The following is a 275,160-nucleotide window of genomic DNA, read 5'->3' as shown; positions in this document are numbered from 1 at the left end:
TATTTATTTAATTCACCTTTATTTAACCAGGTAGGCAAGTTGAGAACAAGTTCTCATTTACAATTGCGACCTGGCCAAGATAAAGCAAAGTAGTTCGACACACACAACGACGCAGAGTTACACAAGAGTAAAACAAACATACAGTCAATAATACAGTATAAACAAGTCTACATACGATGTGAGCAAATGAGGTGAGATAAGGGAGGTAAAGGCAAAAAAAGGCCATGGTGGTAAAGTAAATACAATATAGCAAGTAAAACACTGGAATGGTAGATTTGCAGTGGAAGAATGTGCAAAGTAGAAATAAAAATAATGGGGTACAAAATAAATAAATAAATAAAATAAATACAGTAGGGGGCGAGGTAGTTGTTTGAGCTAAATTATAGATGGGCTATGTACAGGTGCAGTAATCTGTGAGCTGCTCTGACAGTTGGTGCTTAAAGCTAGTGAGGGAGATAAGTGTTTCCAGTTTCAGAGATTTTTGTAGTTCGTTCCAGTCATTGGCAGCAGAGAACTGGAAGGAGAGGCGGCCAAAGAAAGAATTGGTTTTGGGGGTGACCAGAGAGATATACCTGCTGGAGCGCGTGCTACAGGTGGGTGATGCTATGGTGACCAGCGAGCTGAGATAAGGGGGGATTTTACCTAGCAGGGTCTTGTAGATGACATGGAGCCAGTGGGTTTGGCGACGGGTATGAAGCAAGGGCCAGCCAACGAGAGCGTACAGGTCGCAATGGTGGGTAGTATATGGGGCTTTGGTGACAAAACGGATTGCACTGTGATAGACTGCATCCAATTTGTTGAGTAGGGTATTGGAGGCTATTTTGTAAATGACATCGCCGAAGTCGAGGATTGGTAGGATGGTCAGTTTTACAAGGGTATGTTTGGCAGCATGAGTGAAGGATGCTTTGTTGTGAAATAGGAAGCCAATTCTAGATTTAACTTTGGATTGGAGATGTTTGATGTGGGTCTGGAAGGAGAGTTTACAGTCTAACCAGACACCTAGGCATTTGTAGTTGTCCACGTATTCTAAGTCAGAGCCGTCCAGAGTAGTGATGTTGGACAGGCGGGCAGGTGCAGGCAGCGATCGGTTGAAGAGCATGCATTTAGTTTTACTTGTATTTAAGAGCAATTGGAGGCCACGGAAGGAGAGTTGTATGGCATTGAAGCTTGCCTGGAGGGTTGTTAACACAGTGTCCAAAGAAGGGCCAGAAGTATACAGAATGGTGTCGTCTGTGTAGAGGTGGATCAGATACTCACCAGCAGCAAGAGCGACATCATTGATGTATACAGAGAAGAGAGTCGGTCCAAGAATTTAACTCTGTGGCACCCCCATAGAGACTGCCAGAGGTCCGGACAGCAGACCCTCCGATTTGACACACTGAACTCTATCAGATAAGTAGTTGGTGAACCAGGCGAGGCAATCATTTGAGAAACCAAGGCTGTCGAGTCTGCCCGATGAGGGTGTGGTGATTGACAGAGTCGAAAGCAGCTGCTTTCCAATCTTTGGGAATCTCAGACGACACGAAAGAGAGGTTGAACAGGCTAGTTGCAGAGGGAGGTGTTTAGTTGCAGGGTCCTTAGTTTTGTGATGAGCTTTGAGGGCGCTATGGTGTTGAACACTGGGCTGTAGTCAATGAATAGCATAGGTGTTCCTTTTGTCCATGTGGGAAAGGGCAGTCTGGAGTGCAATAGAGATTGCATCATCTGTGGATCTGGTCGGGCGGTATGCAAATTGGAGTGGGTCTAGGGTGTCAGGTAATGTAGAGATGATATGATCCTTAACTAGCCTCTTAAAGCACTTCATGATGACAGAAGTGAGTGTTACGGGGCTATAGTAATTTAGTTCAGTTACCTTTGCTTTCTTGGGTACAGGAACAATGGTGGACATCTTGAAGCAAGTGGAGACAGCAGACTGGGATGAGGAGAGATTGAATGTGTCCGTAAGCACTCCAGCCATCTGGTCTGCGCATGCTCTGAGGACGTGGCTAGGGATGCCGTCTGGGCTGGCAGCCTTGCGAGGGTTAACACGTTTAAATATCTTACTCACGTCGGCCACAGAGCAGTTCTTGGGAGCGGGCCGCTTCGGTGGAACTGTGTTATTCTCAAAGCGTGCGAAGGTGTTTAGCTTGTCTGGGAGCAAGACGTCGGTGTCCGGGCGACGAGGCTGGTTTTCCCTTTGTAATCCGTGATTGTCTGTTGACCCTGCCACATATGTATTGTTTCTGAGCCGTTGAATTGTGACCTTACTTTGTCGCTGTACTGCCGTTTTGCCTGTCTGATTGCCTTATGGAGGGAATAACTAAATCAAATCAAATTGGTCACATACACATGGTTAGCAGATGTTATTGCGAGTGTAGCAAAATGCTTGTGCTTCTAGTTCTGACAGTTCAGCAATATCTAAGAAGTAATTGATGCACCTGTACTGACCTCGCCTTCTGGATGATAGCGGGGTGAACAGGCAGTAGCTCAGGTGGTTGTTGTCCTTTATGATCTTTTTGGCCTTCCTGTGTCATTGTGTGCTGAAGGTGTCCTGGAGGGCAGGTAGTTTGCCCTCGGTGACATGTTGTGCAGACCGCACAACCCTCTGGAGAGCCCTGCGGTTGTGGGAGGTGCAGTTGCCATACCAGGCGGTGATACAGCCCGAAAGGATGCTCTCAATTGTAAGTCTGTAAAGGTTTGTGAGAGTTTTAGTTGACAAGCCAAATTTCTTCAGCCTCCTGAGGTTGAAGAGGCACTGCTGCGTCTTCTTCTCCACACTGTATGTGTGGGTGGACCATTTCAGTTTGTCAGTGGTATGTACGTACATAACTTAAAACTTTCCACCCTCTCCACTGCTGTCCCGTCGATGTGGATAGGGGGGTGCTACCTTTGCTGTTTCACAATCATCTCCTTTGTTTTGTTCATGTTGAGTGAGAGGTTATTTTCCTGACACCACACTCCAAGAGCCCTCACCTCCTCCCTGTAGGCTGTTGTGTTATCTGCAAACTTAATGATTGAGTTGGAGGCGTACATGGCCACTCAGTCATGTGTAAACAGGGAGTACAGGAGGGGGCTGAGCACGCACCTTTGTGGGGCCCCAGTGTTGAGGATCAGCGAAGTGGAGATATTGTTTCCTACCTTCACCACCTGGGGGAGGTCCATCAGGAAGTCCAGGAACCAATTGCACAGAGCGGGGTTGAGACCCAGGGCCTCAAGCTTAATGATGAGCTTTGAGGGTACTATGGTGTTGAATGCTGAGCTGTAGTCAATGAACAGCATTTTCACATCCTCTTGTCCAGATGGAATAGGACAGTGTGCAGTATGATGGAGATGTATGCAGTATGCAAACTGAAGTGGGTCTAGGGTGGCAGGTAAGGTGGAGGTGATATGATCCTTGACTTGTCTCTCAAAGCACTTCATGATGACAGAAGTGAGTGCTACGGGGCGATAGTCATTTAGTTCAGTGACCTTTGCATTCTTGGGTACAGGAACAATAGTGGTCATCTTGAAGCATGTGGGGACAACAGACTGAGCCGTTGAACTGCAACTCCACTTTGTCTCTATACTCACATTTTGCTTGTTTGAATGCCTTGCGGAGGGAATAACTACACTGTTTGTATTTGGCTATATTCCGAGTCTCCTTTACATGGTTAAATGCGGTGGTTCGCACTTTCAATTTTGCGGGAATTCCGCCATCTATCCATGGTTTCTGGTTAGGGTAGGTTTTTCACAATTGGCCCAGGGTTGTCAGAGTTTGGCCGGTGTAGGCCGTCATTGTAAATAAGAATTTGTTATTTAAAAAAGTAACCTTCATTCAACTAACTTACCTAGTTAAATAAAATAAAAAAATAAAGGGGATGAGCAAAATGGAGTCATGATCTGATTTGCCAAAGGGAGGGCCTTGTAGGCATGCCGGGAGTTGGAGTGCAGTGGTCGAGTGTTTTAGCAGTGCGAGTACTACAGCAGTCAATGTGTTGATAGAACTTCGCTAGGGTTTTCCTCAAATTTGCTTTGTTAAAATCCCCAGCTACAATAAATGCGGCCTCGGGATATGTGGTTTCCAGTTTGCACAAAGTCCAGTGTAGATCCTTGAGGGCCGTTGTGGTATGGCTTGAGGGAGAATATACATTCACACTTGTATCGGGCTGCGTCACAGCCTGTTACAGCAAGGCACTGAAGAGGGTGGTACTACCATTGGGTACACACTGCCTATCCCCAACCCCACCCCAATGGACATTAATCATTGTTGACCTCCACACGGAACATGGCCACGTGGTCTGCTTATCTCGCGTGGACAGATTTGGGGTGGAGTAATGTCGCATTCCAATGCTAGACGGAGCTAGGAAACTCGGAAATGTCCGAATTGCTAAATGGTTGTAGTTATACCGTGCCGCGTTTACCAGTTGGTAAGTCAGACATTTCCGAGTTTCCTAGTTCTGACTAGTACATGAACGTGGCACAAATCCTTTCGCTTCGCCTCTTCCTCGACGCAGTACCCAGTCATGCGACTCCAGAAGCGGGGGGATGCTGGGAATCATAGTTTAACTTTCCCAACTCTCCAGTTTTTTTGCAACACTACTGAAGAATGTTGAAACTCAGCATCCCATAGAACACTGCTATCATATCCTCCTCCCACGTGACTTAATGTGTTTATAGATGCAGCAATTTAGCTTTCACTAATTTGTCAGCTAGCTATCGCTCATACGAAAAAAGCTATTTGTAAGACATTTAAGGGAGCACAAAAAAGTGTTAAGTGGAAATGTTGCTGGAATAGTTACTGTCGTGCCTCTAGTTCATCCGTTGAGAAGTGACAACGTAAGCTAGTTCCCCAGCTAAAAACAGGCGAGCTAGCTTGTTGTTTTTGAATGGATCCGCCTGTGAAACCTCTAACGTTATCTAGCTAGCCAAAAGAAGCATATTGAAGCCTAATGATTGGAATTTCGGGGGATTTTTGCTAAAGGAATTGCAAGGCACTTAATCTTCTTACAGTGATGGAGGAAGTTGATAAGATTTTAATTCACTCCCTTAGACAGACCGGCACGTAAGTAGTTAGCCAACATTATTAACATTTTGTTTCTAGTTAGCGAACGTTTGCCATCTGGCTTGCTACTGTTTCTTGTTTGTGTCTATTGAGTTTTGGATAGCTCGCTACCCCTAGATACGTAGCTCTCTTCTTTGATTTAGTGACTGACACCCAGGCCTATCTTCATTCAATTACTCATCAGCCATTATCTCAACTGATGTTTTCCTTGGGAAGTGAAGTGCAGAGAGCTAGCTAAGTTAGCTAAATTACATTAATTCACTCTTGTACGAGTGTGTTCTAACAGCTGGTTCTTTTGATTTGAACTCTGCAAATCTTTGAGCTACTGTAATGACCAGAATTCTTCCATGTCGGTCAAGTTAGCTACGCTAACTGTACACATTTTCAATGTCGTTTAAGAGTAACTTGCTGATTACATGACTAGCGAGGTGTGAGACACACATGAGAAGTTAACCCCGTGCACTTGCATCTCATGCTCTGTGTGTTTGCAAAGGGACGTGGGGGAGGATGTTCAGAGTGTGAAGCGCTTCTCCAGTGAGCTCATAGTGGAGGCGGTAGTGAAATGTCTGCGAGTGATCGACCCGGCCCTGGGGAGCAGCCTGTCCCACTCCTTACCCCCCGGCATGTCTGCCCGCTTTCGAGTGGGCATGAGCCTGGCACAGGCCTGTCAGGTGAGAGGTCAAAAAGAAAAGGGATAGTGCTCCCCCTCCTGTTGCGAAGTGAGGCTCGTGACTCTCTCCCCACAAGACTATGTTGATCAAATGAAGAAGATTAAGATATTGTTGGATCTAAAATAATATCCATGCATGACTTCTTGATGTACAGTAGCCATATGATCTATACCCCCTTTGCATGACACTCAGTCCAGGGTCTTTTTATACTCTAAAATCAATTGAATTTCATTACGTCAAGCTCAGTTATTAATTGTCCCAAATGTCTGAATAGATGTAATTCAGCAACCAATTTGACCTCCTGCGACAATTTGAAGTCATGTCATATCCTAATGCCATTCCATCTCGTTGAGCACTGCTTTGAATTATTTTTATTTCCTCACTCGATTGGCTTTATTGAATAGTCCATTTGCTTGCATAACTTCATTGAAGTGATCTTCTGAAATGTAGTTTTATTACAAGATTTAGAATCTCCCAAGTGTGAATACATTTGGTTTGCTCATTTTGTGAAGAAGGCTCCATCATTCCACATGTTCGTAATGGTCTTCATACACAATGTCGTGGACTGATTCCATTTTCATGCTCTAGACTGGGTGAGGTATGTGACACAAAGGTCAATGTCATGTGTATGAGCAGACTCCATAACCAGGTTGACATGTGTTTCTATGCAGGACCTTGGCTACAAGGGAGAGATTGGCTACCAGACTTTTCTTTACAGCAATGAGCCAGAGATCCGCTCCCTGCTCATGTTCCTGGTGGAGAAGCTGCCCAGAGAAAGTGCTGAGGCCTTGGACCAACCAGCAGGTACAGACACATTGTCCCACCATTGTACTTCTTGTCATTTATTGAATACCATTAACTTTAGCAATCCCGTTATACATTGGTCATTTGTTTTGCTTTATAATCTGATCAATAAAAATACATTGAATGTTTGTGAATCTCTCAAAATGACAATTACTTAATCTATAAGTATTTATTTGTCTCGCATTCATTGTACCCCATAACAGGTAAATCGGTCCTCCTCCAGAAATTGATAGCTGCCCAGATCAAAGCTCAGCTGGCCTTGCCTTGGCTCCCTCCATCTTGCAGACTACCCCTCCTATGTAAAACACAGGTAGCTATGTCCTGCTGGCAATATCACAAAGCATTAATGACATGGCAGCTAAAGTTAAGAAACACTGACAAATAACTGTTGGTTTCCTAGATCATAAAGGAAGTTAGATTTCAGGGCTGGTCAGTGAAAGTAGTGAGGCAATAATGCAATGTCTCAAGTTTATCCTGTTTTTTATGACCTGGATATTTATTGAAGTCAATAAACCAAAATGATGCACTATACAAACTTCCTATTTTAATGTCTTTGTCAAGTATTCCCACTTAATGTATGTGTTCTCGCTTAACATTTCATTATTTTTAGAACCCAGGACCTTCCCACAGTTTCCACTCTCAGCCCCTTAGTTTACTGCACTGCCTCAAAGTGCCTGGGAAAAAGCAATTGAAAGGTAAACCCCAGAATACACAGGGCCCTCTGTACTTACTCTCATTGCATATCATTCTGTAATCCAATTCTTCCAATTGTGTAGGGTTCTGAATTAGTAGCCTATATATATTAGCATGTGGTACAATATATTTTTTGCCAATGAAATAAGAACCTGTGGTGAAAGTTAAATCCCAGTGTACCACGTCATTCTTTTCACCCCGTCTCCAGAGGAAAAGGACTACCACAGGGAATTTCTTCCACCTGTGACTGCACAGCCGTCGCAGCATGCCTCAGTGCCGGCCTCCCTGCTGGAGCTGCATGCAGGGGAGCTTAGTGCCGCCCAGGAGTGGGACAATGAGTGGAACAGCCAAGGCCTCCTTTCCCGCCTCACCCCTGAGGTACACTCTTAAAGGGATAGTTTTTCAAGATTCTGGACAATTTCAATTTGAGCACAGAAGAATAATTTTGTGTTTATTGCATGGTTTTAATCTCTGATCTCCACTTTTCCTCTCGTGGCCACCCAGGAATATCGCTCCAGGAAGCGTGCCCGTCTGCAGAAGCGGATCGAAGAGCAGCTGCGCACTGCGGCCCAGTCTCACTCGGATACCCTCGGTGCCCACACGGCGTCTGCTCTCACAGAGCTACTTCAGTCCTTCGGGGGCTCCTCCCTTGGTGGTGACATCCTCGCCAAGGGCACCCGCTTCACTCACACCGAGAAATTCACTTTCACACAGGTGATTGAAGAGTTAACAAAGCCTGCCCCGAAGACATTGAGCAACATCTACAAATGTTCCCCCTTTCATTGCCAATCTGAATCTAGTGTGTGTGTGCCAGGAGCCTGCGAAAGCCTCCCAGCAGATGGCGGCCAGCTCCCTTCCCAGCTCGCATCAGTCGGAGGAGGAACTGCAGGCCCGACAGCAGGAGGAGCTGGCCTCCCTGCAGCGGCAGCTACAGCAGCTCTCCCTCAGCCTAGAGGAGGTGGGCGGAGACATGAGGCAGCTCACCGTATCCATACTTCAGGTAACTGGAACCTCTGATTTAAAACAGATAAACTCTGTATTTGTGTAGACCTCAGACTAGGGATGTGCGTGGTTATTCGAATATCCAATCTGATATTTGTATTTTGCAGGGGGGGGAATTATAGCCCTATTTTAAGTATTTTTCAAAGTTTCATTAAAATATCCATATGGGATTGTTAGATGAAAGGATATACCATGACATTTAAACATGAAAAGTGTTTGTATTTTTTTATGTATTTTTTAGGTTCTGCACCCCATAAAAAGACGGGTAGTTGACCGGTAGCCTTCACATGTGTAGCTTGTTGTTTATGTTGGCCAATCAAAGCGACAATGTGGAGAAAGAGAGTGAGTTCACTAATGCAATGCAAGATCGAATAAAATGAAGTAATGTATAGTTAGCAAAATGAGATCTAGGCAACAATGAGCAACCAACATGTAGGCAGTTGTTTTCTCTAGCTAACTTGCTTCTCTAGGCTTTTACAGTGAAGACGGGCACTGTTATATGCGACGATAAATAACATTGTGGCTGCAACAAGTTAGCTAGTCTTGGCTGTAGCTGAGTTGCCTCTCTCTCCGTCTGTTCCTTCACATACTCAGCTGCAGCAATGGAGGGCCAGCTTCTCTCCATCGCGCAACAGTGCTCAGGTTAACTTAAGTAAAAAAAAGATGTGCATTTCCTATATCCGGATATCCGACAAATTCATGATGCTATTCGAATAGTGAAATGATTACATACCCCCATCCCTACCTCCAACCAGAGTTACCACAGTCAAATGAACTGTGACATGTAAGATGTAGTCACCCTGCGAGACTAACTTGTCTCCTGTCTGTGTGCAGGTGTCAGATGAGCTGAAGCAGAAAGAGCTGAGCAAGGCAGAGAAGGAGGACTCTGTGTGGGTGAAGAAGCAGACCATTGACCTGATGCCGGACGCAGAGAACAACCTGGCCAAGCTGCAGGCCCTGGTGGAGGGAAGTGCCAAGCGAGTGGTCAACCTTGCTGCGCAGTGGGAGAAACGCAGAGCTCCGCTCATCGATGAGCACCGCAGGCTCAAGGAGCTCTGCAGCAACCAAGAGGTAGCGTTCATCTCCTTAGATATCACCACATGTGTGTTTGACTGTGTGAGAGAAATTCTTATTTCAACTTCCATTCTTTTTTGTAGATGGAGTCCTCCAGAAAGCTATCTGAAATCAAAGAGCTTCACAACAAAATCCATCAGTCTGCGGAGGAGTCCAAGAAGAAGGAGGCACTGTATAAACAACTGGTATTAGAACACATTTTAAATGTATTTGGGATGAGTTACTTCTACACTGTGTTTATTTGGGTTCCAGTCCATGCATTGTATGTCAGACACAATTTTGGGGAATCTGACATCTCTTTCAGATAACAGAGTTTGAGAATCTCCCCAAAGATGTCTCCCGCTCAGCATACACTGCGAGGATCCTGGAGATCGTTGGCAACATCAGGAAACAGAAGGAAGAAATTACAAAGGTACACTGTTTGAGACACCTCAACAATGCAGTCCTGAGTATATCCTCAAAAACAAAGGAATTAAAAACTCAATTTGAAACTGAGTAGTGTGATTTCAAGTATGGTATTTGTGTGTCCGCCTCTCGGTCTGTAGATTCTGTCTGACACTAAGGAGCTGCAGAAAGAGATTAACAATCTGACTGGAAAACTGGACCGAACGTTCGCTGTGACTGATGAGCTGGTCTTCAAGGTAGAGCACCTAGCAAGATAACTCATGCATCTACTTTTTTTGCAATTATAGGTCAAAGAAATCCCTTCTAGATCACCTGATAATGCTCAACTTGCTACCAAGGAACCATGCTGTCAGTTTGCTCATGCCTTTCATTTCAATTGTTCTATAACACAGTTTGACAATTTCAGGAAAGCACACCAATGATGTTCCTTCTTGCCTAATCAATACTTTTCCTAATACTGTGTAGGATGCGAAGAAAGATGAATCTGTCCGCAAATCCTACAAGTACCTGGCAGCCTTGCATGAGGTAAGAGCTTGTTTGCAGAATATAACATTTTCTTAGAAATTGAAGAGCAAGACATACTGCATATCCTTTGGTCTGGTGCTCTGTGGTAATTTTAGGTGCCTATAGCTACATTGCTTAGTTGTGACTTCATTATCTTCCTTGGTATAGAACTGCACTCAGTTGATCCAAACTATTGAGGACACAGGCACAATCATGAGAGAGATCAGAGACCTGGAGGAGCAGGTATATATGGCCCTCTTTCTTTTATTCCAAACCACTAACTTGTACTGCTACTGTACCACATGAGTCAGTTTGTCATTTTATTGACATAGTGATATAGGGCTGACTTGGTAGAGCAAACTTTTAAGTTTCCTTCTCTCCATAGATTGAAACTGAAAATGGTAAGAAGACTGTAAGCAACCTGGAGAAGATCCTCGAGGACTACAAAGCCATTCGCCAGGAGAACTCTGCTCTGGCTGCCAAGATCAGAGAGGCCTGACGTGACCCTCCCCATGCTGCACCGTAGTGGCCACCTGATGTGTCTGCTGGTCAAACTGACTGGTAGCATGCCCTTGAGACTGACTGCCTGTCCTCTGTCTGTGTGTGTGTGTGTGTGTGTGTGTGTGTGTGTGTGTGTGGAACCAAGAAAGTACACTCCATCTGGTCTCAAGACTTTCAACGCTGTCCTTTGTCCACTGTCTTGTTGCATTGCCTTCTGGGAGCACTGACGGCATATGGGGAAGGGGAGATAGATTTTTGTACCATTTTTAATGCACAAACTTTGGCTTACCCAAAAACCATGCTGGATAAAGAAGTGTGATGTGTAACAACACAGTGCTGAATTATACTGGCCTTGCCTCCCTGGTATCCATACACTGGTTCCATATTGATTCCACCCAATCAAAAAATAAGTTAGGAAAATTATGCTGACCTTTTCTATTATACATTTGTAGTAGTTCTTCAAAATTGCAGTAGTTCTGATAAATCAATCAAGTGAATGTCTTAATGATCTACTTTGAAATTCACTGCAATTCAGGTGAATTTCTTAATGTTGGCTCTCAATTCCCCAGAACAATGCAGTGGTTAGGTACGGCCTAAGACCCCATTCATGCCATATTTTGTCTTAACTGGGGTCGATTTGGAGATTACTAGGTTTGTCCATTCTAGTTCATTCTCATGCCTTGAAATCAAATGCTGCTTTTGTCTGTCTCATTGGCTCAGTGTTATTTGGATTAGGGAGCCTTGGTGCAAAGTAAATGGCCTCACCTTTTGAGCACTGATCTCCTGAAATGGTCTAGACTAGGTAACAAACCACATTGATTGATGTAATGAATCATGTGAAACTTGTATAAAAACAATACAAAATGTTTGTCATAGCAGAAAATGAACATGTTAATGAAGGGCTGTTGCTTTCTTTCATGTTTATTTTATTTGAAATGCTGAAAGGTCCTTAGTGTCATTCGTATGCTGCCCTTTTTTTTTGTTTTGCTTGATCCTGGAGGGGATGCCTGTTGAACTGGCTCTCGAGCCCTGTTTATACCTGGTGCCAACATGCCCCCTTTGTCCTAATCTTGTCAACATTCTTGACTGCCCACATTTTTAGACTGGTATAGACTATTAAAGACACATGATCTCATTGTTATCAGATCTTCCTGACCAACTCCGGAGGTAGTCAGGAATGTGTGGTGTCTGGATATTAATCAAGTGTAAACAGATCTGGATGGTCAAACTATTTGAATTATCATTATACGGGCCTCTAAAGTCACTGGCCTTGTTCTTGTGCAACAAAACCGTTATGTCATGGGTAAATTGTGACGGTCTGATCTACAAATAATGAGTTATTTGTGACGTAAGGTGATTAGTACACAATTAACATTTTAATGCAATATGCAACAATTTCAAAACGTAAAATATAAGAATCAGTCAATTACAATGTAGTAATTAGGCCCTGATCTATGAATTTCACATGACTGGGAATACAAGTATGCCTCTGTTGATCACAGATACCTCTTGAAAAAGGTAGGGGCATGGATCAGAAAACTAGTCCGTATCTGGTGTGACCACCATTTGCCTCATGCAGTGTGACACATCTCCTTCGCATGGAGTTGATCAGGCTGTTGATTGTGGCCTGTGGAATGTTGTCCAACTCTTCAATGGCTGTGTGAAGTTGCTGAATATTGGCGGGAACTGGAACATGCTATTGTACGTGTCAAGCCAGAACATCCCAAACATGCTCTATGTGTGACATGTCTGTTGAGTATGTAGGCCATGGAATAACTGGGACATTTACAGCTTCCAGGAATTGTGTACAGGTCCTTGTGACATGGGGCTCTGAATTATGCTGAAACATGAGGTGATGGCGGCAGATAAATGGCACAACGGGCCTCAGGATCTCATCACAGTATCTCTGCATTCAAATTGCCATCGATAAGATGTGATTGTGTTCATTGTCCGTAGCTTATGCCTGCCCATACCATAACCCCACCACCACCATGGGGCACCATTTACTTATGACCTCAGCAATTGTCTTTAAAAAATGCATTCAAATTATTTTGAATGAATGGGTGTGTTTGAGTGGATAAATGTGATACATTTTACCATTTCACTTTCAAAGTGTGTTGCATTATGGGGATAAAAATGGTCCGACATGTCAACTGCATGAACTTTACAAAAACTATGAAATCGCCTTCAAGTACCTGCTGCTGCTTCTGACCCAAGCGAACGGGACAAAAGACATGCGTGAAACTTTGCTGCGATTCATGTCTACAGTGGCTCTGTACAAATGAATGTGATATTTCGAGGCTCTCTCTCACCAATTGATAGTACAATGTACACATATTTACATGTTTATTTTGACATTCCATAGAAAAAGTTTTTATAAACAATGGCAACACTGCCATGTTGGACAGAGCCTTGCTGTAGGTAAACCATAACATTGTCTGACTTTCGGCTGTTGCAGATCCCCCGACTTCACTCATCAATGTTCAGCCATAGCGGGGTGCGTTCGAGTGGGTCTCTTTTTTTCAACGCCTTCAAAGTGTTTCGCATTCTGGGGATCAAAGTTGTCCGACTTTTGCGCCTGCATGTCAACTGCATGAACTTTACAAAAATCATGTGATCAAAGGTCATTCAGTTTTGACTGCAGGTTTCTGCAGTTGCTCTTCAACAACTTCATCCTGCGGCCATCGCTTGCCCTGTGGGAGACTATTGTCAACCAATCATTAAGGTGTTTTTGTTTGAACCACACGAACGTGACCAAAGACATGACTGGAAAAGGAAACAATTTGTCCTGACTTATTTGTACAGTGGAAATATACATAGAAATGTGATATTTGAGGCTCTCGCTAATTGATTGTACGATGTGTACACACATATGATTTCAGTTTGTTTCGACATAAAGGTTTATTTCGACATAAAGAAACTCCTTTACAAACAATTGGCTTGCCTCCATCTTGGAACTTATAAAAATGCATATATTAATGTCTACATTTCCCACACTTATTCTATTACAGACACCTTAATGCACACTTTTAAAATATTATTATGTGAGCTAAAGATAAAACAAATAATATATATATATATAAAAACATTTTCCTTAAAGTGTGCTTTTTAGAGATTGCTAATGTTACTGTCCTTAATAAAACAACAAAAATACCTAAATACATGTAATTATGTCCTTGGAACAACTCATTGAAATACTGTAGAATTCCATTTATTCCTATGGAGGCCTGCTTCTGCTGGGGAGTGCCAATATGGCCGACCAGTGGCCTCAAAGCCTCTCAATGGCCAATACATAGCATTAGCAATCCATGGTTTATATACATCATTGGTTGCAGATGCACCTACCCCGACTTCACTCCTTGACTTTCGTCTATAGTCGGTTGCTTTAGCCTTATCACTCAAACACACCCGATATCTGTCAAAACAATTTGCACACAGGGAGGCACCAGTTAATCTGGTCACAATGCAGACACAAGTAGGCTGTTTACACAGGCAGCCTAACTCTTTCTTCACCAATAATTGTGCAAAGGATCAGAATTAGGCTTCCTGTGTAAACACAGACACATTTTAATACCATGTGTGGACGTGACAGACAAATACTGATTGGGTCATATTGATCAGATCACAAAACTTGCATGTTACCGCAAAGTGTAAACAAGGCTTCTAAAACAGTTATTATTTTTGAGACATTTGCATCAGGTACAAATATCCATTAGCAACCAGTTATCAATCAGTAAATCCACACATGGCCAGTGAAAATAACTGTGATCATGTACGTCTCTTGGACCCATCGTGCTATGATATTTTCAATAATATACTGTATCTTCTATATTGAATTGCATCTATGAATATATTTTCAATATTTGTATATAAATTGATAATGCGTTACAAACTGTAGTTTAAAAAATATATATATATATATTTCACCTTTATTTAACCAGGTAGGCTAGTTGAGAACAAGTTCTCATTTACAACTCCGACCTGGCCAAGATAAAGCCTAGCAGTGTGAACAGACAACAACACAGAGTTACACATAGTCATGCAGTTACAATATTACACATGGCATTGCTGGACATGACTGATCTCTGGCTGTAATTTTCACCAGTCAGTAAATTCAACTGCAGTACAAAGGGGACTTTAGCTAGCTAAACTCATGCGCAGAAACACATCATCGGGTCCAATGGTCATGTCACGCCGAACTGTGCATGGGCTCTCAAATCAAAGGCATTTCTTCAAGTTGTTTTTGATGAAAATGAAAACACTTCAGGTTTGTCACTTTCACAAGGTTGTAGTAGGCATATTACAGTTTCAGCTGCTTAAGACATTGGCTCAAATGTAGGTTTTGCCTTTAGATTTTGAAAAATGTAACAACTTGATGGCACATTTTTCACTTCTCCCATTGACTTGTGAAACCCCAAACCTCGGTCTTGTGGATTCTGCTTCATGAAGCGTTCCAGGAAGTATCTGGACATTAGGCCCCTGGGTTTAGAAACGATGTGTTTGCAGCCATGTTTCAATATGCAGTTTAACTTGGAGGAATCCACTCAATGCGCACTGGACAAACCGCATTGTCCTGGAACCAATGCGCTTCCCCTCAAAAGTGAGCCCTGGTTTGCACACCTTTTAAGTTCAGATGGGAACAGTAATAGTTGGACTAATAACTGAAGTCTGAACACTGACTGTTGGCCTCACATGTTTGCCAATTTTTTACATTAATTCCTGCAGAATTAAGTGTTTCTTGCAGTGTCCACCCCTTACATACTCCAATTCGCATACCACCCCAACAGATCGACAGATCGAACTCAATTGCATCTCACGCTGCTCTCTCCCACCTAGACAAGAGGAATACCTATGTGAAAATGCTGTTCATTGACTACAGCTCAGCTCAACACTATAGTCCCCTCCAAGCTCGTCACCAAGTTCTGGACCCTGGGACTGAACATCTCCCTCTGCAACTGGATCCTGGACTTCCCGACGGGCACCCCCAGGTGGTGAGGGTAGGCAACAACACATCCGCCACGCTTATTCTCAACATGGGGGCCCCCCAGGGGTGTGTGCTTAGTCCCCTCTTTTACTCCCTGTTCACCCACGACTGTGTGGCCATGCACGACTCTGTAGGGTCCTCCCCCCGCCATCCTCAACTCTGAGTAGTAGAGGTTCAGTTGCCTTTAAATCCTGTTTTTCTGATATCTGTTTGAGAGTTAACTCAACAGTAACGCTATACAACTCAGATTTTATAAAAGGGATTCATTGCTCTCTCTCTCTTTGTTCCTGATCTGTGCTAGTAAGATACACTCTCTCTCTTTCTCTCTCCACCCCATGGACTCTTGTGGCATGGCCTTTCAGGCTTCTCTCTCTCTTTCTCTGATCATGCCTAGAACAATGCTTGTAATACTTGTTAATGCTTTGTAACTTAAGCTTTATGTATTGTATGTGAATTCATTCATTTTACAAAGTTATTAAATAATACACTTGATTAAGAATTCCATTCTCAGACCTATCTTGATTGCTATTACTGTAACTCAGCTACAGTCTATTATAGCATATTGCTATATCATCTTTATGTAGTCAGATTAAGATTTGAATAGGCTAATTGCATAGTCTTATCATGGATCACATGTGTGGTATACACTGAGCATACAAAACATTAAGAACACCTGCTCTTTCCATGCATAGACTGACCAGGTGAAAGCTATGATCCCTTATTGATGTTACTTGTTAAATCCACTTCAATCAGCGTAAATGAAGGGCATTTTTTATCCTTGAGACAATTGAGACGGATTGTGTATGTGTGCCATTCAGAGGGTGAATGGGCAAGACAATGTTTTTTTACTGTAAGTGCCATTGAACAGGGTACCAGACGCACTGGTTTGTGTCAAGGACTGCAACGAAGCTGGGTTTGTCACGCTCAGCAGTTTCCCGGGTGTGTCAAGAATGGTCCACCACACAAAGGACATCCAGCCAACTTGACAAAACTGTGGGAAGCATTGGAGTCAACATGGGCCAGCATCCCTGTGGAACGCTTTCGACACCTTGGAGAGTCCATGCAGTACAACTACAGTATGCTGCAAGTACTGCCTCCAAAACAACACTTTGTCGACAAATTGAGGCTGTTCTGAGGGCAAAAGGCAACTCAATATTAGAAAGGAAGGTTTCCCTAATGTTTGGTATACTCAGTGTACATGTTACACACCTGGGACTGAGTCGTGGTCAGCAGTTAATTAATACACCTGAATTAACAGGGTGGAATGAGGAGACAGAGAAAAGTTAGTCGTGTTCAGTATTAGGCATTCTCCAAAATGTAGGAAAATGTTTTATTATTTATCTTTTCTTTCTGTTGTCAAAATCAATGATACATTACAACTGCATTGTAGTACTAAGTCTTTCACATTCCATGTTGAGTATCAAAAATTAAGGTCTCAAGTTTAAAAAGCTATCTCCATACATCTACACATTCAACACATTCCCCTTTCACTAATAATCAAATTAATAGTGCATATAACTATTTTATCATTAGTATTTAGGCTATTTTATCAGTAGTATTTAGCATCTAACAGCAAAAGCTATTTAGCATGTAAAACCATCAAATTGTATCAAAAGAGACTACACTACATTATATAGATCTGACTGTACTAGCCGTGTCAATTTTCATAAAGCTAGCAGAGGCCTGTGCTACACAATGCTACAACCATTACATTCTAAACCATCAACACGTGAGCTAACAATAGCTGAAACCCAATAGCCTAGAGTTAGCTACGTTTGGTTAGCATAAAGCTAATGGACTGTTAAATGCTATTTTCTTACAAATATAAACACTTTCAACATATTCTATCATCGCATATTTACATATATTACCTAAAGTAAACTGAGCCTTTGTTCATAGAAAATAAACCAAATAGGAGCTAAAACATTATTGAAAAAAGTAGAAGTTTGGACAGCATCTTATTCCCTTTTCTAATATAAAGTATATACAGTGCCTTGCGAAAGTATTCGGGACCCTTGAACTTTGCGACCTTTTGCCACATTTCAGGCTTCAAACATAAAGATATAAAACTGTATTTTTTTGTGAAGAATCAACAACAAGTGGGACACAATCATGAAGTGGAACGACATTTATTGGATATTTCAAACTTTTTTAACAAATCAAAAACGGAAAAATTGGGCGTGCAAAATTATTCAGCCCCCTTAAGTTAATACTTTGTAGCGCCACCTTTTGCTGCGATTACAGCTGTAAGTCGCTTGGGGTATGTCTCTATCAGTTTTGCACATTCGAGAGACTGAAATTTTTTCCCATTCCTCCTTGCAAACATCTCGAGCTCAGTGAGGTTGGATGGAGAGCATTTGTGAACAGCAGTTTTCAGTTCTTTCCACAGATTCTCGATTGGATTCAGGTCTGGACTTTGACTTGGCCATTCTAACACCTGGATATGTTTATTTTTGAACCATTCCATTGTAGATTTTGCTTTATGTTTTGGATCATTGTCTTGTTGGAAGACAAATCTCCGTCCCAGTCTCAGGTCTTTTGCAGACTCCATCAGGTTTTCTTCCAGAATGGTCCTGTATTTGGCTCCATCCATCTTCCCATCAATTTTAACCATCTTCCCTGTCCCTGCTGAAGAAAAGCAGGCCCAAACCATGATGCTGCCACCACCATGTTTGACAGTGGGGATGGTGTGTTCAGCTGTGTTGCTTTTACGCCAAACATAACGTTTTGCATTGTTGCCAAAAAGTTCAATTTTGGTTTCATCTGACCAGAGCACCTTCTTCCACATGTTTGGTGTGTCTCCCAGGTGGCTTGTGGCAAACTTTAAACAACACTTTTTATGGATATCTTTAAGAAATGGCTTTCTTCTTGCCAATCTTCCATAAAGGCCAGATTTGTGCAAAATACGACTGATTGTTGTCCTATGGACAGAGTCTCCTACCTCAGCTGTAGATCTCTGCAGTTCATCCAGAGTGACCATGGGCCTCTTGGCTGCATATCTGATCAGTCTTCTCCTTGTATGAGCTGAAAGTTTAGAGGGACGGCCAGGTCTTGGTAGATTTGCAGTGGTCTGATACTCCTTCCATTTCAATATTATCGCTTGCACAGTGCTCCTTGGGATGTTTAAAGCTTGGGAAATCTTTTTGTATCCAAATCCGGCTTTAAACTTCTTCACAACAGTATCTCGGACCTGCCTGGTGTGTTCCTTGTTCTTCATGATGCTCTCTGCGCTTTTAACGGACCTCTGAGACTATCACAGTGCAGGTGCATTTATACGGAGACTTGATTACACACAGGTGGATTGTATTTATCCTCATTAGTCATTTAGGTCAACATTGGATCATTCAGAGATCCTCACTGAACTTCTGGAGAGAGTTTGCTGCACTGAAAGTAAAGGGGCTGAATAATTTTGCACGCCCAATTTTTCAGTTTTTGATTTGTTAAAAAAGTTTGAAATATCCAATAAATGTCGTTCCACTTCATGATTGTGTCCCACTTGTTGTTGATTCTTCACAAAAAAATACAGTTTTATATCTTTATGTTTGAAGCCTGAAATGTGGCAAAAGGTTGCAAAGTTCAAGGGGGCCGAATACTTTCGCAAGGCACTGTATATATATATCTTTTTACCTTTTTAGTAGGTATTATTCCCTTTTCATACATGTAAACCGTTAGCAACATAGCGAACCTCCATTACTTATAATGGGGAAAATACTAACCAGTGTTTCACTTGGTTAAAACTGCCTTCAATTTCCTTCAAACATCATCAAACTCATGGACTATGTAGTTAACCATGTTATCTCAATATTGCACTTTTGCGCATTACATACCTGAATTAACAGGGTGGAATAATGAGAAGAAGAAACATCCAAGACCTCACGATCCCACTAACACTCCCCATTGATATCACAACTCCCACTAGCGGCTGTAATAATATCCTACATTACTTTCAATGCAGATACCTGGGAAATTATTGGGATGGCTCCAAAGATAACAAACTAAATAAAACATAAAAAATATGATCATAAGTACACTACGTGACCCAAACTATGTGGATACCTGCTCGTCGAACATCTCATTCCAAAATCATGGGCATTAATATGGAGTTGGTTCCCCCTTTGCTGCTATAACAGACTCTTATGGGAAGGCTTTCCACTAGATGTTAGAACATTGCTGCGGGGACTTGCTTCCATTCAGCCACAAGAGCCTTAGTGAGGTCGGACACTGATGTTGGGCGATTAGGCCTGGCTCGCAGTCGGCATTCCAATTCATCCCAAAGGTGTTCGGTTGAGGTCAGGGCTCTGTGCAAACCAGTCAAGTTCTCCCACATCAATCTTGACAAACCACTTCTGTTTGGACCTCGCTTTGGGCACAGGGGCATTGTCATGCTGAAACAGGAAAGGGCCTTCCCCAAACTGTTGCCACAAAATTGGAGGCACAAAATTGTCTAGAATGTCATTGTATGCTGTAGCGTTAAGATATTCCTTCACTGGAACTTATGGGCCTAGCCCAAACCATTAAAAACAGCCCCAGACCATTATTCCTCCTCCACCAAACTTTACAGTCGGCACTATGCATTAGAGCAGGTAGTGTTCTTTTGGTATCTGCCAAACCCAGATTTGTCCAACGGACTGCCAGATGGTGAAGTGTGATTTACACCACTCCAGCCAATGCTTGGAATTGCGCATGGTGATCTCAGGCTTGTGTCCGGCTGCTCGACCATTGTGACGCATTTCATGAAGTTCCCGATGAACAGTTCTTGTGCTGACGTTGCTTCCAGAGGCAGTAACTGGATAGTGAGTGTTGCAACCAAGGACAGACGATTTTTATGCGCTACGCGCTTCAGCCCTCAGCGGTCCCGTTCTGTGAGCTTGTGTGGCCTTCCACTTTGTGGCTGAGCCGTTGTTGCTCCTAGACGTTTCCACTTCACAAGAACAACACTTACAGTTGACCGGGGCAGCTCTAGCAGAGCAGAAATTTGATGAACTGACTTTTTGGAAAGGTGGGATTCTAAGGTGGTGCCACATTGAAAGTCACTGAGCTCTTCAGTAAGGCCATTCTACTGCCAATGTTTGTCTATGTTGATTGCATGGCTGTGTGCTCGATTTTATACACCTGTCAGCAACCGGTGTGGCTGAAATCGCCAAATCCACTAATTTGAAGGGGTGTCCACATACTTTTCTATAGTGTATTTGTGCGCGTCACATATATAATATATACTTATCAAATATTACAACACTACAATGCCAACACCATCATCAAGTTTGCTGATGACACAATGGTGGTGGGCCTGATCACTGACAGCGATGATACAGCCTACAGTGAGGTGGTCAGAGACCTGGCCAGGACAACAATTTCAACGCCAGTATGACCAAGGAGCTGATCGTGGACTACAGGAAACCGGGGCGAGCACGCTCCCCTCCACATTGGCGGGGCTGTCGTGAAGCTAGGGCTGGGCAATATGGACCGCATATCATATCACAGTATTCTTTTGTATTTTTAATAATAACAATTCTACATTTGCTTTGAGTAGTGCGTGTCACGTTCTGACCTCAGTTATTTTATTATGTCTTTGTTTTAGTATGGTCAGGGTGTGAGTTGGGTGGGTTGTCTATGTTCCTTTTTCTATGTTTTGGGATTTCTGTGTTTGGCCTGGTATGGTTCTCAATCAGAGGCAGCTGTTTATCATTGTCCCTGAGAACCATATTTAGGTAGCCTGGTTTCACTTTTGAGTTGTGGGTGATTATTTTCCGTGTTAGTGTTTGTTACCACACGGGACCGTTTAGTTTGTTTCACTTTGTTATTTTGTATTTTTGTGGTGTTCAGTTTGTCTGAATACTTTTCTGCATTTTCTCAAATTTCTGCATTTCCTGCACTCATTTGATATCATTTCCATACTGTTGGGCTGCACGATATTGACAAAAACCTAGGCCTTATTTTTAACCAACTGTTGTAATTGCAATTTTACTTGCGATTTAGCTCAAAACACTTGGGAGAACTGTTGGAAATAGAATGATTATTGTTATTCTATAGTTATAATATAATAGTGGACACAGTGTTGTTTGACAAGACAACGAATGAAAATGCCAGAGAGGAGTTATTGTGACATGGTCGGAATCAAAGTGCTGGTCAGTGTTTCCTAGGGGACCCTGTCATCAATGGCTACGTTAAATGTTTTCTTCTAGACACTTTATGTAGCCAACATATTCATGCTTCACCTAATCCTCTCTGGTTTAGAAGATAGCATGCTGTTTTAAGCAGACACCATCACTGGTATCAGGCTGTATAGCTAGCTACGTTTGTTTTAACTCAGTACATTTATTTGCTAGCTTGATTAGATTTTTAAAAATTTTATTTGTATCTCTTTTAGTCCTAATTTGGACTAATCTTCCAAGAGACCTGAAAGATGAAAATACAATTTATAATCTGAACACATTTTCACATATAAACACACTGTTACAAACAGACATAATACACTAACATATTGGCCCGATGAATACTAAGATAAATACTAAAATAAGTACTGTTTAAATTTGTATATTTAGAGATTTCTGATTTCCCCAGTTAAAGTATTCAATTTCTTTATTGCTCTAAATCAAAATGTTATTTTGGCTATTTCTCTTTTCTGTCTGGATAACACAGATGGTGGACAATCTATTCCTACTATTGACTGAATGTCTGTCTCTTACCAACTGAATACCGTTATGAATAGAGTTTGGCCGTTTTAAATGGTGTATAGCTAGCTAGTGATTAGCATTAGCAGCTAACACAATTTAGGGGGGCAGTCTTCTTTTGGCTGTGCTGTGTGGAGATTATAAGAGTACAACGCCATTAAGGCCTAATCATTCTTCAAGACATTCAAACATTCATAAATTACCAGCAGTGTCAAATAACAAATACAGTGGTTTTAGAGGGTGCAGCAGTTCAACATCTAAGGAGTAAATGTCAATTGGTTTTTCATAGCCAAGCATTAAGTGGTCAAGGCAGCCGGTCAGTGAGAGTGAGAGAGGGGTGGTGTAAAAGAGAATGAAAGAGAGAGAGGGAGATATCAACTTCCGTGAGTGTAATGTTTCCTGTAAATTTGTATTGTTTATTTCACTTTTGTTTATTATCTACTTCACTTGCTTTGGCAATGTCAACATGTGTCTCCCATGCCAATAAAGCCCTTGAATTGAATTGAGAGAGAGAGAGAGAGAGAGAGAGAGAGAGAGAGAGCGAGAGAGAGAGAGAGAGAGAGAGAAATAGAGAGAAATAGAGCGAAATAGAGACATAGAGAGACAGAAATAGAGACATAGAGACATAGAGAAACAGAGACAGCTGGTCCGTGTGAGAGAGAGGCAGACAGAGACAGCTGGTCCGTGACAGGTATCACGTCCGGGGAAAAAGGTTGGGGTTCTGTAGCCGCAGGCAGAACTATATCAGCAGCATGACCGGGTGGACAGGGGACAGGGACAGCCAGGAGTCATCAGGCCAGGTAGTCCAAAGGCATGGTCCTAGGGCTCAGGTCCTATCTGGAGTTATGGACATAGAGAGAAAGAGAAAAAGAGAGAGTGAGAGAGAAAGAAAGAAAGAGATAGGATAGAAAGAAAGAGAGAGATAAAGGAGAATTAGAAGGAACATGCCTAAGATCATACAGCACACCAGATTGGACAGATTGGACAGACCCCAGCCCCCCCGGCTATTGCAACATAGATACTGGGGACTGAGACTGAGACTGGGGGGGGGACTGGGGGGGGGGGGGGACTGAGACTGGGAGGGGGGGACTGTGGCCCATCCTAAGCTACCAACCAGGCAGGATATAATTCCAGACACTATGCCAAAGCACAGCCCCCAGACCACCAAAGGGATATCAAAAGACCACTCAGTTACTATCCTGAGACAAGGCCAAGTATAGCCCATGGAGATATCCCCCAACACACAAGCACGAGGGGGGTGCAAAACCGGACAAGAAGATCACTTCAGCAACTCAACCCAAGTAGAGTATAGCAACAAAAAAAAGTCTGGCATGACTGCGCCCTCTTAGAGACGTCATGGGAGAGCGCAAGCAAGCCAGTGACTCAGCCCCTGAAATAGGGCCAGAGGCAGAGAATCCCAGTGCAGAGTGGGTAGCTGGCCAGGAAGAGACAGCAAGGTTGGTTCATCACTGCAGTGCCTTCCTGTTCACCTTCGCACCCCTTGGTCAGACTACACTCAATCATAGGACCTACTGAAGAGATGAGTCTTCAGAAAAAGACAATAAACTGCCCAAATACAGGTGTGCCAAGATTGTAGCGTCATACCGAAAAAGACTCAAGCCAGTAATCGCTGCCAAAGGTGCTTCAACAAAGAACTGATTAAAGGGTCTGAATACTTATGTAAATATGATATTACCCCCCAAAAATGTAATCTGTTTTTGCTTTGTCGTTATGGGGTATTGTGTGTATTTTTATCCATTTTAGAATAAGGCTGTAACATAATGCAATGTAGAAAAAGTCAAGGGGTCTGAATACTTTCTGAATGTGCTGTATATAGAAGAAAGCCTTGCCTCCAGCTGTTTACAATATGGAGGCCTGCGTCTTGTGACCGTAGAGGGCATGACCAAACCAGAGAGATCAGTAGGAGTAAGTCCATGCAATGCTTTGTAGGTTAACAGTAAAACAAGTTTAACCTCTGTGGCGTCAGTATTGCTCACACATACTGTCACCAAACACACACAAAGTTATCATGTACCGCTGCCACTTTGTTTTTTTATCCTTATTGCTATCAAGTCGTTTTCTATGCGACACAGCCACAGCCACAGCCACGTGTAGAAGTAGATGACAGCGCATCCCACAGTGTGACCAAAACAAAGATCTACACACATTCTCAGAGTTTTGGAGAACCACCTGAGTGAATTATCTTCATTTATCCACCATTTTTGTTTCCTACTTCACAGTATGGCTGTGAAAGAAAAGTGTTTATATTATTTTCTCCAGAAGTTCCTTCTTGAACATATGAACTTTCAATTGCCTTAATAACAAACTGGCATTTGATCTGTAAATATGTTAAATTACGAGCCTAGTTTAGCCAAGGAGAATGTTCTGAAAAAATAAGGAGAACGACAGGATCCTTCCTGGTTTAATTATTATTATTGTTATCATATATTTTTTTAGGGGGTAGATCAGATTCAATATTCTAGATAGACTGTGGCCTCCATCAATGCAATTGTCTACATCATTTTCAATCCCCCATATATTTTTTTTTATATACAGTACCAGTCAAAAGTTTGGACATGCCTACTCATTCCAGTTTTTCTTTTTTTTTATTACTATTTTCATTCTATAATAATAGTGAAGACATCAAAACTATGAAATAACACATATGAAATAATGTAGTAACCAAAGAAGTGTTATATTATCTATTATGTATTATGTATTATGTTATATAATATATTTTGGATTTTAGATTCTTCAAAGTAGCCACCCTTTGCCTTGATGACAGCTTTGCACACTCTTGGCATTCTCTCAACCAGGAATGCTTTTCCAACTGTCTTGAAGGAGTTCCCACATATGCTGAGCACTTGTTGGCTGCTTTTCCTTCACTCTGCGGTCCAGCTCAACCCAAACCATCTCAATTGGGTTGAGGTCAGGTGATTGTGGAGGCCAGGTCATCTGATGGAGCACTCCATCACTCTCCTTCTTGGTCAAATAGCCCTTACACTTTACTCAGTACTTTGCTTAAGCACCTTTGGCAGCGATTACAGCATAGAGTCTTCTTGGGAATGACGATACAAGCTTGGTACACCTGTATTTGAGGAGTTTATCCCATTCTTCTGTGCAGATCCTCTCAATCTCTACCAGGTTGGTGGTGAAGCGTTGCAGCACAGCTATTTTACGGTCTCTCCAGAGATGTTCAATCGGGTTCAAGTCCGGGCTCTTGCTGGGCCACTCAAGAACGAGTCTTGTCCCGAAGCCACTCCTGTATTGTCTTGGTTGTGTGCTTAGGGTCATTGTAATTTAAAAAATGTATAAGAATGTATAATAATTTGTTCTTAACTGACTTGCCTAGTTAAAGGTTCAATAAAAAAAAGGTTCAATAAAAAAAGGTTCAATAAAAAATCTATAAAAAAACTACCACCCCTCCCCAAATTGGAGTAAACTAATAAACAACAACTATTGGATCCTTCCAGGTTGCCATGATTGACTGAGATAATAGTTAATAATAGTGTTAATAGTTAATAATAGCGAACATGAACTAGTTAAGCTAGCTAAACAAAGGAGACAAAAGAGACCCATTCTCAAAGAGGCGAGTTCACATGTGAAATCTTAAGGAGATGGGTGTGGCTAGGTTTAAGTTCCTTGGTGCTGACTATGGCATCTCAAAAGGGACAAACAGTACTATTGGCACTTTTTTTTCTCGTTCGGTTCGCCTAGCCGACTTCGGCTAGGAGCCAGCAGGACTGAAGCATGCTGATGCCTTAAGGCTTAAGAGGGTGTGGATGATGCTGAATGGGCATAAACAAAGAAGAGCTCTCCAGCAAGTGTGAAAACCTCTACAAATTCTCTTAAGGGATTTTTATCTAAAGACTTTAAACAAGTATGTCAACTTTCATGCTTTCCCATTTCCTTATCAAATTGTATGACATACCATTTCGAAGCTCTGATTCTGTACTTTTACCAACAAAAATAACAGTTTTTGTAAAAAAAAATGTATAAGCCTAGGATCTTGTAACCAATATGTGAGAATGCTGTTGATTGACTATAGCTCAGCGTTCAACACCATAGTACCTGCCCTCAAAGCTCATCACTAAGCTAAGGAACCTGGGACTAAACACCTCCCTCTGCAACTGGATCCTGGACTTCCTGACGGGCCGCCCCCAGGTGGTGAGGGTAGGTAGCAACACATCTGCCACGCTGATCCTCAACACTGGAGCTCCCCAGGGGTGCTTGCTCAGTCCCCTCCTGTACTCCCTGTTCACCCACGACTGCATGGCCAGGCACGACTCCAGCACCATCATTAAGTTTGCTGATGACACAACAGTGGTAGGCCTGATCACCGACAACAACAAGACAGCCTATAGGGAGGAGGTCAGAGACCTGGCCGGGTGGTGCCAGAATAACAACCTATCCCTCAATGTAACCAAGACCAAGGAGATGATTGTGGACTACAGGAAAAGAAGCACCGAGCACGTCCCCATTCTCATCGATGGGGCTGTAGTGGAGCAGGTTCCTTGGTGTCCACATCAACAACAAACTAGAATGGTCCAAGCACACCAAGACAGTCGTCAAGAGGGCACGACAAAGCCTATTCCCCCTCAGGAAACTAAAAAGATTTGGCATGGGTCCTGAGATCCTCAAAAGGTTCTACAGCTGCAACATCGAGAGCATCCTGACCGGTTGCATCACTGCCTGGTACGGCAATTGCTCGGCCAGAGCGTAGTGCATACGGCCCAGTGCATGCTATGCACTGGGCCTATGCTGCCTGCCATCCAGGATCTCTACACCAGGCGGTGTCAGAGGAAGGCCCTGAAAATTGTCAAAGACCCCAGCCACCCCAGTCATAGACTGTTCTCTCTACTAGTCTAGGACAAAAAGGCTTCTCAACAGTTTTTACCCCCAAGCCATAAGACTCCTGAACAGGTAACCAAATGGTTACCCGGACTATTTGCATTGTGTGCCCCCCCAACCCCTCTTTCACGCTGCTGCTACTCTCTGTTTATCTTATATGCATAATCACTTTAACTATACATTCATGTACATACTACCTCAATTGGCCCGACCAACCAGTGCTCCCGCACATTGGCTAGCCGGGCTATCTGCATTGTGTCCCACCACCCGCCAACCCCTCTTTTTACGCTACTGCTACTCTCTGTTCATCATATATGCATAGTCACTTTAACCATACCCACATGTACATACTACCTCAATAAGCCTGACTAACCGGTGTCTGAATATAGCCTTGCTACTCTTATTTTCAGATGTCTTTTTACTGTTGTTTTATTTCTTTACTTACCTACACTGATTAGAGCCTGTAAGTAAGCATTTCACTGTAAGGTTCGGTGCACGTGACAAATAAACTTTGATTTGATTTGATTTTAAATGCAATGAGGCGCAGAGGAAGACCCTGTTAATTGCTCCAAATGCCGAACGTGTGACATGGCCACTTAACAAAACAATATCAATAGCTTACAGTGCCTTTGGAGAGTATTCAGACCCCTTGACTTTTCCACATTTTGTTACGTTACAGCCTTATTTCTAAAATTGATTAAATAGTTTTTTCCCTCATCAATCTACACACAATACCCCATAATGACAAAGCAAAAACAGGTTTTTATAAAATATTTTGAAATATCACATTTACGTAAGTATTCAGACCCTTTACTCAGTACTTTGTTGATGCACCTTTGGCAGCGATGCTAACAGGTTTCCTCCAGTTGTGACGCTTGGCTTAATGTTGCTTTTCATCAGACCAGAGAATATGGTTTCTCCTGGTCTGAGATTCTTAAGGTACCTTTTGGCAAACTCAAAGCGGGCCTTTTACTGTTGAGTATCTTCCGTCTGGCCATTCTACGTTAAAGGCCTTATTGGTGAAGTGCTGCAGAGATTGTTGTCCTTCTGGAAGTTTCTCCCATCTCCACAGAGGTACTCTAGCGCTCTGTCAGAGTGACCATCGGGCTCTTGGTCACCTCCCTGACCAAGGCCCTTCTCCCCCAATTGCTGAGTTTGCCCGGGACGGCCAGCTTTAGGAAGAGTCTTGGTGGTTCCAAACTTAATCCATTTAAGAATGATGGAGGCCACTGTGTTTTGGGGGACCTTCAATGCTGCAGAAATGTTTTGGTACCCTTCCCCAGATCTGTGCCCAGATCACAATCCTGTCTCAGGGGCTCTACGGACAATTCCTTCCACCTCATGGCTTGGTTATTGCTCTGACATGCACTGTCAACTGTGGAACCTCTCTATCTCTCCCTCTGTGACTTCTGTGGGTATTTCCAGGAATGACAGTGAGAATGGGTCAGTTGAGCGTGCTGATAGAAAGGGGCTAGAGCAGTCGTATTCAAAGTCAGCGGGAACTGCAGTGGGGTAGACAAAATAAATTAAACCTTTAAAAAAAAATTGTAACAAAACATTTAAAGTACATATTATTGTATGGGACAATATACAAATATTTTTGAGAAAGATAAATGCAATTTTATTGAGTAAATGTTTTTATTGGTTTATTTTAATTTTAATAAGAGATGAAAATGTTAATAATTTAAGGTTATTTGTTGATGTAAAACTGTACAACTGTACAAACTGAACAAAAATATAACATGCTACAATTTCAAAGATTTTACTGAGTTACAGTTATTATAAGGAAATCAGTCAATTGAAATAAATAAATTAGGCCCTAATCTATGGATTTCACATGACTTGGAAGGGGCGGAGCCATGGGTGGGCCTGGAAGGGCATAGGCCCACCTGCTTGGGAGCCAGGCCCAGCCAATCAGTTTTTCCCCACAAAAGGGCTTTATTACAGACATTAATACTCCTCAGTTTCATCAGCTTTCCGGTGGTGAAGAAGCTGGAAGTGGAGGTCCTGGGCTGGCTGGCATAGTCACACATGGTCCGCAGTTGGGAGGCCGGTTGGACGTACTGCCAAATTCTCTAATACGACGTTGGAGGCGGCTTATGGTAGAGAAATTAACATTAAATTACCTGGACACAGCTCTGGTGGACATACATGCAGTCAGCATGCCATTTGTATGCACCTTTAAAACTTGTTGCATTCATATTTTTGTTCAGTTTATGTACAGAATACGAAATTCTCTTAGACCATGTTGGTGGTTGAGCTTTAGACATCACTGCTTTGTTGCTAGCATTTACCTCACAAGCTTAGGAGTCATGCGGTGCATATGACCAAGAACACTCTAGCCTATTCATAGTAACACAAATATGTGTATGTGTGTGCGTGTGTGTGCAACCATAGCATAGATAATCGTTAGCTGTAGTAAAGCTAGAGACTGCCGCAGACAAAACATCTGCATTCTTGAACATGTGATCTTTCATGTGCCTTAATAACTAAATGGTACAGTTGAAGTCAGAGGTTAACATACACCTTAGCCAAATACATTAAAACTCAGTTTTTCACAATTCCTGATATTTAATCCTAGTAAAGATTTCCTGTCTTGGGTCCGTTAGCATCAACACTTTATTTTAAGAATGTGAAATGTCAGAATAATAGTAGAGAGAATGATTTATTTCAGCTTTAATTTCTTTCATCACATTCCCAGTGGGTCAGAAGTCTACATGCACTCAAATAGTATTTGGTAGCATTGCCTTTAAATTGTTTAACTTGGGTCAAATGTTTCGGCTAGCCTTCCACAAGCTTCCCACAATAAGTTGGGGGAATTTTGGGCCATTCCTCCTGACAGAGCTGGTGTAACTGAGTCAGGATTGTAGGCCTACTTGCTCGCACACGCTTTTTCAGTTCTGCCCACAATTCTTCTATAGGGTTGAGGTCAGGGCTTTATGATGGCCACTCAAATACCTAGACTTTGTTGTCCTTAAGCCATTTTGCCACAACTTTGGAAGTATGCTTGGGGTCATTGTCCAGTGGGAAGATCCATTTGCGACCAAGCTCTAACTTCCTGACTGATGTCTTGAGATGTTGCTTCAATATATCCACATAATGTTCCTGACTCAGGATGCCATCTATTTTGTGAAGTGCATCAGTCCCTCCTGCAGCAAAGCACCCCCACAACATGATGCTGCCACCCCCGTGCTTCACGGTTGGGATGGTGTTCTTCGGCTTGCAAGCCTCCCCCTTTTTCATCCAAACATAACGATGGTCATTATGGCCAAACAGTTCTATTTTTTTTCCATCAGACCAGAGGACATTCCTCCAAAAAGTACCATCTTTGTTGCCGTGTGTAGTTGCAAACCGTAGTCTGGCTTTTTTATGGCGGTTTTGGAGCAGTGGCTTCTTCCTTGCTGAGCGGCCTCTCAGGTTATATAGGACTCGTTTTACTGTAGATATAGATATAGACTCCAGTATCTTCACACGGAACTTTGCTGTTGTTATGGGATTGATTCGCACTTTTCGCACCAAAGTACATTCATCTCTAGGAGACAGAATGTGTATCCCTCCTGGCTACGTGGTCCCATGGTGTTTAGACTTGCGTACTATTGTTTGTACAGATGAACGTGGTACCTTCAGGCGTTTGGAAATTGCTCCCAAGGATGAACCAGACTTGTGGAAGTCTACAATTTTTCTTCTGACGTCTTGGCTGATTTCTTTAGATTTTTCCATGATATCAAGCAAAGAGGCACTGAGTTTGAAGGTAGGCATTGAATACATCCCCAGGTACACCTCCAATTGACTCAAATTATGTAAATAAGCCTATCAGAAGCTTCTAAAGCCATTACATAATTTTCTGGAATTTTCCAAGCTGTTGAAAGGCACAGTCATCTTAATGTATGTAAACTTCTGACCCACTGAAATTGTGATACAGTGAATTATAAGTGAAATAATCTGTCTGTAAACAATTGTTGGAAAAATTACTTGGGTCATGCACAAAGTAGATGTCCTAACCGACTTGCCAAAACTATAGTTTGTTAACAAAACATTTGTGGAGTGGTTGAAAAACGAGTTTTAATGTGTTGGGGTAGGTTCCTTGTTCCTTGTCAATCATTCTGCTTATTGGTGACATCAGCAATCAGACAATTACTTCTTTAAGTAAATCAATCAAACCTTTATTAATGCAATTGCAGACAGAAGTTGACAACGGAAACGCAGTATGCATGTTTCAGAGTAAGTTTTGCAAAAAAAAAAAAAGTAAAGTTTTTTAATATGCTTGCAGTCAACCCCTAGTGATGTAACTGCCTATGTCAACACTTTCTACTCATGAGACCAAGCCCATGCATATACAGTTGTACAAACTTGCAGGAGTGAACAATAGTCCAGTGTTTTCTAAGGGCTCAGCAGTAATTTCCATTCCTGTGTGGCTTACAGTGGTGTGTCTGACTTGTCTCTTATCTCGTTACTCCCCTGCAGGGGTCTGTGTCTATGTATCTCTTTTAGCCTTGAGGCGCTTTCTCACAGACACCCTGTTTTGACTGCAATGGCTCACACATCTCTCAGACCGTTTCTTATAAGAGGCAAAGACTAGAAAAGAACTGTGGAACAGTATTAAACCTTACAATGCAATTATTGCTAATCTGTGGTCCAGGACCCTATAAATGTAGTGGGGGAGGGTCTTATAGCCCTTCCCCTTCTATTAATACAACATTAGCATAATCAATTATTATAATACATCAATCATTTGGTGCAGCCAAACTTCCGACTTCAACTGTATAGTTCAACTAGTAATTCAACTACATTTTGCAGTAGCTTGGTGGTAGTTGAACTAAATTCAAATCTTGGTAATATTTTCAGTAGTTAATTACTTTTTTGCCATGTAGTGGTGTAGCTAATTACTGGAACTACACACTACTTTTTTTGCAGAAATAAAATATGGGTGAAGTAGGCAAGAAATTCCTTTCTTTTTCGACAACAGACCTTCCTAATACTAACTTGAAACATAGCTTTTGTGTGTAATAGGCTAAATTACATATCCTGTTAACATCTGACTGCAGAGTGATGTGATCTGTTCTCGCAATTTGTAGTCTATGACACTTCAGATTTAGTTATGATAATTTGGTTTGGGTGTAGTGAACTACTTTTTCAAAGTAACTTTAGTTAGGTAAACCATATTTTTAGGGTAGCTTTCGTGTAGCTAAACAGAAATTCTTCCAGTGTGAAGTACAGCCCATGGGCCTTGTGCTTTGATCGGGAGCCAGGGCCATGTGGGATAGGAGCCATAAAGATCACCGGTGTTCCCCAAAAGCAACCCAGGGTCGAACACACACGTGCACACGCACACACACCCACTTGCATACACGCACATGCACACCAAGTAGTGCAGACACACATGCACAAATGCAAAAACACACAGTCACATTTCATGCTCCTTTCCATTGAGACCATTCTCCTTCACCCCCTCGAATCTCCAACTTCCCCTTCCCCCTCCCCCTGCAAACCTCGCTGAGCCTCCAACCTAAAAAAAACTCTGTTTCTCTGCCACAAACTGAGAGGTTTCTGAGAGGGATCAGAGTTGAAGCAGCTGGTAAAGCTCAAGGTTCTTTTTCATACTACAAAGCATTCCTTTCTACCTCATTTAGGCCTAAAGAACGGTGCTAGGGAAGGAAATATGTTTGGATTTGGGAATAATCCTTTTTTGGGGTTGTTAAATAAAATATTAATATTATGCAGACATTTTCCCACCAATATTCACAGTTTGATGTGCGGTAGAGCTTTGTTTGTTTATGTTCTGCATGCATGCATATTGCCTGTAAACAAGTTATTTGGCGTTGCTCTCTGGCTTTGCCACTTTGCCCATGCTGCAATAGCCAGTCTTTCTGCTGGGAAAGGAATATTGTTGCTGTGCCATGGTGAAAGCTGTAGCACAGAGAGGGAAAGAACATTTGAGAAATGAGCGAGAGAGAGAGAGAGAGAGAGAGAGAGAAAGAGAGAGAGAGAGAGAAAGAAATAAAGAACAAGTAAAGAGAACGACTGAGACGTCTAAAATCCCTTAATCTAAACACACATACATATTAACTAAAGCATTGCAAAGAATACACACAGAGAGACAGAAAGAACGAGGAACAGAGGAAAAAGGAGAGAGAGAGCTCCTCCCTAAGGCAGTCACAGACAAGCACACGCACACACACACACAAACATGTGTAAGTACGTACGGCAGGGCCAAATCAGAGAGAAAAGTAGCAGTAAAACCAGTAAAACCTGTGTGGCGCCATACACACACACACACACACACACACACACACACACACACACACACACACACACACACACAAAGAAATTAGGTGGGTCTCTGGAAGCATCCAGCTGAGAGGGACAGGACACCGTTTTTATTGTAAGAAAGTCTCGCAACCTCAACCCACCCAAAATCGAATGACACAACCTTAAAATTGGTACATTTTTACTGAATTTTAAAAAATTAAATCCAACATGTAAAGTGTTTGTCTCAGGTTTCTTGAGCTGAAATAAAATATCCCAGAAAATGTCCATATGCACAAAAATGTATTTCTCTCAAATTTCGAGCACAAATGTGTTTACATCCCTGTTAGTGAGCATTTCTCCTTTGCCAAGATAATCCATCCACCTAACAGGTGTGGCATATCAAGAAGCTGCTTAAACAGCATAATCATTACACAGGTACACCTTGTGCTGGGGACAATAAAAGGCCACTCTAAAATGTGAGGAATGATGTGCAGGAATGTCCACCAGAGCTGTTGCCAGACAATTGAATGTTTGTTTCTCTACCATAAGCCGCCTCCAATGTTGTTTCAGAGAATTTGGCAGTACGTCCAGTCGGCCTCACAACCGCAGACGACGTGTAAACACCCCAGCTCAGCACCTCAACATTCGGCTTCTTCACCTGTGGGATCATCTGATGGGGTGCTGAGGTGTATTTCTGTTTGTAATAAAGCCCTTTTGTGGGGAAAAACAAATTTGATTGGCAGGGCCTGGCTCCCCAGTGGATGGGCCTATGCCCTCCCATGTCCACCCATGGCTGCGCCCTTGCCCAGTCATAGATTAGGGCCTAATTCATTTATTTCAATTGACTGATTTCCTTATAATAACTGTAACTCAGTAAAATCTTTGGAATTGTAGAATGTTATATTTTTGTTCAGTTCACAGTTTTACCACAACAAATAACCTTAAATGATTAACATTTTAATCTCTTATTAAAATTAAAATAAACCAATAAAAACATTTACTCAATAAAATTGCATTGATCTTTCTCAAAAATATTTGTATATTGTCCCATACAATAATATGTACTTTAAATGTTTTGTTAAAACATTTTTTTAAAGGTTTAATTTATTTTGTCTACCCCACTGCAGTTCCCGCTGACTTTGAATACGACTGCTCTAGCCCCTTTCTATCAGCACGCTCAATTGACCCATTCTCACTCTCATTCCTGGAAATACCCACAGAAGTCACAGAGGGAGAGAGAGAGAGAGAGATGTGGGGAGTAGATAGAGAAGGAGGGAGGGATAGAGAAAGAGAGCGAGATAGAGAGGGACATAGAGAATTATTAAAGATCCCACTGTATTCCCCCATTATATTGAATGAACTACAGGACAAAATACAAACCCTCCAACCCAAAAAGTCCTGTGGTGTTGATGCTATCCTAAATCAAATGACAAATAATACAGACCACAAATTACAATTGGCTACACTTAAACTTTTTAACATCATCCTCAGCTCTGGCATCTTCCCCAATATTTGGAAGGACTGGTCACCCCAATCCATAAAAGTAGAGACAAATTTGACCCTAATAACTACCGTTGGATATGCGTGAACAGCAACCTTGGGAAAATCCTCTGCATTATCATTAACAGCAGACTTGTACATTTCCTCAGTGAAAACAATGTACTGATCAAATATCAAATTGTCTTTTTACCAAATTACCGGATGATAGGCCACGTATTCACCCTGCACACACTAATTGACAAACAAATAAAACCAAAACAAAGGCAAAGTCTTCTCGTGCTTTGTTGATTTCAAAAAAGCTTTTGACTCGATTTGACATGAGGGTTTGCTATACAAATTGATGGAAAGCGGTGTTGGGGGAAAAACATACAACATTATAAAATTCACATATCCATGCAGTTAAAATTGCCAAAAAATTTAAACATTATTTAAACATTCACAGTGTAGGTTGGGAAAAGTATGTGAACCCCTAGAAGCAAATGACTTCTCCAACAGCTAATTGGAGTCAGCTAACCTGGAGTTCAATCAATGAGACGAGATTGGAGATGTTTGTTAGGGCTGCCTTGGCCTATGAAAAACACTCATAAAATTTGAGTTTGCTAGTCACAAGAAGCATTGCCCGATGTGAACCATGCCTCAAACAAAAGAGATCTCAGAAGACCCAAGATTAATAATTGTTGACTTACATTAAGCTGGAAAGGGTTACAAAAGTATCTCTAAAAGCCTTCATGTTCATCAGTCCACGATAAGCCAACTTGTCCATAAATGGAGAAAGTTCAGCACTGTTGCTACTCTCCCTAGGAGTGGCCGTCCTGCAAACATGACTGCAAGAGCACAGCGCAGAATTCTCAATGATGTTAAGAAGAACCATAGTGTCAGCTAAAGACTTACAGAAATCTCTAGAAGATGCTAACATCTCTGACAAGTCTACGATAGGTAAAACACTAAACAAGAATGGTGTTCATGGGAGGACGCCACGGAAGAAGCCACTGCTGTCCAAAAAAGACATTGCTGCACATCTGAAGTTTGCAAAAGTGCACCTGGATGTTCCATAGCGCTGCTGGCAAAATATTCTGTGGACAGATGACACTACAGTTGAGTTGTTTGGAAGGAACACACAACACTGTGAGGAGAAAAAAAGGCACAGCAGACCAACATCAAAACCTCATCTCAACTGTAAAGTATGGTGGAGGGATTTGAACCTCATGATTTGGGGCTGCCTCAAATATATTAAGACATTCATAGGCTATCTGTCCACCAATTGAAGCTCAACATAAGTTTGATAATGCAACAGGACAATGACCCAAAACACAGAAGTAAATCAACAACAGAATGATCAATCAACAAAAGAAAATACGCCTTCTGGAGTGGCCCAGTCAGAGTCCTGACCTCAACCCGATTGAGATGCTGGGGCATGACCTCAAGAGAGCAGTTCACACCAGACATCCCAAGAATATTGCTGAACTGAAACAGTGTTGTAAAGAAGAATGGTCCAAATTTCCTCCTGACCGTTGTGCAGGTCTGATGCGCAACTACAGAAAACATTTGGTTTATTGCTGCCAAAGGAGGGTCAACCAGTTATTAAAACCAAGGTTTCACATACTTTTCCCACCCTGCCCTGTGAATTTTTTACCGTGTGTTCATAAAAACATGAACAAATAATTGTGTGTTATTAGTTTAAGCAGACTGTGTTTGTATATTGTCTATTATTGACCTAGATGAAGATCAAATCAAATTTGATGACCAATTTATGCAGAAATCCAGGTATTTCCAAAGGGTTCACATACTTTTTCTTGCCACTGTATTTCAATGAATTGGTGAGGGCACTACAACATTCTGCAGCACCCGGCATCACCCTACTAGAATCTGAAGTCAAATATTTTATTGTTTGCTGAAACCCCATATCTGAGGCTAATATATAAACAGCGTTATGGTAATGTGGTCGTATAGTCTCCCATGAGTTTCACCAAATTGTACCAAACGGACCAGTTTGTAGCTGGATTCTTCACCGATCTTTTATACCTTCTCCATAACATAAATGTTGTTCGGACCTCAGGTTCTGTGAGGTGGAAGAAATTCCTTTGTTCTCAAAGAAATTCACTCTGTCTCTATACTGTGGCCATGAGGAGATAATCTCTTCCAAGAATTTACGACCTCTCTCTGACCACAGCAGCCTGTGTGTAGGAGACAGTGAGAGGGGGATGGGGCTTGTTGTACCAAAAGAGGGCAACGTCATGACAGGGGCAGAGTTCTAATCTACGGCAGAGATAGCCTGCAGAGTTCTGTCATACTATCCAGGTCTGTGCCCTAACAATTCGAGCTTCTACTTTTAAAAATCCACTTTTCCAGAAACAAGTCTCTCACCGTTACCGCTTGTTATAGACCCCCCTCAACCCCCAGCTGTGCCCTGGACACCATGTGTGAATTGATTGCCCCCCATCTTCACAGTTTGTACTGTTAGGTGACCTAAACTGGGATATGATTAACACCTCAGCTGTCCTACGATCTAAGCCAGATGCCCTCAATCTCACGCAAATTATCTACCAGGTGCAACCCTAAATCCGTAACCATAGGCATCCTCTTAGATATCATCCTGACCAACTTGCCCTCTAAATACACCTCTGCTGTCATCAACCAGGATCTCAGCGATCACTGCCTCATTGCCTGCATCCGTAATGGGTCCGCGGTCAAACGATCACCCGTCAGCATTGTCAAACTCTCCCTAGAATACTTCAGCGAGCAGGCCTTTCTAATCAACCTGGACTGGGTATCCTGGAAGGATATTGACCTCATCCCGTCAGTAGAGGATGCCAGGTTGCTCTTTAAAAGTGCTTTCCTCACCATCTTAAATAAGCATGCCAAATTCAACAAATGTAGAACTAAGAACAGATATAGCCCCTGGTTCACCCCAGACTTGACTGCCCTTGAACAGCACAAAAACATCCTGTGGCGTTCTGCATTAGCATCGAATAGCCCCCGCGATATGCAACTTTTCAGGGAAGTCAGAAACCAATATGCACAGTCAGTTAGGAAAGGCTAGGCTTTTTCAAACAGAAATTTGCATCTTGTAGCACTAATTTCAAAAGGTTTTGGGGCACTGTAAAGTCCATGGAGAGTAAGCGCACCTCCTCCCAGCTGCCCACTGCACTGAGGCTAGGAAACATCCCCCCTCCCGCTTCTCCTTCACCCAAATCCAGACCTCTGATGTTCTGAAAGAGCTGCAAAATCTGGATCCCTACAAATCAGCTGGGCTAGACAATCTGGACCCTCTCTTTCCAAAATGACCCATTGTTGCAACCCCTATTACTAGCCTGTTCAACCTCTCTTTTGTATCGTCTGAGATCCCCAAAGATTGGAAAGCTGCAGCGATCATCCCCCTCTTCAAAGGGGGATACATTCTAGACCCAAACTGTTATAGACCTACTGTATATCCATCCTGCCCTGCAATTCTAAAATCTTCGAAAGCCAAGTTAACAAACAGATCACCGACCATTTCGAATACCATCGTACCTTCTCCACTATACAATCTGGTTTCCGAGCTGGTCATGAGTGCACCTCAGCCACGCTCAAGGCCCTAAACGATATCATAACCGCCATCGATGAAAGACAGTACTGTGCAGACGTCTTCATCGACCTGGCCAAGGCTTTCGACTCATTCAATCACCGCATTCTTATCGGCAGACTCAATAGGCTTGGTCTCTCTAATGACTGCCTCGCCTGGTTCACCAACTAGTTCTCAGATAGAGTTCAGTGTGTCAAATCGGAGGGCTTGTTGTCCGGACCTCTTGCAGTGTCTATGGGGGTGCCACAGGGTTCAATTCTCAATTATCTTTTCTCTGTATATGTCAATGATGTCGCTCTTGCTGCTGGTGATTCTCTGATCCACCTCCACGCAGACGACACCATTCTGTATACATCTGGCTCTTCTTTGGACACTGTGTTAACAAACCTCCAAACGAGTTTCAATGCCATACAACAGTCCTTCCGTGTCCACCAACTGCTTTTAAATGCAAGCAAAACTAAATGCATTCTCTTCAACCGATTGCTGCCCGCACCCGCCCGCCCGACTAGCGTCACTACTCTGGACGGTTCTGACTTAGAATATGTGGACATCTACAAATACCTAGGTGTCTGGTCAGACTGTAAACTCTCCTTCCAGACTCACATTAAGCATCTCCAATCCAAAATTAAATCTAGAATCAGTGTCAGAATTTGGCCAGGATTGTTCCGGTTTTGGCCACTAGATGCCCCCATTGTGCTTTTTGACCCTTTTGTTTTCCCTTGTTTCCAGTTAGTATTTGCACCTGTGCCTTGTTTCCCTTGAATGTATTTAAACCCTTAGTTTTCCTCAGTTCTTTGCTCTGTGTTTGAATGTTAGCACCCAGCCCCAGCGATGCTGTGAACATTTGTTGCTCCAGTTGGACTCTCTTGTGGTACTCTGTGTTTGTTCTCGTTTATTTATTTTTGATTATCTTTTGAGGCTTTTTTCGGCTGTACCTAGCACCTTGTGGATTTACCTTTTGACTTGGAGGATTACCTTTTTCTCTTGGAATTACTTTTGACGTTGTGGATTTATATTTTTGCCTGAACAACTTTCCTTTTTACTTTATTAAAACACTGTCTCAAGTACTACTGTGTCTGCCTCATCTTCTGGGTTCTGTCGACTATTAGTGGCTCAGTTTGCTATGTGACTGTTTCTCACACCGGAGACCCGAGTTCGTAACTGGGTCTTGACAATCGGCTTCCTATTTTGCAACAAAGCATCCTTTACTCATGCTGCCAAGCATACCCTCGTAAAACTGACTATCCTACCGATCCTTGACTTCGGTGATGTCATTTACAAAATAGCCTCCAACACTCTACTCAGCAAACTGGATGTAGTCTATCACAGTGCCATCCGTTTTGTCACCATAGCCCCATATTCTACCCACCACTGCGACCTGTTTGCTCTCGTTGGCTGGCCCTCGCTAAATATTCATCGCCAAACCCACTGGCTCCAGGTCATCTGTAAGTCTTTGCTAGGTAAAGCCCCGCCTTATCTCAGCTCACTGGTCACCAAAGCAACACCCACCCGTAGCATGCGCTCCAGCAGGTATATTTCACTGGTCATCCCCAAAGCCAACACTTCCTTTGACCGCCTTTCCTTCCTGTTCTCTGCTGCCAATGACTGGAACAAATTGCAAAAATCACTGAAGCTGGAGACTTATATCTCCTACTCTAACTTTAAGCATCAGCTGTCAGAGCAGCTTACCAATCACTGTACCTGTACACAGCCAATCTGTAAATAGCACACCCAACTATCTCATCCCCATATTGTTATTTATCTTCTTGCTCTTTTGCACCCCAGGATCTCTACTGCACATCATCATCTGCACATCTATCACTCCAGTGTTAATGCTAAATTCTAATTATTTTCCCTCTGTGGCCTATTTCATGCCTTACCTCCCTACTCTTCTACATTTGCACATACTGTACATATATTTGTTTCTATTGTGTTATTGACTGTACGTTTGTTTATGTGTAACTGTGTTGTTGTTTTTGTCGCACTGCTTGCTTTTGTCAGCGTGTGTAAAAAGGCAAAGTCAGGTGCAGGAGATTAGTGTGATATAAACAGACGCACTTTATTAACGTTCCAAAACGGGAGCACAACACAAATAAAATGCGCTCAAAAAACACGGAACATAACAAAAGTAAAGCGTGTCAAAAGACACCACAGCAACAAGAAACAATTACACACAAAACATGATGGGAAACAGAGGGTTAAATACAAGTAGCTTAATTGGGGAAATGAAAACCAGGTGTGTATGGAAACAAGACAAGACAAATTGATATATGAAAAATGGAGCGGCGATGGCTAGAAGGTCGGTCAACCACTGAACGAAGCCCGAACAAGGAGAGGAGCCGACATCGGCGCAAGTCGTGACAGCTTTATCTTGGCCGGGTCGCAGTTGTAAATGAGAACTTGTTCTCAACTGGCCTACCGGTTAAATAAAGGTGAAATAAATATATACATATTTTAAAGAGTCCCAGGACAAAACATGATAAAACAAAAAGATAATTACTTGACTATTTGGCCCTAAACAGAGAGTACACAGTGTTCCTGACCACTGTGACTGACCCAAAATTAATGAAAGCTTTGACTATGTACGGACTCAGTGAGCATAGCCTTGTTATTGAGAGAAGCAGCCGTTGGCAGACCTGGCTCTCAAGAGAAGTAAGGCGATGTGCACATTGCCCACAAAATTAAGTGGAAACTGAGCTGCACTTCCTAACTACCTGCCAAATGTATGGACATATTAGAGACATATATTTCCTTCAGATTACACAGACTCACAAAGAATTTGAAAACAAATCCAAAGTTACTCTCTCACGGGAAAAATTGGATTTGAAAAATAAGCCACAGGAGTTTTTTTTACCGAGAATTAAGATGACCTTTGAGTAGTAAGACATGTATAAAAGCATCAGATACCATTAATAAGAAGGGGCTAGAAGCGTCTTATGTGATGAGCTACCGAGTGGCTAGGACAGGCAAGCCCCATACTATTGTGGAGGACTTAATTCTTCCTGCAGCCGCAGTTGTGGCTGGGACAATGCTGGGGGAAAAGGCCCAAAAAACTATACAGACAATGCCTTCATCAAACAGCACTGTTTCACAAGTATTAGTGATATGGCAGGAGATGTTTAGAAACAATTACTACTTCGCACACAAGCCAGTGAATTCTATAAGTTACAGCTGGATGAGTCAACAGACATCGCGGGCCTGGCACAGCTCCTGGTATATGTTCGGTACGTTTATGGGGGTCAATTAAGGAAGACCTCTTCTGCAAACCACTGGAAACCAGGACAACGGGAGAGGATATTTTTTTAAGTGCTGGACAGCTTTGTGACATCAAATGGACTTCGGTGTTCAAGATGTGTTGGTATCTGTACTGATGGCGCAAAAGCCATGACAGGGAAACATAGTTGAGTGGTAATGCGCATGAAAGCAGTTGCTCCAGATGCTACTTGGGTACACTGCAGCATCCACCGAGAGGCTCTTGTTGCCAAGGGAATGCCCGACAGTTTGAAAGACATTTTGGATACTACAGTGAAAATAGTTAACTTTGTTAAATGCAAGTCCCCTGAACTATTGTGTATTTTCTGCATTATGCAATGATATGGGCAGCGACCATGTAACACTTTTACAACATACAAAAGTGCGCTTGTCATCAAAGGGCAAAGTATGACACCTTTTTTTTTTAAATTGAGAGACAAGCTTAAAGTTTTCTTTATTGACCATAATTTTCACTTGCCTGAACGCTCGCATGATGACGAGTTTCTCACATGACTGGCCTATCTGGGTGATGTTTTTTCTCGCCTGAATGACCTGAGTCTAGGATTACAGGGACTCTCCGCAACTATATTCAATGTGCGGAACAAAATTGAGGCTATGATTAAGAAGTTGGAGCTCTTCTGTGTCTGCATTAACAAGAACAACACACAGGTCTTTCCATCATTGTATGATTTTTTTGTGTGCAAATGAACTCAAACTTACAGACAATGTCAAATGTTATATAGCGAAGCACCTAAGTGAGCTGGGTGTGCAATTCCGCAGGTACTTTCCCGAAATGGACGACACAAACAACTGGATTCGTTATCCCTTTCATGCCCTTCCTCCAGTCCATTTACCGATATCTGAACAAGAGAGCCTCCTCGAAATTGCAACAAGGGGTTCTGTGAAAATTTGATTTAATCAGAAGCCACTGACAGATTTCCGGATTGGGCTGCGCTCAGAGTGGAAAATGATTTATGTGCATCCTTTCAAGCACACCCTTCTCATTAACCTTATGGTGAGTAATTCATTTGATGAACAAATAAGGTTTTATATGTAAGATGGCTAAATAAAGAGCAAAATTATTGATTATTATTATATTATTATTTGTGCCCTGGTCCTATAAGAGCTCTTTGTCACTTCCCACGAGCCGGGTTGTGACAAAAACTCACACTCATTCTTATGTTTAATAAATGTATTGTATAGTGTGTAGTGTATTGTGTGTATTGTATAGTGTGTATTGTATAGTGTGATCCCGGTGCTAGAGAGGGTATGCAGCTGGAGGTTGAATGTTTGAAGGGGTACGGCACTATAAAAGGTTTGGGAACCACTGCTCTTAGAACAACGTTGGAGGAGGCTTATGGTAGAGAATTGAACAACAGCTCTGGTAGACATTCCTGTAGTCAGAATGCCAATTGCATGCTTGCTCAAAACTTGAGACATCTATGACATTGTGTTGTGACAAAACTGCACATTTTAGAGTGGCCTTTTATTGTCCCCAACACAAGGTTATCACAGCTGGTTGTGATACAGCCTGGATGTTGATACAGCCTGTGCAATGATCATGCTGTTTAATCAGCTTCTTGATATGCCTCACATGTCAGGTGGATGGATTATCCCGAGTGGCGAAGCAGTCAAAGGCACTGTGTGTCAGTGCTAGAGGTGTCACTACAGACACCATGTTTCAAATCCAGGCTGTATCACAACCAGCTGTGATTGGGAGTCCCATAGGGCGGTGCACAATTGGCCCAGCGTCGTCTGGGTTTGGCCGGTGTAGGCTGTCTTTGTAAATAAGAATTTGTTCATAACTGACTTGCCTAGTTAAATAAAGGTCAAATAAATAAATAATATATTGACAAAGGAGAAATGCTCACTATCAGGGATGTAATGTCACGTTCTGACCCTAGTTCTTGTGTTATTTCTTTGTTTTAGTTGGTCAGGACGTGAGTTGGGTGGGTATTCTATGTTTTGTGTTTCTAGGTTGGGTTTCTTGTTTGGCCTGATATAGTTCTCAATCAGAGGCAGGTGTTAGTCATTGTCACTGATTGGGAACCATATTTAGGTAGCCTGTCTTCTGTTGGGGATTGTGGCTGGTTATTTTTAGTCTTTGTATGGCTGTACCAGATAGAACTGTTTCGGTTGTTGGTTTGTGTTTTTGAAGTGTTCAGTTTTCCATTAAAAAGATGAACACTATCCACACTGCGCTTTGGTCCTCTCTATCTCCAGATGACAACCGTTACATGTAAAAACATTTGTCCACAACATTTTTGAGAAATAAGGATTTTGTGAGTATGGAACATTTCTGGGATCTTTTATTTCAGCTCATGAAACATGGGACCAACACTTTACATGTCGAGCCCTCATGCTCCAGGGTTAAGCCATGTGAGAGACCAAGATGGTTCTCTGCAATAAAATATTTGACATCATGCTAATTGTTTTTACAATTAGAATATCTTTCTCAAATACAATGATCAAGAATAAGGAGTTGGCTTACCTTGTGAAAGTGAGGACAGTGAGAAGAGATTTCTGGCGTTTCAGGGCACATTTTGGTGGGGGCTTGGTTAGACCTTAACATCCAGCCTATTTCGACACACATTTGTCATTTAAGGGCTTGTAAGTAAGCATTTCACTGTAAGGTCTGCACTTGTTGTATTCGGCACATGTGACAAATACAATTTGATTTGTTGACGTTTTACTGAAGTGGAAGAAGACTTAAGTCAACCTAAACACATTGCCAAAGTAGTTGACGTGGGATTTGTTCTGTCAAACGGTATTTCACGCCTCGTGATTTACAAGAAGGACATAGCAGGAGGTAATACAATTATATAATGTTATTACCTAACTCTGGGGTCACCATGATCTGGCTACTTTGATCTGTATGGAGGGCGGGGGGGTCTTTGAGTTTCGGCAATCAAGGCTGAGAGGATGTATCCATTTGAAAGGGCTGTTCTGCTCTTTGACCAGACCAAATGGTCGGACTTAATGTTTGTAACATCAGCAACACAATAGGTTGGTTGTCAGGTCATGGTGCCCAAATGTCTGTGATGGAACTGAGGTTGGGTGTGTTGGTAAGATTAACTTTCTCCTGTTCCAAAATATTTTATTAATAGTAGAGATGTGGATTTAAAATGATTCCAATCATGGTTAATGTATTTATAACTAGAGAATTGGGGTGATTTAAACACCACCAAACATGATTATTTTTTAAAGGGCCTGACATGAATGGAGCATTTCACAAGAGACAATAAATCAAATCAAAGTTTATTTGTCACTTGCGCCGAATACAACCTTACAGTGAAATGCTTACTTACAGGCTCTAACCAATAGTGCAAAAAATGAATTAGATTAACAATAGGTAGGTAAAGAAATAAAACAACCGTAAAAACACAGGCTATATACAGTAGCGAGGCTCTAAAAGTAGCGAGGCAACATACAGACACCGGTTAGTCAAGCTGATTGAGGTAGTATGTACATATGGTTAAAGTGACTTTGCATATATAATGAACAGAGTAGCAGTAGTGTAAAAGAGGGGTTGGCACTGGTTGGTCGGCCCAATTTAGGTAGTATGTACATGAATGTATAGTTAAAGTGACTATGCATATTTGATAAACAGAGAGTAGCAGCAGCATAAAAAGGGGGATTGGGGGGTGGCACACAATACAAATAGTCCGGGTAGCCATTTGATTCCCTGTTCAGGAGTCTTATGGCTTGGTGGTTAAAAACTGTTGAGAAGCCTTTTTGTCCTAGACTTGGCACTCCGGTACCGCTAGCCATGTGGCAGTAGAGAGAACAGTCTATGACTGGGGTGGCTGGGGTCTTTGACAATTTTCAGGGCCTTCCTCTGACACCGCCTGGTGTAGAGGTCCTCTCGATGGTGCAGCTGTAGAACCGTTTGAGGATCTCAGGACCCATACCAAATCTTTTTAGTTTCCTGAGGGGGAATACGTTTTGTTGTGCCCTCTTCACGACTGTCTTGTGTGCTTGGATCATTCTAGTTTGTTGTTGATGTGGACAACAATTCAGATAACACTTCAATACATCTGGGTCCAGTGTGGCTCAGTTAGTAGAGCATGGCACTTGCAATGCTAGTGTTGTGGGATTGATTCCCATGGTGGACCAGTTCGGGAAAGTATAAAAAAAATGAATGGATAAGATGTCTACAACTCACAAGTGCTTTTTAACCATCAGATTAAATTGGGAGACAAATATATGAACATATTCTCAATATTCACCAGAGACTTGTATAAAAAAAACATGTAAACTCTTTATATATACTTATAATATTATAGTGTCAGTATATGCAGCCTTAGATACTATGGGGAAGGGGGATACCTAGTCAGTTGTACAACTGAATGCCTTCAACTAAAATGTGTCTTTCACATTTAACACAAACCTTCTGAATCAGAGAGGTGCAGGGGTTGCCTTAATCTACATCCTTAATCGACACCCGGGGAACAGTGGGTTAACTGTCTTGCTCAGAACAACAGAGTTTTAGGTAGCTCAGGGATTCGATCCAGCAACCTTTCGGTAACTGGCCCAACGCACTAACCATTAGGCTACCTGCCGCCCGATATGGTGATGTATTGTATTGCATACATTTTATACATGCGAATAGTCCTTAACCCTTTACACTCGTGGGAATTTGCCTATATGGATAGGGCTAAATTGAAATGCTTCTTATTGAATAAATATGAAAAACATGTGCATGGTAGCAATTGAAAGGGAACAGTTGGGAGATTATGGGAATATTATTAGGCCAAAGTTGAGGACACAACAGTTCACCGGACATGACTGAATCCAAATACTACACAGATTTTTACATGCATTTTACATGTACTGTACTTTTTGCCGCATTTGTTGATAACAAAATCTGAAAATACCATCAGTAACATGATAGCAATATTCCTGGAAAACTTGGGTCAGTGCAACATAAAACAAAAAATGACACGGTTTTGAGTGAGTGGACTTACTGGTGTGTCCAAGTGGCTACACACCTATCAGTTCCTAAGTCATTTCAATGCACTTTGACTCAAAAGGTTATAAAATATGATCATAAAGTGGAAATTCAGAGAAACAGATTGTAATTTTGGTGTGGATTGAACGAACTGCATTCAGGTGTGTGTTCTGCGGTAAATTGTCTTCACAATAGACAAACACAGGCTCAGATCAACTCAAGGTATGGTGCCATGTCATCTTGTACATCAAACAATGATAGAAAATATTGACATTGTATATGACATGAGTTTTTGATATGGAAATGTGAAGTGCACATTTGGACTCACGGGTCTTTGGCTTGCTTGTATGACATCAAAGCGATATTTATTATAGTCCTCAACGTCTCCTCTTTCAAAATACAGTCCTCTTAATTTACACTATTCCCCTCACTCATGTTGCAAAAGTTGTCCAATTAGCCAGAGGAATGGTGGCAACTTCTTGTCATGTGCGATGCTCAAGTTCAGAACTGCTGTCAGTCAAAGCCCTTACGGTGCTGTGAGGCGCAGAGCCTGAGCTCTAACTTAATTTATATACTGTTACAGTACCGCCACTGCCTTCCAGTTTGGGTGCTTATCAGTGCCCCAGTCTGCCATTTTCAACCCTTATACGGGTACGAGTTTAAAGGGTTACCATCTTGGATAGTAGTACAGTAGTAGTAGTATGTTACAAAGTAGTATTAGTGTAGAAGTACAGTACTGACATCTTGACAATGTAAATATATATTGTAACATCCTTTAAAAGCATAAAGCTACTTGTTTATTGTCAGAATGAGACTTTTGGATATGTGTAGTAATTAAAACATCAGTGTCTCCCTGTTTCACCATAGGTTATATTTCTCAACAGTTTAACATATAAACATTTCATTCCCCTGTACAAATTTATGTTTGGAGTATAAATATCTGAAATGGGGCTGCTAAGATAGCCAAAGTGTTGTCATGTCATATCCATCAAAAACCAAGGGTGGGTCAAAATTATTCCGAAGATGTGGTATGGAAAACCTTTAGTACTAAGACACTGGGGATATATTAGAATGTTTAATTAAAACAACTTGACTATGAAGACGTTTCAGTCAATTAGGAATGGATTCCTATAAAGCTATCTAGTGTATAATGTAGCTGCACATTGTAAAGTCAAACCACTCAATAATACAACTTTTTATTGACATTCAACCTGTGAATGAAAATATGCACAAAAATTCTAAATGAAAGCATTCCCAAAACAAATCTTTAAAAAATTGAACTGTAAACAAAATCCATATCTCCACAATACCTTGAGGCTAATCGATTATAAAAAAAACACAAATAAATCACATCAGCAAAATCTTTAGGAAAAGTGTATATGCCTGTTCTCAGTATGGAACAACTTGAATTCAAATTGTATGAAACCTTTTGTGTTTTGTCTGAAGGATTGTTCAGTAGTGAATAATGAATTCAGCAGTGCGGTGAAGGGCCTGCAAAAACCTCCAACTAGATAGTTTTATTGTGTTATTGTGTGAATATTTATATTTGCTAGTGATGGATTTTCCATATCCGTCCCCATCAAATACTGTGAATCAGATAATGACAGGCTCACCATTTAGTCTTCTTAACTACCATTTAATCCAACAGCAAACTAATGCAGACACGCATTTCAAAACAGTTATTTTTGAAGTGCTGAATAGGAAGAAGAGTAGATGGTAAATATACTTTCCCATACAGTATTTCACTCTATGACATGCACACATTTTTATAACATGGCAGTTTTACAGTTTTATTATCAAGTATATACAGTGCCTTCAGAAAGTATTCATACCCCTTGACTTATTCCACATAAGTCTGAATTCAAAATTGGTTCAAACAAATTGTGCCCATCTACCCACAATACCCCATAATGACAAAGTGAAAACATTGCTACAATGATTACAGATAATCCTGAATGAATCGTGAGTAATAATGAAAGAAAAAGTGACAGACGCACAAATATCATACCACCCAAAATGCTAATGCTTATTGTAATGGTGAGAGGTTAGCATTTTTGGGGGTGGGGGGGGGTCATATTTGTTCTTCTGTAACTTTCTCACTCATCATTATTCACGGCTCATGCAGGATTGTCCGTAATCATGGTAGCATCCTTAATGTAGAAGTGTTTAGAACCATATTCTATTCTTATTTACAATAAAAGTGATTCCAAAATGACACAATATATTATTTACCATTAATTTCCATTGGGCACAAAATAATCTGAAACACAACCAAAACAAACAGCAAATGCATCCAACAAATGTGTAGAGTCACAAGCTTGATGTAGTCATTGTGTGCTAGGAATATGGGACCAAGTACTAAACTTTTGACTACTTTCAAACGCATATAATAATTTGCTACTTTAATGCGCGTAAGTGAATTGTCCTAATACTTTTGGTCCCCTAAAATGGGGAGACTATGTACCAAAAAGTGCTGTAATTTCTAAATGGTTCACCCGATATGGATGAAAATAACCAAAAATGAAAGCTGACAGTCTGCACTTTAACCGCATAGTCATTGTATCATTTCAAATCCAAAGTGATAGAGTACAGAGCTCCAAAAAATGATGAATATGTCTCTGTTCCATTACTTTAGGAGCTCACTGTACGTTAGGGCAGTTTGATTAAGTAATACTTCATTAAAAAGTCAAGAGAATATTGAATTTTGAAAAACGGATACTTAGGCTGAATATGTATCCAAATTGAAAGAGTGATTAGGTGCAGTGAACATGTGACTTTGGGAATTTGTTTTGTTGTACTCAGTCAATTGAAAATGTGCTTAAAGTTTGATGAGCTGATTTGATTTTTGTGCTTAGAGTTGTGAAAATGTTCCACAGAAATTTGCACCAATCCTGCAACTCCCAAGGCTATGTGAAGTCCAGACAATTGCTTGTTGATTCCCCACTGGACAAGGTGTGAATGACCTGGAAGGACTAAAGGAGTCCACGTGCTTCCCAGCCGAAACATTTCGGAACAGTTTGTGTATATATTATGATGACATTGTGACTTGGCAAGGGATTTTTAATCAGCCAAAGTCGGCAGCCGAAGTCTACGCGCCCTCATCAGCGATTGGTCAACAGTAGGGATTCTTCTATGAAGTGCCTGTCCTCATGCACATTCTTTCACTTGAGAAATATGGCACCAAACACCCTAGTCTGATGCCCTAAGATCTCCATAGCAAAAACTTCTAAATTAATGACAGATTTCTTGAGTTATTTTAGATTAATTCAGACTGATTTGAGGCTACGGCAATCACACTTGTAGGCGATGTCATGGCGACGTTGGCTAGCTAAGCTCGTGCGCAGAAACACATCGTTGTGTCTAATGGTCATCTCATTCCAAACTGCTCATGTACAGTCCGTCAAATCAAAGGCCCTCCTTCGGTATAAAGTTGTTGGTAGGCCTGATCACCGACTGATGAGGCAGCCTACAGGGAGGAGGTCAGAGACCTGGCAGTGTGGTGCCAGGACAACAACCTCTCCCTCAATGTGAGCAAGACAAACAAGCTAATCGGGAACTTGAGGAAAAGGAGGGCCGAACATGCCCCATTCACATCGATGGGGCTGTAGTGGAGCGGGTCGAGAGCTTCAAGTTCCTTGGTGTCCACATCACCAACAAACTATCATGGTCCAAACACACCAAGACAGTCGTGAAGAGGGCAGACAATGCCTATTCCCCTCAGGAGACTGAAAAGATTTGGCATGGGTTGCCAGATCCTCAAAAACCTCTACAGCTGCACCGTCGAGAACCTCCTGACCGGTTGCATCACTGCCTGGTATGGCAACTGCTCTTCAACCAACCATAAGACGCTACAGAGGGTAGTACGTACGGCCAAGTACATCACTGGAACGAGCTTCCTGCCATCTAGGACCTCTATACTAGGCGGTGTCAGAGGAAGGCCCAAAATAACTCCAGCCACCCTAGTCAAAGACTGTTCTCTCTGCTACCGCATGGCTAGCGCTACCGGAGCGCCAAGTCTAGGTCCAAAAGGCTCCTTAACAGCTTCTACCCCCAAGACTGCTGAACAATTAATCAAATTGCTACCCGGACTATTTGCATTGACCAACCCCCGCTACTCACTGTTTATTATTTATGCAGAGTCACTTTACCCCTACCTACATGTACATATTACCTCAATTACCTTGACTAACCTGTACCGCCCATTGACTCTGTACTGGTACCCCCTGTATATAGCCTCGTTATTGATATTTTGTTGTGTTATTTTTTTAAACTTTAGTAAATAATTTCTTAACTCTTATTTTCTTAAAACTGCATTGTTGTTTAAGGGCTTGTAAGTAAGCATTTCAAGGTAAGGTCTAAAACCATCTGTAGTATTCGGTGCATCTGACAAATACAATTTGATTTACTTGTTCACTTCTCTCATTGACTTCTCAAATCCCTGCCTGGTCTGCTTGGTCTGTTTCGCAAGTGATTATTGATGTCTCACAATGCTGTGCCTCTGGGTTTAGAAACTCTGTGGCAACACTCTATCTTAACTCCTCCTTCACATTTACTGGATTGGTTGAACAGTGCAGAAGAGAACATCCCCCTACCAGAATGTGGGGAATCTAGTTTCAGGGTTTATTTTATGCCTGGGGCATGTTCAGCAGGAAGCAGCATTTTGGAAAGTTCAGATAGGCATGTTTGTTCAATATAGAATATTTCTACCTGACATACGGAATAACGTAGGCTATCTTGATGTAATTTCTATCTGAAAAATCAAGAACGTTTTTCAAATGAATGTGTTCCTGGCTACGTTGGTGAACTTGTTTACATGCGAATCTGCCCTCTCATTGGCTAGAATATTCCCGCCTGTTCCCGCCTCCTTTGCGGATATTTGTTCTCTTTGTTAGAACGTTGAGACCGTCTCAGTATATAGATAGCCTCTGTTGATGATATACTGTCATCCTTGTGCATCTGACTCAGTTGCTACACTGTATCAACTGTAGCCTACATTTAGGTTTGAATTAGATAACGCTCTGGAGATACTCTGATAAATGCTAGGTAGTAATGTCCTGTCAAAAAATAAGAAAGTTTAGCCATGCGTTATTGCAGAAAAGTAAGACAGCTTCGCTTTGCAGGGGTTTAAAAACATCTGTTGCGTCTTATGGTAACGTGGCATCTAGAGGTCTGACCAACCAAATAGGAAAATGCTGCGAAAATGGTCAAAGTTGTGGATCAAATTCGGGTATCCAGGCTACAGGGTCCACAGCCATCCCAACTTCTCCATCACCCGCAAATCACAGACAAGTCGCAGGCAAGAAATTTAAGGAGGTGTCGCCGACGTTTTCTGAAAGGGCATTCACTACAGCACCCAAGATTGACTCCAAGGTGTACCTTTGGTCAAGGTATAATGAGATGAAACGACTTGTGCACGGTAAGATGTTTTATGTAATGTTAAAGCTTGCCTAATATATCGAATATTAGCCAGCAGATCTGACCTGCTTGCTTACAGCTGCACTAGGGTTAGACAGCATTACTGTTAATAACCTATTAAAACACCACTGAGCTTGTGTAAGATAAGGCTCAGAAAATGAGCTTCATTCCAGAGATAAGAAATGTGTTCTACTCCGAATTGTCCCGTTATCCCATTATCCCAACTGTTACACTTCGAATATTGAACAACTTCTGTTTTGTCCTGAAACCTGTCCTTTTTGTCATAATGATTGGTTGCAGAAGGCACAGCAGCCATTTTGAAATGGCAGTGTTAGCCCGAACAGCCTGTCAGGGTTGCCAGGTATAGCAAAATGTGTAGCCCAATGACTACTCAAAACTCAACCACAAGGCTTGAAAACTAGCCCAAATGTTTTTTACTGCAGCAAGAGGGGAGTTGACATATTTAGCCAATAAACACTTTCTCCATAACGTTATTGAGCGAATTGAGAAGGAATCTCGACTTAACTTCTAAAGACCATAAGAAGCTAAATTAGGGTTTTCCATTAAAATAATTAATATTGGGAGCTAACGTGACTAATAAAATAATTTAAATATACTGCAAGAGAAAAGATAATTCACCCTTTTTAAACTTAAAAAACGAATGTTAAGCTATTTTCTGGCCGTTGTGCCGTTATTATGTGCCAGACGTTATTAAGACTACAAACCGTTATAAATGGCCTATTTGGGAGATTGACTTGTCTTTTCAATAGGCATAGACTAGGCCTACTGACTAAAACCTGGATTTATTATTGTAATTCAACTTTTCCATGGTTTGGTTAGCTAGATGCAGGTAGCCTATAGCCCCTGATAGGCCTACTTCTAATTTCAAATAGCCTACACAGTAGCCAAGATATAAGATTTATAATTTAACAGCTTGCTTAGTTCAAATTAGGAGATTTAGTGGTAAGTGTTTCCATTGCCCAATAGCCTGCTGGAATAGGCTACTGAAGTAATTTCAATCACTTAATAAAATATTCATAATATGGATATTAACTGATCTGACTGGCTGTTACCTTCAATCTAATGCATTCTAAAAACAGCTGAACGGCAATTGCGATAGAACCATGATCACAATCGATAACTTCCAATTTCATTAACTAAACTGCCCATTAACAATTGCATAATAACACAAGGCTACAACAGCAATAAACTGGCAATTTATTAAATGCAATTTATTATAGGCAATTTATTAAATGCGTTTGCCAACTCCAGGTAGGCAACACAAGTGGCACAAATTGATTTGCAATGGCTCCAGTGATATCGTAATTTCAGTATATTTATTTTATAAAATGGTAGACTACAGTAGCCTAGCATAGAAATTAATAGCCAATGGATGCAAATGTATCATTATCCACATTTAATGTCAGTTTGGTTGTGGACTTTTCCCCATAACAGAAGCATAACTGCCATTTCAAATTTCCACTCGCGCAGCGCTCGAAACCCAAGAACTGAGCATGCATGAAACCCTTTGCTTAATATGGTTTTCCATGAGCAAAGTCAACATTAGAATGCAGTTTAAACCACCTCCAAGCAAATTTATCTAATGCGTTCTAGAGCGTCTACAGGCATTTCCTGTGCTTTGTCACTGTTATTTATTGATGCGCAATCAGTTATAGCACGTTAATATGTTTTATGGAAAAAGGGTTGGAAATAGCTGTCTCCGTAATGACAATCAAAATAGCCTACCTACAACTGGTAAAAGGTTTTCAGGATGTGCGCATGTGCTCTATCTCCTCTCACTCACTTGACTCAGCTGCCTGCTGCAGCGCTCAGTCTCAATACATACACACTGCTCAGGCCCTCCCCTCTCTCTCACTCTCTCACTCTCTCACTCACTCACTCACTCACTCACTCAGAAACAGGCTGCCTCACTGCCTGATAGTCTTCAGCAGCAGGTCACAGTGAAATATATACATTTTAAAAAATTGCCATGCAATTTAGAAGTAGCCCAAAACCCGCGGCCAATACATTTTCACCCGCGACATCGTTTTGTTAAGTAGCCCAATTTTTCAGGAAAACCGCCGACATGGCAACCCTGGCTCTTGTTGTTCAACGAGATGTGCCATTCCATAATGGTTGCTGTTGCTACTGCTAGTTAGCATGAGGACAAAAACAGTAGTTTACTTAAACGAGCAGTTGTTCATTATTTTTGGTCTAACAGTTGGTATAATGGGACAATTCGGAGCGCAACACATTTCTCATCCCTGGATTGAGGTACATTTTCAGAGTCATACCTCGTGCCGGCTTTGTGGTGTCTTAATATACACAGGAATGCTGTCTGACCCTATTGCAGCTGTAAGCAAGAGGGTCGGATCTGGTGGCTAATAAATAGGTAAAATCAGGGTTGATTGGAACATAATTTGTTCAAAAGACATCACTGTATCTTTGTACTTCCTGAAGAAGGCCATGCTGCCAAACGTGTCATAAAAAAAAAATTGCTCCATTGAAAATGTCATACAAATATGAAGTGTCTTGATCCTTCTTGCTTTTTAAAATCCAATTATCCCCTTTTACCAAACATCACCTTCTATTTACAAAGACCTATTGTGCAACCTAGCAGCACTTTCCTTCCTTCTCTTTTCTAGACTACTTGCCTAAAACATGTATGTTTTTTTGCCAACTGAATGTGTATTGGTGGGTGGGTTGTTTAGCAACAAAACTGATGCGTGTGCAACCTTGGAGCAGAACAGGCAGGGTTTGTGTAGAATCAAAGGATTGTTGCCAACATGTAAACTATACTGAACAAAAATATAAACACAACATGTAAAGTGTTGATTCCATGTTTCATGAGCTAAAATAAAAGATCCCATAAATGTTCCATACGCACATTTGTGCACAAATTTGTTTACATCCTTGTTGGTGAGCATTTTTCCTTTGCCAAGATAATTCATCTGCTTGTCAGGTGTGGCATATCAAGAAGCTAATTGAACAGCACGATCATTACACAGGTGCACCTTGTGCTGAGGACAATAAACGGCCACTCTTAAAATGTGAAGTTTTGTCACAACACAATGCCACAGATGTCTCAAGTTTGAGGGAGCGTGAAATTGGCATGCTGACTGCAGGAATGTCCATCAGAGCTGTTGCTAGAGAATTGAATGTTCATTTCTCTACCAAAACGTTGTTTTAGAGAATTTGGTACTATGTCCAAACGGCCTCACAACTGCAGGCCACATGTAACCATGCCAGCCAGGGACCTCCGAATCTGGCTTCTTCACCCGTGGGATGGTCTGGAACAAGCCACCACGACATAAGACACGATACTGAGGGTTTGCACAACCAAAGGATTTATATACAATCTGTCAGAAACAGTCTGAGGGGAATCTCATCTGCGTGCTAGTCGTCCTCACCCCGATCCTACCCTGACTGCAGTTTGGCATCATAACCGACTTCAGTGGGCAAATGCTCATCTTCGATGGCGACTAGCAAACTGGAGAATTGTGCTCTTCTCGGATGAATCCCGGTTTCAACTGTACCAGGCAGATCGCATCGTGTGGGCAAGCGGTTTGCTGATGTCAACATTGTAAACAGAGTGCCCCATGGTGGCGGTGGGGTTATGGTATGGGCAGGTATAAGCTACAGACAACAAACACCATTGCACTTTATCAATGGCAATTTGAATGGAGAGATACCGTGACAAGACCCTGAGGCCCATTGTTGTGCCATTCATCCTCAGCTGCCATCAACTCACCACGCCCCCATGTCGCAAGGATCTGTACGCAATCTCTGGAAACAGTTATTCCATGGTCTGCATGCTCATCAGACATACAGTTGAAGTCGGAAGTTTACATACACCTTAGCCAAATACATTTAAACTCAGTTTTTCCAAATTCCTGACATTTAATCCAAGTAAAAATTCCCTGCTTTAGGTCAGTTAGGATCACCACTTTATTTTAAGAATGTGAAATGTCAGAATAATAGTAGAGTTATTTAAACTTTTATTTATTTCATCACATTTCCAGTGGGTCAGAAGTTCACTCAGTTAGTATTTGGTAGCATTGACTTTAAATTGTTTAACTTGGGTCAAAAGTTCCGGGTAGCCTTCCACAAGCTCCCCATAATAAATTGGGTGAATCTCGGCCCATTCCTCCTGACAGAGCTGGTGTAACTGAGTCCGGTTTGTAGGCCTCCTTGCTCGCACACGCCTTTTCAGTTCTGCCCACAAATTTTCAATAGGATTGAGGTCGAGGCTTTGTGATGGCCACTCCAATACCTGGACTTTGTTGTCCTTAAGCCATTTTGCCACAACTTTGGAAGTATGCTTGGGGTCATTGTCCATTTGGAAGACCCATTTGCGGACAAGCTTTAACTTCCTGACTGATGTCTTGAGATGTTGCTTCAATATATCCACCTAATTTACATTTCTCATGATGCCATCTATTTTGTGAAGTTCACCAGTCCCTCCTGCAGCAAAGCACCCCCACAACATGATGCTGCCACCCCCGTGCTTCACGGTTGGGATGGTGTTCTTCGGCTTGCAAGCCTCCCCCTTTTTTCTCCAAACATAACGATGGTCCACGTGGCCAAACAGTTCTATTTTTGATTCATCAGACCAGAGGACATTTCTCCAAAGAGTGCAATATTTGTCCCCACGTGCAGTTGCAAACCGTAGTCCTGGCTTTTTTATGGCGGTTTTGGAGCAGTGGCTTCTTCCTTGCTGAGCGTCCTTTCAGGTTATGTCGATATAGGACTCGTTTTACTGTGGACATATACTTTTGTTCCTGTTTCCTCCAGCATCTTCACAAGGTCCTTTGCTGTCGTTCTGATTTGCACTTTTCGCAGCGAGTTACGTTAATCTCTAGGAGACAGAATGCGTCTCATACTTGCGTACTATTGTTTGTACAGATGAACGTGGTACCTTCGGGTGTTTTGGAAATTGCTCCCAAGGATGAAGCACACTTGTGGAGGTCTACAATTTATTTTCTGAGGTCTTGGCTGATTTCTTTTGATTTTCCCATGATGTCAAGCAAAGAGGCACTGAGTTTGAAGGTTGGCCTTGAAATACATCCATAGGTCCACCTCCAATTGACTCAAATTATGTAAATTAACCTATCAGACGCTTCTAAAGCCATGACATAATTTTCTGGAATTTTCCAAGCTGTTTAAAGGCATAGTCAAGTAAGTGTATGTAAACGTCTGACCCACTGGAATTGTGATACAGTGAATTATAAGTGAAATAATCTGTCTGTAAACAATTGTTGGACTTGTGTCATGCACAAAATAGATGTCCAAACAGACTTGCCTTAAACTATAGTTTGTTAACAATAAATTTGTGGAGTGGTTGAAAAACTAGTTTTAGTGACTCCAACCTAAGTGTATGTAAACTTCCGACTTCAACTGTATCACCCAATGAGCATGTTTGGGAGGCTCTGGATCAACTTGTATGACAGCATGTTCCAGTTCCCGCCAATATCTAGCAACTTCGCACAGCCATTGAAGAGGAGTGGGACAACATTCCACAGGCCTAAATCAACAACCTGATCAACTCTATGTGAAGGAGATGTGTTGCGCTGCATGAGGCAAATGGTGGTCACACCAGATACTTACTCGTGTTCTGTTCCACTTCCCTACCTTTTTTAAGGTATCTGTGACCAACAGATGCATATCTATATTCCCAGTCATGTGAAATCCACAGATTAGGGCCAATTCATTTCTTTAAATTTTTGTTCAGTGTATATTTCCTCTCCAAATCTTTATTGGAAAACATGAAGAAATGTGCACAATGAGCACTTTTTGTTTCTCAAATACATTGTTACAGTTGTTGGTTTGTTAACTAATTAATTTTAGACAGAGGTAAAATTACTTTTATATTGGATATTCGGTGGATTTTCAGTTCTCTCATATCAATAGCTCTTAATTAAACAAAGTGTGCCATGACAATGAAAATTATATATCCCAATTCAAGGGAGGATGGAGAATAGTCCATTGCTTTTTTGTTGTTGAAATTTAGATAGTTTCTTCCAGTTTTCAATCTTCAATTTTTTTCAATTTTTTTCCCTCCTCAATCTACACACAATGCCCCATACTGACAAAGCAGAAACTGTTTTTTAGAAATGTTTGCAGCTGCAAGAAAGAGGGTCGGATCTGGTGGCTTATATATAAAAAAATAAAATTGGGTTGATTTGAACATTGTTTGTTCAAAATATATCACTGTATCTCTGTACTTCCTGAAGAAAGCCATGCTGCCAAATGTGTCATTAAAAAAACATTTGTTCCATTGAAAATGTCATACAAATATGAAGTGTCTTGGCCTCCTTGCTTTTTAAAATACAATTATCCCCTTTTACCAAAGAGGAGCTTCTATTTACAAAGACCTATTGTGTAACATAGCAGCACTTTCCTTCCTTATTTTTTCTAGGCTGCTTGCCTAAAATATGTATGTTTTTTATCAACTGAATGTGTATAGGTGGGTTGATTGTTTAGCAACAAAACCGATGCGTGTGCAACCTTGGAGCAGAACAGGCGGGTTTGTGTAGAATCAAAGGATTGTTGCCAACATGTAAACTATACTGAACAAAAATATAAACACAACATGTAAAGTGTTGGTCCCATGTTTCATGAGCTAAAATAAAAGATTGCATAAATGTTCCATATGCACAAAAACCTTATTTTTCAAACTTTGTGCACAAATTAGTTTACATCCCTGTTAGTGAGCATTTTTCCTTTGCCAAGATAATTAATCTGCTTGACAGATGTGGCATATCAAGAAGCTGATTAAACAGCATGATCATTACACAGGTGCACCTTGTGCTGGGGACAATAAACAACCACTCTAAAATGCAAAGTTTTGTCACAACACAATGCCACAGATGTCTCAAGTTTTGAGGGAGTGTGAAATTGGCATGCTGGCTGCAGGAATGTCCACGAGCGGTTGCCAGAGAATTTAATGTTAATTTCTCTACCATAACCACCTCCAATCGTTTTAGATAATTTGGCATTACTCATTTGTCATTTTGACTAGAAATTAGGGCTGCGCGATAAACATAAAGAAATATATAGCCTAGGCTATGCATTGACGGACCAGTTCAAATTTTTACTTTACCTTCTATAACATTATTTTAATTTTTGATTTGTTACATTAAAGCTGCAATATGTAACTTTTTGGGCAACCCGACCGAATGTACATAGAAATTTGAGTTATAGATCTGTCATCCTCACATAACCTTTTTCGGCAAGATAGATCTTCCAAAGTTGGGGGAGTGGCAATCTTTACCAAGGAACACCTTCAGTACTCGGTTGTCTCCACCAAGTCTGTCCCCAAACAATTTTATTTGCTGGTTTTACGCATTAAACTTTCAAATAACTCTTTGTTGACTGTTGCTGGATGTTATCGGCCACCATCAACACCGGCCTGTACCTGGCCCCTTACACTAAGTCTGAAAGGAGGCCTTTTGCCTTCTGGTAGGCCGTCATTGTAAATAATAATTTGTTCTTAACTGATTTACCTAGTTAAATAAAGGTTAAATTAAAAGAAACAATTAAAAGTAAGTCTAAAAAGCTGTAGATCTGTTCTATGTTTGCTGTTTCTATGCTTCCCATTATTAAGTTTCGTTTTTGCGTCTTTTACTTTTGGTTTTGAACACCACCTTCAAACAGCTGAAAATACAATATTTTTGGTTGTTGCAAATATATTTCACAGCGGTTTACATGCTACAATGATTTTCTACACTCTTAAGTGCTTGTTTTCGCAAACTGAAATTAGGCTAACTATTAGAATTTCAGCAACCAAGAAATGGCGGAGCAATTTTTCCATATTGCACCTCTTAAATAATTAATAATTCAGGAATTACCAAATCTAGATTTAACCTAACATGTCTACCACACCACTTGCGTCGCGTGCTTTGCAAAATAATTGTAAACATACGTTATTCAATTATTGCACCCACACTGATCGCGTGTGCCAACGAGCGTCTGCGTTGCCAAGCGCTAAAATAGAAGTCAGTACTATTTGTGACGCTGAACGCAGTGCAAGTCCTGCCTCTCCCATTGGTTTATAGAAGCAGATTATTATTTTCAATGACAGCCTAGGAACAGTGGGTAAACTGCCTTGTTCAGGGGCAGAACTACAGAATTTTTACCTGGCCAGTTCAGGGATTTGATCTGGCAACCTTTCGGTTACTAGACCCACGCTCTAACCACCTGCCGCCAATTGTAAGATGAACTGAGTTTGGTCGGCCGTTGTGTAACTATGAAAGTTAGATGCCAATCGCCATATAAAGTCCAAAGAAGAAAAGGCCTGGAAGGAGGAGAGATGACTAGAAACGATTCAGTTGACCGTTTTATGTGTGGATTAATTGTCGGAGTAGAGGACCTTGTGCGTTTCAGGTAAAATAACAAATAACTGTTTATATCCCAGGACAAATTAGCTAGCAACGGCAAGCTAGCTAGCTAAATTGCCATAAATGTTTAATGCTTTTTGACCTGTCCCCAAATTAATATAATTGGTTCAGAGCTTGTTTTGATATTTCAACCTGCGTGTCGTGATTGTGTTTGGTGTGGGGGGACAAAATCAATTTGCGCGTGTCCGGTTTGGGTACGGTGTTGGCCTGCAGCTTTGATATGTGCTGAGAGAAGGACAGTGTACCGTCTAACCATGCTCCCAAGTACTTGTATGAGATCTAACCCTCAGAGGTAGTAATCACACCGGCGGGGAGAGGAGCATTCTTCTTAACCAAACCATACTACCTTTGTTTTGGAGATGTTTAGAACAAGGTTAAGGGCAGAGAACTTGCTGGACACTAAGAAAGCTTTGTTGTAGAGCTTTTAACAAAATCCGGGGAGGGGCCAGCTGAGTATACGACTGTATCATCTGCATATAAATCGATGAGAGAGCTTCCTACTGCTTGAGCTATGTTGTTGATGTAACTTGATAAGAGCGTGGGGCCTAGGGTCGAGCCTTGGGGTACTCCCTTGGTGACAGGCAGTGGCTAAGACAGCAGATGTTCTGACTTTATACACTGCACTCTTTGAGAGAGGCAGTTAGCAGACCAGGCCAAAGACCCCTCAGTGACACCAATACTCCTTAGCCAGCACACTAGAATGGAATGGTCTACTGTATCAAAAACTTTGGCCAAGTCAATACAAATAGCAGCACAACATTGCTTAGAATCAAGTGCAATGGTGACATTATTTTAGACATTTGAGGTTGCTGTCACACAACCATAACCTGAGCCGAAACCCGATTGCACACTTGAGAGAATACTATAGACATCAAGAAAGCCAGTCAGTTGATTGTTGACAAGTTTTTCCAACACTTTTGATAAACAGGGCAAAATAGAAATATAACAGTTAGGATCAGCTTTCTCTCCCCCTTTTAAATAGAGCTGCTACCTATGGTAATCCAGAGAGGACATTTGAATAAAACAAATATTCCCTCATTATGTCAATCACAAGGAATTTTTGTTCATGATCACGACATAAAATAGTTGTTTTGTCGAAGATCACGAGATAAACTGTATAAATAGGAGTGGATGTTTTGATGATAGATTGGCCGTATGTATGGCTGAGGCGGCAGAGCCTACATTTTTATTGATTGCTACACTAAGGGATGGTACATTTCATGCCAACAATATGCCTTCATTTGTGTTTGGAGCTCATTATGAGTTTATAAGTTGGAATGTTAGCAAGCTAAATGTCCCTGACTTTGAGCTAAGAGCTTACGCGCATTTAAGTTCTGAACGATGCCTCTGAACGATGCCTCTGAACGATGCCTGACAGACAGAACTGTCTCCCAGGCAGCACTGTCTCCCAGGTTGTGTGCCACCCCCAAGACCAAAGCCAATCACATGCAAGCAACAACACAGCTAATTTGGCTAGTCCTGTGAGCGAGCTAGCTAGGTAGTCTTGGTAGTTAGATAGATAGCTTGTTATCTATGCTGGTTGTTCGCGTGCATAACTGATGTTTATAATTGTAAGGGACACTTCATGTTTTATGGATGCTATTGAATCTGATCAGTCAGGAACCCCCTGTAAATGTAAATATTTTCCATAAAACATGAACTGTCCCTTTATAATTATACACATATCACTTATGCAAGCTAACAACCAGAAAATATTTTATCTTTATTTAACTAGGCAAGTCCTCTTAGAGCTACCCCCCTACTTTTTTAAATTTCCGCCTGAAGACATACCCAAATCTAACTGCCTGTAGCTCAGGCACAGAACCAAGGATATGCATATTCTTGGTACCATTTGAAAGAAAACACTCTGAAGTTTGTGTAAATGTGAATTGAATGTAGGAGAATATAACACAATACATCTGGTTTAGATAATACAATGAAAAAAACATGTTTTTTTATTTTTATTGTTGTATCATCATCTTTAAAATGAACAAGATAAAACAAACATTCAGATAGGATGATGGGGACAATTTTGGTGAAAAACATAAGAGGGCAACAGTACTTGTGCAAAGTTTCAGAATGATAACCTCCAAAATGAGTGTGCTACATGACATTTATCATGAAGTCACCCAGGTGTCCCACACAAGTAGCCCATATGTACCCAAGTGGCCAAATTGGTGAAGTTATACATTTTGAATGGAATAACTATATACAAAATACCAAAATGGTATTCTAACACCCCCCCCCCAACCCCCCCCCCCCAAAAAACGTATATAAAAAAAATAAAATATATATATATATATATATATATATACATATATACATTTACAAAATAACTCTTTCAATATTTGGAAGACCCTCAGTCCTCTACACAATATTGTGCTGCTGATGCCAGGTGCCATATCACATCCATGCCTGCAGAAATACATTTGAGCAGATGAACACCACTTGTGGCAGGAGCTGGATGAACCAGCTTCAGTGGGGGATGGACACCTTGGCACTGGGGGCTCCCATTCGGAGTCAGTGTCACTGTGAAAGAAAATGTTCAGTTAGAATAGTTTCACATATGAGCCCTGTATCAACAGGTATAATAAACATATATATATATAGAGTACATGGAACATAAAGTTGAGTATATTATTATAGACCTGATAGATCTACTGTCTCATTTATATTATGACATTTCAGCTACATCTACTGTCTCTTATATTATGACAGACCAGCTAGATCTACTGTCTTTATTATATTACAACAGACTAGCTGTATCTACTGTCTCCATTTCACTTTGGCCATTGTTGTGGACCTGCTCTCCCCTCAACAGCCTCAAATAGGCTATTTCATTTCACAAATAATATTTAATATTATTAATTTCAAACAACGGCATTAACATGAGAAGATCTTACCAGTCCAAAACGATGTCCTCTCCGTTCAAAAAATATTCCTCCATTTGGGAATCGCTAAATTAATCGTCCTCGATCAATTTCTGTACATCTGTATATCTAGACTTAGATTTAGCTTTCCCTGATTTAGTCGCCATACTGATTGATATATAAACAGCTGAATATGCGCTTTACCAAAACAATACTGTGCGCAACATGCGTGGCTCCTTCCAGTATGAATCGTCAATGGCGAATGAACCTCTTTACGCCGGAGTTTACTACATGGGTTGGTCTTCCAACACATAAACATTACATATTGCCGTTTACCTCAGCTCATTGGCTATCTACCCAGCTAGATTTCAAGACGATCAGTGGTCATTGGGTTCAAATACAGTCAATCAACGAAACAGTGTGCAAATCATTGGTGCACAATGATGTCATTACTTGTTGTCTTCAAATCGGTTTCTTTCAGTCAATACGTCCCGCGAAATGACCCATCAGGTTGGGTTGTGTTACAAACAAACCAGTTGATTGCAATGAAACCAAGCATGACGGGAAAAGTCACGTTTTGTGTGTGTATTTACCTCGAATGTGTCGTCGAAAATGGAATGAGACGGAATTCACGACACAAGCGGTTCACAAAATGTTTCGTGTTAGGCTATAAAAATGGATTTTATCAAACAAAAGACCATTCATTGTGTAATAATGAGCATTGGGATTGCAAACAGAGGAAGATCGTCAAAGGTAAACAATTTATTTTATTGCAGTTTGTGATTTTGTTACGCCTGTGCTGGTTGAAATAGTTGTTTTTTATGGGGCTCTATACTCAGATAATCGCATCGTATTCTTTCGCAGTAAATCCTTTTTAAAACATCTGACAACGCAGTTGGATTAGCAAGATTCTAGGCTTTCGATACATGTGAGACACTTGTATTTTCATGAATGTTTAATTTGACTATTTATGTAGCGATCACCATATGTTGTCAAATTTCATCCCGCTACCGGGTTTGGTGCGCAGAGAGGTTAAGAACAAATTCTTATTTTCAATGACAGCCTAGGAACAGTGGGTTAATTGCCTTGTTCAGGGGCAGAATGACAGCTTTTTACCTGGCCAGTTCAGGGATTTGATCTGGCAACCTTTCGGTTACTAGACCAACTCTCTAACCACTAGACTACCTGCCGTAACAAGCTAGCTTGATACCTACCAAGACTACCGAGCTAACTAGCTAGCTCGCAAGACTAGCCAAATGGGCTGTTTTGTTCCTTGCATGCGATCGGCTGTCAAGACCGGCATGCAGCCTGGGAGATAGACCTCAGAAAAATAATTGTAGACCTCCACAAGTCTGGTTCATCCTTGGGAGCAATTTTCAAACGCCTGAAGGTACCACGTTCATCTGTACAAGCAATAGTATGCAAGTATAAACACCATGTGACAACGCAGCCGTCATACCGCTCAGGAAGGAGAGGTGTTTTGTCTCCTAGAGATGAACGTACTTTGAATGCGAAAAGTGCAAATCAATCCCAGAACAACAGCAACGGACCTTGTGAAGATGCTGGAGGAAACGGGGACAAAAGTATCTATATCCACAGTAAAAATGAGTCCTATATCGACATAACCTGAAAGGACACTCAGCAAGGAAGAAGCCACTGCTCCAAAACCGACATAAAAAAAGCCGTCTGGCTTTTTAGTTCGTAGTTTTTGTAGAAATGTCCTCTGGTCTGATGAAACAAAAATAGAACTGTTTGGCCATAATGACACCATCGTTATGTTTGTAGGAAAAAGGGGGAGGCGTGCAAGCCGAAGAACACCATCCCAACCTTGAAGTACGGGGGTGGCAGCATCATGTTGTGGGGGTGCTTTTCTGCAGGAGGGACTGGTGCACTTCACAAAATAGATGGCAGCATGAGGAATGAAAATATGTGGGTATATTGAAGCAACATCTCAAGACATCAGTTAGAGCTTGGTCGCAAATGGATCTTCCCACTGGACAATGACCCCAAGCATACTTCCAAAGTTGTGGGAAAATGGCTTAAGGACAACAAAGTCAAGGTATTGGAGTGGCCATCACAAAACCCTGTCCTCAATCCTATATAAAATTTGTGGGCAGATCTGAAAAAACGTGTGCGAGCAAGGAGGCCTACAAACCTGACTCAGTTACACCAGCTCTGTCAGGAGGAATGGGCCAACATTTACCCAACTTATTGTTGGAAGCTTGTGGAAGGCTACCAAAAATGTTTGACCCAAATTAAACAATTTAAAGGCAATGCTACCAAATACTAATTGAGTGTATGTACACTTCTGACCCACTTGGAATGTGATGAAAGAAATAAAAGCTGAAATAAGTCATTCTCTCTACTATTATTCTGACATTTAACATTCTTAAAATAAAGTGGTGATCCTAACTGATCTTTACTAATAATCTTTACTAAGATTAAATGTCAGGAATTGTAAAAAACTGAGTTTAAATGTATTTGGCTAAGGCTTCTGTAAACTTCCGACTTCAACGGTATATCTTTGGCCATTTTGAACAATAGACCACTTACTGCCCAAAATTGTAAGCACGTGCTCTTTAGATTATCCACACAATGCATTTAAGACAAATCATGAAGCTGGATCATGTTAGATTTTTTTTTGTGTGTGTAATGTCTCCCCCTCCTTTTCTGCAGATTTGATTCCTCCAGGTGTATGTAGCTTACTGAACCCCTCCACCATCTATGCCAACAATGAGGTTGACTTGGACGAAGTGGAAATCTATGGCTTTGATTATGACTACACGCTCGCTTTGTACTCCAACACTCTTGATACAATGATCTACAACACAGCTCGAGACTTCCTTGTCAAACACTACAAGGTTAGTTTGACGGAAATGTGATGCTGTTTGCCTCATATCCTCATACAAATGGTCATTGTGCACGTTGTTTATTGTTTGTTTGAATTTAAATTGTTACTTTTAATTCCCCTAACAGTATCCAGAGGGCATTAGCAAGTATGACTATATTCCCAACTTCGCTACTCGTGGTCTCCACTATGACATTCAGAAGGTAAGTGTTTTTATGGGTGTATAAAAGCTTTTAAACATTCAAAGTTTGAGAGTGAAATTAGAGTGAAATGGTAGTTCAGTCAATAAAATTATATTTTTTCATGCAGGGACTGTTGATGAAAATTGATGCCTTCCATTACATTCAGCTGGGGACTGTATACAGGTGAGACACTTACTGGGGGAATATAATGAAAACTAAAGGCCTAAACTCACCAAATCAAATTTTATTAGTCACATGTGCCAACTATAACAGGTGTAGTAGACCTTATGTGAAATGCTTACTTATGAGTCCTTAAACAACAATGCAGAGTTTTAAAAAAGTAAGTAAGAAAAAATTGCTGAATAAATTTAAGGGAAAATAGTAACACAATGAAATAAGAATAACTTTAGGCGTGCGTGCAATTAATTTTAGAATGCTTTGTTTTGAATGATAATGACCCAACTGATGCCGGGCGGGCAGTGAACGCGCTGTTCTCTTTGACACTCTGCTCAATTACACGTGTCTATTTTTGCTTTTTATGGCTGGCGCTGCAGTCACACAAAACATTTTGTCCTTATTAAAACATTTTCGAGCTCATTTGAATATGAAGAGTTAGCTAAGGGTTGAGGCTTTACCATACATGCTAAATTAGACCAATTTATCCACTTCTGGAAACATCGCTATCAGCAAAGATGATTAGAGGTATAGACTATCCTGATAGCATACAGTCAATGCAAAAGCCAGAACTGTCATTGGAGGTGTATTTGCCGATTTTGAAAGAGAGGGAGATGAGAATTTACATTTTATTTCAAGGTAAGCTGTTGAAAAGTATAACTTTTTGGAGGGTGCTCAAAAGTGTATATTTATTATTCTCGAAGTTGCTCGCAACAGTAGCTTGCTACTGATGGTATTAACTATGCAGATACTAAACATAACTGACAGAGACTCATTCATTTGAAGTGCCAGAGACCTATCAAATCTGGCTAGCTACCGAGTGCACCACCAGCCAAACTAGAATCAGGACGATGTCCTCACTGTCTATTGATTTTACCCCTCTGCTCGTCCTGTCCTCTCCGCCCTCCCGCTTCTGTTGAGTTTTGTGCACAACGTTTTTTCTAATAACAATACTCTTTGCTATTGGTATGTATGTCATGAATTCAATTCTGTAATAGAGAGACCATAATGAATGATTCCCACAGGGGTCTGAATCCTGTCCCAGATGAGGAGGTTTTGGAGCTCTACGGTGGAACTAACCATGTCCCTCTTGAGGAAGTCAGTGGCTTCTATGGAAAGGTCATTACTTACATTCTTCTACCTTAACCTTTTCACACTTACCAACAAACGAGTGTGATCATTCTACAGTGGTCCCTGAATGCTTATTTTTAACGTCCAGTTTCGAATGAATCAGCATTTGAGCTGGCCACATTGTTTTTCACAGAAACATTTTGCACAAACACAGTCCTTACAAATTTATGTCCAGAATGTGACCAGTTTATTTTTGGATGCAATGTTCAGACATTCACAGAAGTAGCTACAGCATAACACAATCATCCAAACCGGAAAATGTAGGCTGCATTTTTCTAGCGCTGACTGAGGAAAGATTGACGTAACAGGTCATAGTTTTATAACTCTCGGCTGACAGAAACTACATTATGAATTATCTAATAGCAATTATTATTTAACCAAAGATAATACAAGGAGACAAGATGAGTTTGGTCTGTTTATAGTATGCATGTTGAAGGGGGTGTGTTGTCTACGTTCGTTCACTTCCCTTCATTCACTTCCGGAAGTTTACCTGAAAGATGAGTGAACCATTCCTTCACCTCATTATAACATCTTTGGTCTGACAGACGTTTAGGTGACACCCATAATGCATTGTATAATGTCAACAAACATGGCGCCACACATAGCTGGCAAATAGCATTAGCTCATTATAAACAGTACAACCTTCAAAAAAGTATTTTACACACATCATAGGTGTCCATTACAATCAATGCAATAATTGGAATGCATTATTTGTCACCGGTACTGTGAATAAAACTGTAAGTACATTATGCCCCATACATAGATACATACATACATATTGTATGTGCCTACAGTAGAAACGACAACACGATATACAGAAAATAAGGAACTTACTTTGATAGGAACGCATGTCCAAAGTTATTATTTGTAAGGAAAACCAACATGTTCCAATTTGTGCAAGACTGCGCAAATGTCTGCATACTTGATCTGCGCAAACATTGGTGAAGTGCGTGGGCTCTCGAAGAGAGAAGTTTGTCTGGCTCAGTAAAGCCTCATACATAAATTGTCTGCAACGCTGAAATGAGCTACTTCTATGTGAATTAATGAGGAGGCGGAACACAGCTCAATTCAAACTGTTGTTAGGAAATACAACTTGTTAGAAAATAATTTGAAATTGACAAGTTGAAACATAGCCTATAGACAATTAGCAGGAAGCACGTGTTAACTGTCCTGTTGCGTAATAATCATATTTTAGAACAATGAGTGAATTCTGACATCACATGCATAAAACAACTCACACTGGGGTGACCGTTAGAGATATTTGGAACTCGTATGAAAAGGTCCGGAGACACTAAAATAGAATATACAGTGTATTCAGAAAGTATTCAGACCCCTTCACATTTTCCACATTTTGTTACATTACAGCCTTATTATAAAATGGATTAAATATTTTTTTCCCCCTCATCAATTTAACTACAATATCACATAATGACGAAGAATGTTTGCAAATGTATTAAAAATAAAAAATGGAAATATCAAATGTACATAAGTATTCAGACCATTTACTCAGTACTTTGTTGAAGCACCCGTGGCAGCGATTACAGCCTTGAGTTTTCTTGGGTTTGACGCTACAAGCTTGGCACACCTGTATTTGGGGAGTTTCTCCCATTCTTCTTTGCAGATCCTCTCAAGCTTTATCAGGTTGGATGGGGAGCGGCGCTGCACAGCTATTTTCAGGTCTCCCCAGAGATGTTTAATTGGGTTCAAGTCTGGGCTCTGGCTGAGCCACTCAAGGACATTCAGAGACTTGTCCCGAAGCCACTCCAGCATTGTCTTGGCTGTGTGCTTAGGGTCGGTGCCCTGTTGGAAGGTGAATCTTTGCCCCAGTCTGAGGTCTTGAGCACTCTGGAGTAGGTTTTCATCAAGGATCTCTCTGTACTTTGCTCTGTTCATCTTTCCCTCGATCCTGACTAGTCTCCCAGTCCCTGCCGCTGAAAAACATCCCCACAGCGTGATGCAGCCACCATCATGCTTCACCGTAGGGATGGTGCCAGGTTTTCTCCAGACGTGAGGCTGGGCATTCAGGCCAAAGAGTTCAATCTTGGTTTCATCAGACCAGAGAATCTTGTTTCTCATGGTCTTGAGAGTCTTATGGTGGTGAACTAGAGAGTCTTAAGGTGGTAAACTTTTGGTAAACTAGAAGCGGGCTGTCATGTGCCTTTTACTGAGGAGTGGCTTCCGTCTTGCCACTCTACCATAAAGGCCTGATTGTTGGAGTGCTGCAGAGATGGTTGTCCTTCTGGAAGGTTCTCCCATCTCCACAGAGGAACTCTTGAGCTCTGTCAGAGTGACCATCTGATTCTTTGCTGTGTCTGTCGGCGTAGTGTCCAGAGCATGGAGGCGCTACCAGGACACTGGCCAGTACATCAGGAGACGTGGAGGAGGCCGTAGGAGGGCAACAACCCAGCAGCAGGACCGCTACCTCCGCCTTTGTGCAAGGAGGAGCAGGAAGAGCACTGCCAGAGCCCTGCAAAATGACCTCCAGCAGGCCACAAATGTGCATATGTCTGCTCAAACGGTCAGAAACAGACTCAATGAGGATGGTATGAGGGCCCGACGTCCACAGGTGGGGGTTGTGCTTACAGCCAAACACCGTGCAGGACGTTTGGCATTTGCCAGAGAACACCAAGATTGGCAAATTCGCCACTGGTGCCCTGTGCTCTTCACAGATGAAAGCAGGTTCACACTGAGCACATGTGACAGACGTGACAGTCTGTAGACGCCGTGGAGAACGTTCTGCTGCCTGCAACATCCTCCAGCATGACCGGTTTGACGGTGGGTCAGTCATGGTGTGGGGTGGCATTTCTTTGGGGGGCCGCACAGCCCTCCATGTGCTCGCCAGAGGTAGCCTGACTGCCATTAGGTACCGAGATGAGATCCTCAGACCCCTTGTGAGACCATATGCTGTTGCGGTTGGCCCTGGGTTCCTCCTAATGCTAGACCTCATGTGGCTGGAGTGTGTCAGCAGTTCCTGCAAGCGGAAGGCATTGATGCTATGGACTGGCCCACCCGTTCCCCAGACCTGAATCCAATTGAGCACATCTGGGACATCATGTCTCGCTGCACCACAGACTGTCCAGGACTTGGCGGATGCTTTAGTCCAGGTCTGGGAGCAGATCCCTCAGGAGACCATCCGCCACCTCATCAGGAGCATGCCCAGGCGTTGTAGGGAGGTCATACAGGCACGTGGAGGCCACACACACTACTGAGCCTCATTTTGACTTGTTTTTAGGACATTACATCAAAGTTGGATCAGCCTGTAGTGTGGTTTTCCACTTTAATTTTGAGTGTGACTCCAAATCCAGACCTCCATGGGTTGATAAATTTGATTTCCATTGATCATTTTTGGAGAAAAAAGAAAGAAAAAGAAATTAATTAAAAAATATATATATATTTCATTCATTCAGATCTAGGATGTGTTATTTTAGTGTTCCCTTTATTTTTTTGAGCAGTGTATAAAGCAGTTTTGCTTTGTCATTATGGGGTATTGTGTGTAGATTGAAGAGGGAAAACGTCAATTTAATAAATTTTAGAATACGGTTGTGATGTAACTAAATGTGAAAAAAGTCAAAGGTTCTGAATACTTTCTGAACGCACGGTATGTTTGAAAATCCGTGGAATTTGCTGCAATTGTTGCTAAATTTCCATTCTTTAAAGATAAAATAATGGTTAAAAGCCTGCGTAAAAGACTTGCATTAATGATCAGTTCCCGATGGAAATTGCTCTCTAAAATGTATATCCAATATCTGCAAAACATTTATTTATTTTTGCTGAGGCCCAGCTTTGTCTTCTATCCCGTTGAGCTAACGTTATCTTACAGGGTCCTGTGATGAAGCAGTTCATGGATGTTTTCTCCATCCCAGAGATGACTCTCCTGGCTGCTGCCAATGACTACTTCAACTCCAATGACATTGAATATGACCCTGGTCATCTCTACAAAGACGTTTCAGTGAGTGCATTCGGCAACAAAACATACCCACATTCTGACAAACTTGAATCCACAGATAATACTGTATTTTAATTGAGACAGTCAAACTGAAACCAGCTCTGAAAATGTGGGCAAATAACTGGTTCTGGAAATAGAGGCTTTTAACAAAAAATGCTTTTTGACTTAAATAATGTAACTAACTTGGTTGATTGCTGCATCCTAGCTCATAAGTAGTTGCACCAAAGTCAATATCTGTGAATGGTCCTTTTGTCTACCAGTGTGCAAGGCAGTTGGGAATGTGATTTTAACGTTGTTTGTTATGCTGTGCCGGTCGGTCAGTGAGCCAAAAGCTCTTTCATTCCCCCTTAATGAAAAAGATGCATACTATTTGATCTTCTCATTCCGTTTAACGGGCAGCTGAACTCAAAAACAAACTTCTCTGGTTGAAAATGGCCAATATTGCATCAATATTAGTCTAGTGTATATAGCACAATTTTGGTCATTAAGTCACTATCTTCTAAAACTGACATTTGCGAAATTTAGGGAAGCTGTTACGGCACCGAAGCACTTTGCCACTCGCCAGTGACTTGATAAGATGATTTGGGCCGGACGGTAGCCTACTGGTTAAGAGTGTTGGGCCAGTAACCAAAATGTCGCTGGGTCAAATCCCAGAGCCAATTAGGTCAATCTGTCTGTGCCCTTGAGCAAGGGCCCCACGTGGGTGCGTGCTCAGCCCCCTCCTATACACCCTGTTCAGCCATAACTGTGTGATCATGCATGCCTCCAACTCAATCATCAAGTTTGCAGACGACACAACAGTAGTGGGCTTGATTACCAACAACGACGAGACAGCCTACAGGGAGGAGGAGAGGGCACTCGGGAGTGTGGTGTCAGGAAAACAACCTCTCACGCAACGTCAACAAAACAAGGGAGATGATCATGGACTTCAGGAAACAGTAGAGGGAGCATCCCCCCTATCCACATCGACAGAACAGCAGTGGAGAAGGTGGAAAGTTTTAAGTTACTCATTGTACAAATAACGAACAAACTGAAATGGTCCACCCACACAGACAGTGTGGTGAAGAAGGCGCAACAGCGTCTCAGGAGGCTGAAGAAATGTGGCTTGACACCTAAAACCCACACAAACTTTTACAGATGCACAATTGAGAGCATCCTGTCGGCATCACCGAGGGCAAACTACCTGCCCTCCAGGACACCTATAGAACCTAATGCCACAGGAAGGCAAAAAATATCATCAAGGACAACAACCAACCAAGCCATTGCTTGTTCACCCCGCTACCATCCAGAAGGTGAGGTCAGTACAGGTGGATCAAAGCAAGGACCAAGAGATTGAAAAACAGCTTCTATTTCAAGGCCAACAGCAATCACTAACTCAGAGAGGCTGCTGCCTACATTGAGACCCAATCACTGGCCACTTTAATAAATGGATCACTACTCACTTTAAACAATGCCACCTTAATAATGTTTACATACCTTACATTACTCATATCACATGTACAGTGCCTTGCGAAAGTATTCGCCCCCCTTGAACTTTACGACCTTTTGCCACATTTCAGGCTTCAAACATAAAGATATAAAACTGTATTTTTTTGTGAAGAATCAACAACAAGTGGGACACAATCATGAAGTGGAACGACATTTATTGGATATTTCAAACTTTTTTAACAAATCAAAAACTGAAGAATTGGGCGTGCAAAATTATTCAGCCCCCTTAAGTTAATACTTTGTAGCGCCACCTTTTGCTGCGATTACAGCTGTAAGTCGCTTGGGGTATGTCTCTATCAGTTTTGCACATCGAGAGACTGAAATTTTTTCCCATTCCTCCTTGCAAAACGGCTCGAGCTCAGTGAGGTTGGATGGAGAGCATTTGTGAACAGCAGTTTTCAGTTCTTTCCACAGATTCTCGATTGGATTCAGGTCTGGACTTTGACTTGGCCATTCTAACACCTGGATATGTTTATTTTTGAACCATTCCATTGTAGATTTTGCTTTATGTTTTGGATCATTGTCTTGTTGGAAGACAAATCTCCATCCCAGTCTCAGGTCTTTTGCAGATTCCATCAGGTTTTCTTCCAGAATGGTCCTGTATTTGGCTCCATCCATCTTCCCATCAATTTTAACCACCTTCCCTGTCCCTGCTGAAGAAAAGCAGGCCCAAACCATGATGCTGCCACCACCATGTTTGACAGTGGGGATGGTGTGTTCAGGGTGATGAGCTGTGTTGCTTTTACGCCAAACATAACGTTTTGCATTGTTGCCAAAAAGTTCAATTTTGGTTTCATCTGACCAGAGCACCTTCTTCCACATGTTTGGTGTGTCTCCCAGGTGGCTTGTGGCAAACTTTAAACAACACTTTTTATGGATATCTTTAAGAAATGGCTTTCTTCTTGCCAATCTTCCATAAAGGCCAGATTTGTGCAATATACGACTGATTGTTGTCCTATGGACAGAGTCTCCTACCTCAGCTGTAGATCTCTGCAGTTCATCCAGAGTGATCATGGGCCTCTTGGCTGCATCTCTGATCAGTCTTCTCCTTGTATGAGCTGAACGTTTAGAGGGACGGCCAGGTCTTGGTAGATTTGCAGTGGTCTGATACTCCTTTCATTTCAATATTATCGCTTGCACAGTGCTCCTTGGGATGTTTAAAGCTTGGGAAATCTTTTTGTATCCAAATCCGGCTTTAAACTTCTTCACAACAGTATCTCGGACCTGCCTGGTGTGTTCCTTGTTCTTCATGATGCTCTCTGCGCTTTTAACGGACCTCTGAGACTATCACAGTGCAGGTGCATTTATACGGAGACTTGATTACACACAGGTGGATTGTATTTATCATCATTAGTCATTTAGGTTAACATTGGATCATTCAGAGATCCTCACTGAACTTCTGGAGAGAGTTTGCTGCACTGAAAGTAAAGGGGCTGAATAATTTTGCACGCCCAATTTTTCAGTTTTTGATTTGTTAAAAAAGTTTGAAATATCCAATAAATGTCGTTCCACTTCATGATTGTGTCCCACTTGTTGTTGATTCTTCACAAAAAAATACAGTTTTATATCTTTATGTTTGAAGCCTGAAATGTGGCAAAAGGTCGCAAAGTTCAAGGGGGCCGAATACTTTCGCAAGGCACTGTATATCCTGTATTTTATACCATCTCTTGCATCTTGACCTATGCCGCTCGATCATTGCTAATCCATTTATTTCTATGTATATATTCTTATTGAATCTCTTTACTTAGATTTGTGTGTGTTAGGTAGTTGTTGTGGAATTATTAGATTACTTGTTAGATATTACTGCACTGTCGGAGCTAGAAGCACAAGCATTTCGCTATACTCGCAATAACATCTGCTGACTATGTGTATGTGACCAATATAATTTGATTTGAGGCACTTAACCCTATTTGCTCCTGTAAGTTGCTCTGGATAAGAGTGTCTGCTAAATGACAAAACTGTACATTTACATTTGGCACCATAGCACTCACTTCTGTCATCATGAAGAGCTTTGAGAGGCTAGTAAAGGATCATATCACCTCCACTTTACCTGACACCCTTGACCCACTTCAATTTGCATACCGCCCCAATAGATCCACAGACGATGCAATCGCCATCGCACTGCACACTGCCCTATCCCATCTGGACAAGTGGAATACCTATATAAGAATGCTGTTCATTGAGTACAGCTCAGCCTTCAACACCATATTACCTCCAAGCTCAGCATTAAGCTCAGGGCCCTGGGTCTGAACATTGCCCTGTACAACTGGGTCCTGGACTTCCTGACGGGCCGCCCCCAGGTGGTGAAGGTAGGAAACAACACCTCCACTCCGCTGATCCTCAACACGGGCCCCACGTGGGTGCGTGCTCAGCCCCTTCCTGTACTCCCTGTTCACCCATGACTGCGTGACCATGCACGCCTCCAATTCATTCATCAAGTTTGCAGATGACAGGCCTGATTACCAGCAATGATGAGACAGCCTACAGAGAGAAGGTGAGGGCCCTGGCGGAGGGGTGACAGGAAAATAACCTCTCCCTAAATGTCAACAAAACGAAGGAGCTGATCGTGGACTTCAGTAAACAGCAGAGGGAGCACACCCCTATCCACATCGTCAGGACCGCTTTGGAGAAGGTGAAAAGCTTCAAGTTCCTTGGCCTCCACATCACTGACAAACTGAAATGGTCCACCCTCAGAGACAGTGGCTCAAGAAAATCAGCTTGGCTTTTACAGATGCACGATTGAGAGCATCCTGTTGGGCTGTATCACTGCCTGGTACAGCAACTGCATTGCACGCAACAGCAGGGCTCTCCAGAGAGTGGTGCGGTCGGCCCAACGCATCACCGGGGGCACAGAACCTGCTCTCTAGGACACCGACAGCACCCAATGTCACAGGAAGGTCAACACGATCATCAAGGACGACAATCATCCGAGCTATAGGCTGTTTACCCCACTGAAGGCGAGGTCAGTACAGTTGCATCAAAGATGAGACCAATAATCTGTTTTTCAGTCTCTATCTCACAGCCTTCAGACTATTAAATAGCCACGCTTCTGCCCTATGTACATAGACATGGGATTACTGGTCACTTTAATAATGGAACACTGGACACTTGAATAATGTTTACATACTGTATTTTACTGTATTCTAATCAATGCAACTCTGACATTGCTCGTCCTAATATTTAGATATTTCTTAATTCCATTCCCTTACTTTGAGATTTGTATGTATTGTTAGATAATACTGCACGGTTGGAGCTAGGAACACATCTATTTCGTTACACCAGCAATAACATCTGCTAAATATATGTATGTGACCAATAAAATGTGATTTGATTTAGCTAATGTAGCATGCCTGCTCAATGTGCCTGCTAGCTACTAGCTAGCTTTATTGACAAACACAGAGATTAAATTTTGCTACCTACTGAGTTCTCAAATCAGTCCAGAGGGCAACGGCAGCTGACTCGATGCAGTCTGCAGTGCACTAATAGTTTTCATGCAAATGATTTTACTTAAAATACTGCACCAAACATCATAGCTAGATGTAAAATTGTGCGATTAAGACCACACAAAAAACGTACAAATGAATGACTGTCACGTGTGCTCCCTCTCCGGCCTCTAGGTCACCAGGCTGCTCATTATGGCGCACACCTGTCACCATCGTTACGCGCATTATGACACTCACCTGGACTCCATCACCTCTTTGATTACCTGCCCTATATATGTCACTCCCTTTGGTTCCTTCCCCAGGGGTCATTGTTTCTGTCATGCTTGCGTTGGTCTTAGTTTGTATTATGGTTGGTTTATTTATTAAAACACTCACTCCCTGAACTTGCTTCCCGACTCTCAGCCCACATCGTTACAGAATCACATCTCACCTACGGGAAGCATTGGGGAGTGTTTTTCTTTTTTGTGTCAGGTGGAATGACGTTGGATCCGGGAGCCGCTACAGGCTTTCATGCCTCAGCCAGATCGCCAGGCTTCCTTGCCTCCGCCGTCTCGTCAGGCTCTCACGCCTCAACCGGATCGCCAGTCTCTCACCCCTTAACCGGATTGCCAGCCTCTCACCCCTCAACCGGATCGCCAGCCTCTCGCCCCTCAACCGGATCGCGAGGCTCTCACGCCTCAACCGGATCGCCAGGCTCTCACGCCTCAACCGGATCGCCAGCCTCTCACCCCTCAACCGGATCGCCAGGCTCTCACGCCTCAACCGGATCGCCAGGCTCTCACGCCTCAGCCGGTTTGTCAGGTTTCTGCGCCTTGGCGGAGGCGACCAGTCCGCTCCTGATCCCCGGGATCGTCCCTGTGGTTGGCGTCCTGCGGCTGGAGCCAAACGCAACAGGAAGGGGGTACTGTCAAGTATGCTCGCTCTCCGGCGTCTAGGTCACCAGGCTGCTCGTTATGGCGCACACCTGTCACCATCGTTACGCGCATTATGGCATTCACCTGGATTCCATCACCTCCTTGATTACCTGCCCTATATATATGTCACCCCCTTTGTTTCCTTTTTTGTGGTTTGGTCGAGAAGGCAAGCCTTGTTATGTAAAATGTCTGATTGGTTCTGAACAAACTGTACTTCCCAGTTACAGAAGTACAGTAAGTGAGTGGCAAGATTCCAGGGATGCTAGCTGTTTATAGCAAACTATGCAACATTCAATGAATGTTCTCTCCCAAGAGAGAGAGAACCATGTTGAAAAAACATGTCTGGTTAAATTTCCTTTTAGATAGGCGTAGAAAGCCATCAAAAGTGTAAGTCGAGTCAAGAATGTATTTAAACCTTGAGCAAGACGACTGTATATAAGCATACTCAGGGAAAACAGTCAGCTCAACTGCTTATCCACTGTGTTTATTTTCCTAAGGATGCCATTGGAATGGTGCATATCAAAGGCTACATGTACAAGTGGATAATGCAAGACTTGGGTGAGATATACTATTATGTTTTAAAAATATTTGCTTCTAGATATAAATCTCAAATATGTTTCTATCGGATGCTTCCTATGTCACCCACACCCAGTTTGCAGGTTCTCTCAAACTGAATAGTGTGAAAAAACAGTGTAGCAATTTAACAGCCCTGCAGATAATATTTTTCGGGTTATGATTAGGTAAAAAGCATATTTTTCAAGCCAGAAAACCATGGCCAAGTGGAAGTCAAGATAATTGATAAAACGTTACTAACATACTTTAAAGTGCAAAAATATGACCATACTTTTAAGTGAATATAAAAATGATAGTACACTTAACAATTTATAACCTTAAACCCTAGTTTTTGTTTAAATATGTGTTTACGGAGTTCAGGTTTGGCAGGAATTGAGAGAAGAACATTTTAGGACATATCTATCTCTTTATACTCTGCTCTCTCACAGTTTCAAGAAAAGTACTTTAAATGCCTTCATCTTTTGCTTAAATGCTCCAGGACTGTTTCCAAATGGGAAAATCTGCCATTTTCTTCCAAGGAACAATACATTATGATGGAAGTGGAATATTTACATACTTTCGAAATGCTCTAGGGAAGCTCAGTCTGCTTGAAGTCAGGATATTCCAGTTGGAATTGACCCCCCCCCTTCTCATCTCCCTCCCACAGAGAAATATATCCTCAGAGGTGATGAGACATATGCAGTTCTACACCGTCTGGCAAGCCATGGCAAGAAGCTCTTCCTTATAACCAACAGCCCATTTAGCTTTGTGTGAGTGCCACCATCAACCAAACTGAGTTAATCAGAGATATACATGCAGTTTGTTGATTTGTTCTCTGGGCACGTTCAGCTCTGCACATTATCTGTACCTTTCGTAGTTGTTGACTAACCAGCTTTTTTTCTTCATTTAGAGACAAAGGGATGAAATACATGGTAGGAAAGGACTGGAGGGACTTATTTGACATTGTCATTGTTCAAGCTGACAAACCACACTTCTTCAACAGCTGTGGCAAGTAAGTCTGGTACACTGCATACCTTTATATTCCCAATCAAGAAGTGTCCAAATTCCGAAACTTTGGTCTTCACAGAAATTCACAGAAAATGCATACTGTTAAGGTCATTCTGTGACCATATTTGCCACTTGCAGACCTTTCAGACGTTTGGATAGCAACGGGGACCTTCAGTGGGACAAGATCACGAGCTTGGATAAGGGCCAGGTCTACAAACAGGTAGGAGTGTAGACATTACCCAGCAGTATTACTGTATACAGCTCAAAGTGACTAACCCAGTTGCAGGATTTACCAGCATTGACTACTTGCGTAACAGATTGTGAATCTCACAAATTACCACAATGTCAAAACTGTATTTGTTCCTTTTTATTGTGGAAAGTGAATGACACATGATTAGACTGGCATGTTAACTCTTTAATCAACCTGAATGAAATGTCCAAAGTCTGAGTTAGTCTGGTGTTACAAAGTTGGCCTTTGACGCCTGTGCAAAGATGTTAGTCTTGTCCTTGAATTTAGGTCAGAATAGAATAGACTAAACTTTATTGTCCATCCAGGATGGACATCACCTTCCATTAAAAGGATCACATACATTCTCACATCATACACACTTAAACCAGTCAGTCGATCATACTAAAAACATAGGCCATACATTCACTCACAACTGACCGCTGTCCCAACTGCACTGGATAGATAAGTACATATACGGATCAAATTTACGTTGCATTTAGTAGTCCAACAGCACAATGAATGAATGTTTGAACACGTTCTTCTTGGCCATGGGCATTCTGAAGTGCCGGACAGAGAGAAGCCTCTCAAACTGAGGGAGTAGAGGGTGGGAGGGGTCACCAATGACAGCCAGTGCCTTCTTTATGGTTGACTTGTGGAACAGAATGCTCAAATGTGCCTGTGGTCGACCAATTACTTTGCTGGCTGTGTTTACTATTCTGGTCAGTTTGCTTTTGCTCCTCGCGCTCAGATTACCATACCAGACTGTCATATTGAACGTGTGGATGCTCTCCACCAAGCTGCTATACACCCTCTCCAGAGCATCTTGGCTGACCCCAAACGTCTTCAAATTCCTGATTAAAAACAGGCGATGGCTTGCTTTAAAACGAATAGTCTGCATTCTCTGTAAAACTCAGCTTGTTATCAATTTGTGTCCCTAGATGTTTGAAACACTCAGCCACATCCACTGGTTGGTCATTCAGAGAGAGTGGTTGGGACATTGGCAAGTTGATGATCAGCTCATTTGTCTTTTCCACATTGATGTGGAGGGTACTTAACCAGCATCATTCTTGAAGGTTTTTGATCTGTTTAAAATAGTTGTACCCATCTGATGTAACATCTTTAAAAAAAGAGTCCTACTAGAGCCATGTCATCCGCATACTTGAAAAGTCTCACATTGTTTCGTTGGATCTTCATTTCATTAGTGTAGGTAGAGAACAACAATAGTGAAAGGACACACCCCTGGGGTGCCCCTGTGTTCAGGATCAGTTCATCAGAGAGGGCCCCATTCATGAGGACCCTCTGTGGGCGGTCAGTTTAAGTCCTTGATCCAACCTGCGAGGCCGCCGTTGACATTCAGGTCCAGTAGTCGTTTCAGCAGTATGTGCATTTGCATTGTATTGAAAGCTGAACTAAAATCAATAAATAACGTGTGCATATGATTTATCATGTTGAAGGTGACTGACTAGCCACCATGTTCACCAAGGTCAGGATAGCATCCTCAGTCCCCCTCTGACTAATAGGCAAACTGTATCAGGTCCAGATGATCTGCTATGGACAGGGTAAGGTGCTTACTAACAACCCTTTCCATGCATTGGGCCAGAAGGGGTGTGAGGGCCACAGGCAAAAGTCATTTGTAATTTGGCCTCTGACTTCTTAGGCACCGGTACAATGGTCGACACCTTCCAGGAGTTTTGCACAGTACAGGTGCTCAGAAGGAGTTGAAACAGTTGTGTGAAGACTCCCTTGAGCTGGTCGACGCAGACCTTCAGTACTTTGCCCCGTAGTCCATCTGGGCCCGGTGCTTTCTGTGGCTTAATATGTGACAAGCATGAGGCCACCTGGTTCTCTGTTATCTAGACAGGATTTGGGGACAATCAATCAGGCTTGGTGATAAATGGATACTACTTTGATGAAATTACATGTATTGTTGCCTCACAGTTGGACATGTTAACCATGCAGTACTTTTCCTCTAAGAACCCTGCCAACATCATTGCCAGACTGACCCTCAAGGCCAATAATTGTCTGTTGCTAAAAGCCTCAGCAGAATTTGATGGAAGACCACATCCATGACCACATAATTACTGTCATGTTATAGTTTTGCCAATCCACGTTGTTTGTCATATTTCCTCCTCTGTTACCTTCAACCATTGCCTGATTTAACTTAATAATAATTCCTTGTGACATTCATTACGCTGTCTCCTTGTTGTAGGGCAACCTGTTTGACTTTCTCAGGCTCACAGGATGGAGAGGATCCAAGGTGCTGTACTTTGGAGATCATCTGTACAGTGACTTGGCAGTGAGTCATACTATATTTACAGTACCAGTCACAAGTTTGTACACATCTACTCATTCCAGGGTTTTTCTTTATTTTTGCTATTTTCTACATTGTAGAATAATATTGAAGATATCAAAACTATGAAATAACACATATAGAATCATGTATTAACCACAAAAAGTGTTAAACAAATGTGTGTTAATATGTTAATATATTAATAATAATAATTAGCCACCCTTTGTCTTGATGACAGCTTTGCACACTCTTGGCATTCTCTCAACCAGCTTCATGAGGTAGTCAGTCACCTGGTGTGCCTTGTTAAAAGTTAGTTTGTGGAATTTATTTCCTTAATGCCTTTGAGCCAATCAGTTGTGTTTTTACAAGGTAGGGGTGGTATACAGGAGATGGCCCTATTTGGTAAAAGACCAAGCCCATATTATGGGAAGGACAGCTCAAATAAGCAAAGAGAAATTACAGTCCATCATTACTTTAAGACATGAAGGTCAGTCAATCTGGAACATTTCAAGAACTTGTAAGGTTTCTTCCAAGTGCAGTCGCAAAAACCATCAAGCGCTATGATGAAACTGGCTCTCATGAGGACTGCCACAGGAAAGGAAGACCCAGAGTTACCTCTGCTGCAGAGGATAAGTTCATTAGAGTTACCAGCCTCAGAAATTGCAACCCAAATAAATGCTTCAGAGTTCAAGTAACAGACACATCTCAACATCAACTGTTCAGAGGAGACTACGTGAATCAGGCCTTCATGGTCGAATTGCTGCAAAGAAACAACTACTAAAGGACACCAATAATAAGAAGAGATTTGCTTGGGCCAAGAAACATGAGCAATGGCCATTAGACCGGTGGAAATCTGTCCTTTGACAGAAATTTGAGATTTTTGGTTCCAACCTCCCTGTCTTTGTGAGATACAGAGTAGATTAACGGGTGATCGCTGCATGTGTGGTTCCCACCGTCAAGCATGGAGGTGTGGTGCTATGCTGGTGACACTGTCTGTGATTTATTTAGATTTCAAGGCACACAAATAGCATGGCTATCACAGTATTCTGCAGCGATACTTCATCCCATCTGGTTTGGGCCTATCATTTGTTTTTTAAACAGGACAATGTCCCAACTCACCTCCAGGCTGTGTAAGGGCTATTTGACCAAGAAGGAGAGTGATGGAGTGCTGCATCAGATGACCTGGCCTCCACAATCCTCTGACCTCAACCCAATTGAGATGGTTTGGGATGAGTTGGACTGCAGAGTGGAAAACAAGCCAACAAGTGCTCAGCATATGTGGGAACTCCTTCAAGACTGTTGGAAAAGCATTCCAGGTGATTGAAAGAATGCCAAGAGATTTCAAAGCTGTCATCAAGGCAAAGGGTGGCTGCTTTGAAGAATCTGAAATAGCAAAATATAACACTTTTTTGGTTACTACATGATTCCATATGTGTTATTTCATAGTTTTGATGTCTTCACTATTCTACAATTTAGAAAATTATAAAAAAAAATAAGAAAAAGCCCTTGAATGAGTAGGTGTGTCCAAACTTTTGACTGGTACTATGTCTGAATATTTTGGTGACTGATGCAGGCAGTGTGGATGTGATTTCTCCACACAGGAAATGGCAAACAGAAATTGACTTTGTTTTAAGGTCTGTGTCCCACATTGTGCTTACTGTAATAACCTGTGTCATGTTGTGGCTAGTCATTGTACTGGGCTGACTACTCATGCTCTTCTGCAGGACCTGATGCTGCGTCACGGCTGGCGGACAGGAGCCATAGTACCGGAGCTGGAGGTGGAGACCAGGGTTGTGAACACGGAGCAGTATGCCCAGGGCCTCACCTGGCTGCAGGCACTCACCGGTCTGCTGGAGCGCATGCAGGTACACTTATAGAGCTATAGTGTGTTCTACAACATATAAATTGGCAAACTGTGAGGTCAAAGCAATGTTGCGTTTACCGGTTGGAAATCCCACTTATCGCTCATGGAGCAGCACCGCTCCACACTCACAGTGTGGGAAAAAATGCTGCTCAAAATTCGCTCCATTCATTAAAATCACAATTTAGCCAAAACCCATCTATTTTTGTGACTGCCTTGACCTACCATATGGTTTTGAAGTATTAAAACCAAACCATATGATTTGAATGAAAATGATTTGAGTAAACATGAAAAGGTGAATGTAAGAAGCGCTCATTTCAAATAGGCCACATGAAATATTATACAACATATAAACACTCTAAATAGGTCAGGAGCCAGACAGGGAGCCTAAGAAGGAACTAAAATGACTTATTTAGGCTGTATTATTTCAATGCTATAGCCTACAAAGGAATACATTGTGAAGCATTTGCGAGTGTGACAGCATAGGCTGGTAGGGACATAAAGCGCTCAGCATTTAAACAACATTTTGTTTAATCATTATAGTCTATAAATTGGGCATATAGGCTGTGACTTAGAATTAAATGTAAAATGCCTTATTAGGCTTAGTCTACTGTGCCTTTTGAATTCATTTTTAGAAAGTCTGGCCAGAGTCTGTGGCTTCAGACTCATGCGACGATGCCTGGAGAGCAGGCCAGCAGTGGAGAATATCCTCTCTGAGCTTGCAGAGCCTCTGGGGATGCTAAACACCCTTTTGGCCACTCTGGTCAGGCTGGGCAGAGATGCAGAGGTGTTTTATTTTTTAGTTTTCTATAGGTAGGATAGGTAGGCCTAAAGGTTTTTTTCTACCCACCTTGTTCCTTTCTTTTAGCATGTACACGAAGTACACCATCATGCTTTCTGGATACGCGTCTTTTCAGATTCCATAATGATTCTTTAGTTGTGGACACTACATCACCGCACTCCCCCTCTTGTTCTTGGTCCTCATCCTTGTAAGTCATTTTGATTTTGCAACTGTTTTATCAGTTTCTTTATTAAAATATTTTGAACTCCATGACAGTAGCTAAAGCAAGGGGCTATAGTAGCACACAAGTAGACTACAAATGCATGCTGGGCCAGGCATGCCCTGAGCTTGTGAAGTGAGCGCTACTGGAGAGAAATTGGAGCAGGCTCCAGCCTTTGGTAATCTCGCTCAGCGCTCCAGTCAAATTGGTCATGCTCCGCTGCACATACTCTGGTCCCAATCAATTGTACCCCCACAATAATCACTACTACTACAAGCTAATATTATGATATATTTTTTTTACCCATCAGCCATGCCATGTTTTTTTATGTTAAGATGAAAGTGTTCAAGTAAAAACATTTTTATTGAACTTGTTGCAGATGCATCGAGATCCAGAGTCAAAGAAAGTTCTGCAGGATTGGTTGAAGGAGAGAGAAGAGCTTCGGTGAGTCTAGTGTTAGTAGATATTATACACAAAATATACAAAAGTATGTGGACACCCCTTGAAATTAGTGCTTTCGGCTATTTCAGTCACACCTGTTGCTGACAGGTGTTAAACTCGAGCACACAGCCATGCAAACTCCATAGAACAGTGGCAGTAGAATGGCCTTACTGAAGATCTCAGTAACTTTCAATGTGGCACCATCACAGAATGCCACCTTTCAAAAAGTCACTTCATCAAATTTCTACCCTGCTAGAGCTGCCCTGGTCAACTGTAAGTGCTGTTATTGTGAAGTGGAAATTATCTAGGAGCAACAATGGCTCAGCTGTGAAGTGGTAGGCCAGACAAGCTCACAGAACGGGAACGCCGAGTGCTGTAGCGCGCAAGAAAATTGTCTGTCCTCGGTTGCAACACTCAATACCGAGTTCCAAACTGCCTCTGGGAGCAACATCAGCACAAGAACTGTTCACGGGAGCTTCATGAATTGGGCTCCATGGCCGAGCAGCCGCACACACGCTTAAGATCACCATGCGCAATGCCAAGCATCAGCTGGAGTGGTGTAAAACTCGCCACCATTGTTATAGCAACAAAGCGGGGACCAACTCCATATTAATGCCCATGATTTTGGAATGAGATATTCGACGAGCAGGTGTCCACATACTTTTGGTCATGTAGTGTATGTCATAATATTCCAAATTTAATTTATCAAGACCGTCGGACAGCAAGTCAGACCTAAAGGATTCAGTGTAATTTTGATTTAACAAGCTTCGTACTGACCTATGAACTTCCTTTGACCCTTTCTTTCATTTTCCCCCCTCACAGAGCTGTGACCAAGAACCTGTTCAACCCTCACTTTGGTAGCATTTTCCGCACCTGCCACAACCCCACCTACTTCTCCCGTCGCCTGTGCCGCTTCTCTGATGTCTACATGGCATCCATCAGCTGTCTGCTGAACTACGACCTCTCCTACACCTTCTACCCTCGTCGCACCCCCCTGCAGCATGAGGCTCCCCTGTGGATGGACCAGCTTTGCACTGGCTGCATGAAGACTCCCTTTCTGGAGGAGATGGCTCACATCCGCTGAGAGGGGCAATCCAAGATCTCACAAACCGCAAACTGAATATGAAGACGCAGGAACTGAGGCTAAGCTGAGAGTAAGGAGGCATGGTGGACAACCCAGAACAGGTTAAAGGTTTGCACGGATCATGAGTGCCACCTGCTGGGTTATTGTATGCCAGTAGGCCTACAGTAGTAGCATATCATAATATCTGCCTATTCAAGTCACCCAATAAAACTTGGTTGGCCAGGACATTTGATGGGTTTAGCCATTAGTTTTACTTTTTAGGTTAGTTAAGGTTGTAACTTGTTATCCACACCATGTACAAATGTATGTTTTTGATATCTGTCACATGATTGACTTTTTAAATCTCATTTTAACCATGTAGCCTGTAACGGACTGATGTCATATAATGACATACAGTATCTTATGACCGCATCAGTTTGTTTTGAGTAATGGGTCTTGATTATTATAATTTTTTACAAGTATATTTTAAGTCATTGGTGTTACCGCCTTGAAAATCACTCATTACAAAGGACCTTGAGCATAGGGGCCTATATTAAAGGAAAGGATTAGTTAATCAAACCCTTTTAGTGTGTCGTAAATGTGAGGATTGAGAATTGTGTTTAAATAAAGTGTCATTGGTGTTGCATTGTGAGAAATTATTAATCATATCACTTTTGTAAATTATTTTAAAAGGGTTATTGACCATAGATGTTCATTTCTGTGGCCTCCATTTTATGAAAATCCTCAATTACCTAAAAGTTGGCATTGGTGTTACTGCTCCTACTGGTGGCACAATGTTATCATAATGGTCCAAATGTATTAAGCTGCCATATTAGTTTGTTTTTATAATGGGAAAATGTATCCAAATACATAGAAATTAAATAGAAATCTACAAAAAAAATAAGAATTTTTTACAAAATGCAATACTTAAATGCCAACCCAAATCACAGAATGACCTTTTTAACTAAATGTGTTTTTGTAGTAACTGAGCTTTCATGTCAGTTTCTGAACAGTACACTCCACCAAGGGAGGGAAATATGGTAGGATGGTGAATTCAAGAAAATCCTCTTGAAAAAGAAATGGCACTTTATAATTCTTGAATGAGATTTTTATTTTGCTTACTAATTGATTATTTGAGGATTCCAGTCCGCATGTTTTGGTTGCGGGCCGTGTCAGTGGCACTGTATTTATAGTTCTCCACATATTCTATGTCATAACCGTCCAGAGTAGTGATGCTAGTCAGGCGGGTGCGGGCAGCGATAGGTTGAAGAGCATGCATTTCGTTTTGCTAGCATTTAAGAACAGTTGGAGGCCACGGAAGGAGTGTTTTATGGCGTTGAAGCTTGTTTGGAGGTTTGTTAACTCCGTGTCAAAAGAAGGGCCAGATGTATACAGAATGGTATTGTCTGCGTAGAGGTGGATCAAAGAATCACCCGCAGCAAGAGACATCATTGATATATAAAGAGAAAAGAGTCGCCCTGAGAATTGAACCCTGTGGCACCCCCATATAGATTGCCAGAGGTCCTGACAACAGGCCCTCTGATTTGACACACTGTACTCTATCTGAGAAGTAGTTAGTGAACCAGGCGAGGCAGTCATTAGAGAAACCAAGTCTATTGAGTCTGCCGATAAGAATACGGTGATTGACAGAGTCGAAAGCCTTGGCCAGGTTGATGAAGACATCTGCACAGTACTGTCTTTTATCGATAGTTGTTATGATATAGTTTAGGACCTTGAGCGTGGTTGAGGTGCACCCGTGACCAGCTCGGAAACCAGATTGCATAAAGGAGAATGGGTGGGATTCGAAATGGTCGGTGATCTGTTGGTTCACTTGGCTTTCGAAGACTTTAGAATGGCAGGGCAGGCTGGATATAGGTCTGTAACAGTTTGGGTTGAGTGTGTCTCCTGCTTTGAAGAGGGGGATGACCGCTGGCAGCTTTCCAATCTTTTGGAATTTTAGACGATATGAATGAGAGGTTTAACAGATTAGTAATAGGGGTTGCAACAATGGCGGCAGATCATTTTAGGAAGAGAGGGTCCAGATTGTCTAGCCCAGCTGATTTGTAGGGATCCAGATTTTGCAGCTCTTTCAGAACATCAGCTGTCTGGATTTGGGTGAAGGAGAAGCGGCGGGTGGGGGGGGCCCTTGAGCCAGTTGCTGCGGCAGGGTGAAGAGCTGTTGGCCGGGATTGGGGTAGCCAGGTGGAAAGCATGGCCAGCCGTAGAGAAATGCTTATTGAAATTCTCGATTATCATGGATTTATCAGTGGTGACAGCGTTTCCTAGTCTCAGTTCAGTGGGCTGCTGGGTGGAAGGTACTCTTATTCTCCATGGACTTTACAGTGTCCCAAAACTTATTGGAATTAGTGCTGCAGGATGTAAATTTTGTTTGAAAATGCTAGCCTTTGCTTTCCACTTGACTGTGTGTATTGGTTCCTTATATCAGTACATTCATAACAAGCTAAACATTACCAAACTTCTATTTCGATCAAATAAGCCTCAAGTAGCACATTTTGCAATTCAATTTGTTGACCAAATTTAACACTCTCTCATTGACCTCCATACAAAAAAATCCACACTTTCCAGGTGGAAAACTAGGGCATCATCTTTCGACGAAGAGTTTCCATGTTGGAAATTACCGTGTTCCGAGTTTCCATAAACGCACCATCAGCAGCACTAAATGATGTAATGTATACGTGCGTCATATCCCGAGTTCCAGTCGTGAAAGCTGAAACTTCAATATTTTTTGGAGATATTAAAAGTCCTCATTTGTTAGAAAGAAAGGCATTTGGAGTTTTTTTTTACATTTTTAGCTAGAATGTTAACATCGGATTATTCTCAAATTCTGTAGTAAATTATATTTTCTGTTTCTTGTTATTCAGAACATAATCACGGAAATAATATTTGACAAATTAGCTTCAGTGAAGTACTGCAAATGTGTGGATGAGCTTTTATTTTAAAACAAATTCCCGTCAAACAGGAAACAGATTTCTCTTAATGTCGTAGATGTACAGGTCTGGACAAAGCCGCGACTGAAAAACATGAGTCGCCGCGACCGTTCTCTTCCAATTTGACAAATGCCTATGTAAGAAAAATCGAATTGAATACAACAATCGCGGGTCCAGTGGACTCCTCATCAACATGGCAACTGATGAGGAGAGGGGCGTAGTGCGTGTCAAAGTCAAGGTGAGGAATATGTGAACGATGGAATAGCTGCAGCTAGCTTGGGGTACCCTTTGACATGTATCACATTTCCAGGTAGCTAGCTTTATTGTTATCACCGTGGCTGACGTATTTTGGCCATTTCTCGTTACATTTTGGTGACTTTTGCGTTAGCTTGTAGCAGTTTGAACTGCTAGCATTTTCTTCTACCCAGAACAGTGCTTTGTTGTTTTTTTAGCATTGATCCTGCTAACATCTAATGAGGATGGACCGTTATTCTGAACGTAACCCTCTTGGATCTTCTGACTACAAAAAGTAAATAATGTATCTATGAAAAATAACGGATTAGTAAGATTCGATTATTGACAATAGGTCTAACTAGCTACCTGCTGCTGGTGTTGATATGTGATCGTGCACCGGGGAAACAATTTTAAAGCAATATTGAGAGTCAACTAAACCCGCGAATCTTGACAGCTAGTTAGAATGGTTTATTGTGTTATACCAAATAATGAACTGTTATTCACAGGCAGAACCCCACAGTGACGTGGCTGGTTATTATACCGTTGTCTTGATGCTTTAGTAATAGTAGTGAGTCATTTAGTTAACATCGCCGTCATCACCAGATCAGCTCTGAGCTCTTGACTGAGAACTGGTGACACGTCATTTAGTGATATAAAAGGAAGCATTTCTGCTCTCTTGTGACAAATATAGCCTACACCATTTTTGATCTACGACCCAATCGTTACAAAAAAAGGTTAGTCTGCCATTGTAGAAGGTCAGTCTGCTATTTATGACATTCACCTTTGTTGTTGGCTTTTGGTAGCCTGGGTTAACTGAATTTCAAAACTTCATTCTGGAACCCAGGCTAGCCTTTTTATTGGAACTGAAGAATGACATTGATTCAGTCACACATGATTTACAGTGATGATATGAAATAGGCCTACAATGTACCTCAATTAATGTTTACATGATTGTTTCTCGCCTTCCTCAGAAGTGTGAGGGGATGCTGCCAGTGGAGTTTCGCTCATTTGCTGTGGATCCTCAGATAACATCACTTGAGGTGCTACAGCACATCCTCATCCGAGCCTTTGAGTTAAATGGGTGAGGAGGAGCATCAACATAATAATGTCTACAGTGCTGTTGATTGACATGGCAAGCAGAATTGTGGAGGTGCATAAAAATGGCAGCCTCCATGCACTTTACTAAGTTTGCCCTTTTGTACATTGCTCTTCGTTTCTCTTTTTTTGTATTGGCATTAGCACAGTTTACATGATCCCAATTTTAGCTCCAAGATGGCTGCAGTTTGAAAAAGTAGATTGTGCTGATTTGTTGGCGCATTGAACCATGTCGTGCGCCATAGTTTAAAAACTCCATTGATAGTGCTAAACATTGACTGAATATCTGAATTCCACCATTATTTTGCACTTTCACCATTCTGCAGACAATATTAGAAAGTTTTGTTTCGTGAGAAAGCTTTGCCTACAGTAAAGTTTGAAAAGGTTATGGATATGGAAGGACTTGGATTGCCATGTTTTCTAGAATTGATATCAGCCTTTTAGATATTGCTATCAGCTATTTTCTTGTTTCCTAATTAGCAAACGCAACTTTGGAATAAGTTACCTATCCCGGGACCGTGGAGGTTTGGAAGTGTATCTTTCGCTCCTGTCTGACTGGGATTTAGATGCTGCATTTGTCAGTGCAGCTAAACCTTATCTACAACTCAAGATGGACATTAAGCCTGCCGAAGACAGTAAGCAGACCCGTCAAACGTTCTGTTGATGTGTTCCTTTGGGTCACCACCTGAAGAACTTGTGTGTGTGCGCACGCTTTCATTCAGTATATGTTTTGGGAAATGGGGTAAATTAGCTTGTGTTAAGTAGCTGCTATTGAAGCTTTTTTTGTTGTTGCAATGTATTTGTTGGCCTCTCCTTCATACAGTCCCATTTTACGACCATCTCGTTTACCCTGCTTCTTCCTTTTAGGTCCCGTTATGGAAGACTGGGACATAATAAGCCCCAAAGAAGTGATTTGTTCTGACCAGCTTCCCGGGGATAGGAGGTCCTTGGCGGCTGCTGCCCTCCCCTTCACCCAGTCCCTACTGTCCCAGGTTACTGACAACGCTCTCGCTCTTCACCCTGTCAGCCATCTTTTTTACCAGCCAGTCACTGCTGCCTTGAGTCAGGTCCTTCTGCTAATGCTAAATAACTCCAGTTCTTAGGTTAGTGTTGCTCCCAAAGACCCACCTGCGGTTTAATCTCTTGCTGTCTGTCTCTGTTCAGATGATGGGTCGAACACTGTCCAGAGTACAACAGGCCTTGAGCTGGTCTTATGGGGAGGAGGTGAAGCCTTTCAAGCCCCCATTGAGCGATGCAGAGTTCCACAGTTACCTCAACGGCCAGGGCCAGCTTTCCCGACCAGAGGAACTGAGGCTACGCATCTATCATGGTGGGGTAGAGCCTTCACTACGCAAGGTAACAGTGCATTCGCTGACAGATTCCAACAACTAACAGACAGCTAGTTTAACCCTCGATACCAAAGCATTTCACAAATATAATTGAAAGTACTAGAAAATCAAATAAAATCCCATAGTACCGAATCTTAACTTGAATGTGTTTAACTTAGACTTTCTTGTAACCATGCATTGGTGTCAATGGGAGATTTACGCAGACATTTGAGTTTGAGAAGGGCCCATGGTCTCCAAAACATTGACGGGAATTGGGTACTTATGGTCTTTGGATATGAATAATTTCCCGAAGTGTGAATTAGATGTGGGACTAAAGCATGTTTCACTTCAGAGTGTAAACAGAGTATCTATGTAGGTCATTCAATGTGGAACATGAATGTATGAGAAAATGAGCACAAAGAAATGCCATTTGAATGTAGAAGAGCGATATTGTTAAATTACTCTACACTCACTGTATTGTATGAACATAGATATTTTAGATAGTGAAGCTAAAACATTTAATTTGGCTCTGAGGTGGCAGTACAGAATGACACCTTTTATTTGAGGGTATTTTCATACATATCTGTTTTACCATTTAGAAATGAAAGCACTTTATGTATCTTGTCCCCCCATTTGGAAGGTATCATAAGTATTTGGACAAATTCCCTTATGTGTATTAAAGTAGTCAAAAGTTTATTATTTGGTCCCATATTTCTAGCATGCCAAGACTACAACAACCTTGCAACATTTGTTTTGGTTGTTTTTCAGATGATGTTGTGCCCAATAGAAGGGAATGGTAAATAATGTATTGTCATTTTGGAGTCATTGTAAATAAGAATAGAATATGTTTTTGAACACTTTACATTAATGTGGATTCTACCATGGTTACGGATAATCATGAAAGAATTGTGGATAATGATGAAAAAAATGCTACCCTCCCCTGTTATTGGCAATGTTGATAGGTTAGCATCTCTTGGGGGTATGTCTTTGTGCCTTTTAACTTTCAATTCATTCATGATTATCTATAATCATGGTAGCATCCACATTAATGTAGAAGTGTTCTTTACTGTCGCCTAGAGCCTACAAATTGCTGGTGTATATCCTATAAACCCCTAAACCCCTTCTCTAATGGACAGTTTGTGGTAAAAAATAATTTCAGATCTGTCATTTCCTCTGTCCAGGTTGTGTGGCGTTACCTCCTGAACGTGTACCCCGATGGGCTGACCGGTCAGGAGAGGATGGACTACATGAAGAGAAAGACTAGGGAGTACGACCAGCTGAAGGGGGAGTGGTCAGCTAGGGTCAGTCCAGAGGACCTGGAGTTCATCAGGGGCAACGTACTGAAGGACGTCCTGAGGACCGACCGGGCCCATCCCTATTACGCCGGCTCCGAGGACAGCCCCCACCTCACCGCTCTCACCGACCTGCTTACCACCTTTGCCATTACACATCCACAGGTGTTGGGATCTATTTTTTTCCCCGTCCTCTTTGGTAGCCTGATGGTGGCGTTATACGGACATGTTTGCATTCCTTTTACATGCAGACATGCTAAGGGGTGTGGTGTTATTAGCTCAGTGAGAACAAATATATGCTCAACGCTGGTGTTTGGCGTCTTCAATTCTGTCTATTTGCATTTGAGTTATGATTAGTAAACCCTGTCTACTTGCAGTGATACAGTATATAGACAAACGTATGTGGACTCCCCTTCAAATTAGTGGATTTGTCTATTTCAGCCACACCCATTGCTGACAGGTGTGTAAAATGGAGCTCACATGTAATCTCCATAGACAAACATTGGCAGAAGAATGGCCTTACTGAAGAACTTAGGGACTTTCAATGTGGCACCGTCATAGGATGCCACCTTTCCAACAAGTCAGTTTCTCAAATTTCTGCCCTGCTAGAGCTGCCCTGGTCAACTAAGTGCTGTTATTGTGAAGTGGAAACATCTAGGAGCAACAATGGCTCAGCCACGAAGTGGTAGGTCACTCGGATAGCTGAGTGCTGAAGCACGCAGCTCATAAAATAATTGTCCGTCTTCGGTTGTAACACTCACTACCGAGTTCCAAACTGCCTGGAAGCAACATCAGCACAATAACAGTTTGTTGTGAGCTTTATGAAATAGGTTCCCATGGCCGAGCAGCCGCACACAAGCCTAAGATTGCAATGCCAAGCGTTGGCTGGAGTGGTGTAAAGCTCGCCGCCATTGGACTCTGGAGTAGTGGAAAAGCGTTCTCTGGAGGGATGAATCACGCTTTACCATCTGGCAGTCCGACGGATGATTTTGGGTTTGGCAGATGCCAGGAGAACGCTACCTTCCCGAATGCATAGTGCCAGCTGTAAAGTTTGGTGGATGAGGAATAATGGTCTGGGGCTGTTTTTCATGTTTCGGGCTAGGGAAATCTCAACGTTACAGTTAACAATGACATTCCAGATGATTAAGTGCTTCCAACTTTGTGGCAACAGTTTGAGGAAAGACCCTTTCCTGTTTCAGTATGACAATGCCCCTGTGCACACAGCGGGGTCCATACAGAAATGGTTTGTCGAGATCGGTGTGGACAGAGACCTAAACCCCATCGAACAACTTTGAGATGAATTGAAACACCGACTGCGAGCCAGGCCTAAACGCCCAACATCAGTGCCCGACCTCACTAATGCTCTTGTGGCTGAATGGAACCAATTCCATATTAATGGCCAATATTTTGGAATGAAATGTTTGACGAGCAGGTGTCCACATACTTTTGGTCATGTAGTGTATGTAATCCTAGTTTTTGCTGTGTTTTAATTCATTTCAACTCTGTTTCGTAGGTGTCGTACTGCCAAGGCATGAGTGACATCGCTTCTCCGATACTTGCCGTTATGGACAATGAGGCACACGCATTCATCTGTTTCTGTGGCATCATGAAACGCCTAGAGGGCAATTTCCGCCCGGATGGCCAACTCATGTCTGTCAAGTTCCAGCATCTGAAGCTGCTACTGCAGTACTCAGACCCCGAGTTCTACTGTTACTTGGTGTCCCGCGGAGCTGATGACCTGTTCTTCTGTTACCGCTGGCTGCTCTTGGAACTCAAACGGGAGTTTGCCTTCGACGATGCCCTGAGGATGCTGGAGGTCACCTGGAGCTCCCTGCCTCCTGATCCACCTGAAACGGAAGTGGAGCTTTTTGGGCCTCCCCTAGAGACAGACCAGACCAGAATGACATCTGAGAGTGGTGTTGAAAAGAGGCCTGCTTTCGCAGGTGAAGAAGGGGAGCAGAAAGAGAAGCAGCGGAGACGACACATGTTGAGGCCTTCAAGAGAAGAGGCAGACGGTGGGAGAAAGATCGACATGGAGGAAGGAGAGCGGGAGGACAGAGGAGCCAGAAGAGAGGGTGAGGGGAACTTTGACATGCCTTACGTAGGAAAGGAGAAGGCGCACAATAATGCGCCTGTTCCTCCCTTTGAGAAGCAGACCAGTTTTGGTGAGTTCAAATACTACAATGCACGGAACAAGGACAGCTTTGATTTCGTGGAGAGAGACGCACCAGAGGGTCCTGTTGAGATGGAAGCCTCCTTGCACCCTGTATCAAGTCCACTGGCCCGGCAGGTCACCGAGGACAGCGAGGAGGATCCAGGGGAGAGGGCACCTCTTATAACGGATGATGACAAGTCCTCCAGCCCAGAGACGGAGGAGAGGAGCTCCCCTAATGGACAAACAGCCTCTCCGGTCTCCCCATTTCCTCATGGTCTGCCAAGCTGGAAGAATGGTTCCTCTCTGTCTCCAGGCTCCACTCCCTCCCCCTCAAGTTGGAGAGGTGCCCTCACAGACACCCCGTCACCAAAGTACACCTCCCCCATTTTACCCAACGGAAGGGTTGAGTCGCCAGAGAAAGCCACAAGAGGATTTGCTTCCTTTGCGTCAGTGCCGAATGGAACCGGAGCTAACTCTCCCGCTACCCCCACAGGGAGGTCCTTGGTTTCCTCTCCCCTACTGACTAGATCATTGCTCTCCTCCCCTATTTTGTCCTTCGGGAGAGCTCTTCCTTCGCTGCCGGTCAGCACAGTGAACAAGTCCTTTCCCAGTAACCTCCCTTCTCCTTGCAGCAGAGCCTCCAGCACTGCGCCCAACACTCCAAATTCAACCAAACCAGAGAATACCACCATCAAACCTTGTTCCCTGCCACCGCCTCAAGAGTTTGGTAAAGGGAATCCTTTCATGTTGTTCCTGTGCCTGTCAATCCTGTTGGAGCATCGAGACCACATTATAAAGAACAGCTTTGATTACAACGAGCTGGCTATGCACTTTGACCGCCTTGTTCGGCGACACAATCTGGGCAGGGTGCTGCAGCGCGCCAAAGCCTTGTTTGCGGACTACCTGCAGAGTGAGGTGTGGGATTCGGAGGAAGGGGATGAGGTCAGCTCGGACTCGCCCACCACAGTCACTGCTGCTTTCCACTCCCCGCCCCCCTCTGCCACCAGGCCTCTTTTTACCCCTTTGTCATCCTCTCCAAACTCCACCTATAACCTGGCTGACACCATACCTTCCCCTTCTTCACCTGTCTCCCTCTCTCCCTCCTCTTGACTTCTGTCACTATATCTCCAACACATTTACAGTACAATGAGTAATGGTTGCCTAGTCCAGCTGTTTGTCCCTTTATTGTTGCTCATCTTATTTAGCTCTCCACCCATACCAGACTTGACTAGAAGGTTACTACTGTTAGTTCTTCATGTCTATGCTGTCAGTATTGCTCTTCTCTCCATTTCCTCTAATCAACAAGTTCTCATGCTTACTCTTGCCTTGCTATGCACTCATCCATTGAGTTTTTACTGTTTCAAACTTTTAGTTACAGGGATAATAATGTTTCAAATACCTTTTACCTTTATATCAGGGCCCAGGGCTGGACACATTGTGTTGCCCACGGTTAACATGGATAAGAACCTCATTGGATAAGCCACAACTGTGTCTTCTTGACCAAAGAGCTCTAGTTGTGTGATCACACTGCTAAGAACCAAAACTGGCACATTGCTAGTCTGGACTTTTTAGCATAACTGCAGTGTGTATGGTTACTGGTTCAAGCTCTGCCCCCTCTGTTCCCTGACTTGGCTACAGTTGGAGTGGGCGCTGGCCATTGGAAGTATGGAGAAATATGAACAGTATGAATGAGTCATGCGACTCCCCTTAAAAATGCCCTGTTGAGAATATATCAAATATGCCTGTATTTGACTACACACATGCCAGCATAGTGATTATGAGGACACTAACAACAGCAACAGAGCTTTGTAAAGGTTATATTCATGAGTCAGTAATTGCATTGTGTATCATTACATTTTCTATCAAAATAATTGAAATACTGTATCATTTTGGTGTTGCAAGGTCACATTTTAAATATCAAGGTGAGATTAAGTTATTTTCTTTAGAAATACTATGAAGCATGTTGTGCCCCATAGGAATCTGAATGGCAAAGAAAAGTTACAGTATATTGGGAGAAGCCTTAAGAAATCAATGGGTTTCAGTACTGCAGTTTCATGGCCAGTTTCTGCATTTGCGCTCACAATTGACTGTTTGCTTTTGAGTCACACGCAACCACTATGATCTGAACAATATACTGTATTAAATGGGAATGTTTTGCTATTCAGGGGTTCAATGGATCATTTAATCGATAACAAACAATGGATGCACAAATTATGCGTTTGCCCTAGATCATGTATGACTGGTACATTGCACAATGTGCACATAGCTACTATATGGTGCTAAAAGATTTCATAAGGTATAGGATTCATCATGGCTTTATGAGAATGGTTTTAAATGTGTAAATTAATGTTATACAGTGGGGCAAAAAAGTATTTAGTCAGCCACCTATTGTGCAAGTTCTCCCACTTAAAAAGATGAGAGGCCTGTAATTTTCATCATAGGTACACTTCAACTATGACAGACAAAATGAGAAAAGAAATCCAGAAAATCACATTGTAGGATTTTTTATGAATTTATTTGCAAATTATGGTGGAAAATAAGTATTTGGTCAGTAACAAAAGTTTATCTCAATACTTTGTTATGGTTATGGTCTTTGTTGGCAATGACAGAGGTCAAACGTTTTCTGTAAGTCTTCACAAGGTTTTCACACACTGTTGCTGGTATTTTGGCCCACTCCTCCATGCAGATCTCCTCTAGAGCAGTGATGTTTTGGAGCTGTTGCTGGGCAACACAGACTTTCAACTCCCTCCAAAGATGTTCTATGGGGTTGAGATCTGGAGACTGGCTAGGCCACTCCAGGACCTTGAAAATGCTTCTTACGAAGCCACTCCTTTGTTGCCCGGGCGGTGTGTTTGGGATCATTGTCATGCTGAAAGACCCAGCCACGTTTCATCTTCAATGCCCTTGCTGATGGTAGACTTTGTTACTTTGGTCCCAGTGTAACAGTACAAATTTAGACCGTCCCCTCGCCCATACCCGGGCGCGAACCAGGGACCTTCTGCACACATCAACAGTCACCCTCGAAGCATCGTTACCCATCGCACCACAAAAGCCGCGGCCCTTGCGGAGCAAGGGGAACTACTACTTCAAGGTCTCAGAGCAAGTGACGTCACTGATTGAAACGCTATTTAGCGCCCACGCTAACTAAGCTAGCCGTTTCACATCCGTTACACTCACCCCCCTTTTGACCTTCCTCCTTTTTCCGCAGCAACCAGTAATCCGGGTCAACAGCATCAATGTAACAGTATAATTTTAGACCGTCCCCTCGCCCATACCCGGGCGCGAACCAGGGACCTTCTGCACACCTTCTGCACACATCAACAGTCACCCTCGAAGCATCGTTACCCATCGCTCCACAAAAGCCGTGGCCCTTGCAGAGCAAGGGGAACTACTACTTCAAGGTCTCAGAGCAAGTGACGTCACTGATTGAAACGCTATTTAGCGCCCACGCTAACTAAGCTAGCCGTTTCACATCCGTTACACCAGCTCTCTGCAGGTCATTCACTAGGTCCCCCCCGTGTGGTTCTGGGATTTTTGCTCACCGTTCTTGTGATCATTTTGACCCCACGGAGTGAGATCTTGCATGGAGCCCTAGATCGAGGGAGATTATCAGTGGTCTTGTATGTCTTCCATTTCCTAATAATTGCTGCCACAGTTGATTTCTTCAAACCAAGCTGCTTACCTATTGCAGATTCAGTCTTCCCAGCCTGATGCAGGTCTACAATTTTGTTTCTGGTGTCCTTGCTTTTTGGTCTTGGCCATAGTGGAGTTTGGAGTGTGACTGTTTGAGGTTGTGGACAGGTGTATTTTATACTGATAACAAGTTCAAACAGGTGCCATTAATACAGGTAACGAGTGGAGGACAGAGAAGAAGTTACAGGTCTGTGAGAGCCAGAAATCTTGCTTGTTCTTAGGTGACCAAATACTTATTTTCCACCATAATTTGCAAATAAATTCATTAAAAACCCTACAATGTGATTTTCTGGATTTTTTTTCTCATTTTGTCTGTCATAGTTGACGTGTACCTATGATGAAAATTACAGGCCTCATCTTTTTAAGTGGGAGAACTTGTACAATTGGTGGCTGACTAAATACTTTTTTGCCCCGCTGTATTGCACAGTTCTGGCCATATGGTCACCCCTGAACTTTTCTTAAATAATTCCCTATTTATTCTCGAATAAGTTTAATAAAAAATTATTGGATTTTAAACCAAAGGACAAATTTAAGCATTCAAAGAAAATAACACCCTCTCCACAATAAAACATGTGGAGGTGTGCTACCCCTGGTACTGGACTTGAATGTGTTCAATACATAATGAACTCAGTAGATTATCACGGTGGTTTGGAGTGCAATGTTCAACCCAGTGTACAAAAACTGTCTATGTTAAATGTTGTGGATCTTCCAGCAGGTCAACAACCCGAGCATACATCAGAAGCACGCTGTAATGATTCAAGAAGAAACTCTGGACTGGCCAGCAAAGAGTCCAGATCTGAATCACATCTATAACCAATGGCGAGAGCTGAAAACAGCAGTTGGTGGAGGGCACCCCTCAAATATTGAAGAATTCGAGCAGTTTGCTGCTGAAGAGTGGGACAAATTGACAGTAGAAAGGAGCAGCAAGCTCATTGATGGCTACAAGAAGCATTTGTTGGCAGTTACATTGCATTTTGAAAACATTCAGACCCCTTCACTTTTTCCACATTTTATGTTATGTTACAGCCTTATTCTAAAACGGATTAACTTATTCTACACACAGAGCGAAAACTTTAAAATGTAAAACGTAAATAACATAAATACCTTATTTACATAACTGTTCAGACCCTTGCTTTGAGATTGTCCTTGAGATGTTTCTAAAACTTGATTGGAGTCCACCCGTGGTAAATTCAATTGATTGGACATGATTTGGAAAGGCACACACCTGTCTACACAAGGTCCAGGAGTTGACAGTGCATGTCATAGCAAAACCAAGCCATGAGGTCGAAGTAATTGTCCGTAGAGCTCCAAGACAGGATTGTGTCGTCACAGATCTGGGGAAGGGTACCAAATTATTTCTGCTTTCATTGAAGGTCCCCAAAAACACAGTGGCCTCGTCATTCTTAAAGGGAACAACTTTGGAACCACCAAGACTCTTCCTAGAGCTGTACACCAGGCCAAACTGAGCAATCGGGGAAGAAGGGCCTTGGTCAGAGAGGTGACCAAGAACCCGATGGTCACTCTGACAGAGCTCCAGTGTTCTTCTGTGGAGATGGTTGTCCTTCTGTAAGGTTCTCCCATCTCTGCAGCACTCCACCAATCAGGTGGAAGCCACTCCTCAGTAAAAGGCACATGACAGCCTGCTTGGAGTTTGCCAGAAGGAACCTAAAGGGCTCTCTGACCATGAGAAAAAACATTCTCTGATCTGATGAAACCAAGATTGAACTCTTTGGCCTGAATGCCCAGCCTCACGTCTGGAGGAAACCTGGCACCCTCCCTACGATGAAGCATGGTGGTGGCAGCATCATGCTGTGGGGATGTTTTTCAGCGGCAGGGACTGAGAGACTAGTCAGGATCGAGGGAAAGATGAACGGCGCAAACTACAGAGAGATCCTTGATGAAAACCTGCTCCAGAACGCTCAGGACCTCAGACTGGGGTGAAGGATCACCTTCCAACAGGACAATGACCCTAAGCACACAGCAAAAACAACGCAGGAGTGGCTTTGGGACAAGTCTGTGAATGTCCTTGAGTGGCCCAGCCAGAGCCCGGACTTGAACCCGATCGAATATCTCTGGAGAGAACTGAAAATAGCTGTGCAGCGACGCTCCCCATCCAGAGGATCTGCAGAGAGGAATGGGAGAAACTCCCCAAATACAGGTGTGCCAAGCTTATATCGTCATACCCAAAAAGACTTGAGGCTGTAATCGCTGCCATAGGTGCTTCAACAAAGTACTGAGTAAAGAGTCTGAATACTTATGTAAATGTAATATATATATTTTTTTTTTTATATACATTTGTGAAAATGTCTGAACCTGTTTTTGTTTAGTCATTATGGGCTATTGTGTGTAGATTTGAGGGGGTAAAAAACAATTTAATCAATTTTAGAAAAACAAAATGTGGAAACGTCAAGAGGTCTGAATACTTTCCAAAGGCATTGTGTCTTGCAAAATCTGTGCCACCAAGTACTATAGCTCTGGGGTGCCAATGATGTTGTCCATGACATTTGTCTTAAGTTTACATTTTTAGTTTAGAAAATAAAGTTTACAAAAATCAATTGGTTCTGCAATGTTGGCAATCCAAATACCAGGTGTGGAGACCTAAAGCTTTTTTTCAATTTCAACTTATTTTAGAAGAAATAGGGAATTAAAGAAAAGTGCAAGAGTGCCAATATATTTGTCTGGAACTGTATGGCTGGAGAATTCTCTTTTCCTGTAAGATATTTGATTGATTGGTCAAGGTTTTCCTCTGAAGCGAAACATTCCATTGTGAATTTTATGGGCCACTTTCAACAGGACAGAACGTTGTGTAACATCCAGGTAGAAACATACTCAACAAAATATAAACGCAACATGTAAAGTGTTGGTCACATAGTTCATGAGCTGAAATAAAAGATTCCAGAAATTGTATGTATGCACAAAAAGCTTATTTCTCTCAAATGTTGTGCACAAATTTGTTTACATCCCTGTTAATGAGCACTTCAACTTTGCAAAGATAATCCATCCACCTGACAGGTGTGGCATATCAAGAAGCTGATTAAACAGCATGATCATTACAAAGGTACACCTTGTGCTGGGAACAATAAAAGGCCACTCAAAAATGTGCACTTTTGTTACAACACAATGCCACAGATGTCTCAGGTTTTGAAGGGAGCCTTCAATTGGCATGGTGACTGCAGGAATGTCCACCAGAGCTATTGCCAGATAATTTAATTTTAATTTCTCTACCATTAGCCACCTCCAACATTGTTTTAGAGAATTTGTCTGTATGTTCAACTGGCCTAACAACCTCAGCCAAATAGCGTTGTGTGGGTCATCGTTGTGAACAGAGTGCCCCATGGTGGTAGTAGGGTTATGGTATGGACAGGCATAAGCAATTTGAATGCACAGAGATACCGTGGTGAGATCTTGAGACCCATTGTCGTGTCATTAATCTGTCGCCATCCCCTCATGTTTCAGCATGATAATGCATGTCGCAAGGATCTTTACACAATTTCTGGAAGCTGAAAATGTCCCAGTTCTCCCATGGCCTGCATACTCACCAGACATGTCACCCGTTGAGCATGTTTGGGATGCTCTGGATCAATGTGTATGACATTGTGTTCCAGGTCCCGCCACTTCGCACAGCCATTGAACAGGAGTGGGACAACATTCCACAGGCCACAATCAACAGCTTGATCAACTCTATGCAAAGAAGATATACTGCATGAGGAAAATAGTGGTCACACACTGGTTTACTGATCCATGCCCCTACCTTTTTTTTAAAAGGTATTTGTGACCAGCAGATGCATACCTGTATTCCCAGTCATGTGAAATCCATATATTAGGGCCTAATGAATTCATTTCAAATGACTGATTTCCTTATATGAACTGTAACTCAGTAAAATCTTTGAAATTGTTGCATGTTGCATTTATATTTTTGTTCAGTGTATATTATGTAGAACAAACCTGCCTCTGACATGTAAAATAACATAGGCATCATGGAAAATCCTTGTCTCCAAAAAGTACACTTCAGGAATTTATTTTTATTTTTGGAGATCTCTTTCCAATTCTTGGGAGTCATGTCAACTCTTTTCATGACATTTCTATCTGCAATGTTCCGCAACGTTTGCCTACTGAATGTTGGTATCATGGTTTCATGTGCAGTAGCATTGGAAATGTGGTCCTGATACACCATGTAACAAGAAGGGGACATTACTTCATTTTGTTGTATAGAGTAAGCCTAAATGGAACCTCTGCAGTGAAGTGCCTTATCACCAGAAGTAATTGTGTACATGTAGCCTTGATTTATGTTAGTTTTTTTGTGAGCTTGATACTCATCTTTATTTACTCCGCCAACAAGGCTTAATTATCTTCATATTGAACAGCTTGTGTGTAGCCATTAATGTTGATTGATTCTTTGTGGGACCTACCAAAACCAGTCCTTGTGAAACATTTTTTAAGGGTACTGTAAGTGCTATGTATTGGACAAGGACAATGAGAATGTGGGTTAAAATATTTTGAAATGCCAATACCCAGCACAAAATGTCTTCATCAAGTGAAATAGTACATTTAGCTTTAGGTGTAGGGAAGACAGGCTAGAGAATGGGTTGAATTTGTGTATACAAGTATTGTCTATTAGTCATTTCAGTGAGTGTGAAATCCTGCAGGCATGCTGGACACATTTTGGAATAGAGCATAATCTCATACTATACTAGAAACATTTTCATAGATTCTAAGTAATCATGTTGACTGTATTTTCGATTTGAAATCTTATTAATACCAAGTGTAGATGGTGTCATGGACAATAATAAATACTGCATATTTTAACGAACCAGACAACAAAATCATGATACAGTGCCTTCAGAAAGTATTCATACCCTTTGACTTATTCCAGATTTTGTTGTGTTACATCCTGAATTCAATTATTTGTTTCTCACCTATCTTCTCACACTACTATTGCACACAGTGAGTCCATGCTATTTATTATGTGATTTGTTAAGCACATTTTTACTATAACAAAGGGGTTGAATACTGATTGACTCAAGACATTTCAGCTTTTCATTTTTTATTAATTTGTAAACATTTCAAAAAAGATAATTCCACTTTGATATTATAGGGTATTGTGTGGGCCAGTGGCAAAATAAAATCTACATTTAGTTCATTTTAAATTCAAGCTGTAACAAAAAAAATGTTGAAGAAGTCAAGGGGTGTGAATACTTTCGGAGGCACTGTATCTATCTAGATTAGTCCCATGGAAGAAAGCATCTTATTTTATGATGAAAATGTACACTGAACAAAAATATAAACACAACATGTAAAGTGTTGGTCCCATGTTTCATGAGCTGAAATAAAAGATCCCGGAAATGTTCCATACGCACAAAAGCTTATTTCTCAACTTTTGTAAACTAATTTGTTTACATCCCTGTTAGTGAGCATTTCTCCTTTGCTAAGACAATCCATCCTCCTGACAGGTGTGGCATATCAAGCACCTTGTGCTGGGGATAATATAAGGCCACTAAAATATGCCATTTTGTCACACAACACAATGCCACAGATGTCTCAAGTTTTGATGGAGCGTGCAATTGGCATGCTGACTTCAGGAATGTCCACCAGAGCGGTTGCGAGAGAGAGGTAATGTTAATTTCTCTATCATAAAACCTCTCCAACGTCATTTTAGAGAATTTGTCAGTATGTCCAACCGGCCTCACAACCACAGACCACGTGTATGGCATTGTGTGGGTGAACGGTTTGATGTCAAATTTGTACTCACCAGATATGTCACCCATAGAGCATGTTTGGGATGCTCTGGATTGATGTGTTCCAGTTCCAGCTAATATCCAGCAACTTCGCACAGCCATTGAAGAGGAGTGGGACAACATTCCACAGGCCACAATCAACAGCCTGATCAACTCTATGCGAAAAATATGTGTCGCGCTGCATGAAGCAAATGGTGGTCACACTAGATACTGACTGGTTTTCTGATCCACGCCACTACCTTTTTTTTTTAAGTACAGTGAGGGAAAAAAGTATTTTATCCCCTGCTGATTTTGTACATTGCCCACTGACAAAGAAATGATCCGTCTATATTTTTAATGGTAGGTTTATTTGAACAGTGAGAGACAGAATGACAACAAAAGAAATCCAGAAAAACGCATGTCAAAAATGTTATAAATTGATTTGCATTTTAATGAGGGAAATAAGTATTTGATCCCCTCTCAATCAGAAAGACTTCTGGCCCCCAGGTGTCTTTTATACTTTGTTACCTGTATAAAAGACTCTCCACCATGGCCAAGATCATTGAGCTCTCCAAGGATGTCAGGGACAAGATTGTAGACCTACACATGGCTGAAATGGGCTATAAGACCGTCGCTAAGCAGTTTGGTGAGAAGGTGACAACAGTTGGTGCGCAGTGGTTAATGGTGCTGTACTGCAGCGCCAGCTGTGCCACCAGAGACTCTGGGTTCGCGCCCAAGCTCTGTCGTGACCGGGAGGTCCGTGGGGCGACTCACAACTGGCCTAGCGTTGTTCGGGTTATAGGGAGGGCTTGGCCGGTAGGGATATCCTTGTCTCATCGCGCACCAGCGACTCCTGTGGCGGGTCGGGCACAGTGTGCGCTAACCAAGGTTGCCAGGTGCACAGTATTTCCTCCGACACATTGGTGCGGCTGGCTTCTGGGTTGGATGCGCGCTGTGTTAAGAAGCAGTGCGGCTTGGTTTGGTTGTGTATCGGAGGATGCATGACTTTCAACCTTCGTCTCTCCCGAGCCCGTACGGGAGTTGTAGCGACGAGACAATATAGTAGCTATTAAAAAATTGGATACCATGAAAAAGGGGTAAAAAACTTTTTAAAAATACTTATTTGTTTTTTAAATATTGGTTCTGAAATAATATCCTATTGGTGAGCCAACTTGCAAATGCAGAGTTTTTAAAAACTTATTTATAAGGAATTCTTATCACTTTACAAAGATGCCATTCCCTCAGGTATTGATTGCTTTATTATTCAGGAACGTGTCAATACCTGACCCTCAGAGCCTACCTCCCATTAACCCTGTTGACTCATCAGTAGGAAAGATTTGTTTATCTTTTGGTCCATTCAACAACAGAGCAATACGAACCTTGTTTCAGCAGGATGTTGTATCTATACCTAATGTCATGCCTTATTGGAATGGTTTGATTGATGATATCTGTTGGAAAAAAGTTTGTATGTTGCTTATTTATTAACAAAATTAAGGAAGTTTCCTTTAAAATTGTTCATAAATATTATCCTGCCAACCACTAAATGAAGATGTTTAAGGAAAACATAAACTCAAATTGTACCTTTTGTAATGAAAACCCAGAAACAGTGTTGCATCTTTTTTGGCATTGTGTTCATGTAAGGAAACTGTGGCAAGACATCAGTAGATGTATAATTGAACACATTTATTAAGATTTTACACTATTGTGGAGAGATGTACTACTTGGATTCTTTACCTACAATAGAAAAAGCTGAAACAATTTAATGTAATTCATTTCATTATTCTTTTGGCCAAATCTCATATTCACAAATTTAAATTTACAAACGAAACACCACATTTTATTACCTTATAACATGTACTTCCTGTATCTATTTGCTGTTAATAAAAAAATATAATAATATAAAATAATAAAAATACAACAAATTTAAATAACTAAATATCCCCGGATTGGTCTATTCAGTTTGCTTCCAAGTGTTCCCGTAAATCTCGCGAAGTTGCGTCTCTGGGTTTAGAAACTCTGTGTTTATAACGTCATTGTTCCATCCATATACGGGCCGGGTGTTGTGAATATAAAGTGAGAACAGAACGAGAGAGGCAGCCTTTCTATGTAGCTGGTATCAACGCAGGTAGTGCAAAATAAAGTCAAAACACCCATCAGGTAACGTACCGGTGTTTTGCAAAGCATTAAAATGACAGTTCCGCGAGACTGCTACATAGGTAAAATTAACTGCCGAAACCCGGGATCGAACCAGGGACCTTTAGATCTTCAGTCTAACGCTCTCCCAACTGAGCTATTTCGGCCACGATACGAGAACAGAAAACTGGCATGACTAAATCAACGTTTTGGTATTATACATTACCGTTACATACCCACTGATTCTGGAAGAGTATACGTTATAAGTGCCCCATGAGCTTAGTTCAACTGTCGTACACCATCAGAACCCAGAATAGAAGCTTGTTTTACTTAATTGTTCGTATACAATGTCATTGTAAACAAGCAATGTAAAGCCTCAAAACATGATTTATGTTGATGTCATGGCTTTGAATTTTAAAGTGAATACATTTCTCCAGTCCCATGCATCAGCTTTTTACCAAAACAATTGAAGGGTTTTACCAAAACATTAATCGCTCTGATATTTTTTGAATGGCAGAGTTCCCATTAAACATCGAAAATATGTTTGGTAATGTACCCAGGGGCACAATTTTGGTTTTTAGAAGTGTGGGGTCATAATAAAATAATACAAAATTATAACATATTTTTTAGGGGGTAGATCAGCTTTAATATTGCAGATAGATTGAGTATACCACATCAGTCACCAGCTGCATCAATAAGTGCATTGATGATGTCTTCCCAAAAGTGACCGTAGGTACATACCCCAACCAGAAGCCATGTATTACAGACAACATCTGCACTGGGCTTTAGGGTAGACCAATTGAGACTCACCCACAAAATTTGCATTTCAGAATTTTTGGTGGCATTCCTAATCCAGGATTCAGACACGGCTAGGACATCAGGGTTGGCGGAGTGTGCTAAAGCAGTGAATAAAGCAAACTTAGGAAGAAGGCTTCTGATGTTAACATGCATGAACCCAAAGCTTTTTTGGTTGCAGAAGTCAACAAATGAGAGTGCCTGGGGACACACAGGGCCTAGGTTAACCTCTACATCACCAGAGGAACAGAGGAGGAGTAGAATGAGGGTACGGCTAAAGGCTATAAGAACTGGTCGTCTAGTGCTTTGGGAGCAGAGAATAAAAGGAGCTTATTTTCAGTCTCCTGAGGGGGAAAAGGTTTTCTCATGACCTCTTCACGACTGTCTTGGTGTGTTTGGACCATGATAGTTTGTTGGTGATGTGGACACCAAGGAACTTGAAACTCTCAACCCGCTCCATGACAGCCCCATCAATGTTAATGGGGGCCTGTTCGGCACAACTTTTCCTGTGGTCCATGATCTGCTCCTTTGTCTTGCTCACATTGAGGGAGATGTTGTTGTCCTGGCACCACACAATTTGTTATGAATGAATGGAGTTTTCAATAATCACTACAGTTAATGCAATGCTGCATTTGAAATTAAAAGACTTCATAGACTGTTCACTTCCTTTCAAGGAATTGCTTTGATGTCTTTTATTTCTTTAGGAAATTACATTATTATGAAAAGTGTAGTCATAATAAACTACTTTGTGTTACTACTGGTTCATGAAGGCTACATAGACATATGTGACCAAAAGCAGTGAAATCACATGGCTAGACAATTCAATGTGTCATTTTCTAAGTTGACAATCCTTATCCCCCTCCAGGCTTGTGTTTTGATCAAAAGACTCTGAAAAAAGTCAGACATTTAGAGATTGCATTAGAGCTGACCAAAGTCCATTTAAAATTGCTATTGCAACTGTGAAATCAATGTTAATGATAAGGTATTACCTATGTGTCACATAGAGGAACCTTTATACAAGCCAGAGTCTCTTTTGTGTCCTTCAACAGTGTGCAGTTCACTTTTGGCTCCCCTTCAAAATATGCTTTAGCCTTAATAGGATACCCTATTGCCTCCCTGGAATGGAAACAAATAGCAAATAAAGAGTTAGATTCACCCAATTTACACCTGACACACCAAACAATAGCAGAGTGCACAGATTTCACACCGCACCAGATAATATTGAATGTGCCACTGAACCCAAGCAATGCCTAAATCATGTTTAGCCTACTTATTGAGAGGCATAAGAGTAGATACACACAAATTACTTGGTTAATCAGTGTGTAATAACAGTATACTATACAGTCTCCTTACGGGTATCCTGAGAGATTAGGTATGCACTTGCGTTCTCTGGTCCTTTTGACTCCTTCTCCACAGGGGGGCTCACAATGACTCCACTCACTCCATTCACTCAACTTACTATCAACTAAACACAAGCGAAGCATTATGTGAGGAACATAACTTCTTAGCCTACTGGTCATGAAATCTGATTTGTATTCAACTATCACTGAAAAACAATGCAACACTTGGATTGAATTAAAGTTGAAAGAGGCATCAAAACAAACACAGCTCAATCAATGGAAAAAAAAATGAACTCACAGTAGCAAGATTTAATGTCAAAGCAGGGCCTGTAGTCTGTGATCTTTCCTTCACATGTCAACCCACCAAAACCTGTGTGTTCACACCATCTTTGGCGTCTTTGCTGTCCACCAATTTTTCGACACTTAATGTTTCCTCTATTAGATTTACATTCTTCCCATGTCCCCCACTGCGACCACTGACCATCCACTGTGGAACAAAAAAATAACTATTATCCCCATGGGAAGTCTTTCAGTTGTTAGGAGGGCTTGAAGGATACAATGGTTTCACTACTGAATACCATATACAGTGTTACGAAACCAACTAGCTAGCCTACAGATGTTGATACACTCGCTACGTCTAGGGGACCTAGGACTAGCTAAATGGTCTGTAACCTGATTTAATCTGTGCATTTATGTGAAAAGTAAAAGTATGCGGATAGCATGTGCCCCCAGGGGACAGCAACCTTAACTCGGTCCAGGGCCAGCACCGTCTTGAACCCCAGGTTGGCCAGCCAAGGGGATTATCATTTGTTCAGTTTATGGTGACGAAAATAATGATATACAAAAATAAAAGAACAAAAAAACTAAACTAAAAAGGTAACGCAAAACAAACACTGGCAGGCCGTACCTGTGTGCTTATCAAGGCCTCGCACAATACTTGGACTCCGTTACCGCTGCCACCTAGAGATGTGGTGTGGAAGGGTTCTGTCTATCTTTTGCTAACACTAAACTACACCCCATATCATAACAACAGTAATAGTATTACTGTTAAAGTATATAATATTATAATTACAGTTACTAAAATAAACATCTGACCTCAGTTGTGTGAAAGCTATAATCCTCTCAAGAGAGGCTAAGTTTGATCAAATGACTCATTCACTAAAAACAACATTTGCTCAGAGGTTAATAACTGATGAAATGGGCAGAGGGAATGGGTTATTCTCTGGCTGTCAGTATTTTACCTGGGCAATGGTTTTTGGTATTGCAGATTTGTGTGCCTTTATTAGATCCAGAGCAGGGCAGACCTCCATGTTTAGTGGCTGGGTTGTCACACTGTCTGAGCATTTCATTAACCCCCACCCCACAGGTAACGGAGCAGGAGCTGGGGGGGCCCCACGGTCCCCAGTTACCATTCACTGTTGAGGATAAAGGGGGAGGTTTGTTTTACATACACTATGAGTACATGTTATTGCTACATTCTGTGTATGAATACAAGCAATATCTTTAGGATATCAGTCAGAACCTCAGAGGAAAATTTGATTGCTTTGCCATGTCATTTACCAGGACATGAAGGAAGCTCATCACAGGTCCTAGTTTCGCTCCCTAACCCAGGGCATTCATCACCAGGGGGCACTGAAGATGGTGGTGGATTGGAGCATGATCTGCAGCGCCGCTGTGTAGGTCTGGGTAAATCCTCCCTTGCACAAGTGCCTGAGCATGGCTGCCAACTCTCCCAGTTTGACCAACCACCATGGGCTACAGTCGAAATAGGAGGTGAGTGGTGAAAACATGTCAAACTTGTATCATTTATGGAGATGGTTATTGCATTATGTGAAGGAATAGATTGTGTCTAAATCATGATGGTCTTTACTTGGACAGACGCGATCAACCACGCAGTGTTCCTCCTCTTCACTTGGACCTTCGCAGCTGCTTCCACATCTAGGTGGTGGTTCGGTGCATGTCCTCATTCTCTTTATCATGCCCTTCTCACAAGTTGCTGAACAGGGCTGCCACTCACCCCACTTGCTCCATTGTCCATGTTCTGAACAATTTTCAGCAAGATCATCAAAAGAGGCACAAAATACCTTGACTTCAGATATTATTGAATTTATGTTCCCTGACTGTTAGAAAGGGTCTGTACCTGGACAACAGTCTGGCTCAATGCAGACTTTGGTCTCTAACGTTAGTTTCTGAAGCTCTTCAAGGCTACTCGTCAGAGGACATTTTCCCTGTCCCTGGCATTCTCGTCGTCTCTGCGAAACTCCCTCCTTACAGGGGACAGAGCAGCGGCCCCAAGTAGTCCATTCAGACCACGAAGCTGGGCTACAGGTGACATAAAACCCACCATATCACATCCTGCACTGGGACATTGTAGTCCAAATCTGAAACCAATTGAGACTCACCCACAAAACTTGCATTTTCCATCTGCTCCAATGTAGCCATAGTGAGGGTTAAGACAACAGTCTTCAATTGTCACCTCTCCCAGGAGATCGCCACAATCCCCATTATCAAACCTGCTGTAACAGTTCACCTCCTGTGATACTGGAAACATATAGATTGAAGCAGTGACTAGAACAATCATTTTTCTAGCATTTTACCATATTATTAAAAAGTAACGTGATGTGTCTAGCATAATAGTGAAGTGTTGTATTCACAACTCAATATACTAAATATCACATTTAGTTTACTGATGTTATGAGGTTGAAAATAAATATTTATTTTTAAACAACAATAATAAAGTCACTGACCTGATTCCCTGAAGGTGATCAGCAAAACCAATGAAGTCCACAACACCTGGACCATTTCTCTGTCGGTCTATGCCTAGTATTTCTTACTCTAGCTCTCTGTCCACTCTCACCTAGCAGGCTTCTCCAGAGATACTGTATATAATGACGAGATGGTATTGTCTCTGCCCTAACAATGGGAGTCGTCCCAAAGGCGAGGAAGGCAGGTGATCTGCTCTGCATATCCGTCTCTCTATGATTGGTCTACTTATTGCTGTATTCTCACAGGAGTGTGCCCTCTCACTTCACCTCTTCCCTCTGGTTTATGTTTCACTTTATTGGAATTTGGAAACAAATAGGAAAGGCATGCATCCCATTCCCGTAAGGTTAATAAACTCATACCTCCCCCTGACCATCATGACCTTTTTGCAGCATTGTTACGCAATTGTTGCACAAAATGCCAGATGCACTAGCTAGCTATGTTTAAGGATCCACCCAAATCTAACTGCCTGTAGCTCAGAACATGCATATTCTTGATACCATTTGAAAGGAAACCCTTTGAAGTTTGTGGAAATGTGAAATGAATGTAGGAGAATATAAGACATTAGATCTGGTAAAAGATAATACAAAGAAATAAACATGCATTTTTTTTGTGTACAATCATCTTTGAAATGCAAGAGAAAGGCCATAATGTATTATTCCAGACCAGGCACAATTTAAATTTTGGCCACTAGATGACAGCAGTGCATGTGCAACGTTTTAGACTGATCCAATGAACCATTGCATTTCTGTTCAAAATGTATCAAGACTGCCCAAATGTGCCTAATTGGTTTATTAATAACTTTTCAAGTTTAAAACTATGCACTCTCAAACAATAGCATGGTATTCTTTCACTTTCATAGCTACTGTAAATTGGACAGTGCAGTTAGATTAACAATAATTTAAGCTTTCTGTCAATATCAGATATGTATATGTCCCGGGAAATTTTCTTATTACTTACAACCTCATGCTAATCGCATTAGCCTACGTTAGCTCAACCGTCCCACGGGGACCCACCGATCCTGTAGAGGTTTTAAACATAGAAGACTTACAGACTTTAGGCAATATAAAAGACGAAAGTGAAATAAAAAATATGTAATCAAATAGTATAAAAGCGACAGGCAGTGTATTAGAGATACAGTTTAAGATCTTGGATGCCTGATTACCATACATTTTGAAGACAGTCATTCTAATCACTGTATGAATGAAGCAATTTGGAAATATATGAAGCAATTTTGGCAATTTGCCCAATAATAGTGCATAACGTTTGACTTTAAAAAAAATAATTGTAATTTAGCAGACGCTCTTATCCAGAGCGATTTACAGATCATCTAAAAGGTTGCTAGTAGAGAAAACCACAAATCATAGTCATATTAAGTTAAACTTCTCAAAGTATCTATCAGCAAAGTCAGTGCTAGTAAGAAAAGAAAAGTGCGGGTGTTAGTGCTAGAAAGGCAAGGGTGCTCGTTTTTTCCCGTATTTTTTTAATTCGTTGAAATCTTGAATTCAATATTTGCTCAACAAACATTGCACCTCATAAGAAATATATTTTCGCAACTATTTCCAGTAGGCTGTGCTCGTGGTAGGTGACATCCACTGACAAGCAGACACATCCCGCCCAGTAGGCGGCGATCAGTAACCTCTTTTGAAATGATCTGCTTCTGTTCCACAAGCTGAAGAAAAGGGCAAAAAATTCCGGTGCCGGGTCGACACGACAGTGTTGCCCTGTCAAAATGCTCGCCCGGTTGTCACGGTTTAGGCCTGCCTTGGCCCGTTTTCGCACAAATCCGGCGTTTGGGGCTCGGTTCGTATCGCAATCTCCACCCTCGGGTGCTGCTGGTTCGGCCACTGTATCGGATTTGCAGCCCTCACGTGCCACGGAAAGTCATGGACACGCAGAGGTCAGCGCGTTCGAGAAGGTGAGTTGGTTCTGAATCTAAACGGAAATACCCTACTCTTGCTAGCCAGCTCATATCTGGTATTATTGACAATATTACACATTCAATGTAGTTCGACTTAACGATACACATTCCTTCAGTCAAACATAGTGCCTAAATACTTTACTAACTGCACTCAGGTGTAGTAAATACTAGCTAGCAAACAATCCAGTGTAGCATGAAAGCATAATAACAATATCTCAAATCTCTACAGAATCGAGATTATCATGGGTTCTCTCAGGATCCTGTCGTTGACGAGTGGAACATGAGGATGGCCTTCTTCTTTGGTATCTCCATGGCTATTGTGGTTGGGGGTACCTTCATCCACTATTTACCAGACCATGGGTATGTTTAAGCACACTGCACATCCCTCTTTGTTACTTTGTGGCTTGATCTTCATCACTTACACAATGATGCAAGTAGGTGCACAATGAGTAAGTGACAACTGAAAAGCCGAGCTACAGTAAAAATATAACACTGCTAGGAGGACCCCACAAAAAACGAGCTAGATGAATGCAACCAAACTACACTGATGAATGTTTTATAACAGATATTTTCGGTTAAAGGGACATTCCAAAATTGCTCTACTTCATATTCATCATCAAAACCACCACCACATAAACATGTGAATATTGCACGTTTCTATGTTTTGTAGTAAAAAAAAAAAAAAAAAAAACATAGGGGAAGATAAGTCTAGGGACTTTTAAGTGTCCGCTTCATATTCATAATCTCCAGCACAACCTCAACATATGTGAAAACTGCACATTTCTATGTTTTGTAGTAACATCATCAACCAATTAGTATGCAATGCACACGGGGCGGCAGGGTAGCCTAGTGGTTAGAGCGTTGGACTAGTAACCGGAAGGTTGCAAGTTCGAATCCCCGAGCTGACAAGTTACATATCTGTCGTTCTGCCCCTGAACAGGCAGTTCACTTCTGGTTACTGTTCCTAGGCCGTCATTGAAAATAATATTTTTTTCTTAACTGACTTGCCTAGTAAAATAAAGGTAAAATAAAATAAAACACTGATGTTACTACAAAACATAGAATTTTGCAGTTTTCACATATAGTTGAAGTCGGAAGTTTACATACACTAATGTTGGAGTCATTAAAACTTGTTTTTTCAACCACTCCACAAATGTCTTGGTAACAAACTATAGTTTTGGCAAGTCGGTTAGAACATCTACTTTGTGCATGGCCAAAGTAATTTTTCCAACAATTGTTTACAGATTATTTCACTATCACAATTCCAGTGGGTCAGAAGTTTACATACACTATGTTGACTGTGCCTTTTAAACAGCTTGGAAAATTCTAGAAAGTGATGTCAGGGCTTTAGAAGCTTCTGATAGGCTAATTGACATCATGAGTCAATTGGCAGTTTACCTGTGGATGTATTTCAAGGCCTACCTTCAAACTCAGTGCCTTGACATCATGGGAAAATGAAAAGAAATCAGCCAAGACCTTAAAAAAAATTGTAGACCTCCACATGTCTTGTTCATCCTTGGGAGCAATTTCCAAACGCCTGAAGGTACCACGCTCATCTGTACAAACAATATTACGCAAGTATAAACACCATGGGACCACGCAGCCGTCATACCACTAAGGTTACACGTTCTGTCTCCTTGAGATGAACGTACTTTGGTGCGAAAAGTGCAAATCAATCCCAGAACAACAGCAAAGGACCTTGTGACGAGGCTGGAGGAAACGGGTACAAAAGTATCTATATCCACAGTAAAATTAGTCTTATATCGACATAACCTGAAAGGACGCTCAGCATGGAAGAAGACACTGCTCCAAAACCGCCATTAAAAAAGCCAGACTACGGAATACTTACAAGATAGCTTTGACACATGCTGTTTGGGCGAAATGGGCCGATCTAGGCAATGCCTGAACAAAAATACAATTTTATTGGGCAAATTGTACAACAATTTCATAGGTTTTACTGAGTTACAGTTCATGTAAGGAAATCAGTTAATTGAAATTAATTAGGCCCTAATCTATGCGCTTCACATAACTGGGAATAAAGATATGCATTTGTTGGTCACAGATACATAAATAAAACATTTTTAAAAAGGAACCAGTTGGAGAGAACCATGCAGCACGACATCTCCTTCGCATAGAGTTGATCAGGTTGTTGATTGTGGCCTGTGGAATGTTGTCCCACTCCTCTTTAATGTCTGTGTGAAGTTGCTAGATATTGGTGGGAACTGGAACACACCGTACACCGATCCAGAGCTTCCCGAACATGCTCAATGGGTGACATGTCTGGTGAGTATGCAGGCCATGGAAGAACTGGAACATTTTGCACATCCAGGAATTGTGTGCAGATCTTAGACATGGGTCCGTGCATTATCATGCTGAAACATGAGGTGATTGTGGCGGATGAATAGCATGACAATGGGCCAGGATCTCGTCACGGTATCTCTGTGGATTCAAATTGCCATCGATAAAATGCAATTGTGTTCGTTGTCTGTAGCTTATGCCTAAACATACCATAACCCCACTGCCACCATGGGGCACTCTTTACAATGTTGACATCAGCAAACCACTCACCCACACAATGCCATATATACGGTCAGCCATCTACCCGGTACAGTTGAAACTGGGATTCATCCATGAAGAGCACACTTCTCCATTGTGCCAGTGGCCATTGAAGGTGAGCATTTGCCCACTCTGTTACGACTCTGAACTGCCGTCAGGTCAAGACCCTGGTGAGGACGACGAGCACACAGATGGGCTTCCCTGAGAGGGTTTCTAACAGTTTGTGCAGAAATTTGGTTGTGCAAACAGATTCATCAGCTGTCCAGGTGGCTGGTCTCAGACAATCTCACAGGTGAAGAAGCCACATGTGAAGGTCCTGGGCTCGAGTGGTTACGTGTTCTGCGTTTGTGAGGCCGGTTGGACATACTGCCAAATTCCTTAAATCAATGGAGATGGCTTATGGGGAAAAAAATGAATATATAATTATCTGCAGGAATATATAATTATCTGCAGGAACGTCCACCAGAGCGGTGGACTTTCCTGCAGTCAGCATGCAAATTGCACGCTCCCTAAGAACTTGAGACATCTGTGGCATTGTGTTGTGTGACAGCTGCACATTTGTCCTTTTTTTGTCCCCAGCACAAGGTGCACATGTGTAATGATCATGCTGTTTATTCAGCTTCTTGATACGTGAACCTGTCAGGTGGATGTATTATCTTGCCAAAGGAAAAATGCTCACTAAAAGGGAAGTAAACAAATGTGCACAATTTGATTGAAATATGCACAAAAAGCTTATGTACAACTTTTGGGTTCTTTTTATTTCAGTATCCAGTTGATGTGGGGTAAAGGAGCATACTTATCATAGCACAAATTCACATTTTCTTTTGGAAAAGTATTTTTGGATAATAGGGTTTCAAATTGACATTTTAGTCATTTAGCAGATGCTCTTACAGTAGTGACTGCATATATTTTTTCCGTACTGGTCCCCCGTGGGAATCAAACGCAAAACTCTGGCGTCGCAAGCACCATGCACTACCAATGGAGCTACATAGGACAATAAGCTGTATTACAATGGACTGATGGAACTTTGGATAGTAGACCAGTCAATTCCACAAGTCAATGCTGCGTTCCTGGACTCCAAAAATGACACCGGTGCATATAGATGTCGGAATTCAGATAGGACGTCTTCGTGCTAAAACAATCTAGTTTTTAAAACAATGGCTCGTGACAGGTTGTGCAAACAGATTCATCAGCTGTCCAGGTGGCTGGTCTCAGACAATCTCACAGGTGAAGAAGCCAAATGTGGAGGTCCTGGGCTCAGCACCGTCTACTTTTTCCTTTTTTCAAATTGATGGCATCTTGGAGCTAAAATGAGGATCATGTATACTGTGCTAATGGGATTCATTTTTTTGTTTGTTAAATGGAGAGCCATGTGCACTACGGCAAACAACTATGTGCTATATTGAATTGATCATCAAACACTATTTGATAAATCTTTTAAACCTGTCTTTTTCTCACCAGTATGAGGCAGTGGGCCAGGAGGGAAGCAGAAAGGTTGATCACACAGAGGGAGGCTGCAGGTCTTCTTCTTATGGAGGAGAACTACTATGACCCAAGCAAGATTGTGCTACCAGGAGCCGGAGAGGAGTAGGATGTACTATAAGAAGCTGTTCACTGAATGTTTATTTCTAACTTTTTTCTTGTCAGTAAAATGTAATAAATGTCTTCCACACCATTGATCATTATTTTGTAGTCAAACTGAATAGCCCATGTAGCAACTGACTATTGATGACAATGAAATAGTATGATAGTCAAACTACTGCAGTAATTGCTCTGCGAGCCCCTTGTACCTGCCCTGGGCTATATCGCCAATGGATGACACCACAGCAGTGAAAGTGTAACATCATCATGCACCACCTGCAAAGAATATTACAGTAGGAGACACCATCTCCAGGAAGTCTGGAATACATTGACAACACAATGATGGCATGGGTGCACAGTAGTCATCAGCAATGTGCTGGTTATGTGCTGGTTATTGACAAACTTTAATTTGGTCTAATGACCATTTTGAAAGAAAAACTAAGCAAGATAATGCACGTAACTGTGATGAATCAAAGCCTCACTGACAGCTGTTGTGCAGTATGTCCACGCTGAAGCATTCTGTATTAAACCTGATTGTCAGTCTTCAAGGATGCTCAAATTTGTCCACAGCACCTTATCACAACACATTCAAGAATAGGCTTCAGTTAAGCTCTATTATGAAACTACCTAAAACGTCAAAGTTCCACCCCTGATTCTCAAATAGGGGACAGGGACCAAATCTAGTCCACAACATATTTTCATGTTGCTGGTTTAACATTTAGTAGATTAAGAGATAGCCATTACAATTTGTAAAGATTGTGTTACAAAAACGATTTAAATATGTGCACGCATGACTAAGTCGCTTTGGATAAAAGCGTCTCATGAAAGATATTCGTTATATGACTCAGCGCAAGAGTTCTCTACCCCTGTTAGGGAGATGTTATGATGTTCAGGTGTTGCATTGTATCAACCAATGTTTGTGTTCCATGTCATCGACTGTGCAGTCGTACGCATCAGATCGCTATGGTCATGTTCCCCTGTTCGAACATTGCTGATGCATGCCAGATCTTACAATGATGCCTGGTTAGGTGTTTTAACTTATCAACTAACCACATATGTTATAGCAATCTGGTGCACGACGATACAGTCGATGACGTAACACGCAACCATTGGTTAATGCATGCAACGTCTGAGCAGGGGAACACGACCATGATGTGGTTAGCTGATTTATTCAATACCTATCCAGGCGTTGTAAGATCTGGCATGCGTGTGCAATGTTGAAGGCTTTTCAATTAGCATGATAAACATCTCTATCCCTTTTTCAACCATAATATTCCCATTGACCTTCATGATGCTGTCTCTACAGAGCATAAGCAAGCAATAACGTTTATACTACAATCACTTAACGTCACAACGCCTATTATTGATTTACTGCTGTATACAATTTTGCTTTGACCCCAAAATATCCTTACTTATTGTTGAAACCATATGGTTGGGGTAAAAATATCCACTCTTCACTTCCGTTTTTTCCATTCCCCGGTATACGTTTATCGAGTTGTTGGCTTAAATATCTGTCACTCATTAATTTGAGGTTTCCTATTGGCTGAAGATCACGGGCTTAGGCGGATGTTATCGGCGTGGCACACTGTTGGGGCCGGATTGAAGGGTCGGACAGGAAAAGAGAGGGAAGGCGAGGACATCTGTAACGAAAACGGTACTAAAACGAGGAAATGTAACCTATTTATAACTTTGTTTGCTCACCTTGAAAATATTTCATTTATTTAGTAAATATTTGAATGAGGCTTTAAATTTGTTTTCTGTAGGCAAGATGACATGAGGCTATAATACGAGAGACCGCTATTAGCTAACAGATAGCTACCCTAGCTAGCATTAATGACGGAAACGAACGAACAATTGAAGTGAAAAGACTCCTTGTTTCAGACACCATCAGCCAGAGCTGGTCAGGAAAAGCTATCAGGTCATCATAGGCAGGTATACAGTGCTATCATCACCGTTGTGAAGTTAGCAACACACTGGTCTGGAAGCTAGCAACTCTTCGCACTTGCCAGTGCCTGGGCAAGATCTCTTGCTTTCCTGGGCAAGATCTCTAGCTTTCTAGCCAACTTGCTAGCCACCACTGACAAGTGACTTAATTTTCATAACCGTCGTCCACCGACCCAGCACATGTTACACTTGGGTGTTTTCAATGGGAAAATCGTTGTAACTAGCTATTTGTTTGTCCAATTAGCTAGTTAGTAGTTTGGGTGCGGCGTTTTGTTGTTGAGGCCATCCAGGTGGTGGCAAGCAGTGTCTTCTGCTGGTAGACTTCTCTTGGCTAGTTGTGATAGTGTCACTAGGTATTATGGCTAATTTCATGTGAACATGGAACAAAAAAGTCCATACATGTATTTTACTGAAATTCAGTAGTTAGGCCTAGAAAGATGGTCAGTATTGGCGTTTTTATCTGAATTTGAGTATTGGTTATTTGCGAAATAATTAACCAAGCGTTGGTTATCATAAACGTTTGGGTTTACAGGCCTCCAACAGTAATTGACTGAAAATCACTGTACACAGTCTGGGATTAATGCCATGCATTTGTTTGGAAAATGTCTACATGCCAGAATGTTGAATACAATTTCATTTGAATTTACTCTACCGGTTGTCTGTGTGGTTTGTACATTTGCGGATAGGAATTTGAGAAAAGTATCTACAGGGAGGTATAATTAAACCGACAACCATGTAAACACCTGCAAGACTTAGGGTAGGTAGTATGCATGCATTGCGGGCATGTCCTTCCGTCTTGTGCCCATGCTTCAGGTGAAGAGAAAACAATCCAGATCCACGTTTTGATGTCGGTTTAATAATACTTTCCTGTGAATAGTTTGTCAATTTTAAAGGTAGAAGGACAATCAGCGCACAAAGGGTAGAGTAAGTTCAAATGAAGATTATTCAACATTCTGACTTGTAAAGGGACTGTTTGGTATTGAGTGGAAGCTTCTACACTCTGATTCGTAGAGGCAATGTAGCCTCTTCGCTCCAGGAGACTTGTACACATTGGGCTCCCATCGCTGAAGGCTACATCCCTTATCCCCAAAAACATATTCATCAGCCCTTTACCTATTTCCAAGAAATTTCCCGTCACCGAAGGCAAATCTATAGCCTAATTCGGAATGCCTTACAATGGTTATACAACGTTTTCCAGAGCTTACCAAATTCATTCCATATTTCCCTAAAGGTGCAATGGGATCACGCTGGGATCTTGCATAGCAACTATTACGGACTGAAGGGACTAGGGAGTGAGCTTTGGGAAATGTGGTTTTAAACTTATTTTACCGAAGTAGTAAACACATTGTATAACCCATACCGACTGGTAAGGTATTCCGGTTTATAGATCTTACTTCAGTGACATTTTTGTTTTTAGGAAATGGGTCAACCCAGAGGACTGGTAAATATGTTTTGGGGGATATGGGATGTAGCCTTCAGTGACGGTAGCCCACTGTGTACAGGTCTCCTGGAGCAAAGGGGCTACAGTGGGGCAAAAAATTATTTAGTCAGCCACCAATTGTGCAAGTTCTCCCACTTAAAAAGATGAGAGGCCTGTCATTTTCATCATAGGTACACTTCAACTAATGACAGACCAAATTAGGGAAAAAAATCCAGAAAATCACATTGTAGGATTTTAATGAATTTATTTGCAAATTATGGTGGAAAATAAGTATTTGGTCACCTACAAACCAGCAAGATTTCTGGCTCTCACAGACCTGTAACTTCTTCTTTAAGAGGCTCCTCTGTCCTCCACTTGTTACCTGTATTAATGGCACCTGTTTGAACTTGTTATCAGTATAAAAGACACCTGTCCACAACCTCAAACAGTCACACTCCAAACTCCACTATGGCCAAGACCAAAGAGCTGTCAAAGGACACCAGAAACAAAATTGTAGACCTGCACCAGGCTGGGAAGACTGAATCTGCAATAGGTAAGCAGCTTGGTTTGAAGAAATCAACTGTGGGAGCAATTATTAGGAAATGGAAGACATACAAGACCACTGATAATCTCCCTCGATCTGGGGCTCCACGCAAGATCTCACCCCGTGGGGTCAAAATGATCACAAGAACGGTGAGCAAAAATCCCAGAACCACACGGTCAAAGGTTAATGAAATACAAATGGTATAGAGAGAAATAGTCCTATAATTCCTATAATAACTACAACCTAAAACGTCTTACCTGGGAATATTGAAGAGTCATGAACCACCAGCTTTCTCATGTTCTGAGCAAGGAATTTAAACGTTAGCTTTCTTACATGGCACATATTGCACTTTTACTTTCTTTTCCAACACTTTGTTTTTGCATAATTTAAACCAAGTTGAACATGTTTCATTATTTATTTGAGGCTAAATTGATTTTATTGATGTATTATATTAAGTTAAAATAAATGTTCATTCAGTATTCTTGTAATTGTCATTATTACAAATACATTTTTTTTAAATCATCCGATTAATCGGTATCGTCTTTTTTTGGTCCTCCAATTATCGGTATCGGCGTTGAAAAATCATAATCGGTCGACCTCTAGACTAAACTGCTTGGAGTTACCCTGGATTGTAAACGGTCATGGTTAAAACATATTGATACAACAGTAGCTGATGTGTCCATGATAAGGTGCTGCTCTACCTTCTTGACAGCACTGTCAACAAGGCAGGTCCTACAGGCCCTAGTTTTGTCTACTGTTCAGTCGTGTGGTCAGGTGCCACAAAACAAAATTGCAATTGGTTCAGAACAGGGCAGCACAGCTGGCCCTTGGATGTACACAGAGAGCTATGATTAATAATATGCATGTCAATCTCTCCTGGCTCAAAGTGGAGGAGACATTGACTTCATCACTGCTTGTATTTATGAGAGGTATTGATTGACATGTTGAATGCACCGAGCTGTCTGTCTAAACTACTGGCACACAGCTCGGACACCCATGCATACCTCACAAGACATGCCACGAGGCCTCTTCACAGTCCCCAAGTCTAGAACAGACTAGGGAAGGTGCACAGTACTAAATAGAGCCGTGACTACAAGGAACTCTATTCCACATCAAGTAGCTCGTGCAAGCAGTAATGTTAGATTTAAAAAAAAAACACCTTATGGAACCTTGAAGCAACACAAACATACACACACACACACACACGATAGCATATGCACTATACATACACGTACATATGGATTCTGTACTGTATATATGTGGTGGAGTAGGGGCCTGAGGGCACATGGTCTGTGAATGTATTATAATGTTTTTAAAATGATATAAACTGCCTTAATTTTGCCTGATCCCAGGAAGAGCTAATGGGGATTCATAATAAATACAAATGTTTTACCATGAAGGCCTGATTCACGCATTCTCCTCTGAACAGTTAATGTTGATGTCTGCTACTTGAACTCTGAAGCATTTATTTTGGTTGTAATCTGAGGTTGGTAACTCTAATGAATTTATCCTCTGCAGCAGAGGTAACTCTGGGGCTTCCTTTTCTGTGACGGTCCTCATGAGAACCAATTTCATCATAGCACTTGATCGTTTTTGCGACTGCACTTGAAGAAACTTTCAAAGTTCTTAATGTTCCATATTGATTGACCTTCATGTCTTAAAGTAATGATGGACTGTCTTTTCTCTTTGCTTATTTGAGCTGTTATTGCTATAATATGGACATTGGCTCAAACGCATTAAGAAGGAAAGAAATTCCACAAATTAACTAAGGCACACCTGTTAATTGAAATGCATTCCAGGTGACTACCTCATGAAGCTGGTTGAGAGAATGCCAAGAGTGTGCAAAGCTGTCATCAAGGCAAAGGGTGGCTACTTTGAAGAATCTCAAAAATATTTTGATTTGCATAACTTTTTTGGTTACATGATTCCATATGTGTTATTTTATAGTTTTGATGTCTTCACTATTATTCTACAATGTAGAAAATAGTACAAAAAAAACCCTGGAATGAGTGTGTCCAAATTTCAAATCAAATTGTATTGGTCACATACACATGTTTAGCAGATGTTAATGCGACTGTAGCGAAATGCTTGCGCTTCTAGTTCCGACAGTGCAGCAATATCTAACAAGTAATATGTAACAATTCCACAACAAATACCTAATACACACATCTAAGTAAAGGAATGGAATAAGAATATATAAATGTATGGATGAGCAATGTCAGAGCGGCATAGGCTAAGATGCAATAGATAGTATAGAATACAGTATATACATATGAGATGAGTAATGTAAGATATGTAAACATTATTAAAGTGACTAGTGTTCCATTTATTAAAGTGGCCAATGATTTCAAGTCTATGTAGGCAGCAGCCTCTGCTAGTGATGGCTGTTTAACAGTCTGATGGCCTTGAAGCTGTTTTTCAGTCTCTCAGTCCCAGCTTTGATGCACCTGTACTGACCTTGCCTTCTGGGCGGTAGCGGGGTGAACAGGCAGTGGCTCAGGTGGTTGTTGTACTTGATTATCTTTTTTGCCCCCGGTGATGCTTTACACGTGGTCTGCGGTTGTGAGGCCGGTTGGACGTACTGCCAAATTCTTTGAAATTACGTTTGAGGTGGCTTATGGTAGAGAAATTAACATCAAATTCTATGGCAACAGCTCTGTCCTGCAGTCAGCATGCCAATTGCATGCTTCATCAAAACGTGGGGCATCTGTGGCGTTGTGTGACAAAACTGCACATTTTAGTGGCCTTTTGTTATTCCCAGCACAAGGTGCACCTGTGTAATGATCATGCTGTTTGATCGGCTTCTTGATATGCTACACCTGTCAGGTGGATAAATGCTAACTAACAGGCGTGGCAGGTAGCCTAATGATTAGAGCGTTGGGCCAGTAACCGAAAGGTTGCTGGATTGAATCCCCGAGCTGGCAAGGTAAAAATCTGTCGTTCTGCCCCTAAACAAGGCAGTTAACCCACTGTTCCCCGGTAGGCCGTCATTGTAAATAAGAATTTCTTAACTGACTAACCTGTATTTATTTATGTAACCTTTATTTAAACTAGGCATGTAAACCAATTTGTGCACCGCATTTGAGAGAAATAAGCTTGTTGTGCTTCTGGAAAATGTCTGGGATATTGTATTACTACATATTAATGTCATTTTCTCCCCCTACACATTTTGATTTGCTTGGTTGTGTTGCTATATTATCACTGTGAAATACAATAGTTTTTCAATAACATATTTGCCACTTTTTTTGCTGGATTTTTACATTGTCTTGCAGATGGCTGCGATCCGTAAGAAGCTGGTGATCGTGGGAGATGGTGCTTGTGGGAAGACCTGTCTGTTGATAGTCTTCAGTAAAGACCAGTTCCCTGAGGTCTACGTACCTACAGTGTTTGAGAACTATGTGGCAGATATTGAGGTGGACAGTAAGCAGGTGAGATTGTGCGTTTAGTTACAGTTTGCCATCAAGACACACTTTGAAGCACCCTTTTTATGTGGATGTCCTGTGGTTTACACATTTTGATAGGTAATAATTTATTCAGAGACAATTGCAGTTTGGCCAAACAGCAGTGTAACTGTGCATATCTGCTCTCCCTGTGAGTTCTAGGTGGAACTGGCCCTCTGGGACACAGCCGGACAGGAGGACTACGACAGACTAAGGCCTCTCTCCTACCCTGATACTGACGTCATCCTCATGTGCTTTTCCATAGATAGTCCTGACAGCTTGGGTAAGACATTAGTGACTGTAATATTCATATTTGTCATACATGGTAAATGCAACAAATTATTGTATCACTTGCAGCAGTTTCCTAAAATGATCCTGTGTCTGACACAGAGAATATCCCAGAGAAGTGGACCCCTGAAGTAAAGCACTTCTGTCCAAATGTGCCCATCATTCTTGTGGGTAATAAGAAGGACTTGCGGAATGATGAGCACACACGCCGGGAGTTAGCAAAAATGAAGCAGGTACAGGACGCATTATGAATTCTTATTATGGAATTTCATCAAGTAGACTCATTGCCCTGATCCATTGAGGATATTGTTTTATTTAACATTGAAATTGAACAAACCATGTGCATTTGTTTTAAAGTGGTTGTGCTGCCTTATAAGCTACCTTCACTTAGTGTACTGTTGTCTAATTATACACCGGTTGAGGTTTTTGTTTTGTTCAGTTGGTTTATCCAACATGCTAGTTACGTTTTTGTTTGGCTTGTTGTAATGATTGGTGGCTTAGTATGTCACAAAGGATGCCAACCATAGAATGCCTCTGAACACGTTTCCAACTCTGACACAGGAACCAGTGAAGCCAGAGGAGGGCCGGGACATGGCTAACCGCATCAACGCGTTTGGCTACTTGGAGTGCTCAGCCAAGACGAAAGACGGTGTGAGGGAGGTGTTTGAGATGGCCACCAGGGCGGCGCTGCAGGCCAAGAAACGTGGCAAGAAGAATGCCTGCCTCCTGCTATAGAGAGCTGGGGAAAGACGGGAGGGGTAAATAAATCAGGCCAAGGAAAATGCTGCACCCCTCTGTCTCCATCTGTGGAAGGGTGGGGGAGGTTTGAGGTGTGTAAGGGAGAAAAAGATAATTAACAAGGCCTAAGGAAATGGAGAAGGTCAAATGTAATGAAAAGGGGAGTTTACATTTTTAAGGCCAAGGTGGCCGTCAACGGCTTTCAGTATAAGATTATCGTATGGTTAAGATTTTTTATTGGGTCTTGGATGACTAGAAGGGTAAAGCAAAAACACTATCTCTGGTAAACCTATGTCTGAGCGTGGTAGTGATCTCTGAGGGACAGGATAAGATTGTTCTTGATCGGGTCAGAAACCCCAGCGCTATTGGCCTGGTTCATAGAGCGGAGCATCATCAGAGAAAAGGGGGGATTCATTACATCGGAATGAATGTATGTTCTGACTCTCGGTGACCTCCTTGGCTTGCAGTGTGTCAGTGCTTGTCTTTAATTTCTGTCCAGCCATACCATAGGTGTTTATTTTCTTTGTTCTCCCTATGGATAGACTAACCCTATCCTTGTGTGGACCAGCACCTCCTATCATATTATTGGTCCAATCACATTGTTCACTTGATACAAGCAATTTTGATTTATTTAAATAGCTAAATGTTTTTATTTGCCTTTGACTATAGAATTCATATTAAAATGCATACAATAATGATACCAACTGATTTTTGTTAGTTTTATAAGCCTGTTCATAAATTGTAATGAAATTATTTTAGAATTTGGTTTTGTCGTAAGTTGGGCTCAAGTCAGATAAAGATGTACATTTGATGTGGACTGTCAGACACGGGTTTGAAAGGGGAGTATGACTTTTGTATTAAGTGATACTAAGTTTAGCAAATTTGGGGTTTTGCAAATTTTGTATTTTCTGCTTGCAGATTGTTTTTGCCTGCATGCCAGGCTGTTATTGGGAGTGAGTTTTTTTTAAAGTGTTGACCTATCTCACTCCCTCCAGTCCACCCCACACTCCATGTCTTTCTAACAACTGTTGATGATGGCTTATGGCTTTTCCTATATCAGTTATGCATATTTAGCAAATCTAGTAACTTTAGAATGAAAGTTTAAAAATAAAATGCAAAATGCTTAAAGTAATTCATGAATAAGATGTCAAACTATTAAATAGAAGTAACTTTAAAAAGATCTCAGTCATTTGAGGGGGGAGGGGTGTTGTACACATGCATCCTCACATTTCCTCAGTCCTTTTAAATGTACTCTAAGAAAATACATTGTTATAGGGAATGATTGGTTGTATCGTTCTTTCATGTTTCATGCCTCGACACAATCACAAGAAAATGTAAGACTTACAAAACATTTCACAGAATAGATCAAGGCATCTAGGAAAAGAGTGGGTTTCCTGACCATGTCACCATTGCATAGTTTTCACTTCAGTATTTACAAAGTGTGGTGTAGTCCGGTAACAAACTCCTCTTAATAGGGCTCTGGAAAAAATGACATTTGTCTTGAATCCTCTGCTGTTCTTGTTGGTGATTAAAGAATTGACAATTGTACTACTGTTAATCTTTAGAACTATACTGAACAAAAATATAAATGCAACAACTTAAGATTTTACTGAGTAACAGTTCATATAAGGCAATCAGTCAATTTAAATAAATTCATTAGGCCCTAATCTATGGATTTCAAATGACTGGGAACACAGATATGCATCTGCTGGTCACAGATACCTTAAAGTAGGGCCGTGGATCAGAAAAACAGTCAGTATCTGGTGTGACCATTTGCCTCAAGCAGCGTGACACATCTCCTTCGCATAGAGTTGATCAGGCTTTTGTTTGTGGTGTCATGAGGTTGGCCTGTGGGTAAGGTTTATGACCCACCCCCATAAATACCTTTCTCCCGTCTCTTGACTCTACTGAAGAACTCTTGAATAGCCTTTGTTAAACAGGGAGTCTGGGAACATCAAACGGTGAGGGGAAAGGAATCGTATTTCGGTAATAGAACCAGTTGAAAATATGCGTTGGTACTTAATGAATAGGATGTCAGTTCGGTTGTCATCTGAGATGACTGATGACAGGACGACATAAACTGTATCTGGGAAAGTCTACACATTCTAGTTATCAGATTCACATGGAATTGTGCAATTTAAATGTTTGAATATGAAAATATTTGTGAAAAGATTAAATGTAATTTTAGCTTCCAAATTAGAGAATTGGGTTTTCATAAGGTTAGAGCTCTGCTCAGTCAGTGGCCCGCCCCTGTGAAGAGACATGGGTTATAAAGTATGAAACACACCCTTCTCTCCCTCCACTATATAAGCCCTTGACGAAAATGTAACCTTCTGTTCCGAGAACAATGGGACGACGGTCCATACGTTAAAAAGGACTAACATGTCAACTACAGAACTAAGCCAACCTCAGTGTGAGCTTTGGTTGTGAATGGTATGAACTTTGAACTCTTATTCACTAAAGAAGTGAGACATCCTAGCCGTTGAGTTAGCAACAGCAGCTGTAAACGTGGGCTAGGAAAGGACGGACGACGTATCCAGTCTAACACACAACGAAGATACTACAACGTATCCAATTTACCACCAGAGACATTCTTCCGAGGACAGGAAGATCTCTGTTGGCCAGCATCTACCACCAACCTACCGAAGCGCAGCTCAGAGTAAATATTTATTGCATTTTCCTTTTCCAAATAGGTGGTAATTTAGAATGCAGAAGATACTGTATTTACAAAAGCATGGCGTCTCCCTTTGTTCCTCAGTCTTCCCGCTCGTTCACTCAAACCCAACCCCCTTTCCTTTGTGTAACCAGCCGTCATGTCGTCTCCATCCACCAGGGACGTTTTCTGTATGACATAATTTGCATTCTGTGTATATGTAATTCTGTGTGATTAGTTAGGTATTTAGTAAATAGATAATTAAACCCAATTTTGTATTGCTGAGTCAACTTGTTAGCCAGGGTTCGTGAAGATAACCAAGAATTTACAACTTTCAGATGAGACTGAAATAAGGTGCCGATTAATATTGACTGCTATTGATGTAAAATAATACTAGGTCTTTCAGAGTTTATTCAGAAGATAACAGCTCTATAAACACTCTTTCGTGGTGCCCCGTCTTTCTAGTTAATTACATTTACATGATTAGCTCAATCAGGTAATATTAATTACAGAGAAGGATTTTATAGAATAGCATGTCATATCACTTATTCCGGCATAGCCAAAGACATGACAGTGTCCTGTGGAATGTTGTCACACTCATCTTTAATGGCTGTGCGAAGTTGCTGGATATTGGCAAAACTGACACACGCTGTCATACACTTAGATCCAGAGCATCCCAAACATGTTCAATGGGTGACATGTCTGGTGAGTATGCAGGCCATGGAAAAACTGGGACATTTTCACCTTCCACGAATTGTGTACAGATCCATGCAACATGGGGCTGGCTGTCCATTATCATGCTGAAACATGAGGTGAGGGCTGCGGATGAATGGACCTCAGGATCTCGTCATGGTATCTCTGCACATCCAAATTGCCATTGATTGTGTTTGTTCGTAGCTTATGCCTGCCCAACCCATAACCCCACTGCCACCATGGGGCAGTCTGTTCACAATGAGATCAGCAAACCACTCGCCCACACGACGCCATACACGTGGCCTGCGTTTGTGAGGCTGGTTGGATATACTGCCAAATTCTCTAAAACAACTTTGAAGGTGTCTTATGGTAGAGAAATTAACATGAAATTATCTGGCAACCGCTCTGGTGGACATTCCTGCAGTCAGCATGCCAACTGCACGTTCCCTAAACACTTACGACATCTGTGGCATTGTGTTGTGTGGCCTTTTATTCTCCCCAACAAAGGAGAAACCCTTACTAACAGGGATGTAAACAAGTTTGTGCACAGAATTAGAAAGAAATCAGCTTTGAGCATATGGAACATTTCTGGGATCTTTTATTTCAGCTCATGAAACATGGGACCAACACTTTACATGTTGTGTTTATATTTTTGTTCAGTGTATATTATCCTGTGTCATTTATGTACTGATACAAACCTGTGTCGGGTTGTATGAAGGAGTGTCCAATGAAGTCTAGGACCACCATGGCACAGTTGGGCTTGAAGTCATCACTGACCAGCACTTCTTTCACCTGAAAACAACACATTGTAGGCCTACTTGAATTTCTTCTTTATGGGCCAGACATAAGAACCGTCATGCAGGACTGGAGGTGCTCAAAAGTAGTGGTTGACCTTGTCCATGGAGTAGAGGTAGAACTCTTGTACCTCCCCTATCCTAAGCTTGAACTCAGGAGGTAGTGGCATAGTCAAACACAAAAGGGCTTTCTGGAAACACCCCATCATCCTCATAAGTATAGCTATGAGAGAAGACACAGGGGAGATTAAAATACTGTGGATTAGAATGTAGGCCTATGTAAAAGCATGCAAAGAGACAGCATTCTCAATGAGACACTGCAGAGTGATTGCCACTCCTGTTGAGGCATCAATCACCTCACTGCTGACATGGCACGCAGTTTCTGGTATGTCTGCTGGGATGCAGGCCTCCTGCTCACACTCCTTGATAAGGGTGTTTTCACACTGATACCTGCCACTAGACCCACAGCTGCATGAAAATATGGTGGACGAGCATTATAAGCCACAGTTTGCCATTCACTGAAAATATGTAAAATATCAAATCAACAAGTGCTGACCAGGATGTCCAGTTTTACAGGGTAGGTATGCTTGGTCATAGATCATCATCCCACCCACCTCCTGAGTTCCCCATTTTCATCCTGACAGTACCCATTAATATGGACTCCATACCGTTTCACTCCAAAAAGGCATACAAAGGCAATGTTAATGGGGCATGCAATGGCAGGGAAAACACTAGGATTGTTTTCTATTGTTATTGTCTAGGCATGGCCTTACTTGTGGCCGATATCTACATACACATTAATGAAGTGTCGCAGTGACTGTCCCCACAGTAACTGTACGTACAGCCAAATACATTTAAACTCAGTCTTTCACAATTCCTGATATTTAATCAGAGTAAAAACTCCCTGCTTTAGGTCAGTTAGGATCACCACTTTATTTTAAGAATGTGAAATGTCAGAATAATAGTAGAGAGACTGATTTATTTCAGCTTTTATTTCTTTCATCACGTTCCTAGTGGGTCAGAAGTTTACATACACTCAATTAGTATTTGGTAGCATTGCCTTTAAATTGTTTAACTTGGGTCAAACGTTTCAGGCAGCCTTCCACAAGCTTCCCACAATAAGTTGGGTGAATTTTGGCCCATTCCTCCTGACAGAACTGGTGTAACTGAGTCAGGTTTGTAGGCCTACTTGCTCGCACACGCTTTTTCAGTTCTGCCTACAGATTTTCTTTAGGGCTTTGAGGTCAGGGCTTTGTGATGGCCACTCTAATACCTTTGTTGTCCTTAAGCCATTTTGCCATAACTTTGGAAGTACGCTTGTGGTCATTGTCCATTTGGTAGACCCATTTGCGACCAAGCTCTAACTTTTTGACTGATGTATTGAGATGTTGCTTCAATATAGCCACATAATTTTCCTCCCTCATGATGCCATCTATTTTCTGAAATGCACCAGTCCCTCCTGCAGCAAAGCACCCCCACAACATGATGCTACCACCCCCGTGCTTCACGGTTGGGATGATGTTCTTCGGCTTGCAAGCCTCCCCCTTTTTCCTCCAAACATAACAACGGTCATTATGGCCAAACAGTTCTATTTCATCAGGCTAGAGGAAATTTCTCCAAAAAGTATGATTTTTGTCCCCATGTGCAGTTGCAAACTGTAGTCTGGCTTTTTTATGGAGCAGTGGCTTCTTCTATGCTGAGCGGCCTTTCAGGTTATGTAGATATAGGACTCATTTTACTGTGGATATAGATACTTTTGTACCTGTTTCCTCCAGCATCTTCACAAGATCCTTTGCTGTTGTTCTGGGATTGATTTGCACTTTTCGCACCAAAGTACGTTTATCTCCAAGAGACAGAACGTGTCTCCTTCCTGAGTGGTATGGCGGCTGTGTGGTCCCATGGTGTTTATACTTGCGTACTCTTATTTGTACAGATGAACGTGGTACCTTCAGGCGTTTGGAAATTGCTCCCAAGGATGAACCAGACTTGTGGAGGTCTACAATTTTTATTCTGAGGACTTGGCTGATTTCTTTTGATTTTCCCATGATGTCAAGCAAAGAGGCACTGAGTTTGAAGGTTGGCCTTGAAATACATCCACAGGTACAGTGCCTTGCGAAAGTATTCGGCCCCCTTGAACTTTGCGACCTTTTGCCACATTTCAGGCTTCAAACATAAAGATATAAAACTGTATTTTTTTGTGAAGAATCGACAACAAGTGGGACACAATCATGAAGTGGAACGACATTTATTGGATATTTCAAACTTTTTTAACAAATCAAAAACTGAAAAATTGGGCGTGCAAAATTATTCAGCCCCCTTAAGTTAATACAGTGCCTTGCGAAAGTATTCGGCCCCCTTGAACTTTGCGACCTTTTGCCACATTTCAGGCTTCAAACATAAAGATATAAAACTGTATTTTTTTGTGAAGAATCGACAACAAGTGGGACACAATCATGAAGTGGAACGACATTTATTGGATATTTCAAACTTTTTTAACAAATCAAAAACTGAAAAATTGGGCGTGCAAAATTATTCAGCCCCCTTAAGTTAATACTTTGTAGCGCCACCTTTTGCTGCGATTATAGCTGTAAGTCGCCTGGGGTATGTCTCTATCAGTTTTGCACATCGAGAGACTGACATTTTTTCCCATTCCTCCTTGCAAAACAGCTTGAGCTCAGTGAGGTTGGATGGAGAGCATTTGTGAACTGCAGTTTTCAGTTCTTTCCACAGATTCTCGATTGGATTCAGGTCTGGACTTTGACTTGGCCATTCTAACACCTGGATATATTTATTTTTGAACCATTCCATTGTAGATTTTGCTTTATGTTTTGGATCATTGTCTTGTTGGAAGACAAATCTTTGTCCCAGTCTCAGGTCTTTTGCAGACTCCATCAGGTTTTCTTCCAGAATGGTCCTGTATTTGGCTCCATCCATCTTCCCATCAATTTTAACCATCTTCCCTGTCCCTGCTGAAGAAAAGCAGGCCCAAACCATGATGCTGCCACCACCATGTTTGACAGTGGGGATGGTGTGTTCAGGGTGATGAGCTGTGTTGCTTTTACGCCAAACATAACGTTTTGCATTGTTGCCAAAAAGTTCAATTTTGGTTTCATCTGACCAGAGCACTTTCTTCCACATGTTTGGTGTGTCTCCCAGGTGGCTTGTGGCAAACTTTAAACGCCACTTTTTATGGATATCTTTAAGAAATGGCTTTCTTCTTGCCACTCTTCCATAAAGGCCAGATTTGTGCAATATACGACTGATTGTTGTCCTATGGACAGAGTCTCCCACCTCAGCTGTAGATCTCTGCAGTTCATCCAGAGTGATCATGGGCCTCTTGGCTGCATCTCTGATCAGTCTTCTCCTTGTATGAGCTGAAAGTTTAGAGGGACGGCCAGGTCTTGGTAGATTTGCAGTGGTCTGATACTCCTTCCATTTCAATATTATCGCTTGCACAGTGCTCCTTGGGATGTTTAAAGCTTGGGAAATCTTTTTGTATCCAAATCCGGATTTAAACTTCTTCACAACAGTATCTCGGACCTGCCTGGTGTGTTCCTTGTTCTTCATGATGCTCTCTGCGCCTTTAACGGACCTCTGAGACTATCACAGTGCAGGTGCATTTATACGGAGACTTGATTACACACAGGTGGATTGTATTTATCATCATTAGTCATTTAGGTCAACATTGGATCATTCAGAGATCCTCACTGAACTTCTGGAGAGAGTTTACTGCACTGAAAGTAAAGGGGCTGAATAATTTTGCACGCCCAATTTTTCAGTTTTTGATTGGTTAAAAAAGTTTGAAATATCCAATAAATGTCGTTCCACTTCATGATTGTGTCCCACTTGTTGTTGATTCTTCACAAAAAAATACAGTTTTATATCTTTATGTTTGAAACCTGAAATGTGGCAAAAGGTCGCAAAGTTCAAGGGGGACGAATACTTTCGCAAGGCACTGTACACCTCTAATTGACTCAAATGGTGTCAATTAGCCTATCTGAAGCGTCTAAAGCCATGACATAATTTTCTGGAATTTTCCATGCTGTTTAAAGGCACAGTCAACTTAGTGTATGTAAACTTGTGACCCCACTGGAATTGGGATACAGTGAATTATAAGTGAAATAATCTGTCTGTAAACAATTGTTGAAAAAATGACTTGTGTCATGCACAAAGTAGATGTCCAAACCGACTTGCCAAAACTATAGTTTGTTAACAAGAAATTTGTGGAATGGTTGAAAAATGAGTTTTAATGACTCCAACCTAAGTGTATGTAAACTTCCCACCTCAACTGTACATATCCCAACCAGAAGCCATTGGTTACAGGCAACATACGCATCGAGCTAAAGGCTAGAGCTGCCGCTTTCAATTAGCGGGAGACTAATCCGGAGGCTTATAAGAAATCCCGCTATGCCCTCAGACGAACCATCAAACAAGCAAAGCGTCAATACAGGATTAAGATTGAATCCTACTACACCAGCTCTGACGCTCGTCGGATGTGGCAGGGCTTGAAAACTATTATGGGCTACAAAGGGAAACCCAGACGTGAGCTGCCCAGTGACGCGAGCCTACCAGACGAGCTAAATGCCTTTTATGCTTGCTTCGAGGCAAGCAACACTGAAGCATGCATGAGAGCCCCAGCTGTTCTGGATGACTGTGTGATAACGCTCTCGGTAGTCGATGTGAACAAAACCTTTAAACAGGTCAACATTCAAAAAGCAGCTGGGCCAGACGGATTAACAGGACGTGTACTCAAAGCATGCGCGGACCAACTGTCATTTTCAACCTCTCCCTGACTGAGTCTGTACCTACATGTTTCAAGCAGACCACCATAGTCCCTGTGCCCAAGGAAGCAAATGTAACCTGACTAAATGATTAAAGCCCCGTGGCACTCACATCAGTAGCCATGAAGTGCTTTGAAAGGCTGGTCATGGCTCACATCAACAACATCCTCCTGGACACCCTAGACCCACTCCAATTCACATACAACAGATCCACAGATGACAAAATCTAATTCGCACTCCACACCTCCCTTTCTCACCTGGACAAAAGGAACACTTATGTGAGAATGCTGTTCATCGACTACAGCTCAGCGTTCAACACCATAGTGCCCACGAAGCTCATCACTAAGCTAAGGACTCTGGGACTAAACACCTCCCTCTGCAACTGGATCCTGGACTTCCTGACGGGCCGCCCTCAGGTGGTAAGAGTATGTAACAATACGTCTGCCACGCTGATCCTTAACACTGGGGCCCCTCAGGGGTGTGTATTTAGTCCCTTCCTGTATTCCCTGTTCACCCACAACTGCGTGGCCAAACACAACTCCAACACCATCATTAAGTTTGCTGATGACACAACAGTGGTAGGCCTGATCCCCGACAACAATGAGACGGCCTATAGGGAGGAGGTCAGAGAACTGGCAGTATGGTGCCAGGACAACAACTTCTCCCTCAATGTGAGCAAGACAAAGGAGCTGATCGTGGACTACAGGAAAAGGCGGGCCGAACAGGCCCCCATTAACATCGACAGGGCTGTAGTGGAGCGGATCGAGAGTTTCAAGTTCCTTGGTGTCCACATCACCAACGAACTATCATGGTCCAAACATACCAACACAGTCATGAAGACAAAACCTTTTCCCCCTCAGCAGACTGAAAAGATTTGGCATGGGCCTCCAGATCCTCAAAAGGTTCTACAGCTGCATAATCGAGAGCATCCTGACCGTTTGCATCCCCGCCTGGTATGGCAACTGCTCGGCATCTGACCGTAAGGCGCTACAGAGGCCAGTACAAATGGCCCAGTACATCACTGGGGCCAAGCTTCCTGCCATCCAGGACCTATATAATAGGCAGTGTCAGAGGAAAGCCCAGAAAATTGTCAGAGACTCCAGTCACCCAAGTTATAGACTGTTTTCTTTGCTACTGCACAGCAAGCGGTACTGTAGCGCCAAGTCTAGGACCAAAAGGCTCCTCAACAGCTTCTACCCCAAGCCATTAGACTGCTGAACAATTCATAAAAATCGTCTCCGGACAATTTACATTGACCCCCCCCCCCCCCCCACCACCACTTGTACACTGCTGCTACTCGCTGTTTGTTTGTTACCCTATGCATAGTCACTTCGCCCCCACCTACATGTACAGATTACCTCAACTAGCCTGTACCCCTGCACACTGACTCGGTACTGGTGCCCCCTGTAAATAGCCTCATTATTGTTATTCTTATTATTACTTTTTATCTTAGCCTACTTGGTAAATATTTTCTTCTTCTTGAACTGCACTGTTGGTTAAGGGCTTGTAATTAAGCATTTCACGGTAAAGTCTACACTTGCTGTATTCCGCGCATGTGGCAAATAAAGTTTGATTTGAGATCTCTCCATACACATTAGTGGAGTGTCGCATACTCTGGGCATTACTTCATAATTCTATAGAAGAGGCACAAATATATAATTTTAAGTGTATAAATGTCAAATTTCTGAGTTTGGTTTCATTCTCAGAGTATATTATAGTACACATTCCCTCTCATCTCATCACTCCATCCTATCACATTTCTGAGTTTGGTTTAATTCTCAGAGTATATTATAGTACACTTTCCCTCTCATCTCATCTCTCCATCCTTCCAAGACGGTCAGTGAGCCTTCCCTCCGAAGTGACAGAATCTACAGCCTCTGACCTCCTAAAGGAGTCAAAATTTTGGCACAGACTAATAGCGCCGCCGTGTGGTGGATTGAAGAGGTTGGAAATGTACTCAAAATGGACGCCACTTTTGCAAGGCACCCGACCAACTTGCTCTCCTCCCACCCCAAACCGAAGGAAAGTGGTGCGACTGGAGCCTGGGTAACACAAACAAATGTTGCCTTCTAGAGAGATGTGTTGTAGTATAGGCTAGAATGATAACTAGTAGTAAATTCGCTATTAAACACACATAGCTAGCCACAGCTTGTCATTCCCTCCCATATACCACAATAGTTTCACTCTAAACTGGCGAATAAAAGTTATTCATTCCGCGCACCTGGAGCATTTGATCATTCCAGGTAGTCATTATTTATTTTTACCTTGGTTGCTTCCACGAGTCCAATGCTATTACGAATGGTACAATTTAGACAACAATATGTTATGATTTCATTAGCTAGTAATATTTTCAATGTGGTGAATCTGATGTTGCCTACGTCATATATTAATTATCTCATCAGCGCATTGATTTGGCACAAAACCAGTGACGAATATAAACATTGTGCAAAAGACGCGCATGATTCGATACATCTCCATTGGTTGAAACCAGCTTCTGTAGCAGATGCGTTCTCGGATGCCCTCTGTTATTTTGACTTTTTCACATGGGCTCTGTCCTGTAAACCCACCCAAGAAATGAAGATACTTAACATTTTCCTAAACATATTTAAGCAATAAGGCACGAGGGGTGTGGTATAGGGCCAATATAGCACGGCTAAGGGCTGTTCTTATGCATGAAGCATCGCGGAGTGTATATTGGCCATATACCAGAAACCCCCGAGGTGCCTTATTGCTATTATAAACTGGTTACCAACGTAATTAGAACAGTAAAAATAAATGTTTTCTCATACCCGTGGTATGAGGTCTGATATACCACCGCTGTGAGCCAATCAGCATTCAGGGCTCGTACTAATGTGAGATATTTAATCTGTGTGTGTTTCACACAATGATAAAGTGATACCTGGTGTATGATACCCTGCAAATCTTGTAATTTGTCACTTATCTCAAGAGCCTTACCAGGCCTATATTGTGCCCTTTATACAGCAATGACCCATTGTGCTATGGGATCTTGGTGGTAGTAGCAAATATTCAAACGATAACTTTGAAGACCGAAGTGGAGAAGGGTTCCATGTGAACAGCAGTTGAACATGGGTCAGTCGGTCCTAAGAGATGGGCGAACGCCGTTCGGAAGGGAGGGGCGATGGCCTCCGTCGCTATTCCTTTGTTCTACAATACAATGCAATTCAATACAATAACATACAATACAATGGTGATAAGCAATCCTGTTGATATCAATTTGTTTGAATTGAAGACTCATCTGGATTACTGAAAATCTTTCTTTATTGAAAATATACAGTATTGTGGAGAAGAGTGTTTCCTCCCCTAGGTTAAAATTTCAAATAAAATATTATAGGATTATGGGGGGTTAAATCAATTTGTAGTTCAGAAATTCACTTTAAGGACATAACAAGACCTATTATCTTTAAGGTCCCTTAATAATGCTATGGATAAAAACTAGACCACATACAAGATGTCAACCAAGGCCGATACACATTGAGGATATAACACATGTTTAGTGGTAGATGGAGCCAAGCAGAAAGAGGTTTTTATTTCAATGTTGTCCAACGTATTCAGGCAATAATGTGATGTTCAGAGCTAAGAGGAGGTATGAGTATTTTCCCGGGCTGAGAGTCCATGAATCTTTGGAGTCCTTTACTCAACCCCCTTCATGAATTCCAGGAACTCTGTGGAAGAGAATGACACCCACAGCTCATGATGGACAATTTCTTATTGACTGCCTGGATTTGAACTGTGAAATGTTTTGAATGGATTACCTAGACGAGTGTCATTGGTGCATGTAGCTGACAAAAACAAACTAACAATTACACATTCTGGAAGTCCCAGCCTGATCTTTTGTCTAAAATTATTACTGTTGGACCTCTTGTCTTACCATCATAATCAATCTTTCCGTCATTATTTTTGTCTCCATCCTTCATGAGCTCTTCGATGTCATCCTCAGTGATGGCCTCTCCAGTTGACTCCAGCATGGTTTTCAGCTCCTCCAAATCAATGTAGCCATCTCCGTTTCTGTAAGCAGCGTCAATGAGTACACATATCCCTGACAACATTGACATTATTTTTTAGTTTTCTATATTTTTGTCTTTATAGGTTCTTGGCAGAGTAAGCACAAATGTTTTTTGGCAGCCACTTTGCTTGATATTAGCCTTACTTGTCGAACATGCGGAAAAGTTCAGCCAACTCTTCCTCTGATTTTCCTTTGCTCTCCTCCTTCATGCAGCGCACCATCATCACCAGGAACTCATCAAAGTCTACTGTCCCGCTGCCTGTAACCCCCCCAATGCACGCACACACACACACACACAGACAGACAGACACACAGACAGACAGACAGACAGACAGACAGACAGACAGACAGACAGACAGACAGACAGACAGACAGACAGACAGACAGACAGACAGACAGACAGACAGACAGACAGACAGACAGACAGACAGACAGACAGACAGACAGACAGACAGACAGACAGACAGACAGACAGACAGACAGACAGACAGACAGACAGACAGACAGACAGACAGACAGACAGACAGACAGACAGACAGACAGACAGACAGACAGACAGACAGACAGACAGACAGACAGACAGACAGACAGACAGACAGACAGACAGACAGACAGACAGACAGACAGACAGACAGACAGACAGACAGACAGACAGACAGACAGACAGACAGACAGACAGACAGACAGACAGACAGACAGACAGACACACACACACACACACACACACACAGTGTCTTAATGCTGAAACATAGTAATGTGATGACTTCGAAATTAACATTTTATACCAGTCTGAAAACTATGTATGAACCACTCCTCAGGCTACCTGACCTAATGACTTTGCCTAAGGTTAATTCATATTGAAGTGAGGGGATGTAGTATTGTGTGTTGATATGTTTGTATCCATGGTGACGCACCATCCTCATCCACCTCATCTATCATCTCCTGCAGCTCCTCTGGGGTGGGGTTCTGCCCCAGCATTCTCATCACTTTCCCCAACTCCTTGGTGCTGATGCAGCCGTCCTCTGCACCCTGACATGCAATGTCAAAGGCTGCCTTAAACTCTGTGGGGACATAGTGGTGAGAAGCAGATTAAATGGATCTTATGGGTATTACTAGTGCTTCTCCACAGACATGAATGATGCAAAATTAAAGAAGACATGGTTTGTAAGAGCAATTATTGTGTCCAAAAACCAAGACTCACCATTTTTCTGCTCTTCTGTTAAGTTCTCAACCTGAAGGGAACAGTAGGGAAAGTTACATATTGTATGCAATTTACTCACGTTGATAGACATGGTATAGTACTTTTGAACTCATCTTAGTCTACTTTATGTGCCTACATTATGCAGATTGGTTTGCCTCTTTGACATTTATGTTTGACAAATTGACGACTCATAGTTGGACCACATTGGTGGCCATTTCCTCATTGTCTTGTCTCTCTTGACCTTGGTATGCAGTCAGCCCTGAGCCCTCACAGTGTGTAATATATTCCATCAGTACCCCAGCCCCATCTCCCTCTTGTTGAACTCAACCCAAAACCTGTGGAGCACAGCCCCCTACCCATGGTGCAGTCTGACTGAAATGTCACGCTGCTTTCTTCACCTCCTATTCTTGTATTGTGGCGAGGGGGGCTCTGGCACAGATTCTGCTGACAGACATTTGTTTGAGCCGACAGCTGTCTACTCTCTTCCTTTTCCTAACTGTCCTTTGTTCTATGTTGTCAGGCAGAGAAATGCCAGAAATCCCATCTAACCTCACATTACGTCATCTGGGTACGCAGAAAAGATAATGCTGAGCTCAAATGTTCATAATGTCATGGCAATGAGCTTTTTGTTGTGCAGTTCACATTTAATCGACCTTTTCAGAATAGCTGTCCTCATAGAACATGGCCAACTTTGTGTTTAACCTTGATGAATCTTGGCACTTGTTAGTTGTTCATTCAAAAGATACAATGTTGAATTTCCATTGACTTTACAACTCTCTTGGTGAGATCATTTATTCATACACTGTGAACTCTAATTTTAGAAGGACAATGACCTTTTCTCAGAGGGACAATAATTGTCAACACATTCAGAAAAGTTCTGCTGGCCATTCTTGATTCCTCTCCTCTATAAAAAGATGGTGTTGAATGACACTTTCACATGAGTTGCTTTCCCATCGTATGACCATGTTTAGTTGGGTCTTGACACTCAATATTACTGCACTTACTTTGACCAATCAACGTCAAGGTGGGAACATGTCTATGTGACTACCAATCCCTTTCACGAGTACTTGGTTTGTCAAAGGTACCTTGGGTATACTGAAATATTTTTTTTTAACCAGGCAAGTCAGTTAAGAACAAATTCTTATTTTCATTGACGGCCTAGGAACTGCCTGCTCAGGGGCAGAACGACAGATTTGTACCTTGTCAGCTTGGGGATTCGAACTTGCAACCTTCCAGTTACTAGTCCAACGCTCTAACCACTAGGCTACCCTGCCACCTCATAATTAACAACTCGGTAGCTCTCGTGAAATATATCTTGAATTGAGGTTGACTGGTAAAACCATTTCTCGCTTCTCATTTCTCGCTTCTCACAGCTCTTGAACGCAGATTAGGGCTTTTTGACATCATCAACGTCTAATTCAGTTGAACAACTAGAGATGACTTTCCTCAGGGCCCATTAACCTCTATTCACCTCTGGCTTGTGTCCAGAGAGTGTGTACTGTAAATATAATGTGAGCTGGAGCATATAACCATTGTGTGAAATGTGTTAAACATAACACCACAGTCATGACGGGCTGTTATTTTCACATATTCATGTTGACCTTGTGCCTCAACAGATATACCCCCGTCCACAACCTGAGCCAACAAACCGGCAAGAAAAGGCACGTGATTTCATAACAGTGCCTTGATTTTTACTCAGCCGCAGTACACCCAGGTACGCCAATGAATGAAGATTGAGATCATTAGTCCCTCCTTCCTCCCTAGTATATCAGATGAAGACTCATAGCTGACCTCAGCCAATCGATTCTAACTGTAATGTGAATGTGCGGTGAAAAAGACTGTCTATTATCCCAGACAAAAACCATCTTGCATCCTCCTGTGTCAACTGACCCCCAACCTGCAGGTTTTGTCCCTGTGTCTGTACTCACCGCTGCTTTGTATACATCATCCATGGCTGCTGGCCTGCCTTTCTCTCTGTCTCAGTCACTGGAACACACTGACGCTCCCACAAACGCCTCAGACACAGGACAAAGGATAGAAGCAACACCTGCCCCAGCATTTATTGTTAGGGGCGTGTGGTGTTTAAAAAAACTTCTGACCCTCTCTCTGCGTCATCCCACTGTTCTCATCAGAAGAGAGAGAGAGTGAGAACTATAAATAGAGGACGAACCGAGATGGTCCAACAATAGGAGAGCCTAGGCCACAGCACCTAAATTGGTGATATTTATTGTCTCCAAGCTAGATCTGGAGCAAACGGAGCAAAAGTTTTTTTAAGGATATCAAATCAATACACTTCTTTGTATTTCCCCCTGCGGTTGTTCTGGACATAAAAGCATTTTTTTGTGAAAAATAATGATATTTCACAGACAAGATTTTGTGTTTGTTGGGAATTTGGTGGCCTTTCTACACTGTGGTCTGTGGGGAAAGAATCAGTGTCTTCCAGCAGGGATCCTGTACTTTTTATGTGTTGTACCTGCACCTTTATCTCTCATTCGGCTATGGAGATAATAGTGTATGAATTTTTGTGCCAACAAAAAAGGGGTTAAATATGTGTCATAAAAATATCGAAAGTCGAAAGTTTACATACACTTAGGAAGGAGTCATTAAAAATCAACCACTCTTAAGGGCGCTGTACTGCAAAGCCAGCTTTGCCACCAGAGACTCTGGCTTCGCGCCCAGGCTCTGTCGTAACCGGCCGCGACCGGGAGGTCCGTGGGGCGACGCACAATTGGCCTAGCGTCGTCCGGGTTATAGGGAGGGCTTGGCCGGTAGGGATATCCTTGTCTCATAGCGCACCAGCAACTCCTGTGGCAGGCCGGGCGCAGTGCGCGCTAACCAAGGTTGCCATGTGCACGGTGTTTCTTCCGACACATTGGTGCGGCTGGCTTCCGGGTTGGATGCGCGGGTTGGATGCGCGCTTAAGAAGCAGTGCGGCTTGGTTGGGTTGTGTATCGGAGGACGCATGACTTTCAACCTTCGTCTCTCCCGAGCCTGTACGGGAGTTGTAGCAACGAGACAAGATAGTAGCTACTAAACAATTGGATACCACGAACTTGGGGAGAAAAATTCAAATTAAAAAAAGAAATAATAATCAACCACTCAACAAATGTCTTGTTAACAAGCTATAGTTTTGGCAAGTCTGGTAGGACATCTACTTTGTGCATTATAATTCACTGTATCACAATTCCAGTGGGTTAGAAGTTTACATACACTAAGTTGACTGTGCCTTTGAACAGCTTGGAAAATTCTTTAGAAGCTTCTCATAGGTTGATTGACATCATTTGAGTCAATTGGCGGTGTAGCTGTGGCTGTATTTCAAGGCCTACCTTCAAACTCAGTGCCTCTTTGCTTGACATCATGGGAAAATCAAAAGAAATCAGCCAAGACCTAAGGAAAAAAATTGTAGACCTCCACAAGTCTGGTTCATCTTTGGGAGCAATTTCCAGATGCCTGAAGGTACCACGTTCATCTGTACAAATAAGAGTATGCAAGTATAAACACCATGGGACCACACAGCCGTCATACCACTCAGGAAGGAGACACGTTCTGTCTCCTGGAGATGAACGTACTTTGGTGCGAAAAGTGCAAATCAATCCCAGCACAACAGCAAAGGATCTTGTGAAGATGCTGGAGGAAACAGGTACAAAAGTATCTATATCCACAGTAAAATGAGTCCTATATCTACATAACCTGAAAGGCTGCTCAGCATGGAAGAAGCCACTGCTCCAAAACCGCCATAAAAAAGACAGACTACGGTTTGCAACTGCACATGGGGACAAAGATCATACTTTTTGGAGAAATGTCCTCTGGTCTGATGAAATAGAACTGTTTGGCCATAATGACCTTTGTTATGTTTAGAGGAAAAGGGGGGAGGCCTACAAGCCGAAGAACACCATCCCAACCGTGAAGCACGGGGGTGGTAGCATCATGTTGTGGGGGTGCTTTGCTGCAGGAGGGACTGGTGCACTTCACAAAATTCATCCAAGTTATTGTGGGAAGCTTGTGGAAGGCTATCCAAAATGTTTGACCCAAGTTAAACAATTTAAAGGCAATGCTACCAAATACTACTCGAGTGTATGTAAGCTTCTGACCCACTGGGAATGTGATGAAAGAAATTAAAGCTGAAATAAAAGCTGAAATAAATAAATCATTATTCTGACATTTCACATTTCTAAAATAAAGTGGTGATCCTAATTGACCTAAGACAGGGAATTTTTACTCAGATTAAATGTCAGGAATTATGAAAAACTGAATTTAAATGTATTTGGCTAAGGTGTATGTAAACTTCCGACTTCAACTGTATATATTTCCTGAGCTTTGTTATATTTTCTTCAAACCTTATTCGTAATGATTTATTTTTCTAATGTTTGTTTAGCCATATATGAATGTGTTATTCAATGGGTTCCCATAGTGCCTTTACAAAGAATTCATACCCCTTGACTTATTCCACATTTTGTTGTGTTATAGCCTGAATTCAAAATGGAATAAATTATATATATTTTTCTCAGCCATCTACACACAATACCCCATAAGAGCAAAGTAAAACATGTTTTTTTGGAAATGTAGCACGTTTTTAGAAAATGAAATACAGGAATATCTCATTTAGATAAGTATTCACACCCCTAAGTCAATACTTTGTAGAAGCACCTTTGGCAGCAATTACATCTGTGAGTCTTTCTGGGCAAGTCTCTAAGAGCTGTCCATACCTGGATTGTTCAACATTTGCCCATTCTTTTTTCACATTTCTTAAAGCTCTGTCAAAATTGTTGTTTATCATTGCTAGACAACCATATTCAGGTCTTGCCATATATTGCCAAGTAGATTTAAGTCAAAACTGTAACTTGGCCACTCAGGAACATTCACTGTCTTCTGGTAAGAAGATTTGGCCTTGTGTTTTAGGTTTTAGGTTATTATCCTTATTTCATCTCCCAGTGTCTGTTGGAAAGCAGACTGAGCCAGGTTTTCCTCTAGGATTTTGCCTGTGCTTAGCTCCATTCCATTTGTTTTTTATCCTGAAAAACTCCCCAGTACTTAACGATTACCAGCATATTTATAACATAACAAGCCACCACTATGCTTGAAAATATGGAGAGTGGTACTCAATAATGTGTTGTATTGGATTGGCCAATTTTTTTGCAGTGTTACTTTAGGTCCTTGTTGCAAAGAGGAGGCATGTTTTGGAATATTTTTATTCTGTACAGGCTTTCTTCTTTTCACTCTGTCAATTAGGTTAGTATTGTGGAGTAACTACAATGTTGTAGTCTTCAGTTTTCTCCTGTTACAGTCATTTCCCTCTAAAACTGTTTTAAAGTCACTATTGGCCTGATGGGGAAATCCCTGAGCCGTTTCCTTCCTCTCCGGCAACTGAGTTAGGAAGGACACCTGTATCTTTGTCGTGACTGGATTAATTACACCATCCAACTTGTAATTAATAACTTCACCATGCTCAAAGGGATATTTAATGTCTGCTTTTGTTATTTTTACCCATCAACCAATAGTTGTCCTTCTTTGCGAGGCATTGGAAAACCTCCCTGGTCTTTGTGGTTGAATCTGTGTTTGAAATTCACTGCTCGACTGAGGGACTGTCACACCTGCTCCCGCTCTCCCTCCCTGGCGCTTGAAGGCGCCTGGCTGCCCTGCACTACGCACTCCTGCCACCATCATTATGCAAACCTGTTTCCCTCGTCACACGAATCAGCGATTTATTTGACTCACCTGGACTCAATCACCTACTTTCATTACCTCCCCTTTATCTGTCTGTTCCAGAGGTTGTTCCATGCTTCGGCATTATTGACTTTTTGTTTCCCCTGTTCTGACGCTGTTCCTGTTCTGTCACTTGTCCGTTCTGTCACACCTCAGCCAGTTCGCCAGGCTCCCACGCCTCTGCCGGTTCTTCTGGCTTCTACGCCCCCAGCCGGCTTGTCCAGCGCCCGTGCCTCGGCAGGCCCGCCAGGCTCGCTCAGGTGGGACGCCGGGTGGCGCCCCTAGAGGGGGGGTACTGTCACGCCTATTCCCGCTCTCCCGCCCTGGCTCTCGAGGGTGCCAGGCTGCCCTGCACTACCCACTCCTTCCACCATCATTACGCACACCTGTTTCCCTCTTCACGTGCATCAGCGATTCATTGGACTCAACTGGACTCAATCACCTGCTTTCATTACCTCCCCTTTATCTGTTTCTTCCCGAGGTTGTTCCCTGCTTCAGTATTATTGTCGCTTGGTTCCCCCTGTACTGACGCTGTTCCTGTTCTGTCACTTGTCCGTTCATTAAATGTTCAACTCCCTGTACCTGCTTCTCATCTCCAGCGTCGGTTCTTACAGGGACCTTACAGATAATTGTATATGTGGGGTACAGAAATGAGGTAGTCATTCAAAAATCATGTTAAACATTATTATGGCACACAGAGTGAGTCCATGCAACTTATTATGTGACTTGTTAAGCAAATGTTTACTCCTGAACTTATGTGAACTTGCCAAAACAAAGGGGTTGAATACTTGTTGACTCAAAACATTTCCACTTTTCATTTTAAATGAATTAGTAAAAATAAATCCACTTTGACATTATGGGGTATAGTGTGTAGGCCAGTGACAAAAAAAAAATGAAATTGAATCCATTTTAAATTCAGGCTGTAGCACAACAAAATGTGGAAAAAGTAAAGGGCTGTGAATACTTTCTGAAGGCCAGTTTTGATCTATGAAATTATGTTTCTTGGTACGAAAGGACCGGAAAGAAAGACACGCAGGGTTTTAACCCGCAATTCTGCCTTGACAAGGCAGTGTAGTAGACTAGTTTTACTAGTGTCTTATGGTAGACCATTCCATTCTTGTGGGCCAGCTAAGTCGTATTGGTGTCTCTTAGGGGTCTTTGGTCTGGTTGGCTAACTACCTCTCTCAAAGTGTGCAGTGTGTAAAGTCAGAAAATCTGCTGTCTCAGCCACTGCCTGTCAAGTGGCAGAGTGGTTGTGCGGTTGACTTGTTCTGTTTGATTCCCTCATCGGGTAATAATGATTAACTATAAGTTGAGTGCTGCAACAGTGAAGCCCTGCCTATCGTAACCTGTATTAATGTCCTCAAAATACACCATGTCAACACAGAGGCATCAAATATACATTTCCTTTTAATTGTTTAAACTCTTCATATTCTGTAATCGTCAAATAATTTTTTTAAAGCAATCATTAACATTGGAGTGTATTGGTCTGTACGTTCCCTAGTTTCTTGATAATCCTATATAGATGTATAATATGTTTAGGACATATATACAGCGAACTGGTAAAATCAGCAAAGAAAGAGGCAGGTGGAGTCATTATGACAACAGATACTGTACATAGATAAATCTATTTTGGATGCTTTGTGTCCTTGACTGGAAATAGTGCGCCTGCACCAACATTTCAGCTGTCAGAGAGAGAGAGAGCGAGAGAGAGGGCGAGAGAGAGAGAGCATATGGTATGGTGATAAATCTGCTATTGTCTGCCAGCTGGATTACAGGTCAAAGGTCAAATTTCTTATTCTGACCTAAAATATATAGACTGTAAATGATGGTTATATTTCTGGAGATAAGTGACCACAAACTGCACTGAGGCAAACTGGTTATGTCAGTTTCTTCACATAACATGTGTGTGAATATATGTTTGATGTGATCATAATTTCTTTGAATGTAGTGAGGTTTCAGGTTTCTTTGTGTCTTGAGCCAAGATAAGCTTCATATGGCTGTATTTATTGTAACTCTGTCATAAATGGTAAAACATTTCTGAAAGTGCTGTGCCAGGCCTTGAGTAAAAATATTATTTTGAAAGGTGTGTGGCAAATGTGACTAATTATAATGAGGATGGATGGATTCAGTTACTGGCTGCAGTTACAAGCCTATCTCTGACCTTTTTAACCTGTCTCTCCTTTATGGGGAGGTTCCCATTGCTTGGAAGGCAGCCACTGTTGGTCCTTTATTTAAAGGGGGAGATCAAGCTGATCCTAACTGTTATAGACCTATTTATATTTTCCCCTGTTTATCAAAAGTGTTGGAAAAACTTGTCAATAATCAACTGACTGGCTTTCTTCATGTCTATAGTATTCTCTCTCGTATCCAATCTGGTTTCCGCTTAGGTTACGGATGTGTCACTACAACTTTAAAGGTCCTCAATGATGTCACCATTGCCCTTGATTCTATGCAATGTTGTGCTGCTATTTTTATTGACTTGGCCAAAGCTTTTGATACGGTAGACCATTCCATTCTTGTGGGCCAGCTAAGGCGTATTGGTGTCTCTTAGGAGTCTTTGGTCTGGTTGGCTAACTACCTCAAAGTATGCAGTGTGTAAAGTCAGAAAATCTGCTGTCTCAGCCACTGCCTGTCACCAAGGGAGTACCCCAAGGCTCAATCCTAGGCCCCACGTTCTTCTCAATTTACATCAACAACATAGCTCAGGCAGTAGGAAGCTTTCTCATCCATTTATATGCAGATGATACAGTCTTATACTCAGCTGGCCCCTCCCCGGATTTTGTGTTAAATGCTCTACAACAAAGCTTTCTTAGTTTCCAACAAGCTTTCTCTACCCTTAACCCTTGTTCTGAACACCTCCAAAACAAAGGTAATGTGGTTTGGTAAGAAGAATTCCCCTCTTCCTACAGGTGTGATTACTACCTCTGAGGGTTTAGAGCTTGAGGTAGTCACCTCATACAAGTACTTGGGAGTATGGCTAGATGGTACACTGCCCTTCTCTCAGCACATATCAAAGCTGCAGGCTAAAGTTAAATTTAGACTTGGTTTCCTCTATCGTAATCTCTCCTCTTTCACCCCAGCTGCCAAACTAACCCTGATTCAGATTACCATCCTACGCATGCTAGACATAATTCATAGATCGGCAGGTAAGGATGCTCTCGAGTGGCTAGATGTTCTTTACCATTCGGCCATTAGATTTGCCACCAATGCTCCTTATAGGACACATCACTGCACTCTATACTCCTCTGTAAACTGGTCATCTCTGTATACCCGTCGAAAGACCCACTGGTTGATGCTTATTTCTAAAACACTCTTAGGCCTCACTCCTCCCTATCTGAGATATCTACTGCAGCCCTCATCCTCCACATGCAACACCCATTCTGCAAGTCACATTCTGTTAAAGGTCCCCAAAGCACACACATTCCTGGGTCGCTTGTCTTTTCAGTTTGCTGCAGCTAGCGACTGGAATGAGCTGCAACAAACACTCAAACTGGACAGTTTTATCTCAATCTCTTCATTCAAAGACTCAATCATGGACACTCTTACTGACAGTTGTGGCTGCTTTGTGTGATGTATTGTTGTCTCTACCTTCTTGCCCTTTGTGCTGTTGTCTGTGCCCAATAATGTTTGTACCATGTTTTGTACTGCTACCATGTTGTTGTCATGTTGTGTTGCTACCATGCTGTGTTGTCATGTGTTGCTGCCTTGCTATGTTGTTGTCTTAGGTCTCTCTTTATGTAGTGTTGTCTCTCTTATCGTGATGTGTGTTTTGTCCTATATTTATATTTATTTTTTATTTTTAATAAAATGGATTATTGACCTCTGCATACCCTGAGCCTGCCTGCCATCAGGTACCGTTGCCCCACCTCTGGTTACTGACCCCTGCCTTCCTTGACCTGTCTATTGCCTGCCCCTGTTGGATTGTTAAACTATTGTTTATTCGACGTGGTCTGGTTCTGGGTCTTATCTTCATCCTTGATAATGAATACGGGTCCAGGTGCAAACGTTGAACTAGTGCAATCATTGAGTAAATCTGATCCTATAAGTGTCTAGGGCGTATGCTGAGATGACAGTCTGTTTTGCTCTTGGTTGGCCATGCAGCAGGTCTGCAGGTGTCTGTTTCTATAAGCAGGAGGATGTAGGAGTGTTTGGTATTTACTCACTCTGAGCGGTTGGTGTCTGGCACACCTTTTTAAATCTCACAAACAGGATTTGGACATCACAATGAAGTAGGAGTAGGATAATTTTATGTGGTTTTGAGAAATTAGACATGAAATGCAACCAGGGGTCATACTGGGAGAAATAGTACAGACGGACAGTGATAGAGGTGGTCCAGAATGCAGTAAATGTTGCTGCAATCATGTCACACTCCACTCAAAGATAAGGTTAAGTTTTTATGTATACTCTTAGTTACAAGAAAAGTGTGTGTAAAGAGAGATGCAAGGCCCTGGTGTAACTACAGGGGGAAAACCATGCTGTCAAGCAGGGTCGAATAGCAGAGGGAGAAAAGTCCAAGAATTTCTCAGGAGTGTGGTCTCTGTGTCTCGCTGTCCTGCTGGCTGGTAGTGGTTGGTGGTGGGGTGGGCTAGGGAGGTGTTGGACACAAAGCAACCTTTCATTCCAGCTGGACTCCGATTGGAGAGCTTGGAGAGTTTAATTTTTTTTTATTTCTGGCCACACAGCACAGTGGGCTATACCTCTTCTGGCCCGTAGCCAATGGGAATGGGCCTTAGATAAACTGTCTGTTTGGGCTGTCAGAAAGCACTCCGCTGGTTGACATCACAGTAATTATTTGACACCTCCAATATGCAGTCTCTGACTGGACCTCCTCTATTGGTTTGTTAGGTATACCATGGGCTGTGGGTGGAGAGGAGAGGTAGGTGGTTTCTTAAAGATGAATGAAAGGGGGTCTTTGTCCTGAATTTTTTTTACTTTTATTTTTTTTACCCACTCCCCTGCTTCCTCTCACCACTCCTCTATCCTCTCACCTTTTGGGGTTTTTCTGGGGTGTGTGGCCAAAAATCATGTCCTGGGGGTGAGAGTCTATAAAAGCCATTCAGGAGTTGAGATTCCTCACACTCACTTTGAAAAGGTTTCTGTCCAAAAGGAGACTGACCAGGAGAGTCCATGGCAGAGCTGACCATGAACAGATTAGCGCTCCTATTTTTCTGCTTATATGCAACAGCCTCACTAATTGATGGGAAGCCCAGCCATAGAACAGAGAAGCCCAGGAGCTCCAAACCCGTGGTAGTAGCTGACTTACCTGATCCGGATAACACTGATGATACTCTCCTCCCTGGTAAGTTTTCTTGGAAAAGGATGGTGGGGGCAACATGAATGCATACTTCACAGTGCTTCTAGTTTTTGTGATTACAGTGTGTTCTCCCAAGTCAAGGGTGGTCCACCATCCTTCAGAAAGAACTGCACTGAGTTTTCAAAGACAGAGTGTGGTGCATATAGTTTTATTTAGCATCAGTTTCATGTAGACTTTATCTGTGGATCATGTGTAGTTTGGGTGAGTAATGGTGTGTTTGTGTGTGTCTGTTGTTGTGTGTGTCTGTTGTTCTGTCTGCCTTGCAGGTGGCAGCGGGCAGTGCTCTGTGAATGGGATGTTCCTGTTTGACAGGGCCATGTGGTCGCCTCAGCCCTGCTCCGTGTGCCAGTGTCAGAGGGGAACTGTCAGCTGTCACCCTGTCCCCTGCGGCGGTAGGCATTCAAGTTGTAGATTGTTATGGAAGGATTGTAATCTTATTTGTGGTTATTATATTTAATGGCAGATTTTTAGTTGAAATGTCCATGCTGACTAAGTGTACAGACTGATCAGGGCATGGAATTGTGTACATACAGTACCAGTCAAAAGTTCATTCAACGGTTTCTTTATTTTGACTATTTTCTACATTGTAGAATAATAGTGAAGACATCAAAACTATGAAATAGCACATATGGAATCATGTAGTAACCAAAAAAGTGTTAAACAAATCAAAATATATTTTAGATTCTTCAAAGTAGCCAGCCTTTGCCTTGATGACAGCTTTGCATACTCTTGGCATTCTTTCAACCAGCTTCACCTGGAATGCTTTTCCAACAGTCTTGAAGGAGTTCCCACATATACTGAGCACTTGTTGGCTGCTTTTCCTTCACATCCCAAATCATCTCAATTTGGTTGAGGTCAGGTGATTCTGGAGGCCAGGTCATCTGATGCAGCACTCCATTACTCTTCTTCTTGGTCAAATAGCCCTTACACAGCCTGGAGGTGTGTTGGGTCATTGTCCTGTTGAAAAACAAATGATAGTCCCACTAAGCGTAAACCAGATGTGATGAAGTTTCGCTGCAGAATGCTGTGATAGCCATGCTGGTTAAGTGTGCCTTGAATTCTAAATAAATCACAGCCAGTGTCACCAGCAAAAGCACCCCCACACCATCACACATCCATGCTTCACGGTGGGAACTGCCCATGTGGAGATCATCCGTTCACCTACTCTGCATCTCACAAAGACACGGCGGTTGGAATCAAAAATCTCAAATTTGGACACATCAGACCAAAGGACAGATTTCCACCGGTCTAATGTCCATTGCCCGTGTTTCTTGGCCCAAGCAAGTCTCTTCTTGTTATTGGTGTCCTTTAGTAGTGGTTTCTTTGCAGCAATTCGACCATGAAGGCCTAATTCATGCAGTCTCCTCTGAACAGTTGAGAAACGTATAAAGTTCTTGCAATGTTCCGGATTGACTGACCTTCATGTCTTAAAGTAATGATGGACTGTCATTTTTCTTTGCTTATTTGAGTTGTTCTTGCCATAATATGGGCTTGGTCTGATGTTAGTACGAACTCGAACCCAGGCGCAGAGAAACACAGCAAGCATAGGTAAGGGTAAATCCAAAACATTTGCTTAGAGTCTTAACAGAAACAAGGCAGCTGTACAAGTGCATACAAATTAAACATTAAACCTAAGCAAAGATACAGACTACCTGAGGAACCTAAATAACAAGGCAACCAAGTGAACAGAGAAGGTCATTAAACACAGGTGAATCCAATGAGTAACAATCAGGGTAACCTGGAAACTAGAAAACAGGGTAAGGGTGCCCTCCAGCGGTAACCTAAGGAAACAACAATCAAATAACACAGAAACTGTGACAAAATTAACTTTTAACAAGGCACACCTGTTAATTGAAATGCGTTCCAGTTAACTACCTCATGAAGCTGGTTGAGAGAATGCCAAGAGTGTGCAAAGCTGTCATCAAGGCAAATATAAATATATTTTGATTTGTTTAACATTTTTTTGGTTTCTACATGATTTCATGTGTTATTTCATCGTTTTGCTGTCTTTACTATTCTACAATGTAGAAAATAGTAACAAATAAAGAGAAACCCTGTGATGAGTAGGTATGTCCAAACTTTTGACTGTTACTGTTATATACTGTATAAATATGAATGTAACATATTCCCTCTTCCTCAGGTTCAAATAACCAGCAGACAGTGGCTCCCAAAGCCAAGAAACCCTCCTCTAATGCAGAGAAGAAAGAGGGGATTCCAAAGCAGAAGAAGAGTCTCCAAAGGACATCAGAAGAAGGAGGAGCAGGACGTCAGAAGAAGGAGGAGCGGCATGTTACTCCAGTGAAAGTGGTGGGTGCCCATGGGAAAATGAAGAGGGCAATTCTATAGGAACTGCACAGCAGATGAACTAACAATGCTTTGACTATTGTATTAATGTTTTGCCTATGACTGAGTATTGACTGACAGGGATTTTTGGAGAAATGTAATATATATCATTTAATATATTTTGTGTGTGATGTCTATGTTGTATAGGTTGCTGTTGTGAAATCCATGGCCACCCAGAACAAAAAACAAGAAGTAGCAGTGAAGAAACAGGAAGTGGCTGTGAAGAAACAAAAAGTGTCTGTGAAGAAACAGGAAATGGTTGTGAAAACAAAAGTCAGGAAGACCGAGGTCCCTGTGGCCAAGAGGCGTGACCCGAAGATAAACAAAGACAGCCTTCCGTACCTTCCCTACGATGATGACGATCACGATGACCATGACCACAGCGAGCATGACGACATTGACGACGATGATGATTATATCATCAGGGCCACCGGAAAACCCACCATGAGGTTGGCACCAATGGGGAGACCAGTCACCATGGCGACTGGCCGACTGGCTACTACCACCACTAGGAGACCCATGGTGAGGGGGCCGGGACGTGCTGTGGTCACATTCCCCAGGAGACACAGCATCATGGAGTCTCTCCCTGCTGGCTGCCTGCTCTCAGAGTCTCTGATTGCCTGTGGCAGCACTGGCATGGTCCACATCCCCATCCTCTCAGACCAGGGGGTCAAGACCCTCTATCTGGCAGGTGAGGATATACAGGGACAATTAGCAGAGTCAAGAGGGGGGACAAGAATCTGAGTTCAGGCTTACTAAAATAGGTAACTATGTTTAAGAAGTTGGAATTTTGGGAAGGCAAAGGTTTTACCGTTGTGTGCGTCAATGCAATCAAATGTCCTTTGCGGTGTTTACACAGTTGCATATATAAACATATTTTGTACACAAAGATACTGCATAAACATTAAGGCAGGTGCAATGGCATGTGAACCCAGGCCTTTCTCTGTTTGAGGAGACTGGGTCAGCTTGTGTTCTATTCTTTTATCAGACAATAAGATCAATAAGATCCCTCCCCGGGCGCTGGCTGGGCTGCCCAACCTGGAGTGGCTGGACCTAAGCAAGAACAAGCTGGACGACTCCTCCATCAGCCCTGACCTGTTCCAGGTGAGTCTGAGAGCATCATTCAACTCAACATATTTGGCTTTAGTTCCAGTTGGACCTCTACTGTGCTCCCAGACCCACCTACACATCTCAGCCTCAAGTTACTTCAGGGCTCTATTGACCATTATCATGCTGCATTACCTGGATTCTTCTCAGCCTGTTATGATAGAATTTAAACATGTACAGTGGGGCAAAAAAGTATTTAGTCAGCCACCAATTGTGCAAGTTCTCCCACTTAAAACGATGAGAGGCCTATAATTTTCATCAAAGGTACACTTGAACTATGACAGACCAAATGAGAAAAAAAAAATCCAGAAAATCACATTGTAGGATTTTTAATGAATTTATTTGCAAATTATGGTGGAAAATAAGTATTTGGTCACCTACAAAAGTTTATCTCAATACTTTGTTATATACCCTTTGTTGGCAATGACAGTGGTCAAATGTTTTCTGTAAGTCCTCACAAGGTTTTCACACACTGTTGCTGGTATTTTGGCCCATTCCTCCATGCAGATCTCCTATAGAGCAGTGATGTTTTGGGGCTGTTGCTGGGCAACACGGACTTTCGACTCCCTCCAAAGATTTTCTTTGAAATGCTTCTTACGAAGCCACTCCTTCGTTGCCCGGGCGGTGTGTTTGGGATCATTGTCATGCTGAAAGACCCAGACACGTTTCATCTTCAATGCCCTTGCTGATGGAAGGAGGTTTTCACTCAAAATCTCACGATACATGGCCCCATTCATTCTTTCCTTTACACGGATCAGTTGTCCTGGTCCCTTTGCAGAAAAACAGCCCCAAAGCATGATGTTTCCACCCCCATGCCTCACAGTAGGTATGGTGTTCTTTGGATGCAACTCAGCATTCTTTGTCCTCCAAACACGACGAATTGACTTTTTACCAAAAAGTTATATTTTGGTTTCATCTGACCATATGACATTCTCCCAATCTTCTTCTGGATCATCCAAATGCTCTTTAGCAAACTTCAGACGGGCCTGGGCATGTACTGGCTTGAGCAGGGGGACACGTCTGGCACTGCAGGATTTGAGTCCCTGGCGGCGTAGTGTATTACTGATGGTAGGCTTTCTTACTTTGGTCCCGGCTCTCTGCAGGTCATTCACTAGGTCCCCCCGTGTGGTTCTGCAATTTTTGCTCACCGTTCTTGTGATCATTTTGACCCCACAGGGTGAGATCTTGCGTGGAGCCCCAGATCGAGGGAGATTATCAGTGGTCTTGTATGTCTTCCATTTCCTAATAATTGCTCCCACAGTTGATTTCTTCAAACCAAGCTCCTTACCTATTGCAGATTCAGTCTTCCCAGCCTGGTGCAGGTCTACAATTTTGTTTCTGGTGTCCTTTGACAACTCTTTGGTCTTGCCCATAGTGGAGTTTGGAGTGTGACTGTTTGAGGTTGTGGACAGGTGTCTTTTATACTGATAACAAGTTCAAACAGGTGCCATTAATACAGGTAACGAGTGGAGGACAGAGGAGCCTCTTAAAGAAGAAGTTACAGGTCTGTGAGAGCCAGAAATCCTGCTTGTTTGTAGGTGACCAAATACTTATTTTCCAGCATAATTTGCAAATAAATTAATTAAAAATCCTACAATGTGATTTTCTGGATTTTTTTTTCTAATTTTGTCTGTCATAGTTGAAGTGTACCTATGATGAAAATTACAGGCCTCTCTCATCTTTTGAAGTGGGAGAACTTGCACAATTGGTGGCTGACTAAATACTTTTTTGCCCCACTGTAATATTATGTCACAGTGTGGTGTTACAGAATAGTACAGGTATGTGCATGTCACAGTCATTTAAGTTATAGGTAGTGCCTAATGTTTAAACAAAATGATCCATCTTGTAGTTGGACTGCTAGAACTTTTGCTGTCTCCCGGATAGCGCATAAGAACAGAAGTTTAAACTGGCCCCATCGAGGCGAATGTCAATTAGTTGTTGCAATGACCCTGGGAATTTTGTCGGTCAACAGACAAGCCACAACTAAAAACAGATCAGTCATTTTTGGCAAGGCATCCTAAGTGGTGCAGCGGTCTCCCGAGTGGCGGAGTGGTCTAAGGCACTGCATCTCAGTGCTAGAGGCATTACTACAGACGCTGGTTCAATTCCAGGCTGTATCACAACCGGCCGTAAGGTGGCGCACAACCAGCCCATAGGGTGGCGCACAATTGGCCCAGCGTCATTAGGGTCGGGGTATACCATCATTGTAAATAAGAATTTGTAATTAACTTACTTGCCTAGGTAAATAAAGGTTAAATAAAATATATATTTTTTAAATGTACTTGTTCCCACTAAGGTGTCAGAGTTCCTGATGCCAGGAGCTCAACGTACTAAAAATTCCCTTGAGAGAGCATTAGTGTTTATTAACTACTTCGCTTGCAGTACATCTCAGAGTTGGACAGACTTGATAACAAAACACGAAAAGCACTTCATGAATAAGACAAAGAGTGGAATTCAATCAAATCACCACTGGGAGAACTGCCATTGCTGGGAAAAATCATATTATTGCACCATTGAAAAATAATATTGTGTACTAAGCCTACTGGCCTGTTACAGGGTATAATACTTGCGTTGATTATTCAACTGGTAGTTACGCAGGCTATACTGGTATAAGGCCCATGTCATAGGCGTAAGGTAACATTGCAGTTCTTGAGCTTGGACGTGAGAGAGAGAGGGACACTGGTTAAATCACGCTTAGCACTCTAATGTTCTAATGTGTGGAGATTCTTGGCTTGTTTCAGAACCTGACCCAGCTGAGGAGGTTGAATTTAGATGGCAACAATCTGACCAAAGTCCCCTCGATTCTACCGCCGTCCCTGGTGGAGCTTAAGATCAATGACAACAAGATCCTGGGCCTCACACCAAGCAGCTTTAAAGGTATAGGAAGGTGGAGTTTACAGAGACAGAAAGCTTTGTTTGTTCAAGCTTAGCTTGCACCTACAGTACTATTTCAAGTGACCTCAGATAGGATGTTCAGATTAGCACATTAGCATTGTTGGCGTAGCTCATTTAGCAACGAAAATCAGCAAAACAAGTCAAATTACATTGGATTATTGTATGTTGATATTATATGTTGATATTGTCATGTTGGGATTTGAAAATGTGTCTCTCCTCAGGTTTGTCCAAATTGCTGACACTGGAGCTTGAGGACAACCACTTCCACGATGGGAATGTGTCACCTTTGACCTTCCGGCCCCTCAAGAAACTCATCTATCTGCGACTGGAGGACAACAAGTTCCGGGCCATCCCCTCTGGGCTTCCTGTGACCCTGCAGGTCAGTGATTGGACGAGGTGCCTGTGATGTCACTGTAGTGAGCATGCAGGAGCCACTGATATGCAGTAGCCTCAGTCATACAAAGGAGCATAGCTCTCAGACATTTGAAACATCACCTTATTTTAAATAAGTTTTGGAATAGTCCACAGACTATGAGAGGTTTCAGATGTTTGACTAAACATATTTTTGGTAATTGCGAGCTAGGTGCACATACAGTGCATTCTGACTTTTTCACATTTTGTTATGCTACAGCCTTACTCTAAAAATGATGAAATGAATTTTCCCTCATCAATCTACACACAATACCCCATAATGACAAAATGAAAACAGGTTTTTAGATTTTTTTTGCATATTTATACACATTTAAAAATCTGAAATACCTTATTTACATAAGTATTCAGACCCTTTTCTATGAGACTCGAAATTGAGCTTAGGTGCATCTTGTTTCCATTTATCATCCTTTAGATGTTTCTACAACTTGATTGGAGTCCACCTGTGGTAAATTCAATTGATTAGACATGATTTGGAAAAGCACATACCTGTCTATATAAGGTCCCACAGTTGACAATGCATGTCAGAGCAAAAACTAAGCAAAAACTAAGCCTAAAAACTAAAACTAAGGTCGAAGGAATTGTCCGTAGAGCTCCGAGAAAGGATTGCGTCGAGGCACAGATCTGGGAAAGGGTACCAAAAAATGTCTGCAGCATTGAAAGTCCCCAAGAGCACAGTGGACGCCATCATTCTTAAATGGAAGAAGTTTGGAACCACCAAGACTCTTCCTAGAGCTGGCCGCCGTTCAAACTGAACAATCGGGGGAGAAGGGCCTTGGTCAGCGAAGTGACCGATGGTCACTCTGACAGAGCTCCAGAGTTCTTCGGTGGAATGGGAGAACCTTCCAGAAGGACAACTATCTCTGCAGCACTCCACCAACCAGGCCTTTATGGTAGAGTGGCCAGGCGGAAGCCACTCCTCAGTAAAAGGCACGACAGCCCTCTTGGAGTTTGCCAAAAGGCACCTAAAGGACTCTTAGACCATGAGATACAAGATTCTCTGGTCTGATGAAACCAAGACTGAACTCTTTGTCCTGAATGCCAAGCATCACGTCTGGTGGAAACCTTACACCATCCCTATGGTGAAGCATGGTGGTGGCAGCATCATGCTGTGGGGATGTTTTTCAGCAGGAGGGACTGGAAGATTAGTCAGGATCAAGTGAAAGATGAACGGAGCAAAGTACAGAGATCCTTGATGAAAACCTGCTCCAGAGTGCTCAGGACCTCAGACTGGAGGAAAGGTTCACCTTCCAACAGGACAACAAACCTAAGCACACAGCCAAGACAATGCAGGAGTGGCTTCGGGACAAGTCTCTGAATGTCCTTGAGTGGCCCAGCCAGAGCCCGGACTTATACCCGATTGAACATCTCTGGAGAGACCTGAAAATAGCTGTGCAGCGACCCTCCCCATTGAACCTGACAGAGCTTGAGAGGATCTGCAGAGAAACTCCTCAAATACAGGTGTGCCAAACTTTTAGCATCATACCCAAGATGTCGTTGTTTTAGTATTTTTTAAAATAAATATTCAATCATTTCTAAAAAACTGTTTTTACTTTATCATTATGGCGTATTGTGTCGATTGATGTGGGGGAAAAACAATTTAATACATTTTAGAATAAGGCTATAACGTAACAAAATGTGGAAAAAGTGAAGGGGTATGAATACTTTCCGAATGTACTTTATATTATTAACTCCCAATCTGTAGTGTGTAGACTAGGTAGGTCCCCCTCACCCCCCTAACAACACGAATACTCAAAGGTTTGCGGTTTGTATTCTCAGGCACTTCACCTGTCGCATAACAGAATAGAAGAGGTGCATGAGGGGATCCTCAACAAGACTGTCAACCTCAGGTTTCTGGATCTCAGTCATAATAGGATCCGGGAGGACCGCATAGCCCCAAGGGCCTGGATACACTTGTTGTAAGTCCCAACAACCTCTCTCCATTCTTGCTTTTGCAGCATTTAGGAGGTTATTGTCCAGTGTAAAGATTACTGTTACTCTGGTTTTGAGCTCCACCTTGAAGGGAATGTTGGAACACATTTTATTCCTATTTCTGATCTTGCAGAAAAGTGACCTCAGTATTTACTTTTTGAATGCATTGAATATAATTTTTGTTTAACAAAAGTTTTTGTAAAATGCATGAACATCAACATTATTGCATACAGGATTCTTAAGCAAAAGTTTAAATGGTGTAATTCATCTGACACTCTGTACATGTGTTAGTCTCCTGGCAATAACGAGAGGAAAATATAATTTTAATTGCATCTTAGAAGAAAAAGGAGAAAAGGAAAAACAAGAGAATAGAGGGCAAAGCCACGGAGGACATTGTTTTGGGGCCTGCTGATGTGGCTGGCTAGACAGCGGCGCAGCAGACACAGTCCAGCTTTATGATAGGTTGTAGAGAGTCAAGCCCAAAGGGAGGGACTGCTGGCCAGCTGCCTTTGTGTTAAGGCTCTTAGTGGTTTGAAACTCCTACAATGTTGTGAGACAAATGTGATGGATATGATGGAACCCTCTGGTCAAAGATGGAGAAAAGGGAAACGTTGAACCAGCCTTCTAAAGAAAAGGTGGACTCAAAATATAGTCCTGAGATTGGAAAAGTCCCCTTTTAACTGGAGACATAATACAGTACATTACCTTCTATCTCTTCATGTCTTCGAAACTTTTCACATATTGAGCAAAAGATCTCCCTGTATTTTCCCCACCATTTCAGAAAGTTGGAGTCGTTGGACCTGTCGCACAATAAGCTGGTGCATGTTCCCTCCTTCCTCCCTGTGGGTCTACAGCAGCTCCACCTGCACCACAACCAGATCGAGCGGATCCCTGGCTACGTGTTTGGCCACATTAAACCGGGACTGGACCTCCTTCACCTGTCCCACAACAGGCTGGCCAACGACGGCATTGATGATGTGTCCTTCCTGGGCCTGTACAACTCCCTGACTGAACTCCTGCTGGACCACAACCAGCTTCGCTCCATCCCCAGGGGGCTACTGAAGCTCAAGAGCCTGCAGCTCCTCCGCCTCAACCACAACGTTATCAGGTAACTCAACCAAAACGTTATCAGGTAACTCAACCAAAACGTTATCAGGTAGGTCAACCGCAATGTTGTCAGGTAGGTCAACCGCAATGTTGTCAGGTAGATCAACCGCAATGTTATCAGGTAACTCAGCCGCAACGTTGTCAGGTAACTCGGGGGCAACATTATCTAACGTAACTAACTTCACTCTATAAAGCAGTTCTAGGTTTTACTTGTGACTTTAATCTTGCTTGATACAGTCCTCTTCCTCCCATTTGGAGATGAAACAACTTTGAGAAGAGCACAGTTGCCACTAACCATAATGGCACATTCAGATCTGAAATTGCTATTGTGAATCTCAACGTGTAATTTATGTTTCTCTCTCAGTCGTTATTTCCTTTAGCCGGATCAAAGGTTGTTCTGTCTTGTCTGAGTATCTGTCTTTCTGTCGGTGGTAACTGAATGTCCGTCTTTTTCTTTCCTCCCTGCAGATACGTTCCTCTGAACTCTCTGTGTGACATGCGCCAGAGTGACGACTCGCCCCTAGTCTCCGTTCACCTGGAGTACAACCTGATTGACAGGCGTCTCATCCCGCCCACCGCCCTCTCCTGTATCAAGACCTACCACAGCATCATACTACGGCCCCAGAGTTACGAGGAAGATTACCACCATGAAGATTACTAGTACCCCCCCTTCCTCACCTCCCTCCTTCCTTTTCACCCATTTCTCTCCCCCCCCCCCCAACACCTTGTCTGCGTTTCTCATTACATAATTTCCTCTGAGTCCGTCTCTTATTGTGATTAGCTTAGTCAGACTTATGACACCCAAGCGTTATGCAACAGCTGAAATTAGACTTCTATCCTAAGTCTGACCATAATTCTAGGGCAATGTTTATGCAACCAGCCCTTTGTCAGTGGGCTTCATTATCACAATGAATGAGAACGATTGTGTGTGTTTTTCCTGTTTTAAAGTCTCACTCTGTAAAGCAGTTCTAGGTTTTACTTGTGACTTTGAGCTTGCTTGATACAGTAGCATGTATTGAAAGAAAAATCATGTGTGGTTACCAGTAGTGAGAGCCAAAGATGTCCAGGTGCCCTCTATACTAAACTCACTGTTTTGTTGTTTGTACAACTGTTTCAACTTTGTGACAAACTTGTGTAATGAAAAATTGTGAAAATAAAAAAATCTTAGATAATTGCTGGTCATTGTCTATGGTAACTGTAAATAGTCTTAGTACCTCAAATAATCTGCCTATGTAGCACTGGGTAGTGTTGCGGGGTATTTTATTCTTAGTTGATTCTGTATTTGCCCTATTAGTGCTGTGATAGTACTTTTTATTTTATTTTGGCCTTATACAATAGCTTAAATAAAAATGTATGTAAATAGATCTCAAACGTTGAATCAAAATAAGTTTAAAATAACTAATCTCTTTCTCTCTCTCTCTCTCTCTCTCTTTCTGTCAGACACACGCATAAACACACAATGAAGCAGCAATGAAAAGGGGACTGGACCAATTTTGGGTTATGGCTTAAAATACTTGTTTTTTTCCTTTTGGTAACTACTTCTGTGGTTTTTAACAGGTACTGTGCAGAGCTCTGACTCTGCTGGCAGACGGACTCACAGATAAAGGATCATCACATGGAATAAAACACGTATCCTGTATATCACTTTGAGGTTGAATTCATCCTTATTTCATTTATTTGTATCTTTCATTTATTTTGTAAATAATTTTTAGTTTTTCCAAGAACTGAAACGGTAAGTGTCTTAGTAAATATATTTGAGCTTCTATTTGAGTTTCTTGACCTACAGATAATAATATATTCAGTATGGTTTACAATAAGAGGACTATAATCTACAGCTTTATTATACAGTTCCACAGTTGGTTTAACATTCTGCATTTGAAAAAAAGATTGATTGTTAAAGTAATATTTGACATTTGAAATGGACTATTTAGCTTTGAATGATTTGTTTAAGCCTTCTGGGGGCTACACAACCCTACCTTGTCTACACATTCTATATTCATTTTATTGGCCATATTTAATAAATGGATCTTGTGACAGAACAAAGATGAGGATAATATCACAAACATTAAAAACTCATAGCCACCCCTTACTGTAGTTAAAGGCCTCGCTGCAGGGAAACAAGTCTATTACAAAATTATCGACTAAGCAAATAAGTAATTATTGTGTACATCATACATCTCATTCAATGTATTTAGAGATTCTCATGTATATGTATTTAGAGATTTGACACTGCTGATATAGATAATGTTTGGGGGAAAGAGTGCTATGACAGAGTGGGTCTATAAAAAACCTTGCCTGAGACCAGCCAGTTATGTGGCTTCTGGGGCCTTACTGTGGTAAAGGATGTGGGAGTGCTAAGGGAGGGAGTAGGCCTTTCACAACACGTGGCAAAGGCAAGGAAATGCCAGTTCCACAGCAAAGGCTCTTTGCTCACATGGAAAACTCTCTTTGAAGAAAAAAACATTTCAATGTTCTTATTTTCATCAAGAATCCTCTAGCTAAAGGTTTATCTGAGATTATCCCAAATTACCTTAGGGCATCTATTGTTAGTTTGCATTACAATCCTGCTAAGAAATATTGACAGATCACACACACTGTACTATATTGTACTATATTACACAGACTTATATGTAATGCCGGAATTGTCTTTTGCTATATGTTACTGGATCTGAGATTTTACCATTTTAGTGCATAAATCAAAGAAGCCACAGCCTCAGCTAAAAGCAAATAATTAATGAGAGCAGATTTCATAGTTACAGACTCAAAGACCACATAGTATCCATGGTCCATGATTTTACTGCCTCTTATACCGACCACAAAATTGATGGGAAGAATAAAGATTGGCTTTTAAGAGAGAACGCCTATGACAGATATGATAGATCACATCTTGAGATTGAAGCCTAACAAATAGATGTATGAAACCCAGAGTGTATTTCATGCTTTGTCACTGGCTACAATTGCTTTTGCTTTGGAGTGGCAATGTTGACAATGAGATTACTCTGTCCTGGAGGAGTGAACTGTAACACAATGCTAGTTATACTGCCCTACAAAGGCAAAACACAGTAACTACGAATTTGGTCAAAAGAATTTGATCTGTTGTAATGGCCAGGTACATTATCTGAATAATGTGGTATTTAGTTTCCTGACACAAGAACAAGCCAGTTGATCAGAATATATCATGGAGTATCAGAAACATTGAAGTTACGTGGTTACTGTGTTTTGCATTTGTAGGGCAGCATAGCGTGTGTGTGTGGGCAACTCTCCAATTGTAGGCTACAGGAATTATAGCTAGATAGTTGCTGAATTCATAACTGTGGCACTTAATTGACTGCTGCTCATTTCTGTGTGCTTTTTTGTCTTCCCCTTGTAATTTCTCTTCAACTAAAGGCCTAGCCATGCTTCCCTTCTCTGTTGTCCTTCTCCTGCTGTGTGCCACCCCTCTTCCTCCCGCCTCTGTGGCCCTGCCCTTTGAACAGAAGGGCTTATTGGACTTTGGGAAGAGCATCGATGTAGAGGGGCTGATGATGATGATGATGAACGATGAAGAGGAAGGCTCAGCGGTTGAGGAATACTATAAACCAGAACAGCCTACGTGTCCATTCGGCTGTCAGTGTAACCAGAATGTTGTGCAGTGCTCTGACTTGGGTGGGTGAAGAGATACAATGTCACAATATTATAATATCATATTGTCTCCAAATGATTCTTTACACTGAACATACAATTGTTAATGTGTAGCCAGCAGTCGCACATCTGCACGTTGCTTTTTAGTGCTACGTGGAGTCATGGCCATCTGGTTTCTTCTTAATTATATGGTGACAGCTGAGCTCACACATAAACAACAATATACTGTATGGGTACAAACCACAGCCCAGAGCATTACTCAGCATTGACCAAATTACAGCATGACGATAAATTCTAACTTGTGGATTTATCCTCATATAACCTTAAGAGTGAGAACACACTGTGTGTGTCTGATATTGTCATGATTCATAGATTTTTATAAAAATGTAAAGAAGCAATAACACAATATATTATATTGCAACTGATTTCTTATCATTGTGAACTGACAAAATGTGGTAAGGTGTATAAAATAAAGCAGGTAAGTTAATCTCGTAGTTTCTATCTGCAGGTTTACACTATGTGCCATATGACATCCCCCCGGAGACCAGGCTCCTGGACCTTCAAAGCAACCAGATCACTGAAATAAGAGAGGGTGACTTCAAGGGACTCAGTAACCTCTATGTGAGCACCAACAGTCAAAACACAAATGGTGGAAGAGAGTTCTGGCATTTCAATAGAAGGAAACGTCACTTATCTGTCTTTGCTTTCTTCATCGTATCCTAACTAAAAAAGAGGCATACTTTTAATGACGTGTCTTCAAATTATACATTGTATAATATATGGGTTGTTCTTGAATTGCGGTGGTATTTGTGTCCCTTGCATTTGCAACCATGAAAAGCACTTTCAAATGACAAAGAGTTACACATCATACATGTTTTTGTTTATATTGAACTAATATATTTATATTAACCATAATGCAAGTCCTTTATACTGCAAAGCCTTATGTTCATGCATTGTTTAAAGTCCTTAGGGTAAGCAAATTGGTTTGTCCCAGTAGTGATGTGCAGAGTTGTGGTGACATGTTTTGGGAATTTAGAGATATCCATCTGTTATTTTCAAAAATAGAAAGTGAACAAAATTATTTAATACTATTGAATAGATCAATGCAAACAAAGAAGGCTATTCAAATACTTTTTTACTAGTATAATGTCTCTCCCTCAGTTGTATGTCATTGGTGTTACCGCCTTGAAAATCACTCATTACAAAGATTTACAAGGACCTTCAGCATTCCCTCCAGTGGCAAACTGCTATCGGGGAAGGGGTACATATATTAAAGAAAATTATTAGCTAATCACACCCTTTCACTATGTCACAAATTTAAGGATTCCATTGATAATTTGGGGTGTCTAAATCAAAAGTGTCACTTGTGTTACTCGATTCAAATGAAGGGAAATAACACTGTGAGCAAAATTATTAATCATATAATTTTAGTAAATTGTTTTTTAAAGGGTTAATGACCTTACATTTGAGGATCTGTGGCCTCCATTTAAGAAAATCCTCAATAAACAAAAATGTCTCATTGGTGTTAGCCTCATTGGTGTTACTACTCCTATTGGTGGCACAATGGTATCCTAATGGTAAAACATATTTAAAGTAATTAAGCTGCCATATTAGCTGATTTAGAATGGAAAGATGTACACAAATACGTTTAAATAAAAAGTTAATATTTTCCAAAATTCCATGCCTAAATGCCACCGCAATTCAAGAATTAACTGTAACACATTTATTTTGGGTAGGGGTGGCTGGTCTCCTCATGACCTATGCCTCCTTTCTCAGGCTTTGGTGTTGGTGAATAACAAGATCTCCAGGGTGCACCCTCGGGCCTTCATGCCCCTCAAAAGGATGCACAAGCTCTACTTCTCCCACAACCAGCTGACGGCCGTGCCCAAGAACCTGCCCTCTTCCCTGGTGGAGCTGCGCATCCACGACAACCATATCAAGAGGGTGGCATCTGGGGCTTTCTCTGGCCTGGGCAGCATGAACTGCATTGGTGAGATGGCAAGCTATAGTTATAAAAGACCTTATGCCAGATTTACTATGTGTTAGCACCAGATTTATTCTGTTTGGAAACACCATAACACATCTAACATCTTAATGTCTTTGAAGTGTAAATCTAGCCGCTTGAGTACTGGAGCAGGTTGTGGCATTGACTTAAAACACATATTTTTCTTCCTAAGAGATGGGGAGGAATCCTATTCAGAACAGTGGTTTTGAGCCCGGAGCCTTTGATGGACTTAAACTTACCTTCCTTCGCATTTCTGAGGCAAAACTCACAGGCATCCCTAAAGGTAGAAAACATGACAACCTTTATAATGATTTTCTTTGGAGTGTTCTGCGAAGCTGCAGGGCAATATTTGTTTCATTGCTACTTGCCACATATTTCCACTGAAAGTCCTTTGAATCAAGCGGTCACCTGTTTTCCCTCTCCATCTAGATCTCCCTGAGGGTCTACATGAGTTGCATTTGGATCACAATCAAATTCAAGCCATTGAACTAGAAGACCTAAGACAATATGAGAGTTTGCACAGGTACGTAGCTTTACAAGAGGGTGTTCAATGTCGGAGAGTTTCTAAAACTTATTAAATTATGAATTTATGAATGCTGTAGATGTTCACTACTTATCTTCAAATGTAAAAAAAAAAATATGTAGAAAATAAACAGCAGCCTACCAGGTGGCGCAGATGTCTAAGGCACTGCATCGCAGTGCTAGAGGTGTCACTACAGACCTGGGTTCGATCCCGGGCTGTATCACTACCGGCCATGATCGGGAGTCCCATAGGGCGGCGCACAATTGGCCCAGTGTCGTTTGGGCTAGGGGACGGTTTGGCCGGGGGGCTTTTCTTGGCTCATCGCACTCAAGCACCCCCTTTTGGCAGGCCAGGCACCTGCAGGCTGACTTTTGTCATCAGGTGAACTGTTTCCTCTGATATATTGGTGCGGCTGGCTTCCGGGTTAAGTGGGCGGGTGTTGAGAAGCGCAGTTTGGCAGGTCATGTTTCGGAGGACGCATGACTCGACCTTTGTCTCCCGAGCCAGTTGGGGAGTTGCAGCTGTAAGACAAGATTGAAATTGGGGAGAAAAAGGGAATAAAATACAAAAATAAATAAAAAGCATTTAAGTAACAACAGCATAAAGGAAGAGTCATTGTCCGAGTTGCACAAAATAAATAACGTCTGGTGTCATTGTGATAGTAGCACCCTCTAGTGGGTTTACCCTTCATTGTCTCATCAATCACTCGATTTCGATGTGTGTGTGTGTGTTAGGTTGGGTCTAGGCTACAATCACATTCGCAACATTGAGCATGGCAGCCTGTACTACCTGCAAAACCTGAGAGAGCTGCATCTAGATAACAACCGGATCCCCAATGTCCCTGGAGGCCTTGCTGGAATGAAGTACCTGCAGGTAAAGTGTGGAGGGGGTTTGTGAAGCAGCATCAATCACATCGACATTGGTGATTTCACTTGTTATCTTGTGTTTTTATGATGATAACAGTTGATATATGTAATGTTTTTAAATAGGTGGTCTACCTTCACTCCAACAACATCAGCCAGGTTGACGTGAATGATTTCTGCCCTAACGGCTTTGGTGTCAAGAAGACTTACTACAACGGGATCAGTCTCTTTGATAACCCAATCAACTACTGGGAGGTGGTGCCGGCCACCTTCCGCTGTGTCAGCAACAGGATGGCTGTACAGTTTGGCAACCACAAAAAGTAGTACATGAGAGGCACCAGCTGTAGGGTAATACATGCAACTCAGATACAACATAAATAACTTTGTTACACAGTTAAAAAACAATTTATTGATAGAAAGAGCCTGATGTATGGTAAAAGATAAATAACTAAAACATAACTGAAGTTTGTTTTGCATGCATGGAGTGGGTGATATTGTATATTGGAAAGAAATTCGTCATCCACATAATTTCAATCAACCAATCAAATGTATTTTAATACAATTTTTTTTTAAAATATTTGTTACTTTCAATTCAGCTGGATCATAGCAATTTGGGATTCTCTGTGATTTTGTTTTTTTGTTTGTGTTTTATCTCAAATTACCTCTGACCTGACAACTGATCTCAAATATTTGATATAGAAGAACAATGCAAACTGACAGTTGAAAGCACCTTCAGAAGAATCTGTCTTATAAATGTTGTTTAAAAAATGTTATTGTCATGATGTGTTTGCAGAATATTGAAGATTATTTAGAATATATTTTGCATACCCTTTATTGAAATTGAACAAAATGAATGTCATTTCGTGGAGATTCTACACAGGGACACTCAAAGTCAATCTTAAATGAATCCTTGTTTTATTAACAGCATGCTGGAGAGGTCACAGTACGACTTAGATGCATAAAATATCGGCCTGAAGTGAGCTCCGCTGGGGCAGTCCCATTAGATCACTTATATACATACAGACAAGTTATATTTGCATGATTTAGCTTATTCATCATTCATAATTAATTCATAATTAATGTTTGGTTCATTCATGTGACCGACCAATACCTCACGAGGCTTCTTCTCTCCAAGCTGAGATCTTGAAACTGAGATATCCCTTTCTCAAAACAAGGTTCTGGGCCTGCTGCCAAATTGCAGATACTGATAATGAGGATTCGTTCAATCAGTCACATGCATGAACACAGAAATTGGTTATTAGAAAAGCACAACCAATAAAATGTCCCATCACAGTCATGAGGGGTCTTATTTCTCACTCTCCCTATTTTATTAGGCCTACATTATGATCAGAGCCGGCTACAGAATGATCAGCTAGGCTAAGGAGACATCAGATTTTCAACATTTTGATGGCATATTTACAATTATATAAAATATATACAACACATTTTTCACACAACCAATAAACAAAGCATACCGACTTTGGCCGCTTCAATATCATGGTTTGCGTTTTCAACACCACAATAAATAGGCTATGTAAATCTCGACTAATGGAAAATACATCCCTCCCTACCTTGTAGGCCTACCCAGTATCGAAGGCTTGGCTTGACAATCTCCGAATGTCATTCAACTTTTTGGTGTTTTGTAATAGATGCCTCTTTCCATTCATCAAATGGCCGCTGCAGTTTGGATTGATTGATTTGATTTGTCAGTTTAAAAACATTCCTATATCCACATGGTAACCGGGAGTGCACCAAAAAAAATTGGGGACTTATTTCTATTGTGGTCCTTATTTTTTTACATAAATACAATTACATACTGTAGATACAGACAAAAAAAGGTTATATTGTTCACACATTAGCCAGCTTTTGACATTCTTTTAAAAAGTGGTTATGGTTGGTATGGCTTTGAGATGCTGTGGTAGATTGTTCCACTCAACAGCGCCGGTATATTAAAATGTGTTCTTACCAGATAAAACAGTGAATATTAGAGTCTCAGGTATTATGCTGGTGGACATCTCTAACAAATGAAAAAGACACTGAACAAAAATATAAACGTAACATGTAAAGTATTGGTCCCATGTTTCATGAGCTGAAATAAAAGATCCCAGAAGTGTTGCATATGCACAAAACCTTATTTCTCTCAAATTATGTGAACAAATGTGTTTACATCCCTGTTAGTGAGCATTTCTCCTTTGCCAAGATAATCCATGCACCTGACAGGTGTGGCATATCAAGAAGCTGATTAAACAGCATGACCATTACACAGGTGCACTAAAATGCAGGAATCCGGTGATGTGGTGATGTGGTGGAGAAAAGCAGTCCGATATCACGCTGTGCAGACTGGCAGGTGTCGACTGAGCTAAAGCTGGCTGGTGACCAAGCTAAAAGTAAAGTATGCTAGCCGTGGCTAACAGTGACTACTAGCTAGTAGCTAGTTAGTTGGCAAGCTGCTGATGGAAGTTCCACTTATAACGAATAAAAATAGCAGATCCGTACCACAGTGGGTGGGGAGTTTTGCAGGAAAGTATATTTAGATCATTGAACATGTTTGGGATGCTCTGGTTCGACGTGTACGGCAGCGGGTTTCAGTTCCTGCCAATATCCAGCAACGTCACACAGCCAAAATCAACAGCCTGATCGACTCTATGCGAAGCGAATGTGTCGCGCTGCATGAGGGAAATGGTAGTCACACAAGATACTGACTGGTTTTCTGATCCATGTCACTACCTTTTTTTTAAGGTATCTGTGACCAACAGACCTAATTCATTTATTTAAATTGACTGATTTCCTTATATGAACTATAACTCAGTAAAATATTTGTTGCATGTTGTGTTTATATTTTTGCTCAGTAAAGTTGGATCGGTACTTGGGGGCTGAGTCCATGATAATTGTGTGGAGCAGACCTAACTGAATCAATAATACAATTTTTTCCACAGATAGCCAGCTTAGCTGCTTAAAATGTTCAACCATCAGATGAGCGTGAGGGGTAATTTAAGTACAATTCTTACAAGCTTGTTTTGGCTGGTCTGTAGCTTATACTTGAGATGTTTGAGGTTGCTGGTGAACCATGATATGCAGGCATAATCACAGTGGCACTGGACTAGCGCACATGCCAGAGTCCTTAGGGTGTATATAGCTAGGTTTCCATCCAATGGTGACAGATTTGCATGTGAATATTCAAACATCTGCATAAAGATAATACCCACTCTGGTATTGGCACGTGCGCTCGAGCCAACAGCTCGCAGATACATTGTGGGTATAACCTACATGATGAGATTATCATGGACACTTTTGTTCATAATAATCTCATCATGTAGGTTATACCCACACTGTATCAGCGAGATCATTTTTATTTGCAAAACGGCAGCCATCGATCATCATGTTACCAGAATAAGACCCTCAATATTTATTGAAAAGCGCATCACCATGCACTTTCAACACCCTGTGAAGTTCATCATAATTTATTTAATCAAGCCTAATAAACTGCATGCTTTAACATAATGTTGTGACATTTTTTATCCAACATGTACAGTTGAAGTCGGAAGTTTACATACACCTTAGCCAAATACATTTAAACTCAGTTTTTCACAATTCCTGACATTTAATCCTAGTAAAAAATCTCTGCTTTAGGTCAGTTAGGATCACCACTTTAGTTTAAGAATGTGAAATGTCAGAATAATAGTAGAGAGAATGATTTATTTCAGCTTTCATTTCTTTCATCACATTCCCAGTGGGTCAGAAGTTTACATACACTCAATTAGTACTTGGTAGCATTGCCTTTAAATTGTTTAACTTGGGTCAAACGTTTCGGGTAGCTTTCCATAAGCTTCCCACAATAAATTGGGTGAATTTTGGCCCATTCCTCTTGACAAAGCTGGTGTTGGCCTGTGGGTAGGTTTATGACAGTCATAAATACCTCTTCCCCCCTTTTTCCTCTCTCTAACCTACTGATGTGAAATTTGAAAACCCCTTGGTTAACATAGGAACATCAGAAGGTGGGGGGAAATGAACTATATTCTGGTAATCTGACCAATTGAACATATGCGGTGGTACTTAATGAATATGATGTCAGTTCGGTTGTCATCTGAGACATTCTCATCAATGATAAGATGACATAAACTCTACAGTGGAAAGTCTGCAAATTGTAGTTATCGAATTCACATGGAATTGTTGTTCAATTTAAATGTTTGAATATAAAATTATTGGTGAAGAGATTAAATGTAATTTTAGCTTCCAAATGAGAGATTTGGGTTTTCATAAGGTTAGGGCTCTGCTCAATCAGTGGCAAGGGACAAGGGTTATAAAACAGAAGCTTCTAAAGCCATGACATAATTTTCTGGAATTTTCCAAGCTGTTTAAAGGCACAGTCAATTTAGTGTATGTAAACTTCTGACCCACTGGAATTGTGATACAGTGAATTATAAGTTAAATAATCTGTCTGTAAACAATTGTTGAAAAATGACTTGTGTCATGCACAAAGTAGATGTCGTAACTGACTTGCCAAAACTATAGTTTGTTAAGAAGAAATTTGTGGACTGGATAAAAAATGTTTTAATGACTCTAACCTAAATGTACAGTGCCTTGCGAAAGTATTCGGCCCCCTTGAACTTTGCGACCTTTTGCCACATTTCAGGCTTCAAACAAAGATATAAAACTGTATTTTTTTGTGAAGAATCAACAACAAGTGGGACACAATCATGAAGTGGAACGACATTTATTGGATATTTCAAACTTTTTTAACAAATCAAAAACTGAAAAATTGGGCGTGCAAAATTATTCAGCCCCTTTACTTTCAGTGCAGCAAACTCTCTCCAGAAGTTCAGTGAGGATCACTGAATGATCCAATGTTGACCTAAATGACCAATGATGATAAATACAATCCACCTGTGTGTAATCAAGTCTCCGTATAAATGCACCTGCATTGTGATAGTCTCAGAGGTCCATTAAAAGCGCAGAGAGCATCATGAAGAACAAGGAACACACCAGGCAGGTCCGAGATACTGTTGTGAAGAAGTTTAAAGCCGGATTTGGATACAAAAAGATTTCCCAAGCTTTAAACATCCCAAGGAGCACTGTGCAAGCGATAATATTGAAATGGAAGGAGTATCAGACCACTGCAAATCTACCAAGACCTGGCCGTCCCTCTACACTTTCAGCTCATACAAGGAGAAGACTGATCAGAGATGCAGCCAAGAGGCCCATGATCACTCTGGATGAACTGCAGAGATCTACAGCTGAGGTGGGAGACTCTGTCCATAGGACAACAATCAGTCGTATATTGCACAAATCTGGCCTTTATGGAAGAGTGGCAAGAAGAAAGCCATTTCTTAAAGATATCCATAAAAAGTGTTGTTTAAAGTTTGCCACAAGCCACCTGGGAGACACACCAAACATGTGGAAGAAGGTGCTCTGGTCAGATGAAACCAAAATTGAACTTTTTGGCAACAATGCAAAACGTTATGTTTGGCGTAAAAGCAACACAGCTGAACACACCATCCCCACTGTCAAACATGGTGGTGGCAGCATCATGGTTTGGGCCTGCTTTTCTTCAGCAGGGACAGGGAAGATGGTTAAAATTGATGGGAAGATGGATGGAGCCAAATACAGGACCATTCTGGAAGAAAACCTGATGGAGTCTGCAAAAGACCTGAGACTGGGACGGAGATTTGTCTTCCAACAAGACAATGATCCAAAACATAAAGCAAAATCTACAATGGAATGGTTCAAAAATAAACATATCCAGGTGTTAGAATGGCCAAGTCAAAGTCCAGACCTGAATCCAATCGAGAATCTGTGGAAAGAACTGAAAACTGCTGTTCACAAATGCTCTCCATCCAACCTCACTGAGCTCGAGCTGTTTTGCAAGGAGGAATGGGAAAAAAATTCCGTCTCTCGATGTGCAAAACTGATAGAGACATACCCCAAGCGACTTACATCTGTAATCGCAGCAAAAGGTGGCGCTACAAAGTATTAACTTAAGGGGGCTGAATAATTTTGCACGCCCAATTTTTCAGTTTTTGATTTGTTAAAAAAGTTTGAAATATCCAATAAATGTCGTTCCACTTCATGATTGTGTCCCACTTGTTGTTGATTCTTCACAAAAAAATACAGTTTTATATCTTTATGTTTGAAGCCTGAAATGTGGCAAAAGGTCGCAAAGTTCAAGGGGGCCGAATACTTTCGCAAGGCACTGTATGTAAACTTCTGACTTCAACTGTACTTTCCTCACATAGAAAGGTTGGATGGAACCCTGGTTAATGCCAAGCCATTTTGAGGATGCTGGAATTATATTTTGGACAAATGTACACATGCCTATAGGAGACTTATGGTACATTTTAAAAGTTAAATGACGCTTGGATTGGAGAGGAAGCAGAGCGCATCTCAGTATCAAAAGTAAAAACACTGCCAGACTGACCTGTTACTGTGCCTTTCTAGACCTTATAAACTGTCGAGAGTAGACCACAACTGATCCAAATGGAATTAAACATTCAAATCACAGGGATTACTCGTTGTTATTCATGACATTTTCACTGCAGCCTAGAGTAGAATGTTGTACTCCCTTCAAAATAATAAGGCAATTGTTCATTGCATTGTGGTGTTGTAGGCTAGTCTAGGTAGGGTTATTGTATTGTCCCTAAACAAGATATTCTAGGGGAGCTTTTTGAGCTGCGTGTCTCATGTCTTCAATGTTCTTTCATGTGCAATGTTGCACCTAGGCTTTCACACTGCCTATCAGCTATTCCTATTTGTTCTTGTGGATTCATATTGAAAATGTATGCAGCTATTAATTTATTTAACCAGGTAGGTTGACTGAGAACACATTCTCATTTACAGCAATAACCTGGGGAATAGTTACAGGGGAGAGGAAGGGGGATGAATGAACCAATTGTAAACTGGGGATGATTAGGTAACCAGGATGGCATGAGGACCAGATTGGGAATTTAGCCAGGACACCGGGGTTAACACCCCTACTCTTACGGTAAGTGCCATGGGATCTTTAGTGACCACAGAGAGTCAGGACACCCGTTTAACATCCCATCCGAAAGACGGCACCCCTACACAGGGAAATGTCCCCAATCACTGCCCTGGGGCATTTTATTTTAGACCAAAGGAAAGAGTGCCTCCTACTGGCTCTCCAACACTACTTCCAGCAGCATCTGGTCTCCCATCCAGGGACTGACCAGGACCACCCTGCTGAGCTTCAGAAGCAATCCAGCAGTGGGATGTAGCAACTGCAGATTGGCCAATGTGGTTTGATTTCTAGTTAGCCTATTGCAGATCTGAACAAATGATCCATCTACCACTTCTGTGGATAGAGGGCAGGCTAGACAGAATAGACACTATATTGACCTATAGTATTGTGAAAGTTAGCAGTCGGAAAAGTGTGGGGCATAAGGGAAGTACCAAAACACCTTGATATAGGGGAGGCGCATGCAAGCCGATGAGTAAATTCAGCTAGGATGCAATAAATTATATAGTAAAACCTGCAAAAGAGTGAATGTAAACCAGGGGAAAAAATGTAATACCCTCCTGTGCACAATTTTTTTTTTTAAACACACAACCTTGGCGAAAGCAACAATAAAAAGTTTGGATGGCAAACCCCCCCAGTAAATGTCGAACTGTCCCTAATTTGTAAATAAACTTCATATCACCCATCATAACCCAAACACATTAATCCTGTTTTTGTTGTCATAAACAAACAATCCATCTCATGTAGAGAAACGTGTGTTTTTACCTAGCCAACTGTGTTTAGATCAAAGATTACTTCAAGAGAGAGAACTTCGAAGAAGGAAAGAGTGTCTGGTTTACAAGAATTCTAACGCGAACCGAATTTGAGACTCACTAGTCTAAACCATTGTAACCCGGATGTTAATACTGCGTAGTGTACCGGATGTTCTTTCATTTTAGCTGAGATACGAAAATGGGCATGCTAATTGTTAGCCTCGTGAAAGAGTGTGAAATTATACACTTTAATTGTGTTTTCTGATCTTGAATGAGCTAGTTAAGGGTTCAACCAAAAACGTTAAGTAAGTATCTACGGTATTTCAAGTTAAATGACTTTGAATCAAGGTATTAACTCAAGGAAACCTAGCTAAGGTAAGCATCAATAGCCAGGTAACGTTATCTACTTTGCCAAAGTTAGCCAACTAGCATAAGCGACCAAGTCCTTGTTAGCTAACTAGCTTTTTTTGAAAAACTAGTTAGTTACTGGTGGTGTCGTTTATTTTATGATGACTAAACATTTTTGTTGCATTTTGTGTGTAACTGAAATATTTAGCTAACTAGTTCATCTAAATTTAAACTAGTTGACGTAACTAACGTTAGCTGGCTACGTTTTCACAATAACAAGCTGCTTATTTGTAGCACGGTGGCTATCCAGTTAGCTGCATGGTTTAGCCAGCTAGCCATTTAGGGTTAGGGACAGTCAACAATGTCATAATGTAGGTAGCTAGTTAGTACTCTAGCGTTAGCTAGCCGGTCATTACTGTTTACAACAAGCTACGCTAGCTTCCCGACTGTTGTGATTAGTTAGCGGTAGCTTAGTTGAGGAACGCCTCAATGTAGCCAGTTTTCCGAGGCGGAGGTGAGTATTGATAACTGGTAGCGCAATTATCTAACAACATTGGGTCACCATCAGTCGATACTTGTGAACATGTCAATTCTGAAAACGCTTACATATACCTATGTTTGTCCTGTACAACTGCAGGCCATCCGCGGGGTAAGAGTTACTGACATTCATACTTAAGAAAAACTTTGATTCCCAACCTTTTTCGTTTACTGTAACATCAAGTACATTTAGCTCTGCCCAGGGTACCTTTGAAGTACCCCCTCATGTGCATTTTACCAATAAGCCTATGGTCTCATTAGTCTTCTCAAGTACCCCTGGTTGGGAAACACTGGAATACAACAACCGACGTTTTCCTAATTTTGTGTTGCTCAACTGGAGACGTTGCGGTGGTGACTGACGTACTACATACACAGATATTCCATTGGCACAAGCGCATTCGCGCTAAATTGAACTCCCAGGAAAATTCGGTGTTTGCGTTCAATAATAAAAAAAATGAAAGTATGAATTTCAACACACAGTTACAGGTAAGCGTTTTTCAGTTAGACATTCCAGCGTGTCTTTTGCAGTCACTTTGCGTTTATGAAAATATACATTTCATAAGGATGTGGTAGCCTAAAACCTACCGGTGACGTTAAAACGAAAATGTATAAGGTAATTTCGTCAAATTTGTGAGGCTCATCGGTTGCTTATTCAACATATTTGCAGCTACTTCACTCAATCCCGTTTTAAATCTCCATTCCCAGCTGTTTTACATTCCATAAGACTAACCAGAAATATTCCCAGGTTTTCATAAAACAGCCACCATCTGCTCTAATGTATTCACGAAACAGCAATTCAGGAACATCTAATCTATATTCCCAATTAAGTTGATTGAGATCAAATTATTAGAATGCAGACACATTTTTTACATTTCACTGGTAAAACACGATTGACATTGATCATGCCATAGTCTATTTTGAAATGTATTATGCCTAATTTGGTGTTTGAGGGTAGCCTATTAAAAATATAAATGTTGGGCATATGCAAACGTTGCAATTGAAGGATGCATTTTTATGCATATTCCATAAATATATTCAATAAGCTACATTTGTAGGTACAACCTTTAAGAAATTATGATGAAACCATTAACATTAACGTGTGTGCTACCAAATGTTTGTATTTATGTAAGCTCACTGTCCTGCAAAATCATTCTGTTGTCCTGCATTTGTGTATTTTAAATGTGGTCACTTTAGGTGTGAATAGGGTTTTGTCCCTCCTTTTCTTGTAGGAAAGCAGTTGAAGTATTCAGACACAATACAGAAGTTGTTGGGATCGTCCACCGCTAACACAGTGATGACCTCACAGCAGCATTCCCTCCCCAATGCAAATGTCAACCCTCCCCTCCTCATCCCCCAGAACTCATTAGCTCACCCGAGTAGGCCTCACATTCATCCAAACCAGCTGGACTCTACTCAGAGTAGTGCTGCCGGGCACCCTGCCTCCCACACAGGTCTGATGGGCGGTGTGGGGTCCTCGTTGGTGGGGACCTCCAGCGGAGTTGCAGTGAATAGGGGCACGTTGGCCTCCTGCACTAACTCTGCCTCCTCAAGGACGCCCTCGTCGGGACGCTTTGAACCCTGGCCCGAGGAGGCCGTAGACAATGCTTACGGCTTGTACTCACTGCACCGCATGTTCGACATAGTGGGAGCCCAGCTCACGCACCGCGATGTGCGAGTGCTCTCGTTCCTGTTCGTGGATGTCATTGACGAGTATGAGCGCGGTGGCATCAGGAGTGGCCGGGACTTCCTGCTGGCTCTGGAGCGCCAGGGGCGATGTGATGAGACCAACTTCAGACACGTCCTGCAGCTGCTTCGCATCATCACACGGCACGACCTGCTGCCCTACGTCACACTCAGGAAGAGACAGACCGGTAAGTGTTGGTTTCTTCTCAATCTTTGCCTTTTTCAGGCCCACTGTCATTTTATATATAAAAAAAAATGAAAGACCAAACTACATGTAATGGTGTTGAGACCGAGAAACGTAGATTCCCCATCTGCAAAATGTTATGTTGTCAATCTCCTGAATGTTATTCCGAATATTTCTCTCCACTTCTCGCCATCTTGAAAACACACTTTCTTGTCCCTTAGTTAACAATTGACAGTTTACGTTAAATGGAAATATTTTAAGTCACTAACCAAAAGCCTTCATGTGCTTTACATTTCAGTGTGCCCAGACCCAGTGGATAAGTACCTGGAAGAGACGTCGGTGCGTTATGTGTCCCCCAGAAGAGGAGGAGAGAGCAGGGAGGCTGCACCCCACAGAAGGACAGGTGGGTTTGACTCTGCATGTATACAGCTACATACACTACATACAGTATACTGAAGAATGTGGATACTGCTTCAAATTAGTGGATTCGGCTATTTCAGCTACACCAGTTGCTGACAGGTGTATAAAATTGAGCACATAGCATGCAAACGCCATAGAAAAACATTGGCAGTAGAATGGTCTTACTGACGAGCTCAATGACTTTCAACGTGGCACCATCATAGGATGTCACTTTTCCAACAAGTGAGTTAGTCAAATTTCTGCCCTGGTAGAGCTACCCTGGTCAACTGTAAGTGCTGTTATTGTGAAGTGGAAACGTCTAGGAGAAACAATGGCTCAGCCGTGAAGTGTTAGACCACAAAAGCTCACCGACCGCGAAGTGCTGAAGCGTGTAAAAATTCTGTCCTCAGTTGCAACACTCCCAACCGAGTTAAACTGCCTCTGGAAGCAACGTCAGCACAAGAACTGTTCGTCGGGAGCTTCATGAAATGGGTTTTCATGGCTGAGCAGCCGCACACACGCGTAAGATCACTATGCGCAACGCCAAGCGTTGTCTGGAGTGGTGGCTCGCCGCCATTGGACTTTGGAACAGTAGAAACGCGTTCTCTGAAGTAATTAATCGCTTCACCATCTGGCAGTCTGACGGACTAATCTGGGTTTGGTAGATGCCAGGATAATGCTACCTGCATTACAGTGCCAACTGTACATTTTGGTGGAGGAAGAATAATGGTCTGAGGCAGTTCATGTTTCTGGCTAGGCCCCTTAGTTCTAGTGAATGGAAATCTTAATACTACAATGACATTCTTTGTGGCAAAAGTCTGGGAAGCCCTTTCCTGTTTCATCATGACAATGCCCCTGTGCACAACGCAAGGTCCATATAGAAATGGTTTGTCGAGATAGGTGTGGAAGAACTTGATTGGCCTGCACAGAGCCCTGACCCCAACCCCATTGAACACCTTTGGGATGAATTGGAACGCCAACTGCGAGCAAACTAATCGCCCAACATCAGTGCCTGACCTCACTAATACTCTTGTGACTTAATGAAAGCAAGTCCTCGCAGCAATGTTCCAACATCTAGTTGAAAGTATTCCCAGAAGAGTGGAGGCTTTTACAACAGCAAATTGGGGGTGGGGTTTTGGAATGACATGTTTGACGAGCAGGTGTCCACATACTTTTGGTGATGTAGTGTATGTGTGTTGGGGGAATTAATAGAATTGGTGGAAATAGTGACATAAATACATCTGTAAATGTCTTTGCCCCCCACTCTACTAACAGGTCCCCAGCCAGTGATCTGCTGTTCTCCATCGGGGACCCAGGTGGGCCCTTCCCGCACCAAGCCAGGCCCCCCATTACCCAGCCGCAAAAGAAAGAGGGCCTACGCCATAGGTGACTGCAGGGAAAAGCAAACCTGTGGTAAGGGCATTTTGAGTGTGTATCATGAAAGCACGGAAGAAAAAAACTTCTTAAGTAACTTTATGCTTTCAAAGGTTGTATCTACTTTTTGTCAGTTATTTCATGACAATGAATGACAAAGGACTTGGCTAAAGCACATGCATACAGATCTGCGCCAAATTATACAGGCGCTGATTAAAAATTAATGATTGCGGCATGATTCATTGACAGTATAATTTCCAATAGACGGCACACCTCTTCCTCTGTGTCACCCCTCCCCTTGTTCTTCCCTATTCACCCCACACCCCTGCAGACATCCGCCTACGAGTGCGTGCTGAGTACTGCCAGCATGAATCAGCGCTTCTGGGAAACGTTTTCTCCAATAAGCAGGAGGCTCTGGAGAGGCAGTTTGAGAGGTTCAACCAGGCAAACACTATCCTCAAGTCCCGGGACCTGGGCTCCATCATCTGCGACATCAAGTTCTCGGAGCTCACCTACCTAGATGCTTTTTGGCGGGACTACATCAACGGCTCCCTGCTGGAGGCCCTGAAGGGTGTCTTCATCACAGACTCACTCAAACAGGCAGTGGGCCATGAAGCCATCAAACTCCTGGTCAATGTGGATGAGGAGGACTATCAGGCTGGCCGCCGCAAGCTGCTCCGGAATCTGGTCACAGGAGTGGGGGCAGGGTCTGCAGCTGAAACCGCAGCCGCACTTGGAGGGAGCAGAGGGACTCCATCCTAGAAACGCATGCGTCTGCTGCTTTTAGCAGAGGGGGAACCCTTGTCCCGAATAAGAGAACTTGACTTCATGGTGAGGACAGGAGCAAGAAAAGTGAAAAGGCTGTTCTGTTTCAGGAAGAAGTGTGAGGGAGAATGCTGGGTGCCCTGCCCTTTCATCTATGAAGGGAATGTGAAATAAAAGTGATCCAAAGCAAGTGAGTCAGGAGATGTGGAACACAGACCGAAGAGAAGTGCTTTGAAAGGTGAAGGGCTTTGTTCTTTCTGCTGGAGGGACAATGCTAATATTTTCTATTGTAACTTGTGAGTTGACTATAAAATCAGATTTTACATTTTCTTTTGGTTTCACACATCTCTTTCCCAAAAAGTGTTCATGAAATGTCCCCTTGTAGACTATTTCTTCACATGGCTATAAGCAGGCAAGTCACTGTTGGGACATTTTGCATTTTGTTTATTGCCAGGCTAGGACCGAATCCTTGTAAGCCAGAGACATTACCATCATACAATTATTTGGTAGTAAATAAGTCTGAAATTTTCTCAAACTGCTGGTATCTTGCTGTCAAATGAACAAATATTGTGAACCAAATCAACAAGAATGATTAACAATATTTGTTCATTTGACAACAAGGTACCAGCATTTTGAGAAGGGGAAAAAAATATTAACCTTACCGAGAGGTGTCAGAAGTGCTTGAAAATTGTTGCATCACAAACATACATTCAACAAAATATAGAATGCAGTTATATATAAATATTTTTTTTTAAACGGTAAGTCATGTTGAAGTCATCTTGCTCCCTAAATACTGTATCTGGGCAATTCCACGGTAGCAGTAACACTGAGACGCCGATGTTTCACTTTAAAATGTATGCCAAACAAAAAACCTATGATTGCAAAGTTAAACAAAGCATACAACTCTATGCACAAGAACTTGTTTAAAAATTTCCGCAGAACATTGCATATGCAAAGTTTGGTAACCGAATTACAGCACAAATTGTCATTCTGTTACCAAACTTTGCATCGGCACTGTTCTGTGTTTTTGTAACATTTTCAGTTGGAATTGTAAAAACTTTAAAAAAAACCTGAAAGTGTTGAATAAAAATGAAATGGTTGAAGTGTTTCCATTATCCATTTAGGCAAATTGCACTTGACTAAATTGGCGACAGCCTGTATGCCCTCCCACCTATCTGTTCCATGTCTCAGGTAGACCAAGTTATCTGGATAGAATGCAATAGTTGACCAATATTTGCCGTAGTCTTTTTTAAATATTTATATATTTTGGGGGGGTACATTTTACCCCTTTTTCATAATATCCAATTGGTAGTTAGTCTTGTACCGTCGTTGCAACTCCCGTACGGACTTGGGAGAGGCGACGGTCCAGAGCCCTGCGTCCCCTGAAACAAAACCCTGCCAAGCCACACTGCTCGCTTAACCAGCCGCACCAGTGTGTTGGCGGAAACACAGTCCAGCTGGCGACCGCAGTCACCGTGCAAGCGCCTGGCCCGCCACAAGGAGTCGCTAGAGCGCGATGGGACAAGGATATCCCGCCGGCCTAACCTGGACGACGCTGGGCCAATTGTGTGCCGCCTCATGGGTCTCCCGGTCGCCTGCGACACAGCCAGCGATGCAGTGCTTTAGACCGCTGTGCCAATCGGGATGTCTTATTTGCCATATTCTAATCATAATCGTGCCAATGTATCGCCACGGTCCGTGCCATGGTGACTCCTGTAGATCTGTAATAATTGGATGGTGAAACTTGCATCCAGCCAACCAGAAAAGCAGGGCGAAGCAATTCAGGGAATTTTGAAAGTCAAAACAGTCCTTGTTCTGCAAATAAACATTTTTTAAATTGAAAAATAGATTTAGCAAGCAGTAGGCATTTACAATGAAATGTGGAGTGGAGCTTTTATAGTTACGTGTATTACATGCCCGCATACATTAAAAATTATTTGCCCATCCATAATTCATTTGAAAAAGTTTCCCTAATTTGTTGCAATAAATCAAGTTAGACGACAGAAAAATCCACCCATGTCAAACGGATAATAATTCTCATATCTGCTGTTTCCATTACACATGGCACATTCTTTTGATGTGACATTGCTTGGTCAATGGAAACCTGCCTCGTGTCACTTACCGTACTGTGGAATTGCCCGTCTACTCTCACGTATATAAAAAAAAAAAAGTTAAATTGTGGCTCAGATTTCTTACTGATTTTGTATGTCAAAATTTGCATTTAATTTGAAAAAATGCTACATTTATTCTTTAAGCAATTGTTTTGTTATCGTTATATTTGTGAGAGATACAACCTCTCTGTCTCTTCTAAATCCACATGAAATCAATCATCTGTTTACTATACCTTTTTTGATGTCAATGTAAATTATCATAGAGAAGCAGGTTGGCATTTATTGTCATGAGTCTTTCACCAGGAGGCAGCGATTCTGCAGAGGTCACTATAGCTGGCACAGCCACAAAGTCATAAGATCTGATTTTAAACCTAACCTTAACCACACTGGTAACCCTAATGCCTAACCTTAAATTAAGCCCAAAAAGCAAATATTTGTTTTCATGAATTTTTCAATATAGCCAATTTTGACTTTGCAGTTGGCCCATCTAGTGGAATTTACTCTGACATTATTTGCTCTGACGTTATTTTGGAATTTGAAATGGAAAAAATGCTAATTTAGATAATGAAATGCATAAATCAAACTTTCAGAAAAAGAAAGACAAACGTTTTGAGTTTATCAATATTGATTCAGTACTATCTTTGATCTGCTTTCCAAGTCATCTCAAATTTTACTACAATTGCTCATTTTGTTTCGTGCAAATGTTCAAGACCAAAATAATTGGTGATTTATTTTGGACCAAATTTTCAGGGCATGTCTGCGTTAAGGATTATATTATGTTTGGCTGGCATAGATTAATCTTTGTCCACAGTTCAATAGCCTACAATCAGACACAATTTAGCATGGTTAAGTGCTACCCCAGTTAAGAGCCTCCGATACTTACTTTAGGAAGTTAACATTGAGCAAAGACTGCCATTTGAATATTTAATGCAGTTCCCCTCATTTTGTAATTTATTGGTAAATGAATGTTATAGCCTACAAGATGAGCATTTTTCACACTTTTGCAGAGCAGCCATTACATTTTTTATGGAAGATGAAACCGCTTTCAAAAATCACTCTTGATAATAAACTCTAGTTAATAAAATGATCAGTGACATTCCCCTTTACATGGTCATTTAATAAAATAGCTAGTCCTAATTGGTGCTAAAATCTTATCTTGGTACATAAAAGGTTCTGTCTGGTAGTTTGAAGTAAGAATGCCAGAAATTAGGATTGTTTAGCAATTTGACACATGCCATCTTTTATTTTAGTATCAGTTTTACTGCTACCTTTTCTTGCTAACCCAATTATCTTTAGATAGATAGTTGTATAAAAAAAGTCCCCTCGGCCAACTGAAGTTATTGAGGAGTTTCCCATACCAACCCTTGGGCACATGTCAGAAAAGGACACACCACACTTTAAAGCCACTGTTACGATGGGATATGTTTTTCTAATGGAATATAGCAAAGTTGCAAACTGGTATCTATTGTACACAGTGTACAAAACATTAGGAACACCTTTCTTATATTGAGTTGCACCCCCTTTTGCCCTCAGAAGAGTCACAATTCGTCGGGCATGGACTCTACAAGGTGTCAAGTATTCCACAGGAATACTGGCCCATGTTGACCCCAATGCTTCCCACAGTTGTGTCAAATTGGCTGGATGTCCTTTGGGTGGTGGACCATTGTTGATACACACGGAAAACTGTTGTGTGAAAAACCAGCAGCATTGCAGTTCTTGGCACCTACTGCCATACCTCATTCAAAGGCACTTAAATATTTTGTCTTGCCCATTCACACTCTGAATGACACATACACATTCTATGTCTCAATTATTTCAAGGCTTAAAAATCCTTCTTTACTCCGTCTCCTCCCCTTCATCTACACTGATTGAAGTGGATTTAACAGGTGGGATCATAGTTTTCACTGGTATTCACCTGGTCAGTATGTCATGGATGGAGCAGGTGTTCCTAATTTTTTTGTGCACTCAGTATATAGGTTCTATATTCGTTTTTAAATATCTGACTTAAGATAGATTGCATGTCTGATCATGATCCCAGAAACTTGAGACAACTTTTGTAACCTGTAGATAATTCATTAGGTTATATTTAATTTGCTTTGCAATTTTTTTACTGCATTTTTCTTGCGTAGTGCAAGCAAATGGGACTGTTCATGAATTGGAGAGATGTGTATTGTCAACACCATACAGCTGATTGGCACTTTATTTTTTAACTGTTTAAAATATTTAGCTGTACCACACAAACATTAGTCAAATCCACCACTCAGAAATCTAGGACATAAAAGCAAAAAATGCATCACATTGCTGTCGACCATTTTATTTTGTAATTATTTTGTGTTGACCAAGAAAGAGATGGTGGTATTATGTGAATATGAACATGGTTATAGGTGATGGGTACATTTTAATGTCTGTAAAAAAAAATAAAGTTCTTTAAAAATCTATACAAATGTGGTATTAGCAATATTGTGACATTGACAAGATTGCATTGATTTAACATTTGCTAAATTGCTGTTTTTATTTTATTACAAGAAAGAGTGATTGATTAATCATCTATAGTCTGATTTTGACAAAGTTTCATGCCCATTTGTCTTGTAGTGGATTTTAATTGTACCAGATAATTTGAATGTACTGTAGAATGTAAAACAAATTCTTCAGAAATTACTGCACTTTTTCCTTTTTCTTTCGGCAAAGAGCCCTGCCTAAAACCTTGCAAGTCATTAGCGTTAGTAACAGGACAGAGACTACAACAGTCAGGAGAAGTACCAGCACATCCACATTGTGGTAAGCATACCAGGGCATCTTGTAGGACTCAGTGCGCAAGTGTGCTGCACCCTTGTGTCTCACAGCAAATTCTAGCCAGAAGATGGCGTTGTCCAATGGTTTGAGAGGTGTATCATGGTGGAGCTTTGACATCCTGCGCATATTGTTTCTATAGTGCTTCCTGTTGTCCAGGATGTCTGTCAGTGCCTGTGTCATAGGTTCCACCTTTAGGGTTGTCACCTCGAGAACCTTAGCCACACCCCTGGCCTGTAGACGCAGCATGTTGTCAAACTGGTCAAAAATTAGAGGAAGGCCTAACATGGGAACACCATGGTAGATGGCCTCATAGATCCCATTGGTGCCCCCATGTGTAACAAAGGCTCTAGTTTTGGGATGGCCCAGTAGGTCATTCTGAGGCAGCCAGTTCACCAACAGTGTGTTGTTGCCTAGAGTAGAGGGCTTCTCTCCCGTGTGTCTCCACACCACCTTCTGAGGCAGGAGGGCGAAGGCAGTGGCAATGACCTCTGAGATCTCCGGTAGGAGGCTACCCAGCAGACTCCCCAAAGACATGACCACAACCCCATGTTCCCCCGAGCTTTGCATAAATGCCTCTAACTCTGCTGGCAAAGGCTTAGAAGGCTTACACTGGAAGCCCCCCATGTAGACCACGTTGGGCATGGTGGGGCGTGGGAACTCAAACACAAAGTCCACTCTCATCAGCCATAGGTCAGCCCCTTGAATGAGAGAATAGATGTTGGTGTTTGGATCGATGAATTTGTTGATCACACCCTGGTATAAGGGTCTTGTTATGCCATAATCAATATAAAGAGCGATTCCATAATGCAAGAAGTTTTTCAGTTTGTTGGCAAAGCTCATTTTATCTGTGACCAGTGACCCGATAGTTGGTATGTAAGAAAGGGGCGAAGGTGCAATTGCAAAGTGTCCCTCTGCATTAGTGATCCAACGAACGTTAAGCACAATAGGAAGACCCAAGTAAGTCCCTAATACAACTCCTCCTGCAAATCCAGGATCAGTCAACATTAAATCAAAGTTGGCTGCCTTCAGCTTCTCCATTAATTGTTTGTCCTCCATGGCTAAGAGGGCCATTTCAGCACTGCTGCGATGGGCCTCCTCCAGCAAATTAATAGTCTCCTTCTGTAGCTCAATGAAGGACAAAACGGAGCGCTCTCGTGTCCATATCTCCAGGCTCCTCTTCAGGAAGTATGCCATGTACTGTGGGTCCTCCAGTCTGCTGGCCCTGGGCACCGGCACTGTGACGGAGGAGTAGTGGGGGGCGTGTTCAGGGACGTACCAGCTGGTGGACGAGCGGACCACCATTAAAGAGTGCCCCCGCTGGTGCAGCTCTCGCAGGAGGATGTCCATGTTGAGCCAATGGCTGCCGTCCACAGGGTACACCAGGATGTTGCCAGCATGGCTCTGAGCTGGGAACACCCACAGGAGACAGGTCAGGAGGAAGAGAGCAGGATGTGGAGGGAAGCAAAGTGGAGCTGCCACGGTGACTAGCATGGTTTGTCTGGAGAGGACAAAGAATGTAACAAATATTGTTGCTTTCTGTGTTTGAACAGTCTAAAACTGTTTTCATCCACCACACACACACACATTAAGTAATGTGACTAGTTGTTTACTATCTCAAACATGAATTCAATGCATTGGTTGCATATGTTCTTTTATCTTTTAGCTACATTGGCGGTAACAGACTGCCATTGATAAAAAGATAAATCAGTGAGATGCTGCAACTTTAAGATTGCCCAGCAGAAGAGGATGTGAAGCAAGCTAGGCAGATATGTTGGTGAGGCCATTATTGAGAATAAATAGTGGTTAGGCCAAACAAAATTGATTCACTGTTTAATGGATTTAACCCCCCAGAAAAGTGAGGCAAGTGAGAAAAAAAACATTAAGTGGATAAGGAATAACTTTACCACATTGTCCTAGGCACTTGTGCAGGTTCTAGGCCTAATGTGAGCTTCAAAAGTTATATTATTCCATGGGAAAACCTACACTATTTTTCTTAAAAAGAATGCAGATGTTACAATGTTGTTATAACCATGAGCAATTAAACACAATGGGAAGTATAACTTGTGACAGTTTCTTTATTCCTGATTATAAAAAAGTGCAATCCAATCTCCTAATTGAATGTGATGCATAGGGCAATAGAGTAAACTATTTAAAAAAATTCTAATTACAGAATGATTGACAATACATGTGTAATAAAATAAAAGTTAATGTATAATAATAAGTTAATTACCTGAATGCATCTCTATAGCCTATAGGCGTTAACAAAATAGTCATACAAATGTGATTAGGCCTGTCATAGACTAGGTCTTGAAGAAAGAGGGTCAATCAAGTTAGGTCTGCCAAATTAATGTAAAAAAGTTAATTAGTTAAATAAAGGTTAAAAATATAATAAATGTTGTTTATAACATGCACAATTAGAGGCATCAATCTATAGAGCTAAAGCTTGACTAAATTCGAGCCCAGTAACTTTGCTCAACACATCCTCCTTCGATTGTCTCGTCTGGCTGCCACGAAAAGGCCCCACCTTGGAGACCTTAGATCATATCATTGTGGATCTACGGGAAGCGTGTGCGCACTTCAAATGCTTTCTGTCTTGTTGTTATCGGTTGACCTACTACTACTAGTACCGGTAAAATGTAAGTTATGAATCGCAAATCACCATACAGCTAACACACTTCGATTTCATCAATCATTTTGACTTCAATTTGGTTGTCCAAAATACTATCAGTCCAAAATACTATCAGCTTGCACTGCGTCTTTGCTGATGAATACCCTGATCTCTGGTTCAATGACGTTGTTGTTTCGTCTATTAATCACTTCTAATATATCTGAAATTGACGCATTAACCATGCATTTAACTGACTGTTTGTTTATAATGAGGGACGTCCCACGTTTAACCTGGACACATAAATAGTAGGCATTTGGCGCTGGCTTCAGCCATGACAGCATGAGAGAAAAATTAAACATCGGCAAGTGATCTGCAGATGCGAGCCTGTGTGTTTCACTGTCTCGAAGCTCGAACATGATCTGAGCACGTGATCTGAGGCTGTTTGGTCTCTTGAGCTTCAATTTGGGAAGGCCTCAAAGGAGAGGGGACAGTGCATTACAAGCAAATCATACATTGCCCATATATTTGTGGGGTGTGGAGAAAAGTAAGGCGGGGCATCCGTTAAACAGTAATTCAACTTTGGCCGGCCTTAGATTATAAAAAACGAGACTAGCATTCAAATAGCAGTAGTTGTTGTCCCGTGGAGGCTCTTCAGAGGAGGAAGGTGAGTACCATCCTCCAGTGAATTTCATTTAAAAAATGGTTAAACATTTAAAAGGTTATCCTTTTTAGATAAAACTATACTAAATGTATTTACGTCACCAAATAATTTATTAAACACAGTTTTTTTGCATTGAAGGTCTACAATAGCCTCAACGGCACTCTTTGGGGTAGCACCATGGTGTAGCCGGAGGACATCTAACTTCCGTCCTCCTCTGGGTGCATTTACTTCATTACAAAACCTAGGAAGCTCATGGTTCTCCCCCTTCCATAGACTTACACAGTAATCATGACATCTTACGGAGGGAGGACTTCCTCCAACCTATCAGAGCTCTTGCAGCATGAACTGACATGTTGTCCACCCAGTCAAAGGACCAGAAAACAAATCAAGTACTGAAAGCATAAGCTACAGTAGTTGACTCAAAGAGAGAGAAAGACAATAGTTGAACAGTTTTTAACAAATTAATTTCTTCCAAAATGAAAGACAAGAAGGAGAGAGAGATTATTATTTTATTTTTTTACTTTAAGTTTCACTTACTTAGCTAGCAAATGCAGCTAGTGAGTTTAGCCTACTCAAGCACCCTGCTCAAACAGAGGGATGCTATGTTAGCTAGCTGGCAATGACTATCCAACACAACACTGGAACTCCTCCAAGTAGAGGTAAGCTTTTGGTTTGACTAATTTATTGCAACCGGGCCCTCCGGTTTAAGTGCTAAACTACTTACTGACTACACTAACGTTACTGCATGATCGTAGCGGGTTTACTAACGCATTAGTTGTATTAGCTATGTTGACTATGACGTTACTTCAGCTAATATGGTGACAACGATGTAGGATGTGTGTAGAGGTTAAGATATGGTTTGGCTTGGAAAGGTTTTTTGTCTGGTCACGTACAACTGATGTGTTGTGGATTGAAATCCACAAGCAAAGGGAAAAGGTGAGAGGAGGAGAGTGCATAGATGCGAGAAGGAATACAACATGGCTGCTATGAAAGTGAACTGTCTTTACACGTGATCAGGGGTGTATTCATTCCGTCGATTCTGTTGAAAAACTTTTCTTAAACAGAAGCAAACGGAACAAAACGGGAATATACATACCTACATTTGTCCTACACAAACTCTGGTTTGCAACTCTTTGACTAATGATTACACCCTACATCAGCTAGATGCAGGCAAGAGTGTGCAAGGCAGTATTGAATGTATCACTGTTTGTCCATGTGTCACTGTCTGTTGCCTCAACATTTTTCTCTCAACCTTCTGTCGCCTCAACATTTTCTCTCAACCTTCTGTCACCTCAACATTTTCTCTCAACCTGTGTGCACCTACGTTGTAAACTTTCATTCATAGGCTAGGTTGTAGCAACTTCATGATAGGTATAGAGAAAATTTTTGTATCATATAGTAAGTAGCCTTAATCTATCGTAGTTAAATTGAACTGGGTGAATGGAGTATGAATGACAGTCATCCAATATGGTGTACACCTTGAACTGAAGTTGGATCCCTTCCTTCACCTGACACCAACCTTTGTGTGAGCCACAATGGACATGGCCAAACAAGTTTTTACCAGATAATGGACTTTTATGTGATGATATACACTGCACATAGATATCTCATTCAGTGTAATCAGAATTTAGTTGTTTGAAGGAGGGGAGAACAATGTGCTCATAAATGTGAAGCTCTTTAGGCTTGAGGATGTTATGTATAGGTACCAGTATACCTTTGTTACTCATTTGCAGAAAGTCATAACATTTTGCATCCACTTGTGTAACGTAACTTTCCCTGAACCCAAAGTTGGGGCGGCTCTGCACATTGGACCACATTTATTTGAAGTTATTTGGTACAGTATTATGGATATTTTTTTTTCAAAGAACAGAATGTAACACACACACATACTATACCAAAATAAAAGGCCACATCTTACCTTGGGTAGGAAGATATGAGCACCTTGTTGAAAGTGGCCCCAAAAAGTCCCTTTAAGTATGAGAGTACTTTGAAATAGGGATGAATATCTCCAAGGCAAAGAAAAATGCAATCCTGTCAGTGGCTGTTTCTTCACTACTGCTCAACACAGTTTTTCGGAGACTACTAAAACAAACACATATGTCGCACTTTGACACACCACAGGAAGAGTACAAATGAACTTTGACCCAGATATGTGACATTGTCTGGGCCATAGCCAAAGGAGAGAAGGTGTGCCTGATCTGAAGCATGTGTTCTGGAATATAATGCCTGCCCCAAAAACAGATTATGCAGAGGGGATTATGTACAATTCATTCACAATGACTCAGCCTCTCATAATCCAAAAACAATGTGATCATGAAAAGTGCAAGATATGAGATTTATTCCCATGCAAGTATATTCATTCATAATTAAATATTGTTTCAAAACCAATAGTAAAAGCATTAGCAGTTATATGATCTCTAAAGGGGAATTATATATCTAACATTGTCGTTTAAAGCATACTCGGAGCAACGTGCAGCGTGATCTGGGTTCCACATCTTTATTTAGTGAAATGCACAAAACAATAAAGCAAGAACGAAACGTGACGACAATGGAGTGCTGACATATAACTACCCATAAACAATATCCCACAAAACACAGGTGGAAAAAATGCTACTTAAATATGATCCCCAATTAGAGACAACGATTACCAGCTGCCTCTAATTGGGAATCATACAAAATCACAACATAATCAAAACATAGACAAACAAAACTAGAACCCCACATAGAAATAATAAACTAGACTAAACCCCGAGTCACGCCCTGACCTACTCCACCATAGAAAATAAGGGCTCTCTATGGTCAGGACGTGACAGTACCCCCAAAGGTGTGGACTCCGGCCGCAAAACCTGAAACCAGCATCGGGTGCGGCTTTGGTGCGGGACGAAGAACCCGCTCATCCCGCGGATCCAGCTATGGACCCAGGCTGAACACTGTGCCTGGACTGGACCTAGATACCGAGGAAGGCTCCTGCCATGGAGCGGGACTGGACGCCATGTCTGGACTGGGCATCGGCGCAGAGGAAGACTCCTGCCTTGGAGCTGGACTGGACACCGTGCTCGGACTGAGCATCGGCACAGAGGAAAGCTCCTGCCCTGGAGCTGGAGGTTCCGGACTGTGGACCATCGCAGGAGGTTCCGGACCGTGGACTGTCGCAGGAGGTTCCGGACCGTGGACCGTCGCAGGAGGTTCCGGGCCGGGGACCGTCGCCGGAAGTTCTGGACTGGGGACCGTTGCCGGAAGCTCTGGACTGGGGACTGTCACCGGAAGCTCTGGACTGGGAATCGTCGCCTGAAGCTCTGGACTGGGGAGGCGCACTGGAGGCCTGACGTGTGGGGCCGGCACAGGTGGTGCCAGACTGGTGACACGCACCTCAGGGCGAGTGCGAGGAGCAGGCACAGGACACATCGGACTGGGAAGGCGCACTGGAGGCCTAGTGCGTGGAGCCGGCACAGGTGGTGCCAGACTGGTGACACGCACTTCAAGGCGAGTGTGGAAAGCTGGCACAGGACTTACTGGGCTGTGAATGCGTACTGGAGACCTGGTGTGTGGATCCCGCACAGATTTCACCAGACTAATAGCACTCTCCTCAGGACGAGTACGGGGAGCTGACTCAGGTGGCATTAAACTGATGGCACGCTCCTTAGGGCAACTGTCGTGCATCTCCCACCAACTCAACAACTCTCTCCGCTCTTTCTCCTCCAATACCTCCATCCACTCCTCTCTGACGTTCTCTGAATCTCCTTTCACTCACCTCCAGTTTCTCCCTCTTCTCCCAGACTCTGGCTCTGGTTCACTCAGCTCCGCCAATCACCCCATGTGCCCCCCCCAAAAAATTTGGGCTGTCTTTTGGTCTTTCTCTGTGGCCGCAAATCCCGGCGTCGTCGCTGTCCTCCCTTCTCTCCTTGCGTCCCCCGCCAAGGAAGGCGATCCTGTCCTGCCAGGATTTCCTCCCAAGTCCAGGATCCCTTCCCGTCCAGAATCTCCTCCCAAGTCCTCTCCTCCTGGGCACGCTGCTTGGTCCTGTTGTGGTTGGATATTCTGTCACGTTCGCTGGAATAATTATCGGACCAAGCTGCAGAGCGATATGGTTTCCACATATAATTTATTAGAAACGCACAAAACAATAAAGCAAGAACGAAAGGAAGGTGACGACAATGGAGTGCTGACATATAACTACCCATAAACAATATCCCACAAAACACAGGTGGAAAAAAATGCTACTTAAATATGATCCCCAATTAGAGAATGATTACCAGCTGCCTCTAATTGGGAATCATACAAAATGACCAACATAGACAAACAAAACTAGAAGCCCAACATAGAAATTAAACCCCCAGTCACGCCCTGACCTACTCCACCATAGAAAATAAGGGCTCTCTATGGTCAGGACGTGACAAACACGCAATTTGCGCATCACCAGTTAGAAAACAACTTTGCATAAAGCGTTTTATGACTGGCTTGAACTGAGTTATTGTGGGTGGCATTATTTTCTGTTATATATCTAACATGCAATTTGCGAATTACCAGTTAGAAAACAACTTTGCATAGAGCTTTTTATGACGGGCTTGAACTGAGTAATTGCGGATGGCATAATTTTAATTTAAAAAAAAATCGTTTTTCCCCTGCTTTATTCTCTCATTTACATAATGCATGTACATGAATCCTAATTTAGAATTGGGTCCTTAGTGAAAAGGGAGTTTCCTTTTAAGGTGTAACCCGTTGAGATATTGACCCCACCCCACTATCTATCATGAAACAGGCCTACCCCTCAAGGAATTGAAAGTGGGAAGAGGAAAGCGCCTTGAACATACTCATTTGGCTCTGAAACAACCATTTCCCAATTAAATTAATTATTTTTTCCAAAGCTTGTATTCCGTTTTGATAAACAGTGTGTTAGTCTTATTCCCAGAGAAGATGCCTTCATGTGGTTTCTTCAAATAGTAATCTTCACAGGTGTTATATAATGTGTATTCAGTGATAAATAAATGCCACGTTTTGTTAGATATCAGTTTTTTTCTTTGTAGGAATCAGGTGACACACAACAAAAGGTAACAAAATCTGTCTATAAAAAGGTTCATACATGACAATACACTCATTCTCAACGTTGATCATGACTCTTACACCCAAGCGCAAGTGGTACCTAGCATTTGTGATTGCAGGTGAGCGAACTGTATTTTAACAATACCATTTATTAATATTTATGTTAACTATTTATGAATGTGTTTGCCCCATATGAGCAAATAGTGTGTTTCACAAAATACTTAATGCACAATTCATATTGTGTGTACTACATGTATACACAGGGCTCTAAGATTTCATGTAGTAGTTTTGTGCATAGGTTCTCAGCAAATAATAATGTATTTAATATTATTGGGTTAATCGACAATAGTGACTCTACTCACTAACATTTCCATTGTATAAACACCCTATTGCTTTGCAAAAGTTCAGAAACAGCACTGTGAGGTATATGACTACTAATATCCTGGTCTACTTTGCTTTCCAATTAATCTGTTAACTAAAAGCAAATGAGAACTGAAACACGTCTCTTATCAACTCACACAGACACAGGACTTTTGACATGGCAATACAATATAACATCTTTACCTAATTGTTTGTTTATCATTATTTTTCCACTTATGTAGTTGTTTGCACCAATGAAGGAGCATCTCGAGTTCTAGATAGAAGTAAGTATAGTGAAGCAGACTTGTAACTAATTCTGTTATTAAGTTTAATCTTAATAAAAATACAAAATCAAATGTACAGTGCCTTGCAAAAGTATTCACCCACCTTGGCATTTTTCCTATTTTGTTGCATTACAACCTGTAATTTAAATAGATTTTTGTTTGGATTTCAGGCAATGGACATACACAAAACAGTCCAAATTGGTGAAGTGAAATGAAAAAAATAACTTGTTTCAAAAAATTCAAAAAAATGGAAAAGTGGTGCGTGCATATGTATTCAACCCCTTTGCTATGAAGCCCCTAATAAGATATGGTGCAACCAATTACCTTCAGAAGTCACAATTAGTTAAATAAAGTCCACCTGTGTGCAATCTAAGTGTCACATGATCTGTCACATGATCTCAGTATATATACACCAGTTCTGAAAGGCCCCAGAGTCTGCAACACCACTAGGCAAAGGGCACCACCAAGCAAGCGGCACCATGAAGACCAAGGAGCTCTCCAAACAGGTTAGGGTCAAAGTTGTGGAGAAGTACAGATCAGGGTTGCGTTATAACAAAAATATCCGAAACTTTGAACGGAGCACCATTAAATCCATTATTTAAAAAATGGAAAGAATATGGCACCACAACAAACCTGCCAAGAGAGGGCCGCCCACCAAAACTCACAGCCCAGGCAAGGCGGGCATCAATCAGAGAGGCAACAAAGAGACCAAAGATACTCCATAGCGGAGATTGGAGTATCTGTCCATAGGACCACTTTAAGCCGTACACTTTGGGGGGCTGGGCTTTACGGAAGAGTGGCCAGAAAAAAGCCATTGCTTAAAGAAACAAAATAAGCAAACTCATTTGATGTTTGCAAAAAGGCACGTGGGAGACTCCCCAAACATATGGAAGAAGGTACTCTGGTTAAATGAGACTAAATTTGAGCTTTTTAGCCATAAAGGAAAACGCATTGTCTGGTGCAAAATCAACACCTCTCATCACCCCGAGAATACCATCCAGTGAAGCATGGTGGTGGCAGCATCATGCTGTGGGGATATTTTTTCATCGACAGGAACTGAGAAACTGGTCAGAATTGAAGGAATGATGGATTATGCTAAATACAGGGAAATTCTTGAGGGAAACCTGTTTCAGTCTTCAAGAGATTTGAGACTGGGACGGAGGTTCACCTTCCAGCAGGACAATAACCATAAGCATACTGCTAAAGCAACACTAGAGGGGTTTAAGGGGAAGCATTTAAATGTCTTGGAATGGCCTAGTCAAAGCCCAGACCTCAATCCAATTGAGAATCTGTGGTGTGACTTAAAGATTGCTGTACACCAGCGGAACCCATCCAACTTGAAGGAGCTGAAGCAGTTTTGCCTTGAAGAATGGGCAAAAATCCCAGTGGCTAGATGTGCCAAGTTTATAGAGACATACCCAAAAAGACTTGCAACTGTAATTGATGCAATAGGTGGTTCTACAAAGTATTGACTTTGGGGGGTGAATAGTTGTGCACACTCAAGTTTTCTGTTTTTTGTCTTATTTCTTGTTCGTTTCACAAGAAAAAAATATTTTGCATCTTCGAAGTGATAGGCATGTTGTGTAAATCAAATAATACAAACCCCCCAAAAATCTATTTTAATTCCAGGGCAACAAAATAGGAAAAATGCCAAGGGGGTGAATACTTTCGCCCAGCCACTGTAGTTCCATGATGACAATCATACACTGTAGTCCCTATATATGTGACTATCATATAAATACCCAGTCACTTAATGTGGGACTTAACAAAACAATTATTTTCCAGCCTCCACGGTCAGTGCTGGAGGAGTACGTTTAGTGGATGGCCCAAACAACTGCTCTGGCAGGGTGGAGGTTTATTATGCAGGCCAGTGGGGTACAGTGTGTGATGATGACTGGGACCTGCTGGATGCCAAGGTAGTGTGTAGAGCACTGGGCTGTGGGGTGGCGCTGGAGGCCCCGGACCAGGCTCACTTTGGCCAAGGCAGGGGGGAGATCTGGCTAAAGGATGTGCAATGTTCTGGGAATGAAGGGTCACTGCTTGGCTGCAGCTCAGATGGACTGGGGTCACACAACTGTGGACATTCTGAGGATGCAGCAGCGATATGTGAGGGGCAGTCAGGTAAGTGAATGGTTGAAATTTCTCAGACAACTTATTTAAACTACCAACACCAGCCAGGGGCTTGTGTAATGCTACCATTTTTCCTCTCTCTCTCTCTCTCTCTCTCTCTCTCTCTCTCTTTCTCTCTTTCTCTCTTTCTCTGTCTCTCGCTCTCCCTCCCTCTCTCTCGCTCTCTCTCCTCCTCTCTCCCTTTCTTTCTCTCTTCCTCTCTCTCGCTCTCTCAGGTCCATCCCCTTCAGATTTCCATTGTGAGTAATTTCAAAATTATTCCCCAGACATCAATTCAACGTCTATTCCACATTGGTTTAACATAGTTTCATTGTAATGATGTGGAAACAATGTTGATTTAAACAGTGCGTTCCCAGTAGGTCTTTATGTTTCAATTCCAGAAAACCTCACTATATGCAAAGAAATTATAGTCACATCAGATATCTTGTATATTCACACGTCCTGAGAAGAAACCCTTTACTGCAAGGGCATATCGACAGACTTTTCACCTAGTCAACTCAGGAATGCGAACCACAAACGCTATTACCCGCTTGGCTAGCTACCGCCTTTAACCTTTGACAATGGTAGATGCTGTCTGTCTCTCCAGCAGTAGTTGAAGAGGAAATATTAAAATCAAATTTATTGGTCACATACACGTGTTTAGCAGGCTGCTCAGCAAGGAAGAAGCCACTGCTCCAAAACCGCCATAAATCCAGACTACGGTTTGCAACTGCACATGGGGATAAAGATCGTACTTTTTGGAGAAATGTCCTCTGTTCTGATGAAACAAAAATAGAACTGTTTGGCCATAATGACCATCATTATGTTTGGAGGAAAAAGGGGGAGGCTTGCAAGCCGAAGAACACCATCCCAACCGTGAAGTACGGGGGTGGCAGCATCATGTTGTGCGGGTGCTTTGCTGCAGGAGGGACTGGTGCACTTCACAAAATAGATGTTATAATGAGGCAGGAAAATTATGTGGATATATTGACGCAACATCTCAAGACATCAGTCAGGAAGTTAAAGCTTGGTTGCAAATGGATCTTCCAAATGGACAATGACCCCAAACATACTTCCAAAGTTGTGGCAAAATGGCTTAAGGACAACAAAGTCAAGGTATTGGGGTGGCTATCACAAAGCCCTGAGCTCAATCCCATAGAAAATTTGTGAGCAGAACTGAAAAAGTGTGTGCGACCAAGGAGGCCTACAAACCTGACTCAGTTACACCAGCTTTGCCAGGAGAAATGTGCCAAAATTCACCCAACTTATTGTGGGAAGCTTGTGGAAGGCTACCTGAAATGTTTGACCCAAGTTAAACAATTTAAAGGCAGTGCTAACCAATACGAATTGAGTGTGTGTAAACTTATGACCCATTGGGAATGTGGTGAAAGAAATAAAAGCTGAAATAAACCGTTCTCTCTACTATTTTTCTGCCATTTCGCACTCTTAAAATAAAGTGGTGATCCTAACTGACCTAAGACATGGAATCTTTACTAGGATTAAATGTCAGGAATTGTGAAAAACTGGGTTTAAATGTACAGTGGGGCAAAAAAGTATTTATTCAGCCACCAATTGTGCAAGTTCTCCCACTTAAAATGATGAGAGAGGCCTGTAATTTTCATCATAGGTACACTTCAACTATGACAGACAAAATGAGGGAAAAAAAATCCAGAAAATCACATTGTAGGATTTTTAATTTATTTATTTGCAAATTATGGTGGAAAATAAGTATTTGGTCAACAACAAAAGTTTATCTCAATACTTTGTTATATACCCTTTGTTGGCAATGATAGAGGTCAAATGTTTTCTGTAAGTCTTCACAAGGTTTTCACACACTGTTGCTGGCCCATTCCTCCATGCAGATCTCCTCTAGAGCAGTGATGTTTTGGGGCTGTTGCTGGGCAACACGGACTTTCAACTCCCTCCAAAGATTTTCTATGGGGTTGAGATCTGGAGACTGGCTAGGCCACTCCAGGACCTTGAAATGCTTCTTACGAAGCCACTCCTTCGTTGCCCGGGCGGTGTGTTTGGGATCACTGTCATGCTGAAAGACCCAGCCACGTTTCATCTTCAATGCCCTTGCTGATGGAAGAAGGTTTTCACTCAAAATCTCATGATACATGGCCCCATTCATTATTTCCTTTACACGGATCAGTCGTCCTGGTCCCTTTGCAGAAAAACAGCCCCAAAGCATGATGTTTATACCCCCATGCGTCACAGTAGGTATGGTGTTCTTTGGATGCAACTCAGCATTCTTTGTCCTCCAAACACGACGAGTTGAGTTTTTACCAAAAATGTCTATTTTGGTTTCATCTGACCATATGACATTCTCCCAATCTTCTTCTGGATCATCCAAATGCTCTCTAACAAACTTCAGACGGGCCTGGACATGTACTGGCTTAAGCAGGGAGACACGTCTGGCACTGCAGGATTTGAGTCCCTGGTAGCGTAGTGTGTTACTGATGGTAGGCTTTGTTACTTTGGTCCCAGCTCTCTGCAGGTCATTCACTAGGTCCCCCCGTGTTGTTCTGGGATTTTTGCTCACCGTTCTTGTGATCATTTTGACCCCATGGGGTGAGATCTTGCGTGGAGCCCCAGATCGAGGGAGATTATCAGTGGTCTTGTATGTCTTCCATTTCCTAATATTTGCTCCCACAGTTGATTTTTTCAAACCAAGCTGCTTACTTGCAGATTCAGTCTTCCCAGCCTGGTGCAGGTCTACAATTTTGTTTCTGGTGTCCTTTGATAGCTCTTTGGTCTTGGCCATAGTGGAGTTTGGAGTGTGGAAGTTGCACTCATATGCACTCATGAAGCGTGGATTCCGATTGGTCAGACCAGCGTTGAATAGTCCTCACGACGGGTGCTTCCTGTTTGAGTTTCTGCCTGTAGGAGAATGATGTAATCGTGGTCCGATTTGCCTAATGGAGGGCCGGGGAGGGCCTTATATGCACTCTGGAAGGTAGTTTAGTAATGAGAGAGTTTTAGCAGCGCGAGTACAACAATCAATATGTTGATAGAATTTCAGGAGCCTTTTCCTCAAATTTGCTTTGTTAAAATACCCAGCTACAGTAAATGCAGCCTCGGGATATGTGGTTTCCAGTTTACATAAAGTCCAGTGAAGTTCTTTGAGGGCCGTCGTGGTATCAGCTTGAGGGGGGGAAGTAGACCGCTGTGGCTACTATTGAGGAAAATTCTCTCGGGAGATAGTATCGTCAGCATTTGATTGTGAGATATTCTAGGTCAGATGAACAGAAGGACTTGAGTTCATGTATGTTATCACAGTTACACCATAAGTTGTTAATCATAAAACATATACCAACACCCTTCTGCTTCCAGGCGAGATGTTTGATCCTGTTGGTGCAATGTACTGAGAACACAACTGGCTTTACAGAGTCAGACAGTGTATCTCGAGAGAGCCATGTTTCTGTGAAGCAGAGTATGTTACTATCCCTGGTGTCTCTCTGAAAAGCAACTCTCGCCTTGAGCTCATCAACTTTATTATCCAGAGATTGGACATTAGCAAGTAAAATACTCAGGAGTGGTGGGAGGTGTGCAGAAGACCGCCTCGAGTACCTTAATTACTCTGGGGAGAGCAAACAAAAGATCTGCTCCAGGGAAGTCGTAATCCTGTTCGTAATGCTGGAAGTTCTGGTGAGTTACCGTCGCTCTAATATCCAATAGTTCTTCCTGGCTGTATGTAATGACACAAAATAATTCCTGAGCTAATAACGTAAAAAATAGTACATAAACAAACAAAATGCTGCAAAGTTTCCTAAGAGCTAGTCGCGATGCTGCCATCTCGTCGGCACCATCATAACACCATACCATACTCGTTCTCTGTCTCTCTCTCTCTCCCTCTCCCTCTCCCTCTCTCTCTCTCTCTCTCTCTCTCTCTCTCTCTCTCTCTCTCTCAGGTACGTACCCTTCAGATCCAGATTCCCATTGTGAGTAATTATTATTCCTTACTTTGTTTCAGTTGCAAAACAAGTCATAATATGTATTTGTAAAACAAAAAGTCGGTGCCCGGTACAAGTTTCTTCCTTTCCCTTCCTCTTAACTCAAACAGCTGACTTGACAGTGCGCCTAGTTGATGGTCCCAACCGCTGCTCTGGCAGGGTGGAGGTCTACCAGGATGGGAGTTGGGGGACTGTCTGTGATGATAACTGGGCTTTGCTAGATGCCCAAGTTGTATGTAGGGAGCTGAGCTGTGGACCAGCCACAGAGGCTCCTCACCAGGCTCACTTTGGTGAGGGGAGTGGCTCAATCCTATTGGATGATGTGGCGTGCATGGGAAGTGAGGGATCTTTACTGGAATGCAGCTCAGGAGGGATAGGAAACCATGACTGTGGCCATGATGAAGATGCCAGTGTAACTTGCATGATGGGTAAGTCTCAGTCTACAATTACAGTAGACAAAAATAGTTTATGTTCAGATGAATTAAGGATAATTTAATACCTGTTTTTCACAATATCTCACTTTCATTGTCAATGTCCCTTCTCCATATTTTCCTATTTTCATAACCTCCAATTCAAGAACAAGAAGATGCATTTAGAAACAGTAAGATCAATTCCATACAACTATATTATACGTGTGTCATTGGGGGCAGTGTGTGATGATGACTGGGACGTGAGCACTGCTGACAGCTCCACTGTATGTGGGCAATCTTTTTATTTATTTTTTACTAGGCAAGTCAATTAAGAACAAATTATTGTTTACAATGACGGCCTACCTCGGCGACGCTGGGCCAATTGATACAGCCTGAGTTTGAACCAGGCACTGCATCTCAGTGCAAGAGATGCAGTGCCTGGTTCAAACCCAGACCGCTGCGCCACTCGGGAGCCCTTGGGATGGCACCGGATTGACCGAGTTTGGTATGGGAGGTGGTATTCCCATTCTGCTAGAAAACATGGCCTGTGTTGGAACAGAGGACTCTCTCTTTTACTGCCTCTCTGATGTGATAGGTCAGTCTTGGTTATATGCTGTGGGATCTGAATTTATTGACAACCTTGATAAAGATGAGCAAAAATGACTGTATGAAATAAATAATTAAAATACTGAACTAAATTGTATGCTCAGAAAAATGGGGAAATTATATTATTTATACTAATAACATTTCTAAGAGAAAGAGATTTTGTTAACAAGTAATATTTTTTTCTCTCAAAAAGGTAGGGGTCAAAATTATTGACACCCCTGTTTTCAATACCTTTCAATGCTTCACCTTGCGGGTATAACAACACTGAACCTTTTTCTAAAATGGTTAATGAGTTGGAGAACACATTGGGAGGGATCTTAGACCATTCCCCATACAGAATCCTTCCAGATCCTCAATATCCTTTGTCTGAGCTTATGGCCTGCCCTCTTCCATTCAAACCACAGGTTTCCAATGGCTTTCAAATCCGGAGACTGAAATGTTGATTTTGTGGCCAATTAACAATTTCTTTGTGGATTTTGATGTGTGTTTGAGATTATTGTCTTGCTGGAAGATCCACTTGCTGCCAAGTTTCAGCATCCTGGTAGAGGCAACCAGGTTTTTGTCTTAAATGTACTGGTTCTGGGTAAAATTCATGATGTCATTGACCTTGTTAAGGTCAATGGCAAATAATCCTGGAGCAATAGGAAATGTGAATTATTATGTGCATTATACTTAATTTTCATTTTTGTAGAAATTGTTAAATATTTCATAACGGCAAATCAAGTCTGAGATTTCAAAGTGAAAATTGCAAACTTCAGAAGCCTTCTTAAACCTCAAATAAACTACAAGTTCTACATTTCCTGCTCTGCAGGAAAATTATCCTACAGCAGGGTGATCAAATTAAGATCCTTTTCCATCTACAAAGTTTTCAACTCAACGACAGTCCCACACCCTGTCATCTTCACAGTTCTACCTGTCTATTACAGATGGCATTTCCAGAGTGCGTCTGGTCAACGGTCCCAACAACTGCTCTGGTAGAGTGGAGGTGTTTGACTCTGGCCAGTGGGGTACAGTGTGTGATGATGACTGGGATCAGAGGGATGCTCAGGTGATGTGCAGAGAGTTGGGCTGTGGAGAAGCACTAGAGGCCTTTGGATCTGCCAGGTTTGGAAAGGGCAGTGGCTCCATCTCTCTGGATGACTTGGCCTGTTCTGGCTCTGAAGTCTCTTTGCTGCAGTGTCCCCACAGTGGCCTGGGTAACCATGACTGTGGCCACCATGAAGATGCAGGAGTCACCTGCGCTGGTGAGATAAATGTTTGTGGCAGGACGTTTATACATCATTATGTTGTATATGTTGGTAATAGGGCTAGTGTTACACTGTAAAAACCAAATTCTACAACAGGTATTTCTGTAGACATCCAGCCATTGAACTCCCTGTGGACTTTCCTATTCTCTTTTTGCAGTATTGGCTCGATCTAATATGGGATCTTACTTTATTAAAGATGGATCAAAACCATGTATAAAAAACCTAGCGCCATATTCACTAATGATGTCCTTTAAAAATAATTCCTTCAGTTGTAGAGGAACTAGTCAAGTTTGCAGTATTTTGCCTTTGCTTTTTGCAGTGTTTATAAAGCTATGGTATATGCAAAGAAAAACAATGCAAAATGTATGAAACATGCACTCACCTCAGTATTGTTCGTTAACCCAATTGTACCTTAATAAAGCGAACAGGGATTCATCTAATTTCTAATCAAACCACTTAGTAAATGGAGTTAACAGTTATCTTTGTTTACAGGTCCTACAGAGAACAGCAGCATTTCCAGAGTGCGTCTGGTCAACGGTCCCAACAACTGCTCTGGTAGAGTCGAGGTGTTCCACTCTGGCCAGTGGGGTACAGTGTGTGATGATGACTGGGACCTGCTGGATGCCAAGGTAGTGTGTAGAGCACTGGGCTGTGGGGTGGCGCTGGAGGCCCCGGACCAGGCTCACTTTGGCCAAGGCAGGGGGGAGATCTGGCTAAAGGATGTGCAATGTTCTGGGAATGAAGGGTCACTGCTTGGCTGCAGCTCAGATGGACTGGGGTCACACAACTGTGGACATTCTGAGGATGCAGCAGCGATATGTGAGGGGCAGTCAGGTAAGTGAATGGTTGAAATTTCTCAGACAACTTATTTAAACTACCAACACCAACCAGGGGCTTGTGTAATGTTACCATTTTTTTCCTCCCTCTCTCTTTCTCTCTCTCTCTCAGGTCCATCCCCTTCAGATTTCCATTGTGAGTCATCTAAAAATGAATTACCACTGGGCACAGACAATGTCTATTTCACATTGGTTCAACGTAGTTTCATTGTAATGACGTGGAAACAATGTTGATTTAAACAGTGTGTTCCCAGTGGGTCTTTACTTTATGTTTCAATTGCAGAGAACCTCACTATATGCAAAGAAATTATGATTCACACGGCATGAGAAGAAACCCCTAACTGACATAACCAGTTTGCCTCAGTGCAGTTTGTTTTCACTTATCACCATTCTTCTGAGCATTGTTTATGGTCGGTATATTTTAGGTTTGAATAAGAGATTTACATTTACATTTGAGTCATTTAGCAGACACTCTTATCCAGAAAGACTTACAGGCGCAATTAGGGTTAAATGCCTAGCTCACGGGCACATGAACAGATTTTTCACTTAGTCGGCTCGGAGATTCAAACCAGAGACCTTTCGGTTACTGGCCCAAAGCTCTTAACTGCTAGGCTACCTGTCTCCCTTGACCTGGGTCCTGTAATTCAGCTGGCAGACAATGGCAGGTGCTGTCTGTCTCTCCAGCAATAATTGAAGGGGAAAGATTTAACACCATACGATATTCTCTCTCTCTCTCTCTCTCTCTCTCTCTCTCTCTCTCTCTCTCTCTCTTCGTCTCTCAGGTCCGTCCCCTTCAGATTCCCATTGTGAGTAATCAAAAAATGATTTTTTACTCTATGTTTCAGTTGCAAAATGAGTCATAATACGTATTTGTAAAACAAAAAGTTAGTGCCCATTACACATTTCTCCCTTTCCCTTCCTCTTAACTCAAACAGCTGACTTGACAGTGCGCCTAGTTGATGGTCCCAACCGCTGCTCTGGCAGGGTGGAGGTCTACCAGGATGGGAGTTGGGGGACAGTCTGTGATGATAACTGGGCTGTGCTAGATGCCCAAGTTGTGTGTAGGGAACTGAGCTGTGGACCAGCCACAGAGGCTCCTCACCAGGCTCACTTTGGTGAGGGGAGTGGCTCAATCCTATTGGATGATGTGGCGTGCATGGGAAGTGAGGGATCTTTACTGGAATGCAGCTCAGGAGGGATAGGAAATCATGACTGTGGCCATGATGAAGATGCCAGTGTAACTTGCATGATGGGTAAGTCTCAGTCTACAATTACAGTAGACAAAAATAGTTTATGTTCAGAGGAATTAAGGATAATTTAATACCTGTTTTTCACAATATCTCACTCTCATTGTCAATATCCCTTCTCCATATTTTCCTATTTTCATAACCTTCAATTCAAGAACAAGAAGACCCATTTAAAAACAGTAAGATCAATTCCATACAACTATATTTTAAGTGTATCATGTGTGGCAGTGGGGTACGGTGTGTGATGATAACTGGGACGTGAGCCCTGCTGACATGGTCTGCAGACTGCTCCGCTGTATGTGGGCTACAGATGCCCCCGGTTTGGTATGGGAGATGGTATTCCCATTCTTCTGGACAACATGGCCTGTGTTGGAACAGAGGAATCTCTCTTTGACTGCCCCTCTGATGTGATATGTCAGTACAACTACATGCATCCTGAGGATGCGAGTGTTTTCTGCTCAGGTGAGATTTAAGGGGAAGTTCCATATTCAACTGTTAGATGGTTCCTGATCCTGAAAGTAGTTTATTGGGCAGGAGAACTGTAATCTATGTTTCAGTTTTCTTTAAACAGCCACTGCAACCTTTAGCTAATTTAAAATGCAGGTAGCTTTATTTATTATATAGCACTTTTTAAGGTTACATACAATGGGTTCCAAAATGTTGACAACCTTGATAAAGATGAGCAAAAATTACTGTATAAAATAAATCATTAAAATACTAGGCTATATTGTTTCTTTGAAATTATGTTATTTTATACTAATAAAACTGCTCAGGGAAAGAGATTTTGTTCAACAAGTAATACTTTTTTCTCTCAAAAGGTCAATACCTTTCAATACCTCACACTGTGAGGATAACTGCACTGACCCTTTTTCTAAAATGGTTTATGAGTTGGAGAACACATTGGGAGGGATCTTATACCATTACTCTATACATAATCCTTCCAGATCCTTGACTTATGGACTGCCCTCTTCAATTGTTTTAGTATTTTACCCCCTTTTTCAATCTTGTCGCATCGCATCAACTCCCCAAAGGGCTCGGGGAGAAACGGTCACGTCATGCGTCCTCCAAAACAATGTCCCACCAAATCGCGCTTCTTAACCCAGAAGCCAGCAGCACCAATGTGTCGGAGGAAACACTGTTAAACTGACGACCGGGGTCAGCCTGCAGGCAGCTGGCCCGCCACAAGAGCGCGATGAGCCAAGTAAAGCCCCCCCAGCCAAACCCTCCCCTTACCCGGACGAGGCTGGTCCAATTGTGCGCCGCCCTATGACAGCCCGTTGTGATACAGCCCGGGTCTGTTGTGACACCTCTAGCACTGAGATGTAGTGCCTTAGACCGCTGTGCCACTCAGGAGGCCCTGCGCTCTTCAATTTAAACCACATGTTTTCATGGAAAATGTTGATTTTGTGGCCAATTAATAATTTCTTTGTGGATTTTGCTGTGTGCTTGGGGTTATTGTCTTGCTGGAAGACCCACTTGCAGACAAGTTTCAGCCTCCTTCACAGGCAACCATGTTTGACTAAAATGTCCTGGTACTGGGTAAAGTTTCTGATATCATTGACCTTAATTAACAAGGGTCCCAGGACCAATGGACACAAAATAGCCCCATAATATCAAAGATCCTGCACCATATTTTACAGTACATACAGTGCCTTGCGAAAGTATTCGGCCCCCTTGAACTTTGCGACCTTTTGCCACATTTCAGGCTTCAAACATAAAGATATAAAACTGTATTTTTTTGAAGAATCAACAACAAGTGGGACACAATCATGAAGTGGAACAACATTTATTGGATATTTCAAACTTTTTTAACAAATCAAAAACTGAAAAATTGGGCGTGCAAAATTATTCAGCCCCTTTACTTTCAGTGCAGCAAACTCTCTCCAGAAGTTCAGTGAGGATCTCTGAATGATCCAATGTTGACCTAAATGACTAATGATGATAAATACAATCCACCTGTGTGTAATCAAGTCTCCGTATAAATGCACCTGCACTGTGATAGTCTCAGAGGTCCGTTAAAAGCGCAGAGAGCATCATGAAGAACAAGGAACACACCAGGCAGGTCCGAGATACTGTTGTGAAGAAGTTTAAAGCCGGATTTGGATACAAAAAGATTTCCCAAGCTTTAAACATCCCAAGGAGCACTGTGCAAGCGATAATATTGAAATGGAAGGAGTATCAGACCACTGCAAATCTACCAAGACCTGGCCGTCCCTCTAAACTTTCAGCTCATACAAGGAGAAGACTGATCAGAGATGCAGCCAAGAGGCCCATGATCACTCTGGATGAACTGCAGAGATCTACAGCTGAGGTCAGTCAGTCTCTCGATGTGCAAAACTGATAGAGACATACCCCAAGCGACTTACAGCTGTAATCACAGCAAAAGGTGGCGCTACAAAGTATTAACTTAAGGGGGCTGAATAATTTTGCACGCCCAATTTTTCAGTTTTTGATTTGTTAAAAAAGTTTGAAATATCCAATAAATGTCGTTCCACTTCATGATTGTGTCCCACTTGTTGTTGATTCTTCACAAAAAAATACAGTTTTATATCTTTGTTGGAAGCCTGAAATGTGGAAAAAGGTCGCAAAGTTCAAGGGGGCCGAATACTTTCGCAAGGCACTGTACTGTATGGGTTATTTTCTGCTCATGCATTCTCATTTCGACACCAAACCTACCACTGGTAGATTATTACATATGGGAAGAACTATTGGATATCAGAGTGGCGGTAACTCACCAGCACTACCAGTATTACAACCAGGAATACGACTTTCCCGAAGTGGATCATTTGTTCACACCACTCAGAGCAATTGAACTGATTCCAAAGATCGACCCAAAACAATGCCTGTGAAAAAGAGGGACTAGAAGCGGTCTTCTAGTCCCACCGCTTCCGAGTATATTACTCGCTAATGTTCAGTCCCTGGATAACAAAGTTGACGAGTTCAGGGCAAGGGTTACTTTCTGAAGAGACATCAATGATTATAACATACTCTGTTTCATGGAAAAATGGCTCTCTCGGGATATACTGTCAGAGTCGGTCCAGCCATCTGGATTCTCAGTTCATCGTGCCGACAGAAATAAACATCTCTCCAGGAAGAAGAAGGGCAGGGGTGTATGCTTCCTGATTAACGACTCATGGTGTAATTGTAATAACATACAGGAACTCAAATCCTTTTTTTCACCCGACCTAGAATACCTCACAATCAAATGCCGACCGTTTTATCTCCCAAATGAATTATCTTTGGTTATTGTCCCAGCTGCATATATCCACCCTCAAGCCGATACCACAACTGCCCTCAAGGAACTTCACTGGACTTTATGCAAACTGGAAACCATATATCCTGAGGCTGCATTTATTATAGCTGGGGAATTTAACAAAGCAAATTTTAGGAAAAGGCTACCTAAATTCTATCAGCATATCAACTGTAGTACTTGCGCTGGAAAAACACTCAACCATTGTTATTCCAACTTCCGGGATGCATACAAGGCCCACCCCCGACCTCCTTTCAGCCAATCTGACCACAACTCCATTTTGCTCCTCCCTTCCTATAGGTCAACTCAAACAGGAAGTATCTGTGCTAAGGACTATTCAACGCTGGTCTGACCAATTGGAATTCACGCTTCAAGATTGTTTTGATCACGTGGACTGAGATATGTTCTGGGTAGCTTCCGAGAACAATATTGATGTGTACACTGAGACGGTTACTGATTTCATCAAGAAGTGTATAGGAGATGCTGTACCCACTGTGAATATTAAAACCTACCGTAACCAGAAACTGGATAGATGGCAGCATTCGCGCAAAACTGTACATGCGAACCACAACAAAGTAGTCATTCCCTCTGCAAAGCAATCAAACAGGCAAAATGTCAGTATAGAGAAAGTGGAGTCGCAATTCAATGGCTCAGACATGAGACGTATGTGACAGGGTCTACAGACAATCAGACTACAAAAGGAAAACCAGCCATGTCTTGGGACCGGACAAGGTAATCACGTTCTTTGCCCGTTTTGAGGATAACACAGTGCCTCCTACATGGCCAGCTACCAATAAGTGTGGGCTCTCCTTCTCCATGGACAACGTAAGTATGACATTTAAACTAGCTAACCCTCGCAAGGTTGCCGACCCAGACGGCATCCCTAGCCACGTCCTCAGAGCATGCGCAGCTGGCTGGTGTGTTTACGGACATATTCAATCTCTCCCTATCCCAGTCTACTGTCCCCACATGCTTCAAGATGGCTACCATTGTTCCTGTACCCAAGTATGCAATGGTAACTGAACTAAATGATTATCGCCCCGTAGCACTCACTTCTGGCATCATGAAGTGCTTTGAGAGAATAGTTAAGCATCATATCACCTCCACCTTATTTATTTTATTTTATTTTACCTTTATTTAACCAGGTAGGCAAGTTGAGAACAAGTTCTCATTTACAATTGCGACCTGGCCAAGATAAAGCAAAGCAGTTCGACAGATACAACGACACAGAGTTACACATGGAGTAAAACAAACATACAGTCAATAATACAGTATAAACAAGTCTATATACAATGTGAGCAAATGAGGTGAGAAGGGAGGTAAAGGCAAAAAGGCCATGGTGGCAAGGTAAATACAATATAGCAAGTAAAACACTGGAATGGTAGTTTTGCAATGGAAGAATGTGCAAAGTAGAAATAAAAATAATGGGGTGCAAAGGAGCAAAATAAATAAATTAAATACAGTTGGGAAAGAGGTAGTTGTTTGGGCTAAATTATAGGTGGGCTATGTACAGGTGCAGTAATCTGTGAGCTGCTCTGACAGTTGGTGCTTAAAGCTAGTGAGGGAGATAAGTGTTTCCAGTTTCAGAGATTTTTGTAGTTCGTTCCAGTCATTGGCAGCAGAGAACTGGAAAGAGAGGCGGCCAAAGAAAGAATTGGTTTTGGGGGTGACTAGAGAGATATACCTGCTGGAGCGTGTGCTACAGTTGGGAGATGCTATGGTGACCAGCGAGCTGAGATAAGGGGGGACTTTACCTAGCAGGGTCTTGTAGATGACATGGAGCCGGTGGGTTTGGCGACGCGTATGAAGCGAGGGCCAGCCAACGAGAGCGTACAGGTCGCAATGGTGGGTAATATATGGGGCTTTGGTGACAAAACGGATTGCACTGTGATAGACTGCATCCAATTTGTTGAGTAGGGTATTGGAGGCTATTTTGTAAATGGCATCGCCAAAGTCGAGGATTGGTAGGATGGTCAGTTTTACAAGGATATGTTTGGCAGCATGAGTGAAGGATGCTTTGTTGCGAAATAGGAAGCCAATTCTAGATTTAACTTTGGATTGGAGATGTTTGATATGGGTCTGGAAGGAGAGTTTACAGTCTAACCAGACACCTAAGTATTTGTAGTTGTCCACGTATTCTAAGTCAGAGCCGTCCAGAGTAGTGATGTTGGACAGGCGGGTAGGTGCAGGTAGCGATCGGTTGAAGAGCATGCATTTAATTTTACTTGTATTTAAGAGCAATTGGAGGCCACGGCAGGAGAGTTGTATGGCATTGAAGCTTGCCTGGAGGGTTGTTAACACAGTGTCCAAAGAAGGGCCGGAAGTATACAGAATGGTGTCGTCTGCGTAGAGGTGGATCAGAGACTCACCAGCAGCAAGAGCGACCTCATTGATGTATACAGAGAAGAGAGTCGGTCCAAGAATTGAACCCTGTGGCACCCCCATAGAGACTGCCAGAGGTCCGGACAACAGACCCTCCGATTTGACACACTGAACTCTTTCAGAGAAGTAGTTGGTGAACCAGGCGAGGCAATCATTTGAGAAACCAAGGCTGTTGAGTCTGCCGATGAGGATGTGGTGATTGACAGAGTCGAAAGCCTTGGCCAGATCAATGAATACGGCTGCACAGTAATGTTTCTTATCGATGGCGGTTAAGATATCGTTTAGGACCTTGAGCGTGGCTGAGGTGCACCCATGACCAGCTCTGAAACCAGATTGCATAGCAGAGAAGGTATGGTGAGATTCGAAATGGTCGGTAATCTGTTTGTTGACTTGGCTTTCAAAGACCTTAGAAAGGCATGGTAGGATAGATATAGGTCTGTAGCAGTTTGAGTCAAGAGTGTCCCCCCCTTTGAAGAGGGGGATGACCGCAGCTGCTTTCCAATCTTTGGGAATCTCAGACGACACGAAAGAGAGGTTGAACAGGCTAGTAATAGGGGTGGCAACAATTTTGGCAGATAATTTTAGAAAGAAAGGGTCCAGATTGTCTAGCCAGGCTGATTTGTAGGGGTCCAGATTTTGCAGCTCTTTCAGAACATCAGCTGAATGGATTTGGGAGAAGGAGAAATGGGGAAGGCTTGGGCGAGTTGCTGTTGGGGGTGCAGTGCTGTTGACAGGGGTAGGAGTAGCCAGGTGGAAAGCATGGCCAGCCGTAGAAAAATGCTTATTGAAATTCTCAATTATGGTGGATTTATCAGTGGTGACAGGAAACACTATCTTCAGTGCAGTGGGCAGCTGGGAGGAGGTGTTCTTATTCTCCATGGACTTTACAGTGTCCCAGAACTTTTTTGAGTTAGTGTTGCAAGAAGCAAATTTCTGCTTGAAAAAGCTAGCCTTGGCTTTTCTAACTGCCTGTGTATAATGGTTTCTAGCTTCCCTGAACAGCTGCATATCACGGGGGCTGTTCGATGCTAATGCAGAACGCCATAGGATGTTTTTGTGTTGGTTAAGGGCAGTCAGGTCTGGGGAGAACCAAGGGCTATATCTGTTCCTGGTTCTAAATTTCTTGAATGTGGCATGTTTATTTAAGATGGTTAGGAAGGCATTTTTAAAAAATATCCAGACATCCTCTACTGACGGGATGAGGTCAATATCCTTCCAGGATACCCCGGCCAGGTCGATTAGAAAGGCGGGGCTTATCTGTCACCCTAGACCCACTTCAATTTACTTACCACCCCAATAGATCCACAGACAATGCAATCGAATGCTGTTCATTGACTGTAGTTCAGCATTCAACACCATAGTACCCTCCAAGCTCATCATTAAGCTTGAGGACCTGGGTCTGAACCCCGTCTTGTACAATTGGGTCCTGGACTTCCTGACAGGCTGTCCCCAGGTGGTGAAGGTAGGAAACAAAATCTCCACTTCGCTGATCCTCAACACTGAGGCCCCACACGGGTGCTTGCTCAACCCCCGCCTGTACTCTCTGTTTACCCATGACTGCATGGCCATGCACTCTTCCAACTCAATCATCAAGTTTGCAGACGACACAACAGTAGTATGGTTGATTACCAGCAACGGCTCTGGGAGTATGGTGTCAGGAAAATAACCTCTCACTCAACGTCAACAAAACAAAGACTATGATCATGGACTTCAGGAAACAGCAGAGGGAGCACCCCCCTATCCACATCGACAGGACAGCAAAGGAGAAGGTGGAAAGTTTTAAGTTCCTGTGTACACATCACTGAAAAACTAAAATGGTCCACCCACACAGACAGTGTGGTGAAGAAGGTGCAACAGCGCCTCAACACCTTAAGAGGCTGAAAAAAATTGGGTTGTCACTTAAAACCCTCACAAACTTACAAAATTGAGAGCATCCTGTCGGGCTGTATCACCGCCTGGTACGGCAACTGCACTGCCCACAATCGCAAGGCTCTCCAGAGGGTAGTGCGGTCTGCACAACGCATCACTGGGGGCAAAGTACCTGCCCTCCTGGACACCTACAGCACCCGATGTCACAGGAAGGCCAAAAAGATCATCAAGGACAACAACCACCTGAGCCACTGCCTGTTCACCCCGCTATCATCCAAAAGGCGAGGTCAGTACAGGTGCATCAAAGCTGGGACGGAAAGACTGAAAAACAGCTTCTATCTCAAGGCCATCAGACTGTTAAATAGCCATCACTAGCACAGAGAGGCTGCTGCCTACATACAGACTTGAAATCATTGGTCGCTTTAATAAATGGAACACTAGTTACTTTAATAATGTCACTTTAATAATGTTTACATATCTTGCATTACTCATCTCATATGTACAGTGGGGCAAAAAAAGTATTTAGTCAGCCACCAAGTTCTCCCACTTAAAAAGATGAGAGAGGCCTGTAATTTTCATCATAGGTACACTTCAACTATGACAGACAAAATGAGAAAGAAAAATCTAGAAATTCACATTGTACGATTTTTTATGAATTTATTTGCAAATTATGGTGGAAAATAAGTATTTGGTCACCTACAAACAAGTAAGATTTCTGGCTCTCACAGACCTGTAACTTCTTCTTTAAGAGGCTCCTCTGTCCTCCACTCGTTACCTGTATTAATGGCACCTGTTTGAACTTGTTATCAGTATAAAAGACACCTGTCCACAACCTCAAACAGTCACACTCCAAACTCCACTATGGCCAAGACCAAAGAGCTGTCAAAGGACACCAGAAACAAAATTGTAGACCTGCACCAGGCTTGGAAGACTGAATCTGCAATAGGTAAGCAGCTTGGTTTGAAGAAATCAACTGTGGGAGCAATTATTCGGAAATGGAAGACATACAAGACCACTGATAATCTCCCTCGATCTGGGGCTCCACGCAAGATCTCACCCCGTGGGGTCAAAATGATCACAAGAACGATTAGCAAAAATCCCAGAACCACACGGGGGGACCTAGTGAATGACCTGCAGAGAGCTGGGACCAAAGTAACAAAGCCTACCATCAGTAACACACTACGCCGCCAGGGACTCAAATCCTGCAGTGCCAGACGTGTCCCCCTGCTTAAGCCAGTACATGTCCAGGCCCGTCTGAAGTTTGCTAGAGAGCATTTGGATGATCCAGAAGAAGATTGGGAGAATGTCATATGGTCAGATGAAACCAAAATAGAACTTTTTGGTAAAAACTCAACTCGTCGTGTTTGGAGGACAAAGAATGCTGAGTTGCATCCAAAGAACACCATACCTACTGTGAAGCATGGGGGTGGAAACATCATGCTTTGGGGCTGTTTTTCTGCAAAGGGACCAGGACGACTGATCTGTGTAAAGGAAAGAATGAATGGGGCCATGTATCGTGAGATTTTGAGTGAAAACCTCCTTCCGTCAGCAAGGGCATTGAAGATGAAACGTGGCTGGGTCTTTCAGCATGACAATGATCCCAAACACACCGCCCGGGCAACAAAGGAGTGGCTTCGTAAGAAGCATTTCAAGGTCCTGGAGTGGCCTAGCCAGTCTCCAGATCTCAACCCCATAGAAAATCTTTGGAGGGAGTTGAAAGTTCGTGTTGCCCAGCAACAGCCCCATAACATCACTGCTCTAGAGGAGATCTGCATGGAGGAATGGGCCAAAATACCAGCAACAGTGTGTGAAAACCTTGTGAAGACTTACAGAAAACATTTGACCTCTGTCATTGCCTACAAAGGGTATATTCCACCATCATTTGCAAATAAATACATTTAAAATCCTATATCATTTTCTGGATTTTTTTTCTTCTCATTTTGTCTGTCATAGTTGAAGTGTACCTATGATGAAAATTACAGGCCACTCTCATCTTTTTAAGTGGGAGAACTTGCACAATTGGTGGCTGACTAAATCCTTTTTTGCCCCACAGTATATACTATATTCTATACTCTCTACTGTATCTTAGTCTATGCTGCTCTGACATTTCTCGTCCATATATTTATATATTCTTAATTCCAATCCTTTACTTAGATTTGTGTGTATTAGGTATTTGTTGTGAAATTGTTACATATTACTTGTTAGATATTTCTGCACTGTCGGAACTAGAAGCACAAGCATTTCATTACACCCGCAGTAACATCTGCTAAGCACGTTTATGTGACCAATAAAATTTGATTTGATTTAATTTGGTGTGCGTGGCCAAAGAGCTCAACTTTCATGTCATCCAACAAATGTAAACACCTCGAGTTTGCTTAATGGCATTGGCACTTGAATTGGAACCGGTTCTATGGTCAGATGACATGAAAATAGAGCTCTTTGGCCACGCTCACTAGTGGTGGGGTTTGGCCTCGAAATGAGAATACATGGGCAGAAAAGAACCCCATACTTATTGTAACATATGGTGGTGTATTTTTTATGTTATGGGGTTATTTTGCTTCCACTGGTCTTGTGGGCCTTGTTAAGGTCAATGGCAAATATTCCTGCATCAACATGAAATGTTAATTGTTATGTGGATTAGAATGAATGGACATTTTTGTCCGGGTTGATACATTTCTCATAAGGGAAAATCAAGTCTGAGATTTCAAAGTGGAAATTACAAACTTCAGAAGCCGTCTTAAACCTCAAATACACTACAAGTTCTACATTTCCTGCATTGCATGTTATGCTACAACAGGGTATTCTAATTAAGATGCTACATCTGTATATTTTCTACAAAGTTTTTAACTCAACATCAATCCCACACCCTGTCATCTTCAGTTCTACCTGTCTATTACAGATGGCATTTCCAGAGTGCGTCTGGTCAATGGTCCCAACAACTGCTCTGGTAGAGTGGAGGTGTTTGACTCTGGCCAGTGGGGTACAGTGTGTGATGATGACTGGGATCAGAGGGATGCTCAGGTGATGTGCAGAGAGTTGGGCTGTGGAGAAGCACTAGAGGCCTTTGGATCTGCCAGGTTTGGAAAGGGCAGTGGCTCCATCTCTCTGGATGACTTGGCCTGTTCTGGCTCTGAAGTCTCTTTGCTGCAGTGTCCCCACAGTGGCCTGGGTAACCATGACTGTGGCCACCATGAAGATGCAGGAGTCACCTGCGCTGGTGAGATAAATGTTTGTGGCAGGAAGTTTACATATCATGATATTGTCTATGTTGGTAACTGTACTTACATTTGTGACACAAATCCTATTCAAGTCATGGTACTGATATTAACATTTTTCCCACATCATGTTCAAATCATCTATAGGTGACTTTGTTGATTTTCACAATACATATTAGATTCTTTCGGATGATTTGGACATGATTTACAAAAAATGTCGGTGCCAGGATTTGGATTGATTCGTGCCACAAATTCTAAAACGTTAGCATTTGTAAAACAATCCCAGGGAAATGAACCAAAGCATGGATTTCTGTCAAACCTTGTCCGTAGACTCTTTTACAGGATAAAGAAACCAATTTAATTTTGTACTATGGGTGAACTATCCCGTTAAGCAGAAATCAGTCAAGAAGTTGTTGCTAGCTCATACGTAGATGCTGTGTAAAAGTCTGTGTGAAAAGTAATAATTTTGATAATTTTAATATGTGGTGACCCTATGTGTCAATGTTTCACTGTTTTTCTAATTTTAGGTTCTGCTTCCGGGGCCTTCTGAAAGCATGTACTGTAGAGCTCTCATCCATCCAGTCTAGTAGTAACAATGGTCAACCATAGATACTGTATGTACATTCAAATTCAATTTCTATGATACCACCTCTCTCCTCCTGGGACATGCTGGTGTGCAAATCAAACACACTAATAAAAATACAGTACGGAAAACCATTATCTGTAACAATTGAATTCTGACCAGAGGGGATTTTCTTGCTTTCAGCAGGGAATGTGGCATCCAACTATTTAAAATCCTGCCTCATGTATCATTCATAAAAGCCCTCTTTAATGACACAATGCCAAGAAGGTTGCTGTGTCAGAGTTTCCAGACTGAGAAGGTGAAGACAACCCAGGCCAGCCAAGCCCCAAAGGCCTTCTAAATTTCAACTCCAATATACTTCAAATGCAATCACATGAGGTATAAGATTAGTATGCATAATGTGTTGAAAATGATTTGTGTAGTGTTGACAATTCTGTAACTTCAATTAGGAAGGGAACTGAAATACAATTCCAAAAAATCATCAGAGAAAATAATGGGCAATTTTTTATTCATGGTTTTAATTTAAATTCATTACATGATATTTAGTTTGTGTTGACATTTTTCTAGTTCTACTAAACATTGTGTTTGTTATGTCCCATAGTTTGCTTTCTACAAGTAACAGGACCTTGAGTCATATTACCAGGCTAGTGTACTGTGAATTATCATAATTGACTCTATCTTGGATTAAATTAAAGTAATGAATACCTTATTGTTCTTCCAAGGTATTTACCATTTCTTTATTTTCTTTGGGATTTTACCCATATATTCACAAAGTTGCAAGAGTAAGTTCACCTGCTAAATTCCTCTCCATCCACTCCATCAATAGAGAGCAACAATTGGTAATTATTAGATGACCAAGGTATTTCATTTAGATTTACAATATATGCTAACTTGAACATTAGACTTTTCCCAAAATATCAATAGGAATATATTTTTCATTTTACATTCTTATTGTCCTCCTATTTCTCACCCACAATCACCATAATGATTTCACATTGTCACGTTAGGCTGTTCAATGAATTAACATTAGTCAGACAATCACATTTATGACATGAAAGAGGCCCAGCAACTCAGCTCATTTCACAGGGTGAGCCTTAATAATCTCTATTTAGATTCTGAATATGCAATCAGGCAATTCCATTTTATGCCAGAAGAGGGATACAGTCCAGTTGTGGTGTGCTACAGCCGGCAGATCTCAATTCACATCTGCTACAATTCTGATAGGACATTTAAAGGATTTCAAATTAATTAATTGATTGTGTAAATTGTTGATTGGGCTTTACTTAAGAAAAATATGGTCTCTTTTTATAGAGGGATGAAGAGACCAAGTGTATGCCAGACTTATGCAGGTGAAGGTCATGGACTCAATAACTTCCTTCCTCCTTCCTCTTCCTTCTTCCTCACCCCACTCCTGTGTTGGCACTGGGCTATGTTTTATTAATGGGGAAGTCGCTGGCTACATGGCTACCTGTATAATTAATGTAGTTTAGCATTAGAAGGCAATGTGTTCTGGGTAGAAGGACAGGAGAAATCTGATTATGATGAATGGACAGTGCATATCAATGAGACCAGAGAAACAACCTGTCATTTTGTCTACGTGTAATAAACTACGTAACACTATATGCTCTGATTGTTGATTACATGTTCTGTAGACAAAATGCTTAGCTAATTATTATGATGATAATAAAACATATTTAATTGTGATGAGGCAACATGAACATGTTACAGAGCCGTTTTCAATGTAGGGCTATCAAGTAGCTTATATAGGCCTATCTACCTCCATGAATTGATGAAAGTCATTCTGATTATTATTTCTTGTATGATGATTTGATTATTATTTTTTATTATATTGACATTTTGTTTTACCAATGGCTGTCTAAAGCTCAGACAGTCTATACAGGGATATTAGTACCAATATTCTGGACTAACGTGGTTGTAAAGTCTGGGTGAGCAAGGGGAGGGGTTGCAGGGAGGGATAGCTAGGAGCGTCAGCTCGGCAGTCGCAGCATCCATCCACCCCTCCCACTCCTACCCGTCGCATAGAACAGCCCATTTTAATGTTGCCATCATCATAGGACGAGTGCGGTAAGCGAGGAATCGTTTCAGCATGTAGACCCAAATTCTTGCTCACCAATTGGAGCTTATGCTGTATTATCAATTAGACGAAAAAATTACAGCAACGAGAATAATTGGGACCAACGACCAGAATAACAGTAATAATATCAAATAGCTACCTGCGGTCCTTAACCGTTAATTTATGCAAACACGCTAATATCTGCCTTCCATCATATAATTTTATTCCGCATTAGAGGAATTCCACATAGACGTCTGCACAATTCCGTGCTATACATTTATCTCCTGACCAGAAACAACAGATGGAACATCACGTCGGTACAGTCTACATCCTTCAAACGTTTTTGTCTGTCGGATATGAAGCGAATTTAAAAGTAAAGAACATTGGATTTCCTGTTTTTCGAAACTCTCCTTTGACGTCCTTGGACATGGCCGGGTGAGTATTTTTTATCTCAGTTCAATGGTGGTCTATCATTATGGTGGACTAAGGATAATATGGCATCAAAATGCCTCATGATATTGGAGTGACCTGTGAAAATGGCGAATATTTGCACCATTTATTAGACCTAGGCCTATTGTTATAGCCTATACCTTTCTCGGTAGAACACTAGTATTGATAGCAGTCATCCAAAATATTATGGTACAGGTAAACTATGAGATAAAATGTATTCATGAATCCAATATAGTGAATTGGCTACGTAACCTTTATCAATACGACATGCTATAAAACATTTATTTGTCAGTTATTACAGGCAATTATAATTTATTACCGAGTAGACTAGGTAGGCTACATTAATGTTGTGTGCAACAAGAATATATTATTATTCATAGTAGGGCAGCATTGCCGTCTGGAATATATAAAATCCCGATTTTGCGTATTCTGGGAATAGGGTATAGGCCTACGGGTCACTTCTATGATTTTTATGAGTATGCCGTTATTTTATATCTGAATGAGTCAAATCCGTGCACAGAGATAAATTAGTCCGCAAATGAGCCAGTCAACACGGTTATAACCTTGTAGTAGGCCAGCTCACAGATTAAATGTAGCACATTCACTCGGGCAAAATTGTATAATTTTCCCACCATAAAGAAACACACTATGTTCCAATCGTATTTTTCCATGAGCTGCAATTCCTCTGAAATCTGTTGCCTCGAAAATATGTTCTCATTCATATTAGGCCCATTATATCCCCATTCACCTCTGGAAAAACAATTATAAAAATTGTGAATATAAGGAAAGGTGTTATTTCCCTACTTTAGTGTGCATTTCTATCGTAAGGGATGGATATCGCTGACATAAAATAGAATTTGTGCAGACCAAGGTTAACACTGATATCTGAAGGTTACACGTAAAGGGCATGGTGGATTTTGACAATGTACTAAAACATGCTCCGTCTTGCAAGGGAAATTGAGGATTTTTTAAAGTTCTGATATATAAACACATATGTTTCCATTCACTTTTTGATACTGTGGAAATATAAAAACATCTTAATAAAGCCTACTCCTTCGTGCCACGATGGAGTAAATTTTCGCCTCGCATCACTCGGAGGAGAGTATCCTCTGTATCCCAGATCGCTGAGCATCATGGCTGTGCGCGTCGCCTTGGTAAAAGCCCATTCTAGACATGGATTGGCTATTTCCATACGAGCGTCACGACGCTCGTTTAGGAGACTGTACTGTGATAACAAATATTTTCTGGAAATGTGTTTAACCTTAAAAATGTTGTTGGGATTTTGATGATTCCTTGGCCCATATAGCAAGTATGGGTGGAATAGCATAAAGGGAATGCAATTCACTGTTTGAAGATGAGGAGGAGAGGGGTTATTATGCGAAGGTCATTATACAATACTCAGAATAGTGTAGGTCTGATGCATTACCTAAAGGCTTGTAAAATTCATGAGGAGACAAAATAATCAGATAATTCCTTTAGATTATTTGTGAATGCCTCTAAAACATTGAATAGGTCCTAAAACGTATAAAATCATGATCATGATCGTGATTACAATTTGATGCCAAGATTCAAGGATGTAACTTAGAGTCATAGATAAATAACATTATGAATATATTGTATATTTGCGTGGGTTTTCATCCCAGTGCCTTTCTCCTCCAATTTTTAGTTTGAACATTCATTGTGGTTAAATATGTCCCCCTGATCAGAGAGCCAACCCGCTACTAAGCAGTTAGAGAGGCCATAACATCCTAAATCAATAAACTAAAAATCAATAGACTTTTTATAAATAAATTATATCTGTTTTTTTGTTTCGTTTGATTTGTGTCCCAGTGAGGGAGGGGGTGGGATTGCAGCAACTCCTATTGGCTCATTAATAATTCTCTTTGGTGCAAATTATAGACCACATTTTTTATGATAGAGTGAAATACTGTCAAGATGCTGAAATCCTTACAACCTGAGAGTTCTTTTCAGACTTGGGTTTATTATAGCAAATGTTGACAACTCAACATCTAGATAGGGTTTAATGATGTAAGAATATTCCCTACAAAACCCATCTTCTCCATCTTCTCCAGCCTTTAGGTGAATCCTACACAGGACCTGCCAAAGCATCTTTCTCTTCACCTCCAAACGCTTGAGCCCTTCTTTCTGTTTCTCTCCTTACAAATATCTGTTTCTATGGATTGGTATCCCCCTTATCATATTGTTTGATTCTCTTTTCTCTTCTGGGGTTGTGAGACAGACCAGATTAAAGTCTTTGGTGGAATAAACCACCGACAAATCACACAACAAAAACATTTCCAAATGTTCTTCCACACATGCCCTGATATGGAGAATCATAGAAGGGGCAAAGGAGGGAGTGGCATGGGGGAACATTAATCTAAAAATCACATAGTCAAGCATTTCCTACCCTGGCCTATCCTGGCCTACCCTGGCCCTTTTCAAAGAAGTCCATCAGAGAATCATTGTTTTTTGAAGAATCGATACACTTCTATTACCACACATTATCATGGGGGACTTAGCCAATAGTTCGGTGGAGTTCAAACCCAAGAAGCGAGGTAGTGGAGGGGGAACAGAGGTCAACCATGCAGGGGACTTTGGGGCCACCCTGGAGGACCTGCGGGACCTTATGGAGCTGAGAGGTGCAGAGGCAATTCAGAAGATCCAGGAGAACTACACGGACACAGAGGGCCTCTGTCAGAGACTGAAGACCTCCCCAGCCGATGGTGAGAGTCTCACTCAGACACACCACTCTCAGTGAAATACTTCACTGGAAACATACAATGCACTTTATTAGTCTACCTTACTAATAAAATTCAAACCAATAGGTCAAATCAACTGGATTTTTTATGAACAACCAGTTGATGATATTTTATGCTATAGCGCCACTGCCATCTTGTTTGCATAGATGGTTTCTACCAGATGTCCTCATTTGTACTGTCCTCATCCGCCTGGTTTTCTATCTGTATTTGTGCATTCCCAACTCAGTCTGCCCGAACAGGCTTTCATGTTATGTTGCTAAGCTACAAAAGCATCAGCAATCTGGTGGGTGTGAGGCAGAGAGACAGACACCTCCTCTCATTCATCATGGCCTCCTGCAGCAAACATAAAATAGTCCTGAGGAGAGATGTTCAAACCACTATATGAGCCGTTAATGTTTTCAGCCTATTGCTTTATTTTCACCATTATAGTTTAAAATTATGTAATTTGTCACTTTTTAGATTATGTTAAATTATACAAGCGCCTATGATTCAACAAACTTCTAATATCGGCACACTTTTATGATGATTACAAAACTATTTTTATAATTCAGTAGAGATAAATGTAGGCTGTTTCAGTTAGAGAGATGAAGGGGAATTTGTTCATGAACCTTTCATTACCATGGCAACTGTGAGAATATTGTCTGAATGAGTAAAATGTGACTTTTCACAGAGAGTCAGATTAATTATTAATTTGCATATCTCATCGCCCTGAAATGTTCCTACTCACGTGTCTTTTTATCACCAGACTGTTTCACACATCATTTCTGAATTCGGTTATAGTGCGACTACATTTTGACTACCCCCCCCAAATGGGATTGGGTGAAAAAAAGACAGAGAGAGAGAGGGAGAGAGAGAGAGAAAGAGAGATGGCTGGGTTGACAGTAGCAGCAGGTGATGTTTGGCAGGGGAGGACATGAGGTGGGTGTGCCAGAGCACACACCCCACAGAGAAGCAGACACACACTGACTTAGCCATCTGTGCCATTCCCACCCCATCTATCTCATTCTACTAAAAGAGCACCCAGCACCTAGTGTCAACACTCAAACATTTATATGTCTGTTACATGATTCATGTGAGTGAGTCTATTGCAATGTATTTACAGAAGTAATTGAAAGATGGTTATGCTGTGTTTTGTCTGCTCTAATGTAGACATTTTGAAAGCATGTTATTTTAATGCTCTGTCATAATGCCTACACAAGGTTGTAAGAAACATGGCCTAAACTGTAACTATCTCAAGTTCTATGACCATGTCCTATATAATGTAATGACTGTTTATGACAACAGTATTTTTTATGGCCAGTTTCTAATATGAACCCTATTATGAAGTGTTACAGACTAATTTTCTGAAGCATGATTTGTTGAATCGGATTCCGATTCATGGCAGAGACCTGCAATTTGACAAATGTTTGGTCGTATGTAGGCATCCTGATAAAACATCCAAATAATGTTTCACTCTACAGTAATCTTCAACAGTTCTTTAACTACCCACTTACCTACTGAATTCACACAAGACTCTGATACCCTCGAATAGTGTTTTAAATGAAATCCAGTGAGGTGGATGAAGGGATGCCATGCACCATGTTCAGTAGCAGCATTCCCTGTCCTCTCTAGGCCTATCGGACAACCCGTCAGACCTAGAGAAGCGTGGCCAGGTGTTTGGCCAGAACTTTATCCCTCCTAAGAAGGCCAAGTCGTTCCTGGAGCTGGTCTGGGAGGCCCTACAGGATGTAACTCTCATCATCCTGGAGATAGCTGCCATCATCTCCCTCGCACTGTCCTTCTACCAACCGCCTGGAGAGGAGAGCGAAGGTAGGTGTGACTGACTGTCCAGGTATCAGACTTTGGCCTTCCGCATGCCTTAATAAAGCATTGATTAGCCCTCTGAGCTAAAGCCTAGGCATTAGCTATGGGAGTTATCACAGGTTTTCAGTTATCTCAGTTAAGGTAACTCATCAGGTGAGCAGAGTCCCCTCTTCCCTCACTTCTCTGCCCCCTCACTCTCTCTCTCTCTCTCTCTCTCTCACCTATTTCTTTCTCTCTCTGCTCTATCTTTCTTCCTATTTCTCTCTCTCTCTGCAGCGTGTGGGAATGTGGCATCCGGTGCAGAGGACGAGGGCGAGGCGGAGGCTGGCTGGATTGAGGGCGCGGCCATCTTGCTGTCTGTCGTCTGCGTAGTGCTGGTGACGGCCTTTAACGACTGGAGCAAGGAGAAGCAGTTCCGGGGGCTGCAGAGCCGCATTGAGCAGGAGCAGCGATTTGCCGTGGTGCGGAATGGCACCGTCATCCAGATCCCTGTGGCTGAAATGGTGGTTGGGGATGTGGCCCAAATCAAATACGGTCAGTCCAGGATCAGGAGAAGTCCCCTGATGTAGTATACCTGGTTGGACTATCTATGTAGCTACCTGTGTATAATGCATTTGTAGTTCCTTTGACTGTATCTTACAGAAGGTATATTAAGAATCAAACATTCATAACAGCTCAACCATAAATACATAAATAATACATTAAACATATCTGGTTTTGTGTAGATTCCTATTAAGCAGTCATAACAATGTTTGGATTCTTATAATTCCTTATAGATCCTTATTTCTCTGGTCCCTTGTCTCCTCCTGCTTCCACTCCCACACAGGTGATCTCCTGCCTGCTGATGGGATACTGATACAGGGCAACGACCTGAAGATCGATGAGAGCTCGCTGACCGGAGAGTCTGACCATGTAAAAAAGTCTGTTGACAAGGACCCCATGTTGCTGTCTGGTGAGTTGTTTGCATATAATACAGTAGTCATGTTACAGTTGGGCGAAAGAGGCCATGCCAGAGGTGTTTGCATCTGTGCAGTATGTTTGTGTGTGTCTCTGATTACAGAGATAGTAGATTATGTAAACCAGCTAGTAAGCTAGCTAGCTAGTTAGCTATGCTGTTGAAACAATCTAACTAGTCTTTGACCCGTGATTGGAGTTTGTTGTGCTGCTGACACCTGCCTCTTAAGCATACTATCAAATTGAAACCTTCCCTTTTACTGGCTGTGATATGACACATGCAACTCAAAACAGAGCCACTACTTACACTACCGTTGGGCGCCAGTAGCTTCTGCCTGCAGGATGAGTGCTGTCAGTGGGCAGAGGAGCGGGGGAGGGCGACTTTGTGTCTCTGTGTGCTGGCTGCAGTGCCGAGAGGGGAAATCTCATTGCCTCTCCCAGTGAGAGAGCGACTCCTCCCTGTTCCCTGGAGCCTGACAGGGCTAATCGGATTGTAGCCCCTGGTCAGCATCCTGAGCACCGGGTCATGAATCCATTAGACCCACAGGGGACCCTCACTCATCCTCTACCCAATAATGATACTCGGAACTGGACTCTGCTACTCACTCCATAGGTCCACCAGGCTAGGTCTATGCAGAGATCTAAATTAATCATGCTGTTGTGATGGTGATGTAGCAGCCTAATCCACATTGCTGATGGTGCAGAAGATCAAATATTGAAAGAATTCAGCTGCAGGTTCAGCAATATGTATGATGTGATTTTATCAATCAATGAACACAATTCCCTTTTCTTACCATTGATTGTTTTTTCCCCAGTATCTGTCACACTTACCTCTCGAGGTGCTCATACATCACTTGATGTTTAGGCCACCACACATTGGATGAATGCAAACTCTGTAAATGCTGTGGAATTTTTATTTTTTTTATTTTATTTATTTCACCTTTATTTAACCAGGTAGGCCAGTTGAGAACAAGTTCTCATTTACAATTGCAACCTGGCCAAGATAAAGCAAAGAAGTGCAACAAAAACAACAACACAGAGTTACACATGGGATAAACAAACGTACAGTCAATAACGCAATAGAAAAATCTATATACAGTGTGTGCAAATAAAGTAAGGAGGTAAGGCAATAAATAGGCTAAGAGTGGCGAAGTAATTACAGTTTAGCAATTTACACTGGAGTGATATATGTGCAGATGATGATGTGCAAGTAGAAATACTGGTGTGCAAAAGAGCAGAAAAATACAAATACATTTTGGGATGAGGTAGGTAGTTGGTTGGATGGGCTATTTACAGATGGGCTGTGTACAGCTGCAGTGATCGGTATGCTGCTCTAACAGCTGACACGTAAAGTTAGTGAGGGAGATATAAGTCTCCAACTACAGTGATTTTTGCAATTCTTTCCAGTCATTGGCAGCAGAGAACTGGAAGGAAAGGCGGACAACTTAGGTCGTGGCTTTGGGGAGGACCAGTGAAATATACCTACTGGAGCATGTGCTACGGCGGAGCTATACCTAGCAAAGACTTATAGATGACCTGGAGCCAGTGGGTTTGGCGACAAATATGTAGCGAGGACCAGCCAACGAGAGCATACAGGCCGCAGTGGTGGGTAATATATGGGGCTTTGATGACAAAACGGATGGCACTGTGATAGACGGCATCCAATTTACTGAGTAGATTGTTGGAGGATAATTTGTAAATGACATCGCCAAAGTCAAGGATCGGTAGGATAGTCAGTTTTACGAGGGTAAGTTTGGCAGCATGAGTGAAGGAGGCTTTGTTTGCGAAATAGGAAGCCAATTCTAGATTTAACTTTGGATTGGAGATGCTTAATGTGAGTCTGGAAGGAGAGTTTACAGTCTAGCCAGACACCTAGTTATTTATAGTTGTCCACATATTCTAAGTCAGAACCGTCCAGAGTAGTGATGCAAGTTGGGCGGGCGGGTGCGGACAGCGATCGGTTGAAGAGCAGGCATTTCGTTTTACTAGCATTTAAGAGCAGTTGAGCAGGCCACGGAAGGAGTGTTTTATGGTGCTGAAGCTCGTCTGGAGGTTTGTTAACACTGTGTCCAAAGAAGGGCCAGAGGTATACAGAATGGTGTCGTCTGTGTAGAGGTGGATCAAAAAATCACTAGCAGCAAGAGCGACATCATTGATGTATACAGAGAAAAGAGTCGGACCGAGAATTGAACCCTGTGGCACCCCCATAGAGACTGCCAGAGGTCCGGACAACAGGCCCTCCAATTTGACACACTGAACTCTATCTGAGAAGTAGTTAGTGAACCAGGTGAGGCAGTCATTAGAGAAACCAAGGCTGCTGAGTCTGCCGATAAGAATGTATCAGTTCCAGTTAAAATACATTCAATTTACTTGTTATAACCATTTTCATGCTGTGGTTTAGTGCACAAGTTCATAACAGTCCCAAGCCATTACATATGTAAGCAATCATCAACATCAAACATATTTAGCAGTATTCTGAGCTATTCCACTCCCTGGTATTAGGCAGTGTGAACACTGTTATTGAACAACTCCTGGTCTCTTGTGATAAAGTATTTTAATTAATGGGAACATAATGGAGCTCTGCTGTACAAAAGTAATTAGATCACCGGTCAGTAGGCGAAACAGAGGAAAGTGACCTTACTCAGTGATTAAAAACACAAACTACAGTAGCTCCAGAGTGTAATTGGTGAGTGTAATTCTGCGTTGCCTCTGGATTCCAACCAGCCTTCCCAACTTCACACCACAGTCAGGCCAACCATGCAAAACTGTAGAACAAGAGTCGAGCTTGTCACTCAAGGAATGAGAACTGGCTTTTAGGTCTCAGCGAAGATGACGTCACTGTGTAATATGAACTTAGCAGTCCACTATGTCTACATCATAGAAATAAACACAGATTTTTCCACAATAACCTTCTTTGAACAGCATATTGATTGCAAACAATATTAATGGAAATTCTCCCTTCTGTTTGAGGTGCGACATGATTAATACAGTGCATTCGGAAGTATTCAGACCTCGTCACTTTTTACACATTTTGTTATGTTACAGCCTTATTCTAAAATGTATTAAATCATTTTTTCCCCTCATCAATCTAAGCACAATACCCCATAATGACAAGGCAAATTTATTCAAAATAAAAACAGAAGTACCTTATTTAAATAAGTATTCAGACCCTTTGCTATGAGTCTCGAAATTGAGTTCAGTTGCATCCTGTTTCCATCGATTATCCTTGAGATGTTTCTACGTCTTCATTGGAGTCCACCTGTGGTAAATTCAATTGATTGAACATGAGGTCCCACAGTTGATAGTGCATGTCAGAGCAAAAACCAAGCCACGAGGTCAAAGGAATTGTCCGTAGAGCTCCGAGACAGGATTGTGATAAAGGCACAGATCTGGGGAAGGGTACAAACAATTTCTGCAGCATTGAAAGTCCCCAAGAACACAGTGGCCTCCATCATTCTTAAATGGAAGAAGTTTGGAACCATCAAGACTCTTCCTAGAGCTGTCCGCCCGGCCAAACTAAGCAACGGAAGACGGAAGCCTCTTCAGTAAAAGGCACATGACAGCCCACTTGGAGTTTGCCAATAGGCACCTAAATACTCTCAGACCATGAGAAACAAGATTCTCTGTTCTGATGAAACCAAGATTGAACACTTTGGCCTGAATGCCAAGCGTCACATCTGGAGGAAACCAGGCACCATCCCTACGGTGAAGCATGGTGGTGGAAGCATCAAGCTGTGTGTGTGTGTGGGGGGGGGGGGGGTCAGTGGCAGGGACTGCAAGACTAGTCAGGATCAAGGGAAAGATGAACGGGGCAGAGTACAGAGATCCTTGATGAAAACCTGCTCCAGAGCACTCACCATCCAACAGGACAACGGCCCTAAGCACATAGCCAAGACAACACAGGAGTGACTTCAGACAAGTCTCTGAATGTCCTTGAGTGGCCCAGCCAGAGCCCAGACTTGAACCCGATCAAACATCTCTGGAGAGACCTGAAAATAGCTGTGCAGCGATGCTCCCCATCCAACCTGACAGAGCTTGAGAGGATCTGCAGAGAAGAATGGGAGAAACTCCCCAAATACAGGTGTGCCAAGCTTGTAGCGTCATACCCAAGAAGACTCGAGGCTGTAATCGCTGGCAAAGGTCCTTCAAAAAAGTACTGATTAAAGGTTCTGAATGCTTATGTAAATGTGATGTTTCGTTTTTTTTTTTTTTTTTTTTTCAAAATTGGCACAAATTTCTAAAAACCTGTTTTTGCTTTCTCATTATGGGGTGTGTAGATTGCCGAGGGAAAAACAAACAAATAATTTAATCAATTTTATAATAAGGCTGCAACGTAAAAAAATGTGGGAAAAGTAAAGGGTTATTCCCATGTCTATTTAGGAATTTGATCTTTGTATCCCTTTAGGAACTCATGTGATGGAAGGCTCAGGAAAGATGCTAGTTACTGCTGTGGGAATCAACTCTCAAACTGGAATCATCTTCACTCTACTGGGGGCTGGAGAGGGGGAGGGGGAGGATGAGAAGAAAGACAAGAAAGGTAAGATAATAAGACAGGCTGAAGGTGTAATGTCATTAAGACGTTCGGTATAATTTTTGTGAGTTAAAATGGATATGAAGAGTTTCGTTCCAAAACGCTATATATCCATTTTCAGAAATGTTAGTAAATGAGCTTTTTTTAAAGAACTTATTGAAAGTGATTGGTGTGTTTTTTTTCCCATATCTAATCATGACATTTTCAATGACAGACAGGTATTTGTTAAAAATCTATCAATTGATGGTTTTATTTCAGAGAGACAATCACATTTTGTTGCAAAATTAGATATATCCTCCTCTCTCTCAGATTACAACTGTACAAACGATACATTTGTGACATACATTTTTTGTTATATCTTTTAAACTGTATCAATACAGTAATATGAGATCTGTGTTCTTGTCAAAAGTAGTGCGCTATATAGGGAATAGGGTGCCATTTGGGAGGAGGCCTAACTCTAACCAAAGACTATAGCCTCAGGCTAGATTTATGATGAGTTTAATTTATATGTTAATTATACAGGATATGAACAATCCATTCCAGCTAAACAATGGATATACAGTTGAAGTCGGAAGTTTAAATACACCTTAGCCAAATACATTTAAACTCAGTTTTTTTTTTACAATTCCTGACATTTAATCCTAGTAATAATTCCCTGTCTTATGTCAATTAGGATCACCACTTTATTTTAAGAATGTGAAATGTCAGAATAATAGTAGAGAGAATTATTTCTTTCAGCTTTTATTTCTTTCATCACATTCCCAGTGGGTCAGAAGTTTACATACACTCAATTAGTATTTGGTAGCATTGCCTTTCAATTGCTTAACTTGGGTCAAACGTTTGGGTAGCCTTCCACAAGCTTCCCACAATAAGTTAGGCAAATTTTGGCCCATTCCTCCTGACAGAGCTGGTGTAACTGAGTCAGGTTTGCAGGCCTCCTTGCTCGCACACGCTTTTTCAGTTCTGCCCACAAAATTTCTATAGGATTGATGTCAGGGCTTTGTGATGGCCACTCCAATACCTTGACTTTGTTGGCTTTAAGCCATTTTGCCACAACTTTGGAAGTATGCTTGAGGTCATTGTCCATTTGTAAGACCCATTTCCAACCAAGCTTTAACTTCCTGACTGTCTTGAGATGTTTCTTCAATATAGCCACATAATTTTCCTGTCTCATGATGCCATCTATTTTCTGAAGTGCACCAGTCCCTCCTGCAGCAAAGCACCCGCACAACATGATGCTGCCACCCCCGTGCTTCACGGTTGGGATGGTGTTCTTCGGCTTGCAAGCCTCCCCCTTTTTCCTCCAAACATAACGATTGTTATTATGGCAGCAGTTTTTTTTCATCGGACCAGAGGACATTTCTCCAAAAAGTATAATCTCTATCCCCATGTGCAGTTGCAAACTGTAGTCTGGCTTTTTTATGGCGGTTTTGGAGCAGTGGCTTCTTCCTTGCTGAGCGGCCTTTCTGGTAATGTCGATACAAGACTCGTTTTACTGTGGATATAGATACTTTTGTACCTGTTTCCTCCAGCATCTTCACAAGGTCCTTTGCTGTTGTTCTGGGATTGATTTGCACTTTTTGCACAAAAGTACGTTAATCTCTAGGAGACAGAACGCGTCTCCTTCTCGAGCGGTATGACGGCTGCGTGGTCCCATGGTGTTTATACTTGCGTACTATTGTTTGTACAGATGAACGTGGTACCTTCAGGCATTTGGAAATTGCTCCCAATGATGAAAGAGACTTGTGGAGGTCCACAATTTTTTGTAGAAAGTAGATGTCCTAACTGACTTGCCAAAACTATAGTTTGTTAACAAGACATTTGTGGAGTGGTTGAAAAACAAGTTTTGATGACTCCAACCTAATTGTATGTAAACTTCCAACTTCAACTGTATATCGTTTTGTAACAAAACTAATTTTAATACACATCTAAAATATATTAACCAAAATATGAGACCAGTGATATTTTACACACCCATAAGCATTCACTTCTGATGAAAAAACACAAATGTAAAAAATGTGTGCATATAACGTTTTGGAAATTAACTTTTCATATATACATGGATGTATTTACATATGATTGACTCACAATGTCTGTTTCTTATACTATATATACACAGACATATGTATATAAGTATCATGCATTGGCAGTTTCAATAGGTGCATTGAAGAGATTCTCCATTAAGCTGTGTCATTCAAGGCCTGATGTTCCTTCTGCTTATGAGACAGAGAGAGCAGAGCATCTCTGAACTGTACTGTGTGCATTTACAGTACATGGGCAGAGACTTTTCTCCCTGTCTCCCTCTCCTTGATATGAAGAGTGGTAGCTAGCTGCTTAATAATTATATCTAAAAGCATAGGAGTCTGCAAAGCAATCAATACTTGAATGGAAAGAGGGAGAGCAAGATGGGGATGGGGTTACACAGAGGGGGAAGCCTCTGGTTAGGACGAAGCTTCACAATGAAGACCACAGAGAGACATGATGCAATGGTTTACTTATTTGCTGCTCCTGAGGTCTCATACATTCATTTTTTTTCATTCCTTGTTTGTTGTTTCTGTTGCTCATCCTTTTTACTGTTTTGATTGTTTTTGTCTCTTAATTTGATAAAATCTCTTATTGTCCCTGTCCCTATCTCAAATCCCAAACCACTATCTCATCAGAGGGCAATAATACCCCTGCAGTCGAAGCAAAACAGATCAGCATCACGAATGGTAGGTGTTTCCCCTACTAGACTAGTTAGATTGGTGAAGGGGTTTGCTAGAGATATTCCATGGGACTCCCATGGGAAATTGTGGACCCCTAATGTAATTGGGAAAAAAAATAACAAACTGTAAAATATTTTGAAAAGTAAGTTTAACATGTTTATATAAGTCGTTGCGATTTCTTCACACGTTTCTGTCACTTTCATTTTGTCTATTCATTTTCCCATTCGATTTTTACTCCTTTAGGGGGGTTCAAATGGGAGCAATGTTTGCCTCCCATGCAGCAATATGTCTGTCACATTCAGATGTATCAGTCTAGATATTTCTCTTTCTCTCGCCTAATCTCAGGCAAGCAAGACGGGACACTGGAAAACAATCAGAACAAAGGTAAGAAACAGGGGGATTCCAAAGCAGAGGAATCATCCATAATTTCAAGTAGGCTACTTTATGTAAATCCTTTGGGGAACTATGCAAACAACAGATGGCATGAGGTAATAATTTATACAAAATATTTTAAAACATTTTACTTCTCAAATAAGATGGAAACAATATCTTGATTTATGTTGAAAACATATTACCTGTACGTTTGATAATAATGGGTTGTATGTTTACAGCCCTTTTCATTAGGTATCATAAGTGCTTTACATCCTGTTACAGTTGCATACTGTAGCTGTAGAACCCACCTGGGGGAAGCATGGCAGCCATTTTGTGCTGATAACGCCCACTAGACCTCTTGGCTTTTTTCTAACCGTCCTAAACACTCCCTAACTTTGTGACAACCCCCAACCTTAGCCAAGAAACAGGATGAGGCTGTTGCCATGGAGATGCAGCCCCTGAAGAGCGCTGAAGGTGGGGAGGTGGAAGCGGAGAAGAAAAAGGGCAACGTGCCTAAAAAAGAGAAGTCTGTGCTCCAGGGCAAACTCACTAAACTGGCCGTGCAGATCGGGAAGGCAGGTGAGGGCTGATTCTAAACGTTCAGCATTCATAATCCATTTTTTGCTGGCCTGCTTGTTCACTCTGACTTGACCTGTGTATGCACAAGGTTGGCTAGCAGTGCATACTCTACTACCGACAAACTCTTCACATTGTTCTTTGATCTAAGTAGCCATGTCTGTGTGTCTGTCTGTCCTCTTCCTCAGGTCTGGTCATGTCAGCCATCACAGTGATCATCCTGGTGATGTACTTTGTGATTGAGACCTTTGTGGTGCAGGGCCGGGAGTGGCTCACTGAGTGTACCCCCGTCTATGTGCAGTACTTTGTCAAGTTCTTCATCATCGGCGTCACAGTGCTGGTGGTGGCTGTGCCTGAGGGGCTGCCACTGGCTGTTACTATATCACTGGCCTACTCTGTCAAGGTAAGGGTAATAAACTCTGTGTGTGTGTGTGTGTGTGTGTGTGTGTGTGTGTGTGTGTGTGTGTGTGTGTGTGTGTGTGTGTGTGTGTGTGTGTGTGTGTGTGTGTGCGTAAGTGCTTGTCTGCGTGCGCACTGCTGTAGACATTATGTGACAATCATGTTAAATCGTGTTTTTGCTCGAATATCCCCCATATGGCAAAATCAAGGCACGATTACACTATACTATATATTGTACATGCAGCTGAATTGTATTGTAGTTTCTCAGGTGGAGGCCTAACAGTAAGATCCATCTCCGTCTGTTTCCTTCTCCTTCCCTGTAGAAAATGATGAAGGACAATAACTTGGTGCGCCACCTGGATGCCTGTGAGACCATGGGCAATGCCACGGCCATCTGCTCCGACAAGACAGGCACCCTCACTACCAACCGAATGACCGTGGTGCAGGCCTACGCAGGCGACCAGCACTTCCACAAGGTCCCACACCCTGACCAGATGAATCCTAAAGTGCTAGACACGCTCGTCAATGCCATAGCTGTCAACAGCGCCTACACCTCCAAGATTATGGTGAGAGGGTGGATTAGGAAAGATCGATAGATACTTGCACATTGTTGAATGCTCCCACATTTTTATTGTGGATAATGTCTGCAATGCGGAATGGTAAAGGGACACAACTTTATCTTTCCTGGTTATTTTCTGGTTAACTTGCAAAGACATTTACATCTTTATTGGCCATTTGGATGGAAATGTATTTTGTTCATGTTAACCCAACATATATAAACCATTCATAGAATTCAGAATTTACATACAAATTTACATACAAATGTGCGTTTTGCCCAGTCTCCTATTCTGACTTTTTCCTCCACACGTATTGAGCAAAAACATGGTATCTTCATCTTTTATCCCTTAGCCCCCGGATAAGGAGGGAGGCCTACCCAAGCAGGTGGGCAACAAGACAGAGTGTGCCCTACTTGGCTTCATCCTGGACCTGAAGAGGGACTATGCCCCTGTGAGGGAACAGATCCCTGAGGAGAAGCTCTACAAGGTCTACACCTTCAACTCTGTGCGCAAGTCCATGAGCACGGTGGTGCAGCTGCCTGATGGATCCTTCCGCCTCTACAGCAAGGGGGCCTCTGAGATCCTGCTCAAGAAGTGAGTCTGACTTTCAAGCTGGAGACGGCCTGCCTTGTGTGCCTGCCTTGTCATGACAAGTAGGAAAAGTAGTTTCCCTGTGAATCACGCATACAAATAAAGGGCTCTATTCAATCCCTATTGCTGAAGCTTGATAGAATTGTAAAGGTAGATTCCGATTGAGCCCAACATATGCAGCATTTACCGTGAATGCAGTCTCTAACGTGAGAACATTGCCTTTAAATTGAAATCAGGCTGTAATGCGGAACCTCCGCAATACGGATTGAATGAAGCCCAAAGTTGGATTTGATAGAGGCTACAGCTTTGATAGAGAAAGGGGTGGTAGGGGCCTCAAGATAAAGTGGGCCTTGAATGAGAATTGATGATCAAAACAAAATGACAAACATGAATATTGTGCCCTAACATACAGAGCATCTGTGTCCTGACTCTCTGTCTGTCAGATGCTCCTCTATCATGGCTGGTGGTGGCGATCCACGGGGTTTCCGCCCGCGGGACAGGGACGAGATGGTGAAGAAGGTGATCGAGCCCATGGCCTGCGACGGTCTGCGCACCATCTGCGTGGCCTACAAGGACCTGCCGGCCAGCCCTGAGCCCGACTGGGAGAACGAGGCTGGCATCGTCAGTGACCTCATCTGTATCACAGTGGTGGGCATCGAGGACCCTGTCCGCCCAGAGGTAACCAAGACCTTACGCAGAGGGATTCTCTATTGGGGTGCATTTGTTTTCACAGATGTAGGTAAATTTGGAGTGGAGTTTTTCCACAGGGATGACAATTGCCTGTTACTTGCTCTTCATTTCAAGTGGATAATTCTGTTGAAAAATGTCTAAATAAGAACTTGTAAAAACCTAGGATTAGAGTGGGGAGAAGCTTGCCCTTATGGAAGGGTTGGCACAGTAGGATGACACAACAGGTTTTGTTATACTGTAGGCATATAGTTATAGGTATTGTAATCTCTCATGGACAGACGCACATAACATAAATGGCACCGTAGCGTCTGTCAACAGACTGGAATGCGACAACTAACAAGGAACGTTGTTCCAGTACCTTGATTTTTTGTCACTGATCATTTTGACAAATCACAATGTTGCAAGATTTTAATTCTGGGTTTCCAAATGATAGGTTTTGTTATAGTTGTAGGTTTAGTAAATATTCAATCATTTCTCTGTAGTATCATGTACATCAGCGAGTAAGAGGGTGTGCCAAAGCTTTAGCAAAACTCTGGTGTCTTTTCTAACCAGGTCCCAGATGCTATCAAGAAATGCCAGCGGGCAGGTATCACCGTGCGTATGGTGACAGGTGACAACATCAACACAGCACGCGCCATCGCTGCCAAGTGTGGCATCATCCAGCCTGGGGATGACTTCCTGTGTATAGACGGGAAGGAATTCAACCGACGAATCAGAAATGAGAAAGGAGAGGTAGAGTTCATCATTCATGTGTTGTTTGATACTCTTTTACTGACAAAAAATGCAAGTGCCCTGACTCAATTCATTAGCTTCAATAACTCAGTGATACAAGACTCAACAGTTTCTGTGGATACCCCTATAATACAATCTTTATTTCTTACAGGTTGAGCAGGAGCGCATTGATAAGGTTTGGCCCAAACTAAGAGTTCTGGCTAGGTCTTCACCTACAGACAAACATACACTGGTCAAAGGTGGGTCAGAGACACTCCACTCAAAGCTACAGTAGTATTTTTGTAAACAGATGGTAAACCATGCAGCTGTATAATTTCCAATGATAACTTTCTTTTCCTGCAGGCATCATAGACAGCACTGTACTGGAGCAGCGGCAGGTAGTGGCAGTGACAGGGGACGGGACAAACGACGGACCTGCCCTGAAGAAGGCCGATGTTGGCTTTGCCATGGTGAGTCATGTAAATGATGATGATGATGATGATGACACACATCTTTAGTAATTTTAGTACATTTGGGGAGATATTAAATCCCATACTTAACGCTACATTTCACTAAATGTACCCTATGTATTTACAATATAGTTACATAGGCATGGTATGTACTTTAGTATTGTTACATTAGTACTTACAGTACACTACTACTATGTAACTATCATACACATAAGTAGGTATTACTGACATGTATTGTTTTTTAATGTGAGACCTGTGAATACTTTTCAAAGCAGTGTACATTTAAAGTGGCTCTTTTTTGTGGCTCTGTGTAGGGCATCGCTGGTACTGACGTAGCCAAGGAAGCCTCTGACATCATTCTGACTGATGACAACTTCTCTAGCATTGTGAAGGCGGTCATGTGGGGCCGCAACGTCTATGACAGCATCTCCAAGTTCCTCCAGTTCCAGCTCACTGTCAACGTGGTGGCTGTCATCGTGGCCTTCACCGGCGCCTGTATCACACAGGTACTCACTCCATCTCTGACTCTCGCACTCCACACCACACCACAATTCACTGTTGTGTAAATTCCAAATGGACCACTTGCTGTATGTAACTCACTAGGAAATGGTCAAAGATATAAACTACTGTTCAAAAGTTTGGGGTCACTTATACATTTCCTTGTTTTGAAAGAAAAGCACATTTTTTTGTCCATTAAAATAACATCAAATTGATCCAAAATACAGTGTAGACATTGTTAAGGTTGTAAATTAATATTGTAGCTGGAAACGGCAGATTTTTAATGGAATATCTACGTAGGCGTACAGAGGCCCATTATCAGCAACCATCACTCCTGTGTTCCAATGGCACATTGTGTTAGCTAATCCAAGTTTATCATTTTAAAAGGCTAATTGATCATTAGAAAACCCTTTTGCAATTATGTTAGCAAAGCTGAAAACTGTTGTTCTGATTAAATAAGCAATACAACTGGCCTTTTTTAGACTAGTTGAGTATCTGGAGCATCAGCATTTGTGGGTTTGATTACAGGCTCAAAATGAAGAGAAACAAAGACCTTTCTTCTGAAACTCGTCAGTCTATTCTTGTTCTGAGAAATGAAGGCTATTCCATGCGAGAAATTGCCAAGAAACTGAAGATCTCGTACAACGCTGTGTACTACTTCTTTCAAAGGACAGCTCTAACCAGAATAGAAAGAGGAGTGGGAGGCCCCGGTGCACAACTGGGCAAGAGGACAAGTATATTAGAGTGTCTAATTTGAGAAACAGATGTTTTACAAGTGCTCAACTGGCAGCTTCAATAAATAGTACCCGCAAAACACCAGTCTCAACGTCAACAGTGAAGAGGCGACTCCAGGATGCTGGCCTTCTAGGCAGAGTTGCAAAGAAAAATCAATTTCTCAGGCTGGCCAATAAAAATAAAATATTAAGATGGGCAAAAGAACACAGACACTGGACAGAGGAACTCTACCTAGAAGGCCAGCATCCTCTTCACTGTTGACGTTGAGACTGGTGTTTTGCGATGACCCCAAACTTTTGAACGGTAGTATAGGTAACGATCTACGGACATTCCAAACAAGCTTTAAAGCTAAATGATCTCTCCCTACCTCTCTCCCTCTTTACCTCTCTGCCTCTCTCCTTGTTACCTCCCTCTCTCTGTCTGCCTCCTCCCCTCTCTCTGCCTCTTTCTCTCCCTCTACCTCCCTCTCTTCTCCATACCCCCTCCCTCTCTCTCCCCCTCCAGGACTCTCCCTTGAAGGCTGTCCAGATGTTATGGGTGAACCTGATTATGGACACCTTTGCATCCCTGGCCCTAGCCACCGAACCACCCACTGAGTCCCTGCTCCTGAGGAAGCCTTACGGCCGCAACAACCCCCTCATCTCCCGGACCATGATGAAGAACATCCTGGGCCACGCCATCTACCAGCTCACAATCATCTTCACCCTGCTGTTCGCAGGTACACACAGGGGAGGAGGAGGTGGGAGACTGGAGACTAGGGGGAGGGTAGGGGCCTACAGGTGGGGGTGGAGGAAGGAGACTGGAGATGGGAGCAGGGACGGAGACTTTAGATTGGAGGAGGACAGAGGCTGGAGATGGGAGGAGGGACGGAGACTGGAGATGGGAGGAGAAACGAAGACTGGAGATGGGAGGAGGGATGGAGACTGGATATTGGAGGAGGGATGGAGACTGGAGATGGGAGGAGGGATGGAGACTGGAGATGGGAGCAGGGACGGAGACTTTAGATGGGAGGAGGACAGAGGCTGGAGATGGGAGGAGGGACGGAGACTGGATATGGGAGGAGGGATGGAGACTGGAGATGGGAGGAGGGATGGAGACTGGATATGGGAGGAGGGATGGAGACTGGAGATGGGAGGAGGGATGGAGACTGGATATGGGAGGAGGGATGGAGACTGGAGATGGGAGGAGGGATGAGACTGGAGATGGGAGCAAGGACGGAGACTTTAGATGGGAAGAGGACAGAGGCTGGAGATGGGAGGAGGGATGGAGACTGGAGATGGGAGGAGAAACAGAGACTGGAGATGGGAGGGATGAGACTGGAGATGGGAGGAGGGACAGTGGCTGGAGATGGGAGGAGGGATGGAGACTGGAGATGGGAGGAGGGATGGAGGCTGGAGATGGGAGGTGGGATGAGACTGGAGATGGGAGGAGGGGTGAGACTGGAGATGGAAGGAGAAACGGAGGCTGGAGATGGGAGCAGGGACAGAGGCTGGAGATGGGAGGAGAGACGGAGACTGGAGATGGGAGGAGGGATGAAGACTGGAGATGGGAGGAGGGACGGAGACTGGAGATGGGAGGAGGGAGAAGGGATAAGACTGGAGATGGGAGGAGAGACAGAGGCTGGAGATGGGAGGAGGGACGGAGACTGGAGGAGGGACCGAGACTGGAGATGAGAGGAGGGACGGAGACTGGAGATGGGAGGGATGGAGACTGGAGATGGGAGGAGGGACAGAGGCTGGAGATGGGAGGAGGGACAGAGACTGGAGATGGGAGGGATGGAGACTGGAGATGGGAGGAGGGACAGAGGCTGGAGATGGGAGGAGGGACAGAGGCTGGAGATGGGAGGAGGGATGGAGCCTGGAGATGGGAGGAGGGACTGAGGCTGGATATGGGAGAAGGGACGGAGGCTGGAGATGGGAGGAGGGACGGAGGCTGGAGATCGGAGGGATGGAGACTGGAGATGGGAGGAGGGACAGAGGCTGGAGATGAGAGGAGGGACAGAGACTGGAGATGGGAGGGATGGAGACTGGAGATGGGAGGAGGGACGGAGGCTGGAGATGGGAGGAGGGACGGAGGCTGGAGATGGGAGGAGGGACGGAGGCTGGAGGTGGGGGAAGAGGAAGGGAGGGTGTATAAGAAAAGGCAATAGTGAGGGACAAAAAGGTTGAGGAAAAGCAGTCATGGAACTGTAGTGCTCTATTTAGCTTGTAGCGTTTTACATGATCATTTAGTATACCTTTGCTTGGAAGTAGGAAGTATATCTTTAACTACATGTGACTCTATTGTGCATTTATCTCTTTTGTGTTCCTCTCCATCTCAGGAGAGAAGATCTTCAACATTGATAGTGGACGCAACGCCCCTCTGCACTCTCCCCCCTCCGAGCACTACACGATCATCTTCAACACCTTTGTGCTCATGCAACTGTTCAACGAGATCAATGCCCGTAAGATCCACGGTGAACGGAACGTTTTTGACGGCATATTCCACAACCCTATTTTCTGCAGTATTGTGCTGGGGACTTTTTTAATGCAGGTAAGAGGACCATAAGCGTTTCCTTCTTATACGTTCAGGGATGGGCAACTTTGATGGGGGTGAGGACCACAACAAATCTGAACTCATCATGAAGGGCTGTAGTTGTTCACAGGTCTACGTGCCCACATCCATACCCCTCTGCTATTCTAACTCGCAACAGTAAATTCAGACCCCGCATGAGTACCGAGGGCTTTGAAAGAGGAGCATGCGGCCCACTAGCCGCCAGTTGCCCATCCCTGCTTTATATTATAGCAATACTAGTAACGTTATTCAACCATGTCATATACTGTACCTAATAATCATTACTACTTAATTATTGTCGCACAGGATATGTTGTGCTAACCAATGGCAACCACTTTTTGGGATCAAATCTCTCTCATCCTGTGTCTTGTTCTGTACAGTTTGTGATTGTGCAGTTTGGGGGGAAACCTTTCAGCTGCACACCGCTCAATGTGGAGCAGTGGCTGTGGTGTCTGCTCGTGGGAGTAGGAGAGCTGCTGTGGGGACAGGTACTTATGCTGGAGTTCATGTGTAAATGTGTTACCCAAACTGTGGTTCTACAGTGGTTTTGTGTCAAGAACTAATTAAGGTCTTTGACACAGACAAACCCACATATCCATAACCTAGTCTTTAGTTGGCTTTTACACAAGAAGGACTGCCTAACATGCTGACCAGACTGCACGCATGTTGATTTTGTCCACCCACACCAGACGCGATCAGGACACGCAAGTCCTGCCTCTCCCGTCTCCTAATTGGTTTTTAGGAGCCTATACCCATGTGGGTGATTGAAAGACGAACTGAGACAAACAACTCCAGTCCAGTTGGTAGTGGTAATGCACCTTAAATTTGGTTGCCAACCGCCATATAAATTCCAAAGAATAAGAAGAAGCCTGAAGGAGGAGAGATTCCTAGAAATGAACTCGGTTTACCCTTTCATCTATAGATTCATTGTTGGAGTAGAGGACCTTGTGCATTTCAGGTAAAATAACAACCCAATGTTTATATCCCAGGACAAGTTAGCTAGCAAAAGCAAGCTAGCTAGCTAAATTGCCATAAATGTTTAATACTTTTCACCTGTCTCCAAATTAATATAGTTGGTTCAGAGTTCATTTTGATATTTCAACCTGCGTGTCCTGATCATGTCTGGTGTGGGTGGACAAAATCAACATGCGCACGATGGCGTACGCAGACGTTTGGTCAGCATGTAAGACCCACCAGACCGAAACCCTTTGTTTTACAAGTTGTGTTCTTCTCCTTGTCAACTAACACTGACCCTGACCCAAACAGCTCATCACCACGGTACCCACCAGCCGCCTGCCCTGTCTGAAGGAGGCTGGTCATGCGCTCGGTAAGGAGGAGATGATTGATGATGACATGGCAGATGATGAGCAAGAGATTGACCATGCCGAGAGGGAGCTGCGTCGAGGGCAGATCCTCTGGTTCAGGGGCCTCAATCGCATTCAAACTCAGGTACAGTGCATTGGGCTCCACAATTCCCTGTCCCTTGTCTTTCTCCAACAAGGGCTGTACTGTAGTATGTACTGTACTGTAGCATGTACTGTCCTATGAAGAGGAGGCTTTTTTGCTTGCCCGACTCATCTCTGTTGATTTGTGTCTCTCTTTATTCACCTTTTGATGCCTTAATTCATTTCACCACAATTAATTCCTTGTTTTTTTATATGATATGAACACAGTGATGTGAACAGAGTAAAACATGCATGTAATATTCTCACTCAAAAAAGTTATATTTTATGAAATCTTATTTAAAACACAATGATTTTGGATCATTCTGTCAGATACCAAAGATGTTTTCCTATACAGAGCCTTCAGAAAATATTCACACCCCTTTACTTTTTCCACGTTTTCTTGTGTTACAGCTTGAATTTTGTGTATCTGCCCTACACACATAAAGTCAAAGTGGAATTTTGGTTTTATATATATTTTTGTATTAATTAAAAATGAGAAGCTGAAATATCTTGAGTCAATAAGTATTCAACCCCTTTGTTATGGAAGCCTAAATAAATTCAACAGTAACATTGTACTTAACAAATCACATAAGTTGCATGGACTCAATTATGTTCAATAATAGTGGTTAACATGATTTTTTATGACTAACCCCAGCTCTGTAACCCACACATACTGTAAGGTCTCTCAATCTAGTAATGATTTTTCAAGAACAGATTCAACCACAAAGACTAGGGAGGTTTTCCAATGCCTTGCAAAGAAGGGCACCCAGTCACTACAAAGATACAGGCATCCTTTCTAACCTTCCTTCCAGTTGCAGGAGAGGAAGAAAACCGCTCAGGAATTTCACCATAAGGCCAGTGATGATTTAAAAACAGTTACAGAGTTTAATGGTTGTGATATGAGAAAACTGAGGATGGATCAACAACATTGTAGTTACGCCAGAATATTAACCTAATTGGGAAAAGAAGGAAGCCTGTATAGAATCAAAAATATTCCATAACATGCATCATGTTTGCAACAAGACACTTAAGTAAATGTGGTAAAGAAATAAACTTTTAGTCCTGAAAATAACAGCTAAGCACAGGCAAAATCCTATAGGAAAACCTGGTTCAGTCTGCTTTCCAATGGACACAATGGACACTGGGAGACAAATTCACCTTTCAACAGGACAATAACCTAAATCACAAGGCCAAATCTAACCAAGAGACTTGCTAACCAAGTCTGAATGTTGAGTGGCCAAGTTACAGTTTTGACTTAAATCGGCTTGAAAATATATGGCAAGACTTAAAATGTCTGTCTAGCAATTATCAACAGCCAACTTAAGATAGCTTGAAGAATTTGGAAAATAATAATGGGTAAATATTGTACAATCCCGGTGTGCAATGCTCTTGAAGACTTACCCAAAAAGACTCACAGCTGTAATTGCTGCCAAAGTTGTTTCTAACATGTCTTGACTCAGTGTTTTATTTTGTATAAATGTTCACATTTTCTTCCTCTTTTAACATTACAGAGTATTTTGTGTAGATTGAAAACAAAACATTACAATCAAATTCATTTTAATCCCACTTTGTAACACGACAGAATGTGTTGTGTTACAAAGTTTCAAGGGGTGTGAATACTTACTGAAGGCACTGTATTTATCGATAGGACAAACATAGTTATGTATATTGTTGTAACCGATGAGTCATTTTGATTCCATTGCATGTTCAGATTTCTCACTAAAATACTTTTTCTCCTTCCTCATGTCATTGCTATTATTACAGATTCTGTCATTATTTTTTATGCACCCTTTGTTCATTGTTAATCAATCCTAAAAACAAGTATATGAAATATTTTACAAGTGTTGTAATTGTTGCCTTTCTTGTACACACACCAACATCTAGATGAGACATAGAAAAAAATTACTGGTCCATATTTTGAGGGCAACATCATTGATTAAAAACAGAGGTCTAAATTGGATTAGGTTTGTCTATTAAAATGCCTTTTTGTATCTAATACAGGCTTTTGATACCTCCATAGTGGAACATGACCTCTACAAAACTACAAAACTCCACTATACCATCCCTTTAAACGTGATTCATTCTGTGTGCTGGTTCCCTCCGATATGCATCACGGGGCCCCCTACCAACTGACATGAGTTACTGCACGACTGTCATGTCCTCTCTTTAATATCCTCTCTCTCTTCTCCAACAGATGGAGGTAGTGAGTACCTTCAAGAGAAGTGGTTCCTTTCAGGGTGCTGCGCGACGTCGCTCCTCAGTTCTCAGCCAACTCCATGACGTAACCAATATTTCTACTCCCACTCACGTAGTTCTCTCCACTGCCAATGCAACTGGTGCGCCTGGGAGTGAGTTTCTGCCATCCATTAACGGCACACAACAAAAAACAGTCCACTCACCATCATCAAAATGAGCATGTTGAAATGCACCTTTGCCTGCCCAGAAATACAATTAAGCATCAAAGATACGTGTGTTTGTCTATGTCCGTGTTTGTGTGTTGGGGAGTGGGGGAGCCAACACTGAGGCGCCTGACCCACTGACCTTTTCATTTGACTTTTTGTTGTTGTATTAGTTGTTAATTTAATATTTCTTTACATCCTTTTCACTACTACCTCATGATCTTAGTCCAGGATTCAATCAGAACCGTGCTAGCCGACAGCCGCATGACTCTTGTTAGAGTGTCAGGCTGCATACTCGTTTGTCTTCGTAATTCAATATAGACTACTTCACTTCTTCAAACATGATCATTATCTGGCCAGCAGTATTTAATGAATGCATAAAGAATATAATTGTTTTTTGTTATATTTTTTATGTGTGAAGATTTTATAGTCCTGAATGTTTTCTAATTTATGCTTTTCTAATGCACAAATAAGGAGAATGTAGGCTATGAATTTCTTTGAATGATTTTACATTTGAGTGTCATTATTTTTATCATTGATATAGTCGACACATGAAATCACCATTTTGAACTACTAATGTGGTAGGGAAAGAAGGGGTGGTTTTTGACAATGACCATCACTAATTTGACAGCTCATTTCCCAGTTATACCTCCAAAACCGCCTGAACAAGAGCCATGCGTTTGTCGGCTAACACGGGTTACCCTTAATCTGATTTAATCCTGTCCGTAATCTATTTCTTTATCTTGCTGCTTTGTTTGGCTTGACACAGTCTGTGATCAATTGTGTTTCAAACTGCCCAGAGAAGACGGTCTGTCTGCTCCTTATTTTCAATGAGATCGACATTTTATTCAGAGCATTACAATGACGCAGCCAATTTCTGAGATGACAAACCAAGGTAAAAAGGGACACACAAAAGAAAAATAGTTACATTTATTTTCCAGTGTGTGCGCTTCTGGAAAGTTGTAAACCTTCGAGTATAACCTGCAACAGTGACATTTCTGAGATATCTGTTTTTGGTCACCTTACCAATAAAACAATTTCTCTGTCCCTAGGTTCGATCAGACTGCCAAATCAGGATCTGCAGTGTTGCTTTGTACAAATAACTATCCTCATTTTACTTGGTTTCTTTTGTTCTCTCTTGTTGTAGGTTCTGCATCTCGTGAAGGAAGACGTTTTTATTTCCTTTCTATTTCCTAACATATGCCTACTTTTTTGTGTGTTTTTTTTGTCAGGTGTAGATGATTAAAAGACTAATTGTGATTTGATTGTGATTAGATCTTCCTGACCACCTCCAGTGGTAGTTAAGGACCCATTGTATCTGTATATTAATCAAGTGTAAACAGATCTGGATGGTCAAACCATTTAAATCATCATTATATCGGCCACTAAAATCATTGACCGCTAGCACCATTGACTTATAGCATCAGTAATCATCTTAAAAAATACATTAATTCATATTATTGTGAAAGAATGTTTGTCAAATAATTAGCATACAGGGAGGCACCAGGAAATCTGGTCAAATTGTGGACACAGTTGATGGATAAGAGACACATTTTTCACCATGTATAGACACGACAAACATTGATCAGATAGTGATTGGATCCTATTGATCAGGTCACAAAACCCACATGTTAGCGCAAGGTGTAAACCATGCAAGAGACAGGATTACACATCAGACTAGATTGTATTTGGGTGTAAAAGGTGTGATCTGGAGGTTTTTCTTTCCTTTGATCTGAAGGAGGTTAATTTGGATGCATGTGGTGTAATTGGTTTAATGCAATATCCATGCATTCATCCAACCAACCCACATAAAAAAAACAGTCCCTCAAGTGTTCAGCATTTTGCCTCATTTCCATTAAGGACTTCTTTATTTATTCGTCTCATTTATAAACAGCTCCAGATTACCTTGTCTATAAGGAAGATTAGTAGACATCTGAATGTAGGAACTCTAACTTCTAACTCTAACTATAGAAGGAATTTGCGTTGATCCAAGCAAGGTCTTTTACTTATTATTTTGCTCTTCAGCTTTATAGGTACGTATCATTTCCCCTTAATGTTCTCTACTTTCCAGACAGTATGGTTGTCAGTTTAGTGATCATAGGTAGCTCTCTATGGGCTGAATCCTAATTTGAGATCCATACGTGTGCAACACTCCAAACACACTTCCCAAATTAGGAGTCTGTTATATATGTTTATTACCACAATGTATGTTTTCCTTGTCCTATGTTTCTGTTTCTATGTTTTTACCCCTGTCCTAAGTTTCTCATGGCTTTATGAAGACTATGAATCACACTCACCTGTCCTAAGGACTTGTGAAGAAAATCCTAAATTTTGTGTCAGGGTTGGGATCATTTCAACTGAATTCAATTCAGGAATGGAATGTACATTGATGTACATTGATGGATGGTCCATTATCTTCACTGAGAATTGTTTTACCAATTCATTAATTTAATTTCCTCTTTGTTCCCTGAATTGACCGAGTGGAAATGAATTGAGCACAACCTTGACTATCATTAAGACCCGTCTGTCCTCCCGTAGTGTCATTCAATACGTCTGCAGCGTCCATGGGATTCAACCTCCACCGCAAAAAAACAGGCATTCTCATTTTCTTCTCAAAGTTAGGTGGCCCATTTCAAAGAAACCAAGTGAATACATTGACTTGAATAATATTTCATTTTCAACAGCTGTTTGGTATTGACCATTGTGGGACCTATACTCGAAAGTTTACAACTTCCGCAAGGGGACATTCATTCAGAGGGTACCTAAGAATGATGTGTTTTTCTAAATCATTTACTTAATGGAAACAAACAGCTCTTAGGAGAGAAAAAGAATTAGCACAAGTCAACCTTAACATTGTCTCTGTGTTGCCTCACTCCCTCTTCACAACATGGTTATTGGGTCATGTCGCTTCTTGTCCAAGATCTTTGTGGTCATTTTCAGAGGTAGAATGGGTATTTTTTTGGTTGTGCTTGCTACAAAAGTTGGCCTTTTTGGATGTGCTTGCTGGGGAAGTAAACAAACAAATCTTATTGTTTGTGCATGCTGAAGTACAGTACACTGAGCACACAGAATTCCTAATGCTCATCCATAACTCTGACTTTCGCGTGAATCCCTATTTTTAAATCAGCGTATGATTTAAACAAGGGTTACTTGCATGTACACTATATATACAAAAATATGTGGACACCCCTTCAAATTAGTGGATTTGGCTATTTCAGCCACACCCGTTGCTGACATGTGTATAACAGCAAGCACACAGCCATGCAATCTTCATAGACAAACATTGGCAGTAGAATGGCCTTAATGAAGAGCTCCGTGACTTTCAAAGTAGCACCGTCATAGGATGCCACTTTTCCAGCAAGTCAGTTCGTCCCATTTATGCCCTGCTGGAGCTGCCCTGGTCACCTGTAAGTGGCGTTAGTGTGAAGTGGAAATGTCTAGGAGCAACAACTGCTCAGCGAAATTGTAGGCCACGCAAACTCACAGAACGTCACCGCCAAGTGCTGAATTGCGTAGCGCATACAAATTGTCTGACCTTGGTTAAAATAGTCAGTACCGAGTTCCAAACTTCCTCTGGAAGCAAATTCAGCACAATAACTGTTCATCGGGAGCTTCATAAAATGGGTTTCCATGGCCGAGCAGCCACATGCAAGCCTAAGATCATCATGCACAATGCCAAGCGTCGGCTGGAGTGGTATAAAGCTTGCCGCCATTGGACTCTGGAGCATTAGAAACACATTCTCTGGAGTGATGAATCACGCCTTCGCCATCTGTCAGTCCGATGGACTCATTTGTGTTTGGCGTATGCCAGGAGAATACTACCCGCCCCAATGCATAGTACCAGCTGTAAAGTTTGTTGGAGGAGGAACAATGGTCTGGGCTGTTTTTCATGGTTCAGGCCCCTTAGTTCTAGTGAAGGGAAATCTTTACACTACAGCATACAATGACATTCTAGATGATTCTGTGGTTTCAACTTTGTGGCAACAGTTTGGGGAAGGCTCTTTCCTGTTTCAGCATGAGAATGCCCCCATGCCCAAAGCAAGGTCCATACAGAAATAGTTTGTTGAGATCGGTGTGATAGAACTTGACTGGCCTGCACAGAGCCTTAACCTCAACCCCATCGAACACCTTTGGAATGAATTGGAATGCAAGCCAGACTTAATCGCCCAACATCAGTGCCCGACCTCACTGATGCTCTTCTGGCTGAATGGAAGCAAGTCACTGCAGCAATGTTCCAACATCTAATGGAAAGCTTTCCCAGAAGAGTGGAGGCTGTTATAGTAGCAAAGGGGCGTCAACTCCATATTAATGCCCATGATTTTGGAATGAGATGTTTGATGAGCAGGTGTCCACATACTTTTGGTCATGTAGTGTATCAAGTTAGGATTCAGCCCGAAGTGTCCATCGCAACATAATTGCATTCATGTTCACATACTTATTTGCTCTACATCAAATTCTCCGTGGGAATGAATGTATTATTATGATTTGATTATACTTCACAATATGCACATCTCTTTACAATTTAGGACCAGTCATAGCAATTGCAGGAACACCTTATTTATGTTTTCCTCATTAACAATATTAAAGTCAACTTCACCATAATGCCTTTAAGACCTATGTTGAGTTCTGTGTCAATGGGTCCTGACTTTGAGTGGATGAATAACCCGTCATTTGTTATTATTTTTGTACAGGGACAGGGGTACACTCTTAGAAACAAGGGTTCCAAAAGAGTTCTTTGGCTGTCCCCATAGGAGAACCCTTTTTGGTTCCAGGTCAAACTCTTTTGGGTTCCTTGTAGAGCCCTCCGTGGAAAGGGTTCTACTTGGACCTAAAAGGGTTCTACCTGGAACCAAAATGGGTTATTCAAAGGGTTCTCCTATGAGGACAGCCAAAGAACCCTTTCAGGTTCTAGATAGCAATGTTTTTTCTAAGAGTGTAAGTTGTGGCTGGACACAGAAAAACTGGTGGTATATCATACATGTTTCACGTGCTTATTATGTGACTATGAGGAACAGTTTTGATACATTTGTTCTGACATTGGAGGTAAAGGTTTGTTGTACAACACTTGCAATTCCAGTGTGGTGACTATTGTGCCTTATGAAATACAACCATTGTCTACTATATTGACATGTTTGTACTGATCTGGTCGACTGTATTAATGTCCTTAAATCTAAAAACACCCGACTTGAGATATACCCAAAACAACTTACAAAGCACATGTTCAAGATATTCAATAGAAAGGTACAATTCACTCACAACAATTATTTAAAAAAGTTGAACTGATTAATTCACATACACTGTTATTACTGTGGCTGGTCTGTATTGTGGATGATTTTCCCTTTGATTTACTGGTGGCAAGCAGCATTATGGCTCATTGGACATTGCAACAGTCAGTAGATACAGTAGCTCATCCAACTGCGCCCATAAGCATTTTCTTCTGCATCAAGACAATCTCATGCACGACCACATTGAATGTGTTTTTTTTTTGTACAGCATGGCAGTAAACGAGGCTCTCACATGATCAGCCTGTCAGCATGTCAGTGGTTGTTTGGTTTGCAAACTGGTCTCAATCCCATGCTCTGTGTTCTAGTTGTTTCACCTGTCCCGTATGTACGTTTTATAGCTCTGTACAAAAAGGTTTCTATATTTGTGTGTGCGCGTGCGCGTGTGCGTGTGCGTGTGTCAGACAAGGTTGTACATCCATCAATGAGTATTTGATACATTTAAAATGTCTTATATTGAACTGACAACAGCAACTTTGATCTTTCATTATTTAAGTTACCTTTTCATTTGTTTTACTTCCCCTAAATTGCTTTAAAGTTACAGAGTATTCCCAGACGGACATGTACATATTGTACAAATACAGTAGGATTAATCCGGTCAGTGAGGCATTTCAATTCATAGGTAATTGATTGCCTTTAAAGAGACTGTACAGAAATGTTGCCTCTGGGCATGCTCCTGAACAAAAGGGATTCCATAAATCAGGGTTTCCCAAACTCGGTCCTGGGGGAGGGTCCTGGGGGGAGGGACCGAGTTTTGCCCTAAATGGACAAAAATAATATCTAGGAATTACCTCAATGGACAGAAAGAAGCACACCTGCCCACACCCAGGCAAACCTACAACAATAAAACTTTTGACTAAGAATTTAACTAACATTAAGTGGAATTTTCAGAAGAATCAAAAGTTGTATCTTTTCATAACAACTTTTTCAGGTAAGTTTAGTCAGATACATCTGCCACTGTGACGCTTTTTAAATACTAAATCTCTCTCCACTTGTTTGTCCCATCTATTCCCTTTTCCGTTCCGCATTTTCCCCCTTGTATGACCATTATTATACCAAACTCAACATAGATCCAAGTGGTGAAAGCATTCCGTAGTCCACTTTATGATGGCATTGAGAAGCCGGAATCCAAGAACTCCATCCACGACTTCATGGCACACCCGGAATTTCTCATCAATGACTCGGTCCACAACATCCCCTTGATTGACGAGACAGACATTGAAACCGAAGAATCAGAGCGCTCAGACTGCAACAACGTTCGCCTGGCTCTTCGCCAAGCTCCTCCCCTTGCCAAGCCCCCTCAGCCACCCTCTCGCCACCGCTCTGCCTCCCGCCCTGCCCCCTACCGCCAGCAGAGCCTCCCCGTTACACTCAACTGCAACAACAACGCCACTGCTGCTGCTGAGAACGGAGATCATCTGACCCCAAAAGATGCAAGACTACCAGCTGCTTCTCTCTGCCGCCCCGCCAGCCCATTGCACAACGTGGAGACCTGTTTATAACTACGATCTGGGGACATGGTTGATAAGAAGGGAGAGGAAACACCAATGACTTTGATGGACATGGATGTAACCCAACAAAGAGGGAATGAAGATGAACTGGACACGGAAAGAGAAAGTATTACCTGGAAATGACATTGTATAGACCAATGGTTTTATGGATTGTTTCATTGCCCGACCTTTCCCCCCACAGCCACTGCTTTTAGCCTCACTCTCTGCTTCAAAGCACTCTCAAATCCTCTCAAAAAGCTCCACAGTCCAACGATGCTAACCCCACCAGACTCTGATAAAGACACTTTTGAAATGTATATCTAGGCACGCAATAGAGGAGTGATTGGTGTAGTAGAGACAAGAATGAACTGGAATTGATTATTTTCCTTTTGGTTGAAATGATGAAAGACTCAATGGAAAGTGGAATGGGGTTAATTCATTCGGCTTTTTAAAAATATTATTGTCCAAATTATTACTGTTGTTATTACTACTGCAATTACTACTACAATTATTATATTCCAGTTAATGACGCTTCATTGATTAGCTTTATCTATCCATGTATGTATGTATGATGTATGTTTGTATGTATTGTTTGTTTGCTTAACTGCTGTATTTGTCTCCTTGTGTTTCTGTTTTTATATACTCCTTCTGGTCATGTCCTTCTTTTCCTTTTCTGTGTTTACATGTGTTGTGTATGTCTTGAAAAAGAAAAAAAGAAATATAACTATAGAAATACATTTATAAACACATACAACAACTTCAAAACACAAAAAGGTAACAATATAGTACATCTGCTATTAAAACAAAGTCACAAATTAAAAGTAGTACTCATGGTTTTGGTTCTTCTCTTCATGTAGATATGTCTTGAATTAAGTTATTCATTTGGACACTACCATGAACAGAGGGGACAACTTAACTGAGTATTCCAAATATTTTAAGTTGCGCATAAAGATTAAAGGAATTTATTTAAGTGATTATTTTATTAATCCCTGTTCATTCTCTTTATTTTTGTTTTTCATAACACAAAATGAAAAGGAAATGATTACTTTATGCACTTTAGAATCTATCAAACAACATCAGTGTGTATGTTTTATGCATTTCTACTCGACTATGCTTTACTGCTGTCAACTGTGATCAGTAGTGACAGCTTTTTCACAGGGGCACAGATAGATATCAGAACAATATCCATTGAATACATCTTTACCTTTACGCTTCACCTACGCTTCTACACTACATCGTTTTAAGAACATTTTAGTTTTTTGAATGTTGCAAATAGGATGTCTCCCAGCTTTGTGGAGCACTTATTAAAGCCGCCTGAAAGTTTATATTTCAGCAACCATGAGAAATAATTCCTTATATCACAGTGTATGTTTGTAGGGAGTGATGTGGTTACAATAGAAGTTGGACAACTGAGGTATCTGTACGGTGTATTAACATTTTTTCTGATGTGAGCCACAATTGATACCAATGCTGTTTTGCACTAGTCTGCCAAGCTACTACTGTCAACCCGAAACATCCCAGGTAAGTGTAAAATCATAAACATTTATATTTGAACAAACTTCCTCTTTAAACTCCAAGAGAACACTGTGTAACAGACCTACCAGAGCACTGTGTGGCAGTATAATGACCAGGTGGTTGATTCCACTTCACCATGAAAACAACACAAATAGGATGACTGCCAAGGTATGATAAAATACTTTTTTAATACCTTAATCTGTGCTCTCCATATAACAAAACTCACTTTGGTTTAACACCGGTCGGTGATTCAAACTTTACAGTAGAAACCAATCACTTAGAAGAATGGTATTGGTATTTTTCCTTATTAACATAACATAGTGTTACCTTAAATTGTTTGGTACAAACTTGATAAATCATTGAACATTAAGCAAAATGTAGATTATTTAAACCATTTGTTTGTGTCTCTGTCTCTCTGTTCTATCTCTGTTCTTCGTACTCAGTGTCTGTCTCAAGGCTGACTGTCCCAGAGCTGCTGTCGGAGCAGGGTGAGGTGGTTGTGTCGTAGCGTGCGCAGTTCTGTGAGTCTCCCCAGCAGGCGAGCGAAGCGCTGGGCTCCCTGAGGGCCCTGGGCTCCATACCGGGCTCCGCACACCCTGGACAGCAGCTCCATGGTCAGCTCCTGTAAGCTCTCCACACACACCACCGCCCGCAGCGACGCTTCGTCTGCTAACAGAGCCAGATGACAGAACGACATAGAGTTGGTCGTCACTATCTGGCCAAGCTAGAGGAGATGTTCAGACACGCTTGGAGGAAAATGATAAGTCAATAAAGAGTGTGTCTTTATCAACTAAACATCTTGTGTAATAGTATTTAAAATAAATTAACAAATACATTTAGCCTTTCATACAGTAGTGTGTCAGGCATAGAGAGCCAGTCACCTGAGCATAGCAGTGCTGTAGCAGTGAGCAGGGCATATTCAGCCTCCGTCACCCCCAATGCAGCCATGCTGTGGAAGAAGTTGAGCACCGGTCCTAGCAAGTCCTCATTGACTCCTGCACAAAGATGCATGGAAACAGTACAAAACCCAATTTCCCTTATTTTTCACTGTACGCTTGCTTCATTTTAATATCTTTAAAGGGATAGTTCACTATTTTGAAGTTTTAGCATATTTTCGACACACCTGGGGTGTTGTGGTTTCATCCAAACAGTTTTTAGTTTTTTTGCCTGTTATTTATCAAAGTCCAGATTCTCGGACTAGGATTTTTAAAGTCTGTAACAATACTAGTGGAAAATAAGATAACATGTCAAATAAACTATCCCTTTAACTTGAACCTCTCTTCAAATAGTACTGTAAATAAAGCTCATAAGATGGGATACTATGGTGGTGAGTACACTATTTAGATAGGACAGTGTGCCTTACCTGAATTTACAGGGCCGGTCCCACTATGAATGTTTTCCTTGGACTCTAAGGTTTTCAGCCAATGATGAGTTGAGATGTTGAAAGGTTGTAGTGCTTGTAAAATAAAATAAAACAATGAGCTCTCTGGCATAATCGGCCCGGTTCCATTTCCTTCCCTAGCTCCTACCTTTTCAGTACACAGTAAATCAAGGAGAGTTGGAATCATAGTGTTCACTGGAGTTATCTTAACCCTCAACAGAGTGATTTGGCTCCCTGGAGTGATAACTGGTGTTCATTTGGATGTGTACTTTTAACTTCCTTAAGAGTAACCAGAGAGATGGATTGATATCTATGGAGGATCCACAGCCCCCTTACATTGCTTTGGAGTACAGTGCAAGAAGTGCTTTATTCACTGTGTTAAAGTTTTAACTCTCACAGGGGGGGGATTTTTTGAATTATTTGTTTCAATATCTGTGTTTTCGCATGTACTTTGATTGTTATTGATCTTATGCTACACAAAGATATATAACTTACATTTTTCTAAACAAATCTAATCCGTAAGAGGTTACTGAGATGGTTATTCCAGTTTAGGTGATCTAGGTGTTCTCAATATACTCAGTCTTTACTCTGATAATCATTCTGAATGCAGGTTGCGGGTGATGAAAATATCAAATTGTTGGATAGCCTCGCTAGAGATCACTAGACATCACTTAGCAAGCCAGCATTACGTAATCATTTACTCAAAAGGCACACTGGGAAATATGCAAATAAGGCTTTACACCCTACAGTAAAAGGTAGTGAACTGCTAGAGTAATGTACTCTGATGGAGTTGATTGTTAATTTAAAACACATACAAGTGTGAAATGGCATGTAGTTACATTTAATCAACTCTGAGAGTTTAATGTGATTGGATATGTACTCTATTTAGTGTATATGTTCAAAAAAAATTGTAATCTACCCCATGACCAGGTTGGTTTTAACAAAAAATGTGGTTGGACCCATTAACCCCCAAATGGTGTTGAATGTGACCCCATGGGAGTTAAATGAACTCTTGTAATTGTACTGTGTAGCGTGCTGAAATGGAGCCAGGACAAATGAGTCAGACACCCACAAGCCTCATGTTGGTGTGGTGGTGTCAATACCTGGGCTAGAGGCTGCTGGGTTCTGGGTGAACTGCTGAGCTGATAGCAGAAACATGACTTCCACAGATGAACTAGAGAGGAGGGTGGTCTGGTCCGAGCAGTCCAAGAGCTCAAAGCCTACATAGACACCAGACACTAGATTAGTTTACACGACAGGAGGTATCAGAGTGGCCTCAGAGAGAGAAACAGGGCTGTTTTTATTTTTTATTTATTTAATTGGGCCAGTCAGTTATGAACAAATTCTTATTTACAATGACGGCCTACCTCGGCCAAACCCTAACAACGCTGGTCAAATTGTGCACCGCCCTATGGGACTCCTAATCACTGCCGGTTGTGACACAGCCTGGAATTGAACCAGGGTCTGTAGTGACGACTCTAGCACTGAGCTGCAGTGCCTTAGACCGCCACGCCACTCGGGAACCCTTTTCATTTTGGTTTTGATATGAAAACATATGGTAGGTGAAAGCAACATGGTGTAAGCTTAGCAGGTATATGCTTTCCATATCACTGCAGAAACAAGAAAGGAGAGAAAGCTTATGTATGAGGTGTGGCCCAACTCACCAGGTACACTCTTGGCGAACTGCAGCAGCCTCTGAGAGGGAGGGCATGCCATGTCTGTTAGTCTGTCTCCACCTACCTCCGTACAAGTCCACTCAAACACCTGCAGAAAAAAACTGCCTGAATAAGCTCTGAATGAGATTAGTAGAAAAATTACAACATATCTTTAAAATCTCAATCCACAGACAACAGAATTACTATTCTTATCAGCGACCCACCCTACAGTGTGTAGTGTCCTGCGCACTGTACTGCCGATGAGCCTCCACCATCCTGTCCAGCACATGCTTCTGTTCTACTGACAAATTTGCAGACACTACCTGTTACAGGAAAAAAATCATTACAAACAGATAATTTGATGGCTGAGTGAAATTACAACACACGGGGCACAGACGTCAGTTCAACGTCTAGTTTTGATTTACATTTGGATGAGTTGTAAAAAAAAATACGTCACCTTGTCATTGGATTTAGGAAATTCCCTTACGCTGAGGAACTTTGGCAAATCCAATCTGGGGCGTATACATTATGCCGAGTCTGTTGCAAAACGTTTCTTAAACAGAAGCAAAAGGAACGAAACGGAGAGGGACCTACCTGAATTGTCTAATATAAACTCTTGTTTTGCTCTATTGGCTTCTGTTGGGTTCTTAACGGTAAACTGTTTCCGTAATAAATAAGCCCCAGTTTTCCACGCTGATTTATCATCATCACATTGAATGTTTTGGTTGAAATTAAGAAAAAACAACGTTGATTCAACCATTGTTTGTCCAGTGGGACCATTCTGACACAGACTTGGAGTATAAGCAGCGTCGTATTACAGGGCACCCCAATTAGAAATCAGTCAAAAGTGTTACAGGTTGCTGGTCCATCCTACTATTAAGAGGCCATTCCAAAGACCTATGCAATGTTAAAATAAATTGATCTGGGACATCCCCCTGACGGTCCCAGAACTTAAACAGGAAATCTAAGAAAGTGATCTGGGAGAGGGCCACCTTTGAACAAAAGTAAGGAACAGATCTGTGGTTCTCCATTGATACAATCCATCTGACAAGATGATCATCCAAAGGTCTGTAACTATTCTAGGCCCTTCGAATATTTGATCTTGGGGTATCTTTCAAAAAGTGTCAAGCTACAATGTCCTTGCCGTTCAGAATATCCAAGAAATGTAGCACAATGGCGAAAGGTCAGAAAACTAGATGAGAAGGTTTGAATGTAGGAGGAAAAGAGAAAGTGATGTACCTGTCCTGATAGCCTGCTGGTGGAGCTGACTCTCCTGCTCCCCATGTTCTCCTCCTCCTCAGGCCCTCCTCCTCTGTGTTTGGTCCCCTTCCTCAGCCTCTTGGACTGGCACTGCACCTCCGTCAGCAGACCTGGCAACACAATTGCCTCTGTCAGACTCACATAGGCAAATATATTTTATTTACTTATTGTTTATTTACACAAGGGTATTGAGATCATACACATTTTTCCAAGGGATCCCTGTACAAGGTATTTTGGTTGTCTTCGCAATTAAATTATGTCCGCCTGGCTATAAATTGGAGATATGAAGATTCAAGATTCAAGATCTTATTGTTAGCTTATTCTGCCTCTCTTCAAATGATTGACATTGCTTTCAGCTAAATACAGTTTCAAATATCCCTACAGCCTTTTTGATATGGTATGTCCCCTCACATTCAGCCAGCATGCCCACAGCACGACATTTCTGCAGGCGGCAGTCCTGGCACTTTCTCCGCATGTACATGTCCATCTCACAGCCTCCGCCACTTTTACACCGGTACACTGCTTTCTTCGTCACACTCCTTCGGAAGAAACCTGAAACACAGGAGGATCACCACCTCTAGTTGGGGTCCATTTCAATTCAAGTCAATCCAGATAAAGACGTTTTTTCATTTAAATTCAAACCCCATATTCAGACAGATACCGGAAGTGACGGGCTCTATGATAAACTTTCCGGTTGACCACCCAAATGTTGTTGTAAACATTGACGAAAACACTGCCTCCCCTACCTTTGCAGCCTTCACAGGTGAGGGCGTTGTAGTGGTAGCCAGAGGCTTTGTCCCCACACACCACACACAGCTCATCCTGGCCCCTCACCCTTCCTCCTGGACCCAGCCTGGTCCTCTTTACCAGGGACAAACCTCCCCCACCTCGCCCCTTCCCCAGGCTTCCACACTGGGGCTCCGGGCTGGGCTCACAGGGAGTCTCCAGGCAGTGGGGGCTGTAGGCGTGGGTGGAAGGTGGGTGGAAGGGCTGGGAGGACGGCGGTCCGTAGACAGAGAACTGCACATTGATGGGGCTGTACTGCTGCTGGCTGAAGGCTAGGCCCTGTAGGTCTGGCTCCTGGAAAGGGTAGCCCAAAGGGTCCCCCAGCACATCTGTGTGATGAGGAAATGACACAAAATAAATGGATTTGGTGCTTTCATCCTGAACCCACCGGTTAAGTTTAAGTCACACTGGTTTCAAGTCAAAGTGCATCACAAGAATGTGATCGTTGTCCACCATCTTACGGGATTCATGCATGACTTAATGTATTTTATTGGTCCTATGGGACTTAATAAAACAACGTCAGAGCGAGACCTTGTGAACCAGTTTGGACTGTGGAAACAGGATGCAGCTGAGAGGTTACAGGGGCATTTTACCATTTACATATTTTTATAGAGTTTTATTCAGTATTTTATTGCCGCGTAGATCGGTGTCTGATGATGTCTTATGAGCGTAGCGGGGGGAGGGGCGGTGGAGCTGTGAAGCATTTAGCAAATTCAAGTCCCGTCTCCACAGAGGGAACATGTGTCACCACTGGTCACAGATCAGCCCTAAATCAGTCACTCTGATCAGAAGGATCCACTTCCATAAGTTGAGTCTCTTAGCGTTTTATTAGTTCAGATAAGAACTTAAATAATGAGAGGTTATTTATTTTAAGCACAAAAAAAATGGAATGATTAATGTCCATCCCTTCTCAAAATGCATCAATACTACTGGATGTATAAGTTACATTGTACTCAGGTGCACATCAAGTGTCTTCATACCATATCAGCCTGGATATTCATCCATAGCTATGAGCTCTTATAAGATGTCCTGACATGTACTGAACACCACAGTGACCTCTAGAATCCAACCTATGACCCTTCCTTTCTGAACAACAACACTCACCCTATCCTCAGCCACAACCCGCCTCACCCCTTCTCTTTTAGAACCATGACTCTCTCTATTTTTCCTCCCCTCTATCCTTCTCTCTCTCTTTGTCTTCATCACCACTTTCCTCACGCATCCCGTCTTTCCTCTACGTCTCACAGATGTTTCCTGTCCTGGCGAGGATGGAGGCCAGTATTGAGTATGTGCTTGCGTGACAACGCTGTGGTGATCTCTGTTTGTAAACCGTTTCAGCACTATGTAAACACCCAGGCCTCCCTCCCTCTGTCCCACGCACACTAACGCTACCCCCCATTATTTAGCCATATCATATCCACCCCTCAGCCAGGAGAGGAGAGGACCACAATGTGAAGAAGCCACATAATTAGGGTTAGGTCACAACACTCCACTGCAACCATTATAAATAGGCCCTAGTTCCAAATTCAAATGCAAATTCTTTGTTAGCTAACATCCTGTGTACTGGAAATGTGGCAGGCTATCCTGTAAGTATTTTCCATTCAGATTTATTTAATAAAAACAGTTGTTTCTAAATGTATAAGGTTACCCCAGACTTTATGTCTTCTTGCAAGTCTCCCCCTCTAATCTACAGGCCTATGGCACTACAAATGATGATAACAGAAAATGATAACAGCATAAACATATAATATAAATGAAATATAAATGTATAATCATGACATTTTGATTTGATTAGGTCATCACCACACAATTACAAAGTATACATTGTGTTTGGATAAGCACACCATCAAATCGGACTAGATTGCTTTAGTATAATTGCAGAGTCCAGATAAAAAGAGTCCCTCACCGTAGTACTGCAGAGGCTCGGTGATGCCATACCCATCAGAGGCAGAGAGGTAACCACCGGCAGACATGGTCATCTCCGACTCACTCCACTCTCTCATCTGGACAGCTGATCCACAGTCAGTCTCTGGGAACACCCGCTTAATCTATCAACACACATACGGGGAACCACACACCTGAGGAATCTGCAACTCTCCAAACATTTCTTTATATCAATGCTTGACGACAGGTCTCCTCAGTCTCCTAGCTGTGATATCATTGCCTATTTTAAGCTGCGCTCTGAGATGCAAACCTAAAGGTTACTGTTGTCCACAGTGAAGGCGTGCAGCTGAAGTCTGTGGCAGTGCGATGGATCTCTGCTCCTTTGGGAGGCATCAGGGGGAGACGAGGGACAGAGAGGAGAGTGTGAGAAGAAGAGAGAGATTGGACTCAAGTCCAAACAGCTGTCCTGGCTTGGAGTTCAGAGGAAAGAGAGAGGTCCTGTCATATGGGGGCCTGTCCCTGGTGGGGAGCTTAGGTTTGGCATGGGTGGATGGATCCCACCCCACCACGGACCAGGAGTTCACAGAGTGGGATCAATGAGTTAGCTGGAGCTGGCAACTCACCCCAATCTTGTCTCTGTACCAACATAACTGGACATGACCAGTGGTCAGTCTTTATAATATTTATTATTTTTTCCAGAAAGATCTTGATACCTTTAATACTCTTCCCCATCTACACCATATACTATTAGTATGCTGTAGTTACTCTTCCTGGGTAAGTAGTGTGTGTGTGGGTGTGCATGCACAGCCGTTTGCATGCTTGTTGTACGTGTGTGCATGTGAACACAATAGTGTGTATGTGTTCATGTGAATGACTGAGTGTGTTGTGTATGTGTCTGAGAGTAAATGTACGTGGATATGTGTGTACATGTGTATGTGTGTGTGTTGTAAGAATGTGTGTTGTAAGAGTGTATGTGAAAGCTCATATTTGCGGCCCCCAGGGAGTGTTTACTCGGATTCTGTTTGCTCTGTTTGTGTTGCAGTTAATATTTGACACTAGTCAGGTTTTGAGTTTAGGAAACTCGCCCCCCCCCCCTCCAAAGTTGACTGGGTCATGTCGAGCCCTGACGAAAGAGAGAAGACCCTAGATTTGCCCTAACCTCTCCCTGATGGGGTTTGACATGTAGCATGATTCTAGCAAACTAATGGTGTCCTTCCCACCCTGACCCCATTCCTCAACTGTCAAATTACACTGGCCTGTCTGTGAACCAAGCCGACCAACGAGCAGCATTTCATTCAATGATCTACCCCACGTGCTGAGCGTCTGTGCTGAGCAAGCAGTGCAAAGGAGAAGGTACACCGTAGGTAGGATGCATTTACAGTATGCACACATGCATAACATTGAGTATTAACAGTGATAATAGTTATGGTGACTATTTAGTTATGCTTCACTAATTCATGATCGTGCATGCAGTCCTCTGTTCATCTCTAATGGGCCATTCCAAGCCAGGAAGGCCCACAAATATTTAAAACCCTTTTAAGACCAATGCATGCCTCTTGTAAGACAGTATGATCCCTGAACCGCAGATGATACAGACAACATCTTGGTGTCATTATCCTCTTTATAACTTTATAATGTGCTCTAAAATATGGAGTATGTCTAGATTCTGAAATAAAATCACATTGATTTATTAATCATAAAAAAATATTAATATGAATATCTCAAAGCACCCTTTTCGATTTAGCCAATTTTTTGGACATATTGTTTGGAACAACATAGTCTTGAAACACTTCACATTTCCAGAGTGGTGCTCTGCTACCTTTGAAGCAAACAAAGCAACCTCAAATTAACATTGTGTCGTCTTTGGATCCAACTAATCTCACTCCATCTGGTACCTAGGCACAACTGACTAGCTAAGGTCCCCGATTGAAAGAAATCCCAAATACCCTAATGTCATTATTACATTTGTTTGAATTTCTTTGTCATTGTACAATTACCTTAACAAATCCCAGGAGAGGCTTCTGTTGTCATATTCCCCTGTCACGTGTACTGTTGCATTAGTCATGTCTTCACAAAGCTTGCTACCCCTTATACTGTACCCTCCAAGAGAGTGAGAGAGCATGATAACGGAGGGAACGCATACACTACAGTGGATGTGGCTGCGCATTCATTCATTTCCCTCTTCATAATGAGTGATGGGGACAATTTCTTGGAGTGTATACATGTGGCCATGGATCTTCTAGTGTGGCCCAGTTGTCACTGTTGGACAAGGGCCTGAGCATGTACATCCCCAAGGGAATCATTCTGGAGGAGGAGGGTAAGGGTGGGATAAACACATGACCCTTGATTCACTCAACGTTTGGACTGAAGGCTGTAAGCACACAATAAATATCTCTCTTTCTCTAAACCTCTAGTACGTCTTCCCAGCTTGGCTCTTTATCACTGCACACTGTTTGCTGGTAGCCTGACTCAGATAGCACAGTGTTTACTGATTTAAACAGGAAACTGACGCTTAGATTAGAGTGGCCTTGCAGGGAGGGCCAGGGGATGGATTTGTGGTTAAAGTCCAGTGCTAAAATAGATCACATGATTTGTAAATACTTGTAAATACTCTAAATGTTACTACAGTTAATGCGAATTGACTAGACCGTTGTTGTGAAATGTCAAAAGGAACATAAATGCTTGCTTAGTACATCACATTTTCACCTCTTGAAGTTATCGCCCTAACTAGATCCAAACAGTTTATAATCTGTTTTAGAAATACATTCTAGGAACGCAAAGCGAGGCGGCCATCTCTGTCGGCGCCGGAACTCTGAACATACTGAACATACTAACATAATATACACAATGAAAGTCTTTGATTTCAGCTTATCTGTTGTTGCTTTAGAACGCTTGAGCATAGTACAAATGCAGTTTTCAGAAAATGTTTCTCTCTCAAATGGATTCCATAGAATCAAGATTTTTGTTTTTCCCCCTTACTGTACTGTAGATGCAAGCCTACCAACTTAATTTTCCTTATCCATTACTTGTTTGTAACAGCAGGTCTTAAAAACATTTACAAACGAGTTAGGATACTGTTGTCATGACTAAACGGACACAGAGTCAAGTCAAAACACTGGCTCGGCATTGTGGCAAAAATATTTGTAAAAGTCCAAGTGTAACCACCAAACCTCTCGAACCTATCCAATGTCAGTTCCTTAATGCGTGCATCAATAATGTATTTTTTTAAATTAAGACTTAGTTGGAGTAAATTACCCTTCCAAAGCACACTGTTAAAACTTCTTAAATCTCTTTGTAAGTCTGTAAGATAAGATGCACTATGGCACCTTGGCACTTCATCTATCAGGTAGCAGGTTACTCAGGAGAAGTAGGACAGCTAAGCCTCTTCACATCAACAAGACAACTTCACAGCAACAATCAACAAGGAACATGATAGTAAAACTACGGTTTTCAAATACACAGTCCATAGTAGAGTTTGAATAACGGATCAAATTGAAATAAAATTATAAATATACTCTTCATCGAGTAAAATGTATTAAAAAGAGTGATATGAGCTCACCAGTGGTGGTCTTCTCCTCGTGTGCTGACTTCTGATAGCCTCCTGATTTTTCCTCCCCTTACATTTGTAATGTTGACTGCAGTTCAGCCTCTACACTTGCCAAACACGCACTCGTACACAATCACAATCACGCACCCGCGCGCGTGCCCACACACACACACACACACACACACACACACACACACACACACACACACACACACACACACACACACACACACACACACACACACACACACACACACACACACACACACACACACACACACACACACACACACACACACAAACTTTCTCTCTCAATCAAGAGACAGTCACTCATTCATGCACATTACCTTGCTTAGGACCCAATATCAGAAACATTGTATGAGGTGGATAAGGATTTTAGATACCATGGATGTCTTTCAAGAAGACAAGGGGCACTCAAAGTAGATTCACTTTCCTGAGAAAATGCACACCTTGCTTTGGCCTACTCCATAAGGTTAAATCTTAAACAATAGTTGATACATCCCTCAATGAATTGCATTATGTTAAACTAGAGAGCATAGAGGGATATATAGGAAGTATGCGGAGCGAAGGGGAATGTGTGTGTGATGGTGTGGGCTCTGGCCCTGCAGTGAGAGAGAGCAGGCTCATTAAGACATTCCCAGTATTGTGTGTTTATAAACAGCCTCTTGTTCGTCCCAGTGATGGATGATGGCCCACTATCACTGGCTCTTCCTGCTGCCCTCTGTAAGAAGCCCTGGGACTGCCTAGGAACACAACCTCTTTGCCACTGTTTCACAACCGACTACAACTACATGCACGCACACACTCCTACTCCCTCACTGTCACTGCATGAGATCAGCCCCCCACACAGTTCATCTCCTTTTAGAACCCATCGTGATAGTTTTGTTCTGACCTTTCCTCCCTCGCTGGGTGGGCCCTCAATGTCACTTATATGTGTGTACGTGTGTGAGGGAGAACGTGTATGTGTGCGTGTGTGAGAGGAGGGTTTCTCAGGGTCAGAATTCCATAACTAGTTTTTTTCAATAACAGGACAGTAATAACAATAACTGCACTAATAAAGAGAAACAACATGGCTGTGTCTTCCAGGAACATTAGAGTCAGTGACAGATCTACCAGGGTCCCGGTCTACCAGAGTGTGGAGTGGAAAGGTCAGAGGTCAGCTTGACCTCCACATGACATGATAAATTAAGGTTGAGTGTACACGGGGTAAAGTCAAGGTTACAGTTGGGTAAAATGGTGAAATACATGTTACTATTGAAATACAAGATAGTATTTAAAGGGTGCTGCATTGCATCTATTTCTAGATGTTTGATTATGAATGTCTTAAAAATATACTTTATTTTAGTTTTTACAATCAACAGTAAAATTTACAACGTACATTTTTTTGGTTGTCATAAAAGGACAAGTAAAATCCACACACACACACACACACACACATATACATACACACACATATACACATACACATATACATATATATATATATATATACACACAGTGGGGCAAAATATATACAGTATATATATATATATATATATATATATATATATATATATATATATATATATATATATACAGTGGGGCAAAAAAAGTATTTAGTCAGCCACCAATTGTGCAAGTTCACCCACTTAAAAAGATGAGAGAGGCCTGAGAGAGGCCTGTAATTTTCATCATAGGTACACTTGAACTATGACAGACAAAATGATTTGAAAAAATCCTGAAAATCACATTGTAGGATTTTTTATGAATTTATTTGCAAATTATGGTGGAAAATAAGTATTTGGTCAATAACAAAAGTTTCTCAATACTTTGTTATATACCCTTTGTTGGCAATGACAGGGGTCAAACGTTTTTTGTAAGTCTTCACAAGGTTCACACACACTGTTGCTGGTATTTTGGCCCATTCCTCCATGCAGATCTCCTCTAGAGCAGTGATGTTTTGGGGCTGTTGCTGGGCAACATGGACTTTCAACTCCCTCCAAAGATTTTCTATGGGGTTGAGATCTGGAGACTGGCTAGGCCACTCCAGGACCTTGAAATGCTTCTTACGAAGCCACTCCTTCGTTACCCGGGCGGTGTGTTTGGGATCATTGTCATGCTGAAAGACCCAGCCACGTTTAATCTTCAATGCCCTTGCTGATGGAAGGAGGTTTTCACTCAAAATCTCACGATACATGGCCCCATTCATTCTTTCCTTTACACGGATCAGTCGTCCTGGTCCCTTTGCAGAAAAACAACCCCAAAGCATGATGTTTCCACCCCCATGCTTCACAGTGGGTATGGTGATGCAACTCAGCATTCTTTGTCCTCCAAACACGACGAGTTGAGTTTTTACCAAAAAGTTCTATTTTGGTTTAATCTGACCATATGACATTCTAGCAAACTTCAGACAGGCATGGACATGTACTGGCTTAAGCAGGGGAACACGTCTGGCACTGCAGGATTTGAGTCCCTGGCGGCGTAGTGTGTTACTGATGGTAGGCTTTGTTACTTTGGTCCCAGCTCTCTGCAGATCATTCACTAGGTCCCCCCGTGTGGTTCTGGGATTTTTGCTCAGCGTTCTTGTGATCATTTTGACCCCACGGGGTGAGATCTTGCGTGGAGCCCCAGATCGAGGGAGATTATCAGTGGTCTTGTATGTCTTCCATTTCCGAATAATTGCTCCCACAGTTGATTTCTTCAAACCAAGCTGCTTACCTATTGCAGATTCAGTCTTCCCAGCCTGGTGCAGGTCTACAATTTTGTTTCTGGGGTCCTTTGACAGCTCTTTGGTCTTGGCCATAGTGGAGTTTGGAGTGTGACTGTTTGAGGTTGTGGACAGGTGTCTTTTATACTGATAACAAGTTCAAACAGGTGCCATTAATACAGGTAACTAGTGGAGGATAGGACAGATGAGCCTCTTAAAGAAGAAGTTACAGGTCTGTGAGAGCAGGAAATCTTGCTTGTTTGTAGGTGACCAAATACTTATTTTCCACCATAATTTGCAAATAAATTCATAAAAAATCCTACAATGTGATTTTCTGGATTTTTTTTCTTCTCATTTTGTCATAGTTGAAGTGTACCTATGATGAAAATTACAGGCCTCTCTCATCTTTTTAAGTGGGAGAACTTGCACAATTGGTGGCTGACTAAATACTTTTTTGCCCCACTGTATATATATATACACACACACACACACACACACACACACACACATACACACACACACACACTTGGGTCATTAGAAATGTCCTTGTTTTTGAAAGAAAAGCACATTTATTGTCCATTAAAATAACATCAAATTGATCCGAAATACAGTGTAGACATTGTTAATGTTATAAATGACTATTGTAGCTGGAAACAGCTGACTTTTTATGGAATATCTACATAAGTGTACAGAGGCCCATTATCAGCAACCATCACTCCTGTGTTCCAATGGCACGTTGTGTTAGCTAATCCAAGTTTATCATTTTAAAAGTCTAAGTCTAAAACCCTTTTGCAATTTTGCTGCACAGCTGACTACTGTTGTTCTGATTAAAGAAGCAATACAACTGGCCTTCTTTAGACTAGTTGAGTATCTGGAGCATCAGCATTTGTGAGTTCCATTACAGGCTCAAATGGCCAGAAACAAATAACTTTCTTCTGAAACTCGTCAGTCTATTCTTGTTCTGAGAAATGAAGCCTATTCCATGCGAGAAATTGCAAGACAATTATGATCTCATACAAAGCTGGGTACTACTCCCTTCACAGAACAACACAACTGGCCCTAACCAGAATAGAAAGAGGAGTGGGAGGCCCCGGTGCACAACTGAGCAAGAGGGCAAGCACATTACAAAACTGAAAGCGCAAACCATTGCTTTTAATCATGGCAAGGCGACCAGAAACATGACCGAATACAAACAGTGTAGCTATTCCCTCCGCAAGGTAATCAAACAAGCTAAGCGTCAGTATAGAGACAAAGTAGAGTCTCAATTCAACGGCTCAGATACGAGATGTATATGGCAGGGCCTACAGTCAATCACGGACTACAAAAAGAAAACCAGCCCCGTCGCGGACACCGATGTCTTGCTCACAAACAAACTAAACAACTTCTTTGCTCGCTTTTAGGACAATACAGTGCCACTGACACGGCCTGCTACCAAAACCTGTGGATTCTCCTTCATCGCAGCGAAAGCGAGTAAAACTTTTAAACGTGTTAACCCTCGCAAGGCTGCAGGCCCAGATGGCATCCCTAGCTGTGTCCTCAGAACATGCACAGATCAGATGGCTGGTGTGTTTACGGACATATTCAATCAATCCCTATCCCAGTCTGCTGTTCCCACATGCTTCAAGAGGGCTACCATTGTTCTTGTTCCCAAGAAAGCTAAGGTAACTTAGCTAAACGACTATCACCCCGTACCACTCACTTCTGTCATCATAAAGTGCTTTGAGAGACTAGTGAAGGATCATATCACCTCCACCCTACCTGACACCCTAGACCCACTCCAATTTGCTTACCACCCCAATAGGTCCACAGACGACGCAATCGCAATCACACTGCACACTGCCCGATCCCATCTGGACAAGAGGAATACCTATGTAAGAATTCTGTTAATCGATTACAGCTCAGCATTTAACACCATAGTACCCTCCAAACTCGTCATTAAGCTCGAGACCCTGGGTCTCGACCCCGCCCTGTGCAACTGGGTCCTGGACATTCTGAGGGGCCGCCCCCAGGTGGTGAGGGTAGGAAACAACATCTCCACCCCGCTGATCCTCAACACTGGGCCCCACAAGGGTGCATTCTCAGCCCTCTCCTGTACTCCCTGTTCACCCATGACTGCGTGGCCATGCACGCCTCCAACTCAATCATCAAGTTTGCAGACGACACTACAGTGGTAGGCTTGATTACCAACAATGACGAGACGGCCTACGGGGAGGAGGTGAGGGCCCTCAGAATGTGGTGTCAGGAAAATAACCTCACACTCAACGTCACCAAAACAAAGGAGATGATCGTGGACTTCAGGAAACAGCAGAGGGAGCACCCCACTATCCACATCAATGGGACAGTAGTGGAGAAGGTGGAAAGTTTTAAGTTCCTCGGCGTACACATCACGGGCAAATTGAAATAGTCCACCCAAACAGACAGCATGGTGAAGAAGGCACAACGGCGCCTCTTCAACCTCAGGAGGCTGAAGAAATTTGGCTTGTCACCATAAACACTCACAAACTTTTACAGATGCACAATCCAGAGCACCTAGTCGGGTACGGCAACTGCTCCGCACACAACCATAAGGCTTTCCAGAGGGTAGTGAGGTCTGCACAACCAATCACCGGGGGCAAAGTACCTGCCCTCCAGGACACCTACACCACCCGATGTCACAAGAAGGCCAAAAAGATCATCAAGGACAACAACCACCATAGCCACTGCCTGTTCACCCCACTATCATTCAGAAGGCGAGGTCAGTACATGTGCATCAAAGCTGGGGCCGAGAGACTGAAAAAGCTTCTATCTTAAGGCCATCAGACTGTTAAAACCTGTTGTAACTCCCCATCCCGTGTCCGGGATCGTTGTCATCATCTGACACTAATTAGCATAACGCAACGGACATAAATGTTACTAGAAAATATTCCTATTCATGAAATCACAAGTGAAATATATTGAAACACAGCTTAGCCATTTGTTAATCACCCTGTCATCTCAGATTTTGAAAATATGCTTTACAGCCAAAGCAAGACAAGCATTTGTGTACGTTTATCGATAGCCTAGCATAGCATTATGTCCAGCTAGCAGTAGGCAACTTGGTCACGAAAATCAGAAAAGCAATCAAATTAAATCGTTTACCTTTGATGAGCTTCAGATGTTTTCACTCACGAGACTCCCAGTTAGATAGCAAATGCTCCTGTTTTCCAAAAATATTATTTTTGTAGGCGAAATAGCTCCGTTTGTTCTTCACGTTTGGCTGAGAAATCGACCGGAAATTAAGGTCACGAAAACGCCTAAAAATATTCCAAATGAGCTCCATAATATCGACAGAAACATGGCGTCTCACAGTACGGACATTGCAATTTATTGCCCTGGCCACATCTGCAGTCCTCATGCCTCCTTGCAGCATGCCTAAGGCACATTCACGCAGATGAGCAGGGACCCTGGGCATTTTTCTTTTGGTGTTTATCAGAGTCAGTAGAAAGGCCTCTTTAGTGTCAAATCAAATTGTGCCCATCTAAATTCAGCGGGTGAATTTAGATGGAGCCCTTGGAAAGATGATACCCAAAATTATTATTCTCGGATATAAATACTATGTTATATCAACAAAAAAACAGATTTCAACTTGATAACATGCGGGAAGAAAATGACAGACAGGCGCAACAACTTCCAAATTTGTTTGACATTTGAAGCTGCACAAAGTCGTGGATAATGTAGCCGACACCTATATAATTAATAACTTTGCTAGTGTAGCATGTTGGCTAACATAACATTAAATCAATGAGTCTCCACACAGTCAGTCAGTGCGGGAACGTGATCATTGCACCCAAGATTGAGCTACAACTGGTTAGGCAGTTGGTAGCCTAAACCCTGCATGATGTCAATGGCTTTAGGAACAGCAGTAACATATGTTAGCCTACTGTAACCATGAAATATAAAGTTTATTTGGAAATAAATAAATATATTTTTAAAAGCATTCATGATTTGCATAAATGTAATATACTAACTATTACTCTTGTTAAAAATATGAAATGGTATTACATTTGGTGAAGAGCATGTTGTGACTTGTTTAGGACTCAAAACTCTGTCACACCCTGACCATAGAGAGCCCTTGGGGTTCTTTATGGTGCAATAGGTCAGAGCGTGACAAGGGGGTGTTCTAGTCTAGAATTTTTATGTTGATATGAGTATGGTTCCCAATTGGAGGCAGCTGATGATCGTTGCCTCTAATTGGGGATCATACTTAGTGTGGTCCTTTTCCCACCTGTCACGTTCTGACTATAGTTCTTGTGTGTTTTCCTTGTTTTAGTGTTGGTCAGGACGTGAGCTGGGTGGGCATTCTATGTTGTGTGTCTAGTTTGTCTGTTTCTGTATTTGGCCTGATATGGTCTCAATCAGGCAGGTGTTAGTCATTGTCTCTTATTGGAAACCATATTTAGGTAGCCTTTTTTGTGTTGGGGGTTTGTGGGTGATTATTTTCGTGTCTGTGTTTGTTTCACCACACAGGACTGTTTTCGGTTTTCACATTTATTGTTTTGTATATTTTGTAGTGTTTTCTCGGTATTCGTCTTTATTAAAGATGTTTAACCCAAACCACGCTGCGTTTTGGTCCGCCTCTCCTTCCCAGAAAGAAAGCCATTACAGAATCACCCACCAACCAAGGACCAAGTGGCGTGGTAAACAGAGGCAGCAGCAAAAGCAGCAGGAGGAGAAGCAACAGGTACAGCAGGAGAAGCAGCAGCAGCAGGAGCAACAGCAGCAGCAGCAAAAGCAGCAGCAGGAGAAGTAACAGAGGCAGCAGCAGCAGTGGGAGAGGCTGCACTATTTGGAAAAATGGACTTGGGAGGAGATTCTAGACGGGAAAGGACCCTGGGCAGAGCCAGGGGACTATTGCCGCCCCAAAGCCGAGCTGGAGGCAGCGAAAGCAGAGAGGCGGCATTATGAGGAGCTAGCACGGCAGAGCGGCTGGAAGTCCGAGAGGCAGCCCCAAAAATGTATTGGGGGGGGGGCACAGGGAGAGTGTGGCAGAGTCAGGAGCCAGACCTGAGCCAACTCCCCCTGTTTACCGTAAGGAGCCATGGATGTAATCGGAGCTATCGGCGAAGCTGAGGGCTGAGTCTGAGAGGGTTGAGGAGTTATTGGACAGAATGGAGGAGAGTGAACGGATGGGAGATGAGGAGACACTCGAGGAGGTGTTAATAGAATTGGGGGAGTGTGAAGAGAGAAAGCAGTTGATTTGGCGTAGTATGCAAGGCATTCGCCCTAAGGTGTGTGTCCCCAGCCCGGTACCACCAGTGCCGGCACCCCGCACCAGGCTGTCTCTCCATCCCATCAATACAGGTGCTCCCGCCTGTCCGCGCTACCAGAGCCCCTCAGTCCAGAGGCGCCAGAGCCCCTCAGTCCAGAGGCGCCAGAGCCCCTCAGTCCAGAGGCGCCAGAGCTCCTCTGTCCAGCGCTGCCAGAGCCTTCCTCCTCTCCAGCGTTTCCGGAGTCTCCAGTCTGCCCAGCGCCGCCTGAGCTGGCCGTCTGCCCAGCGCCGCCTGAGCTGGCCGTCTGCCCAGCGCCGCCTGAGCTGGCCGTCTGCCAAGCGCCGCCTGAGCTGGCCGTCTGCCCAGCGCCGCCTGAGCTGCCCGTCTGCCCAGCGCCGCCTGAGCTGCCCGTCTGCCCAGCGCCGCCTGAGCTGCCCGTCTGTCCAGAGCTGCTAGAGTCTCCCGTCTCTCCAGCGCCGTCAGATTCTCCCGTCTGTCCAGAGCCGCTAGAGTCTCCCGTCTGTCCAGAGCCGCCAGAGCCGCCAGTCAGCATGGAGCCGCCAGTCAGCATGGAGCCGCCAGAGCCGCCAGTCAGCCAGGATCCGCCAGTCAGCCAGGATCCACCAGAGCCACCAGTCAGCCAGGATCCGCCAGAGCCGCCAGTCAGCCAGGATCCTCCAGAGCCGCCAGTCAGCCAGGATCCGCCAGAGCCGCCAGTCAGCCAGGATCCGCCAGAGCCGCCAGTCAGCCAGGATCCGCCAGAGCCGCCAGTCAGCCAGGATCCGCCAGAGCCGCCAGTCAGCCAGGATCCGCCAGAACCGCCAGTCAGCCAGGATCTTCCAGAGCCGCCAGTCAGCCAGGATCCTCCAGAGCCGTCAGTCAGCCAGAAGCTGCCAGAGCCGTCAGTCAGCCAGAAGCTGCCAGAGCCGTCAACCAGCCTGAGCTACCTCTCAGTCCTGAGCTACCTCTCAGTCCTGAGCTACCCTTCAGTCCTGAGCTACCCCTCAGTCCCGAGGTACCCCTCAGTCCAGAGCTGCCCCTCAGTCCAGTGGGGCCCTTTGTTAGGGTTCCTAGGCCAAGGTCGGCGGCGAGGGTCGCCACTCAAAGGACGCTAAGGAGGTGGAATAAGACAATTATGGAGTGGGGTCCACGTCCAGCGCCAGAGCCACCACCGCGGACAGATGCCCACCCAGACCCTCCCCTATAGGTTTAGGTTGTGCGGTCGGAGTCCGCACCTTGGGAGGCGGGTACTGTCACGTTCTGACCATAGCTCTTGTGTGTTTTCCTTGTTTTAGTGTTGGTCAGGACGTGAGCTGGGTGGGCATTCTATGTTGTGTGTCTAGTTTGTCTGTTTCTGTGTTTGGCCTGATATGGTTCTCAATCAGAGGCAGGTGTTAGTCATTGTCTCTGATTGGGAACCATATTTAGGTAGCCTGTTTTGTGTTGGGGGTTTGTGGGTGATTATTTCCGTGTCTGTGTTTGTTTCACAGGACTGTTTTCGGTTTTCACATTTATTGTTTTGTATATTTGTAGTTCTCGGTATTCGTCTTTATTAAAGATGTTTAACCCAAACCACGCTGCGTTTTGGTCCGCCTCTCCTTCCCAGGAAGAAAGCCGTTACACCACCTGCGTTTGTATTGTTTCGTTTTGGTTTAGTGCTTTGTGCGCTACGAACTTCTCGTTTGTTTATTCTTTGTTGTTTTTTGAAGGTTCACTTTAATAAATATGTGGAACTCTACTGACACTGCGCCTTGGTCCGCTCATTATGTATACGACGAACGTGACAAACTCAAAGTTTAGGACTTGAGAATTGTTGGTCTTGACTTGAGACTTGACTCGGACTTGCCTGTCTTGACTTGGGACTTAAGTGCTAAGACTTGAGACTTACTTGAGACTTACTTGTAAAACAATGACTTGGTCCCACCTCTGGTAATAAATATCAAAGACTCAAACCATCTGCCTCCCGGGTCTTGCCTTGTGCCCTTATACCATGACAGATTCAACCAAAGGCAGTGTAGAGACATTGGGTCCCACACCAATGAAACATATTAGTCAGGGTTTTGTATTGTGACAAATGATAGAATCACTCACATACAACAACCATTACCAGATACTTTCTCAGCTCAACAGGATGAACTTTTGGCACTAACCACTGCCTGTAAACTGGTAGAAGGAAAAAGGATTACAATAGAAATATGGTTTTAGATCTCTTGGAGGCTATGATGCTGCTCTCTGCTTTGGCTATTGTGAAGGTTGCTGCTCACACTGGGGTGAAAGATTTTGTGAGTATGGGTAACGCCATGGCAGATGAGGCTGCTAAATTGGCTGCCTCAAAATATCATAGCCACTCCATGTTCTTCTCTGTTACTGTTGGGAAAGACACTGACGATTTGGCATCTAAACAGGCTTTGGATGATGGTTCTCATTTGGTATGGCAACAGCGGGGTTGTAAACTTGACCCCATTTCTAGAATTTGGAGACAGACTGTCTGGCAGACCGTGTCTGCCAGCTTCTCTTATCGCCTTTGTTTGCCAAGTGGCCCACGGTATGGCCCATTTGTCAAGGGGGATATGATAGAGGCAATTTCTTTGGATTGGTTTTGTCCAAATTTGACTCAGCATGTGAAACAGTTTGTTTCGATGTGCTACGTGCATGCAATTTAACACTGCCAAAGGAGCATCTCTAAAACCAGGTCATTTCCCTACGCCAAGAGGACCATTTGTCCATCTTGCCATGGATTTCATAGATCTTGCAGAAAGAAAAGAAAGGAAAAGGTACTGTTTAGTCCTTATTGACAGGATTCACTAGGTGGGTGGAGGCATTTCTCACCACACACTGTGATGCTAAGACAGTAGCAAAGCTACTAGTAAGGGAGATAATACCTAGATTTGGTGTTCCTGAGGTTTTATCTGCAGACAATGTTACCAGATAGTAGAGTGAGAAACCACAGTCTAAACTTGTTTTTCTCATCTTAGATACTTTGTATCTAATCCAATGCAACAATGTTAAGATATGGTTGATGGTAGGTTGTATAAAGAGTGCTGTCTCCTGTTTTGCCACATAGATATTTACTATAGACTACTGAGGTACTCTGTATGTGAATCTCTGTCTGCAATTGCATTTTATTACTGAAAAGTTGTATACCAAGGTTCTTGTGTCTGTGTCATCTGGAAGACTGATTACTGAAGGAAACTTACATCACCCCATGCAAAGGACCACTCAACACACCCTTGCCTTGATGACAGCTTTGCACACGCTTGGAATTCTCTCAACCAGCTTCATGAGGTAGTCACCTGGAATGTATTTCGACTAACAAGTGTGCCTTCTTTCCTTCTTAATGCGTTTGAGCCAATCAGTTGTGTTGTGACAGGGTAGGGGTGGTATACAGAAGATAGCCCTATTTGTTAAAAGACCAAGTCCATATTATGGCAAGAACTGCTCAAATAAGCAAAGAGAAGCGACAGTCCATCATTACCTTAAGACATGAAGGTCAGTCAATCCGGAAAGTTTTTTCAAGTGCAGTCACAAAAAGCATCAAGCACTATGATGAAACTGGCTCTCATGAGGAACGCCACAGGAAAGGAAGACCCAGAGTTACCTCTGCTGCAGAGGATAAGTTCATTAGAGTTACCAGCCTCAGAAATTGCAGCCCAAATAAATGTTTCACATGGTTCAAGTAACAGACAAAGCTCACCATTAACTGTTCAGAGGAGACTGTGTGAATCTGGCAACAACCTAGGAAATAGATACAGGGGAGAGGACAAATGAGCCAATTGTAAGCTGGGAATAATTAGGTGGCCATGATGGTACAGTATGAAGACCAGATTGGGAATTTAGCCAGGACACCTTGGCTCCTACAATAAATGCCATGGGATCTATAGTGACCAAAGAGAGTCAGGACACCTGTTTAACATCCCATCTGAAAGAAGGGCAATGTCCCCAATCACTGCCCTGGGGAATCAGGACATTTTTTTCAGACCAGAGGAAAGGGTGCCTCCTACTGGCCCTCCAATACCACCTGGTCTCCCATCCAGGAACAAACCAGGACCAAACCTGCTTAGCTTTAGAAGCAATCCAGCAGTGGGATGCAGGGTAGTATGCTGTTGGCTTAGTGTGACTATAATTTTTTTTCAACAGGACAGTGACCTAACACACCTCCAGGCTGTGTAAGGGCTATTTGACCAAGAAGGAGAGTGATGGAGTGCTGCATCAGATGACCTGGCCTCGACAATCACCTGACCTCAACCCAATTTAGATGGTTTGGGATGAGTTGGACTACAGAAAACACAGCCAACAAGTGTTCAGCATATGTTGGAACTCCTTCAAGACTGTTAGAAATGCATTCCATATTTAGCTGGTTGAGAGAATGCCAAGAGTGTGCAAAGCTGTCATCAAGGCAAAGGGTGGCTACTTTGAAGAATCTAAAATCTATTTTGATTTGTTTAACACTTTTTTGGTTGCTACATGATTCCCTGGGGGCGGCAGGGTAGCCTAGTGGTTAGAGCGTTGGACTAGTAACCGGAAGGTTGTGAGTTCAAACCCCCGAGCTGACAAGGTACAAATCTGTCGTTCTGCCCCTGGCAGTTAACCCACTGTTCCCAGGCCGTCATTGAAAATAAGAATTTGTTCTTAACTGACTTGCCTGGTTAAATAAAGGTAAAAAAAAATAAATAAATGCTTGTAAATGTATAAAAGATTTAAAACAGAAATAT

The 275,160-nt window shown here is 42.1% G+C and overlaps 13 protein-coding genes, 1 non-coding gene and 2 pseudogenes across 39 annotated transcripts; 10 read left to right on the top strand and 6 right to left on the bottom strand.

The window, feature by feature from the left end:
- The first annotated feature begins 4,321 nt into the window (after positions 1-4,321).
- LOC110492271 (coiled-coil domain-containing protein 22) lies at positions 4,322-12,786 on the top strand. Its single transcript, XM_021566451.3, has 15 exons — positions 4,322-5,020; positions 5,514-5,691; positions 6,363-6,495; positions 6,699-6,805; positions 7,106-7,190; positions 7,397-7,566; positions 7,693-7,902; positions 8,003-8,188; positions 9,025-9,261; positions 9,348-9,449; positions 9,569-9,676; positions 9,810-9,905; positions 10,135-10,194; positions 10,342-10,416; positions 10,559-12,786. Exons 1-15 carry the CDS (start codon positions 4,971-4,973, stop codon positions 10,670-10,672), a joined length of 1,911 nt encoding a protein of 636 aa, XP_021422126.2. The 5' UTR covers positions 4,322-4,970; the 3' UTR covers positions 10,673-12,786.
- A 38,475-nt stretch (positions 12,787-51,261) lies between these two features.
- Positions 51,262-86,595, top strand: LOC110492270 (5'-nucleotidase domain-containing protein 2). 2 transcript variants are annotated; one of them, XM_021566449.3, is made up of 14 exons: positions 51,262-52,110; positions 66,055-66,239; positions 66,355-66,429; positions 66,536-66,591; positions 67,608-67,701; positions 71,534-71,662; positions 78,002-78,062; positions 78,724-78,826; positions 78,967-79,068; positions 79,203-79,284; positions 81,503-81,589; positions 83,308-83,448; positions 84,825-84,889; positions 85,709-86,595. In XM_021566449.3, the coding sequence occupies exons 1-14, from the start codon at positions 51,744-51,746 to the stop codon at positions 85,968-85,970; spliced, it is 1,809 nt and encodes a 602-aa protein (XP_021422124.3). In that variant the 5' UTR covers positions 51,262-51,743; the 3' UTR covers positions 85,971-86,595. The 2 variants fall into 2 exon arrangements, with proteins under 2 accessions (XP_021422124.3, XP_090059542.1); XM_090203416.1 differs by lacking the exons at positions 51,262-52,110; positions 66,055-66,239; positions 66,355-66,429; ... (1 more) ...; positions 67,608-67,701; positions 71,534-71,662 and adding an exon at positions 74,384-77,501.
- Positions 86,596-88,654: 2,059 nt separating this feature from the next.
- Positions 88,655-104,055, top strand: LOC110492269 (TBC1 domain family member 25). Of its 6 annotated transcripts, none has more exons than XM_090203415.1 (8): positions 88,655-89,135; positions 90,103-90,212; positions 90,707-90,861; positions 91,094-91,218; positions 91,391-91,582; positions 92,736-93,011; positions 94,360-95,943; positions 99,410-104,055. In XM_090203415.1, the coding sequence occupies exons 1-8, from the start codon at positions 89,091-89,093 to the stop codon at positions 99,776-99,778; spliced, it is 2,856 nt and encodes a 951-aa protein (XP_090059541.1). In that variant the 5' UTR covers positions 88,655-89,090; the 3' UTR covers positions 99,779-104,055. The 6 variants fall into 6 exon arrangements, with proteins under 6 accessions (XP_090059541.1, XP_021422121.3, XP_021422123.1 ...); XM_021566446.3 differs by having other exon boundaries at positions 99,407-104,055; XM_090203414.1 differs by having other exon boundaries at positions 88,935-89,135; positions 91,094-91,293.
- Positions 104,056-106,635: 2,580 nt separating this feature from the next.
- Positions 106,636-106,708, bottom strand: trnaf-gaa (transfer RNA phenylalanine (anticodon GAA)). The gene has a single exon. It is a non-coding gene; the product is annotated as a tRNA-Phe (tRNA).
- Positions 106,709-107,999: 1,291 nt separating this feature from the next.
- LOC100136651 (properdin) lies at positions 108,000-111,884 on the bottom strand. 2 transcript variants are annotated; one of them, XM_021566443.3, is made up of 10 exons: positions 111,424-111,884; positions 111,079-111,217; positions 110,817-110,998; positions 110,547-110,717; positions 110,237-110,431; positions 109,918-110,091; positions 108,975-109,163; positions 108,690-108,801; positions 108,326-108,452; positions 108,000-108,224 (listed from the first exon to the last, which is right to left on the bottom strand). In XM_021566443.3, the coding sequence occupies exons 1-9, from the start codon at positions 111,476-111,478 to the stop codon at positions 108,326-108,328; spliced, it is 1,344 nt and encodes a 447-aa protein (XP_021422118.2). In that variant the 5' UTR covers positions 111,479-111,884; the 3' UTR covers positions 108,000-108,224. The 2 variants fall into 2 exon arrangements, with proteins under 2 accessions (XP_021422118.2, XP_036803122.2); XM_036947227.2 differs by having other exon boundaries at positions 109,041-109,163; positions 111,424-111,731.
- A 1,124-nt stretch (positions 111,885-113,008) lies between these two features.
- On the top strand, positions 113,009-117,591 carry LOC110492268 (NADH dehydrogenase [ubiquinone] 1 beta subcomplex subunit 11, mitochondrial). Its single transcript, XM_021566441.3, has 3 exons — positions 113,009-113,357; positions 113,590-113,720; positions 117,378-117,591. Exons 1-3 carry the CDS (start codon positions 113,172-113,174, stop codon positions 117,505-117,507), a joined length of 447 nt encoding a protein of 148 aa, XP_021422116.1. The 5' UTR covers positions 113,009-113,171; the 3' UTR covers positions 117,508-117,591.
- Positions 117,592-119,048: 1,457 nt separating this feature from the next.
- LOC110492267 (rho-related GTP-binding protein RhoA-C) lies at positions 119,049-127,049 on the top strand. Of its 2 annotated transcripts, none has more exons than XM_090203413.1 (5): positions 119,049-119,168; positions 124,663-124,833; positions 125,008-125,128; positions 125,236-125,366; positions 125,695-127,049. In XM_090203413.1, the coding sequence occupies exons 1-5, from the start codon at positions 119,064-119,066 to the stop codon at positions 125,866-125,868; spliced, it is 702 nt and encodes a 233-aa protein (XP_090059539.1). In that variant the 5' UTR covers positions 119,049-119,063; the 3' UTR covers positions 125,869-127,049. The 2 variants fall into 2 exon arrangements, with proteins under 2 accessions (XP_090059539.1, XP_021422115.1); XM_021566440.3 differs by having other exon boundaries at positions 119,080-119,151; positions 124,678-124,833.
- A 254-nt stretch (positions 127,050-127,303) lies between these two features.
- On the bottom strand, positions 127,304-137,043 carry LOC110491096 (uncharacterized; annotated as a pseudogene).
- A 1,010-nt stretch (positions 137,044-138,053) lies between these two features.
- Positions 138,054-142,894, bottom strand: LOC110492266 (troponin C, slow skeletal and cardiac muscles). The gene is made up of 6 exons (XM_021566439.3): positions 141,946-142,894; positions 140,018-140,048; positions 139,731-139,877; positions 138,961-139,075; positions 138,682-138,818; positions 138,054-138,475 (listed from the first exon to the last, which is right to left on the bottom strand). Exons 1-6 carry the CDS (start codon positions 141,967-141,969, stop codon positions 138,444-138,446), a joined length of 486 nt encoding a protein of 161 aa, XP_021422114.1. The 5' UTR covers positions 141,970-142,894; the 3' UTR covers positions 138,054-138,443.
- A 7,610-nt stretch (positions 142,895-150,504) lies between these two features.
- On the top strand, positions 150,505-162,022 carry LOC110492264 (extracellular matrix protein 2). Its single transcript, XM_021566438.3, has 10 exons — positions 150,505-151,022; positions 151,304-151,429; positions 153,178-153,344; positions 153,528-154,071; positions 154,369-154,484; positions 157,229-157,364; positions 157,604-157,761; positions 159,591-159,730; positions 160,525-160,851; positions 161,319-162,022. Exons 1-10 carry the CDS (start codon positions 150,851-150,853, stop codon positions 161,509-161,511), a joined length of 2,079 nt encoding a protein of 692 aa, XP_021422113.3. The 5' UTR covers positions 150,505-150,850; the 3' UTR covers positions 161,512-162,022.
- A 261-nt stretch (positions 162,023-162,283) lies between these two features.
- Positions 162,284-169,159, top strand: bgna (biglycan a). Its single transcript, XM_021566437.3, has 8 exons — positions 162,284-162,582; positions 164,238-164,495; positions 164,980-165,092; positions 166,248-166,461; positions 166,649-166,759; positions 166,906-166,999; positions 167,734-167,872; positions 167,989-169,159. The coding sequence occupies exons 2-8, from the start codon at positions 164,246-164,248 to the stop codon at positions 168,184-168,186; spliced, it is 1,119 nt and encodes a 372-aa protein (XP_021422112.1). The 5' UTR covers positions 162,284-162,582; positions 164,238-164,245; the 3' UTR covers positions 168,187-169,159.
- Positions 169,160-175,716: 6,557 nt separating this feature from the next.
- LOC110492261 (death effector domain-containing protein) lies at positions 175,717-185,429 on the top strand. Of its 2 annotated transcripts, none has more exons than XM_021566435.3 (5): positions 175,717-175,889; positions 177,699-178,340; positions 178,635-178,739; positions 180,011-180,148; positions 180,441-185,429. In XM_021566435.3, exons 2-5 carry the CDS (start codon positions 177,764-177,766, stop codon positions 180,869-180,871), a joined length of 1,251 nt encoding a protein of 416 aa, XP_021422110.3. In that variant the 5' UTR covers positions 175,717-175,889; positions 177,699-177,763; the 3' UTR covers positions 180,872-185,429. The 2 variants fall into 2 exon arrangements, with proteins under 2 accessions (XP_021422110.3, XP_021422111.3); XM_021566436.3 differs by having other exon boundaries at positions 175,720-175,959.
- Positions 185,284-191,261, bottom strand: LOC110492262 (UDP-glucuronosyltransferase 2A1 pseudogene; annotated as a pseudogene). The gene is made up of 2 exons (XR_016487379.1): positions 190,966-191,261; positions 185,284-187,276 (listed from the first exon to the last, which is right to left on the bottom strand). The product of XR_016487379.1 is annotated as a UDP-glucuronosyltransferase 2A1 pseudogene (transcript).
- Positions 189,530-218,061, top strand: LOC110491095 (scavenger receptor cysteine-rich domain-containing protein DMBT1). Of its 3 annotated transcripts, XM_090203407.1 has the most exons (14): positions 189,530-189,706; positions 194,690-194,731; positions 196,517-196,852; positions 197,077-197,100; positions 200,755-200,784; positions 200,907-201,224; positions 202,739-203,056; positions 203,552-203,893; positions 204,008-204,031; positions 204,678-204,701; positions 204,831-205,148; positions 205,298-205,321; positions 215,543-215,860; positions 216,386-218,061. In XM_090203407.1, exons 1-14 carry the CDS (start codon positions 189,667-189,669, stop codon positions 216,406-216,408), a joined length of 2,181 nt encoding a protein of 726 aa, XP_090059533.1. In that variant the 5' UTR covers positions 189,530-189,666; the 3' UTR covers positions 216,409-218,061. The 3 variants fall into 3 exon arrangements, with proteins under 3 accessions (XP_090059533.1, XP_090059535.1, XP_090059534.1); XM_090203409.1 differs by lacking the exon at positions 200,907-201,224; XM_090203408.1 differs by lacking the exon at positions 205,298-205,321.
- Positions 218,062-218,372: 311 nt separating this feature from the next.
- On the top strand, positions 218,373-251,468 carry LOC110491094 (plasma membrane calcium-transporting ATPase 3). 8 transcript variants are annotated; one of them, XM_036947218.2, is made up of 23 exons: positions 218,466-218,950; positions 221,038-221,688; positions 223,336-223,533; positions 223,804-224,061; positions 224,354-224,479; positions 228,887-229,018; positions 231,673-231,723; positions 232,063-232,101; positions 232,507-232,668; positions 232,854-233,068; positions 233,388-233,630; positions 233,974-234,215; positions 234,656-234,890; positions 235,455-235,634; positions 235,786-235,873; positions 235,977-236,083; positions 236,398-236,589; positions 237,821-238,034; positions 239,637-239,848; positions 240,250-240,357; positions 241,136-241,318; positions 243,509-243,595; positions 250,066-251,468. In XM_036947218.2, the coding sequence occupies exons 2-23, from the start codon at positions 221,472-221,474 to the stop codon at positions 250,495-250,497; spliced, it is 3,921 nt and encodes a 1,306-aa protein (XP_036803113.1). In that variant the 5' UTR covers positions 218,466-218,950; positions 221,038-221,471; the 3' UTR covers positions 250,498-251,468. The 8 variants fall into 8 exon arrangements, with proteins under 8 accessions (XP_090059532.1, XP_036803114.1, XP_036803118.1 ...); XM_036947222.2 differs by having other exon boundaries at positions 243,509-243,662; XM_090203405.1 differs by having other exon boundaries at positions 243,509-243,650; positions 250,066-251,306.
- A 701-nt stretch (positions 251,469-252,169) lies between these two features.
- On the bottom strand, positions 252,170-262,822 carry LOC110492260 (bile acid receptor). 7 transcript variants are annotated; one of them, XM_021566428.3, is made up of 12 exons: positions 262,526-262,822; positions 259,277-259,346; positions 258,989-259,130; positions 257,043-257,411; positions 256,708-256,848; positions 256,276-256,406; positions 255,261-255,359; positions 255,046-255,145; positions 254,485-254,601; positions 253,364-253,456; positions 252,882-252,995; positions 252,170-252,669 (listed from the first exon to the last, which is right to left on the bottom strand). In XM_021566428.3, exons 3-12 carry the CDS (start codon positions 259,083-259,085, stop codon positions 252,452-252,454), a joined length of 1,479 nt encoding a protein of 492 aa, XP_021422103.3. In that variant the 5' UTR covers positions 259,086-259,130; positions 259,277-259,346; positions 262,526-262,822; the 3' UTR covers positions 252,170-252,451. The 7 variants fall into 7 exon arrangements, with proteins under 7 accessions (XP_021422103.3, XP_021422108.3, XP_021422104.3 ...); XM_021566433.3 differs by having other exon boundaries at positions 252,170-252,666; positions 262,526-262,584; XM_021566429.3 differs by lacking the exon at positions 259,277-259,346 and having other exon boundaries at positions 262,526-262,756.
- Between the last annotated feature and the right edge of the window lie 12,338 nt (positions 262,823-275,160).

The sequence above is a fragment of the Oncorhynchus mykiss genome, chromosome 16 (assembly GCF_057628025.1).
Source record: "Oncorhynchus mykiss isolate SJ-2025 chromosome 16, ASM5762802v1, whole genome shotgun sequence".
Taxonomy (NCBI): domain Eukaryota; kingdom Metazoa; phylum Chordata; class Actinopteri; order Salmoniformes; family Salmonidae; genus Oncorhynchus; species Oncorhynchus mykiss.
The sequence above is the reverse complement of the archived record's forward strand: the minus strand, read 5'-3'. Positions and strand labels throughout refer to the sequence as shown.

Bases quoted from the DNA above. Each gene is read 5' to 3' on its own strand.
- LOC110492271 (XM_021566451.3), top strand. From the start codon at position 4,971: ATGGAGGAAGTTGATAAGATTTTAATTCACTCCCTTAGACAGACCGGC. The intron at 5,692-6,362 runs GTGAGAGGTCAA...GTTTCTATGCAG, and splicing joins GCCTGGCACAGGCCTGTCAG to GACCTTGGCTACAAGGGAGA. The intron at 7,567-7,692 runs GTACACTCTTAA...GTGGCCACCCAG, and splicing joins TTTCCCGCCTCACCCCTGAG to GAATATCGCTCCAGGAAGCG.
- LOC110492270 (XM_021566449.3), top strand. From the start codon at position 51,744: ATGTCCTGTCAAAAAATAAGAAAGTTTAGCCATGCGTTATTGCAGAAA. The intron at 66,430-66,535 runs GTAAGTGTTTTT...TTTTTCATGCAG, and splicing joins TCCACTATGACATTCAGAAG to GGACTGTTGATGAAAATTGA. The intron at 84,890-85,708 runs GTGAGTCTAGTG...CCCCCCTCACAG, and splicing joins AAGGAGAGAGAAGAGCTTCG to AGCTGTGACCAAGAACCTGT.
- LOC110492269 (XM_021566444.3), top strand. From the start codon at position 89,091: ATGGCAACTGATGAGGAGAGGGGCGTAGTGCGTGTCAAAGTCAAG. The intron at 90,213-90,706 runs GTGAGGAGGAGC...TTTCCTAATTAG, and splicing joins CGAGCCTTTGAGTTAAATGG to CAAACGCAACTTTGGAATAA. The intron at 90,862-91,093 runs GTAAGCAGACCC...TCTTCCTTTTAG, and splicing joins CATTAAGCCTGCCGAAGACA to GTCCCGTTATGGAAGACTGG.
- LOC100136651 (XM_021566443.3), bottom strand. From the start codon at position 111,478: ATGGTCCAGGTGTTGTGGACTTCATTGGTTTTGCTGATCACCTTCAGG. The intron at 110,092-110,236 runs GTAAATGACATG...TATCCTCAACAG, and splicing joins TGAGCTTCCTTCATGTCCTG to TGAATGGTAACTGGGGACCG. The intron at 108,453-108,689 runs GTAAGGAGACTG...TTTCCATTCCAG, and splicing joins CCTAATCTCTCAGGATACCC to GGAGGCAATAGGGTATCCTA.
- LOC110492268 (XM_021566441.3), top strand. From the start codon at position 113,172: ATGCTCGCCCGGTTGTCACGGTTTAGGCCTGCCTTGGCCCGTTTTCGC. The intron at 113,358-113,589 runs GTGAGTTGGTTC...AAATCTCTACAG, and splicing joins AGGTCAGCGCGTTCGAGAAG to AATCGAGATTATCATGGGTT. The intron at 113,721-117,377 runs GTATGTTTAAGC...TTTTCTCACCAG, and splicing joins CACTATTTACCAGACCATGG to TATGAGGCAGTGGGCCAGGA.
- LOC110492267 (XM_090203413.1), top strand. From the start codon at position 119,064: ATGTTATCGGCGTGGCACACTGTTGGGGCCGGATTGAAGGGTCGGACA. The intron at 119,169-124,662 runs TGTAACCTATTT...TTGCTGGATTTT, and splicing joins ACGGTACTAAAACGAGGAAA to TACATTGTCTTGCAGATGGC. The intron at 124,834-125,007 runs GTGAGATTGTGC...TGTGAGTTCTAG, and splicing joins TTGAGGTGGACAGTAAGCAG to GTGGAACTGGCCCTCTGGGA.
- LOC110492266 (XM_021566439.3), bottom strand. From the start codon at position 141,969: ATGGATGATGTATACAAAGCAGCG. The intron at 140,049-141,945 runs GTGAGTACAGAC...TGTTCCCTTCAG, and splicing joins ATGATGTATACAAAGCAGCG to GTTGAGAACTTAACAGAAGA. The intron at 139,878-140,017 runs GTGAGTCTTGGT...ATGTCCCCACAG, and splicing joins AACAGAAGAGCAGAAAAATG to AGTTTAAGGCAGCCTTTGAC.
- LOC110492264 (XM_021566438.3), top strand. From the start codon at position 150,851: ATGGCAGAGCTGACCATGAACAGATTAGCGCTCCTATTTTTCTGCTTA. The intron at 154,072-154,368 runs GTGAGGATATAC...TTCTTTTATCAG, and splicing joins CAAGACCCTCTATCTGGCAG to ACAATAAGATCAATAAGATC. The intron at 154,485-157,228 runs GTGAGTCTGAGA...GGCTTGTTTCAG, and splicing joins TCAGCCCTGACCTGTTCCAG to AACCTGACCCAGCTGAGGAG.
- bgna (XM_021566437.3), top strand. From the start codon at position 164,246: ATGCTTCCCTTCTCTGTTGTCCTTCTCCTGCTGTGTGCCACCCCTCTT. The intron at 164,496-164,979 runs GTGGGTGAAGAG...TTCTATCTGCAG, and splicing joins TGTGCAGTGCTCTGACTTGG to GTTTACACTATGTGCCATAT. The intron at 166,760-166,905 runs GTAGAAAACATG...CTCTCCATCTAG, and splicing joins ACTCACAGGCATCCCTAAAG to ATCTCCCTGAGGGTCTACAT.
- LOC110492261 (XM_021566435.3), top strand. From the start codon at position 177,764: ATGACCTCACAGCAGCATTCCCTCCCCAATGCAAATGTCAACCCTCCC. The intron at 178,341-178,634 runs GTAAGTGTTGGT...TTTACATTTCAG, and splicing joins ACTCAGGAAGAGACAGACCG to TGTGCCCAGACCCAGTGGAT. The intron at 178,740-180,010 runs GTGGGTTTGACT...CTCTACTAACAG, and splicing joins TGCACCCCACAGAAGGACAG to GTCCCCAGCCAGTGATCTGC.
- LOC110491095 (XM_090203407.1), top strand. From the start codon at position 189,667: ATGACTATCCAACACAACACTGGAACTCCTCCAAGTAGAG. The intron at 201,225-202,738 runs GTAAGTCTCAGT...TGTCTATTACAG, and splicing joins CAGTGTAACTTGCATGATGG to ATGGCATTTCCAGAGTGCGT. The intron at 215,861-216,385 runs GTGAGATAAATG...TTCTAATTTTAG, and splicing joins TGCAGGAGTCACCTGCGCTG to GTTCTGCTTCCGGGGCCTTC.
- LOC110491094 (XM_036947218.2), top strand. From the start codon at position 221,472: ATGGGGGACTTAGCCAATAGTTCGGTGGAGTTCAAACCCAAGAAGCGA. The intron at 224,480-228,886 runs GTGAGTTGTTTG...GTATCCCTTTAG, and splicing joins GGACCCCATGTTGCTGTCTG to GAACTCATGTGATGGAAGGC. The intron at 233,631-233,973 runs GTGAGAGGGTGG...TTTATCCCTTAG, and splicing joins CCTACACCTCCAAGATTATG to CCCCCGGATAAGGAGGGAGG.
- LOC110492260 (XM_021566428.3), bottom strand. From the start codon at position 259,085: ATGAGAGAGTGGAGTGAGTCGGAGATGACCATGTCTGCCGGTGGTTAC. The intron at 255,360-256,275 runs GTACATCACTTT...TTCCTGTAACAG, and splicing joins CCAGCAGGCTATCAGGACAG to GTAGTGTCTGCAAATTTGTC. The intron at 255,146-255,260 runs GTGGGTCGCTGA...TTTTTTCTGCAG, and splicing joins AGGACACTACACACTGTAGG to GTGTTTGAGTGGACTTGTAC.